Source organism: Panthera pardus, unplaced genomic scaffold (assembly GCF_024362965.1).
Source record: "Panthera pardus isolate Hobbes unplaced genomic scaffold, ASM2436296v1 HiC_scaffold_3, whole genome shotgun sequence".
Taxonomy (NCBI): Eukaryota; Metazoa; Chordata; class Mammalia; order Carnivora; family Felidae; genus Panthera; species Panthera pardus.
The window spans coordinates 55645810-55862496 of NW_026526876.1; the positions used below are offsets into that span (position 1 = coordinate 55645810).

General features: G+C 50.5%; 3 protein-coding genes across 6 annotated transcripts; 1 reads left to right on the top strand and 2 right to left on the bottom strand.

Moving 5' to 3' along the window:
• Nucleotides 1–13383: 13383 nt before the first annotated feature.
• On the bottom strand, nt 13384–159427 carry RPH3AL (rabphilin 3A like (without C2 domains)). Its single transcript, XM_053893243.1, is given in 10 exon segments — nt 13384–14584; nt 17144–17173; nt 17175–17290; nt 19037–19150; nt 39305–39479; nt 68565–68651; nt 96898–97027; nt 98985–99128; nt 104586–104697; nt 159334–159427. Coding segments are annotated over 9 exon segments (1215 nt in total). The 5' UTR covers nt 104663–104697; nt 159334–159427; the 3' UTR covers nt 13384–14242.
• A 24091-nt stretch (nt 159428–183518) lies between these two features.
• On the top strand, nt 183519–187126 carry LIAT1 (ligand of ATE1). Of its 4 annotated transcripts, XR_002075137.2 has the most exons (4): nt 183755–183862; nt 183964–184173; nt 185166–185292; nt 186565–186674. XR_002075137.2 is itself a non-coding variant. In XM_053892849.1 (2 exons), the coding sequence occupies exons 1-2, from the start codon at nt 183619–183621 to the stop codon at nt 187023–187025; spliced, it is 708 nt and encodes a 235-aa protein (XP_053748824.1). In that variant the 5' UTR covers nt 183519–183618; the 3' UTR covers nt 187026–187126. The 4 variants fall into 4 exon arrangements, 2 of the variants coding, with proteins under 2 accessions (XP_053748824.1, XP_053748825.1); XR_002075136.2 differs by having other exon boundaries at nt 183964–185292; nt 186562–186675; XM_053892849.1 differs by lacking the exons at nt 183964–184173; nt 185166–185292 and having other exon boundaries at nt 183519–183862; nt 186562–187126.
• A 6239-nt stretch (nt 187127–193365) lies between these two features.
• RFLNB (refilin B) lies at nt 193366–201636 on the bottom strand. The gene is made up of 3 exons (XM_019429638.2): nt 201386–201636; nt 198511–198620; nt 193366–196667 (listed from the first exon to the last, which is right to left on the bottom strand). Exons 1-3 carry the CDS (start codon nt 201599–201601, stop codon nt 196337–196339), a joined length of 657 nt encoding a protein of 218 aa, XP_019285183.1. The 5' UTR covers nt 201602–201636; the 3' UTR covers nt 193366–196336.
• Between the last annotated feature and the right edge of the window lie 15051 nt (nt 201637–216687).

Below are 216687 nucleotides of genomic sequence, written 5' to 3' on the forward strand. Positions count from 1 at the left end.
TCTGAACAGTAAAAAAAAAAAAAAAACAACCAACAAAAAAAACCTGCCTTTAGAACAGAGTTCAGTTGGGAGCCCAAGCTTTGGCCTTACTGCAAATTAAGAACAATGACTTGGTAAAGCTTGTTTATCTCCCGTGCACCATCCCTGGAGGGGGCAGCAGGCAGCAGATTCCGGCTGTCGACTGTCAGGGGTTGGGGGCGCAGGGCTGACCTGTTAACAAGAACATTTAGGGGGAAGGCAGCCGTCCCAGTGACCCAGGGCCATTTAGTGTGGGGACGAAGAGGTCTTATGTCTCTAGTCCAGCAAAATTGACAGGGCGCTTACATGCTGATCTGGAGAAAAAGGGCGTTCCTAATACATTGCAGGAAGATTGCCATAAAAGTGGCTAAAAAGCAATCATAAAACCAAAACAAAACCCCAACACCTAGGGGACCGGATGAACTTCAGTTATCCGGAAGCTTAAGAGAGTGGCATTCACAGCATGAAGGCCTTGGCTGGCAGGAGGTGGACGGTCAGTCTGGGCAGCCCCCTCCCCCTCGAATTATCGGTGTCGGGCATGGGCACGAGTTTCCCTCTGCGAGCTGGCCCTTGGGGTGGGCCTGGTACCCCAGGGTCATGGGTCCAATTGCACTCTGTGTCCTCCCCTGCTGGATCTTGCACCCAGAGCCTGGTAGCTATTCTGTGCCCCCTCTGATCTTGGGAGTGGGCATAACCTGAAAGAGTGGCTAAGCCAGGGCATTTGCTGCTCTTACCACGAACCAGACAACGTTTGAAGCACGCACCGTGCATTATTTCATGTAATCCTGTTGTTATCTCCAGGAGACAGAGTCTCAGAGAGGTTAAGCTATTTGCCTAAGGTCACACAGCCAGCTAGTGCCAGAGCTAAGAAGAGAACACAGTGTTGTCTAACTCCGGGGCCTGGGCTTTCTGCCCTGAACTCCCCAGCCTCTTCAGCCAGCTGGTGGCCAGGTTCTGCTGCCTGGGGCTTCAACGGAGGCCGCGCCTGCTCAGGGCAGCCATGTGCCGGGCCTGGGATTGACCTCGCATTCTTTCTCACCCCTGGGGCTGCACTGACAGCAGAAAGCAGAATGTTTTCATTTCTCTTTCCCCAGATGCCAGCTCTGACACCTCCAATTTCTACTGTGATCATAGTGTTTTCTGAGTCAAGCAGAGTAGAAGGAAAATCGCTCTTTCCCTGGAATAATTTATCATCTTGTTATTTCCATTAGCAGACTCTGTTTGAGCCTATTCCTTGCTGAGCTGTTTGAATTCCCAGCTTGGAAATCCCTGGGCTGGGCGGGGCGTGGCGGGGGGGGGGACGGGAAATGCTGCTTCCCACTTTGGGAGTGGAGGAGAGAGGGGTTCTGCCGTCAGCTAGGGGACAGGGCGTGGAATACAGTGGGGACAGGGCTAGGGATAAAAGCCAAGCCAGGAAGCAGGGGGCATTCTTGTTGCTTCTGACTCCATAGGTGTGTGTTGGAGCTCCACAGGGCCCTGCTGGGCTGATGGCTGGGGGTGGCAGAGGGCTGCTGGGATCCACAGCTAGGGGCCCGAGGAAGGCAAAGCCACTGGGGATCGTTCCAGAGGAGACCCAGGCCCTGGACCACAGCATGGAGTGAGGCGGCTTGAGGCTGCCTGAAGATGCTGATTTCCATTTGCCACAAGTCGAGCATCCTCAGGAGACCATGGACATGAGCACACAGCTTAAGAGCAGGGGCCATGGGATCACATCCTCGCTCAGCCACTTGCTGGCTGTGTTATCTTGTGTAAACCACTTAAGCTCTCCCAGCCTCGGTCTCCTCCTCTGTCAAGTGGGAGGAATGATGTCTCTCTCCCAGTGTTGTCAGGACTAATGGAGGGAACGGTGTGAAGAGCTGTCTAGCAGCCAGCCGTGGCTCATGTGAGCCACATGTCAGCTGTTTACAGAGATGGGCTCTTCCCAACTTGCCTGGGAACTTTGCTGGTTTTGGCATTTTCATCTTGCGTCCTGGGAAACCCCTTAGTTGTGGGGAGACTGGGACGGGTGGTCACGCTGGCCCGTAGCCTCTACACTCCTCAGATCCCGGACAGGAGCCCCCGGAGCCCGCTTCGGTACCTTAGCGGCACTGACGCAAAATCCCGAGCGTCGGTATCCCTCTGGCTCTGAGGTCTTGCTTTGGCTGAGTCAACGCCCCGTTGCGGGGCGGCCTTAAGTTTCCATATTCAGGATTCTGAACCACGGAGATTCCGATGTGAAATTCAGGCCCTTCTTCACCCAAATCCATCTCCATAAGCATCTGGGCATGCAGGTGACACAGGGGACGTTCAGGGTGAGGTGAGGAGTGGCTTTTATCCCTGTGGCACCAACAGCATCGAACGGAACATGCACACTAGTGATTCAGCCACCCCTGTGGGTGGGGTCATGTGGCCGAGTGGGGGGCAGGGGGAGATGTACCCAGGCATCCCCCCTCCCCGCCTCACCCCACTGCTCTGGTTTCAGTCTCTGACCTCTCTCCCTACTCGAAATACCTGTTTGCTTCTTCTCTTTATTTTTAGTGTTTATTTATTTATTTTTGAGAGAGAGAGAGAGCGAGAGAGAGCGAGCAAGCACACACAAGCAGGGGAGGGGCAGAGAGAGAGGGAGACACAGAATCTGAAACAGGCTCCAGGCTCTGAGCTGTCAGCGCAGAGTCCGACGGCGGGGCTCGAACTCACGGACCGCGAGATCATGACCTGAGCCGAAGTCGGCCGCTTAACCGACGGAGCCACCCAGGCGTCCCAATACCTGTTCACTTCCGATATCTCTTTTGCGGCCTTGGTCCCCTGGTGGAGTGTATTCTTGGGATCATCCGCAGTCATCCTTTAAAAGTATTTTCCGAAACCGAAACAGTTTTTTCCCAAGAGGAATTGTGGGGCCGACCGTTCAGATAATAGCAGCTGTGCCTCACAGGGAACTGTGTTGAGTCATCTGTTTAGACTTGGAAAGCCCTAAGCATTGGGAAAGGCCACGTTTGGGATCTGTTCCATTCCTCTCTCCATCCCTCCCTCCCTCCACCCGTCTGCCCACTCATCCACCTGCCCGGCTACCCATCCAGCAATCCGGCAATATTTCCTGACAGCTAACCAAAGCTGAATAAGCCACAGCTCCTGCCTGTAAGGACGGACTCCAGGGAACCCAGCCCTGCCACCCCTCATCTGGCAGCAGAGCCCAGGCAGCGGGCACAGGGCACCGGTCTGAGCAGGCCCTGCACGGGGAGGAGGGGCGCAGGATGAGAACACCCAGCCCTCCGTTTCCCCGCCAGCAATGAGCCTGGGCAGAGGGGTGGAGGGACAGCAGTCGGGAAGGAGGGAGGCAGAGCGAGCGAGAGGCTTCATTTGTCAGCTGCTCAGCAGGTACAGTCAGACTTAAAATGTCCCCAAAGAGTGTGTGCTGAGAGGCAGGGGGTGAGCACGCTGAATTATTTCTGCAGTAATTGGCACTGAAGGAGCTGCAGACATCCTGGGGTCTGCTCTCACACTCGCCTGCCTGGGTGAAGACGAAAGGGGCAGCTTATCGGGGCCTCCTGGGGCTCTCCCCTCCCACCGGCCCACCCTCCCTCCTCCCCCTCTCCTGGGCCTGGGTACTGATGGGTCTGCAGGCTCCTTGACTCTGCACAGGTGGCCTGGGGGCGGGGCTGGTGCGCGCAGGTCAGAGGCCCACAGTCTGCAGAGCCTCGAGCCAGTTGCATCGGGGCCCTTCTCTGCAGGGAACGGCCTTGCCAGGGGCTCTGCCAACGCCTGCCTGGCGGGGTCCTTGTCCCCAAACGGTCTTGGCAAGGCCAGTGCTGGGTTTTCCTTTGGTCTCATCCCTCCCCTGTGCAGAAGAGCCTTTGGTGGTGCTTAGGATGAGCAATTTGAAACAACTGGTCAGTTTGTAAACAATTGAATTTTTCCATGTGTGTATGCACGTGTGTGTGTGTGTGTGTGTGTGTGTGTGTGTGTGTGTGTGTGTGTGTGTATTCATGATGTTTGGTGTCTATCTTCCCTGGTAAGTGTTTCTGGCTGGTACCTGGGGCACCCCTCCCACAGCTGGGCCCTCCACCTGGCAGCCTTATGCTGGAGGCTTCTCCTTCCTCCCCAGGGGCAGAGTGCGAGCGTGGGCAGCCTGGGGTGGGCGATCCAGACAGGTCACTTTCTAGCCGACCCTCATTCCTTTCTGCTGTGGAACCAAGCAGAGAGAACAGGTAAGAGGGGAGTCCCTATGTTGGCAGTAGGGGTGGGCATGGGTCCCAAACTGCCCCCTGGGACTTCCTATGCCCCAGCTCCCACCCCCACCCCAGGCTGGTCTGGGGAGCACCGTTAGAAAACTCTATTTAGGGCACCTGGGTGGCTCAGTTGGTTAAACGTCTGTCTTCAGCTCAGGTCATGATCGCACGGTCTATGAGCTTGAGCCCTGCGTCGGGCTCTGTGCTGATAGCTCAGAGCCTGGAGCCTGCTTGGGATTCTGTGTCTCCCTCTCTCTCTGCCCCTCCCCCACTCATACTCTGTCTTTCTGTGTCTCTCAAAAATGAATAAATGCTAAAAAAATTTTTTTGATTAAAAAAAGAAAACTATTCAGTTCTCCTATCTCGTAGACGGGGAGTGACAAAGGCAGAAGGCTGGCAGCAGGGACAGGATGAAGACCTGTGTCCCACATTCCCAGTCAGGGGCTCTGGCCTCCAGCCCAGGTGGAGAGTCTAAGTATTCGCTTCATCAGGCCTTGACTGAGGACCTGGCTATACTTATGGTCTGCACCCAGAAAGAAGAGCCAGGCCAGTCAGGACCAGCTACATAATTTGCAGGGCCCAGTGCAGAATGAGAATGTGGGGGGTGGGGTGCCTCGGTCGGTTAAGTGTCTGACTTTGGCTCAGGTCATGGTCCCACGGTTCCTGAGATCAAGCCCTGTGTCGGGCTCTGTGCTGACAGCTGAGAGCCTGGGGCCTGCTTTGGATTCTGTGTCTCCCTCTCTCTCTGCCCCTCCCCATTTGTGCTCTGTCTCTCTCTCTCTCAAAAATAAATAAACATTAAAAAAAGTTAAAAAAAAAAAAAGAATGAGAGTGTGGTCCCTTGTTCAAAATTATTTTTTTAAATTTGTTTAAAGAATGTTTACTTTTGAGAGAGAGAGAGAGAGAGAGAGTGTGAGCGGGGGAGTGGCAGAGAGAGAGAGAGAGAGAGAGAACGAGAGAGAGAGAGAGAGAGAGAGAGACAGACAGACAGACACAGAATCTGAAGCAGGCTCCAGGCTCTGAGCTGTCAGCACAGAGCCCGACATGAGGCTGGAAGCCATGAACTGAGACATCATGACTTGAGCCGAACTTAGACACTTAACCAACGGAATCACCCAGGCGCCCCATTGTTCAAAATTACTTTGAATTTGAAGACAGTGACAGCAGCGTATTACACTGAGCGTGGGGCTCTGTGTGACCATGCAGGTTGTGTGACCACGGTCGTGAGGCCAGCACCGTGCCCTTCGGGAGCAGCCGGGGTCTCTGGGTGACTGCCATTCCCCATGCCAGGAGCCAGAGGGGGCAGAGAGATGCTGGAGGAGAGCATACTGCCTTCGAAGGAAAGGCAGCCCCTCGTGTTCCCCTGGTGGGAACGGAAAACGGTGCAGCTGCTGTGGAAAACAGACGGGTGGTTCCTCAAAGACCTACACAGAGGACCACCACGTACTCTGGCAATGCCACTTCTGGGAGCATGCCCCGAACAATTAAAACAGGGTCTCGAACACACACCTGGCCACCAATGTTCCTAGCAGCATCATTCACAGTAGCCACAAGGTGGAAATAACCCAAGTGTCCTTCCCCAGATAAATGGATAAGCCATGTGATACAGCTATACAATGGACTTATTGTATAATTGGAATTATTTATTCAGCCACAAAAATGGAAGGAAATTCTGACATATGCTATGATGTGGATGGACCTTGACAACATTACATTAAGTAAAATGAGCCAGATGCAAAAGAATAAATACCGTATAATTCCCTTTATATGAGGTACCTGGAACAGTTAAGTTCATAAAGACAGAGGGGAGAATGCTGGCTAGCGGGGCCTGGGGGAGGGGAATGGGGAACAGGTGTTTAATGGGTATACAGTTCAATTTGGAAAGATGAAAAAGTCTGGAGATGGATGGTGGTGATGGTTGTACAACAGTGTGAAGGTAGTTAGCGTTGCTAAACTGTGCACTTCAAAGTGGCTACAATGGTCACAGAGCTAGAACAAACAATCCTAAAATTTGTATGGAACCAGAAAAGACCCCGAATAGCCAAAGCAATCTTGAAAAAGAAAACCAAAGCAGGAGGCATCACAATCCTGGACTTCAAGCTATACTACAATGCTGTAATCATCAAGACAGTATGGTAATGGCACAAAAACAGACACTCAGATCAATGGAACAGAATAGAGAACCCAGAAATGGACCCACAAACATATGGCCAACTAATCTTTGACAGAGCAGGAAAGAACATCCAATGGAATACAGACAGTCTCTTCAGCAAGTGGTGTTGGGAAATCTGGACAGTGACATGCAGAAGAAAGAACCTCGACCACTTTCTTACACCATACACAGAAAATAAGTTCAAAATGGATGAAGGACCTAAATTTAAGACAGGAAGCCATCAAAATCTTCGAGGAGAAAGCAGGCAAAAACTGCTTTGACCTTGGCCGCAGCAACTTCTTACTCAACACATCTCCAGAGGCAAGGGAAGCAAAAGCAAAAATGAAGTATTGGGACCTTAATAAAATAAAAAGCTCCTGAACAGCAAAGGAAACAATCAGCAAAACTAAAAGGCAACTGACGGAATGGGAGAAGATATTTGCAAACAACGTATCACATAAAGGGTTAGTATCCAAAATCTATAAAGAACGTATCAAACTCAACACCCCCAAAATAAATAACCCAGTGAAGAAATGGGCAAAAGACATGAATAGACACTTCTACAAAGAAGACATCCAGATGCCCAACTGACACATGAAGTGATGCTCAACATCACTCATCATCAGGGAAATCCAAATCAAAACCACAATGAGATACCACCTTACACCTATCAGAATGGCTCACATTAACAACTCAGGCAACAACAGATGTTGGCCAGGATGTGGAAAGAGGATCTCTTTTGCACTGCTGGTGGGAATGCAGAGTGGTGGGAATGCCACTCTGGAAAACAGTATGGAGGTGCCTCAAAAAATTAAAAATAGAATTACCCTATGACCCAGCCATTGCACTACTAGGCATTTATCCAAGGGATACAGGTGTGCTGTTTCGAAGGGACACATGCACCCCCATGTTTATAGCAGCACCATCAACAATAGCTAAAGTATGGAAAGAGCCCAAATGTCCATCAGTGGATGAATGGATAAAGATGTGGTATATATATTAATGGAGTATTACTCAGCAATCAAAAAGAATGAAATCTTGCCATTTGCAACTACGTGGATGGAACTGGAGGGCATTATGCTAAGTGAAATTAGTCAGAGAAAGACAAAAATCATATGAGGACTTTAAGAGACAAAACAGATGAACATAAGGGAAGGGAAGCAAAAATAATATAAAAACGGGGAGGGGGACAAAAACATAAGAGACTCTTCAATATGGAGAACAAACAGAGGGTTACTGGAGGGGTTGTGGGAAGGGGGATGGGCTAAATGGGTAAGGAGCATTAAGGATTCTACTCCTGAAATCACTGTTGCACTATATGCTAACTAACTTGGATGTAAATTTAAAAAAATAAATTAAATTTAAAAAATGGCTAAAATGGTAAACTTCTGTGTATTTTGCCACGATAAGAAAAAACAAAGAAAAAAAGGAAGGGAAGGCAGGTGGCATGGGAAGACAAGACAGTTGTAGGGGTGGTGAGATGTGCTGGGGGCTGCGGAATGGCAGCCTCCCCTTCCGGAGGTCAGGGGCCAAGTTCAGGGTTAGCTCCCAAAGCCCTTGGAGGAGCTGCAGGTCAGCCCAGAGCCAGGCCCTGGTTCCAAAGGCCCTGAGAGGCTACTTGATTGGTAAGTAGGAGCTCTTGGAAACCTTCTAAGACAAACTCACCCCTGCCATTGCCTATATCTTGTGGCCTGAAAAGACGGCCACCTCACTGAACCCACCCTGGGTGTCCCTGTGAGGGAAGATTCATGAAAGCACCCAGAGTTCTCAACCACCATGGACCGTGGGCACGAGACAGTGTCCAACATGGGGGCAAAATCTCCGGGCAGTGACTGAGATTTGCTCTCATTTATTACATTAGCAGTGGGGGAAAGCCCCAGAGGGACAAGGGGCTGGCTTTACCCTATTCATCTAGAAGTTTGGATCTGTGCTGCTGACATAGCCTGGCCACCCTTCTACCTGTGTCTGGCTCGCTTGACCCTCGGCACCCTGATTCACCAGCAAACCCCACCCTGCATCCAATGGCCCCATATTCAAATATGGGCTCTTTTGACCCTTCTGGGTCTTAGTTTCCTCTTCTGTAAAATGGGCACAATAGAAGTATCTGCCTCATAGGTGGGTGAAGATCCCTAAAGCTGATAGCAGGTGATTGACTCAAGAAATGGTATCCACGATGGTTATTATGCAGCAAAATGCTTCCTTTCTCCCTGGCCGGGGCTCAGTGGAACTGGGGGCTCTGCTTGTTGTCAGCAAACAAAACAGTGTGAGGAGGCGGGGTCAGTGAGGCAAGCGAGAGGGTCCTTGCTGGGCCTCTCTCCGGAGCCCGAGTCTGCCCTGCCGCTTCCCTGTCCCAGGCTTGCAGCACCCTGCACTCAGGCAGAACACAGAGATGGTCCACGGGAGAAGGAGAAACAGGCAGAGACAGACACAGGCTTCTGGGAGCCTTGAGATGCAAGGCCAGGAAGTGGGTGTTTTCTCATTTGGGAAAGATCCGGTCCCCACTTTGTTGTGCATTGGCTCTCACCTGCTGGGCCGTGGATGCTTTTGCCTCCAGGGCTAAAGAGGCGCATCTGTCCAGGAGCTGATGTGGCAGCAGGATTCTGTCTGAGGTTTGTCTCCTCGGCCTGTGGGGGCTGTGTTTTTTCTGCCAGCCCCGTCCTCATTGTGGCTTCCCAGCCTGGGTCAGTCTAGGGATGGAAGTCCAAGGAAATGCGGGTAAACTGGTTCCACTAGATCATTCTTTCTCTTTTTCTTTTTCAATGTTTATTTGTTCTTGGGGGGGGGAGGGGCAGAAAGAGAGGGAGACACAGAAACTGAAGCAGGCTCTAGGCTCTGAGCTGTCAGCACAGAGCCTGACGTGGGGCTCGAACTCACGGACCGCGAGATCATGACCTGAGCCAAAGTTGGACGCTTAACCGACTGAGCCACCCAGGTGCTCCAGCTCCTTATCTTTTTGTATATCCTTGTATACCTCCTCTGTGCTCATGCTCCAATCTGGGCTGGCTGGCCTTGGCCTCTAGCCCAGCCACACAGCCACAGCCATTGTCCTAGGGACTCTCTTTGCCCCTTTCCCGTGCTGGCTCTCCAGTTTCCTGTGTCCCCGGCAGTCTGCTTTTCTCCCTTGTTTGGTTGGAGCACATCTTCTAGCAGCTGCCTGGGAAAGAATGTATGGGAGGTCAGTTTTTTCAAAACTCACAATGTCTGAAAATATCTTCATTCTACTATCATTGAGATTTGGCTGGGTACACATCTAGATTAGAAACCATTTCTGGGGGGCTTGGGTGGCTCTGTTGGTCAAGCGTCCAACTCCTGATTCCGGCTCAGGTCATTCTCTCACAGTTCTTGAGATTGAGCCCTGAGTCGGGCTCTGCACTTGGCAGAGTGGAGCCTGCTTGGGATTGTCTCTCCCTCTCTCTCATGCTCCTCCCCTGCTCATGTGTGCACGCTCGCTCTCAAAATAAAGAAATAAACATTAAAGAAATCATTGCCTATCAGAATTCAGAAAGATGTTCCTTCAAAATCTGCTTTGAGAATTTCAATGCCATCTAAAATTCCTGCTCCTTAGTATGTGACTTTTTTCTTTTCCCTCTTTGGAAAGTTTGAGGATTTTTTTTTAATTTTTTTTTTAACGTTTATTTATTTTTGAGACAGAGAGACACAGAGCATGAACGGGGGAGGGGCAGAGAGAGAGGGAGACACAGAATCAGAAGCAGGCTCCAGGCTCTGAGCCGTCAGCCCAGAGCCCGACGCGGGGCTCGAACTCACGGACCGCGAGATCGTGACCTGAGCTGAAGTCGGACGCTTAACCGACTGCGCCACCCAGGCGCCCCGAGGATGTTTTTTATTTAGGATTTTTAATCCTGATGTCCTGAAACTTCATGATAAGAAGGCTTGCTATAGTCCCTTAAATTGTTTTATTTTGAAAGATTTAAGATGTATAAAAACAATGAAAATATAATATCTAATGAAATATTATGATATAAATATTGCAAACCTGTCTATTCATCAGGGACATTAAAATATTATCAATAGGGGTGCCTGGGTGGCTCAGTAGGTTAAGCGGTTGACTCTCGATTTTGGTTCAGATCACGATCTCATAGTTCGTGAGATTGAGCCCTGTGTCGGGCTCTGTGCTGTCAGTGCGGAGCCTGCTTGGGATTCTCTCTCTCTCCCTCTCTCTCTGCCATTGCCCCGCTCACACTGTCTCTCTCAAAATAAATAAATTAAACAACAACAACAACAACATTACCAATATGTTGAAACCCTTCCTTAGCTAGCCCCTTCTTCTTGAGACGTACCTTGAGATCTGTTGTTTATCCTTCCTGTGCATTTCTTTATTCTTCTGCTGCATAAAATATATGTTAATATATGTCATTTCTCCATGTTTTACAATCTATATATAGATGGTGTCGTAACGTACACATTTTCCTGCCATCTGCTTCTTTGCTCAGGTTGTTCATGAGAGTCATCTGTGCTCAGAGTGCTGGCTTTCACTATTGCACGATATGCCATTGACTCCACCATATCCCAGCTTCTGTATCTATTTGTCTGTTGATGTTATTTGGGGTGCTTCCAATTTTTGGCTGATAAAAAGGTACAGCTCTAAACATTCTGTACACGTCTCCTGGAGCCCACTGGGAAGAGCGTCTGTATGGAAAGGGTTCTCCGTTCTGCCAGCACCTTGGAGTCACGTGGGGGAGGTTTCCAAAATCATAACGTCGAGGCTGTGCCCCAAGCTGACGAAATCTCCCGGGGTGGGGGCCGGTCCAGTGTGATGTGCTTCCAAAACTCCGCAGGTAATTCCAATGAGTTCAGCCAGTGGTGACCAACAACGCCCTACACCAGCGCTACTCAGAGCGTGGTCCTCCAGCCGGGAGATCGCTCTATGTACGCTCTCAGCGCCCGACCCAGGCTGGGTGAACGAGAACCTGTTTTAGCGAGACCTCAGGGGGTGGACAGAATTTCAACAGTTCTCTCCCCTTTGTTTCTTGCTTTGAAATTCCTATCAGTTGGAAGTTGGACCTCCCGCATGGATCTTACTTTGGGTTGTCCAATGTTCTTGACTTTTCCCCTATACTTTTACATGTCTTTTTTTGTGTTTTACTTCCTGGGAGATTTTCCTCTCATCTTCTGTCCCTTCTAATGCATTTTTAAATTCTTTACAAAATTTTTTGAATGTACATTTATTTTTGAGAGAGAGAGACAGCAAGCAGGGGAAGGGCAGAGAGAGAGAGGGAGACACAGAATCCAAAGCAGGCTCCAGCTGAGCTGTCAGCACAGAGCTGCATGCGGGGCTGGAACCCACGAACTGTGAGATCATGACCTGAGCGGAAGTCAGACGTTTAACCAACTGAGCCACTCAGGCACCCCACATTTTTAAATTCTATTATATTAAAAATTTTTTTTTAACATTTGTTTTTGAGAGACAGAGAAACAGAGCATGAGCAGGGGAAGGGCAGAGAGATAGAGAGAGAGGGAGACACAGAATTGGAAGCAGGCTCCAGGCTCTGAGCCATCAGCCCAGAGCCTGACGCGGGGCTCGAACTCACGGACCGCGAGATCGTGACCTGAGCTGAAGTCGGACGCTCAACCGACTGAGCCACCCAGGCGCCCCTATATTTTTAATTTTCAAGAGCTTTAACACTTCCTTTTTAAAAAATAACATTCTTTCCCTGTTTCATGGGTGAATATCTTCAGAGGGTTAGTCCCTGTCCCCTTTCTCCTATGTATTGGAGTCTCTGTATTTTCGGTTGTTGGTTTTGGTCAACTGTTGGTGCCTTTGGCGGTTCCAGCTGAGTGTGACACAGCCAAACTACTAGGAAACCGTACGTGTGGGTGGTGCTTGTGGACAGGGGCCTCCCGGTGGTGACTGGGAAGAGGATGGGAGATCGCCAACATTAGGATCTGTCCATCCTTTCTCTTTAGTGACTTTCCCAGTGATGAATTCAATCACATCTTGCCTTCAGGGTGGGTGGATGGAGAAAAAACCAGCTGTTAGTTAGGGAAGGGGACTGTGGATCTCTCCATTCATTGCTGTCTCACTCCAGCCTTTGGCTGGGCTTGGGCCCCTGGTCCCAAATCTTTCTAGTTCAATCTTGGCCCGCAGTAAACCCGTCTTCTGCCAGGGTCAGGGAAGGGCCACATAGGCTGGGAGAAGGAACCTGGCGGTCTAGCTTCTTCCAACCAATACTATTCTCATATGCATCCCAACTTCCACCTGAGGGACACCTGGTCCCTCCAAGTTCTGAGCACCTGGGGGACTCTGCAAAGCAAATGGGGCTTATTCATGGTTGGCTTTCTCCCTTGTAGACATCTGGGGGAGCTGGGAAGCTGGCACTCGACAGTCACCCTCTTCCATCTTCCAAAGTCTGCAGACCTCTCACCCGCTGCCATCCCTCTCCTCTCCTTTTTGGCTTTGCAATCTATGCCATTTTTAGTCCTTTAGGTCATTTTGGTGGAGTTTTGGGGGCAGAGGAAATACAAATGTGTTCGGATCCACTGTATTTAACCACAAGTCCTTGTCCATTTTACATATGTGCATATAAATTTGTACAAGTCAGGGCGCCTGGGTGGCTCAGTCAGTTGAGCGGCCGACTTCGGCGCAGGTCATGATCTTGTGATTCATAGGTTGGAGCCCCACATCAGGCTCTGTGCTGACAGCTCAGAGCCTGGAACCTGCTTTGGATTCTGTGTCTCCCTCTCTCTCCATTCTTCCTCCACTCACACTCTGTCTCTCTCTCAGAAATAAAAATAAAAATTAAAAAAAGTTTACACAGCTCATTTTGATTATATGTATACTTAATTTTTTTTTTAAACATCAATGGCCTTGTTTTTCCATTCAACATGAGGTTTGTGAGCTCTCCTAACACACATAGATCTAGCTCATTCCTTTTACTGTGGCTTAGGGAGTGCTCCAGTGACCAACATACTATGTTCCTTTCCATCCATTTCTCGATCAATGCATCCCAGAAACATAAGCAACTGTGCTCTGTTGATCAACACACTGGCTCAATGCAAATTCTAATCTTTATTGAATTCTGAAGCATGATTTGTCACACGGAAACAGTCTTTTTATGTCTGCCAGCAGCAAGGGCAAAAAAGCTAACCGTGGGGGCCTGAGAGCCCAGAGAGAAGGCCCTTCCAGAACCAGGTATGGGGGCCAGTGGGAGAGTGGCAGGAAGGATGAGAGAAGTGGACGCACGCACGCATACGCACACACACACACACACACACGCACTCTCTCTCTCTCTCTCTCAATCTCCTTCTGTCTTCAGGGAAGGGTTTTCCAGAAGCAGTTGCTCACACTCTGAATTACTTATTTTTCATGCCAAACTGAACCTACTGAAGAGAAGTGAATTAAAGGCTCAGGGGAGCCTCGCACCCCAGCTGGGGACTCCGCTGAAGGCTGGTCTTCAATGAGTGAATTCACAGTATCCACCGGAACCCTTCCCAGCTCCACCAGCTGGAGAGAGGCTGAGCAAGACTTGGGGAGGCCAACAGAGGGTTCCAGGAAACCTAAGCAAGAACCAGGTTTTAACCATAGTGTCTGGGCCAGCCCCGAATGAAGGGAGGATGTTGCTCCCACCTTCCAGAGTCACAGGCAAAGGGAGGGTGGGCAAGCCTCTCATCCCACACTCTCTGGACCCACTGCTCGTCTCTAGGGGCCAAGCTCAGCTCTGAAGGGCAACGTTGGGCTCTGCTTCCATTAATACAAATATGGAGAAAGCCCAGCCCAGTGCCCTCCAAAGCCACAGTGCACGTGGGAGGGCCTGAAGGCCCTTGCACCCCAACACAAGACAAGAACAAACTTAAAATGAACATGGAGGTAGGCCGAGGGAGGGTGCAGGCAAAGGACAATAAATAAAGGTCATGGTGAGCGGAATGGCTGGGGGGTGGGGGTGGGTGAGGAGGGCTCCCAGGAGAGAAGGGTGCAGAAAGGCACTGAGTGAGGGGGGAAGCAGACCCAGCCCCACAAACACTGGTTTGTTGAGTCAGAGGTCATATCCAACAGGGCTGGCCAGCTGAGGGCTCCGAGACCGGTCAGGAAGGAGCCGGGAGGGGTCTGGGGACCCTTCCAGCTTTCTCTCGCTCTCAAACTCTTCCACTGGAAAATCTGCTCCACGCACCAATCACGCCTCTGCCAGGGCAGACAGAGAGGAACTTCAGAGGTCATGTCAGCAGCGGGGACTCGCCCAGGTGTGCCTTTTGCCTTTAGGGGAGAGGAAAAAAAAGGCCGCTCTAGGGTAAGTGGAGGCGGAGTCCGTCCCCAGTGACAGCTTGACCTTTGGGAATGAGATGGAGGTGACCGCAGGGAAGACAGGCTCCTTGCTGGAGTGACCCCACACCTGAAGCAGCTTCCCTTTCTGAAACTAAACAGGGATCTGCCAGGGAGGACTGGGGGCTGGTGCCCCGGCCAGAGCTTTGCTCCGTTTCATTGCATCGTTGCTGGCAAATCATCTACTCCCTGTGTTTCAGTGTGTCCATCGACACCCAGGGTAATCAACACAGGTGATCTTAGATGCCAGAAAGAGCAAATGGGCATGGCAATATAAAGCTTCTCTGTCGGGGCGTCTGGGGTGGTTTAGTCGGTTGAGCATCCGACTTCGGCTCAGGTCATGATCTCGCAGTTCGTGAGTTTAAGCTCCACATCGGGCTCACAGCTGTCAGCGCAGAGCCCACATCAGATCCTCTGTCCCCTTCTCTCTGCCCCTCCCCCGATTGTGCTCTCTCAAAAAAACAAAAAACCCCAAAACTTCCCTGTAGACCAATCCTCTTTGGGTTGTAGCATAAGCCCTGGAGGCTCTCTACGCTCTGGGCCACATGGCCTCCTCCATTGCTAGGTTTGTGTCAAAGACCTACTTAGGGCAGGCACTCCACACGGACACTGCATTTCACCCTCCCTGCAACCCCATGAGGAGCACAGGGGGTCCCCCCCCCCCGTAGCAATAATGGAATTGGGCACAGAGAGATCAAATATTAGGTTGAGTCACATGATTGCCGATATCTGGCTCTTTCTCATCTATAAAAATGCAATTTCATATGGTTGAATTTTATGGTCTGGCCAAGTTCACATGTCTGGGAGCGGCAGGGCTAGGACTAAAATATGGGTGATTCCAAACTGTCCTCTGTGGAGGGTTTCAGGAGGCGGGAAGGAGGGGAGAGGGTCCACTCCACAGCCACGGCCACAGGGCCTCCCTCTCCCAGAGACCCGCCCACCCGCCACCTCTCTTACATGTCCTGCCCTGTAGCTTCCTGGCACCATCAAGGCAGGAGAAAGGGGAGGAGGGGAGACAGGGAGTGGGTGGGAGCTTCCACGAGGTTTCCTGGAGGGTGGCTGTCAGCACACATGGGCTCCCGCACCCCTAAATGCAGACTCCTGCATGGAGCTAACCGCGGACCGCGGACCCACACACGCACTGCGTGCCCACAGGTCTGCTGATCCAGAGGTGCCAGGTCTGGCTGGGGCTTCTTTCTTTCCTTTTTAAAAAGATTTTACTTAAAAAAAAAATTTTTTTTTAATGTTTATTTCTTTTTGAGAGAGAGCGTAAGCAGGGGAGGGGCAGGAGAAAGGGAGACACAGAATCCCAAGCAGGCTCCAGGCTCCAAGCTGTCAGCACAGAGCCGGATGTGAGGCTCGAACCCACAAACTGTAAGATCAGGACCTGAGCCAAAGCCGGACACTTAACCAACTGAGTCACCCAGGCACCCCAAGATTTTTATTTTTTAAGTAATCTCTATATCCAACATGGGGCTCGAACTTACAACCCCGACACAGAGTCACATGTTCCACTGACTGAGCCAGCCAGGCAACCCTGGGTGCGGGTGCAGAACTGAGGACTCTCACCACGTGCCCCCCCACCCCCCCATTGCATGGTGATCCCTAGTTGGTCAGACAGGGACAGTGGGCACGGCAGGGTGGAGCTTGGGTTCTTACCCTTGGTTTCCACACCTATCAAATGGGGGTAATAAGCCTGCCATCCACTACTCCAGTAGAATGCAAGGGGATCTTAGGGGCATCTGGATGTCTCAGTCAACTGAGCGTCTGCCTCTTGATTTCAGTTCAGGTTTGCGGGATTGAGGCACGTGTTGGGGTCCACACTGAGCATGGACCCTGCTTAAGATTTTCTCTCTCTCCCTTTGCCCTTCCCTGGCTCTTGTGCAAAAAAAACAAAAAAAAAAAAAAAAACAAAAAAACAAAAAAGAATGCAAGGGGACCTTAGGGGTGCAAGGGCAGGCTAGGCTCTATGCCACCAGCTCCAGGGGTCCTGAATTCTCCCTCTGATTTAGGTCTGGACTGATTTGGGTGAGTTGATTCAGCTTCCTCAGCCACATGCTAGGTTTCTGGAGGTCAAGGACTGTCTCCCATCTGCCCACACTGGGCACACAATTGGGCTTGGTGAGGACTGGGGTGCCTGGCACACAGTAGGTGCTCTTGAAATGGGAGTTACTAAGGCCTCTGTGGAGATGGGGAAATGCTTTGAAAGATTACATGTACAAAGCAGTGGATGGTAACAACCATTGTTATGATTACTAAGAAGGGAGGGGGTGGTTGTCCTTATTTTGGGTCCCTCTCTGTTCATTGCAGGCAGGTGTGGGGTCTGGCTCACCTCTGTTCCCCCCAGTGCCTGGCATGGTGCTCAATAAACACAGAATTGCAAATGTCGTGTAGTACTCTCCAGTTTGGGCAGGTTGAGTCAGGGAGGAGGACCACGGGGAGCGGAAGAGGGAGAGGAGGAGGCTGGGTTAGAAGGAGCGGCTTGGTACTCACCGGGGCCCTTGGGGTCTGGCCAGGGTGGGGTGCCCAGCTGCGGGTCTGCAGAACCAGTCCCGGTCTCACTGGCCAGGTTTCTCTGGCTCTCCGAGAGGTGGCTGGGCTGGCAGGCGGGCCTCATCTTGGGGGACTCCGTGCTGCCGCCTGGAAGAGACCACGGGTGGGCTCTTTGGACCTTGAACTGAGACCGGGATGATGTCAGCCTGATAAGGAGCTGACGTAAAAGCTTCTCATTTGAAACTGTGATGGGTATCTATGGGATTGTCTGCCCGGAGCCCCTTACCTGCCGCCCCCACGTGCCTGTCACGTTCTGGCGTGACCCCACCTTCTGGCCAGTGCTGAATGGTCCAGGATATATAAAGGCCACTGCATGGGCCCTTGGGTCAGCTCAGTAAGGAACAAGCCACCCACATGAAAACTGGCAACAAGGAGGAGTCCTTCCTGACTTCATAGAATGAGGAGGGGGAAGGGCGTATACCTCCATTAACCCGATGGGGTTATTATTTTTAAGTTTATGTATCTATTTCAGTAATCTCTACACCCAATGTGGGGCTTGAACTCACGACCTGGAGATCAAGAGTTGCATGCTCTACCGACTTAACCGACTGAGTCACCCAGGCGCCCCTCCTTCACACTTTTAAAAGATAGAATCTTTAGCCTGAGGGGCCTAAGAGATCATCCAGTCCAGCACCGGTTGTCTCCTGTGCTGCCTCTACCTACTGATACTGAACACTTGGATAACTGTGCCAAGGAGGATTCTGACGCCATGTCAGGCTCTGTGGGAAAGAGTATCATGATCCACTAGTAATGTCTGCCATGGGCACAGGCGTGGGAGTAGAAGTGCGTGTGCCAGGCACCTGCCATCTCTGATCTAGCCTGAACTGCTGTCCCCACCGGGAGTTCCTTCCCTATCAGCCCTGGCAGATCACCCAGCCTTGGCCCCAGGACAGCACCGGAGGCATGTCATTCCAGTTTGGGGCAGTTATTATAAAGCTCTTTGCTTATGCCCTAAAACCAGCCTTCCTGAAATGTCTTTCAAATATCCCACTTCTAACCTCTGGAGTAACTCTGAATGACGTTGGTCCCCAGAAGGCCTTTTATGTGTTTAAAGGAAAGAAAAATATGCCCGAGGCCTTCTCTGCACCAGCCTCAAGACGCCGTTAAGGCTCTTTCACATGACAAGGTCACAGAGGAGAGCTCCAAGATGTTAAACTCAGAAGAAATTTTGGGGACCACCTGCTAAATAGATGGAAACAGAGGGGGCACCTGGATGGCTCAGTCAGTTAAGAGGCCGACTCTTGACTTTGGGTCAGGTCATGATCTCATGGTTTGTGAGTTCGAGCCCTGCATCTGGCTCTGAGCTGACAGGGTGGAGCCTGTTTGGGATTCTCTCCCTCCCCCCTCCCCCCTCCCCTCCCCCCACCCCTGTGCTCTCTCTCTCAGAATAAATAAACTTCAAGAAAAAAATAAAAAGAAGGAAACACAGGCCCAAAAGGTCAAGGTATGTGCTTAGGGCCCCACTGTAGTTTCACGGCAGAGCTGAGCCCAAAGAACTTCGTACCTGATTTTTGCAACCGTCATCACTCACAAGGCACAGTCTCATCTTGGGAAAGCTTGCAGTGAGCTTGGGGAGGAATTCTGGGTGTGCAGGCAGGTTGGCTAGATCCGCCCTCCTTGCCCCGCCCCTGCACATACACCTGGGGCTCTTTTTCCTCCTGCTCTGCAGTGGTGCTAGCGCTTCAGCTTGAAGCATCCCAGCCCCAGGCCCACTTCTCCTCCCTGATCTAGAACAACTCCATAGACACCTGCTGGGGAGCCATAGCCCGAGGAAGCAGCGAAGCCACTTGCACCCGGGGCCTTGGAAAGGAGCAGTGTACTGGCTATGCTTACCTGATTCCCTCTGGGGTTTGTCACCTTTGGGGGCCCTCGCCCCAGTCGCAAGGAGTCTGTCCTCCAGGCTGGAGGAGCTGAGATCCGAGTCACTGTCACTGTCACTGGAAACCACTGGAAAGAACAGACAGCAGCATAGGAGGTTACCACTACTGGTCACTACCAGCAGGCATGCAGGTTGGAGGGGCCAGGGCAGGCCTCCCCTCTGCCAGCACTTTCACATATGCTAACTCACGGATGCTTCACAACAACCCCTGGAAGACAGGGTTACCTTCGTTTCACACGTGAGGAAACCGAGGCCCTCGCTCAAGGCAGCAAGTGGGAGAGCTGGGATTAGTTCCCTAGCAGGCTGGCTCCACACCCTGTGTTTGTGACCACTCTGATTTTACTGGAAGAAATGAACTGGAAGTCAGCAGGCCTCGGCTCTCATCCCAGTTCATCCAGTAACTCGCACTGGGGCCCTGTGAGTGCAGAAGGGAGCCAGGCTGATGGGATTGGAGTCCCAGGAGAGGGGAGGAGAGGGAGCTCTCATGGCGGACACCTACTGTGTCCAGAAATCTTTTCTGGACTAAATGGGACCATATTTGGCTGGTTAATCAACAGTGGGAGTCATAATACAGGATACACTCAGAGGCTGAACATTCTATTTTAATTTTTTTAAAGTTGATTTTGAGAGAGCGTGTGCACATGCACACAGGGTAGAAAGAGAGGAGAGAGCGAGAATCCCAAGCAGGCTATGCGCTGCCAGTGTAGAGCCTGATGCAGGACTCGATCCCACGAACTGCCAGGTCGTGACCTGAGCCGAAATCAAGAGTCAGACGCCTAAGCGACTGAGCCACCCAGGCACCCCTCCATTTTCATTTTAAGCACAGAAACGTACGTCCATCCGCCAATGTTTTGATGTAGGGGTGGGTGCTTCTTTGAGATGGGCCCACACAATCTTCCATGTCTAAGCTGCATCCATACTGCACTGTGATCCCCGGGTTCAGTTTCTTTAAACTGGAGCACAGCTTAAAGACACTGGCAAAGCAGGAGGAGTGCAGAATCCGTCTCTGTTTTTTCCATTTCTTTCTCCTGCCTTTTACAGTCGTCCTGCCCACACCTGATTCAATAGCTTTTTTAAGCAAGTAGTTTCTATCAAGACTTTCCAAAGTCCTGGTTTTAATGAAATGACTGTCTTTTCTGGCTCTTTTCATCAGTTTATGTAACATTTAATTAAATGATGTAATTCTAATACCAAGTACAACAGCACAGAAAGGTTTGGGATCACAGGTAAGTAGCTCTCACAGGTGACTGACTCTGTGGATGGGGTAAGAGTCAGTGTGCCTTGGGGCGCCTGGGTGGCTCAGTCGGTTGAACGTCCGACTTCAGCTCAGGTCATGATCTCGCCGTGCAGAGTTCGAGCCCAGGGTCGGGCTCTGTGCTGACAGCTCAGAGCCTGGAGCCTGCTTCGGATTCTGTGTCTCCCTGTCTCTGCCCCTCCCCCCTCCCCCCCCCCCCCCCGCCCCGGTCAAAAATAAATAAACATTAAAGAGTCAGTGTGCCTGGCCAGAGAGTACAAGACACCTGGTTCCACAGGGAGGGTTGGAGGGGCTGGGCGTCCTCTGCCCGGCACTATGCCAGGTGCCTAGACAGCATTATCTACCAATCAGCCCCGTGCCATTGGGACTTGTCTGGCGGGACACGGGACTGGAAATAAAACCAGTCTATGCCAGCGGTGGCTCATAGGTTGCGTCTGACCAGCTGGGCTGCTTGAGGAGCAACTTGCAGAGGGGGATCCTGAGGTGGCACCAAGAGCCCGCAGGAAGACCAGCCTGGTCACGCAGGGAAACCCAGAGCGGGCACAGGGGCGGGGCAGCAGCGGCAGGACCTAAGCCATGTAGCTTCTAGCCAGATCTCAGGCCTTCTGGAAAGCCTCTGTGCCTTCAGCCTGGGTCACCTTTCAGCAAAGGGAGTCACGGGTCCACAGAATTCGGCAACCAGAGGGATGGAGCTGGCCAACCATAATCAAGAGATTCTCAACCCTGCAGCTTCCATAGCAGAGCTCTTCTCTCCCCCTCATCTTCTTGGCTCTTCTCTCCCCCTCATCGCCACATTCTGCCAGTTTCACCTCCTAAATGGTTCTCCAATCAGTGGCCTTCTCGCCATCGGTCACGGCCCCTGCCTAGCTCAGGGCCTCAGGGTCTCCGGTCTGGTCTCCCTCAATAACTTCCCACCCGGGCCCCTCCTTCAGGCACGTCCGTCTGCGCAGAGGGGAACGCTCCAGCTAACACACAGATCCTAGCTCGTCCCTCTTTAGGCGTTCCCTGTAACCCGCAAGCCCATGCTCCTGATCTTTGTCTACTTCTCTAGCTGCATCCTGCACAATCTGCTCTCTTGCCCAGGCTTCTCCACACTGCTCAGAGTTCCTACCAAACTGCCAGTTGGTACCTCCTGTGGTTACTCACTTCCCGCTGCCCAGAACGCCCTGCCCATGGCTCTTCTCCTGGCTCCTTTTTGTTTATTTAGTTAGTAATCTCTACCCCCAATGTGGGGCTCCAACTCACAATCTCGAGATCAAGACTCACATGTTCTACTGACTGCGCCAGCCGGACACCCCTCTCCCGGCTCCTTTTGGACACCATCTCCCCCAATCACCCGCGCCTGACTGGCTGAATACATGACGCATTTTGGTATAGCCACTCTCGGCTTTCGGTGTGCGTGTCTTTCCCCCAGCGGACCCCCAGGCTCCTGGAGGGCAGGGGCCAAAGTGCACCCCTGATTGAGGCTGGTGAACTTCTCCTGCACAGCCTGACCCGTGTGGGTGGGGCGAGAGTGACGTCAATGTGGCAGTTCCCAGCTTTTCCTTCCTTTATCTGCTCAAGGAGTTTCCTTTTTCTGCTCTCTTTCCCTCCTGGCCTTCAAGAAAGAGTTCTGCTTTGGCTCTTTGGGCTTTTGTGACGTAGACTCAAAAGGAGCTGGGAACTCAGAGGGGTTGTGGTCCATATGCCCCTTCATAGTATTTGAGAAATGCAACGGCCTAATTGAGTTTGCCATTGCTTTGCAGGTCCCGGACTGGGTTTCTCTGATCACGACTCCACTGACCGAACCTCATGGGCGTTGGATTTATAAGCATTGACGTATTTTTGACTCAGCCTGACTAAAGTGACTAAACACCAACCCTGCGGGTCTCCAGACAAAGGGAGTGGGAAGTGGGCAGGAAGCAGCCAGCAGCCCCCTGTGTCTCCCTGTCTCCCCTGGGGCAGCTGCAAAGGAATCAGGGAGGATTCTGCCCCTCCATGGCAGGGGGTCTGGCAGCCTGTTGAGCAGAGAGGAAGTCCCTGAGGGGAGCGGGGACTGATCTCCACATTGGCTTCCCCAAGTCTCTGGCAGAGATGCTTATGGGTAATCTCATTCTTCTTGACCTGGAACGTTCCATCTCTCTGATGTTTCATATGCACGATCTTCATAATTCTGGGCCAGCAGGGAGGGGGCATGGGGCTGGGGCAGCGGGGGCCTGGGGGTCTTGTGGCTCCCTGATCTTGAAACAGTGCCTCAATCCAATGCACAGATTACAAAGGGCACAAAATACCGAGAGCTCCAAAGGAGACGATGGGAAAGGGTGTCCAGGACTCAGGTTATGGTGGTGAGTTTTTTGTTTTTTTAATTTAAAAAAAAATGTTTATTCATTTTTGAGAGGCAGAGAGAGGCAGAGCGTGAGCGGGGGAGGAGCAGAGAGAGAAGGAGACACAGAGTCCGAAGCAGGCTCCAGGTTCGGAGCTGTCAGCACAGAGCCCGATGTGGGGCTCGAACCCATGAATCTCAAGATCATGTATGGTGGTGAGCTCTTTATCCCACTTCTTTACCCTCCTCCCTGGTGTGTCGTCTGTCATACGTGCACAGTGTTGGGTCACATGAGTCCCGGAGTGAGCCTGAACTGTAAGAAGGACTATGCCGTGGTACATTGAGAGAGCAGCTTTTGTGGGGAGGGGTATGTCTTGTCCAAAGCATCCAATCTTTGGAGGCAGAGTTCGGGAGGCACCGCGCTACGCAGTTCCCATGTGCCTGTGCTGTGCAGGGTTTAGAAAAAACTAAATGTTTCCCAAGTTAGTCCGTTGACTTGTTCTTCGTCTCCTTTTATGGACCCCCGATGCCCACAGCCATGGAAAGGGGGGAATGGTTCCAGATGACAGGTGAATTTACGAAGGTGTCACAGAGCAGACAACGGGCCAGCTGACAAGACTCCTTCCCTCAGGCTGTGTCTCCCTTGGCTGGCGCATCTTTGCTCATTGCATCTGGGATTTTGAGCCGGGGCCAGGCCTCAGCTTAGAAGAGGTCTCTGCAGTGCAAACCCGATCCCATTCTAATCCACCGTAATAAACTTTACTTGAAAGAAAGAAACCAAAAGAAGCCAGCAGTGTCCACGCCTGGCCTTGGCATTTCCTGTCAGTAGGAAAGAAACACACCAAAAGGACACTGCTGAGAATGTCCCTGGACAGGGTCCAACGCAAACGCCATTTGCCCAAATATTCCTCCAGCAGCAAGGGATGAAGTTTTTCTTCTTCCTCCCCCTCCGACTGTCACCATAAAACCCAAACCTTGGCTAATTTGCCATTCGATTGCCGTTGCCACCCTTCTCGCTGCGTAGCAGCTGTGATCGTAAATCTTCCAGGTCTATTAACGACGCTTTTAGGCTCATAAATCTTTTGGCCCTCGCTCTTCCATCCTCAACAAAACACTGTGTCTGAAGGCTGATTTTTTCCCTTCGAATTCCCCAAAGACAGTCTAGGATGGCTTGGCGATGAGTGCTTGTATTCAGCCTACGCCTCGTTTTTCAGATTGAAGATGGGAAAACACCAGAGAGAAGACTGTCCCGCTAGTCTCCCAAGGAGGAGGAGTCGCCAAATGGATTCACTTGGGCTCTGCCAGGAGGCAGGGAGGAGGGAGGGCCTCCTGCCCCACGGTGGCCTGAGACCCCGGACCACTTGCTCGGGGAACTGGCATCCCTGAGATTTTCCCAGCATGCCCCAGAAGGGTGTCCCACTCTGCTCGGCTCTCATCCTCAGCAGCGGCTAGCCCCAGCGCCAGCCATGCCCACTTCTCTGGGGATAGGCCAGCTTTTTTTTTTTTTTTTTTTTTTTTTTTCCTGGCTCACTCTTAGATGGATTTGCAATTTGACTGTCACCATGGAAACTTAGAGTTTGGGTACATGGAGGTGGGGGAAGTCTTCCCTTTTGGAAAGTCTTTCCTGATTGCCTCAAAGGACATGTGTGGCAGCTGCCGTCCTGTGAAGCCATCCTGCCCGGGATGGTCCAGGGCACAGGCAGGATGCTGGCCGCTTGACCTCACAGCACTGCATTGGGTGGGGGCACCTGGCTCCTGGCTCTTCTCTGCCACCACCTTTCCTTGTGACTGTGGGCATCTCTCAGGACTTCATCACACAGAGACCAACCCAGGCAGCTACTGGGTCTGAATCCTAGGATTCAACTTCAGATCAGCTCTGTATCATCAGGGGAGAGACCCCAGGGTCCCTCTCTGGTTGAGAGGTGGGGAGATGGGACTTCTGGGCCACAACACCCGCCTGCCTGGCACAAGGACAGCCCGTGAGCTTGGGAGGCACTTGTGAGCTGCTGCTCTATTGGAGGCTCCCAAAGCCCCCAGAAACTACGGGGAATTAGAGAGGAAGAGAGATATTTTCAGCAAACATTCTGCCAAGGCAAAGCAGATGGTGGAAAATTTTGCCTACTAAAAACACAATAATTTTTTTTAACGTAAAGGAAAGATGCTAAGGCCCTGGGGAATGCACAGACATCCCCAATTAGCCTTACCCAGCCTACCAGGCTGCAGAGGGCGGTCGCAGAACTGTCCCTCCTGGGACAGGCGAGGGCTGCCTCACCTGCAAACAAGGCCAGGCTGCTGAAATCCCCCTGAGATGCCCCCCCCCCACCCCACCAAGTCTGGGGCTCTGTTTGGTGGTACCAGGAGGAAGGTACGGGCTGGTGGAGATGCACTCTGATGGGCTCCGATGGGTCCTTTTCTGAGCTGTGAGCATTAGCAAAGTAACACAGGCAGTGCCTGGAACATGGTAGGAGCTTTTTATTTGAGGGGGTCATCCTGAACTCATGGCCCGCACCACCTGGTGCAGGGCTGGCCTCCAGGGTCACCGTATTCGGTGCCCCGGCCAACCTCACAGGGGTGGCCTGGCCTCTTCCAAGGGGCTGAGCTTCCTAGGTTGTGATGTACAGGACACTGGGAACACTAGACGCCTTCAGGGGCCCTTTGCAGGCCAAGCTGGGATTTGAGCCCAGGCCTAGCTGCTGCTGAGATCTCTGTTCTTTCCTCCCCACCCTGCAGGCAGGGCACCCCACAGTCTGGCCTCACCCTAAGGGCTCTGCTCCCTCAGGAGTCCTGCCCTCCAGGCAGGCCAGGTCTCCCCTTATCTCCCCAACATGCCCGCTGCAATGTGAGAGACTTCTAGTTCACTCCTGACATCTAGGGTTGAGTTCTGGCCCTGCCTTGGACACTCCTGGGCAATGACCTTCATCCCTCTGAACCCCAATCTTCTCATTTGTAAAATGGAGACAATAATAACTCCCAAAAAAAGATCAAGGAGGACAAAAGGCATTGTAAGTTTAAAGAGTTATACACGTGCCTGGGTGGCTCAGTCGGTTAAGCGTCTGACTTCGGCTCAGGTCATGATCTCACGGTTCACGGGTATGAGCCCCGCGTCGGGCTCTGTGCTGACAGCTCGGAGCCTGGAGCCTGCTTCAGATTCTGTGTCTTCCTCTCTCTCTACCCCTCCCCCACTTGCCCTCTGTTTCTTTCTCTCTCAAAAATAAATATTAAAAAAAAAAAAGCCATTCGAGACCATACATATTTTTAAAAATTAGATTCCACTTCATCCTCCAGGAACTCATCTAAATTGTGCCTCTACCGGAAAAGTCTTTCCAGCCCCGGAGAAGGAGAGATGGAATACAGGCCTTTGCTCACTCTCCCCACCACGGCTGGCGTGGCTCTTCTGGCCCCTCTCGGACCCCGCCTGGCATTGCATTTCTTTTCCTACAAGTGCCTGCCTTGATTTCCCCACCTGTACCAGGAAACACTTGAGGGTGGGGCCACGTCTTAATCTGCATCTGGCTCCTTCCCTCAGCCCCCAACACTGAGCTTTGAGTCAAGCAGGCACAAAGTGAGTAGCTGAGTGCTTTCTGAAAACACCCCCCCAGGAGAGGGTACAGCACCGTACAGAGACAGCAGAACCAACCGGTGGTCAGCAAGGTGGTGGCGAGCCAACTCCGGCTCCAGAAGGGGAGCACTTTCCCGAGAGCAGGCGCCTCCTCACAGCCTCCTCCCCCTTGAAGGACACTCAAGTGGGACAAGCCAGGCTGCTGGCGGCCTCAGCCGGAGCCAGGGACAGACTAATGAGGGGAGGAGCTGTCGGAGGCTGGTTGTCATGGGCAAGGGGTGAGCGGGGCCTGGGTGGGGGTGGGGGTGGGGGTGGGGGGTGGGATGCCCTGTTCACACAGACTCTGTTCTTCTTTCAAATCCAAGGCCAGGCCACAGGAACAGGTTCTTCCTTTGTTTGGAAAACTCCCTCTAGGACTCCAGAGTCAGAGCCTGGACAAGGAGAAAGGGAGCCTCAAGGCTGGGGAGCCTGTCCTCATAGGAATGGGTCCTGTGAAGTCACAGAGGTATAGAGCCTGCCTCCCTCCCTCCTGGACCCCAGAGTCCAGGAGATCTCGGTGACCTGACCACCCCAAGCTTCATTTCCTCATCTGTGAGGTGGGGATATCACAGGACAACCTCAGAGGGCGGGGTGAGTGTGCGACCCCCCGGGGGCTTCCTTCCTTCCTTGGTCTCCTTTCCGAGCTGCCACCAGGGACATCAGCAGGGACGGCCCAGACCAGGCTGGGAATTGACCACTGGGGAGTGGAGGGTTTCTTGTGCTTCTTTATTCATTCGCCATTGATTTTAATTAACTCCCTCCTTTGGACTCACAGACAGACAGGAAGCACTGGATAATGAAGACGAGTCAGTCTTCAAATCGATAGTGATGTGGTCGCCAGCACCGAAATCCTGTAGTCCTGCCCTTGCTGGAGGAGATCCAGGTAGAACAGGAGATGGATGGATGATAAGGACAGCTTCCTCCAGCGAGAACATGATACTCTCTAGGGGAGGCAGACAGTGTTCAGGGAGAAGGGAAGTCAGGGAGGGCATCTCGGAAGAGGTGGCACTTAAAAATGGGCACAACTTAGACAGAAATGCTAGGGCTGGTGTGTCCCACGGGCAGGGCAAAGGCCAAGTGGTGGGCTTCTCTGGGGCCTGGACAGCCCCGCTGGCTCAAAGAAAGGCTCCAGGCTCAGGCACCTAGGGCACGAGGTCCGCACTGTTTCTCTGCGGCAGGTTATTGTTGCTGATTTACGGCAGAGAAGAAACAAAGTGAGTGCATATCTCCTGCCTTTGATGGGATGCAAAGTACGGCTTTGCTCTGTCCCTGACCACAGCTCTCTCTCTCCTTCTGTCTCTGTGGATCTCTGGGCCTTTGTCTTTACTTTGTCTCTTTGTGCCTCCTTTTTGCCGATGTTTTAAAAAAATCTCTGTCTGCCTTTGCTCCCCTTATCTTTCTTTCCCCGTCTTGTCTGTGTCGTATGTCTTTGTGTTCTGGGTCTTCCTGGGGTTTTCTCTCATTTCCTTTTTCTGTTTTTGTCAGTTTCTCTCTCTCCAGTCTCATCTCTCAGCATCTTTGTCTGTCTGTCTCTGGGTCTGCATCTCTCTCTCTCTCTCTCTCCCCCCCCCACCCCTTCTCTCTCCCCAGGCCTCTCAGTCCCATTCTCTCAGGCTCCAGCCTTCTCAGCTTCTGGGTTTGTCCTTCTGGTTCCCTCACCTGAGCAGAAGCTCAGGGACATGGGGTCTGCGCTCAGAGCCTGGGTGTGGGGGATGGGCTGCCAGGTCTACCTGAGCCCCAGGGGGACCCAGAGGCAAGTGAGGCAGGAGAGGCCTGGTCTTGTTGTCCTGTATGGAGATCCGGGCAGACAGACTCTCCTAGCTTTGCTGTGACTCCCAGACCAGCACTCAGGAATCAACTCGTCCTGCCTGCGAGGCTGGCCTTGACCTATGATGGACAGGCGGCCCCAGGAGAGAGCTTCCGAACTGAGCGGAGCCGCGATGCCATCTCCTTGGACTTTACTAGAGTCTGACAGGGCAGGCGGGCCCAGGGTAATTCACTTTACCCAGGTCCCCAAAGGCTGAGAAATCTAGAGTGGGCAGAATTGAGTTGTAGGTGTTTATATGGTGAGACAGGTGAGCGGCTGGGGAGGGTGTGCATCACTGCGTGAGGTGGAGCCCAGCCCTGGCCTGGCCCACGGCGGCAGGAGCTCTGCGCACGTCATTCGAGCTGAAGCCAGAGGCTGGCTCGGGGGACAGGGCCCTGCTTTCCTGTCGGCTCGGATGCCATGGGAGTGGGGGCTGGGAGTCCCCAGCACCTTACAGCTGGAATCACCCGATCAGCTGAGACCGTCACTGGGTTTGGGCAAATGAGAAGCGACAGCCACGGCCCTGACCTCTGTGGTGTGGCTAATGAGGGCCTTCTGCTCTTGGGAAATCAATCCTCAAGCCAATGAGGATGCCCAGGACAGGCAGGAGGGTTGCTGGGGCAGGAGTGGCGCGTGGGAGTGGGGGTGACACAGCTTGCCGAAGCTTAGGGCTTCTGTCCTGGGGATGCCCCGCCCCCATTCACCCACACTGGCATCGGACTAGAGTTTGGCTTCACCAAGGGCTCTGAAGGTCAAGACAAATCAGTATGCATGGGCTTGTCTTTCAAAACACAGCCACATAAGAGGTGGCCAGGTCTCCACTTCCCTGGGAAAGGGCAGAGTTTCCCGGAAGGCCGAGGGGATCTTTCTGCCCACACCGAGGTTATGATGCAAGTTATTTGACCTCTCCGTGCCCTACTATAAAATGGGACAGCAGTCCAGCCCCCCACCCCCGCCCCCCTGTGTCAGAGGAATGCACGGTGCCCAGCACAGCCTGCAGTGAGCAACCACGCAATCCACGTGGCTACAATAGCTGCTGGTTTTATTTGGCCACTCGCCACTGAGGCCCAACGCATGCCTCTTTCACTGCACAGACCTACGGGCAGACGGTACCCCCGGCCCTCAGAGCACGGAGCGCTGGCGGCCACGTGGGAAGCCCAACGACTGGCTGGCCGTTGGGTGTCTGCCCCAGTGGGGCCCACATGGGCTCGGGCAACTTGGCACCCTCCCCACTGCCTTCTCCTGCCTTTGGAGAAGGATGGCATTCAGTTCCCCAAATGGCTGGTGGAAGCCCCAGACAGCACTGTCTGTGCCTCTTTCTGGTTTACTTATTTCCTGGACCCGAACAGCAGACCGACCCCATGCAGACCTGAGTCAAGGGGTTCAGTGAGGGACCCACAGTGCCCTTCTCAGGTGGTGGGAAGACGGCTTCTCCCACCCTCCTCTCTAAACAGTCCTTCCCGGCTCGTGTGCACACGTGCGTGTGTGTGCAGGGGCAGGGCCAGTGCTGAAACGGGGCTCACCACCTGCCAGACATTTCTCCAGAAAGTTTCATTCCCTTGGATTTGGAGCTCTAAGATAAAAGCTGGAAGAGAACAGACTCTGTCCAGGCCCCCTAGTCTCTCCATCCCACTCATGGGGCAACCAGGGCTCAGAGAGGAAGAGGAGCCGGCATTCCTAGCCTGGGGTCAGGGTCAGGAGTGGGAACACACAGATGTGACACGCTCAGGCTCTGTCTTCCACTGGTGAGCTGGAGGGGCCAGTGGGTGAGGCGAGCCGGACATGATATTTGCTCTGCTCCATTTACGACGTTTCTGGATACGAGTATCGATTTCCACAGAGAGGTATGCTCACTTTTCTTGCAACAGATGTTCCTGTTGGTCTAAGTCCTATTCTCTCTCTTTTCATAGGGATGTGGAAACCAGAACTATTTCACTTTCTTCTTAATAACCCTGTAAGCGTGATGATCATAGCATCAAGAGACAACAGGGAGGGGTGGGGACTGTGGCAAACCAGAGACCACGCGGCCAGGGTGAAGGGGAAGCTGCGACTCAGCTTGTCCGATTTTTCCAGGGAGGGGGGCAGTACTGGCAGACTTCCTGATTTTCAAAAAAGAAGCCAGAATTTCACTTTTTTTTTTTTTTTTTTTTTCGAGAGAGTGAGACAGAGCGTGAGTGGAGGAGGGACAGAAAGACAGGCAGACAGAGAATCGGAAGCGGGCTCCAGGCTCTGGGCTGTCAGCACAGAGCCCAACGTGGGGCTTGAACTCACGAGCCGTAAGATCGTGACCTGAGCCGAAGTTGGACGCTTAACCGACTAAACCACCCAGGCGCCCCCCACGTTCTTTTTAATGAGGATTTTCCATGTTTAAAAAAGTTATCGGTGAGCATAAAGCAGGGAGCCAGATCGAGTCACTGCTTCACCAGTTTGCGACCTCTAACACCGGCGCGTGTCCAACCCTTGGCGGACAGATGGCATCCCGTTTCCCAACACGGACGCCCTCCTGCTCTGCTGTCCTCTGCCTCCTCCACGCCTCAGCCAGCCTGACCCCTCTGCCCATAGCACACACTCCCAGCTGCTCCGAAGGCTGCAGGGAATTCACGCACCACGTCCAGGCCAACGTGACAGAAATGCCAAGGCCAGAGTCTGCTGGGGAAACACTGGGGGGTGAGCAGGAGGTGGGAGAGGGCAGCTGAGCGCTCTGAGGAGCTTCCAAAATGCCAATTTCTTAGGAACGGGGAAAGAAGGAAGGTGGCATAGCAACAGCTGGCTCTGGGCAGTGAGCAATCCTGTATGAAAATAAAACATTTTACAATCCACAACCGTGGCTCATTAAGAATGAATGGATCTACTGGTATAAATAGCACGCTGCGTTAAGAAGTCAGGAAACAGCATATGCGTTTGATGGAAAAACGGCTGCCACGGAACTGCTTATTAGCCCCATCGGCTGCAGCTCTGCACTAACGAGACAGAGGTCTCTGGTTCAACGCTTTGGAGGGTCATGTGGATTTCTTGACCTTGGGCCGTAGAATGCATCCCCATCTCCCCAGCCCCGGTCACAATATGGGGGCAGATTCTGGACACACAGTAACGAGCCCCTAGTGAGTTTCCCCCAGTTTCTAAAGCACAGTATCCTCTATAATATAAAGTATCCAATATGCTCTACTATAATATCCAGACTCTGCTTGAATGCTCCCGGTGACAGGGAACTTGCTACCATGTCAGACACAAAACACCCCATTCTGGGGTTCAGTGGCTCCTGAGCAAGAGACCCAAACCCCCTGCTCTGTCCCAGCTCTGCTTTGCGGGAGGGCAGTCCTAGCTAGCCACGCCACCTATTATATCTGATGGGGTACAGGCTAGGTGCAACAGGGACAGCCCAGGTAGGAGTGAGTCGGGCCAATCACCTCTGCGCTGAGTGTGGACGTGGGGTCCCGAGAGCGGGGCCAGAGGAAGGGCGTGCAGATGTGAGGCTAGGGGACGCAGCTGATCCAAGGGCTCCCTGAGAAGGAGGAGCAGCCGCTGCCACACTCCTCCACCTCACAGGTCTTGCAAGCCTTGTCTCCTTCCCTGCTTCTGGGAGACAGACCTTCCCAGCAGCCTGGTGGCTATGCCTGTACAGGGGCTGCCTTTGGTGGTGGGCTCTGTTCCCGGTGACCAAAATCCTCTTGCCAAGTCTGAAAGGGGACAGCTGGTGCGTGTGGTGATTTGGGCAACGGTTTATTCTGTGTTGAACTCAGAGGGGAGGGGGATGGGCTGGGACTCAGACACCTCTGGGCTGTAGCCTATACAGGTCGGATCGTCCATCATGAAGAACCACTTTTGCTGTCCGCAGCTGCCCCACAGGCTGTCTGAGCATCAGATGAGATAATGACCGTGAGCCACAGAACTCTGGCTGTGGCCAACACAGCACCCAGTATACTGGACGTGGTGGCACAGGCGGGTCAGCCGGGGTCATTCCGGAAGGGTGGCCCAGGGTAAACATGTGTAGCCTGATCTGAACCAGACTGTTCAACCCAAACAATCCTGAAGCTTGCTTTCGCTAGACTGCCAACAGAACCACAGTTGAGGATTTTTTAAAAAATCGTTTAAAATTTAGTGAACCAATGAAGTAGCAATGAAACCCCTCTGTTTTTCTCAAAACTGTCCAACTGGAACAAATCCAAAACCTTGAAGTACTTTTCTGGAACAGACCTTGAAGTTAACCTGTGTGTAAATCTGTTCAAATCCATCTAGGAAGCTTGTGCTCTGTTCGTAGGGGATGCCAGGGGGCTGGAGGTAGGAGGACCCTGGAGAGGGACGGTGACCCTGGCCTCAGCGGAGACGGGAAAGTGAACTTGCCTCACAGCCATGGGAGCTGTAGAGGTCTGCTTGTGCCTCAGCCAGGGGCCTTTTGGCCCATCAAGGTTTCTCTGCCATCTCTGGGGGGATGGAGTATGGAGGAAATGGCTGTTTATACCCCGTGGGTAAGGCTTTATGGTTACTAGGGTGGAAGTGAAATATGAAAAGTCCTCCAGAGTCTGGCCAGGCCACAGGGCAGTGATGAAGGCTTCACACAAGGGGTGCTCTCCCACCTTCCCAGCCCCAGGCTCCCAGGCAGAGGCAGGTAAGCAAAGCCTTACCAATCCGGGGGTCGGTCTCCCAGGAACCCTAGCTCTCTGGCTCCCATCTGAGAAAAGTGCACATATCCTAGAAAGCCCTTTGACCAATGCATGGACTCTAGACTCAGGGCTTCAGGTCCCCAATTTCAGGGGCTCAGCCCCAGAGGGGCAAGCTGGTGTAGACCAACCATTAAGCAGGTCCAGGGCAATGTTGCCTCAGTCAGAGCACTGCGGGCTGAAGAAAATAAGAAGCTTCATCATATTAAGGATTCTTGCCATTGGAGGCAGAGAAGCACAAAATCCTATCAGAATAATTTCCACAGGTAATGACTTCAGTCAGATCAGTTCGGCTCTCTGTCTAGGTCTTAAACGGAATTAGGCTCATCCAATGCCCAGTCTCCCTTTGACCTTTCTTCCATTCTTTGTAGTGAGTGACTAATGGCTAGAACCGCAGCAACCATCTTGTGACCACGAGGGAAAGAGCTAGAATTATAAAGACATCTGTCCTGACATCACCGAGCTGCTGAACCAAAGCGACAGGTGCCTTCCCTAAATTTTCTAGCATGTGGCAAAAAAAAAAAAAAAAAAAAAGGAAGCTCTTATTACCCAGATATGCCAGGTTAATATGGCACCCACCACCCCTACCACCAGCAAATATCTTTGCACTTGGCCCAACGGTGGGAATCCAGCTCAAAGGAAAGAAGTCTACGGAAGACGTGGGCCCGGCTCTAAAGGGATTAAGACCCAAGAACCCATAGTACTGGTTCCACATCTTACACCTTCCATTTCACAGGGGAACAGAGAGACCCAGGAGGGTGCCAAAGCTGGCTGTATTCATTGCTGCCGTCAACTTGGAGCAGTGGCCTGCCCGGGGAAGCAGCATGGAGCGCTCTCCATTTAGGTTGAGCAGGTGGGACTGCGCAGTCTCCCAGAGGCACGCAGATCGCAGCCGGGGCCACTCAGGCCGCACCATTCCCCGCCCCATCCTGGGGAAACAACGGATGTCCTGCCATAAACGAGCTGGGAGAGGGCTTACCAAGGGGTCTGTGGGCAAGTTCTTGGCCCAGATCAACAGCCCGTGTCAAGAAGAGGGAGAGGGCAGCCAGTCAGGTAGTCAGTCAACCGGCTGCAGGTCCCACAGCCTCAGCCTCGCCGGCTCTCTTTGAGATAACATAGCGGCAAAACCGCTTCTGATCTTTCTCTAATACATTCTCTGTGTTATTTTTAACATTTAGATCTTTAATCTACCTGCAGCGTGTTTCTGAATACACATGGAACGGGGTGGAAATCTAATTATGCTAATTTCAGTTGTGACATAAACCTGTTATTTTCCCAGTGAATTGAAAAACTACCTATGTTCAGCTTCCATACGTCCTTAGATCTCTTATTTCTCTATTCTGTTCTACTAATCTATTTATTTTTTCTATAAGTAAATATTCTATTTATTCTGGTGACAATGCTATACAATTGTATTGATTATAGTACCTTCAGAATAAGCTTTATTTGGTCAGGCAGCTCCTTCTACAACTTGCCATTCTTGGGGCGCCTGGGTGGTTCAGTTGGTGAAGCATCCGACTTTTGCTTTCGGCTCAGGTCATGATCTCACGGTTCGTGGGTTCAAGCCCAGCTTCGGGCTCTCTGTGCTGACAGTGCAGAGCCCGCTTGGGATTCTTTTTCTCTCCGTCTCTGCTCCTCCCCCATTCTCTCTCTCCCTCCCTCTCCCCCCCCCCTCAAAAATGAATATGCTAGGCATTTATCCACCGGATACAGGTGTGCTGTTTCGAAGGGACACAGGCACCCCAATGTTTATAGCAGCACTATCAACAATAGCCAAAGTATGGAAAGAGCCCAAATGTCCCATCAATGGATGAATGGATAAAGAAGATAATGGAGTATTACTCGGCAATCAGAAAGAATGAAATCTTGCCATTTGCAACTACGTGGATGGAACTGGAGGGTATTATGCTAAGTGAAATTAGTCAATCAGAGAAGGAAAAATCATATGACTTCACTCATATGAGGACTTTAAGAAACAAAACAGATGAACATAAGGAAAGGAAAACAAAAATAATATAAAAATGGGGAGGGGACAAAGCATAAGAGACTCATAAATATGGAGAACAAACAGAGGGTTACTGGAGGAAGTGTGGGAGGGGGGATGGGCTAAATGGGTAAGGGGCACTAAGGAATCTACTCCTGAAATCATTGTTGTACTATATGCTAATTTGGATGTAAATTTTAAAAAATAAAAAATAAAATTAAAAAAAGAATAAAGTAAAAAAAAAGTTTATGCAAAAAAATGAATAAACTACCTTGCTATTCTTTAAGAAAAAAAAAAAACATTCTGGGGCACCTGGGTGGCTTAGTCAGTTGAGTGTCCCAACTCTTGATTTCAGCTCAGGTCATGATCCCAGGGTTGTTGGATGGAGCCCCACATCGGGCTTTGCACTGGGCATGGGGCCTGCTTAACATTCTCTCTGTCTCCCTTTGTCCCTCTTCCCTGATCACCTGAGCTGTCTCTCTCTCTCTCTCTCTCAAAATAAAATAATTCTTAAAAAAGAAAAACACATTTTTGGGGCACCCGGGTGGCTCAGTTGAGTAAGCTTCTGACTCTACCCTCGATTTCGGCTCAGGTCATGATCTCACGGTTTGTGAGTTCAAGCCCCATGTCAGGCCGTGGGCTAACAGTGTGGAGCCTGCTTGGGATTCTCTCTCTCTGCTCCTCCCCTGCTCATGCTCTCCCCCATCTCTCTCCCTCTCTCAAAATAAATAAATAAATAAAAATAAATAAATAATAAAATAAAAAATAAATAAATAAAAATAAATAAATAAAGTTAAAATAAAGTCAATAAGTCAAAATAAATAAAGTTAAAAAAATATAAAATAAAAAACCACATTTTGTTAAATTGAAATATAACTCACATACCATAAAATTCACCCTTTGAAAGCATATGATTCTGTGGTTTTTAGAATATTCATTAAGTCGTGCAATTATCACCACTGTCCATTTCCAGAACATCTTCATCACATGTTCTCTGTACCCATCAGCAATCACTCCGTTTGCCCTCTCCCCAGCCCCTGGCAATCACGAATCTACTTTCTGTCTCCATGGATTTGCCTGTTCCGAACATTTCATGTAATTACAATAATATACTACATAGCCTTTGTCTCTAGCTTCTTTCACTTAGCATAAAGTTTGCAAGGTTCATCTGTATTGTAACTGGTGTCAGTATTTCAACCCTTTTTAAGGCTGACTAATATTTCTTTAAAAAAAATTTTTTTAAACGTTTCTTCATTTTTGAGAGACACACAGAGAGACAGAGAGTGAGTGGGGGAGGGGCAGAGAGCGAGGGAGACACAGAATCTGAAGGAGGCTCCAGGCTCCAAGCTGTCAGCACGGAGCCAGACTCAGGGCCCAAACTCACTAATCGAGAGATCATGACCTGAGCCGAAGTCAGACGGACACTTAACCCACTGAGCCACTCTGGTGCCCCAAGGCCGACTGATAGGTCACTACATGACTATGCCACATTTTGTTTCTCCAATGGATAACGGAACATTTGAGTCCATTCCTTTCTAAAGACTCCACTGGGAATCAGATAGGAATTGTTACACTTAACTAATTTGGAGGGACCAAAATCTTTGTCTGCCTCTCTGTGTCTTACTTTTTGTCCTTTGGTAAGATTCTATAATTGTCTTCATGTTGGACCTGTAATTCTCTTTCAAAATTTGCTTCTAGGCATTTTGTAATTTTTGCTGCAATTATGAGTGAATTTTCCCATTTTTCCTTCTAATTAGTCAGCACAGAGTAAACTATTGATTTGTACTTGTGTACTTTTACTTTGCATCCTGTCAGTTCCCAAATTCTCTTATTAATCCTAGTGGGTGTTTTAGCAGGCTTTCTTGGGTTTTCTTGACATATAAGCATATCATCTGTAAGTAAGAAAATTTCTCTTTTCTAATAGTAACAGATTATTTTATTTTCTTGCCTTATTGCATTAGTTAAATACTACAAAATACTGTCAAATGATGGTGGTGATAGGGGTATTCTTGACTTGCATTTCGACAGAACATGGCTTTGGTGCTTTATCAGTGAATATAATATTTGGTGTTGGGTTTTGTTTCTTCTTTAGTAATTTCCTCATATGTAAGTAATTTCCTTATTCTCATTAGGTTTTTTATTTAGCGTATCTTTTTTTAACTTTGGAGAGGAAGGCATTTCGAAGCAACACGGGAAACCTAGACACCATGAAACAATGAAAGACACACTTGACAAAAATGAAGAGAAGTCGTTTTTGAATGGCAGAATAGTGTGAGTAAAGGCGGGGGTCGAAAGAAACGGAAAGTCAAGGAGGAAAACATTTGCAAGCCATCTAACATCCCTAACTTATAAGCAGCATCTATAAATCAAGGAGAAAATAAACCACTTAATACAAAATGAGCAATGGATTCAAACAGGCAGAGGAGTCCACACCCCAATGCTGGCCACTCCATTTCTGCCTGGCCCTGAGCTCAGCTGTGGCTGAATGGGGTGCTATAAGGGCTGGGCTTCCCAGATAGGCTCTAAACTAGACCTCAGACTATAGTTCTAACCCCAGCCAGCTGCCTAGCACCTGGGCACTGCTGATGGTCGGGCTGGGGAGGGGAGGTGACTCTTGGAGCTCAAGAAACGCTCAATGGTTCCCCAATCATCGGTGGTCTGGAAGGAAAGGTCCATGACGTCCCTATGCCAGATTTGCAAGGCTGCTGACTGGGGGCTGTCTGTGGCTAGGAGTCTGACAGCCTCGAGCCCAGCTTGAGAAGGAACCAGGACTGAGGCAGCGGCCCCCTGGCAGGTTGGGGGGCTTCCCAGACAGGTAAGGCAGACCTTTCCCCCGAGGTTGCTGCAGACTTGACTTCCAGGCCATGTATACCGACCAGGAGGAAGCCAAAGAAGGGCTGGCGTGGGGCTGACCTCCCCTTGCCTCCAGGCTCTGGACCAGCTGTGCGGATGGCTGCGACTGGCTCGGGACTCTGATCTCCCACAACTATCCCGTAGCCACCCGAGTGCCTCGGTGAGTACACAGCCGTTTCTGGGATGGCCAGGGGACCCAAACTCAGCCAGAAGGCACAGATCCTGGCTTCTGCACAGGCTAATTGGTGAGAACAACCATGGGATCAGGCTCGGAAGCAGTTCAGGGACAGTCGGCTTGTTTGTGGCCCCTGCTTACAAACCCCTGTGACGCAGAACCTCTCAGCTTTCCTCCTATGTCCCCAGCTGTGCCTCCTTTGCCTCCTCCACCAGCTCCTATTCTTCCTTCCTCGCAGGACTGTGGGTTTCCTCAAGTTCAGTCTGCCCACCACATGTACCCCATGCACTCCCGATGTACGCCTTCCCTGGGTACATGCAGACACCTCCTGGGCCTCCCCAACCAGCTTGGGGCCATCAGCCCTCACCTTTCTGGTGCCCACGGTGAGACACAGAAGTCATCTGTCTGGGCCACCTCTCCCTGCCTGGGACTAAAATGTGGATCATCACAGGGCTGCGATGCACTGGCCCGGGGCCTTGGTGTGAAGGATGTGCTGCCTCGTGCTCTGGGAGCCTGGAGGCTTGTGACCCAGTCTTCGGAGGGACACCAAGCTCACATGGGGGCCTCCACATGGCGTGGCCTGGCCGCAGCGCAAAGGCAGTTAATAAGCCGTGCCAACGGCAAGCGTGTGGGCCACTGGCCGCCTCGCCCACGTAATTAAAAGGCCATCTGTGTCTGCGTGGCTGAGGAATGGGGGCTCTGCCCTTCCCAGGGGTGTGTGTGTGCACACGTGTGCGTGTGAACATGTGTGCCGTGCGGATGCTGAGCAGACAGGGCGGGGAGGGCCCTCGGGGCCTCCCCTCCCCAACCCCTCAAAGCAACATTCTGTTTCCGGGTTGCAACTCCTCCCTGGGCCAGAGGGGCACAGAGGTACCCTGACAGGGCCCAGAGCACAAGACCCTGCCTTTTGGTCCCAGCTCTGCCATATAGCAGCTCAGGAAGTCCATCCTTCCCTCTGGGCCTCAGGCTACACGTCTATCAAACAGGGCTACTAAATGGCTGCCCGGACTGCCTCTGCAACTTTGAAACAAAATCACGAACGTAGAAGTGCTGTGTGAGCCATGGAGGGCCACCTACCGCAGCAGGTGCCATTATCACCAGTGGGGCCGAGCACCCCTTCTGATGCTGGCCATGGCAGCGCGGCCTCCACAAATACCAAAGTGCCCTGGGCGCAAAGTCATTTTGCTCATTAGGACCAAGGACGTCCCGGGACGCCCTTCCCGGGACGCGAGACGGGTCAGAGAAGAGAGGGTACAGGCCAGCTTCGGAAAGACGCATTTCGATGCTTTGCCAAAAACCCCAACGGCTGTCACATTTCTGCAAAGATCCGAGGGCTTGTGGCATCCCCACCCCCAAACTGGTGCCTGTTTGGGAATCAGCCTCTGGCGGACCCTCCCCCTGCAAGCCGTCACTGTGCTAAGGTGCCCACGTGGGTGCAGGCGGGGGAGCTGGAGGCACTCGGGGACAGCACCAGCATGAGCCACGCGGAGGGTGTGGCAGACGCTGGCCTGGTGCCTGTGGCACTGGCGGCTGGCTGACAGCTGGACTGTGACAGCTGCTCTCCTGGGAGAGGGAGCGAGGGGGACTTACCTCTCCCTCGGGCCCACGTGTAGACGCGGCTCGTCTCGGTGCTTCTGGGCTTTTGCTCGGTGGGCTCCATGGGCAACGGTCGGAAGTGGGGGTCATCGGCCCGGCCGGGGGTCTTCAGTGGCAGGATGTACTTAGGGAGCCCTCGGTAGAACCAGGCCCCTGACCTCTTCCAGACCTGGCAGGGGTGATATTTGCTTAGAGTGAGGGACACAGAGCAGCTCCCTGCACCATGCTCCCGCACGGGCCCGCCTGCCTCTCCTGTTGCAAAGTTGGAAAGTGCTCAGCCTGGTGGGCATCTAGAGGGTGCTCAAGGGGTGCCACCTGCCTCCCTGTCACCTGCCCCTTCCCTTGAGGCTCTGGGGCAGAGCAAGCGACAAGAGGCTAGAAGACATGGGGGGCGGGGGGCTGGGTGACAGCACAGTACTGGACCCAGAGCTTCCCAGGGATGAGTCTAGCTCTGTGAAGGCTCAGGGAGGGCCCAGGCCCCAGAGGGCCCCAAATTAGAATTCAGAGCAGCAAGTGAGATTCCTGAACCCTTAATGCCTACTTCACAAAACACCAAGCGCTCTATAACCTCTTTGCCATTGAAGGAAATACTTTCAGGGTATTTAGTAAGAGGAGTGGGAGAGTGTGAAGGAATGTGACCTTCTCAGAGAAGAGCGAGCCTTAGCGGTTCAGAGCAGACGGCCCTGGGTTTGAACCCTGGATCCGTCATCCCTCAGCTGTGAGATTTGGACACGTCAATCTTCCAGATCCCCAGTTTCATCACCAGTAGGTGGAATGCAGGAACAGCATCCATCTCACGGAGCAGCCATGAGGACTAGACTCTCAAACGAATGTTAAGGCTCCGCTGGCCAGTGTATGGCGGGGTGCAGTCACTCAACAGACCTGATGTGCACAACCATCATTGTCACCGCCACCCCCCCTCCCCCCATCTGACAAATGTGGAAGCTTTACAACCAGTGGACCAAGTTCCCTACTCAAAAAAGAGAATCAGAAGGCCAGGATGGCTCAGTTGGAAGAGGATGCGACTCTTGATCTCAGGGTCTTGAGTTCGAGCCCCACGTTGGGTGTAGAGATTGATTAAATAAATAAATAAATAAATAAATAAATAAATAAATAAATAAATAAATAAAATGTAAAACAATATACATAGAATCTCAAGGTTTGTCCCTGACCTTCTGAGGCAGAATCTGCACTTCATCAATAAAATCAGAAGGCCAGAGTCTGCCCTGATTCTCTCTAGGACAGATTTTCCTAATCCTCAAACTTCCTCTGTATATTAGTTCTGTGGGATATTGACATGGCCGAACCAAAAAAATAAAATAAAATAAGGTTTCTGATCATGTACACTTGGGAAGCACTAGGTTAAACCAGGCATCACTGCAGGACTTCTCAGAGCCTTTAATACACCGATGTACTCAGGATTCTTCAACAGGGCCAAAGAATGTGGAGTACTTTCTGCTTCGGATCTACTCAGCAGGTTTTCCCAGAGAAGCTCAACCCTACTAATTGATCTGCATAGACTCAGCACTTAACTGCAACAGTTACATCACTCAACTATCGTATGTCATCTCTCCATGCTTCAAAGTGCCAGGCATGGGGGGACTGAGTCCGAACCCTGTCCCTGGCTTGAATCACTCCCCCTCCCTCCCAGCTACCCTATGCAGAAGGGTCTGCTTTTGAGTGGCTCTTTAATAACATAGCACCCATCTGGTGGGATGAATGCCTCATGGATCCTTCTTTTAAAAACCCTTTCTGATCCTTTCACGGAGCCTCCTACAATAAATATTTATGTGAATTGGTAGCAGGTACACGTGGTCAAAAATCCACTGGGTGTGAAATTAAAGTCTCCTCCCCATTCTCAAAGGCATCTATCTGGGGATATAGTTCTTTGAGGAGTTTTGCTATTATCCCCACTTTCCAGATGGGAAAATTGAGGCTCCGACAACTTAAGCAACTTGCCCAAGGCTAGTCCACCGTTCTATTGGCCTCAGACACTGAAGGCCTCAGGGTCTCATCCCCACAGTTTACGGATGCAAAGGGGATGCTCAGGAAATGTGGCCGAGTGCTGAATAAACCCTCAGCAGGTCAGACATCATCATGGACTCTGCAGAGCTGCTGCATGGTTCCTGAGAACAGACGCCCAAGCCCAAGAGGCCATGGGGGGGCTGGTGAGGGGCTCATTCGGCCTCCCTGTGCTAAGTGAAGCCTGTGCACCCCACTGGTGCCGGCTTTGCCTGCCCTCCCCTGAGCACACCAGCCTCCTGCCTCCCAACACGGACTGGGCCTCAGGGGGACCAAATGAAGCAAGCCCTCAAGAGCCATCTGTATACTCTGCCATATACACAATTTTTTTTTTGAACGATCATATACATGCAACCCCATGTTTGCGCCACCCCACCCCCCGTCACTTAACTATAGATCATGGCAACTGTCCACCGTCACTTTTTAATGGCTTCATAGTTTGGATTTATTAAACTTAATCAAACCAGCCTTCCACTGATAGGCATTTATTTTATTATTATTAGTTTTTGATGTTTATGTATTTTTGAGAGAGAGAGAGAAACAGAGCATGAGCTGGGGAGGGGCAGGGAGAAAGGGAGACACAGAACCCGAAGCAGGCCCCAGGCTCCGAGCTGTCAGCACAGAGCCCGACACGGGGCTCGAACTCACGAACTGCAAGATCATGACCTGAGCTGAAGTCGGATGCTCCACCGACTGAGCCTCCCAGGCGCTCCCACTGATAGACCTTTAAATGGTTTCCGGATTTTCACTCTTGTGAGCAGTGCCACAACCATCACCTCTGCACCCACGTCAGACAGATGTTGTTTACTGCCTTAGAAAATACTCTGAGGGGTGGATCTGCTGGGCCAAGGGATGTGTATACATTTACACGATGGTACATATCGTCAGACCACCCTCCAGGAAGAAAAGTTGAGTCTGAAGTGGGGTGCTAAGTGTCTTCAGGGTGGGAACCCTGCACTGTACCTCCTGCTGGGATCTAGGGTCTGGTCTAGGGACCCAGCTCGGGAGCAGTTCCCATGGGGTGTGGGGGAGTGCTTGTCAGGACCTGGGGCCACCAGTTAGGTGCCACAGGAGGGAAGATGGGGACCTCACTGTCACCCCTGGGGCACACCGTCACAGGTGGAGAGCACACCCCTTCAGGTGCCCTGTTTGAAGGGGAGTGGAGAGGACAACACTGTGGGTGATTCACTGTTGTGTGGCTCTCAGTGGGAGAGACCCAGAAACACTATAGAGATGCGTTCGGGACTTTCACAGGGCCAGACCCATTCCTAATCCTCATGGGGCCTCATCTTGGAGGAGCTGGGCCTACGGTTCTGGCCCCTGCGTGTGCATGCTCCTTTCTCTCCTTTTTTGTTTTAAATGAAAACAAATTTTAATTGTGGAAGATATCCATAACATAAAATTTACCATCTTAGCCGTTTTTTTTTTTTAACTACTTTTTAAGTTTATTTATTCACTCTGAGACAGAGAGCACAAGTGGGGGAGGGGCAGAGAGAACACTTTACCGATCAGAGAGAATCCCAAGCAGGCTCTGCACTATCAGCGCAAAGCCCAATGTGGGGCTCGAACTCACAAACGGTGAGATCGTGACCCGAGTCGAAGTCAGAGGCTTAACAGACAGAGCCACCCAGGCGCCCCACATCTTAGCCATTTCTAAGTGTATAGTTCAGTAGTGTTAAGTGCGTGCACGTTGTGTAGCCAATCTCCAGAACTTTGTTTATCTCGTAAAATAGAAACTCTGCACCCATGAAACAGCAACTCCCATTCCCCTGTCTCCCCAGCCGCTGACAGCCACCATTCTACTTCCCGAGAATTTGATTACTCTGGGTACTTCATACGAATGGAATAGTATTGATCTTTTTGTAACTGGCTTCTTTCGCTTGGCATAATGGCCTCAGGTTCATTTCTGTTGCTACATGTGTCAGAACCTCCTTCCTTTTTGAGGCTGAACAGTATTCTATCGTCGGTACGTACTGCCTCTTATCTAGTCGTTCATCCCCTGCTGGCCACTTCGGTTGTGTCTACCTTATGGCTGACCCTTTTGTTGGTAGAGACCATGAGGCTCTACCATCCAGGAGGGAGGGCCGGGGCACTTGGCTCACCACTGTGTCTTCAAGTTCCTAACACGTGCCTGACACATAGTAGGTGCTCAATAAACACTGGCTGACTGGCTGGATTGGCAGCTACGGGTAGTTTGCTGGAAAGTGTCCCAATCCATAGAGTTGTCACCTTCCTGCAGAAGTGGCCTGAGGGTTTCACCCAAGTTCTTGTAATTAATCAAGTGGATTTACTGTTTCAGATTAAAAGAGGGATCAAGCAAAGGAGCCTAGAAGGGCGTGCCGGTGCAGAGCAAGCTCCAGCGAACCTCCCCGACCTAACCTCCCAGCCCCTCCTCAGGCACCAGTGAAACCGAAAGCCCCGGCTGCCCCTGACTCCCCCGGAACATCATGGCCAGAGGGCCCCAGGCCCTCAGCCTCACCTCCTGCCGCAAGGATCCACCTCCGCCCTTACCCCAGGCTTAAACAAATACCGATCAATAAAGTGCTTTTGGGAAATAGGATAAACAGCCCAAGATCCAAAGTATGAGTCTGAAATGCACAAACATGCAAAGTTTTTTGGTATTCAATCATTTTTGACCTATAAATCCCCCCATTAATTTCTTATAATTCACCCTGATATTTATGCTCAGCAGGGCAATGACCCCACGGGACTGCCAGGCCTGCAGCATCTCCCTGGGGTCCAGTGGGTCCACTGTCACGGGGCCTGGGGTCTGTCTGCTTCTCTCATGTTGGTCCTGCAACCCAGGCGGCAGGCTTGATGTTGCCGCAGTGGACAGAGGTCAGAAGACCAGGAAGTCCGGTGATCCTCCAGACCGAGGAGCTGCCGTTCCTGAGGCCCCACGGGGGTGGGGTGGGGACCAGAGCACACAGGTGCCTTGCCCAATGTGGAGGGCACACCTGGGCAGGGGTGCATGAAACACACTATTTTGGAAAATGCCTTCCACATGGGAGAGCAGGACCGCCGAGGCGAGGAATGAGGGATCCCAGCTGGGCTGACTTCTGAGCTGCCCCCCTCCTCCCCTCAATGCCAATCCATGCACATCCTCAGACCTTCTCTCGCCTCGGTGCCTGCCCCCACTCTGCAAAATGCACCCCAGTAGCTTTTAATCGTGCGATTCTGCTCTGTGCATCCAGGCCCGACACCCCCTGCCTGGCCCAACACCCTCCCCAAGAACGGCAGCGGGAAAAGCCCTCCACAAATTGGAAAACCTTCACTTTCTAGAGAAGCTGTGGGATTCTGCAAAGCCCCACTCTGTTCCCCATGTGTGGTTTGCCGTGATAAGGCCAGCAAAGCAGCCAGCCTTGAAAATGCCATTAAATAAGAAAAGGCCCACACGGCCGCCGTGGCCCTTGCAGGGGTGGCCAGCGGCATTCAATCCTCCCCGTGGCACTGCTTTGTGCTCTGCTTCGAGGTTTTCATTAGGATTGCAGCTCACGGCCGACCCGACTGCAGATACTGATGGATATTAGCCAAGCTGTTCCCAGGGAATTTTAATTACCACGATAACAATCGCTAATCACTGCCATTTCCTAAATGGCTGTGGCTGGACAAGGTAGTGACTGCCAGGCCCTTCTGGAAAGAGGAGGATCCTAGGGAGGCCACTGGGGAGGATGCAAAGGGACGCCTTCCAAGACCTCTGTCCCTGCCCCTTGCTCCACCCCGTCCGCGTGTTACCGCCTCTCCCTGTCTCCCAAGCAACTCCGGAGTGTACCTGCATGAATGCAAGTGAGGCGTCCACACCTGGATCGGAGCAGGGATACAGTCTGTGGCACGTGCTGTGCCTTCCACCTGAGGTGTCCTTCATCCTTGTCTCCCACCAGGCAGTGACACTGCCCATAGGAAGCTTTCTGTGCCACCTCGTGCAGAACCAGAGCCCCTCTGCTGTGCTCCTGGAGGCCATTTGGACCTGCTGCCCCGGCATCTTACCCGGTCAGGAAGCTGTGAGCCCAAGGGCAAGGCTGTGCCCGAGCCACCCCCGCAAGCCATCGCCGCCTTCCCAGGCCCAGTGGGGAGCCTTCGCGCAGCAAGAACGTTGCTGGCTGACAGAGTGAATGAACAGACGAAGAAGGCAAAGCAAAGGAATCATTCTCAGGGGACAGAACTCGGACTCTGTCTTCAGGGAGACTGTGTTCTGTCTGCTTAACAAGCTGGCCCAACCTTGAAAAAGCCACAGGAAATGGACTGTTATAGAGATGTCTTCTTGCTAACACTTTGGCCATTTTGTTTTTATTTATTTGTTTTCTTAAAAGTTTATTTACTTATTTTGAGAGAGAGAGGGGGAGAGAGAGAGTAAGCAGGGGAGGGGCAGAGAGAGAGGGAGAGAGAGAAACCCAAGCAGGCTGTGCACTGTCAGCACAGAGACTGACATGGGACTTGATCTCACAAACCGTGAGCTCATGACCAAAGTCGGATGCTTAGCCAACCGAGCCACCCAGGCGCCCCCACTTTGGCCCTTTTAAAAAGGGTCTCTTAAAGGGCCAACCCACCTGGCAGGCCACACAGCCTTCCCTAACCCGTTCCCCGAACACACACACATGCACACTCACAGAGTGGCCTCCCAGAGCTCCATCATCAAAGCCAAATTGCACAGCATGGCCAACAAGACCCCAGAACTCTGCCAGCTCCTGCCTCCCTCACCAGCCTCCTCTCTTGTCTCCTCCCACCCCAGGCTCAGGATCCGCCCGACACAGCCACGCTCAACTCCCCGACCACACAAAGCTGTCTCTTGCTTCCAGGCCTTTGTACATGCTGTTCCTTCTTCCCTCCCTAGGCTAGGACAAAGAAATGCAACCTTTAGGAAATTACTTTCATCCAGGGGCTTCTACAGAACCACGCGCGTCTCCCACTGCACGGCACACACTGTGAAGATTGCCTATTTACATGTCTGTTTCCTGCACCAGATCTGGCCTCCATTATTCCCACGGCCAAATTAATGGCCAAAGATGTGTCTTCTGGTGCCTCATGCTGGGTGCAGAGATTACTTAAAAAATGAAAAACCAAACATAAAATCGTTTTTTAAGTTTATTTTTTAACATTTAAAAAAAAGTTTCATTTATTTATTTTGAGAGAGAGAGAGCGCGCGCGCTCGAGCAGGGGAGGGACAGTGGGGGGGGGGGGGGGAGAGAATCCCAAGTAGGCTCCACACCATCATCATGGAGCCTGATGTGGGGCTCGATCTCATGAACTGTAAGATCGTGACCTGAGCCAAAATCAAGAGTCGGATGCTTAACCGACTGAACCACCTGGGTGTCCCCCCAAAAATAAAATCTTAAACCTCCATTCAATCCCAAGTCCACACTACCAATCACCTCCTTACGTAACTCTCACTCACCAAGCCAATATTCTTCTGCCTAAATCACCCAGGGAAGGCCCCTATGCCCCAGTGCTTGCCTAAATTACTTAAACTAGCCAATCCTCAGATATTTACCCTGCCCTGCCTTGTCTTTCCCATAGAAACGCCAATAAAGGCCTGGCCTCGGCTTTTCCTTCACTCCTTTCTGCCCCCTGACCACATGTGACCCTGTGTGGCATGGCATGCCCCTCTGTCTCAGAACTGTAGGCAATATATTGTTCTTTAATGGCATTCACTCTCCATGTTGCCACTTAGTCACTTTTAGAAATTAAGAAGTGGCACAAGTCACAGAGCATGGGAAAATCAATTATGGCTAAAGAACATCTTTTTTTTTTTTTTTTTTTTTTAAGAGAGATAGAGGCAGAAGGAGAGGGAGAGGGAATCTTAAGCAGGCTCCATGGTCAGTGCAGAGCCTGATGCAGGGTTCGATCCCACAACCCAGGGATCGTGACCTGAGCCAAAATCAAGAGTTGGACACTTAGCTGACCGAGCTACCCAGGCACCCCTAAAGAACAATCTCAATGTACAATTCTGGCAATCTAGTCAGTAAAGGTATAATCTAGAAAAGGAAGGAGGTGAGAGCAGGCGAGGGAAGAACAAGGGCATTCGTGCCCACAGCTCACACGAAAGGTGGATGGAAGAAGGAAGAGGCAAATATTACATACAGTTACAAATTCCGTCAAACTCCAACACATTTTCAGTTGCAAATAATAAAAGTATCAAAAATTAGGAGTGGGGGGAATCAGAGTGGCCCAGGTTAGCCAGCTCATCACCCTTCAGAGCTTGCAGTCAATAGACAGTGCCCGAAGTTCTCACCTGGTGGAAGTCGAGGCAGTGGTGAGCATGTGAACTACAACAGGAGGTCTGTACAGGGTGGGCTGGGTGAGGGAGAGGCTGGGCAGGTGGCTGCCCTTCTCCAGGGTAAGCTCTTCAGAATGAGTGAATTTTTCTTTCAACTAACTACATGTATCACTTTGATTAAGATCAAAGGATAACAGATTGGTAACTGGATGTCAACGTTATTCAAGTCCTGGGCTGCATGACAGGCAGGTGGATACATGCAGAGTCGGGCAATCTATGACTGGTATATTGACCCTGGATGTGACTTAAGAGAGAAAAACTGGTAGCTCAGGAAAGGAAAAGAAAGCAGTAATTAAAAATTCTGTAGTAGGGGCGCCTGGGTGGCTCAGTCGGTTGAGCGTCTGGCTTCGGCTCAGGTCATGATCTCACAGTTTGTGGGTTCGAGCCCCGCATCGGGCTCTGTGCTGACAGCTTAGAGCCTGGAGCCTGCTTTGGATTCTGTGTCTCCCTCTCTCTCTGCTCCTCCCCTGCTCATGCTCTGTCTCTCTGTCCTTCAAAAATAAATAAAAACATTAAAAAAAATTTTTTTTTTAAATTCTGTAGTAGAGCAAGATAGGAAAAGAACCAAGTTATGGTTAGCTTAAAAACACCTGCACAAGTTCATAATACTGAGATTTCTGTCCCTGAAGAAAGCCATGCTGCCCTTTGGATGTCAGTGTACCCACCTAACGTCCAAGAGTCAGAATTTTGACAATGGGAGAAACTTGGACAGTTTTTCAAAGGGAACCAGGGCTTCCAAGCATAAAGGCCGGCAGAGCTGGGTCCCCCAGAAAACAGGAAGTGCCTGGGGCCTCCTGCTGCTGGAGGGAGGCTGCCCTCAAATACTGCTGGGCAGTACCCTTGACCAGGTTTCCGTGGTGACCAGCTGAGTATGAAAAGCCCTAATTACAGCCAAGGGCGACAAGCTGATACTGAGCAAGGCAAGTTGACATGAGATGTGCTAATGTAACGAACACAGTCGTTTTTTAGTTCTAGTTCATGCCAGAAATGCTGCTGCTCAAACCAGATTGGGACCATCCTATCTGGAAGTTGTGGCTAACAGCTTGATTGCCTGCTGCCCTACTCAAGGAGAAAGGAGACTCAGCATTTATCCTGTGTGTGGGACTGTGGCATGGATTTGACTGTGTGTGTTTGTTCATCGCGAGCAGTGAGTGAGGGCAGGAAGCAAGTCACAGGGCCTGTTCCCACATGGAGGCAGCCCAGGAAGGCTGTCAGCCTTAATGCTTAGAACGGCAATCTCTATTTGCCTCAGTAATCAGGAGAATGGCCTCAGTTCTCATCTAGAAAAAGGTACTGTGGACCACATCAGCAAAAAAATATGAATGATGAATCCAGTCGTCTTAAAATATTGCCCGAAAGTAGAGTGCACTTGATCAACAGATGGATTAAAATAAAAAACTCCTGAAGGGGTGGGGCAGCTGGGTGGCTCAGTCGGTTAAGCGTCCGACTTATGCTCAGGTCACCATCTCCTGGTCTCGGAGTTCAAGCCCGCATGGGGCTCTCTGCCTGCTTCAGATCCTCTGTCTCCCTGCCCCCCCCCCGCCCCCGCCCCCCCCCTCCCCGCCCCTCCCCTACTTGCACTCTCTCTCTCTCTCTCAAAAATAAACATTAAAAAAAAAAAAAAAAAAAGCTCCTGAATGGGGAACCCGTGGTACCAAAAATTAACAGTTATCAATGAAATAAAGACAGAAGTTAGTCTAAATAACCAGTGTAAATAGGAAATGATGCTTAAAATGTAGATATAAAATACTTAGTTAACAAAAATAATCTGACCCCAAATTCCAGATTGTCTCAACAAAAGCAAAAAGTGAGTGGGGGCGGGACGGGGCGGGGGCAGGAAGCATTGGGCTCCTCATTCTCAGTGGCCAGGGCAGTTAATGGACACTATTTCTACTGTAATGTAAGCAATTGGACAAATATTGCGTTAAATATTTTAAAAAGTTATATATGCATTTACACACTTATCTGTCCATTTAAGACAACCAGCAGAATTAAAACTACAGGAAAAGTTTATCCTACCAAAATACATGATTTTCTGAGTATTCTTTTTCTTTTTCTTCTTTCTTCCTCCCTCCCTCACTCACTCCTTGTCTCTCTCTTTCTTGTTTTGTTTTGAAATTTTTCTCCCTGGAACGCCTGGGTGGCTCTGTCAGTTAAGCAGCCTATGCTTGATTTCAGCTCGGGTCATGATCTCACGGTTTGTGAGTTCGAGCCCCACATCGGGTTCCGTGCTGGCAGTGCAGGGCCTTCTTGGGATTCTCTCTCTCTCTCTCTCTCTTTCTCTCTCTCTCTCTTGAAATAAATAAACTTAAAAAAAAGGGAAAGAGAAATTTCTCCTTGTTCTTGTCGTTTTTTTCTTTAGAGCAGCCATCTTTGCTCCTGGCTTGTTTCCCCTACCTCAGAAAGAAGAAGCTTACAACCAGCCTCTGAAGAGGAAGTGAGTAGATATTAATTCACTTAAATAACATTTCTTCAGTACCTCTACTTGTTAAGACTGAGGGAAGGAAAGAAAAGATCAAATGATTTTGCAAATGAGTGGCCCGTGGCAGAAATCCCCACCAGGCTGAGGTCCTCGGCTCCGTTTTTTTCTAGCACCAGAGACTGTGTTCCCACTCTGCCTTCGAGAGCTATTCTGTATGGCTTCCCTATATCCACCTCCCCACCCCCCGCCCCCCCCAGCACCTGGGGAGAAACCTTCAGTCTGCGGTATGGAGGTAAGTAAGCAATCCTGAGCCCACAAAGGGCTCTGAGAGGCTCCCCTCCTGCCCTGGGCTCTCCACTTACCCTCCTAACCAAGGTGTTAGCAGAAAGCTAAGGGGGACTTCTTCCAGAGTATTTTTGCATGTTTCCATTTTAAAATACTTTAAAACCTCCAGACGGGGGAGAGAGAGAGAGAGACAGAGAGAGAGAGAGAGAGAGAGACTCTGTGTGTGTGTGTATGTTGGTGAGCCAGGGAGAAAGTCCCCCCTCGCCCCCATCCTCTAGGCCCCAGCTCCTCCTGCCTGGAAAGCCTCCTGCTTCCGGGTTCTGCTGAAGGCTGGCTGGCTCCCCACACTGGGGCCGGGCCTGCCCTACCCCGGAGATGGGCTGGAAATTAAGCCCCAGCGAAGACAGAGCACCCACCTGACCCTTCCTCCGACCCCACCGCAGGCAGCTCCTCCCTGGGCCCAGGGAGCCCTTGCGGATTTTCTTTTTCATTTCAAGTGGGTTTTGAGCAACCAGGTCAGTCGGGGAGGAGAGCAATTGCCAGCACGGTAGAATGGAAAAAAGGCAGCGAGAAGAAATATTCTGAGGGTGCTATCTGTTTTCTTGACAGATAATTTAAACACCTTGGCTGGATTATTTCAGAACCAAAGGAAATGCTTTGGCTTCCATTAACCCCTGGCGAGGGGCTCGCTCCCGTGAGGCTTCCGCACAATTACCGGGGAGCGGCGTCTGCCAGCTTCAGAGAGACGTGGCTCCCGACAGTGGTGCTCTATGGCTGCGGGGCTGTGTGCCTCACCCCTTCCTGACGGCCTAAGCTCAGGCCTGGGTGTCCCCCTCCCCCATTACCTGTGATGTGGAGAGGCCCCTGCACGCCAGTGAGAACAGGGACCCCTGTCTTCCCTCTCCCTTGGGTCCCACAGGCCATCTTCTCCTGTATTCCAAATGGTCTCGCGAGTTCAACAAATCCATGTAGGCTAATGATGCTTGTACTATTGTCCTTAATTACTTGATTTGCCAACATTGCATGCAGGCCTCCTCTTACGCTTCATTTGCATGCAGCATGAAATCCCTCTGAATCCCAAATATTTAACTATCTTCCCTGTTCCAAGACAGATTTGAGAGGGCAAACGTGTTACGGTGGTGTTTGGCTGTGTCCCTGCCTCTGTCCCCAGATGGAGTGGGCCACACATAGGGAATGAATAGAGCTGGAATCAGAAAATTGGACAGGCCAATTATACCCAGCCAGGTCTTTTCAGAGGACCTTTGTGATTCTGATTCAATTCCCAGAACAACAAACATGCCTATGTTTAAACACAGTCTCAGAAACATATTCCAAATCCAACGTGAAATCGTTTCTGGGCTGACTGCGACCTGGCAGGGCTCATGGGCCTTGCAGGAACGCTTTCCTGGGTTATGGATTTGATTATTGCTTCACTTCCAATTGGTCTTGTTCCTTCTTGGGGAAAACCTGTAATTCTGAGGTTCTGTTGCCTTGTCTGTCTTCCAGATTCACCAATGTTTCTCTTATTGTTTTCAGCTCTCCCTGCCCCCCTTTCCCCCGGCATTCTGGGAGATTCCTGAAGTTTCTGTTCCTACCACTGATTCAAGCTTTTCTGGGTCTGATTTTAGTGATCCCTTGTTATCTCTAAGGTGTGTGCCTGTGAAATCTAACATGTATACGAAAGTACATGACAACAAAGTACATTTCAAAGAACCATAGTTGGGGCACCTGGGTGGCTCAGTCGGTTAAGCATCCAACTCTTGATTTCAGCTCAGGTCATGATCTCATGGTTGTGGGATCGAGTCCCACGTAGGGCTCCAAGCTGGGTGTGGAACCTGCTTAACATTCTCTCACTTCCTCTGGCCCTTTGCCCTGCTTGCATGTGTGCTCTCTCTCTCTCTCTCTCTCTCTGTCTTTCTCTAAAACAAACCAAAACAAAAAAACAAACCGAACCATAGAACCATAGTTAAGTAAACACCTGTGAACTCATGGAGAAATGAAATATTACCCAATCTGAGAAGCCTCTATAAACCCTTCCTGTCTTCCAGAGGTCACCATTGGGAATCTTGTGTTAAATAATCCCTTCCTTTTCTATTAAAAACAAAACAAAACAAAACAAAACAAAACAAAACAAAAAAACTTATGTGTGCATTTCCAAAAAGTAAATATTTACTATTACCTGTTTTTGAACATCATATTTTATCACTGTATATTCTTTGGTGACTTGCTTTTTTCCTCTTTGATCACTGTGTTTTTAAAAATATTTTTTTGCAATCGCCATCAAAATAACACCAGCATTCTTCACAGAGCTAAAACAAACAATCCTAAAATTTGTATGGAACCAGAAAAGACCCAAATAGCTAAAGCAATCCTGAAAAAGAAAACCAAAGCAGGAGACATCACAATCCCAGTCTTCAAGCTATACTACAAAGCTGTAATCATCAGGACAGTATGGTACTGGCACAAGAACAGACACTCAGATCAATGGAACAGAATAGACAACCCAGAAATGGACCCACAAACGTATGGCCAACTGATCTTTGACAAAGCAGGAAAGAATATCCAATGGAATACAGACAGTCTCTTCAGCAAGTGGCGCTGGGAAAACTGGACAGTGACATGCAGGAGAATGAACCTGGACCACTTTCTTACACCATACACAAAAATAACCTCAAAATGGATGAAAGACCTAAATTTAAGACAGGAAGCCATCAAAATCCTCAAGGAGAAAGCAGGCAAAAACCTCTCTGATCTTGGCCACAGCAACTTCTTACTCAACAAGTCTCCGGAGGCGAGGGAAACAAAAGCAAAAATGAACTACTAGGACCTCATCAAAATGAAAAGCTTCTGCACATCAAAGGAAACAATCAGCAAAACTGTAAGGTAACCGATAGAATGGGAGAAGATATATGCAAACGACATATCAGATAAAGGGTTAGTATCCAAAATCTATAAAGAACTTATCAAAGTCAACACCCAAAAAACAAATAATCCAGTGAAGAAATGGGCAAAAGACATGAATAGACACTTCTACAAAGAAGACATCCAGATGGCCAACTGACACATGAAAACATGCTCAACATCACTCATCATCAGGGAAATACAAATCAAAACCACAATGAGATACCACCTCACACCTGTCAGAATGGCTCACATTAACAACTCAGGTAACAACAGATGTTGGCAAGGATGCGGAGAAAGAGGATCTCTTTTCCACTGCTGGTGGGAATGCAAACTGGGGCAGCCACTCTGGAAAACAGTATGCAGGTGCCTCAAAAATTTAAAAATCGAACTACCCTACGACCCAGCAATTGCACTACTTAGGTATTTATCCAAGGTATACAGGTGTGTTGTTTCGAAGGGGCACATGCACCCCAATGTTTATAGTGGCACTATCAACAATAGCCAAAGTATGGAAAGAGTCCAAATATCCATTGATGGATGAATGGATAAAGAAGATGTGGTATACACACACACACACACACACACACACACACACACACACACACAAGGGAGTATTACTCGGCAATCAAAAAGAAGCAAATCTTGGGGCGCCTGGGTGGCGCAGTCGGTTAAGCGTCCGACTTCAGCCAGGTCACGATCTCGCGGTCCGTGAGTTCGAGCCCCGCGTCAGGCTCTGGGCTGATGGCTCGGAGCCTGGAGCCTGTTTCCGATTCTGTGTCTCCCTCTCTCTCTGCCCCTCCCCCGTTCATGCTCTGTCTCTCTCTGTCCCAAAAATAAATAAAAAAAAAAAAAAAAAAAAAAAAAAAAGAAGCAAATCTTGCCATTTGCAACTACGTGGATGGAACTAGAGGGTATTATGCTAAGCGAAATTAGCCAGTCAGAGAAAGACAAATATCATATGACTTCATTCATATGAGGACTTTAAGAGACAAAACAGATGAACAGAAGGGAAGGGAAGCAAAAATAATATAAAAACAGGGAGGGGGACAAAGCATAAGAGATTCATAAATATGGAAAACAAACTGAGGATTACTGGAGGGGTTGTGGGAGGGGGATGAGCTAAATGGGTAAGGGGCATTAAGGAATCTACTCCTGAAATCATTGTTGCACTATATGCTAACTAACTTGGATGTAAATTAAAAAATTAAAAAATTTAACGTTCATTTATTTTTGAGAGGGGGGAGGGACACAGAGAGAGGGAGACACAGAATCCAAATCAGGCTCCAGGCTCTAAGCATCAGCACAGAGCCCGACATGGGGCTCAAACTCATGAACTGTGAGATCATAACCTGAGCCAGACACTTAACCGACTGAGCCACCCAGGAGCCTTGCTCATTGTGTTTTTAATTCACCCTTTGATGACTTTAGGTATAGTTCTTTTTTTCGCTGCTATATATTATTCCACAGCCATGATTTACCTATCCATTGTACCATGAAAGACCATTTGGGTTGTCCCCAGGTTTTTTTGCCATTACAAAATGTGCTGCTATAGGCACTCTTGGCCATGTCTCCTGGGGAGCCTTGTGAGAGTTTCTCCAGGTCGTATGGCTAGGAGTAGGGTGTGAGGTCGAGCATCGTGCACAGGAGATGACACTCATGAGGTGCCAGGTGCAGCATGGAAATGAACCAGCCAGGACTCCTACTGAAGGGGCTGCTCTGATTTAGTTTGTAGATAGGGAGCATCAGGACCTGACCCATGACATGACATGACCTTAAGTTGATGCAGGTTTAAGAGTCAAGGGGACAACCAGGTGCTGGGACCCCAAGCCAGGTTCAGAGCTACAAACTGTTATTAGAAAATGGTCAGGGCCAGGAGGGCTTTGTTGTGGGTACGTGGGCCCAGTCTGGGATGTAATGACTTACAAAGTCAAAGCAAGAAGAAGGGGGTCAGGGAGCCAGGAGTCCCCCAGAGCATGGGGGATGACTACGTTGGCAACGAAGGGGAGGGAGGCTGAGGGCCACTCCTATTCATCCATCCTGTCTTCCTCCAGCCCTCGAGCTGTCCTGGATTAGGAAGGAGTGAGGGCCTATTCTGGAGAACAGTGGTCACAGATTTGGTAGAAAATTGGGAGCGGGAAGCTGGTCTAGTGGCAAGGTTCAGACAGCCCAGGTTCAAATCCCAGCTCTTCATGCCCTTGCTGTGTCACCTTAGACTTGTTACTTAAGGTCCTGGAGCTTCCATTTGGGTGGAAAATGGAGACACAGAGCCCCGCGCCTGGCCCAGAGGAGGAGCCCAACAAAACAAGTTGTTTTCTGGTTCCCTTTTTTTTTTTTTTTTTTTATAAGAGGGATTTTCTGGCACTGTAATAGGTCACGTGTCTTGAGTTATTTCCTTAGGAGAGGAGATGGGTGTGTTTTTCCAGGGCTGGGCACCACCTAGGAGTTTAATAAATATTTCCTGAAGGATGGAGTCACACTCTACTCCCTAGTCTCCATCCGCAAGACAGCTGGCTAGGGGGAAGGGCACAACTGTGCCAGCCAATGTCACTTGGCATCTGGAAAACGGGCAGGAAAATCCGATTATCCAAATTTTTATTCAAATTAATGCAGGAAACTGACCAAATTGTATGCTTTCTCCCTAGCTCACCTCCCTGGGACACATAGAGGAGGGTATCATAGCAGGAAAAACCAGGTCACAGAGGGGACCCATATGGGAGGAGGGGTGGGGTGAGCTGGGCTGTGGTGTCATGACACTGTTATACCAACACATCCACAGGGACAGTGAAGCGGTTCTGCACCTCATCATACTCAAAATTGGTCACACAGATCACAGAGTCCCTAACCCCACAGACTACTGAGCACCCTGGGGTGGCTGAGTAAGTGGGGGGGCGGGGAACACCCAGTGGTGTAACAGAGCCAAACACTAGAAGCTGTGGGCCACGTTCCTGGTAGGGCTTCACATCAGGCCACGTCAACCCATCTCCCTAGTCTCTACGGCCAAGGAGCTTCCTGCCCCCCGCCTCAGGGGAACCCAGGACCTTGAACGTGGAAGGTGGGGAATCTCATCGGCTCTATGCCGCTCTGTGAACACGACAGCACAGCGTGTCGCCATCCTGGACAGCCCCTCTCCGAGAGGGCCGCCGGCCTCTCTGCTGTACCCTTTCTACTTCATCTTCTCAAGAGGTCCACCCTGGCCAGTCGCCACTGGCCACATTTTAAACTGTGGTAAAATGTGCGTAATGTAAAACTCACCTTTCCACCCATTTTTAGCTGAACAGTCCAGGACCATCCAGAACATTCACATTATTGTGCGACTGCTACACCATCCGCCAGAACTCTTCCATCTTCCCAAACTGAAACTGTGTGCCCGTTAATGAACAATCCCTCATCCCCCCACCTCCAGCCCCTGGCAACCATCATTCTACTTTCTATGAATCTGACTATTCTAGGGACCCCGTGTAAGTGGAATCCTATAATGTTTGCCCTTTCGTGTCTAGCTTATTATTTAGCCTCACGTCCTCGAGGTTCTTCCATGTTGTAGCGTGTGGGGAATTTCCATCCCCCCCCCCCCCCCCGCCCTTTAAAGTAGGCTTCACGCCCAGCATGGAGCCCAACGCGGTACTGAAACTCATGACCCTGAGATAAGGACCCGAGCTGAGATCAAGAGTCAGATGCTCAACCGACAGAGCCACCCAGGCACCCCATCCATTTCTTTTTAAGACTGGATAATATGAATAATAATCGGAAAGTACAACATATCGTTTATCCATTCATCCAACAGTAGACGCTTGGGTTGCTTCCACCTTTAGGCTGATGTGAGTAATGCCACAAGGAACACTGACGTGCGAGGTCTGCTTGAATCCCTGCTTCCAATTCTTTAGGGGATATACCCAGAAGTAGAACTGGTAGGTCATTAATTTGTGGAGCTCCCACCAAGCTGTCTTCCAGAGTGGCTGCATGATTGTACGTTCCCCCCAGCAGTGCGCAAGGTTCGAATCCCTCTATCTCCTCACCAACACTTATTACTTTCTGCTTTTTAAATATCAGCCATCCTGACTAGCGTGTGATGTGGGGACTGGTCTACTTTTAACCCTGTAGCCTCCCTCCCCACCCTGCACCCAACACTCCTGATCCCTCTGCCCTGTTCTACTCTCTTCCCCATTCAGAATCTGACATCCTATATGATTTGCTTATTGATCAGTTTGATCATTTTTATTGTCTGTTCCCTCTCTCCTCTTCCTGCCCCTGCTAGAACATAAACTCAAGGTAGAGGTATTTGGCTTTTTGTTCAGTGCTATTTGCCAAGGACCTAAAACAGTGCCTGGCACATAGTAAATACTCAATGACCACTGAATGAATGAATGAATGAATGAGTGAACGAATGAATGAACAGCAAGTAGAGCTGTTAGAAGTTTTCGAGGCAGACACACCTGGCTCCATCAATTACCACCTGGTGTCTCTGGGCAAGTGACTTCCTTTCCCTAAGCCTCAGTTTCCCCATCTGTCACATAAGGGCAAAAATGAGTACTGCACTGGGCTCCTGAGAGGATGATGATTAATATTCCCTGTCTGGTCCACAGTGGGTGCTCGGTTAACATCCACTGCTCAACGCCAGGCTGGACTCCTGTGGAGTGCATGGGCAGGACCACTGGCCCAGTGGACTGGAGTGCAGTGGTGAGGAAGTCCTCTCGGACTGGGCAGCGTCTCGGAGAGGAAAGTTCTTTCTCCGGTGCGCAGATACAGGCGCAGATAGGCACCCCAAATAAGTGGCAGAAAAGTGAGCGGGAGACTACTCTGCCAGCCCCCACAGGAGGAAGGCGTGCTGGAGGGCCCCACGATCCCACTCCCCCTGCCACTTCCACATGCGTGGGAGGCCAGGAGCCTACGCTGATGGTCCGCTTGGCAGAGCCACGGAGTGTGGGAGGTGACCTACACACTGAGGAAGTAGGACCACCCGGGTCCCCCAGGGACGCTGTGACAGCAGCCCAGAGCCAGACACAGATGATGGGGCGCTCAGGCAGCTGCCCGCCCGCCTGCTCCGGTGCCAGCCACCCACTCCTGAGTGCACTCATGGGCCTCCAGAAGGGCCCTCTGGCAAAGCTGTTTGCAGCAAAAATCAAAACTGTAAGTAACAGCAGGAGCAGGAGAGGACCAGCGTGGGGAGGCAGATGGCAGCCTGCAGTGAGCACAGGCTGCCCGCCTGGAAGGCAGGTGCCACGAGGCCTCCGGGCTAGGCTGGCGAGGCTGCTTCCTGTTGGTGCTGGCTTGCAGCGAAGGGGCCCCTGCTTCTCCTGGCCTCCTGTAGGTCTGTGCCAAGGTGGACCCTTCCCAGGGGCCCCACTGGGTCATACTGGTCACCCTCCGGGTTAGGCAATTTGGAGATGAGTTAAAGACCATCATGTGAAGCTACTTTCCTACTTCAAAAATTGCTCTTTTCGGGGCGCCTGGGTGGCGCAGTCGGTTAAGCGTCCGACTTCAGCCAGGTCACGATCTTGCGGTCCGTGAGTTCGAGCCCCGCGTCAGGCTCTGGGCTGATGGCTCGGAGCCTGGAGCCTGTTTCTGATTCTGTGTCTCCCTCTCTCTCTGCCCCTCCCCCGTTCATGCTCTGTCTCTCTCTGTCCCAAAAATAAATAAAAAACGTTGAAAAAAAAAATTAAAAAAAAAAAATTGCTCTTTTCAGTCAATCATCAAATGGGAGGGAGGGGCCAAGAGATGAGAATACAGACCCAGCATCGATGGGCATCAATGTGGGACCCCAGCCAGGGCCAGCTGTGAGGAGACTTCAGGGAAATCAAAAGCCCCCTGCTGGGGAAAGGGTCTAAAGTGGTCTGAACAAGGAACCGGCTTTCCTTTTTTTGCAAATGTCTCTTTCAATCAGCAAACGTTTCCTGAGCACCTTTTATATGCAAAGCACTGCAGGAAACACAGTAAGTGTTGGTGCAGCCCCGGACTCCGCTGAGTTATAATCAGGATGCGGCATGAAACTGGGAAGGCAAAGTGAACGCTCTAATTGTATTAATCAGCTTTCAATTGCTTACAAATTGGTCTTCTCCCCTTTCTAGCTCAGCCCCCTCAGAGAACGCCTGCGTCCTCAAAGAAGCCTTCTTATTCCAAAGGTACAGCCTCTACAAAGAGGCTCGAGGAATGGTTTCTGGAATCCTGGGGAATTTAGATTCTAATTAACTTTTCTACAGATTACAGTAGAACTTTGAGTGAGTCACTCTTTCTTTAAATGAATTGGGATTAAAGGCTAAACAAGCAGTGAAATAGTTTCCGGCTTGCAACATCATGTGCTGAGAAGCCCCCATGCAGCCCCTCCTGACCTTGCACTAACACAGTCATGAAAGCACATGAAGAAAGGGCACAAGGACACCAGCACAGGAGGGATCTGACAGTCAGCCTACAGGTGGTTGGTCTCCCCTCCGACAACAGAGTGGGCCAGATAGAAAGTGTGCGTCCCTGGGCCACCAGGGCCTTTCCTGCCTGGTAGGGATCAGGGGGCAGGGTGCAAAGCCCCCTGGGCAGCCTTCCTGGTGTGGCATGTCTGTGGGTTTCTAGCGCTGCACAGGAGCACATCACTCCCCCAGCCCTGCCTTTATACATGGGAGACAGGCTCCCAGAAGAGAACCAGGTGTGAGTGGGAAGGAGCTGCCATGGTGAATTGCATCTGGAAAGGTGCGTTTCCCTGAGGGAGGCTCAGCAGTGGGAGCAGGGACAGGCAGAAAGAACCAAACCAGGCCTGTAGATGTCTCCACCCTTCCTGGTCCCGATGGCCGCAAGGCTGGGTCCCAGGAGCGCCATGGTGCGTCCTCCGTGGAGCAAGATCTCAGACCCAGGAAAGGGGTTATGAGCAGCGTGCATGCTGCCTGGGGTAAATCCTAGTCTGCAGAGCTCACAGCACCTGAAGGTGGATGTTGCACATTTGTACGCACAAAGACAAACACAGGAAACCACCAGAGTCATACAAATAACAACAACAATAAAAAACCCCAAAAAACCAGGATCGGTGATGTGGAAGGAAAGCTTTAAGATTCTTCAGAATGGAGGAGTTGGAAATGATTTGGTAGAAGATCATGAATACAGAAGACAGGATGGAAATGCACCCTTCAAATCAGAAGTGCCCCCAAGAAGAAACCAGAAGAGCTGGGAACAAAGCAATCAGCAAACACATAACTGAAACCCTTTTTGGAACGGAAGACCCAAATATGCCTCTTCTAGAAAAATAATCAATGAAAATGACCTAAGCATATCCAGACAAAAATGTTAATTTCCAAATACATACATATACACACCACCGGGTTATTTAAAGAAGAATAAAATGAGCCAAGTCTGGCTTCAGACTTCTCCCCCATGTCTCTGAGCTTGCCTTGAAAACTGTCTGTTGTGCATTGGATCCTGTCATCCCGCCTTCTCTTTTTCTCAGTTTTGTCTTCACGGGCTCCTCGGGCTTGTAGCCTAAGCTGTCTCCCCAAGTCCCCGAAACTGTCTTCTGGCTCACGATGTCCTTCCTGGAGTTCTGTGGTGGTGCCTGATGTGCTATTTCACCAGTCCACCCGGCTCTTTCATCCCCCTTTCTTTATATCTTGAACACATGTCAGAGGCTATTAATTTGCCCACAAGGAAATCGGGAAAGTGACTGCAGACGGTGGCTGCTCACAGAGGGAATGGGAACGGTGTGGGGCGGGGAGTCCGGGGAGCAAATGCTTCCATGGCAGCAAGTTGAAAAAAGGCTAATTGGGTAAGGGCTGTAGTTTTGTGTGGTCACAAAAACATCATATTCACGACAGCTGGCACAGTAGAAATAGGGACTCAGTGCTCCAGGCTGTTGGGAGTTTTAACCAGGGATCAAAAATTTAAAAACAATCAATAAGAACCAAAAAATAAGGAAACATACGTGGCTGTTAATGGGAATGACAAGGTTCATTGTTCTAAAAAATTACTGAAGTAGAGCACAATTGAGTTTTAAAATTTATTAATAACATTTTTCATTTTTAGAAATGAAAATGGTTCCGTGGTTCTTTTTCAAATTTGCTGATTCTTTCTTCAAAGGTCCTATTTGTTCAATTTGGTTTCTGATCTTTCTCTTATCTCTTTTACTTAACTAATGAAAAAAAACCCCATATTTATATCTCTTTTAGCTTCTCTATTATCTCTAGTTCCCTGGACACCAACCCTAGTTGTCACCTTTGCTGACCCTCCCTCATGGTGATTCTTTTCATATGCGGTTGGCAGACAACAGGGCAAACTCACAGAACTGTGAATGGGAAAGAGTATGATCAGTCCTATTACCAGTGAAGTTGTCTCTATGGTATAAAGGCAAGAGCTAGTATTGGATAACAAAAGATTCCGAAAGCATACCATCCACGGGCCCATATTTAAGATGACCTAAAATTACACACAAGCTAATTATGATATAAATCAAAAGTAGTAACTCAAAAGTGTATAAGAGGGAATATAAATGCTGGTGTTTATTCTTCTCTTCCAAGAATCCATTCTGAGAATATAATTAAAAAAAAAAACTTTTTAACATTTATTTATTTTTTGAGAGACAGAGACAGAGTGTGAGTAGGGGAGGGACAGAGACAGAGGGGAGTCACAGGATCTGCAGCAGGCCAGGCTCTAAGCTGTCACCACAGATCTCGACGTGAGGCTCGAACTCACAAACTGCGAGATCATGACCTGAGTTGAAGTCGGATGCTTAACCAACTAAGCCACCCAGGTGTCCCACCTGAGGATATAATTTTAAATGTAGGCAAAGAGTTATGCACAGATATTCTGTGGTTAGTAAGAAGGAAAAAAAGGAAATAACTTAGACATCCTAAATTAGAAGTAGCCATATGACAGAATGTTTATAAGGAGTTACCGATTATGCTGAAAACAACTTACTATACGTTAATTTTGAAATGTAGGTTAGTAATATAAAGAAAAAAGATCAGAAGAAAACATGTCAAAATGTTAGCAGTGATTGTTTCTGGATGACAAGATTATGGATTTGCGGGTGTATGTATTTCTTTGTGCTTTTTGATAACACTGTAAATGTCAATGATCCATATTGATTTCATAATCAGAAAAGAGTAAAATGTATGTAGCATTTAAAAAAAAAATGAAAACTTGGGGCGCCTGGGTGGCTCAGTCGGTTAAGTGTCCGACTTCGGCTCAGGTCATGATCTCACGGTCTGTGAGTTCGAGCCCCGCGTCAGGCTCTGGGCTGACAGCTCAGAGCCTGGAGCCTGTTTCAGATTCTGTGTCTCCCTCTCTCTGACCCTCCCCCATTCATGCTCTGTCTCTCTCTGTCTCAAAAATAAATAAACGTTAAAAAAAAAAAAAATTAAAAAAAAAAAAAGAAAACTTCGGGGCACCTGGGTGGTTCATTTGGTTAAGCATCTGACTCTTGCTTTCGGCTCAGGTCATGAGCTTGCAGTTTGTGGGTTCGAGCCCCGCGTTGGGCTCTGTGCTGACGGCGCGCAGCCTCCTTGGGATTCTCTCTCTCTGCCCCTCCCATGCTCCTGCTCACTCCTGTTCCCTCTCAAAATAAATAAATAAACCTTAAAAAAAATAAAAAAATGAAAACTTCTAAGAGTAACAACAGTTAAGGACTTAAATATCTGGGTAACGTTAAATGCGAGAGCTGAAATGCCATCACCCTGACGCGGACATTATAGTGCACCATTCTCAAAACAACAGCCGGAGCATCCTTTAAAAAGAGGGAGAGGATTCAGGTCCTGTCTCTCCGCTACTCAAGACCCCCCAGGGGCTCTGCATTTCACTCAGGGTAAAAGCCGAAGTCCTTACAAGAGTCCACAAGGGCCAACACGGTGTAACCCTCTGCCATGTCTCTGAGCTCCTCTTCCGACTCTGGCTAAAGCCAGTCACACTGGTCTCCTTGCTGTTCCTCAAGACTTTGCAGTCACTGTACCCTCCTCGTGGAGTGCTTTCCAATCACATATCCATATAGCGTGCGTCAGACCTCTGCTCAAGCATCATTTCATCAGTGAGCCCTTCCCTGACCCCCATACAAAATGGCAGCTGCCCCCAATGTTTGCAGCCCCCTCCCCTTCAGCCTGAGCACGTTTTCACCATCTGTGACACGGCAGAATTCACTTTGCTGTGTTTGTGGTCTCCCTGTCCCACGAGAAGATGCTCAATAGATGTGTGTTGAATGCTCGGATGAATAAATGCGTTAGACTAAGGGCTGAAGCTCACACTGCCGTACCGCTGAAGCGCACAGACCAGGCAGTGACACCAGCCCGAGAGCCCCAGGGACACAGAACCAGCGTTCCGCTCACTCCAGAGAAAATACTTACAATTACAGCCAGAGAGGACAGAAGGGAAGTGTCAAAAGGAAAGAAAGATGGGAGTGTTAGGGCACAGCGGTATGAAAGTTTCCGTCAGAGAATTCAAGTGCTTCCATCAGGATGTGGCTTCGCCGCAGGACAGAGCTCCCGATTTTTGTCACAGACTCCGAACCAGCTCTCTGTGTCACTTAAAATGACATTTTAAATGCTCTTTCTATTTAACTATCTCTTTGTTGTGATTAGATAATTTTTCTAAGACAAAAAGGTACGAGGAAACCAATTACCCTGTCACTCTCGCACCCCCAAAACAGGCAGGAAAATGTAGCACCTGGGTATGGTACACACTGGCACCCTGATGCACCCACATGTGCGCTTTCACGGCCGGTCCGCACCTCCTAAATGTCCACAGTAGGCCTAGAGGGAATGTGGACTTTTTTTTTTTTTTTTAATATTTCTTATTCATTTTTGAGAGAGAGACAGAGAGACTGAGCGTGAGCAGGGGAGGGGCAGAGAGAGAGAGGGAGACAGAATCTGAAGCAGGCTCCAGGCTCTGAGCCGTCAACACAGAGCCCAGCACAGGGCTCGAACCCACGAACCACGAGATCATGACTTGAGCCGAAGTCGGATGCTCAACCGACTGAGCCACCCAGGCGCCCCGGGGAATGCGGCCTCCTCTCGCTAAGTTTTACTGGCCTCTAGAAATTCAAGGACAAACTGATAGCATAATGCACAGCCTCATATTCTTTGCCTTAGAAGAGATAAGAAAATTCATCCTAAGCTATTTCAGACTTTTCTGGGCACCAGAGCGCTCTGGAGATTAGGACGGGCCGGTGGAGGGCCCCGCACGTGGCAGCTCAGGATGGTTAGGGAGTGTGAGGGTGACCTGCGGGGGGCTGGGCAGGGGCAGCTGCCTCCGGAGCGCCCAGCTAAATCATTACGTTTGCTAAATTCGTCTTCCACCTCCTTTTCCCTGACAGCTCCTTCCTCTCTGTCCTCTCATAGCTGACCACCATTTCATCCTGCTAAGAATCTGCCACCAGACACTTAGCAGGAATTTCCTCTCTCTCTCTCTCTCTCTCTCTCTCTCTCTCTCTCTCAGCAGTGGATTTCTGCATCTTAAAAGGGAACCCTGAAGACACCTGAAGGACTTCGGGTTCAAAGTGAGAATTTCTGGCTGGGTGAGAGAGAGGCCTCTGATATGATGAAGTACCTATTCTAAGCCAGACGTCTTGTGCACTTTGCATACTTTAATGACCTTGCTGAATTCCCACAGCACCTCTAGGCAACAGGTGGTATCATCTCCATTTCAGGGTGAGAAATCAGGGACCTCCAGACAAGACAGAATGTTAGCTCATACTTTGAGTATCTTCCCTGTTCTTTTTTTTTTTTTAATTTTTTTTTTAACATTTATTTATTTTTGAGACAGAGAGAGACAGAGCATGAATGGGGGAGGGGCAGAGAGAGGGAGACACAGAATCCGAAACAGGCTCTAGGCTCTGAGCTGTCAGCACGGAGCCTGACACGGGGCTCAAACTTATGGACCATGAGATCGTGACCTGAGCCGAAGTCGGCCACTCAACCGACTGAGCCACCCAGGCGCCCCTATCTTCCCTGTTCTAAAACACAGCAGTGACCGATGAAAATATTCTAAAAACAAAACGTAAACTTATCCATATTTAAAAATAAAATATATATGGGGGCGCCTGGGTGGCTCAGTCGGTTAAGCATCCAACCTCAGCTCAGGCCATGCTCTCAAGGCTTCTGAGTTCAAGACCCACATCAGGTTCACATCTGTCAACACAGAGCCTGCTTCAGATCCTCTGTCCCTCTCTCTTTCTGCCCCTCCCCCACTCATGCTATCTCTCTCTCTCTCTCTCTCTCTTTCTCTCTCAAAAATAAATATTACAGGGGCGCCTGGGTGGCTTGGTCGGTTAAGCGTCTGACTTCAGCTCAGGTCATGATCTCACGGTCCGTGAGTTCGAGCCCCGCGTCGGGCTCTGTGCTGACAGCTCAGAGCCTGGAGCCTGTTTCAGATTCTGTGTCTCCCTCTCTCTCTGCTCCTTCCCTGTTCATGCTCTGTCTCTCTCTGTCTCAAAAATAAATAAACGTTAAAAAAAATTAAAAAAAAATAAAATAAAATAAATATTACAAAATGTTTAGGGGTGCCTGGGTGGCTCAGTCAGTTAAGCGTCTGACTTCAGCTCAGGTCATGAACTTGCAGTCCCCACATCAGGCCCCACGTCAGGCTCTGTGCTGACAGCTTGGAGCCTGGAGCCTGCTTTGGATTCTGTGTCTCCCTCTCTCTCTGTTCCTCCCCTGCTCGTACTCTGTCTCTCTCTCTCTCTCTCTCAAAAATAAATATTAAAACAATTTTTAAATGTTTATAAAACATTATGTATACATATGTATATGTATACATTATATACAAAACATGTATATATATATTTGGAGTTTCTGATATATATATATATATATAATATATATATATATCAGATATGTATATCTCAATGGATCAGCAACTCCAAATAGTTACTATTTTTAGGGGTTGAAGGCGCAGCCTGCTGAGCTCTGGGTCCAGAAGCAGGTGGAGGCAGCTGGGAGCTTAGCCTTCCAGGGTACAGGAAGAGGTGGGGCACTAGAGTCAGAGTCACTGAAGATGGGGGTTGGTGAAGGGACTTCCCGCCTGGGAAAGGAGGCTGAAAAAAGTGGAGACTGTCCCCTTGTCCAAGACTAAGAATGTGAACACTGAGGGAAGCTGGAAGTAGCACACACACAGCCAGGGCCTGGCCACGCTGCCCATGGCAGTAATGATCAGCTCTGGACATAATCCCATCATCATTGGGGTCACATATCCCATCGCTAACCCAGGACATCTGGCTCTGCACTGGGGTGGGGGGGGACCCAGGACCTGTGGAGGAAACAGAATCTCAGCTGGGTGGAGGTGGGGGCAGGGGGAGAAATGGACTCCCACTCAAGACGAGCGTACAAACCCAAATGCCAAAATGCCTGAGGAAAGTGGACATTAGGGAAGACAACTAACAAAACCAACAGTTGGGAGACAGTCTCAAAGATTTAGTGAAATGGAAGGCAGTAAAGACTCTACCCAGAAAGTATGCCTGAAAGATAAAGAAAAAAAACAGGAAAGAGCAGTTGGGAGCTATGGGAGGATGACTGAAGCTCTATAATGTGTCCCACAGGACCTCCAGAAGAGAAGACACGGACTAGCAGGATAGCAACGTTCAAGGACAGCATGGCTGAAAATTCCCCGTAACTGAAGATGTTTTATGGATCCATAGATTGAAAGTGTGTATCATTATCGAACTCAACACCCAAGAAACAAATAATCCAGTGAAGAAATGGGCAAAAGACATGAATAGACACATCTCCAAAGAAGACATCCAGATGGCCAACTGACACATGAAAACATGCTCCACATCACTCATCATCAGGGAAGTACAAGTCAAAACCACAATGAGATACCACCTCACACCTGTCAGAATGGCTCACATTAACAACTCAGACAACAACAGATGTTGGCCAGGATGCGGAGAGAGAGGCTCTCTTTTGCACTGCTGGTGGGAATGCAAGCTGGTGCAGCCACTCTGGAAAACAGAACGGAGGGTGCCTCAAAAAATTAAAACTAGAACTACCCTACGACCCAGCAACTGCACTACTTAGGTATTTATCCAAGGGATACAGGTGTGCTGTTTCAAAGGGGCACGTGCCCCCCAATGTTTACAGCAGCACCATCAACAACAGCCAAAGTATGGAAAGAGCCCAAATGTCCATCGACGGATGAATGGATAAAGGAGATGTGGTATACACACACACACACACACACACACACACACACACACACACACCCCAGAGTATTACTAGTCAATCAAAAAGAACAACATCTTGCCATTTGCAACTACGTGGATGGAACTGGAGGGTGTTATGCTAAGTGAAATTAGTCAGAGAAAGACAAATTTCATATGACTTCACTCCTATGAGGACTTTAAGAGACAAAACAGATGAACATAAGGGAAGGGAAACAAAAATAATATAAAAACAGGGAGGGGGATGAAATAGAAGAGACTCTTAAATATGGAAAACAAACAGAGGCTTACTGGAGGGGGTGTGGGAGGGGAGATGGGCTAAATGGGTAAGGGGCACTAAGGAATCTACTCCTGAAATCATTGTTGCACTAAATGCTAACTAACCTGGATATAAATTAATAAATAAATAATTTTTTTTTAAAACTGTGTATCAGTTGCAAAGTGAAATAAGTGAAAAAATAAATCCACATCTGGAAAACCAGGGGTGTGCTCCCTTGTGCCTGGCTCATTCGGTTACCACGATCCCCGTCCCGTGACCCTCCACAGAGAGGAGCTGCCTGCCGATGTCCTCCTGCCTTGACCCTGATCCTGGTACCGTGAAGAAAGTCCTGGGTTTGGGGTTAGGAGATATGGTTTGAGCCCCCTCAGAAAGTTCACTGAGCCTCGATTTCTTCTCCTAAAACGGGGTCAGCACCAGAATTATAGAAACTTAGCACCGGAAGGGACTTTGGGGTGGCTCATCACAGCAGACCATGGCTGTGTTCGATTTCCAGCTCTCCCACTAACTGGCAGCTGTGCCCATAAATTACTTAATCTCTAGTGTCTCCATTTCCCCATCGGCAAAAGGGGATAATAAGAGCACCCGCCTATGGGGTTGTGTAAGGACGAAACGAACTTGTATCTATAAAGAACTTAGCGCAGTGTCAGGTGCACAGTAAACATTCAACCTAGGACGGCCATTGCTATCACTGTAATACAAGCCTCACAAAAATGCTATGCGTACCTACACTCCGTGAGGGACTTCCCACTGAAACCACAGATCCCAGGCAAGGCATGCCACCACTGCACTGTGGAACAGGCGAGCTTTCCACCCTTCTCCCTGGCCGCCCGTGGTAGGTCCTCCTTGGCCTCTAGGGAAGCCCCTCCCGGCGACCAACCATGAATTTCCCCAAATGCAAGTGTGCTCAGACCCGCCCCAGCCCACCCCCACCTGCTGCCCTGGGCATCCTACCTCTCTCTGCTCACTGCAGATCTTACACAGCCACAGAGGCCGCTTCTGGCCAGGGGAGGCCTCGATCCCACATTTGGTGCACACTTTCTACAAGAGAGAGGACACGAGAATGTAAATACTTCAGCCACTTCCTCCTCAGCTGAGGGGCTGTGAAAACAAACCAAGGAACGCTTTGGCACCTTCCAAGGGGATGGTGTTTGCTTCAGACCGTCAGGGTACATGACTCAAAGGGCACAGATCATCTGAAACCCATAGCGGGCTCTGGGGCACAATGGACGTACCCAGCCACGGATCGCCATGGTATAAATTCACCCCGCCCCTCATTACATTCTGTTAGGATCACATAAAAAAACTAAGCTTGCTGGTATTCACAGCTGCATCATTTTCCACCGCAAAAAACTGGAAACAACCCAAACGCCCGATGCCAGCAGAAGATCCAGGCAAACGTAACAGAGTACGTTGTGGCCTTAACTCATCAGCAGATTGTGTCGATACCTGGTAATGTGGGCAGGAAGTGATGTTAGTCAACAGAGAAAACACGCATTTGTATACAACCTCACAAAAAACTCACCTGTGTGCCTGACAAGGTGAGAAGATGGTCTGGTGAGAAAGACCAGTGACGGCTTTATGCCATGTTGCTCACGGAATGACTCCAGGAACCCCATTATGGAAGTATTAGGCCCATTTCACCGGTGAGCAACCTGGGGTTCAGAGCAGTTTGAAAATCTGCCCAAGTTCATGCAGCAGGTAAGTAACGGACTCAGGTCTGACTCTAGAGCTATTACATAATTTTCCCCAGACGCGGAAGTGGCCAGAAGCTAGTTTCTGTGTGCTTTTCCTTCTATAGTGTTGCTTAAGAGTATAACTTCTGTTAAGTTTCTCAAAAGCCACATATGAATGAAAACATATGGTATCTGTCTTTCTCTGCCTGGCTTATTTCACTTAGCATAATACCCTCCAGTTCCATCCGCATTGCTGCAGATGGCCAGATTTCATTCTTTCTCATTGCCAAGTAGTATTCCATTGTGTATATAAACGACATCTTCTTTATTCATTCACCAGTTGATAGGCATTTAGGCTCTTCCCATAATTTGGCTATTGTTGAAAGCACTGCTATAAACATTGGGGTACAAGTGTCCCTATGTATCAGCACCTCATGTCCCTTGGGTAGATTCTAGCAGTGCTATTGCTGGGTCATAGGGTAGGTCTATTTTTAATTTTTTGAGGAGCCTCCACACTGTTTTCCAGAGAGGCTGCACCAGTTTGCATTCCCACCAGCAGTGCAAGAGGGTTCCCGTTTCTCCACATCCTCACCAGCACCTGTAGCCTCCTGGTTTGCCCATTTTAGCCACTCTGACCATGGGGGAGGGGAAGGGGGAAAAAAAGTTACAGAGAGGGAGGAAGGCAAACCATAAGAGACTCTTAAGGACTGAGAACAAACTGAGGGTAGATGGAGGGTGGGGGAGAGGGGAAAGTGGGTGATGGGCAGGGAGGAGGGCCCTTGTTGGGATGAGCACTGGCTGTTGTATGGAAACCAATTTGACAATAAATTATATTTAAAAAAAAGAGTATAACTTCTACACATATATTTGGCTTCTCTGAAACACACAGCAACAGGCCGGGGCGGGCAACGCCAGAAGAAATTCCCGGGGAGGCACGGGGGACTTCGTGGGGCTGAGACGGGTCTCCAGCTAACCCAGGCAGAGTATGATTCAGCGACAGCACAGCGGATCCTCCTCCAGAGGAGTGTCCCACCGGCTAATCAATCTTTCTGCCAGGAGGAAGCTACTTGGTCCTTGCTGGGCCGGGGGCTCTCTCCTGCCTCCCGCCGCTGAGGGAAGGCTGGATCTGTAGCTTGGCCTTTTCCGCAGGCTGCCAACTGAGCAAGGAACACACTCTCCTCAGAGAGGAAAATGTCACCGACTTGGCTTCCCAGAGCATGTCGTCACCACCCGGTCAGGTGGCTGAGCCCAGCACCGCGGGGAGGAGGGAGCCAGCTCTCAGCAAAGGGAAAGCTGTGATACATTGGTGGGGGGTATACATTTGCTACCATTCAATGCTCAGGGACGAGAAACGTCATTTTTATTTATTATAAAATGTAATCTGCTTCAAGCTCTTGTCTGTCTGGGCTGGCAGAAAGTCCATCCCAGCCACAACTGGGGCTCCTCCCTGGCTCTTATGAAGGTCCTAAGCTTGGGGTCTTTGGTGGTGCAGTCCAGCTGGGAAGGGGTCAGTGAGTGCCATCTGGGGTGCTCACTGCTGTGCTGCTCTCCCTCTGGGTGCCCACGATCCCTTGGAGGGTTGGAGGGGTAAGGGGTCTAGCTACTTCTGTACCAGGTCTGGGTTTGGGATCTGTAACAGGCTGGGGCTTAGTGTCACCAGGGGCCAGCAGCCTGTCTCCCAGGAGCCCTGAGCTGCCATCCCTGACCTGGTCTGGAGATTCCCCTCCCCGTCCCAGTACTCACCCTCAACCCTTCTATCCCTAGGACAGGGGGCCCCATAAGTCCAGACGGTGGGCCTCAAAACAACAACATGGGCCTCTCTTGCTGAGGGTAAAGAGACAGAAAGGAAGCACTGAAGCCAGCTGGCTGCTTCCCTTGCTAATTCCCACCATCCTGTATAAATGGCACATGTGTGGCCCTCTCAGAGAGGTGAGATTTTCCTAATGCTTATAGTGCTGGATGACAACTCACCTCAAAGCACCCTCTGCCCTCCCAACGAGATGAAGGTGCTAGGCATAAGGAGAGAATAGAAGACCAGTTGCTACCATTTCCTGAGCAATTGCATGTGCCAGGCACTGGGACCCTGGTGACAAAGTATGAAGGAGGCAGGTGTTATGATCTCCATTATAAGGATAAGGAAACTGAGGCTCAGAGGCGTTCAAGACTGCTCAAGGCCCCGCAGCCAGCTAGGGACTATCAGGATCTGTGAGCATCCCTTCTCCCAGACCTCAGGAGAGCTGGATAACGCCCTCCCTTGCCTGCGTGCCAAGCTGGTATCCTGCTCTCCAGGGAGCTGGTTCATATCCCTGGGAGTGTGGCTGATACCTCTCAAATAGACAAAAAAGGCAACAAGGGTGACCCTGGGACGAGGCTTTGCTGGGATTGGGGTGCAGCCACACTGCTTACCAGCTGCATGACACTGGTTCTAGGAGCAAACACTTGGACTTGAAGTGAGCCTTGAAGGATGGGCACGCACATGCCCTTGAGACCTATCGTCCGGTTGAATGAACATCCGTGCCATCGGGGGATAGGCATAACAGCTGTGTTGTCTTCTACCCGCGGACCTCGGGACACAGAAGCACCCAGCCTGGGGACAGGAGCAGCATGGGCCCGTTGCCCTCCAGAGGCTGGGCCAAAGGCTGTTCATCAATTACCAGTCTGGAGGGCAGGAAGAGGGATGGGTTGCACGTCCCAAATGTCCCCTTTGCTTCTTGTCCTGTGGAATGCTGTGTGTGTGTGTCGGGAGGGCGGGGCGGCGATCAGGAGTGGCACGACAGGACACACAAGCCTGTTTTCAGGCTACCACAGGCCATCACTGGTGGAGCCCACAGTCCGTTCTTGCCATCTCTCGGTCACCTTCCTGCGCCTGCAGTGTCTCTGGCTGGGGAATCCGGGCCAGCAAAAGGATAACGTGCTTCAGTTCAAATCATACATAATTGCTGCTCCATTAAATCTCGGATCAGTAAGAAAATAATGCACCTTTTCTCCTTATGGGCTTGGTCTTTGTTCTGGGGTTCCAATAAGGGAAATTAGGCAGGTGGTGTTTGAAAAAGCCAGTGACAGAGAGGGTGAGCCAGCCATGACATCAACCCAATGCAAAAGGCATAGGGCACCCTTATGTCAGGGACAGTCTCGGGGCCTGGAGATGGGCTTCCACTGAGTGGAATTGCCCCGGGGGTGCGACCACCAGCTTCCTGGGCTCGGCTGTCCCTTGCTTCCTGCAGCTTGGACCTCAGAGCATTAAACAAAACACGCCTAGCTCCTGGGCCTGCCTCAGAGCAGAAGCAACAAAGCTCCAGGCCTTCAGCCGCACCTGCTCTCTCTCCTTTCCCTCCATGCCTGCCTTTTGCAAATATGTATTCCAGCCCAGACGGGGTGGCTCAGGGCACAGTCCACAGGCTGTGGGGGCAAGAAGGCACAGCCTGCCATTAAGACACAACCTTGGACTTGTTTCTAAGTTTCTCTGAGCCTCGTTTCTTCGCCCGTAAAATGGTGGTACCGGGCGGATTCCTGCCACAGTTGGGAGATGGAGGGAGATGATTCATGAAAGTGCTTAGAACACCACGTGGTCAAGAGCAGCAACACCGCAGTTCTTTCCTGTACACCTGCCTCAGTGAAGGGTGCCAGCACCCATCAGTCACACAAGCCCAAATGCAAATCATCCTCGATCCTCACTCTCCCTCATTCCCACCAAACAATCCACCTCCAAGAACGCTACATCTCACTGGACGCCGTTGCCTCGCCTCCACCGCCCGCCACCCCCCCGACCCCGCCATGATCCACACCGTGGCTGTCTTCACTGCCCGGACTGCACCGTGGCCTCCCAGCAGATCTCCTCACCCCCACTTTGGCCAGCCTCCAGTTGGTTCCTGGCACAGCAGCAGGAGTGATCTTTTCAAGATGCAAATCTAATCATGTCATTTCTCCTGTCCCTGCCAGCTTAAAAGCCTCTGAAGACTTCCTGTTGTTCTCTGGATGAAGACCGCCTGCCTTCACGTGGTATGCGGTGCCTGTTGAGGCTGGACTCTCCTTGTCTGCCTCAGTTCACTCTCCCCGGCTTTACTACCTCACTCTCCATGCTCTGAGACCCAAAGGACCTGCCTTTAATCCCTGGTCCTCACTTGCTTCTTCTGCCACAGGACCTTTGCATATGCTGCCCCCTCTGTCTGGGATGCACTTGGCCACACTCTCTCATTGTTAACTTATGCATTCTTCAGACCTCAGCAAAAGTACCACTTCTTCAAGGAAGCCTTCCCTGCCTTCTCACCTCATTGGAGCTTCCATAACAGGCTCTTGCCTCTGTTTCTTCCACTGTCAGAGTCAAGATTTTTACCCTCAGTTATGTGGTGACTGTCACTTCCTCTACTAAGCTGTCAGATCCCTAAGTGCAGAGGCCATGTCTACGTCTGTTCACCTTCCTGTTTTCAGTGACTGGCACAATGAATATTTGTGGAATGAATGAATGAATGAACAAATACATAGGTATAACTTTTAGTATTATAATTGGGAAGAAAAAACATAGTCCTTTCTAGAATGTGCCAATCTGCTGGGGACACAAGACACACACAGACAGGAAACAGCAGCACAAGCCAGGGTGTGCTCTCATCCACACCAAGTGATGCTAACCAGCAGGGCAATGGGAGAGCCCATACATGGGGTAGAGTGCCTGGGGTAGGACTGCTGGATGGGTGGGCCTCACTCTCAGGGTATGGGGCACGAATCCAGGCCTCCCTGGCCACAGAGAAAATGACGCAGAGGGTCCTTTGTTAAGGATGGGGGGAAGGGATGTGTACCCTGCCCTCCACGTGACCGCTTCCGCCTGCTTTCCCAAGGGTACATCCTGCCGGCCACCTGTGTTTGCAGACCCATTCCAAGGTCTGATCGGGTGCCCTCTTTGACATCCTCACAATCCAGGCCACTTTGGTTACCCCTTCTACTCCCTGGAGCCCCCACACTGCAATCCAAACCTTTACCTTCCCACACCACAGTCAAGAAACAGAAAGTACAAGAAAGTCTGTGAGGCCACGTGCGCCAGAGCTCAAGCACTTTACTCCCAGGTCAGGCCTTCTCATCCTCACTGTGAACCCCCGACCCCTTTCAGGCAGAATCCGTGCTTCTCGGGGGTCCCCAAGCTGCTGCCAATTAGAAGACGGGAGGGACACAGTGCCAGCGCAGGGCGGGAACGACACTGTTGGGCACGCTCTCCAACCCTTCCCAGGAACAGAGGTCTGGGGGCGTCCGCCAAGCAGGAAACAGCCACACTCCCCAAGACGGGTCCTGAGGGCTTTGTGGTATGATCAGATGTCACACAGAAAGCCACTTTTGTGATGCTCAGTCAAGGAAAAAAAAGACGGAAAGGGACCCAAATGTTCCATGCAAGGAGCCAGAGAATGCACACTGTGCTGCGGAAATGAATATCGAAGACAGTTCACTTTAAAATATTTGGTGCTTCAATTCAACAAACGTTCGATACTGGGTATAAGGCTCTGTTCCAGGGAGGAAGAGGATGAACACGGCAGGACCCTTTGTCCTCAATGACTCAGTGAGTGTCCCCCTGAACCGAGGAGTTTACGAACTGGTAAAACTCATCTGGAAAAGGACCTTCTGGACAGTTCCAATCATCACCTGAAGGTGGTTTGGAGGTGAAGCCGCCCCCATCAGGACCCACACGGCCGTGATGCTCACGGAGCGGCCGAGCTAACCCCGGGGAGCAGGGGCAGGAGTGGTTCCGCACGAATGACTGTAGCACCTGCACGAAGCAACGTAAAGAGGAAAGCCCGCAAGTGTGCCCCTCACCACACAACGTGCTCCCGGGGCTAGAGCCCCAGTCTGCAACAAGGAGCGATCTGCTTGTGTTCTGCGGAAAGCTATAGCGATAGAAATGCTGACAATGCAAACCAGAAGAAGTAAAGACAATCACAGCGAAGCTGTTATTTGTACTGAAATGGAACAACATTCACAAGAAGTTAAATTTAAAAAGCATGTTATAAACAGCATGCATAGTGTGATGCTCTACCATATAAATATGTATAAGTGCCTACGTGTGTTTAGAAGCCAATATATGCACAGAAAAATATATGGAACGATAGCGCCCAAAATGTAAATCAAATTGTGCTAAGTCAAAATCTATTTTAAATGGATAAGCAGAGCTCCTATTTAAAGGAAGCCTGTGCTAAATGCTTAGGGAAATCACTAGCTCCAAGTTCGTTTTTTGACCAGATCTCTATTTTGTGGGTCAGGATGGATTCAAGAAGCCAAAAGCACATGTACAAATAGGCAGGAGACAGGGCTTTTTGGTTGACTACGGCTCAACTGGAGATGGTCAGCCTTGTCCCCCAGCCTCTCCCAGATGGTGTCACTCAGTCACTGAGTGACTGATCATAGGCTCAGCCGGGCTAAACCCCAGAGACATCATCGGCCAGGTTTGGAGGTGCATCAGCAGCCCCCATGGGCCAGGAGTACAGGGGCTAGAAACGGCCTTGTTGCCATGGATTCAGTATCTGGAACCCAGGTCCTGCTGCCAGATGACTTTAAATAGCTTAGATACTGATGTACATATTATAAATACTTACACGCTTTACTGAGCACTCATGCCACACCAGACACCAAGCTAGATGTCTTACATGGAATCTTATTAATTTGCGTAATAGCCTAGGAGGTGGATGTTATTGTCCCTGTTCCATACACAAGAGATCTGAGGCTTGAGGTTAAGTAACTTGATCGCAAGGAGCTGGGATGTGAACCCCATGCTATATGAGCCCTAAGTGGCTGCCCAGACAGACACTTATCCCCTACCTTACCCCCAACCCCCAGTGACGGCAGAGCTGGTCCCTCCTCCAGAGTTACAGACTAGGTCAAACCTCAAGTAGGAGAGGACATTGCCGGGCGCCACCTCCTTCCTGCTCACCAGGACACGGCCTGGGAGCCAGTGGGTCCGAGGGCACACTGACCTTAGCCCTGACTGCCTGCAAATCCCGAGTCACTGGGCCCAAAGACGTGCAGCCTTAAGAATGCCAGCCATCTGCTGCTCTGTCTGACACAGAAGCCAGGAAGCGACTGGAGAAAAATTTCAGAAGGAAGGCAGCTTTCTCTGTGCTTCCCACCCTAATGCCGGGCCAGGGAAACACCAGCAGTCTCCAGCCCGGCTGTGGGTAGCAGGCTCATGACCACGCGGGGCCGGGTCTCTGCTCTTCACACAGGCTTCCGGAAGGCTGCACGGCCGGCTTTGGGCAGGCCCATCCCCACCAAATGAGCCACTGACCCCTGGCCCCCAGCTAAAAGGAAGCACCGCAAATTTCAGGACTAGCTTCCAAAACACCTCACTCCAGCCAGACAGCATGGAGCGCTGAGTGGACAGCGGGGGTTGAAGAAAACACCAGAGAAAGCTATGGATTATTAACACTCACAAGCACATGATAAGACATCATGCTCGGATGTGGCTTGGGATCATCTCTGTGCCTGTGCCCCACAGAGCGCGTCTGATGGGGGAATGGGCTACTTCCGGCAAGATAAAGCTGCCAGGCTGGCTGCGAGGGCCCAGATGCTGCCCCACCTGCCCCTCATCCCCGCTGACTCTTCCTGGTCCTGCTTATCCTCAGCATCACCTCTCAGGCCCCAGATGGAGTGCCCAATTTGTATCTCTTTTCCAGACAAACGTGGGAAGCAGCGTGCGTAAGACCTCCACTCCTCTGAGAGCGGTTTTGTCAGGGTCCTTGAACACAACCCTCCGAAAATCCCCAGGGCCTGGTGTGCACCTCAGAGCTCCCTCGGCACTGAGCCAACCTCCTGAGGGAAAAGGAGGACACGTATGGTCGATGGAGTTCTACCATCAAGCTTTTCGTAAGCTCTGAACACAGCCTGCTCCCCGCTGCCTGGCTCTGACAAGTCCTGCAACTTCAATCCCTGAGCCCTCATTCGCTCCTTCCAGCCTAGGGGAAGACCTCCTTGCTTCTGTGCCCTGCTTGCCAGCCTGGGTTCCCGGAACTGACAGTGCCTGAGCCGTGCCTGAGCGTATCTTGTCCCCCAGGCTCCGAGCCACGGGTCCACTGTGCTCCACCTGAATCCCCGGGAGGGAAGGGGCTCTGGCCAAGGGTCTCTCAGGACTGCCATGTCACACGGTGGCCTGCAGCCTCCAGCTCCCCTCTGTCAGGAGGGAGTCAGGGCAGGGAAAGGCCCAGGTGGTAGAGGGAGCCGACTTACATCCAACTTGCTCCCTGCTGTGTGGTTACTTAGAATTACGACTCATAATAATGATAATAGCCACCATTTATTGGGCACTTTATTCCATGCCTGGCTCCACGCTCAGTGCTCAACACGCATTATCGTTATCATATTCAATCTCGTTTACGTTCAACACAGTCCTGTGAGGGTGTTTTTATGATCTGAATGTCATGGATGAGGAATCGAGAGCCCAGAGACGTTGGGTAGCTCGGCCAGGTTGATGCTACAAGGAAGTGGCAAAGCCAGGGTACGGACCCAGGTCCGTCATAATAAAAGCAAGAGCTTATATAATACGCACTGCATGCTGGGCACGGCATGAGTGCTTTACCTGGATTATTCATTTAACGACGACGGGAGTGCGGCGGACGGCTTAGGTAACTGGTCTGGGGTCACACACTTGTCTCAGTCTGGACTGGGGTCCTGCTCCCAGCCCCACCGCTCGCCCGTGCCCTCTGCAACCCCCTACTTATAGGGCCCAGGAAACAGACGTCACTGGGAAAGAGCAAGTGGACAGAGTGGTCCTATGAACAACGGTGGCCTGAAAACAAACGGCAGCTCACTTTCTGAGATACACAGCATCCATGCCAGGAACAAACACAAGGAACTGGAAGTCCCAAAGCCAGTCCTGGTCTCCCTCGGCCCAGCCATGGCTGCAGAATCCACCTCTGCTGCCCAGAAGCCCTGGGCCCAGGCCTCTCACAGACAGTTTCTGACTGGGGGGCATGCCTGCCACCTGGTAGAAATTTGGCTCGGGTTCTGTTAAAGGAACGTGGCTGAGGAAGAGACTGGACCTTTTTTTTTCCCTTTTTGTCCTCACCTCCAGCACCTTGAAAATGCCCTGCGCCTCTCAGCAGCCCCTGAACTAATGGCTGCAAATAGGCTTGGCTCCTTGGGGGCTGCCACAAAGCCACACCTTACAGGAGGGTACCCGCAGTGATCAGCACTGGCCACGCTAGGAGCCCTTGGCCAGGTCTGCCCCACAGATCCTAGCTCGGAAACTCTGTGGTCCCAGGGCACGTGACCAGTGTGGGCCTGACCCCAAAGATGCTGAAGTCACAGCCCCGCTTGCGGAAGGCTTGAAATCTCTGTGGGAAGGCGAGGCAAGAGGCTCCTGCTAAGCCTCCACCAGCCCTTTCCCTAGAATCTGGTGGGCAGCAACGTTAGCTACAGGCCAGGAGCATTCAGCAAGCACTTCCCAAGGCCCCGCTACCACCAGGTCCCGGACCAGGCTGCCTGCACAGTGAGGCTTCCAGGTGAGGGGCGGAAAGAAAGGAAAACACCCGCACATACACCTGACAACCCCGCTCCTTGGCCCCCACCTAACCCTCCAGCTCCTCCAAGCCCACCCCCATGCCTCAGTGTCTGCTCCTAACACCCTGGATACTTCCACGCCTCCATGCTTTTTCCCAGCTCCCTTTGTACCTAGAGAACTTCTGTGTATCCTTCAGGCACAATGCAAACGTCTCCTCCCTCAAGGCTCCTTCCTGGATTTACCCCCGAGGGGAGCACTAGTTACTCCCTCCTGTGCACAATGAGCTGACATTTCTAGACTGATGACTGCATCATACTGAGATTGTCTCTCCCGCGATTGTGCCCCCCTCCTCCGACCATGAGTCCTTGGAGAAAAAGGACCTCGTTCCCATTCAGATGCCCAACTTTAGCAGGTAGCTGGCATGAATGAAGTTGGCCGGGAAAGGAGGGAGGGCCTGAATGACAAGCACAGTGTGCCCCAAGGCTGGGATGCCACTGCTTTCAAAGAGGGGACAGATCAGATCTGGGTTTCAGAAAAAGTACCTCTACCGAATGGTTCAGTCACCTTCCTGGTCCATCTGTCCTCTGAAGTCTCAGCAAAGGTTCTTTTTCCAGACCATTCCCGGATGACTAATGGAATTCCGGCTCCTAGCTGGATAAGGGAGGTGAGGCAAGGAAGGACTCCAGGGTCATTCTGAGGCTGCTGGTGGGCAGTGGTGACGTTAACGGGGCATGGTGAGGGGCGGGGCGGGGGGGGGGTAACTGGCTTTGGACACGCTGATCTTTGCAGTGTGAGCGGACTCCCTTGGAAGAGCTGCCCAGAGGTACTTGATACACAGGACCAAGGCTGGGGAGGAAGGCCAGGCAACCTACAGAAGAGGGAGGGCTGGAGCTTAGGAACTCAAGGGGAGTGGAGAGGTCTCACAGACCAGCGAACTTTCCATATTGATCTGTGTGCTGTCTACTGTCGATTTCACCACCCCTGGAAGGTGCTTCAGGAGGGCCGAGGCTTTGCCTGCCTCGTTCCCTGTGGGAGCTCCAGAACCCGGACTGTGCCCTACGTGCTCAATAAATGTTTGTTCAATCTGAAGGGGACTTGAACACCTGGATTCTCAGTGATGGAGCTGGTGGAAAGGGAGAGCAGGGTAGGGGAAAAGGCTGCCACTGAGGCCAGTACCTGGGGAAGGCACAAGATGACCCGGAGCACTGCCATGGGGCCCGAAGCTGGATGCAACCGCCAGCCGTCCCACAAACTCGTTGCTCGGCCAAAGAGACCAGGGTAGGAAGCAGGGAAGGCTGGGGGAGGTTGGGGAAGGCTGGTGGGGGTCCGCCAGAAGCCAAGTCAGCACCAACTGCCTCCTGGTTAAAGTCGGGAGACCCCACCCATCCCCCAGCCCTGCCCCCACTAACTCAGCATGGCACATTTCAGCCCCTCAGGAGCCCCACCTGTCCCTGGGGTCTGCACTGCCTTCTCTGACTTTACGGGATTATCTTAAAGGTCAGTTTGTGTGAAAATACCCTCTCCCTCCAGTGCCTGGGACACAGCAAATATCTTTGAAGCCAAAAAATACCTGTTATTGGGACTGATTTTTTTTTTTTTCCTTGAAAAATACAGCAGACTAGACAAACATCCTAGGGCTTCAAGAAACAGCAGCAGTAATGATCAAGGAGGGGCCCTGGCGATGCGCAGGAACAGAGCGCCAAGGAGAGTGGTCACCGGTCTGGGCCAGGTGGAGTCAGGCCCAATCCCTGGGTATTTCACTTATGCTGCTAAAGGCAGCAGCTTGTGCCCAGGGAATGGACTGAGAGCCCTGGACATCATGTGGGGGCGGTGAGACTTCATTCCACAGGCAGTAGGGAGCCACGGAAGGCACAGGGAGGAAGGAGCACACCGATCACACTTGAGCAAAACGAACGAGCAGAGAAGCAGAGCATGATCTGGAAAGCAAATGAGATGCTAGGGCAGGCCGTCAGGAGCTGGGTGGGGAGGCTCCGTAGTCCCAGGCGCTCAGGCCTCTCTCCCTGGCAGGCCCCATCCACATTCCTGTCTGCACCTGGAAACTCAGCAAGGCAGATGTGGTTCCTGCACCTTGAAGGAAGGGGTCTCTGGAAGGCCTCCCAGGCTCAGTTTGCCCATCTGTAACCTGGGAGACCATCCCTCCCACAGAAGGTGGGATGACAGGGTGAGGGAAGGGTTTGGAAGGGAAGTCACAGAGCCTCCCAGCCCCCCTGTGACAAAGGCCCGATTCTTGGTTCAGAAGCCCAGCCTAATGGGAACCACAGGAGGAGAGTCAGCTCCCCACTCTCTCCTCAGCTGCTCCCATCAGCACGAGAGGCGCCCTGGGCTCCCCCCGTGGGGGAACAGAGGACTGGCTAAATCCACCTCGAGTTAAGGTCAGTGAATACCAAATAGCCGTGAGGGAAATGTCGCAGGAGGAAAACAGAGGCCATTTGAGAGCGATGAAGAATCACAGGCCGTCTTAAGTGTGGCAGCTTGCAGGGTGCAGCCGGAGAGGTGAGGGCCACACCACTGCCTGGAAATGTCATTATCTGTTATTTACCACAACAGAGGACAAGAGGCTGCACAAAATTACTGTTCCTGGTAACAGCCGCCGAACAGATTTGCCAACACGGCTTCCTGCTGCCAGCGTTCTCTCAAAGCTAGGCTGACCAGACCCGGGCCAAAGAGCCACTGAGCTCGGATGGCAAGGGGCCCACGGGGTTGCTGGACGTGTGTCCTTGGGGAAGAGGCCTGGCCAGGGGGTCCCCAACACCCCAACCCAAACCTGCAGAAGCTTTCACCCACTCGATGAGGAGCTGACCTCACAGTGACTCTGGTCCATACCCCCGGCAGACCCCCTACATACGTCCTGCCACCCAGATACCTCAGAGGTGTGACAAAGCAGGTTGAGGCCTCAGGCTCACTCTGCGATGGGTATGCTTCGGGGGGGGGGGGGCGGGTCTGGGGATGGGTGCTACACCCTACTATGGATGGCCCACTCTAAGGGCTACACACTTAGTCAATACCCTTGGTACCCCATTGGCAAGCTGGCACCAGGCAGCACCTTCCTTTGGGGGTCTCCTACATGTCTTTAGCTCTCTCTACTTCCCACAGGATATGTGGGCAAAGTTCTGAACCAAGCAGTGAGAGCAGCTCTCTCTTGGCCTATTTCTCTATCTGGAAAATGGGTATAATCACTGTCTTTTGTGTACCTACTTCTGGCGGGGGTGGGGGGCTTGCCGTGAGGGGCATATGGCGTCAGAGAAACATCAGAGGCAGAGGGGCTCTCAGAAGCACATGCCAACCCCCACACTGGCTTCCCCCTGCTAAGAGGACACGGATGCAATCATAGTCTGAGCCAAAGCAGACCGGGAAAGAAACTGATGACGGCTTTAAAGCAACAAGCCGAACTGCATTCGGGAGGCTTGAGAAATGAGGTTTAGCTCTCGGCTGCCGCTCCCTGATCTGTGAGGCCAGCGCAGCCCCTGGGGACCAGGTTCTGGGGTGGCAACACGACAAGGGCTGACTAAGCCTGGGCTTCACAGGAGGAAACTGCTGGAAGGGCCCGAGAGACTCTTTCATCCAACGGTTTCCTTTCACAAGGGAGGACAGAGGCCCAGAGGGGGAAGGGAATTTTACCCGGGATCCCAGCAGGGATCAGAACAGAGCTGTGGCTGTGGCTGGGTCTCCGATGCGGGGTCCACTCGCTGCAGGTGAGCGAACAGTAGGCGGGTAGCGCCAAATGTACTTCACCTACAGATTTAGGCCCCACGGCCCCACCCCAGCCCACGAGCCGTGTCCATCCTCTGATTCCCTTCTGGGAAAGAACCTGACCTAAGGCCTTGACTGGATTTCAGGCACAGGGGAGGGGGGGGAGCCTGAGCAGAGGAAAGCCAAAGGAGCTAACCGGCAAAGCCGCAAAGCAAGCGGCACGTGGCCCTGGGAGAGGTGGGATGGACAGAAGAGGCCAGAACTAACGGGGAGCTGGGGGAGAGATGTCCGGAGTGAGGGGTGGGCCCAGCGTCCTGCCCCGGTCATGATCCCCAGTGGGTGTGTGAGCAGCCCCAGAGGGGCCACAGGGAAGTGTGAAAAATTCCCTTAAATCATACAGCTCCTAAAGATGGAATTAGATTGCCAGGTATAGACCTGAAGCGGGTGGAGGGGGTGGGGGGGGTAATCTTTGATGTTATTAAGTGGAAAAAAAAAAGGGAAAATTACAGAGTAAAGAGCCTATTACGGTCCCATTTAAAGTTACGTACGTAGGGGTGCCTGGGTGGCTCGGTCGGTTAAGTGTCCGACTTCAAGTCAGGTCATGAGCTCACAGATCGTGAGTTTGAACCCCCCACATTGGGCTCGCTGCTGTCAGCGCAGAGCCTGGAGCCTGCTTCGGATCCTCTGTCCCCCTCTCTCTCTGCCCCTCCCCTGCTCACGCTCGCGTGCTCTCTCTCTCTCTCAAAAACAAAGAAGCATTAAAAAAATAAAGTTATGTGCCTACGTACACCTGTGTGTGCTTGCATGCATGGGGACACAGAAGGGTCCAGAACACAAACACCCAGCTGCTTAAGGATGGGGCTGGGCAGAGGTGAATTTTGCAGGCTCTATACCGTCTGAGTTTTAGAACACGGCCAGGCATTGCTTCTTCTTTTTTTTTTTTTTTAAATTTTTTTTTTTTTAACATTTATTTATTTTTGAGACAGAGAGAGACAGAGCATGAACAGGGGAGGGTCAGAGAGAGGGAGACACAGAATTGGAAGCAGGCTCCAGGCTCTGAGCTGTCAGCACAGAGCCCGACGCGGGGCTCGAACCCACGGACCGTGAGATCATGACCTGAGCCGAAGTCGGCCGCTCAACCGACTGAGCCACCCAGGCGCCCCAGCCAGGCATTGCTTCTAAGAGCTAACCATATACTTCACTCATTCCAACCCTCTCACCACCTCGTGAGGCAGGGGCCCTTGTTATTCTCAATTTCCAGGGGAGGAAACGGAGGCAGAGAGGAAACTTGCCCAAGCCAGGCAGCCCAAAGTCAGGGCCCTTAACCTCTATGCCACGAAAGTAGGACCAATGCAAGTCAGGGGATACCATCTTACTGAATATTCTTTAGGGCTCTGGAGCCCCAGCAACAACTCTGGCCCCCACCAACACGTAACAGGGAGGGGAAGGAAATCACACCCCTTCTCACGCCAGTGGCCTGGTGCCCTGGGTCGGGGCTAACGGGTTAGGACAAGGGTTGGCATACATTTTCGGTAAAAGGTGAGAAAGCAAAGATTTTACGCTCTCTGTCACAACCACTCAACCGTGCCACGGTCAAGCCAAAGTAGCCGTATGTAAATGAGTGGGCGTGGCTTGTCCAACAGACTTCATGGACACCGAAACTGAAATTTCGCATGATTTTCACGCGTCACGAGATATTCTTCTTCTGATTGTTTCCCAACCATTTGCAAATGTGAAAACCATTTTAGCTCAAAGATTATACAAAAAAATAGGTCATCAAGTGCCACCCAGCGCTCGGGGCCCTGGTGCAGGAGAGGAACAGGGCAAAGGCAGGGGCCCCAGGATGTTTGGAGTAGGGCTCCAAGATGCACAGCCCGGGACAGGACAGGAGTCGTGAATTCTGGAAACACAGTCGGGGTAAAGCCGGAGGTGCCGGTACTGGCAGTCAGGGCTCAGGGTAAAGCCCGAGTTGAGGCACCAAATTTCAGCTCTCAGATGGAGCACTCAGATGAAAAGCCCTAAGCTCTTGTGGCCCTTCGAAGGCGGCCCCACAAGGGCCAGTAAGGAGGATGGGGTGGTGCCTCCCTCACAGCTTAAGGGGCTGGGCAGGGGAGAACCACCCCTCCTGGAGGCCCAGCTCTCTCCAACCTTCTAGGCCCCCAACACCCTACTGGGCAGCTTCCCTGCCATTTATATGGATCAATCCTTCTCAGTGTAAGTCCGCTCACTCCTGGGTGACCTGACTGTATGTAGCAGGTGCCCAGTGACCCTGGTTCACTTGCTGTATAGACAGGCCCTGACATTTCACAAGCATGACACCCACGTAGGAACAAGAAGTTGCAGAAATGTCTCCAGAAGGTCATTTAGGCAGGTTCAGGGGGAGAATACAGCCGCCCCCCCTACCCTCCCGCCGCGCACGTCTTCTCAACCCAGGCCTTCACTTTCTCCCATACCAATTTGGTTGCCCCCCACTTCCCACCCCCGACATCCACCTCTGGACTGCCCATCTCCCTCCAGGGACCCTCTTCAGATCCACGGCCCGGGATCCTGCCCACAGACCACGAGGTCCCCATGGCTTCCCCAAGTGACCTCAGTCCCCTCTGCATCAACAAGCCCCCCGGCCCGTCCCCATGCCTGCTGCCGCCCCAGCCACACCCTGCACGGCAGGCCCTGAGCACAGGCACAGCACATGGGGCAAGGCCATCAGACCCTGCCACTGACCCTCATGTGGCCAGGCAAGGGACTAACCTCCACACACTTGTTTCCTCACCTGCAGGGTGGGGATCATGACCTCCCAGGGTGGCTGGTAATTAAGCCAGCTCTCAATCACTGGCAGCTTTTGTTATTTGTAATTCATTAACTGTCTTTCAAGTCTCCATCCTGGTTGTCCCTCTCTGAATTCAGGCCCTTGCTATTGCTACTTGAGTAATGCAGCATCCAGCAGGCTCTCCAACCCACTACATCTTCCCTCCTCCAAATCTGCCCCTGGATGTCATCCCCAAAGACCTGCCTGGGTGTCATCCCCTGCTGTGCACACTTTGATGGCTTTGCTGCCTACAAGATCCTCAGCAGCCTGGCCCCGTTCTTTCCCTCCCCCCTCTTCCTCCTTCCTCCACCACCCTCCCCTGACCCACCGCCCCCCACCAGCTACAGCCACCAGCCCCAGCTCTTCCTCTCACCCTGCCCCTGCAGAGCTCCCTGGCTCCTCAGTGCCCACCCTCCCAGGTCTAGGCCTGGCTGAGAACCCACTGCACTTGGCAGCCTCTCCCGGGGCCCTGTGCTCCTGATCACCCCACACCTCTGCCTACACGCTTCTCTGGGTGCTGCACTATCTGTCGCCGGCGGTGAGCGGGGCTCGGCAGGAAGGTGGACTAAGTGGGAGAGTCTCCGGAGGGCTGCAGGAAGGCACCCAATGGCCATAACCCCGGTGTCTCTCTGGGAAGCTCTGGGCTTTGACGTTAGGAGGCTGCGTGGTTCCCAGGGGCCACCCTCGCTCGCTCTCTCGCTCTGCAGCTCTTCTGCTGCCTTTGTCCTGACGACCCTGAAGGTCAGTGGCAAGACAGGGTGAACAGGATGGGCTCTGAACTGCACAAAACGGCAAGGAAGGAGCTAGGCTCGGGGAAGAAAAGTCGTGGCGCAGCCTCCAGGACGGCCAGAGAGAAGTGTGCCTTAATGGAGATATTCTGTTCCTTAGATTGCGGAGCAAGGCAGATGTTCCAAGATGCTGCGTGGTGTCTGGTCCAATCCTCCGATCTTGGCAACGGCAGCCAAGTCGATTCCTGCCAAGCAGCCTGGGTGACGCATCGGCAGCCAGAGCAGGCCCGCGGGGCGGACGAATGAAGTGACTTTCCCCGGGAATTTAGGAAACATGAGTAGTTGAATGAAAAAATCCATCTTTGTAATGAGGCACACAAACGCACGTCTTCCACATCTGAACTGGGTCGAGGAGGAGAGAGGACACGGGGAGGCCAGTCTGGAGGCAGCTTGGATGGAATGAAACGGTTGCTGCTTTTGTGGCCGCACCGCGGGACAGAGCCGCTGGGGGCTGGGTTTGGAAAGGGAGTCGGGGACGGGGACACGTGGACGTGGACGACCTTCACTGGGAGTCCACACGGGAGGCAGGCTCTGCGAAAAACCGCCCCCTCCTAAACCTCACGCACCTCTGGTGGGATTTGCGAAAGTGGTGCAGCCACCATGGAGAACGGTTTGCCAGCTCCTCAGGAAATCGAACATAGAACTATCACATGATCCAGCAATTCCACTTCTGGAAAGAACTGAAAGCAAAGCCTCGAAGAGAGAGTCGCACACCCATATTCATAGCAGCACTATTAACAACAGCCACAATGCGGAAGCAACCCACGTGTCCGTCGACCTAACGGATCAACAAAATGGGTTACGTGCACATGGCAGAATATTATTTGATCTTAAAATGGCAGGAAATTCTTTTTTTTGGCGGGGGGGGAGGGAGAGAGCATGTGCATGTACATGAATGCAAGTGGGGGAGGGTCAGAGAGGGAGAGAGAGAGAGAGAAAGAAAGAGAGAGAGAGAGAGAGAGAATCTTAAACAGGTTCCATGATCAGCATGGAGTCCAACATGGGGCTCCATCGCACAAACCATGAGATCATGACCTGAGCTGAAATCAACAGTCAGACATTTAACCAATTGAGCCCCCAAGGCACCCCAGAAAGGCAGGAAATTCTTACACATGCTACCACATGCATGGACTTTGAAGACAGTATGCTCAGCGAAAGAAGCCAGTCAGAAAAAGACACGCACTGTACGATTCCGCTTATACGAGGTACCTAGAGTAGCCAAACTCATAGAGACAGAAAGGAGGTTGGTGGATGCCAGGGACAGGGCAGAGGGGTGGGGGGGGGGCATAGGAGTTAGTGATTAATGGTACAGACTTTCAGTTTTTCAAGATGAGAAAGTTCTGGAGATAGTGGTGGTGATGGTAGGACAACTTAACGCCCCTGAACCATACACTTAAAAAGGGTTAGGGGCCCCTGGGTGGCTCAGTCGGTTAAACACCTGACTCTTGATATCAGCTCAGGTCCTGATCTCGTGGTCATCTGATTAAGCCTCAGGTCAAGCTCTGTGTTGCCCGTGGAGCCTGTTTGGAATTCTCTCCCTCCCTCCCTTCCTCCCTCCCTCTCTCTCTCTCTGCCCCTTCCCTGCTCATGCACTCTCTCTCAAAATAAATAAACATTTTTAAAAAACGATTAAAATTAGGGTGCTTGGGTAGCTCAGCTGGGTAAGCATCCGACTCTTGATTTCATCTCAGGTCATGATCTCATGGTTTGTGAGTTCGAGCTCCACATTGGGCTCTGTGAGCTGACAGCAAGGAGCCTGCCTGGGATTCTCTCTCTCCCCGCCTCTCTCTGCCCCTCCCCCACTGGCACGTGTGCTCTCTCTCTCTCTTTCTAAATAAACATTTTTTAAAAACCTGTTAAAATCATCAATTTTATGTTACGTACATTCTACCACAAATTAAAAAACATGGTTTTTAATTGCCCCCTATTTTGAGGGACTCAAGTTAATTCAAGGACGGGAGTGGGGGCAGCCCCCCACTATGTGGGCCCAACGAGGGCCAGACTAGAGATTTGAAGGGTCATTTGCGAGGCCCTCTGCCTCCCCAGATCCCTGGCCTTTTTCCTTCCGTTTCTCACTTGTGCCCTGCACTTCCTCCCACAGCACCTCATCCCCGCACCCTCTTGGCCTGGGACACTTTCTTTAGATCCGACTTCAATTTCTCGTCATGGTCCCAGTGCAAATGTCATCTCATAGAGGCCCACACTGTGCATCCAAAACAAAGTCGCTCCTTCTTACTCCCTCCCTCCGCGCTCCCCGTTTCTGCCTGCAGCTTTCTGAAATTATTGTATTTAGTCGTTCCCATCCATCTCACCTGTCCAGGTCATACACTCCACGGAGGGGATGTAGGACCGCAGTTCACAGCCAGGATGCTCAGAACCAGCCTGCTTGGTTTCAAACCCTGTCTCCGCATCTAACTAGCTGAGTGACCCTGGGCAGGGTTTAACCGCTCAGTGCCTCAGTTTCCCCACCTGTAAAAGGGTGACGATAACAGTGCTGCCCCACAGGGTTGTTAGGAGGACTGAATAAGCTAATGCGTGAAAAGCCCTCAGAACCGTGTCCGGCACGGGAAAGTGAGGCAAGTACTGATGCTCAGTGTTACCAGCAGGGCTCACAAGGGGCGGGCTGCCTCCTGCCTCGTTCATCACAGGTACCGCCAACCCAAGACACGCGGCAGGATGAATGAGGGACAGAGTTCTGCAGAGAGGCAGCGTTTCATGCAAGTCCATTTTCATTCGCAAGGACAGGCCTAGGGCGCTGAGCTGGCTCCAAAAGAGGGGAGGGTCCCCGAGAGGGCCGCTCTTCTCTTGCTCGCATGGGCCCTTGGCCGAGGTGGGCCCAGCTCAGCGGCAGGTATTTAGCTTTTGCCCTGGGAACATCCTGAGAGCATTCAGGCTGCCCCTGAAGCTCCTGGGAAAGTGGCTCAAAAAGGTGTTTCCCCCAGTGGTGGTCGGGGCAGCCAGCCAGCCACACTGCTGGCACCGGGCAGAGTCCAGGTGGGAGGGCGGCCCCCAGACAGGGCCATCCGGGTGTACGCAGGGTCCCCACAGGCATCTTCCATGCTAACACAGGCACCCCCTCTTTGACTTTAAGCGACTTCCCCTGTATCCTTTTTTGCCTATCTTTCCTCCAAAGCGTTTATTTTTAATATTTTTATTTTATTTTTGAGAGAGAGAGAGAAAGCAGGGGAGGGGCAGAGAGAGAGCGGGACAGGGGAGCCAAAGCAGGATCGCTCTCAGCACAGAGCCCGACGTGGGGCTCGAACTCACAAACCGTGAGATCACGACCTAAGCCGAAGTCCGACACTGAAGTGACTGAGCCACCCGGGCGCCCCTCCTCCCAAGTATTTGTAATTTTACCCTTTACATTTAAATCTATATTCAATCTAGAATTGACTTTTGTGCCTACTATGAGGTAAAAGTCAAGATACATTTTTTTCCATATGCATATCCAAATAGCTTTGCATCATTCATTCAAAAGACCATTCTTTTCCCTCTTGCATCTCAGCGTCTATTGTCATAAATTGGACTTTTTATTTTCTCTCATTTTTGCCTCAGATGTATGGAAATACTGATTTTTTTACATGTATATTAAACTTGTATGCAATAGCCTTGCTAATAAATTCACCTACTAATTGTAATCATTTGTATTTATTTACTTTTTAAAATTTCATTTATTTTTGAGAGGGAGAGAGAGAGAGAGAGAGACAGAGCATGAGCAGGGGAGGGGCAGAGAGAGAGGGAGACAGAATCCGAAGCAGGCTCCAGGCCCTGAACTGTCAGCACAGAGCCTGACGCGGGACTCGAACCCGTGAACCATGAGATCATGACCTGAGCTGAAGTTGGACGCTTAACCAACTGAGCCACCCAGGCGCCCCGTAACCATTTGTATTTAGATTCTTTCAGATTTTTCTAGTTGCATAATCATGTTATTCAGAGATAATGACGGTTTTAGCTATTCTTTTCCAGTCCTTGTACCATACGTTTCTTCCCTTGCCTGATTGCACTGGCCAGGCTTCTAGCACAGTGTTGGATAAAGATACACAGCACTTGTCTTATTCCTGATTTCAGAGAAAGTTTCTGATATTTAACCACTGAGTATGTTTCTTCTTCTGTGTTCGCTACAAAGATAGCCCTGCTTCTCCAAGGAAGGGAGACGATGTGGCTGCTTTGGTCTGAAGAAATGAAGGAGCGGCAAAGCACGGTGCAGCGAACACCCCCGGGGAACCCAGCTCCCCACTGCCTGGCTGGGTCACCCAACTGGGCCGCATGACCTCAGACGAAGCCCCCTGCTCTCCTTACGGCTTTGTCCTGAGGCTCAAAAAGGTTTGCAAAACAGCTTTATAAACCCTAAAGGACGTCACAAAGTGAGAAAGACACGGCCTCGGGGCCCACGGTTTTCGAGAGCGAGGATGGCCTGAGGGAGGGTGCGGGAGACCCTGAGCTGGGGCGTGTGGTGTGTGGTGTGGGGGTGAGGAGGTATGGGGGGGGAGGTGTGGGGGGATGTGGAGACTGGGAGGTGTGGAGGAGGGCAAGGAGAGGGAGACAGGCAGAGGTCCTGGGCCGGGCCTGGGGCTGGGACCTTAGAGCAGAGGTTTTCAAACCCAAAGAGAATGAGCATCCCCTGGAGCCCTTGTTACACACAGGTCAGTGCCCCCACCCCCCAGGGTTTCTGTTCAGCAGGTACCAGGGGCTGAATGTGCCCCCTCAAAATTCATGCGTCACTGTCCTAACCCCCACGGTGATGGTGTCTGGAGGGGGCCCTTTGGGAGGTGATCAGGGTTGGATGAGGTCATGGGGACTAGTGCAGGGGGTGGGGGTCACTGCCAGCTCCCCCGAAGGACACACCTCCTCAGGGCCCTGAGCAGGGGCGCGGGGGGGGGGCAGGAATCGGGTTCGGGGCGTGGCCCCTTCCTGCCGGGCTTCCCTATCCTGTGCAGGATGCCTGACCCCCAAGAAGCTGGACTGTCCCTAAGGGCTTGAAGCAAAGTAGAAAGAGTCCCTCTTTCACATGGACTCAGCGAACACATTACAGAGACCTCTGTTTCATGCGCAAGCCCCTCTGGGTCCGCATTTTGGCCGAGACCAGACAAACCGTGACTGCTTCCCCTGCACAGTGACAACGCCGTCCTGGGCTCAGGTGGGTTCTCCCGCAGCCCTGTCTGCCCCCGCTCCGCCATGGTTGGTGAAGACTCTCCATCAAACCGAAAGCGGGCTGACTCAGCGCCTAAGCAATCAGAAGCACCAGGGCTCTCTAATTAACCAGCCAGCCCCTTTCCCTTCCCACCACAGCCCTCTGGTAATGAGGGCTGGCAGCCTGGGCGTGCAGACCCAATTACGGAGGGGACATTGCACCAAGGACCGGCATGGGTTCTACCAGCACACTCATTAGCTTGTGACTGCTGAATGCGTCAGGGCTCTTGCTGGGGACAGCTCCGTGTGGCCAGGAGCGCCTGCGCATGTGCCCCCCAGGCTTGGATCTGAACACTTCCCGTGTCGGAGGTCTCCCCAGCATCCCCTCTCTGCAGCCTGCCCACGCCCGCACACCTCCCAGCACCCAGGGCTGCAGGCAAAAGGCGAGAGGGTGGCCAGTGGATGTGGAAATAAACAGGGGAAGCTCCCTAGAAATTGGTGAGCCCAGAAGGGAGGGCTCCTGATGCCCCTCATTAGGTCCAGTGCCCTGTTAGAGCTCTCTCAGTCCCCCAGGGCCGCCTCAGTAACCCCAACCACAACTGTAATTAATTATCCATAATCCTTTAACACCCCCTCCAGAGGGTAGGGTCTATGTGTCTTTACACTGTATCCCCAGTGCCTGTACGCACAGACCTACGATAAATATTTGATGGATAAGTGAAAGGAGGACACCGTCCCTCCCCTCCCAGACACTGTAGAGCCCCTGCAAAGCTTTAACTAAACCTTTAACTAGAACAGGGGCTCTAAGGTTAAGTCTGAACCTCCCTCCTGATTCTCTTGGGACTTGGCTGTAAGTGACCACCACCTGGCAGAGTGGCCCCACCCTGGCAGGGGGTCTGCACCTCTGTGGCCATTTCCCGGGGGACCCAGGGCCATATAGACCTGCCTACTCTGCTCAAATACAGCTTGGCCCTCAAGACACCTCTTCCTTCTAATGAGCCCCATCTCCTTCCAAAGATCTCGGCCCTGCCCCCACGTCTTCGAGTCCCCAGGATCTTGTCTTGTCCCTCCCCCAAGGCTCCCGTTCCCCAGTCAAATCTGATGCCTTCTCCTACGTCCTTCCTTCTTTCAGCCCACTTCTCCTCGTCCTCGGGGCTTGCACCCTTATCGTCAAGTCCTTGCTCAGCCTGTTTCCAGCTATGTGCCTCTGCTGTGCTGTTCTCCCCTCCTCGAAATGCCCTTCACTCTGCTCTCAGCCTCTCAGAAGCCCAGTCAGCTTCCAGGAACCAGCTCCTACAGGCAGACCTCCCCACTGCTCTCCTCCTGGAACCCTGGTCCAGCCGTGTTGAGCATCACTCTAGACAATACAGTCTGCCCACCTTGACTGTCAGGACCTGAGGGAAGTCACTGTTCTAGACACCTCTCCTTTTGGATTCCTCTAACCCCAAATTAGCCCACACCAGTTGTGTAAGTGATTGAGTGTTAACATTTATATGAAGTACTTGACAGAAACCAAGGCATCTCCCTGCTGGCTCAGGACATCCAACGCTGAAGAGCTACAAAGACATCTGGAAACTTTTATATGAATTATCAAAACTATACGACTAATTGTGGGAGCTCCAATTTTAAGTACAAGAAAACATGAGTTCTAATAAGGAAAATGTGGGGTACTATGGACTGAATTGTATCCCCTAAAAATTCAAATACTGATGGAGAGTATCATCAGTTAGCTCTCCTAACCCCCAATATGACTGTCCTGGAGACAAGGGGTCTTTAGGAGGTAATTAGGGTTAAATGAGGTCATAAGGGTGGGGTCCTGATCCAGTAGGATTGGTGTCCTTATGAGAAAAGAGAGGCCAGAGCTCGCTCTCTGCCAGGTAGGACCCAGTGAGAAGCCAGGAGTGTTCGAGCCAGGAAGAGAGTCTGTACTAGAAAGTGAATCAGCCGGCACCTTGATCTTGGACTTCCAGCCTCCAGAACTGTGAGAAACAAATTTCTCTTAGGGCAGCTGCGTAGTCTGTGGCATTTGGTTTTGGCAGCCTGAGCTGAGACATAGGGTGTCACTAAATCTATCTGAGATATGTGGAAGGTCAGCTCCATCCTGGGTCTGAACAGTCAGGACCCCGAAGTGGATGAATAACAGCAACAGGTATCCTTTACTGGGTCTTTGAAATGGATCCTGCACTCTGCTAAGGGCTTCCGCCGCCTTAGCTCACCTCCTCCTCACACCCACCCGATGATGACGTAAGAAGCTTTATTACCCCATTTACAGGTGAAGAAACAGAAGCCCAGAGGTTAAGTTCTAGAGACCTTGTACAAGGTCCCGGTGCTGTGGTCGGGCTGGGACGGCAACCCACGCCCATGTGCACAGGAACGGCACTCACTGGCAAGCCCAGGAGGACCACTGCCCCTTTATCACACAGGGCAGACGGAGTGGCCTCTTGCTCCGGCCCATCTGCAGCCTAGGACTTGCTTTCCCTCCCGGGACCCTAGATCACCCTCTGTAACCCGTCCCCACCTGCTTAGATACAGTGAAAATATGTGACCCCCAGGCTGCGTTGCCTCATCTCCAACCCCACTGTCTCATCCCTAATGACAGGCAGTGCCTAACAGGTCTCCCACTGTCACTTTATCTCCCCCTGCAACCCACTCGCCAGACAGATTAGGATGAGCCGCCAGCAGCTGGGCTCATCACGTACAAAGACAAATCAGATCACATCACACCCTTGCTTAAAACACTCCACTGGCATCCTATTAAACTTAGAACCAAATCTCAACTCCTGACCTTGACTTTCGAAGCTCTTGTGGGATCGGCACGCCCGCCTCTGCCCCAGGTGCCTTCGTCAGTTCCTTGAACATGCCCCAGCTGGTTTCCACCTCAGGAACTTCATGCTTGCTGCTCCCTCTGCCTGGAACACTTTTCCACCCGGATCTTCCCAGGGCTGGCTCCTTCAGCTCTGAGCTCAGAGAGGCCTTCATGGTCATACTCCACCACACTGCCCTGCTCTAATTCACGGTGTGTTTGTCTGTTGTCTCTCTTCTCCCACCCCTGGAAAAAATCTCCACGGGGGCAAGGGGTTTGTTTGCCTTTCTCGTTCATGGTATTGTCAGCACCTAGGACGTAGCACGTAGGAGGCCCGCTACTGTTTGCAGAATGAATGGATGGATGAATGAGCGAATGACACAATCTTCTCAAGGATGGATGAAGAAAACCTCCAAATGCCCATCGTTCGTCTGTGGCCCCAACTAGCACCCTCTCCTCCACTTCTACCCAGGAGCAACTCCCCTCAGAAACTCAAAGGCCTCCCACCTCACCACCCAAGCCAAAACCAGGTCATCAGCCTGCTGCAAAATAAGAACAATTTCAAATGGAAATGTCTCTGGACCAGCCCAGTGCTCCAGGATACCATGGGGCGGGGCATCTAGAAGAATATTTTGTACCCTGTCCACCCCCATGCAGCTGAGGTCATTCCCCGGGAACACCACTGTTGCCTAGGAAATGGCTCTCCAAGGACTCTTCAGCAGTCAGGGCAGGAGCCGGCCTCTATAGCAGAGGTCCCAGACTTTTCCAGGGGAAGAGACAAGGCTCTGCCCCCTCGTCAGGGCCCCACAAACCTGGACATTTATAGCAGTTGTGGGGGTAGAGGGGCAGAAAGAGGAAATAGGCTGCTGGGCCCCGTTGTCCCAGGCAGAAGTCACAGAATATAACCGAACCTGCCCAAGGGCTGGGAACAAGGCGTTCTGAGTCCCTCTGCCTACTACCTATGTTGGTATCTGGTCCAAGGCCACGAAGGGCTTAAGGGGGAGCTGACACACAAGTGCACCCCACCCCCTGCCCTGCCGCATCTCCACTGTTCTTGGGACCCTTCACCAGCGAATCCACACTCCTTAGCCCAGTTCACCACATGTCACAGACAGGGGAAAAGTGACCTTATCTGAAATCCTGGCTTTCCCACTTATTAGTTTGGTATATTGACCTTTTTGCATCTTGGTTCTCTCGTCCAGCTTTTGAATGCGACTCAAAATGATCTTATCAAGGCTGCCGATGGCCTCCATGTGGCCAAGTCCATGTTGACTTCTTTGACTTCTCTATATTCTACAGTCCTCTTGTTCTAACCACCCCACCCCACCCCATCCCCGATCTTCTATCCCGTTACAATACATTCCCAGAATGTATTATGTCCTGAAATATTCTTATTTGATCATTACTTGCTTTCGGTTCCCTTACCCAGTGTAATCTCAAGAGAGAAGTTTCTATCTTTGTCTTGTTGACCAAAATAACTCTAGGCTTAAAACACATGGAAGATGGGTGCCAGTAAAACTAGAGTGAAAAAAACAAAAGAAAGAGGAAGATATAGTAACTTGGGAAAAGTGTCTCTAACCTAGGAAGGCAGTCAAGGGAAGTCCCGTGATGACAGCTATGCAGCAACTAGTCTGGCCTGGAGTTAAGACTAAGTGTCTCAAAGGAAAAAAATGTAGGCTCCATGCCATAGAGAGTAAAATTGAGATGCTAAATAATCCTGAGGATTGGAAGGCACATTATTCTTGGGTCAATAAGAAAAGAAAGGTAATTAGAAACTCCAGGAAAAACAGTTACTTTAAGAAGTTCTAGGGGCGCCTGGGTGGCGCAGTCGGTTAAGCGTCCGACTTCGGCCAGGTCACGATCTCGCGGTCCGTGAGTTCGAGCCCCGCGTCAGGCTCTGGGCTGATGGCTCAGAGCCTGGAGCCTGTTTCCGATTCTGTGTCTCCCTCTCTCTCTGCCCCTCCCCCGTTCATGCTCTGTCTCTCTCTGTCCCAAAAATAAATAAAAAACGTTGAAAAAAAAAATTTAAAAAAAAAGAAGTTCTGGACTTAAGGCGCCTGGGTGATTCAGTCGGTTAAGCGTCCGACTTCGGCTCAGGTCATGATCTCGCAGTTCATGAGTTCGAGACCCTCATCTGGCTCTGTGCTGACAACTCAGAGCCTGGAGCCTGCTTTGGATTCTGTGTCTCCCTCTCTCTGCCCCTCCCCAACTCACACTCTGTGTGTGTGTGTGTGTGTGTGTGTGTGTGTGTGTGTGTGTGTGTGTGTCTCTCTCTCTCTCAAAACTAAACATTAAAAAAAATTAAAAAACAAAAAAAGAAGTCCTGGACTCAATAGGAACCAATTTAATATGTGGCACAATTTAGAGTAATCTGTGGAGTATAAGATAAGGGAAAAATCCATTTGACTTTGCAGCAAAAATCATTCTCATTTGAGGGGCCAGGGATTGAGAGCAGATCAACAGAATAAGAAGTATTATCCTAGCACACTGGCCCTGAGGTGGATTTTATTTATTTAAAATGACTAATAAAATTTATTGAGTACTTATGTGCCAAATAAGGTTTTAAAGAGCTTTGCATGTAATAAATAATCCTCACAACTTTCTAGGGTACATATTATCGTTATCCCTATTTTACAGATGAGGAAGACGAGACTCAACATATTAAACAAGTTTTCTGGGGTCATCCAGCTGGTGGAAGAACTGAATTCATACCCAGGCCTGAGAAATCCAGAGGTCCACTCCCCACAGGTGGCCCTAGAAGACAGGCCATTTGACCTAAGGCCTCAGTTCTTCTTGCCAACCAGCACAGGATACTGTGTGCACGCAAAGACACACACAGACACACGCAGTAGACACTCCCGCAGAGCAGGGCCAGACTGGGTAGGCAGAGCAGGGCCTTACCTTCCTGCAGTCTTTGCAGAACACCGAGGAGCTGCCCAGGAAGCCCAGCATCTCCCCACACAGCAGACACTGGGAGAGGCCATTCCCCATCACGTTCCGCCTCATGGTCTCCAGCCGCTCCACCAGCCGCCTGCAGCACAGGACAGAGTCAGATGGAATGTGACCAGAGTCAGATGGGATGTTTCCTGTGCCCAACCTGACCACTGCCCGGGTGTGGCTGCCACGGGGCCCCAGCGCTATATCCTGCCCCTTGTGCTACTCCCTCACCTGGGGTACTGTTCCCTGCCCCACCCCTTTCCCAGGCCAGCTCCTAGTCATTCATTTGCTCGCCAACTATTGAGTACCTACGATGTGCCAGGGACTGGGAATATTGAAGCAAACAAGCCAGAGACAGACACGGTCCCTGCTCTCACAGAACTTATGTTCGGTAAAGCGAGGAAGTCCATGAGGAAGTCAACGTGCAAACTGATTTCAGACAGAGGGCGTGCTATAAAATCAACTAAGTGTGTGGGGAGAAGTCTAAGGGGGACTGTATGCCCAGGCATGTCCAATGGTGATCAGTGACGGCCTCTCCGAGAACGAGAACGTGTGAACTGACAAGGCCAAACCACGTGAAGAGCGGGGGAGGGGCACTCCAGGAGGAGGGCAAAGGCAAAGGCCTTGGCACCTTAGAACAGCAGGGTGGCTGGTAGGACCACCTCCCTGTGAACCAGCAGGAGCCTGGGATAAAGGGGGCTGGAGGGGCGAGGAGGGGACAGATGACAAGGGTTTTGTAGGTCACAAAATAGAGTTTGGATTATATTCTAAGATCAATATGAAGCCTCTGAAGAGTTTTAAGGAGAGGGGCGATTTGATCCAAGTGACATTTTTAAAAGCTCACTCCAGCTGTGGGTGGAGAGCCAGGACTGGGGTTGGCAGGTGGGGGGGGGGGGAGGGGGGAGGGTAGTGCAGGTGAGGAAGCCAGCAGGAGGCAGTGGGAGGTCCAGTGAGGGGGGACCAAGACTGGCATTACTGGAAATGGGGCGTGAGGGTGGGGGGTAAGAGGGGGATCCGGGATGATGTAGAGGTTTTGGTTTGAGCAAGTGGGTGCATGAAGAAACTGGAGGAAGAAAGAAAAAGTGATCTTCTCTGAACCTCTGATGCCGAGTGTCTGGGAGCCTCCCCTGAGCCCTGCTAGGATAGGTCACTCTCCTCAGGGCCCCAGGCCCCTCAGCCCACTGTGACTCCCTCCCTTCATGGCAACCCTACAACCCCCACGAGGCTGGTGGCCACTTCGGTCTTATCGGCCACTGTATCTCCAGTACCCAGGGGACACTCAGTGGAAACTCCTGAACGAACAAATGGAGGACAGATTGCAGATACATTGTCTCAGCCCCCTCCCCCAGTGAGGAGGATGCTATTTTCCCTCACTTTAAAGAGGAGAAGATTGGGGTGCCTGGGTGGCTTAGTCAGTTAAACATTGGACTTCAGCTCAGGTCATGATCTCACGGCTCCATGAGTTCGAGCCCCGGGTCAGGCTCTGTGCTGACAGCTCAGAGCCTGGAGCCTGCTTCGGACTCTGTGTCTCCCTCTCTCTGCCTCTCCCCCACTCATGCTCTGTCTCTCTGTGTCTCTCAAAAGTACATAAACGTTAAAAAAAATTTTTTTAATAAAGAGGAAAAGATTGAGGCTCAGAAATATAAAGTCACTTTCCACGAGAGTTATACAGTTCCTAACAGGTGGAGCCCAGAACCAAACACCTAGGCCTCTCTCTCATGGCAACCCTACATTCTCCCCTGAGGTGATCAGGCTCTGCCTGGGACCAAGGGGGAGCAGACTGCACAGAAGCTGCCTCTACCTACGCGCCCTCCAGAGAGCACTTCTGCTCACATGTGCCTGGGCTCACGTGTCCAGAGAGCACTTCTTACAGAGGGGCCTTCTGAGGCTTTGCTGGGCTGGGTTATGCATCTATACCCCGGGGGCACTGGGGCAGAGCAGACTCACTCTGCATGGTGACAGCCAGCACGAGGACCCAGAGTGTTGATCTGACACTGAATGCCTCTGCTTCCCTCTCCTGGATCCCGTCCCAGCTCAGAAGCGGCCCTTACCCAATTCTCTGCTGCTCCAGGACGTCCAGCCGCTCTGCTCTCTGGATCACCTGCAGGATGGCCTCCACCTCGGCGGGGCTGAGGCACTGGTTCTTCCTCTGCTTCTCCGTCTGATAGGTGTGCACAGACCAGCCCGTCTGCAGCCTGGAGAGAGAACACAGCCGGCCTTGAGGCCACCACAGTGCAACCCCCAGGCAGCCCTGCCAGGTCACGAAGCCCCCCTGGAAACAGTCTGGGGACGGCCCAGGAGCCGTGTGTCAGGAGGAAGGATTCAGGGAACAGGGCAGACGCTTTGAAAGCTGGCTCTGACACCTGCCAGCCACTGGGTCCCGCACAGACGGCAGTGCTGGCTTAGCACCGTGGGAGGCAGGAGCACGGAGTGTGGCCTCCGGACGGATGGAGAAAGGCCACGGCCACGGCATGTGAGGCTTCCGAGGGAGGAACACGGAAGATCATCGAGACTGAGATCTGAGGCGTATAAGTGAAACGGAACTTGACCACGGGATAGGAAAGAGTGGCAATTGGGTTAAAAACAAACCCTGAAGAGAAAAGGAGATGCACACAGCAGTTTGAAAACTAGAGGGTTCGAGGGCAGGAGGGTAACACACCAGTGTACCAGGAGAGGCGGCGAGGGCAGGCCGGGTGGTGGGGCAGAGCTGGGGCACAGCCGGGGGACCCTAGAGTCTCCACGGCCATGGGCTGCGAGAGCGCCGCCTCCTGAAGCTGTGACCAGGGGCTGAGGGCAAGAATTCACACCCGTCCCATCTTTCTGGATGGAAAGGGAGTGGCGGCAGCAGACCGAGCCCCAAGTCTCTGCCCAGGGTCCCAGCGTCTCTGAGACATTCTGAGCCAAGTGCTGGGGACACAGAGACAGGCAAGATGGCAAGTGGCCACCTCGAAGAACTGTAACGTGCTTGGGGACACCGATGCCCAGTCAGTTACACCAGTATTTACTTAATGAAAACCAAGAAGAGCTATGCAGTCAGCACATATTTGTTGGGTGTCCACTGGGGCTCGTTAGGTGTTAGGGATGTGCTGCTGGGTGGGACATGCAGGCGGGCATTAGGAGGACGTATAAATAAGAGAACTAACCTAGTTGGGCTATGTTCTGGAAGGGCTTCCCTAAAGAAGTGACAGCAGGGGTGCCTGGGTGGCTCAGTCGGTTAAGCATTCGACTCTCGGTTTCAGCTCAGGTCACGATCTCACAATTCATGGGTTCGAGCCCCGCACAGGGCTCGGCAATGGCAGCGCGGAGCCTGCTTGCAATTCTCTCTCCCTCCTCTCTCTCTCTCTCTGCCCTTCCCCCACTCTGCCCCCCACCCCCCGTCTCTCCCTCTCTCCCTCTTCCTCCCCCCACACTCACTCTCAAAACAAACACACTTAAAAAAAAAAGAAGTGACAGCAGGCAAGAGTCTTAGATGCAGGACACAGAGAAGGAGGGTGAGGATGTAGACGCCTTCCGGGTGGTTCCCTGACACAAGGTGGACACCGGTGGTCTCATATCACTGCCCCACCCAGGCTGCTACAACCAACAGTTCTTGCACGGTGGGCACAGTGAGTGTCAGGAGGGCGAAAGAGCGCGTCCTCCCTCTGCAAGTAGAGCAGGCTGGTTAAGGTGAAGGACTCAGACTGGAGTCTGCTGGTTTTTACCTTCTGGCTCCCTCCCTTCCCAGCGGTGAGAATGCAGGCAGCTGTTCACAGCCGGATCTCCCGATCTGCCTCTATAAAGGGCGCCATGCAGATTAAACGAGGCAGGGTAGACAGGGCGCTCTGCATACAGCAGATGCCCAATTGCTTAATCAGTGGTGGTTACTGATGATTACTATAATCACCACGGGTAGGACCATCAGGAATGGCTTGACCAAAGAGGCAGGGCTTGTGCAGGATGAACGGGCGCTTCCCCAAACGGAAAGAGGGGGACGGCGTTCAGGCAGAGGACCCATGCGTGCAAAGGCTCAAAGACATAAAATAAAACAATATGCTGTACTGAGGGTCTCCAGACTTCTAGACTGCTTATGTCTCCAATTCAAAAAGAAGCACAGCCCTAGACCAACACTTTCTCAAGCTGTCCTCACGGGGCTGGGGGAAGCGAACAATAGGAAAGGGGCAGGACTGGGGGGCAGAGGAAGGGAGTCCAGTCCTTGGAGTGGGCAAGGGCACGCACCCGCCTTTCCTCTGTGCACTGGGCAGACTCAGGCCCTGAAAGGCAACACTCTCTCACCCCAACCTGCAGGCTTTCTCCACCTGAGCATTTCAAGGACTCAAGTGACTGGCCAGGACACCCTCTGTGTGTGACTCACTGGGCCCAGGGAGGAGACCTGGAAAACAGGGTCCCCAAGCTCAGGCCTCCCACCGCATGGGAAAAAGAAAAGCCAAGCAACACAGAAGCGGGAGGGCACAGCACCAGCAACTGCCATCCATCCTGGCGGGTGCAAATCCTACCCAGCTAGCTCTGGGCCTGGCTCCGCCCAGGGCACGGCAGACCTCTTCGCGCCGGACCCTCCTGCCATTCTATAAGGCAGTCTCCCCATTTCTCAGTGGAGTAAAGAGACCGAGTGTAGTTAGATAGCTTTCTAAAGGCAAGTCAGAGGTGCCCGAGTGGCTCAGTCGGTTAAGCCTCCGACTCTTGATTTCAGCTCAGGTCATGATCTCACAGTTTGTGAGTTTGAGCCCCGCATCAGGCTCTGCGCTGACAGCCTGCAGCCTGCTTGGGATTCTCTCTTTCTCCCTCTCTCTGCCCCTCCCCTACTTGTGCACGCACACACACGTGCACGCACACACACGTGCACGCACACACACGTGCATGCACACACACACACACACTCTCTCTCTCTCTCAAAATAAATACATAAACATTAAAATAATAATAATAAAATACACCATAAAGGTGATCAGAGGTTGGTTGGCCTCCAGATCCAAGGAGCCCATGGCCAGCCGCTGCTGACAGCCCCCTGCCAGGCTTCCCTAGGGCATCCTTCAGGCCTCCATTTCTGCCTCCATCTGGTCACCTACCAAGCCCTGACAAGCTGTTCTCTCAATCAACCTCCTCCCTGGGCCCCTGCCTCTGTCCAGTCAGGCTGCAGCTCGTGCCTATGGCCCTGGCTGCCTCTGAGTATCTTGTTCCCCGGAATGGCCCTCCACACCACCAAAGGTGGCCAACTCGTGGCTGCCAGATAATAGGCATGGTTGTAAGCCCCGAGGAAGACTCTTCAGTGGCGACCAGCGCCCATCTGTACATCCCCCCCATACGGTGGCCTCAGCTCTCGGCTGGCCTGGCCTCACACGGTGCACAACAACTGTTCCTAGTTCCTTGCGTTCTAGGCTGCACGCTGTGTCCAGGCCTTTGCTCACACTGTGCCCTCCACCTGCAGCGCCTGCCCCTCTCCCTAAACCCCCTTTTCCACTGGGTCGCTCCTATTCTTTTTAAAGTCTTCTTTTATTTTTTATTTTTTAATGTTTATTTAATTTTGAGAAAGACGGCGGGGGAGGGGCAGAGAGGGAGGGAGACAGCGGATCCAAAGTAGGCTCCATGCTAATAGCAGAGAGCCCGACGTGGGGCTCAAACTCACAACCTGTGAGATCATGACCTGAACCAAAGTCGGATGCTTAACCAACTGAACCACCCAGGTGCCTCAAGACTTCTTTTAGATGCATGGTGAAGATTCGCTCCAAGGTGGGTCAAGAGTCCATTCTCAGAGTTCCCAGAAGGCCCAGGCATAGCTCCATCACAGGGCTTAAACATTACCTCAAGGCCGGGTGGGAGACCCTCTGTCTCCCCGTCCAGAATGTGAGTCTAGGGGACCAGCCCTGCCCTATCTGGCCCCTGAACACTTCCCCAACTTCCTTTCCCCCCTTTTAGCACCTCACTCTGCATTCAAGCCACAGTGGCCTCCTATCAGGCCCTCTATATGGCATGTTCCTTCTACCTCAGGGCCTTTGCTCATGCTATTCCTTCTGCCTAGAAGCTCCTTCCCCCTATTTCCATCTAACATGTACCCCTCCTCCAGGACTCAAATTAAACATCACCATTCTCAGGGAAGCCTCTCCAAATCTCTGGATTAAGTTAGCACCTGCCTTCTTCACCCCACTGCCTGCTTCCACTGTCAAAGTAGCTACACATGGGTAATTTCATGTATAATGTTCACCTCTCCCTATCAGTGCCTTAAGACCAAGCACCATATTGGTCTTGTTCACTGCTGTGCAACCAGTGCCTGGCACCTGGTAGGGGGTTAGAAAATGTCTGATGTCTCAGGACAGACCTGAGCTGATGCCTGGGTGGTAACTTCCCCGGGCCTCCCAGAGGAACCGTCAGGGCACAGCGCCCAGTTGCAGGATTTGTGGTATTCTTCTTTACGGAGCCTGGCATTACAAGGAGCCTGGTATTACAAGGCAGCACACCCTGGGGAGGAGATAAAAGCATTTGCTCTTCTAAAAGACGCTACAACAGCTTCTGGCTGCTGCTGAGCACAAGACAAGGTCAGGGAAAACTCAAAGAAATGCCACAGGGGTCATCAGGGGTCACACCAGGCCCTGGTACAAGAGCACAGCTCTCTTCATATGCTGCCAGGGAGGACACATCGTCTTGCCTGGCATCGAAGCAGAGAGGGACAGGGGCTGGCTTCATCCCTGGTCTCTCCCTTGTGGGGGGCGCTGTGCAGGGGCTGAAAGGAGCTGAGCCACCCCAGTGAGAGGGACAAATTAACTACTGCACGGAGATTCCTGCAAATCATGCAGGGCTCCACTCTTCTCGGGCGTTTCGGATTAATTTTTCTATCCCTCTTTGATGTTTCAGCTCTGTCCCCCTGCAGGCCTGTAACATCTAATTGCAAATTTCTTGAATTTGGTCCCATTGGGGAAATGCCGGCTCCCATAACTGACACTGTTTGACAGATCGAAGGGGCATTCTTGGGCTTATCAGGCACTGGGGACCACCAAATCCTCAGATGGATAGGGAAGACTGGAAGGCAGGACAGGCATCCGGGAGCCTCTGGTCTCCAGCCACAAGGGGACATTGAGGAGAGATGGCCCAATCTAACTGGATCTGAGGGATCACCAGGCTGAGGGTAACAGGAAAACTGGGGCTCTCAGGGGACAAACCAGCATCAGAGAGGCCCTGTTAAGGGCAGGGAGGAGACTGGGGATGCCTTGAGGCTGGCTGTGTGTTTCAGCCTGGGCAGGGAGGTGACGGGGGCAGGGGCTCAGGGACTGAAGGCTCAGTGACAGGGGGATTTATATTCTTAACCGAGAAGGCAGAGGAAGCAGTTTGACACCCGCACCCCCAGCCTGCTGTGATAGAAAGAACACAGGCATGGGAGTCAGGGGAGCCTGGGTGCGGGTCCCAGGCCTGCCACTCACAAGGTGAGTGCCTTGGGCAAGGAGCCCAGCCTCGTTTTCCTCATCCAAGAAATGAGGGTAAGTCCGACGTGGCAGTTAAATGAGTGAATGGCTGTTAAGTGCCCAGCTCAGGCCTGGTGTGCCTCAGTCATGCACTTGTCTCCAAACTTCTCTTTCCGGGTCCCCGATAACGCATCTTGTCCAAAAATGGAGGGAAGCAGGGATGGAGGAGGAAGGGAAGGCCTGGCGGGGCCTTGGGGGACTCACTTGGCTCGCAGGGCAAGCTGCCGATCATTGGGGCAAACCCACTGGTCGTTCCCGCTGCCGAAGATGGTGTCGGCCATGGCCTGGAGTGCCCAGCCGGGGCAGGGAGTCACATCTGAGGTGAGAAGAGGGAAAGACAAGGAGCGTGTCATCAGCTGGGGGGGAGATGGCGCACCAAGCGCTGGCACTTCCGGTGCGTCCCCGTGCCAGGCCACCTGCGGACGCATCGCCCACAGAATCCCTTCTCCAGCTAAATACCGTTCCCTCAAAGCTCCTCTTTCTCCTAATTCTGGGAGGGATAACTACGTGGCTCATGGAGCTAAGTGATAAGATTGGACATGACTGGCCGGACATCCGACATCCGGGGTTAGAAGCAGAAAAGGGAGGAGAGGCACATCTCAGTAATCTTCAACTTGGCCGGCAGGCCCTGAGGGCATTTGACTCCCGCCCCTCCCAAGTACAGCCCCTACTGGACTGAGCACAGTGCCTAGCAGGAGGGGCTGGGGCCAGGGGGGCACACAGCCAGATAGCCCGGGCAAGCCTTACACCACCCCCCAACCTGGGGGTCCCATCGCAGCAGCCCAAGGCCCATGGGTGCAGTGAAAGTTGGCCACCCTCACGGGCTCTGCTCCCCACCACGTTCTGCTGACCATCACAGTGCTCCCCAGAGCAGGAAGGAGGGCAGAGAGCAGCGGCTGCAGCCGGACTGCCATCCTGCACAACTGTAGGGGGCACGGTCCACCAGGACTACAATGACAACGGCACCCTCGGGCATCCTGCAGGGAGGCACCCCGGCTCCAGAACTTCCTGGTGGTTTAACTGGTGCAGCCCAACTTAGCTACCTTTCTCCTTGCCACCAAGGATAGACCGGCTCCTTGATTATCTAGCATGAGGATTATCTAGCTCATATATTCTGAAGGGTGTGTGTGTGTGTGTGTGTGTGTGTGTGTGTGTGTGTGTGTGTGTGTGTTGAGGGGAGGGAATGGAAAAGAGAGTAACTCAATCCCAGAGCAAAGATGAGGGATTGCACTGAGTTATCCACACCCCCCTGAGCCAATCCCATCTAGACCAGTAGATCTCAAACATAGGAATCTTTCATACTCTTAAAAATTACTGAGGTTGGGGGCGCCTGGGTGGCTCAGTCGGTTGGGTGTCTGACTCTTGATCTCGGCTCAGGTCACGATCTCACGGTTCATGAGATGGAGCCCCACACGGGGCTCTGTGCTAACAGCAAGGAGCCTGCTTGGGATTCTGTCTCCCTCGCTCTCTGCCCCTCCCCCACTCATGCTCATTCTCTCCCTCTCTCTCAAAATTAATAAGCATTTTTTAAAAAAAGTTACTGAGGTTGGAAATTAGTCTAGCAGTGCTTTCAATGTTAAACAGAGTTACCATGTGACCCAGAAACTCCTTTGAGGTATATACCCAAGAGAACTGAACATATATGTCCACACAAAACCTTTTATATGGGTGTTCGTAGCAGCATTATTCACAACAGCCAAAAAGAGGGAACAATTTAAATGTCCACCAACTGATAAATGGATAAAATATGCCATATCAATGCACACTGGAATATTATTTGGCCATAAAAGAATAAAGTACTGACACAGGCTATAACACGGCTGAACCCTGGAAGCATTATGCTAAGTTTCAAGAGTCAGTCACAAAAGACCACATATTGTACGATTCCATTTACAAGAAATGTCCAGAACAGGCAAATCCAGAGAGGCAAAAAGTAGATTCATGGCTGTCAGGGTCTGGAGTGCGGGTGGCCAGAGGAGAATGAGGAGTTTCTACTACTCAGTTCAGGGTTTCTTTTGGGGGGTCATGAAAATGTTCTGGAATTAGGTCACGATGATGGTTGCACAATTTTGAGAGTAAACTAAAACCAATGAATTGTAACCTTCAAGAGTGTGAGTTTTATGGTATAGGAACTATACCTCATTAAACTGTTATAAAAAATTCTTTCCAATGGCAAATGATGTGAGCTTTATCTATTCATATTTACCACATTAGAAATTAAAACTAAAAAAATTTTTCATTGTAATTCATCAAAAAACAATAAACCCATTAGATGTTCACATATTTTATGTATGTATGTATGTATGTGTGTGTGTGTGTGTTTATATTTAGGGGCGCCTGGATGGCTCAGTGAGTTAAGCATCTGACATCAGCTCAGGTCATGATCTCACGGTCCATGAGTTCAAGCCCCGCCTCAGGCTCTGTGCTGACAGCTCGAAGCCTGGAGCCTGCTTCGGATTCTGTGTCTCCCTCTCTGCCCCTCCCGTTTGTGCTCTGTCGCTCGCTCTCTCTTTCTCTTGCTCTCAAACATGTTACATTTCTTTTTGAGAGAGAGAGCACAAGAGGGGGAATTGTAGAGGGAGGGGGACAAGGGATCCAAAGCAGGCACTGCACTGACAGCAGAGAGCCCACTGTGGGGCTCTAATTCACAAACTATGAGATCATGACCTGAGCCAAAGTCAGCCACTCAACCAACTGAGCCACCCAGGCTCCTTCTCTATATTTTATTTAAAAATATTTTTTTTCAGAACAATTAGTGAGAATGGTATTGCTTTACATTTTAAAAAATCTGCAGGTGTGCCTGGGTGGCTTGGTCGGTTAAGCGTCCAGCTTCGGCACAGGTCACGGTCTTGTGGTCTCATGGTTTGTGGGTTCAAGCCCCACGTCGGGCTCTGTGCTGACAGCTCGGAGGCTGAAGCCTGCTTCGGATTCTGTGTCTCCCTCCCTCTCTCTGTCCCTCCCCCGCTCGTGATGTGTCTCTCTCTCTCAAAAATAAATGTGAAAAAAATTTTTAAATAAAAATAAAAATCTGTGTAATATTTGGTTTAACAAAAGTCAGCTGGGTGTTCATATCCGATTTTTTTGTTCAATCTTTTGTAATTATGTGGTTTTGTTAAACTGTAGGAAGGATATCCAGATCCTCACAGATATGTACTACATGTGGAAAAGGGAGGAATATCTTAATCTATGTACCTACCTACCTATCTGTTTAGTAGGCTTCATGTCCAGCACAAAGCCCAAGGTAGGGCTTGAACTCACGACCCTGAGATCAAGACCTGAACCGAGATCAAGAGTCGGATGCTCAACCTACTGAGGCACCCAGGCGTCCCAAGGGAGGAGTACTTCAATAGTCTTCCTAGATAATTGTGGATACTCTTTCATACTGTACCAGAACTCAACAGATGGTAGTTTCCTAAAGATTAGTTTCAATTGTGGCTTCTGGAACCGCATTAATGAACTTTTCATTTTCAGTACATTTGTGAGAGAACAGGATGCAGTATCTTATTACTATCAGGAAAACAGTTTTGACCTTGTGAATTTCCTGAAAGGTACGGGGATCCCCAGGGATCCTTGGATCATGGTTTGAGAACTACTGTTCCAGACCAATGTCACCGATTTCTATGATGACCAGCAGGGGGCAGCGGGTGGACTGTAGCTAACTGACCCACATAGAGACCAGGCCCATGACCTAGAATGCAGTGGTCTCCCTATCCCGCGCAGCACATCCAAGTACCTGTGTTCCACTGTGGGCCACCTGGGGAGAGAGACCTGAGCACCTCCAGACCCTAACGGGACCCCATGGCCAGGCCCAGCACTGGGAGGCCACCATCACCAAAGTCCTCCTCAAATCGAAAGCCTTGATCTTCTCCCAAATGAGGCGAACATATGATCCAGGAAAACACAGACAGGGTCAAGATGACACTCATCAAATAAGTATAAACCAGTGTCCCACCTCCGGCCTTCAGTGCTCTATGGTTTGTTGTTTTTTTGAAATTTCTGTTATCTTGTGATTAGCACAATCACACTGCCACGTGGGTGTGAAAAGCATTACCCTGTTCCAAGTAAACATTTAGAACATACTACAATTCATTAGCCTGCTCATTATTTTTTTTAAAAAATACTTTGAGGGGACGCCTGGGTGGCTCAGTCGGTTAAGCGTTCCACTTCAGCTCAGGTCATGATCTCACGGTTTGGGAGTTTGAGCCCCACACTGGGCTCCTTGTTGGAGGTACAGAGCTTGCTTGGGATTCTCTCTCTCTTCCTCTCTCTCTGCTCCTCCCCTGCTCGCTCGAGCTCGTTCTCTCTCTCTCTGTCTCTCTCAAAATAAATAAATACGAACTTTAAAAAAAAAATACTTTGGGAGCTGCAAGAAATGGAAACGATGGGGGTCTCCCTGACACAGAGGGACTGGACTGTGTCTGGGCAAACAGGGTGTCGAGGAGCCACCGCTCCTGCCACAGCCTGCAGGGGGCACCACGTCCCCGGCCACTGCTCCCAGGGCTGGAGGGTCCTGAGCCTCTCCTTCCGCTCTACCACAGACACCCCCACAGAAGCGGGGGCACACGAGGGGTGACCCCCAGAGGGGGTGGAGCCAGCCAGGGAACCTCAGGGTGGCTATTCCATCTTCTGGACCAAAACTGTGTGGAGCTGGGCAGGGGGAGGTGAGGAGAAGGAAGGGGTCCCAGGCTCTCACGCGCCCACCTTCACCTCCTTTAGTGGTGGGGACAGGTGGGGACAACCCAGGAGAAGATCGCAGAGGTCAAGATTTCAACAACAGTTCCTCACAGGCTGAAATCAGCCTTTCTGGGATGAAGCCCTTTTGTCTCCTGTGGGTCACTCCCTAGGGGTGCCAGAGTTTGGGGATCACTTGCAAGAGAGCCCCCAAGCTAACATTTCTCTCTCCTCTGTCCCGTCTGAGTTCTGTTCCTCTTTTTTTTTTTCCTGTTTTTTGGTTTTTTACTCTTCTCTTCTTTTCAAAACTTTGGCAGAAATAACTCTGCCGTCGCCACAGGTACTGTTCTGTTCTCCCTAAATCTAATCAGGACAGAAAAGAAACAAGAGAGGTTAAGAGAAAAGGTCACACAGCTAACTGCGCTGGTCTACTAACCCTTACTTCAATGTTAATTTCTCTGCACTGGGTCACCTTCTGCCGTAGGGCGGAGGGAAGCGTTTTGGGTGGTGAGGAAGGGGGAAAGAAGACTCAGCTGGACAGAAACGCCCGGTCAAAGTCTGGCTTTTATGCACATGTCCTGAAAGCCCGGGAACAAGTCAGCTGTCTTCTTTGGGCCCGTTTTCTCAGAGGGACCCAAAGGGGCGGAGACAGGCTGGAGGGACTGCCCTGGGCAATTCCGACACCTGAGTCCACCCTGCCGAGTTGCGAGTTGCAGGAGGGAGGCACAGGTGGCAGATGGGGGACTGGAGAAGGGTCCTGGGGCAGGAGGCGGGTGGCTGCTCCAACCTGGGAGGTGGGAACTGAGCCCCACCCCAGCCTAGTCCCTGAGGGGGTGGGGCGGGAGAAGGAAGGCATCCCCCTGTCCCCCACCCCTGTCACTGTGCTCAGGAAGCTTCAGGGAAGATGAGCCGATGGCACCTTCGAGGCCCTGGGGTTGTGAACGCTGGCCGGCAGGGTCTTAGACGGTGCCAAGTTCGCGGCCGGGCTTGTCCACAGGGGTGTCTCCGAGGGAGAACTGGGGCTTCTGCCCAGGCTGCAGCCCACATCTCGCAAGGCACAGCTGTCCCTCGTCTACAAAGAGCAACCTTGGGACAGGCGCTGAGAGAGGAAGGGCAGCTCGAGGAGCCATATTTTAGGAAACTGCCAACAGAGCCAGCTCAGGCTTTCCAAATCTCCTCAGTCTGAGCCAGCTGCCGGCTCCCTCGCATCACCAGCCAACCCCTGTCCCCGGCTTCCCGAACGCTCTTCATCCAGGGGGCTCCTCTGCCAAGCTGTGTGCTCACCACCAGCCAGCACGCACCGCCTGGGTTCTGCTCCCCTCCAGCGGGGGCTCCAGGAGGAGGCCCCTCCCAAAGCCCATGCCCTCTTAAGAGCTGGGTCCTTAAGGCTTCCGAGGAGCACTACCATGTGAGTTGAACGTATTAACAAGTGCCAATCTGTCCCGGCCAAAAATCAACTGATGGAACAGAACAGGGCCTTACAGAAGGCCAGTGAAAAGGCAGGAAATGCAAACCACACATACTGGAGGGAAAAGCGAGACTCCGGCCTAGAGGGAAGCAAGGCGGCAGGGTCCGCGGAGAGAGGGCTGCATGGACCCCTGGCCTGCTCTTGAACAAGCAGAGAATAGGTGGCCGGGGCCAGGCCTCCCTCTGAAGTCCTTCCAGCCGTGAGGGGGAAGAGCCTGAAGGAGAGGCGTATGTGGTGTGCGCGTGTGCGTGTGTGTGTGTGTGTGCACGAGCGTGTGTGTCCTGCTGAGAAGGGAGACTGGTCCTGGGGGAGGTGGGCGTCAGGTCTGGGAACCCAGGCTCCCATTTTACTGACAACACGCTCCCCCCTCCTTCCCCACAGGCCTGTGCCCTCGTCCCCTCTCTGTCCCCGGGGCCCAGCACAGGGCCTGCCACAAAGCCGGCGCTCAACTGATTTCCTCAGAGAGACGGCCGTTCCCAGACAAGGAGAGATTCAGACAACAAGGCAGAGTAGCTCAGGGCAGCCCGTGCTCTGCGACTTGTTCACTCACAAAACAGTTTGTTCCTCGGGACTCCCCGCTGGGTAGTCAGCACCCAGTGGCTCCGACGGCTGAGCCACCTCCCCACTTAACCCAGAGGCCAGTGTGCCACAGGGCCCCCGCTGGGACACTGGGCCTCCAGGTGCTGCCTCCATCCTGGACTCAGGGGACCCTTCGGGGGACAGGGAACAGGGAACAGGAAATGCATTTCCTCAGAAAATTCCACAGGGTGGGGGGCGCCTCGGTGGCTCAGCAGGTTGAGCATCCGACAACTTCAGCTCAGGTCATGATCTCACAGCTCGTGGGTTCGAGCCCCACATCAGGCTCTGTGCCAACAGCCCAGAGCCTGGAGCCTGCTTCGGATTCCGTCTGTCTGTCTGTCTTTCTCTCTCTCTCTCTGCCCCTCCCCCGCTCACACTCTCTCAAAAATAAATGAACATTAAAAAAATGATCTTCCTTTCTTTAAAAAAAGAAGAAAGAAAGAAAGAAAAGTCCATGGGGAAGGAGGTTCATAAGCCCCAGGCAACTTTCTGAGGCAGATCTGTGAAAACAAACTCGTTTTTACAGAGAGTTCCAATTGTCTCTCCCTAAAGTCCAAAGCTTGTCACTCTGGGTGTTAGTCACTGTTGACTGTCTCCACTGGACAAGCCACAATGCAACCGCAGTCGCCTTCTGGACACTGCAGAATACAGGACAGAAACCAGCCTGCACTCACTCATCACCCACCCCAGATGAATACTCTTGACATCTCAGTGTAAGGCCTCCCGATTTTGTTCCGGATATTTCTGTAGAAATTCCAAATAAAATTGGGTTCTTGCTACACATCCTGTTTGCTGTTTTCTTATCACATGGTACTTTCTCACATTATTAAAATGCCTCAAAAAACCATGATTTTTAATTGTAACTTAGCATTCTGGATATATTTTGTCATTTTCCTCTTTGGGAGCACACAGATGACTTGCAGTTTTGTTCTATTATATTTATATTCAACACCAAAATGCGTATCTGTGAGATAAACCTCCGTGCCTGTCTCTGATTATTTCATTAGGATCAATTCCTTTTGTTCTCTCACAGTGGCTGTTTGGAAGCAGCGTCCTGCTCTTGCTGGTGACTTGTGTTTGCCTTTGCACGTGGTGTGCAAAGGGGAAAGTATACTTTTGGCTAATATATTCTTGAGACAACTTTTACTGTTCACAGCCGCTCAAAGCTGTCAGTTGCAGGCCTCAGCCTGCTCTCTCCGAGGTGCTTCTAGAATGGTTCACCACTTTTCGTAGTGACAGAGTTGCATCTCTTTCCCATCGGTCTCATGTGGATTTTGGATTTTCGGTCCCAGAAGGCAGATGAAAGAACCTGTCTGGAAATCTCCAATAAGCTGGTTTTATAATGCACACAGCCAGGGGTGCCTGGGTGGCTCAGTCGGTTAAGCGTCCGACTTCGGCTCAGGTCATGGTCTCACGGCTCATGAGTTGGAGCCCCACATCAGGCTCTGTGCTCGGAGCCTAGAGCCTAGAGCCTACTTGAGATTCTGTGTCTCCCTCTCTCTCTGCCCCTCCCCTGCTTGTTCTCTCCCTTTCTCTCTCAAAAATAAACATTAACAACAAAAAATGTATAACACGTACAGCCCTCTAATCACTAAAAAAGGCCTCTGCTCCACAAACATTCGCATCCACTTGAAAGAAGCCTTAAAGGGCTTCGTGTGCTCAGAATCCAGTGAACACAGAGCCCTGAGTGACCCGGGTAGTCATGTAACACCGCCCCCCCTCCAGCCAATGTTCTCCTCCGAAAAGGGGCGGGGGGCTCCAACTCCACCACAGCCTCCTGGTGAGGAGGAAATGAAAGGGCACTGCCGTGAACTCCACACAGCAGCACGAATCGTCACTAATCCAAGAAAACACTGCTGTCAGACCCCCGTCCCTCCAAACTCACACGTGCTTTAACACAGTACTGGGAAACGCTGCGGCTGCAGCTGTCTCCGAGAGGGCGGGGGGCGGGGAGGTACAAAGCAACCTGCCCTTTGAGAAGGATTACACACACCCACGGGGTCCTCTGCTCTGCCTGCCAGGGCCAGGGTGGGGACAGAGGCACCTGCCCTATTACCAAAGCTAATCACCTTTCCCTGGGGTGGTTATGTCTCCCACCTTTAGACCCTGGCATTTTCCACCTCCTTGATTTTGTTTCAGGGAGCATCCACTGATACAGCTGGGACGATGACCATCCCCCCCGCCCCCCCCCCCCCCCAGTGCCCCCGGGTGTGCTGTGGATAGACAGCCTCGTGGGAGAGAAGAAATGATACCGAGAGAACAGTGGGAACGGAGCTGGCAGAATGGAAGGGCTGAAAGAAACCACAGGGTCTAGGAGGGGACACCTCGTGCAAAGGCAAGCACAAGTCGCCAGCAAGAGCAGGACGCTGCTTCCAAACAGCCACCAAGAGAGAACAAAAGAACGTGTGCGCGAGGCGTAGGAGGTTTTCTCTGAGTTGCTGAACCAGGATGAATGAAATGCAAGGTCTAGCCAAGAGCCCTGGCTGACCCATGGACTCAGGAACAATAAATAAATGTAAACCACCAAGTTTGGAGGTGCTTGTTACGCAGCATTATCGTGACAAATATATAACTGATACAAATGCTATCTGGTAAATAAAATCCCAACCCTGACCTCAGTATCCAGCCCAACCCCCTCCCAGAGCTGTTTAGAGTTTGGTTTTCAAACTTGTGAGCAGTGGAAAGGCTAAAAGACCAGATGAGGAAGGCAAACTGGAGCCACAAGAGGCAAACAAGACCGCTCTGCTCCCCACCCACATGTCAGAGTAAGGAGAGGGGACTGGGGAGGGGCCTAGAGCCTTGGCAGGCAGCCTGTGCAGGGCTGGAAAAGAGGCTTCATCCCGGTGCCAAATCTGAGCCGACACGGAGAGTGCTGAACTGGGCAGGATTCAGGGCCTGCATTCAGCCTCTGGAGGACAGACGGCTGTGATCCTTTCCTCATGCCTGGCCTGGGCGGGCGGGAAGAGTGCCTGTACACCCTCTACTGCCCAGTCTGCCACCCCAAGACAGCTAGCTGTGATGGGCCAGGGTGGCAGGTGAGTAGATGAGGGTCTAAAGGAGGAAGGAAAAGCAGGGATAAATAGCAAAAAATACTTGCCACCAAGCTGGCGCCTCCCGAGGTCTCCAAGGCACCGTATAAGAGCCCTCAGTTCTACACCCAGGTATTAATATTCCAGGGAACCCTTAGCAACAGGCCCTGACATCTGTTCTGTTACCATGATACAGGAAACATGCTAATAGCAAGATAAGGTGAGCTGAGACATCCGCATTTCCTCCACCTGTCACGCCACACCGGAGGATGAAAGATCCAGACAGGAAGCCTCGAAGGCCTGTCTGAAACCAGAAGGAACCTCTCTATGGTGTCTTGGGCTAATTATGCATGAGGCAGGGCTCGAGGGTTTGGGAGATGAGACAGGACCCCTGAGGAAGCTACTGCCTGACAAACGTCCCTAGAACTCACCCTGTCAGCAGGCATCCTGCCAGATCTGCTTCCTTGAGGGACTCTTCCCTCCCCTGCCTATTCAGTCCTCTTCCTCTCTTGCTCAGGCTGTGGCAAAACCTTCCCAGTTGGCCTTGGGACCTCCTGGGGCCCACTTCACACCCTTCACTTGCAGCCAGAGAGGTCGTCCTTAAAGCTTAGGTCAGGCCCTGTGATTCCCTTGCTCAAAAACCTTCAATGGCCCCCCACTGCCAAAGGAAAAGACCAAGGCCACACTCGAGGTCATCCATGATCTGACCCTAACTACCCTACCAGCCTCACCTGCCACCACAACCCTCCACAAAACTCATGCTCTAGTCACTGGGCACCTGGACACATTCTGGCTGCTCACCTCTGTCTCCAGAACTTCTCACATGAAACATCGTTCCTGCACGTTGCCTGCCTGCAGAGGCCCAGTAACCACCTCCTCTGGGAATTCTCTAACTCCTCCCCACCTAGCTCCTGTTCAGAATCCACCCCTCCCTCCCTCCCCACAGCATTTCATTCCCCTTTGTATCCTGGGAGGGGGAGGGTCTTTACCTCTGTTACCCGTATGAAGGCCACAGCCCCCAGGATGTGCCTCCGTGTCCCTGGGCTAGCATGGTGCTCTGAGCATGGCGGGTGTCATTGCACCTTTATGGACCTAATACTAACCTTCAAGAGTTTACCACGGCCCATGGAATAATGCCCAGCCTCCCTGGCCTGGAACTGAAGGCCCCACATTGCGACCTCGGGCTTCCTTAACCACACGCAGGCCCACCCACCGCACAGGCCTCACCTGCCCTGCCTCTGGCCCACTCTGCAAAGTGGTTTCCACCAACTAGAATGGTAGGAAACCTAGAAAGGACCCCAACTCTTGAGGAGTGGTCAACTCAACAAGAGCACACCCAGGCACAACGTCACAGTCAACATCACAAATGACAAATGACCGGGGCGCCTGGGGGGGTGCAGTCAGTTAAGTGTTTGACTCTTGGTTTTGGACCAGGTCATGATCTAACAGTCATGGAATCGAGTCCCACATCAGGTTCTGTGCTGACAGCGCAGAGGCTGCTTGGGATTCCCTCTCTCCCTCCTCTGTCTCTGCCCCTACCCCGCTCGCATGAACGCTCTCCCTCTCGAAATAAACAAATAAGCATTTTTTTTTTAAAAAGCAATGAAAATAAATGACAAAAGACCTAGAAAAGGGTTTATAGCCAGATCAGGAATAAGAAGTAGGGTAAGTGGTAGACACGACGACAGCACAACATACCGATCGTGGGAGGTGCAGAGCTCACGCGTCAGAGGAGAACGATTTGACATCGTGGGTGAATGGATTTCTGTAATCCTCTTCTCGGGTAAGTGAGGCACCCTACCTGTCCTTGCGGCTCCCGCTCGGATTCCTCCTCCTGGGAGGGGCTCGCTAAGACCCCGCGGCCCCTGCTCCCATTCCTGCAGCCTCTCTCGTCGGTGGCCTTCCGGGACAGCCAACCCTGGGCCCCCTGTGGCCCATTCGGGAGCACATCCCCATGGACTCACAGACCTAGGAGCGTGCTGGGGTCCTCAGAAAGGCAAGCAGCGGCTACTTTTGGCTTCGCTGCCTTCACTCGTTCGCCAAGCAAGCATTGAGCATTGACCGTGCATCGGACTTTGCTGCAGGGGGAGCTGGGGGCTGTTCTTTGTGCCCCCAGAAGGCCTCGTGTGGTAGGAGGCCTCCGCAAGGAAGGAAATCCTCACCCAAGATGCCCACTCTGTGGGGCCCAACCCCCTGCCTGTCTCTTTGTCTCACCGAAGCCACTCTCTCTTTCCCAGGCTGAAGTGCTATGGAAGGCCTCCAACCGAAATAAGATGCGGAGCAACCCACTTCTTCCCCCCTCTCACTCCGAGTGCCAGCCCTCCAATTTTAACAGCCACAAGCTCTGCCGACACCTCCCCAGAGGCACAGCTCGCTTTTGTCATTTCCGAAAGGCCTAAAACCAGGCAGGTACAGGTCCCAGATCAAGGCGGTCAAAGTGGGCGGAGACCCGCTCCAGGGTAACCAGATACTCTCGGGCCGGATCCTCAACCCGCAAACACACAGGAAGCCTCCCAGGTTGGCTGCCAGGCACCCAGCAGCGGCCCATTCCCCATCAGACCACAGGCTATAGTCTCCTAGTGCTGCTGTAACCATTTACCACAAACTGGGAGGCTTGAGCAGTTCTAGAGCCCAGAAGTCCAAAACCAAGATGGTGACAGAGCCAGTTTTCTCTGAAGGACTCGGTGAGGAATCTGTCCAATGCCTCTCTCTTGGCTTTGGGTGTTTGCCCAGCAATCCTTGGCGCTCTTTGTCTTGAAGTTGGATCACTGCAATCTGCCTTCATTTCCACATGGCCTTCCTCCCAGGTATCTTTGTATGGTTGTCTCCCTGGGCCTCTCACCACACTGGAGTGAGACCAAGGACATTCACGTATGACCTCACCTTAACCAATGACAACGGCAATGCCCCTATGTCTAAGTAAGACCACAGTCTAAGGTTCTGAGGGTTGGGACTTCAACATACCCCTCTGGGGGACACAATTCACCAGGTAACACAGGGGGAAAGTGGAAACCGGGGCCCTCCCCTGGGGGACCGGGACAGCAGACTCGGGGGCCCTTCAGTGTGTACGCACAGAAGCTTAAGTTGGTCTAAAATGCACCCTGGAGTTCCTAGGTGCTGAGAACTAGGAGACGAGTCTAAATCTAAGAGAGCTGTCATGGTTGGTGCAAAAAGCGGATTCAAGAAAACATCTCCTTTGGGCACTGCTTCTCTTGGGAGTTCTATCAGGGGAGTTGTGACCTTGGGTGGGAATAAATTATACCTTTATTTCCATTAACCTGCAACTGAAATTGTCTATTTTCTTTCACTACGAATGTAGGCAACACATCAGAGTCAAATTATTAGTACCTGTGGCTTGGTCATTAATAGATCAACGGTATTTACATATCACAGAGTTACAGATATCTCAAAATATTATTTATGTTCATCACTACATAAGTTATATTTAAAATTAAAATAGTTATTAGACCTACTGTAAGGTGGTTTACCTAATGACTCAAAAATGAAGCACACGGATTACTATGTCAAAACTTGTTTTTTAAAAAATACTCTGAGAACTATAAGTCAGTATAAGTGGCTCCTATGTAATCCTGTTTGTACATTAAAAATCATTATCTTGAGAAAGGTTCCACAGGATTCACCAGACTATCAAAAAAAAAAGGGTCGATGGCACAAAAAAAGAACAGGAAACAGAATTGGAGCTCGATTAAGGTTACCAGAAGAAAACAAGTTTTCAGGTAATCGGATGTCTGTGGCCCCCAGGGACTGTGCTCAGAAAATGCCCAAACCCCCCCCAGGGGCTGCTGGCTTGGGGTGCACGGTGAGGGGTGTTAGTGCTGCTTATCTTTCAGTGCAGGAATACAAGCCTGCTTCCAAGTGTGCAGTGTGTGTGTGTGTGCGTGTGTGTGTGTGTGTGTGTGAAAAGTCCTAGGCAAACAATTTTTGCAAAGGAAATCTGATTTTAGTTCGAACCTAGGAGTAGCTTGCTGGAGGAACCCAGTAGAAACTTCTCCATGCAGCAGAGAAGCCTCTGGAAAAAAGGCAGGTCCAGCCCTTCTCACCTGCTTGGTCAAGTCCCAATGTTCAGGTGTGCTGACAGGGGCAGTCCGCCGGGTCCCCGGGGCTTCCACACTGCTGCCACCCCTAGGGGCCTCCGCAAGGCCCCATCAGGACACCAGCTCCCTGGCGGTTCTTCTCAGGCTCTGCCAGGCACTTCTCCATGCTTCTCCCGCCCACTTCACCAGAGCCTGGGCGGGGACCTTGGCTCCGGCTATTTGCTTGAAGCCAGCAGCCAAAGCAACCCCCAGCTGACCTAGCCTGCTATCTGCCAGCCAGCTGTCCCCTCTCGTTCATGGAAACACAAACAGACGTTTCTCTGTTCCAACTCCAAGGTTAAGTACTGCACTGCCAAGCACCAGCTGTCAACTTCTCTGTGCACTCCCCATTCCCCTGGCTGAGGCTAAGACCCCAGACAAGTGGGGGCGCCTGTCATGAATGCCCATGGTAAAGACTGCCAAGGACTTGGGCAATCGGGGGGGAGGGACATCAGGCAGTGAGAGAGGGGACCAACCCCAGAATGCGGTACGGTACAGAGGAGATGAGCTGGGGAAAGGTCAAACAGAACCACCGGCATCTTGCCATAGTTTTTGAGGCTTTTAGAAGCAGTCTGCAAATTAAAATATACCTGCAAACACTCAGCCTGGCCCTGAGCTATCGGATGGGGAAGGGAAAGCAGCTGGCTTCATGGGGCACAACCTACCTGCGGGTACTTGCCACAGGCTGACCAACTGAAATTCATCCCAGTCCCAAGGGGATGGCTTGATCATCATCCCTTTCCAGAGAGGAAATTTGAGACTGACGCTTGAGGGGTGCAGCCTCAGGGCCACGCAGCTGGCCCCTGGCACTTTCTGTCACCTCTGTTCCCCAAGGAGCCCGGGCTATGGCGTATGGCGTCTAATGAAAGCAATAGACCAGGGAGTGTCTCCAACCATCTCCCCTGCTCCCAGCACTATGGTGTGTGCCAGGAATTCTCGGAAACTCAGACACGCAGAAATTGGCCAAACAGGAGTTCTGAGAAGGCTCAGGATTACGTGGGCCACAGCAGCCCGCAGGTGCTGCTATGGCTCACCCTACGGCCCGAGGAGTAGTGAGGCACAGAGGCACCATCTCTGATGGCCCCTGCTCCCCACCATTCCCACTGCCTGACCCAGGTACTCACCCAAACCCCAGTCACCCTATGATTCTAAGTCGTTCCCTGTCTCCAAGCTCCTCCACACAGACGAGCCCTGCAATGGCCCAGCTCTACTCAGACACTTCCAAATCGAGCCCAACATCCTCACCTGCAAGTTCACAGCCATCCACAGGCTCTGCCCCACCTTGCCAAATTTGTCTGCAGACACACAGAAACAATTGGCATCATCCCCCATGTCTAAGCCCACACTCCCTCCAGGCAGCCCTCTTCCTGCACCCGCCCCCCCCATTCCACACCCACTGCCCCAGCCTGAAGCAACTGCTCCCTCTCCGGCATCTTCACAAACACCTACATTTTACCCCTTCCCAACACTTGCCAATTTCCGGTGGTTATGAATGTGTCTGACCTTTCCTATCGGACCAGATGCTCCCTGAGAGCAGGACAAGCCTCGTGCCTGGGCGATGCTCAAAACATGTGCACGGGAGTAGATCTGAGAGTCCTGGGATAAACCCATACATCTAGGATCAACTGATCTGAGACAAGGGTGTCAAGGATGTCCCCATTCAGTGGGGAAAGGAGACTCTTTCAAAAAATGCTGCTCTGACAACTGGGTAGCCATAGGCAAAAGTATGAGGTTGGACCCTTACCTCACACCACTTAAAAATTTTACCTTTAGGGGCACCTGGGTGGCTCAGCTGGTTAAGCGCCAGACTCTCAATTTCAGCTCAGGTCATGATCTCGTGGTTCATGAGTTCAAGCCCTGTGTTGGGCTCCATGCTGACGGTGCAGAGCCTGCTTGGGATTCTCTCTCTCTCCCTCTCTCTCTGCCTCTCCCCACTCGCTCCCTCTGTCTCTCAAAATAAATAAACCTCAAAAAAAAATTACCAAAATTAACTCTAAATGGATCAAAGAGCTAAAACTATAAAACTCTTAGAAGGAAATGTAGGGGTACGTCTTCACAGCCTCACACTTGGTGCTGGTCTCCTAGAGGTGACACCAAGAGCATGAGCAACAACAACAACAACAACAACAACAACAACAACAGACCACATAAACTGGACTCCATCAACATGAAGACCTTTAGTGCACCAAAGGACATCTCAAGAAGGTGAACAGATAGAGAATGGGAGAAAATATTTGCAAATCGTGTATCTGATACGGGTCTGGTATTTAGAATAAATCATGAACTCTTACAGCTCAACAATAAGAGACAACTTACCTAAAAAATGGGTAAAGGATTTAGACATTTCTCCAAGGCAGACAGACCCAAGCCCAAAAGCACATGAAGAGATGTCTGACATCATCAGCCATCAGGGAAACACAAACCAAAAGCACAAGGAAATGCCACTTCATACCTACTTGGATGGCTAAAACTTTGTAAATGGGAAATAACAAGTGTTAGTGAGGATATGGAGAAATTGAAACCCTCTTACGTCGCTGGTGGGAATGTAAAATATTGCAGCCACTCTGGAAACCAGTTGGGCACTTCCTCAAAGAGTTAAATATAGAGGGGCGCCTGGCTGGCTCAGTCAGTGGAGCGTGTGGGCTCTTGATCCCAGGTTTGTGACTTCGAGCCCCATTTTGGGAGTAAGATTACTTCAAAATAAAATTAGGGGTGCCTGGGTGGCTCAGTCGGTTAAGCATCTGACTCTTGATCTCAGCTCAGGTCTTGATCTCAGGGTCATGAGTTCAAGCCCCATGGTGGGCTCCGTGCTGGGTCTAAAGCCTACTTTAAAAAAAAGTCAGGGGGGCGCCTGGGTGGCTTGGTCGGTTAAGCGTTCGACTTCGGCTCAGGTCATGATCTCACGGTCCGTGAGTTCGAGCCCCGCGTCGGGCTCCGTGCTGACAGCTCAGAGCCTGGAGCCTGTTTCAGATTCTGTGTCTCCCTCTCTCTCTGCTCCTCACCTGTTCATGCTCTGTCTCTCTCTGTCTCAAAAATAAATAAACGTTAAAAAAAATTAAAAAAAAAAAAAAGTTAGGGGCACCTGGGTGGCTCAGCCAGTTAAGAGTCCGACTTCATCTCAGGTCATGATCTTGCAGTTCACAAGTTCGAGCCCCATGTTGGGCTCTGTGCTGACAGCTCAGAGCCTGGAGCCTGCTTCGGATTCTGTGTCTCCCTCTCTCTGCCCCTTCCCACTCACACACACACACACACACACACACACACACACACACACTCTCTCTCTCTCTTTCTCTGTTTCTCCCTCTCTCAAAAATAAAATAAGCATTAAAATTTTTTTAAAAAAGTTAAATATAGAATTACCACACAACTCAACAGTTCCACTGCTAGGTATATTCCCAAAAGAAGTGAAAACAGGTGTCCCCAAAAAACTTGTACACAGATGTTTGTAACAGCACTATCCACAATAGCCAAAAGGTAGAAACAACCCAATGTCCATCAACTAGTGAACGATGGTAAAACCATACAGCAGAATGTTATTTGGCTATGAGAAGAAACAAAGTACTGATTCATACAACATGGATGAACCTTGAAAACATAGTGCTAAAAGAAGCTGGCCACAAAAGACTGCATAGATTATTCCATTTACGTGAAACGTCCAGAACAGGCAAATTTATAGACAGAAAGTAGACTAGTGGTTGCCTGGACTTATGGGGAAGAAGGCAGGTAACAGGATATGGGGTTCACCTTTGCAGTGATGCAAATGCTCTAAAACTGGCTGTGATGACAGCTGCCCCATCTGTGAATATACTAAAACCCACTGAATTGTACATTTTTTACAGTTGGCTCCATGCCCAGCGTGGAGCCCAATGTGGGACTGGAACTCACAACCCTGAGATCAAGACCTGAGCTGAGATCGAGAGTCGGACGCATAACCAGCTGAGCCAACCAGGCAACCCTGAATTGTACATTTTAAGTGGGCGACCCATATGGCATGTAAATTACATCTCAAAAAGCTGTTTAAAAAATCATGGGGCACAGTGAAGAATGAACCTGGGGTCTGAACAAGACAGCCAGGTACACAGTCTCCAGGGGGCAAAGAGCTGGCCACTGACACTTTACCATCAACCCTGATGGTGTAGGGCCAGATTAACTGTAAATTAGCCTCAAAACACGCGCGCACGCGTGCACACACACACACACACACAACAGATGGTGCATTTGTGATAACACCGCAGGAGAGGGGCAGGGGAGAGAGAGAGAGAGAGAGAGAAAGCAAATATGGTCAAATGCTAAGAATTACTAGATGTCAAGTGGAGGGAAGACAGGTTTTCTTTGTATTATTTTGTCCAGCTTCTCTGCAGTGGTTGAAAACCTTCACAGCAAAAACTTTCATAATGAACTCTCAATGGTTAAAGCTGGAATGATTTGGGCAACAAAATGACAATAGCATTGGATTATAACCCATAAAATAAAATAAATAGCTATGAGTCCTTACATAGATAATTGATTAAATAAATAGGGAGAGAGGACAGCTCTTTCTCGCAGAAGAGCTCTAATTAATAAATGCAGAAGGATGGACTCCAGAAGAATCACCATTAAAACATCTCAGTAATAACTGTTACAGGGAAGATCTGTGGATGGATTCCAAAATTAGGAGGCCAAAGCTTGAGGACAAACAGGATATTTGCATCATCCCAAAGTATCTCCCCCAGAGTCTTAGTTGATCACGAAGGAAAAAACCAGTAACTTTACAGGGGAGAAACCAGCAGATACTACCTTAACCAAATGGCCAAGACTAATATCACCAGCGATAACACAAAGGGACATCGTGTACCTCCTGATACGATGCACTGAGAAAGACATATCACTTCTGTGAGATTCTTACCAGAATGTATCACCCCAAATGAATCATAAGAAAATACCAGACAAACCCAAACTGAGAGACATTCTCTAAAATAATTGACAGTGATCTTCAGAAACGTGAAGGTCATGAGAGATCAGGAAAAAATTAATGAGAAGTGGTCATACTGTTATATAAGCAGGGTAAAAGGGGTACAGGAACTCTCTGACCCATTTTTGCAAATTGCACATGAGTTTAAATGATCTCAAAATAAGAAGCTTTTAGATTTTGCATAATTAAAACACAACTTTGGGGGCGCCTGGCTGGCTCAGTCAGAAGAGCATGTGATTCTTGATCTCGGGATTATGAGTTGAAGCCCCATGTGGGGTGTAGAGATTACTTAAATAACAAACAACTTTGTATTAAGGTGTCTACTGTTTAGAATCACTTATACCAAGGGATATGCAGGGTGATGTGGCTTCATAGGACAGTGACTTCTGGAGGAACATCCCCTCCCTGCCTGAAGCAGTAGCTGAGGCCCACTCAGGAAAGGGAGGGGCTCAAGATGTGACAGTGGGTCCCCCTGCCCCAGGGAATCTGGGCTGAAGGGAGCAGGAGTTAACCAAAGGGTCTGTCTGTCAGGGTCTGTGCTTATTTCTGAGACAGAGGAGGGCTCCCCCAAAGGAAGACAACAATAGTTAAGAATTTCACAAACGGGGCCTTTTTGATGTCAAGCAGTTTATATGACTTTTATTGTTTGAAACTATTACTCTTGTATTATCACTATTTTTGTAAGTTTACTTGTTTTGAGAGAGAGGAAGGGGAGAGAGAGCGCACAAGCAGGGAAAGGGCAGAGAACGAAGGGTTCGAACCCATGTACCGTGAGATCATGACCTGAGTCAAAATCAAGAGTCGAATGCCTAATGGACTGAGCCACCCAGGCTCCCCACACTTGTATTATTTCCATACTTTAAGATGACATAGATTCAATGCTGGGTGGCATTTTTATTTTTTTTATTATTTTTTTTAATGCTTATTTATTTTTGAGAGACACAGAGAGAGACAATACAAGCAGAGAAGAGGCAGAGAGAGAGGGAGACACAGAATCCAAAGCAGACTCCAGGCTCTGAGTTGTCAGCACAGAGCCTGACACAGGGCCTGAACCCACGAACTGCAAGATCATGACCTGAGCTGAAGTTGGCACTTAACCAACTGAGCCACCCAGGCGCCCTCCCGAGGATGGCGTTTTTTATTTTATTTTATTTTATTTTAATATGAAATTTATTGTCAAATTGGTTTCCATACAACACCCAGTGCTCATCCCAAGAGGTGCCCTCCTCAATACCCATCACCCACCCTCCCCTCCCTCCCACCCCCCATCAACCCTCAGTTTGTTCTCAGTTTTTAAGAGTCTCTTATGCTTTGGCTCCCTCCCTCTCTAACCTCTTTTTTTTTCCTTCCCCTCCCCCATGGGTTTCTGTTCAGTTTCTCAGGATCCACATAAGAGTGAAAACATATGGTATCTGTCTTTCTCTGTATGACTTATTTCACTTAGCATCACACTCTCCAGTTCCATCCACGTTGCTACAAAAGGCCATATTTCATTCTTTCTCATTGCCACGTAGTATTCCATTGTGTATATAAACCACAATTTCTTTCTCCATTCATCAGTTGATGGACATTTAGGCTCTTTCCATAATTTGGCTATTGTTGAAAGTGCTGCTATAAACACTGGGGTACAAGTGCCCCTGTGCATCAGCACTCCTGTATCCCTTGGGTAAATTCCTAGCAGTGCTACTGCTGGGTCATAGGGTAGGTCTATTTTTAATTTTTTGAGGAACCTCCATACTGTTTTGCAGAGCGGCTGCACCAGTTTGCATTCCCACCAACAGTGCAAGAGGGTTCCCGTTTCTCCACATCCTCGCCAGCATCTGTATTTACCAACAGGCACATGAAAAGATGCTCAATGTCGCTCCTCATCAGGGAAATACAAATCAAAACCACACTCAGATACCACCTCACAACAGTCAGAGCGGCTAAAGGATGGTGTTTTTAAATAACATTCTGATCTATTTAGTAACTTGTTTTAACTAGTTTTGCTTCAGTGAGTAGGGTCATCCATGGCCCTGAACCTCCCCCATCAACCTGGTTAATGTAGATCATCTTTTTCTCATGACCACTGTCTATGCTATTAATGTATTCTCCTCATGGAAAATTCATAGCGTGCTCACTGACCCACCGGGCAGAGACGATGCTGACCTGAGTTCCAGAAAAGGGAAACAGAAGTGCAGTGAAATATCAATAATAGAATCTAAGTGGTGGGCATGTAAGTATTCGCCATAAAACTCTTTCACCTTTGCTTTACGCTTTTGATTTTTTCAAAATAAATTATTTTTTTTAAAAAAAGGAAAAATTACAAATGAATATTTTAGGCATTCAAACCGTAAACCCAGATTCACAGCCTTGGTGGGAGAAAGCAGACGATGAGCCTTGGAGGCCCCCCATTTGCAGAAAACTCAGCCCAAGCTCTTTCCTTCTCCCCACAGGTGTCTGCAGGGGACAGGGCTGCCTGGAGGAGGGAGAAGCGGCGGAACTTCCTGTCACCGGCAAAGACCCGGGGCCTGTGGAGACAGTCTCCCTGGAAATACATCCAGCTCTCCGGGTTCAAACCAAGTCAGAAAACGGAGCAGCCGCCTCCCTGTTTTTATCAGCTCCAAATGAATTTGGCAATGGATGCCCGGGCTGACCACGCAGGCCCTAACCTGGTCACGTACCCCAGGTGGTTCTGCCGAGGGGCGGCTGAACTCGCCTTTTCTGCCAGGTAATAAAGGGCAGCGGTTACAAGTCTGTTCTTTGGATCAGGTGTCTGGGGTTTGCATTCTGCCCTGTGAATTATTAGCTGGGCGTCCTTGGACAGCTTCCTTTATTTCTCCCAGCCTTAGCTGCCTCATCTGTAAAATGAGGAGCTGCCTCCTGGGGCTGTTGAGAAGAATAAATTAGATCAGTGGTTGTGAATCAGGGTGATTTTGTCTCCCAAGGGACATCTGGCGCATTCTGGAGGCATGGGGGGGGAGGGGGCGGTTGCCACTGGCCACACCAGGATGCTGCTAAATGTCCTGCAGCACGCAGAGAAGCTCCCACCCCCCACATAAAATCACCCAGCTGAAAACATCAAAGCGCCCAAGTTTGAGAAAGCCTATTTCAATGGTGCGGGTCACACATCCAGCACAGGACCTGTAACTCTGTGCACTCTCAGTGCGTGATGGTGGCCATCATCACCGTCACTGTACCACCATGACCGCCACCACCATCACCTTCATCATCACGGTCATGGTCAGTATTAGCAGCCCTCCGATTCGAGGTACCCAGGAGCGGGCAGGTAGGGGGCATCAATGAGTGCCACGGTACCAAACTGAACAGGTCGTCCCTTTGGGTTAAGGATCGCCCGCTTCCAGAATGCACCTTCACGCGCCTAAGCTCCCTGAGAGACCTGCAGCAGTCTGAGGCAGGGAGGGGGAGATGGGAAAGGGGGGACAGACGGGGAAAAGGGGAGAGATGGGGAAAAGGGGAGAGATGGGGAAAAGGGGAGAGATGGGGAAAGGGAGAGGGAGACGGGAAAGGAGTGGGAGAAGGGAAAGGGGGGAGACTGGAAAGGATGGGAGACAGGAAAGGGGGGAGGCAGGGGAAAGGGGGGAGGCAGGGGAAAGGGGGGGAGACAGGAAAGGGGGGGATACAGGGGAAAGGGGGGGAGATGGGAAAGGAGAGGGAGACGGGAAAGGGCGGGAGACGGGAAAGGGGGGAGACGGGGGAAAGGGGGGGATGGGGAAAGGGAGGGGGAGATGGGAAAGGAGGGAGAGATGGGGGAAAGGAGGGGGAGATGGGAAAGGAGGGGGAGATGGGGGAAAGGGAGGGGAATGGGAAAGGGGGGCGGGGGGTGCTCCGGGGAAAGGGTCCAAACCAACGATGAGGATACCGCTGACATCCTCATTTAGCACCGACCTTGTGTGAGTTCTATTCATTTCACACGTATTAATCCAACTCTTTCAATGACGGAAGGAGGTCAGTTCATAACAGAATAATATTATCTCCCCTCCCCACCATGATGGTAACTACTGAACTGTGCTTCCCTGGCGGGAAGGAGCAGTGTTTCACAGAATTTGCCCTCTGCCTGTGGCCAGTCCTGCCACTTGTCTGACCTCTGTACAAAGAACCTCAGAATGTCAATCGTTTCCGAGCTTTCCATGCTGTTTTGTGGGAAATGCCCCAAAAGCATCATTTCTGGGCAGGGCAGAAGTCTGGGGAGAAGAAAGTCTATCTCCTGGGGAAAGAAACCAGCAGGAGGGGAAAGGCCATACTGCTTTCCTGACAGGGCTGTAGGGGCCCATCGGTTGACGCCCTATGACGAGCCAACTCCAATGCCCATGTCTAAAGGAGCCAGGAGCCAGGCAGTCGGGAGCCACTGCCGGGAGGCCTCTGCCAGCCTGGGCACTTTCCCACCTCTCTTGACTTTTCCTTACTGCCATAGCAGGAACTCGCTCAAACAAGATGGAGCTGGGGTTCATCCCCAGAGAAGTCAGAATGAGGAGCAGCGAGGATGTCAACACTTGTAGCCAGGCTTAGAGCAGCAGCTCAGAGGACACGGCCCATAGAAGGAATCTCCAAGAGAAGGTGAGTGGAACAAGTCTGGGGCTTATAACAAGGCAAGTGAGGGGAGGCCAGGGAAGGGCTGAGATCTGGGAAGTGGGTGTCTGCCAGGGCATGACGTGCCTCCCATATGCTCACACTTCCTAACTCTGCGCTGTAAAGGTAAGTGGGATTCTAGCGGGCTCTGGGGTCTCAAAGACCGGGACACAAGGGAAACATAAAATGTCACACGGGAGAAATGAAAGGTATGCATGTTAATTATCTAGTAGAAGAACCACCGTTTATCGAGGGTCTACTGTTTGTCAAGCTTGGTACCAAGTACTTTAAAGAATCACCTCCTTTATTTTTCACAGCAGGTTTTAACACGCCCATTTTACAGGGGAGAAAACTGAGGTTCATAAAAGCAAATGATTTACCCAAAGTCACACAGTCAGTAAGTGGCAAAGCCCAGGATTTGGACTCTAAGCAAAAGCTCTTCATTTCAAGGGTATCCCAACTGCTTAACACTAGACAGAAGTGTATGTGTTTTGGGGTCAATCACCCCACTCATACACACAATCTTTCTTCTTGATCCTTTCAGGTGAGTCAGAGATGATGAGTGAGATTCCAAATGGGGATCCCTATTTTTTCCAAAATAAGAAAACAACCCAGTTAAAAAATGGGCAAAATACCTGAACAGACGCCTCACCAAAGATACACAAATGGCAAATATTAGCTTAAGAAAAGATGCTCAACATCATGTCCTTAAGGAATCCCAGATTAAGATAACAATGAGATACCTACATACCTATTGCAATGGCCACAGTCCAGAATACTGACGACACCAAATGCTGACAAGCATGTAGCGTGACAGGAACTCTTATTTACTGCAAAACTGTCCCAATTGCTTTGGAAGGCTGTATTTTACAAAACTAGATAGGCTCTTGCCATATGATCCAGCAATTATACTCCCTGGTATTTGCCCAAAGAAATGAGAACTTATATCCACACAAAAAAGAGCACACTAATGTTTATACCTGTTTTATTCATTACTGCCCAAACTTGGAAGCAACCAAGATGTCCTTCAAGAGGTGAATGGATAAACTGTTGGATGTCCATACAGTGGAATAAAATTCAGTAGTAAAAATGAGCTTAAACCATGAAAAGACATGGGGGAAACTTAAATGTGTACTGCTAAGTGACAGAAGCCAATCTGAAAGGCTACATGTGCTATATGATTCCAATCACATGACATTCTGGAAGAGGCAAAACTATGGAGTCCGTAAAAAGATCAGAGGTCTGGGGGGAGAGAGGAAACGATGAACAGGTAGAACACAGGGAATTTTTAGGGCAGTGAAACTATTATTCTATAGGATACTGTCATGGTGGATATACTCAAATTTGTCATTTACATTTGTTAAAACCTAAGGTCCAACACCGAGAGTGATCCCTAATGTAAACTATGACTTCAGTTAATAGTAAATTCTCCTTTTCCAAAGAAGATATCCAGATGGCCAACAGACACATGAAAAAAATGCTCCACATCACTCATCATCAGGGAAATGCGAACCAAAAACCACAATGAGATACCACCTCACACCTGTCAGGATGGCTAACACTAACAGTTCAGACAACAACAGATGTTGGCAAGGATGCGGAGAAAGAGGATCTCTTTTGCACTGCCGGTGGGAATGCAAACTGGGGCAGCCACTCTGGAAAACAGTATGGAGGTGCCTCAAAAAACTAAAAATCGAACTACCCTATGACCCAGCAATTGCACTACTAGGCATGTATCCAAGGGATATAGGTGTGCTGTCTCAAAGGGGCACATGCACCCCAGTGTTTACAGCAGTGCTATCGACAATAGCCAAAGTATGGAAAGAGCCCAAATGTCCATCGATGGATGAATGGATGAAAAAAATGTGGTATATATATATATACAATGGAGTATTACTTGGCAATCAAAAAGAAGGAAATCTTGCCATTTGCAAAACATGGATGGAACTGGAGTGTATTAGGCTAAGCGAAATTAGTCAGGGAAAGACAAAAATCCTATGACTTCACTCATATGAGGACTTTAAGATACAAAACAGATGAACGTAGGGGAAGGGAAGCAAAAATAATATAAGAACAAGAAGGGGGACAAAACAAGAGATTCTTAAATATAGAGAACAAACTGAGGGTTGCTGGATGGGTTGTGGCAGGGGCGGGGGAGGAGGGGTTAAATGTGTGATGTGCATTAAGGAAGAAACTTGCTGGGATGAGCCACGGCATGTTACGTGTAAGGAATGAATCACTGACATCTACTCCTGAAATCATTATTGCATTTATGCTAACTAGGATGTAATTTAAAAATAATAATAATAATGCTATAACTTGTATAATAAACATTGACAATCATTTGTTTTTTAAAAAAGTAATGTCTCAATACCAGCTCATCAATTGTCACAAATGTCATCAATGCAAGACCTTAATAATGGGAACCCGGGGGCAGTAAGGGGATATGTGTGAACCCTCCATGCGGTTTGCTCAATTTTTTTTCAGTAAACTTAAAACTGTGTTTACAAAAAGTCAGGGGCCCCTGAGTGACTCAGTCGGTTGGGCATCTGACTCTTGATTTCGGCTCAGGTCAGGATCCCAGGGTTGTAGGATCAAGTTCTGTGTTGAGCTCTACCCTGAGCATGGAGCCTGCTTACGATTCTCCCTCTCCCCCCACTGCCCCTCTCCCCTGCTCTCTTTTTCACTAAAATAAAAATTAAAAACAAATATTTTTTAAAAAGAACCCAATAAATACCATCCTGTTTTTTTTTTAAAAAATCAAATGCTATTAATGCAATGGAAAAAAATTTTTTTAATTTTCTTCTACAGAGAGAGGAAAAAAAAAAACTATACCCTAATCTTCGTCAATGGGAAAGAATCTTTCGATACTGCCCCCATGATTAAAATTAAATCTGTAAAACATATCTGACCCTTCAAATGTTTTGGGGCCAATTAACGATTTGATGTCATCCCCGACTACAACCAAGGAAAGCGCGTGCTGCTCGCGCCTTTATTCCATGAACGTCTTCTCCGTCCCCACAACATGGCCCACATGGGGACACAGCCTATTGCAGAAGGCTGCAAGGTCAACAACACTAGCTCCCGATTCTCCTTCTTCATCGCATGTATCACAATTTGAGTGTGTGCATCTATTTCTTTGTTAATCTCCGCAGGGTCCTCGGGGAGAGGGGCCCCCTCTGTTTGGCTCGCTGTGAATACCCCGTGCAGACTGCACGTGAGCAGGATGAATCCTGAGTGAATCAGACAATGACTCTAATAAATGCTGGAACCGTACAAAGAACAGTGAGAGCAAAGAGCAGGCGCAGTTAGGATTTCTCTCTGCGGCAATCCCGGAGGGCCTCAAAGAGAAGAGTCTGGTGGAGAGTGGAAAAGAAAAAGTCGGCGGATATCAGGCAGGCATTCCAGGAAGGGAGTCATCCTGGTAGAACGGCCAGAAAGGAAGAGGCCTCTCTGAACTTGAGAGCTGGGAAGTAATTCAGAGGATAGCAAGTTAAGATCACATTCATTCAGGACCCACAGCTCCCAGGCACCAACTCAGGACGGGTGAGATCCTGGGACCTCCTAGGAGCCCACGAAAACAGCAGAGTGCGCCTTGATTCTCAGGCCTTCACCTAAGTGAGGCTAATGACAGAAGAAAGTGAATACAGATCCCCCACCCCCAACCCCCTGGCATCCAGGGACCGGGAGTGTGGCCAGAAGCAACCAGCCCAAAGGTGAAATACCTCTGATGTCAAATTCCCATGCTAGGCCATATTATTAATTATTTTAAAATTAAAACAGTGTTTCTCCCTCACCTTAAGTGATACTGTCCCCAAAATGTCTTCCAGTAAAATTGATGTTCGGGATTGCATAAACCCTGGGTTTATGTAATAATGGTAGCAGCAGCTGATATCTATTATCAGAACGCACATAACCCTCACCGCCACGCTGTTTTGGGAGCTGTCCGTGCCCACATTTTACAGATGCACCCCAGCACACCACAGGGGGCTGCCCCACACACAGGCAGAGGAGCACAGACAGGGACGTCCTTCTCCCAAGTGACAGATCTCGTCCACAGTCTCATTCCCAGACAACACCAGCATGTGTATGGAATCAGGCTCTGCAGTTAACTGGCTACAGAACTGGGGATGAGCTGTATTTCCCCACACTCTGTTCCCTCCTTCATACAAAGCAGGGAATAATACTTTCCCCAACAGGTCTTGTCCAGGTTGAACTCTGGTAACAGGGTCAAATTCCAAACACAGTCCCTGGTACATCATAGGTCCTCGAGGGGGAAAACAAAAACTCTTGTTCTTTAAACCAAGCTTGTCTCTGAACTCCTGGTGAACTCCCCTGCACTAGAAGGGAGAAATGGGAGAGTTAAACAAGACAGCGGACCCAGAAGACCGGCCGCTGACGAACGAAACCCTCGCCTGGGGCTGTCAGCCAGGCTGCCCAGGGCCAAGCTGTAGGGCAGGAAAATGCCTGCTTCCTTCTCCCGCAGGAACTGGGAACTCTGGCCTGGAGAGGAGCTTCCTTCAGCCGTCCCCACCCATTTCCTCCAGAACATTCCAAGCTCAGCCAGAAAACACCAAGAAGAGGCCACTGGGACCAACTGGGAGAGGTGGGCAGAACCCCCCTTCCGGGCCTCTGCGCGTGACCTCTGACCTGCACCTTTGTCTGGCCCCCACTGCCTCCCCACACAGAGACCAAGAGTTGATTCGTCTACCCCAGGCCCACCACTCTCCAGCTTCTCCAGGCTGCTGGCCAGAGCTGGCAGAAGACAGCCTGGGAAGCTAGACTGCTTGTCCTCAGCCATGGCCCTAGTTTGGCCTCTCACACTCTCTTTCCTTAGGTCCCTGACTGGTCGTCAGGGTGCCCTGACCGGTACCTCTAGTCCTGGTACCCACTACAAGTGAGTCTCTTCAACGGCAGTCACGAACCTCTCCCCTCCTCAAGCACCTTCAATGTCTCCCACTCTCCACTGAATAAGTTCAGAGACTCCACCCTGGGATTCACTGTCTTCTCCGATATAATCCAAACCCACCCTCCAGTCCCCACAGGACTGATACTGAAATAAATCATACCAGGATTTGCACACGCATGTCTGGATCTGTGATATGGATTCACCCTATCTGGATCCCAGCTGGAGCCTATTCCTCCCCCTCCCCCCACCTGACTCTCTCATGAGCCCTTTCCCTTCCTGGTCTCTGAATCCGTCTAGCACGCTGCTCCCAAACCACAGGCATCCCGTGACACCTGCCATCTCCACATGGTCCCCGCACTATTCTTTACTTAATATTTTCCTTAAAATCAGCTCACTCTTTCACTTAAATTTATTTTCAAAGGAAACTCTGTATCTCCACCATAAACAGAAACACATATCATTTGCCATAAACAGAAGGCAACTGAAGGAAACAGTTATATTCTAACCGACATGAAAATAATAAGCATTAAGTGTTTTAAATGCTCATCTGTATAACATACTTTTTGCATTTTTTTAAATTTTAGAGACAGAGTGAGCGAGAGCAAGTGGAGGGGGGGCAGTGGGAGAGAGAGAATTTTCCGTTTATTTTTGAGAGAGAGAGAGAGAGAGAGAGAGAGAAAGCAGGGGGAGGGGCAGAGAGGGAGACACAAAATCTGAAGCAGACTCCAGCCTCTGAGCTGTCAGCACAGAGCCTAATGCGGGGCTCGAACTCACAAACCATAAGATCATGACCTGAGCTGAAGTTGGATGCTCAGCCCAACCGACTGAGCCACCCAGGCACCCCAGAGAAAGAGAAAATCTTAAGCAGGCTCTGCAATGAGTGTGGCTCAGCCCCCCAGTGCGGGGCTCGATCGACTCTGGGATCATAACCTGAGCCAAAATCAGTAGTTGGACGCTCAACCGAGCCACCAGGCGCTCCCCTATCTATATAACAAACTTGATATTACTGTTGAATATACTTAAAGTCCTCTCACACCCTAAGAAACACTGCCTTGGCAGTTTATTTTTGCCTCTCGTGGCCCTTGGTTTTTCTGACCCTATCACACAGTTATCTGGGGGCTTGTTTTAGGCTTGTCCTGGTTGACCCCAAATGTGAGTACTTCGGGGACACAGATCCTGCCACCTCTCTCCTGGTGGCTACATACAGCGTAATGTGCCATAAAAATATTTATCAAACCAAATGTTCCAATTAGTCGGTTGTATTAGCGTGGCCCCATTCTCCACCTGGTCCTTAGCCGCTGCTGCTCAGCTTTCCACCAAAACACACATCCTTTTCGTCTACCGCCCCCAAATCGATCTCTGTACACTGGGTCTCTTGGACGATGGCACAGACAGTGACTGTCGAGGCAGCACTGGACGGGGACCCCTGGAGCAGCAGGACCTGGGCAACCCAAACCCGGAAAAGCAAGTCTCCGGTTAACCATTAAGCCATACTCTCCCGGCCCAGACACACACCCTGCCCTGGGAGTCAGCAAGCTTCTGGGAAAACCCCTGCATGAGCTGAGCCCCTGGCTCCAGGAAATACAAGTCATCTTCCTGTCCCCTCGGAGCCAGAGACCCCAAAACACCTACCAGGAATGGAGGGGGGCTTCGCCGGGCCTGGCCCTGCTGGCGCCCCAGACAGGAGGAGGTCACTCTCCCTCCCACCACGTGTTGTCAGGGGCGACCCCGAGGAAGATCTGAATCACTCAGACTTAAGTCAATAAGTGGCAGCTGCCGGGGAGGCCCCAGCTGCAGCCAAACCAAGGCCTGGATTCTCCCGAGCAGACGGAAGCCTGGACGAAGCCAGCCCACGGCCAGTTTGCTGGTGACCAACTTCCTGGACCACACAGTCTTTTCTAAAATTGAACAGACTCAGGCCACTTCCTGTCAGAGGGAGGCCTCCTTTGGGAATGTTTATGATCTTTTTGGTACTACTTTTGCAGTCTGGTCACTTTTATGAATTTCAAGGATTTTTTGTCGTTGTTAAAAAAGGGTACATTTCATGGAAAGGTATCCAAAATGTTCATTCTAGACAGTGGTCATGCATGAGACATTAGCACCTCATAACTTTGGGTGTGGTTCCCCAGGAAGAAGGCAAAGTGAGGAACAGAGAACTTAACCAACACTGTAAATGGAATGGCCTCCCAAATGGAGCTTGAGGAGGACAAGGATAACGGTGAGAGCCCCTGCGTATCCGGGGACTGTTACGCACCGACGCCTGGCCAGAGTGAGAGAAGGAAGATGGCGAGGATCTCCTTTTTGACCTTTTCATGGTGCAAACAAGTTAATGACAGGAAAAAGTGTGGTGGTGGGAAGAAAAACACCACAGCTAGCAGCCTATCGCTCATGGGGAGCAAAGGCAGATGCCACTAAAAGGGATGGATGGCCACAATCATGAGGAGGTTCTCAAACAGGGTTCCAAGGAGCCCTGGGGTGTCACATACCCCTTCGGGGCCGGGGATGTAGGATGGGGGGGAATATAGAGTGTGCGTTCCAACCCAACCCAGAGCAACATGGCTCTTGGCCCGCTTCATAGATTGATTGGACTTTCGGGGAGGGTTTCATTTCAAGAAAAGAACAGCTGGGGCGCCTGGGTGGCTCGGCTGGTTGAGCGTCTGACTTGGGCTCAGGTCATGATCTCGCGTTTGTGGGTTCGAGCCCTGCGTCGGGCTCTGTGCTAATGGCTCAGAGCCTGGAGCCTGCTTCGGATTCTGTGTTTCCCTCTCTCTCTCTCTGCCCCTCCCCTGCTCGTGCTCTGTCTCTCTCTCTCTCTCTCAAAATAAAATAAAGCGTTAAAAAAAAAAAAGAAAAAAAAGAACAGAACAGCTGACAATGTTGAAAAAGGCTGATGTGTGACACTGGTGGTATCAAACAGGAGAAGGTGACATAAGTTGTCTCTGAGTTTGTGGGAAGCAGCTGCCACATAGCCAGGTGTGCCGGGAACCAGCTGGTCCCACACCCGGAGTGTGGGCTCGGAGCTCAGGAAAAACGAAGGACAGGAGCCTTCTTTGCAGGTCCAGCCTGGCCACTTTGCCCCTCCCCTGGCCGAACCACAGGCTGGAAAGTGTAGGTGACACCAAGATCAAGCCATGCCCAGAGGGGAGTCAAGATGCAGAAAGGAGATTCGAACCTCAACAGGCACAGGGTCAAACGTGGAGCCAGATTTGTGAGTCCTGCGACCAGAATTCCAGGACCGGAGGCCAAAGAGCCACGAGGAGTGGTGTCCGTTACTGTAGCCGATCTTGGGCAAAGACCTGGGACAATGCAGTGGCCAGAGGCTGGTTTCCGCACGCTCCTAGCAGCTTGCTGCAGGCACAAGGCTGGCTTGGATGAACCAGACCCGAGGATGCGAAGAGGCCTGAGTGGGCATATTCCCCCCAAAGACAACAGGCACGTTATCGCGGTGCTACGCAGATGCGCCCTTGACTCCAGACAGCCGCGTGCCCGTGTGCAAAGGCAGAGGCTGGCCTGAGCAGACGTGTTGTTTGCCCAGCATTCCTGTCTTTGAGAATGAGTCCTCCTCCAGGCCAAGGAAACCATGCCCAGTCCTTCTCATGATGGTGATGGCGGGGGACGTAACAGGGGATAGGACACAGCCCCTCCTTCCCCTTCCTCAGGGCGAATGTGACTGGGGCCGACCAATTAGAATACCCCCTCCTCCCCCCTGGGCACAGTGACTGGCTCAGGACTGAGCGTATGACCCAGCCCCAGCCATTCCGGGTCCTCCGCCAGGGTTCTCACTAGAGTTACTAAGAAACATACTCTTGCCCTGTGCGAGGAAGCTGTGAGGACAGTGTTGGCTTGGGATGGCGGGTGGCCATCTCACCACCACTTGGAAACAGCCTGAGAATGAAACCAAGCCGAGCTGAGAAATGGACACAGATAACCTAAACGGCATCATCAGTCACTGGATCCAGCCATACCTGAGTCACTATTTTGATTCCCAGGCTGCCAGGTCCACAGAGTCTCCTCTTTGCTTCAGGTAGTTTAAGCTGGGTCTTTGTTGGCTGTAATGAAGAGCCCTGAGTAAGGCACCTCTCCAGGAATGGGAAGGAATGGAAACACATACGCTAACTTGAGTGAACTTGGCATGTTAGCTGAAACGCCCTGGAAATGAACTTCCTGCTCCAGGGCTCAACTGCCCCCGTGGAGGTCCGTGCCAGCAGCAGAGACGCCAGGGCGGTGGCTGCTCCCCTTTGAAGTGCCCCGTGATCATTCCCAGGTCTGCTTGGGTTCCTCTGCAGCGTCCCCATGCCCAGAGGGAGCCCCTCCACGGTGGGCTTCTTCCACGGCCCCTGAATGGTATGGCAGCCTCCCTGGTGTCACCACGAGTGACCTTTTCCCCCGGCATCCACACAGACCGCTAAGGGAGGCTCACTGCCGTTCGCGCCCCGGGATACGTGAAGCTGGCCCAGGTCATCCCAGGCCCCGGTTCATCTGCCAGGCTCCACGTCTGGGCTCAGGCTCCGCCGCTAACCACCCCAGGTCTGCCGGTCTTCGGGACCAGTACCACCAGAAGGAACATGGCAAGGAAGCCTTGCATGCCAACTCAAGAACCTTCCACACGAACACGTGGGGAGTGTGAGCAGCCTCCGGCATCTCTGAATCCAGCATCATCCTGTGACGTGGGAATCACAAGCAGAAAGGCCCATTGGCTGCATCCTCTCACGCTCCAGTCCCAACCTCACCGGACGTTTAGATGTGAAAGTAGGTACCAAATTGTTCAGTGAGTCCGTATATGAGATTTGCAAGACGGAGGCCAAAAGGGATAAACTGAATGACTCATACATGAAAGACAGTAATTTGATAGATGATATACACAGGAAATAAAAGTTCCCTATGTAAGTGACTAAAAAAAAACACCTAAAAAAGCTGAAGAGGGGGGAAATTAGGAAAATAAATCTGTTTCTGGAAAGTAAGAGCAATTAAAAAAAAGCCGTGTTCAAGAAAACGTGCTACAAATACGATCAATACATATTCTATTTTAAACTGGAAAAGCGTCGTGCAGTGACCCAGCTGGACAAAGCCCATCTGGAGAGCCAGGCCAGGCCAGCAGGGGGTGGCAGGCATGGCCGGGGCTCAGAGGAGGTCCTGGGCCCCCCAACGTGCCAGAGGGTGGCCCCCCAGGGTTGACAGGCACAGGGAGGCAGGATGTAAACCGAGACTGAAGAGTGAAGGCTGTTAGGTCCCCCCAGGGACTGCCTTCACCACTCCTGGGGCCGACTTGGCTAATTTCCCCAGCTTTCCTCCCACCTGCCCTGCCTGCCTCAGGTCCCTCCCACCCCATCCCTGCTCCAGCCACAAATCTGCCGCCACCCCCTCAGGAAGCCCATGGGCACAGCCCCAGCAGCTGGCTCCCCATCTCCCCGCCACTGCCCTAACAGCACTGCCCCAAAGTAATTCTGGCCCCTTCTCGCCTCCAGCTCTGCCTCTCTGCCTTGGCTCCAGCTGCCCCCAGGGCCCCAGATGTCCCTCCCTGCATCCCTGCAGACACAGCGAATGGTGCGACATGACACCGAGCCTTCCTTGATCTCCCTGTCCCTCTGGAAGCAGACTCTCCTCCCCTGAGGTCCCTTAGCTCCTCACCGTCCCCTCCCTTCAGAGCTGAGGACCTGCCCCCTGACGTTGGTATTCGTCCACGTCTTTACTTCCACCAGACAGTCCGCATCCGCTTCGTCTTGTGCCCTCTTTGTTCTTTCTTCCAGTCATTCCACAATTATGGACCGAGCGCCTTCTACGTGCCACACCTGTGCTGGCACTGGGGCCGAACAAGACAGACACCGGAACTCAAGGGCAACAAGGCCATCGAACAAATCAACACAAACGAATGGATCAGTCCAAGCTGTGATGGGGCCATGAGAGAAAGGTGCAGAGTGGGACAGTGTGTGAGCTCTGGACTAGAGGAGAAGTCAAGGAAGGCGTCTCTGAGGAAGTGACCGGCACCGGAGGGGAGAGGACAGTAGGTCAGGCACGCTTTCTAGGCAGATAATAACAGGCATTTGCCAAATGTCTGAGGAACACATGAGTGACCGTAGTGAGTCACTCACTGTAGTGAGTCAGAAATTCCTAGTGTGCCCCTGTGTCCTTCCAGACACGTTTGTCCCCTCTTATCACCCTGACGGGTCACTCCAGCTGGCACCGAGCAACTCTATCTCCGACGACGGACACACAGGACAGGTCCGCCTGTGTCACACCTGCAGAAGTGCTTGTCAAGACAACGTGGCTCTCTACTCAGAGTCCCCTCCTGACTCCCGACACTGCCATCACCCCCGGTGTGGTCATGGCAAGTGGGTTTCATCTGGCACGTCGACTCCAGATCACTGGTGATGGCTGCCCGGAGCACATGCTAGAAGGATGGAAAAGGGCCATGACTGCTGATTAGTGACGTCTGCCACGGGAGCAGGAGCAGACAGCGACGGCAATGGCACCCGCGTCCCGTATTTTCTTTGCCACCCGGGGTCCCGAAGATGACCACCCAGGCAAGAAATTTCCTTCAGATCTAATTGCCTGGAAAAGCACTTGGCATCTGGTATCCTTTTCCTTATAGATCACATGAACCATGCAAATAATATTATTTTCCTGCTTTGACTGCTCATTAGTTCAGAGAGAAATTTGTGGTTCGATGTAGCAAACTGTGTAGAGGTCTATGGCCTGAGTATGTAGTCCGACTCTCTTCCTGGTTTTGACCTTCTAGTGAATCTGCATTTTTCCTGATCTTATTTTTATGGGTTTGTATTTAATTACAGACACATATACACAGATGTGTGTGTATAAATAAAACATCCACATATAGGTCGGGCATATGGTATCTACTTTATGCTTTTATTATAAATACCTACCTCTGTATTTCTTTTATATTCAAGATGTATAGAGAAAGCTCTAGTCTTGTGGGCATCTTGATTCCTTTATGGAACAAGATGGAGGCATAAGTGAAGAGATGGGTAGACGGCACACAGGAAAAACCAGGAAGGATGAAATAGAGTCTTTGCCTAAAAGGACTCAGGACACCGCCGTGCCCCGCCGTGAACACGGGCCGGGATCAGAGATGAGAAGCCCGGCTCTGTGTCCGAGCTCTGACCAGCAGTGACTGTACAGGAGAAGAACTACTCACACCCCCGCCGCCACCCCGGGCAACCAGAGGTTTTACCAACTACTAAATGCACATAAAACAATCTGCCCCACTTGCTTCGCTTGGTTGTAACAGAAAGTAGATGGAAGGTTCGTGACTGCTAATCAGCGGTAAGCCCCCAGCTTATGCCGCCGACATCATTATCAGCACTGAAAACAACATTCTGGGCAACCAGCACCCAGCCGTAAGTAAGAAAACGCCACGCCGCATGGCTTCCTCTAAATGCCGCAGGAATTCAAAGAGAAAGGAGCCTCAGAGCCTCCATCTGCATGCAGTGTCCTTCCTCGTCCCCCCCCCCCCCCCAGATGTCTGAGAGCAGTGCCTGCCTGAAGGACTTCAATTCCCTGCTTCTCACAGCAAGAGAAAAAGTGCCATCCAGATCGGTCACACTCCTTGGGGCTGGAAATGGCGGCGGCCGCCTCCCCCTGGCTGGAAGGGCCAGGGGCTCCAGGCCGCCACGCATCAGGGAAAGAGCAGGGGCAGAGGCTGGAAACCGTGGGTGGGTCGGAGCCAGGTCGACAGCGACCAACCCTCACACACGTCTCTGCCGACTGCACAGGCGTTTCCTGTCCCTTCCCGTCCCCAATCAGAGGCCCATTTATGCCACAATCACCAGGGTTTCAGGACACCTGAATCAGGGCCACTCATTTCAAACAGCAGGTGAAAGTGAGACAATGAAAATAACTCCGGTCCTTTTCAACCAGTTTGTCAGCAGGGCATGGGTTAGGACTTTCTTTTCTGGGGGAACTGACAGAATTCTCAAAGGTGGTAAGACTAATTCCAAATTCTAGAATGTTCTTTTCTGGGGGAACTGACAGAATTCTCAAAGGTGGTAAGACTAATTCCAAATTCTAGAATGTTCTTTTCTGGAGGAACTGACAGAATTCTCAAAGGTGGTAAGACTAATTCCAAATTCTAGAATGTTCTTTTCTGGGGGAACTGACAGAATTCTCAAAGGTGGTAAGACTAATTCCAAATTCTAGAATGTTCTTTTCTGGGGGAACTGACAGAATTCTCAAAGGTGGTAAGACTAATTCCAAATTCTAGAATGTTCCCTGCCCAGTCAAGAGCTGAAAGTGAAGGCCAAAAGAGGAGAGGAGGCAGGCAGTCAGGGGGCTGTGTCTGCAAACCAGTTCAAGTGACAAAAGGTCTCATGTAGTTTTATCCCTGGAGGGGCAGACCAGTCCTAGGCAGTGAATCATCCAAGGCGGGGGTGGGGACATCCTGTCATAAGATAACCTGGCATCCCATCCAATGTCCCTTCTCTTCCCTGGCCTTCCTATAGCTGCCCAGATGCCTTTAGAGGGACTGCAGAAGCCCAGTGTTTACACTGTGACCAGTCCCCTGGACCCAGCTGACCCCCCAGGGGTGCACCCAGCCCAAGCTGGCATGTTGAGGTCCTTCCTCTTGACAATCTGAGAAATGGGCTAAGAGACTCAAGTCTCAACTTAGCTGTTCTCTGGAACAATAAGATGTAAACCTAGGAGCTAATGGAGGGGCCATTTTCCACTTGTAGAGACACCCAGGAAAGAGAAGGGTGGTGTGCAGTGAGGGAAGCGAAAGATGACCTAGCGGCTAGTGCAAACACGCGTCAGAGAAGGGGCTCTTGCATTTGTCTCTGGTCCATGTGCTTGATTCAGACCTTCCAGGGGCCTGTGCTTCAGTGAGACACTCCAGTGCCCTGGCAAAAATTCCCGTTTTTGTTCAATGTCTACTGTTTGCCAGCAGCTAGCCCTAGTCAGCCTGATTAATATGAGGCCCATTCCCTACCACGCTCCCATTACGCAAGGAGATCTCAGCCGCTCTCTGGGTTGATTAAGAATACCCGGGGCAGGGGCGCCTGGGTGGCGCAGTCGGTTAAGCGTCCGACTTCAGCCAGGTCACGATCTCGCGGTCCGTGAGTTTGAGCCCCGCGTCAGGCTCTGGGCTGATGGCTCGGAGCCTGGAGCCTGTTTCCGATTCTGTGTCTCCCTCTCTCTCTGCCCCTCCCCCGTTCATGCTCTGTCTCTCTCTGTCCCAAAAATAAATAAAAAACGTTGAAAAAAAAAAAAATTAAAAAAAAAAAAAAGAATACCCGGGGCAGGGCACCTGGGTGGCTCAGTCGGTTAGGCATCCAACTCTTGATTTCGGCTCAGGTCATGATCTCACAGTTCAAATAAGATAGAGCGTGGAGCCTGCCTGGGATTCTCTCTCCTCTCTCTCTGCCCCTCCCTCTGTCTCTCACTCTCTCTCTCTCTTAAAAATAAATAAACATTTAAAAAAAAAAACATTGGGGCGCCTGTGTGGCTCAGTCGGTTAAGCATTGGACTTCGGCTCAGGTCATGATCTCATGGTTGGTGGGTTTAAGCCCCATGTCGGGCTCTATGCTGACAGCTCAGAGCCTGGAGCTTGCTTCAGATTCTATATCTCCCTCTCTCTCTGCCCCTCCTCTGCTCTCTCTCAAAAATAAATATACATTAAAAAATTAAAAAAAAAAAAACATCCAGGGGGATTCAAATCAGTGACCAGTGGAGAGGTTTCTGTGCCAGAAGGACCCAGGTCTGGCTCCATCTAGCCAGGGGACCCTGAACAATAACCTCCCTGAAATGCAGGTTCCTCCCAACTGGGCTACTGCAGATGCCTCCCCAGACCTACTGCTGACCCTCTCCAATCTGTTGTCACTGTGCAGCCCTGAAATGGAACTCTCTGTGCAAATCTGCCAGTGGCTTCCTACTGCTCTGATGATAAAACCCAAATCTTCCTCACTAACCCACCCCAGATCAGCAAGCACTCCCCATTCCCCCCTCCCCCCAGCCCCCAGGGACCACTAATTCCCTTCTTTCTCTGTGGCTCTGCATACTCTAAACATTTCATATAAATGGCACCACATAATAGGTGGCCTTTTCTATTCTTTCATTTTTCTGTGCTCTAATCTTTATGATTTCTTTCCTTCTGCTTGCTTTGGATTGAGTTTCCTCTTCTTTTTCTAGTTTCTTAAGGTAGAAGGTTATTAATTTGAGGTCTTTCTTCTTTATTAATACAGGCATTTGTAACTACTAATTTCCTCCTAAGCACTGCTTCAGCTGCATCCTGTTAAGTTTGGGTATGTTGCATTTTCCTTTTCATACATCTCGAAGTATTTTCAAAATTCTCCTGTGACTTCCTCTTTGACGCATCGGTTATTTAGGAGTGTTTGCTTTCCACATATTTGTGAATTTCCCCAATTCCCTTTTGTTACTGATTTCTAATTTCATTCCACTGCAGTCAGAGAACATACTTTGTAGGATTTCGATCCCTTGAAATTTAATGAGGCTTGTTTCATGACCCAGCATATGGTCTCTCCTGGAGCACACTTTACCCGCACCTGAGAAGAATGTGTATTCTGCTGTTGATGGGTGCAGCACCGTACGGACGTCTGTGAGGTCTGCCTGGTTTCCAGTGTTGTTGAAGTCTCGTGTTTCCTTGCTGATTCTGCCTGCCCCGTCCATCTATCACTGAAAGTGGAACCTTGGAGTCTCCAGTGATTACTGTCGAATTGTCTAGCTCTCCTCTCATTTCGGTTAGTTTCTGCTTCATGGATTTTGGGGGGTCTGTTGTTAGGTGCATACATGTTTATGATTATTATGTTTTCCTGATTGATCAACCCCTTATTCACTACAAAATGTCCTTGTTTGCCTCTAGTAACTTTTTTTGTCTGAACTATTTTGCCTGCTGTCAGCAGAGCCACTTCAGCTCTTAGTTACTGCTTGCGTGGCATATCTTTTTCTACTCCTCTACTTTCCACTTATGTGTATCTTTGAATCTAAAGTGTGTCTCTTGTACACAGCATAGAGCTGGGTTTTTTTTTTTTCATTCTAGTAATCTCTTTTTATTGGAGTATTTACTCCACCTGCATTTAACATATTTACTGATAAGATTTATGCCGTTTTGCTATTTGTTTTCCTTTTTTTTTTTTTTAATGTTTATTTATTTTTGAGAGACACATAGAGACAGAGTACGAGCTGGGGAGGAGCAGAGAGAGAGGGAGATACAGAATCTGAAGCAGGCTCCAGGCTCTGAGCTGTCAGCACAGAGCCCGACACGGGGCTTGAACCCATGAGCCGAGAGATCATGACCTGAGCTGAAGTCAGACGCCTAACTGACTGAGCCACCCAGGTGCCCTACTATTTGTTTTCTATATGTCATAGTCTTTTTACTCCTACATTCTTGCATTAATGCCTTATAGGGACGTTCCAGCATGGCATTTTAATTCTCTTTTATTACATATTTTTTAGTTATTTTCTTAGCGATTGTCCTGGAGATTACAATTGACATTTTAACTTAAAATGGCCCAGTTCTAATTAATGCCAAATTAATTTCAACATACACAAAAACTTCATTATAATATAGCTGTTTCCTCTCCTTTGTGCTGTTATTGTCATACAAGTTACATCTTTGTATGTTATTACCCTGCCAACACCGTTTTGTAACCATTGCTTTATGCAGATGGAAGGAAGGAGTTACAAACAAAATCTATTTATAGCTTTAAAGGTGCTCCTGATCTCTTCCTGTGGACTTCAGTTCCTGTCTAGGGGCCTTTCATTTCAGCCTGAAGAACTCCCTCTAGCATTTCTTGTAGGGCAGGGCTGATAGCAACAAATTCAGTTTCCGTTTATCTGGGATGTCTTAATTTCTCTTTCATCTCTGAAGGATAGATCTTTTCCTGGATATAGAATTCTTAGTTGATGGTCTTTTCTTTCCGCACTTTGACCATCATCCCACTGCCTCCTGGTTTCCATGGCTTCTGATGAGAAGTCAGCAGTTAATCTTATTAAGGCTCCTCTGGCTAATTAAGTTTTCCCCTTCATTTCTGAGTCAACCATCTCTCCCTCTCTGGATGAGGTCAGGCCCTTTTATACCTACCCTCCTGTGCTCTTTACTTCTCCTTTGTAGTGATGATTACAGCTGTAATTAAATAATCCAGGACAGAAGTAGCTCTTTTGTGTCTGTTTCCACCACTAGAATATAATTCCACAAGACAAGAACCAGGCCTGCTTTGTTCACCACTCTATTCCCAGGGGCAGCACAGTGAGTGGCACACTATAGTCTTTCAAAAAAAAAAAAATTTCCTGAGCGAATGAGTGAAATTCATCCCCAAGTAGGCTGAATTATTGGTGTCAATTCTTCACTCCTGGCGATAGGATGAGATAGCCACACTCCGCCACGGCCTGATGGCGGGCAGCGTACTTCCCCGCCCCTTGGCTGGGGATTGACCACATGGCTTGGGATTGGCCAACGGGATGTCAGCGGATATGATGTGAGCAAAGGCTTGAAATGCGCTAGTGCAACTGAGCCTGCTCTCTTGCCTTCCTGCCTATCACCGGGACACGAACGTGCCCTTGGTGGCCACTGGTCCAAGTGGGGTGAGAGACACACGGAACACGCCTAAACCCAACTCACAGCCTGAAGCCAGTAAGTCCCACTGAGAGCAGCTTAGGTCAGCCAAACCTCACCCAACCCGCAGATAGGTGAGGAGGAATTAACACTTACTGCCATATGCTGGTAGGTTTTGGGGTGGTTTGTTATGCAGCAACATTGTGGCAATAGATGACTGAGACATATGTCTTGGCAAGTCTGAAGAGCACAAGGAAGTCCTGGGGAAGCTCTTCCATCCGGTCCTTCATATGGCCCACCATCGGGTCTAAGCTGATTCTATGGCAGATCCACAGCCCTCCTCCAGACTTACAGAATGAACTGCCCAGAATTCTACCATCCCACAACTGGGATAATCACCTCTCGGAGCAGCCTCCCAGGGCAGGCCGGAGTGGCTGAGGCGCCTGGAGCAGTGCCGGGCACACAGCAATGCTTGATGAGAGTTAGTCTTTTCCTCCTCCACCCACTGTCCCACCAACCCCCAAGAGGCCTGACGGTGCCTCTCCACAGCCAGAAGAATCTGGTTTTTCTCTCTGCAGTGGGGCTACGGAGGGGGGTGCACCCTAACCTGTCCCAGGGACTGGCCCTTCTTGCTGCCTCAACCAATCCCCCGACTCAGGTACAGAGGAGAGGGCGGGGCACAGGCAGGCGGAGCACACCTCCTTACACTGTGACTCTGATTCCACGTATGATCTCAAATTATATTTATGTACTCAAGATGCATAACTGCCTCTTGCAAGGAGGGCTTGAGGCAGCTTGAGGGCTAAATGCAATAACAAATAAACAAGTCAGGGATCAAAGAGAACAGAAGCCAGGCAGAGAGCAGAAAGAGGAGATAGATGCCACCTGAAATCTGATGATTAACCTGAGCCACACATCTGACTCAGCCTTGCAGCCGCAGAAACAGGGCGAGCATATGGGTCACGGATTCAAGATAAAATCAAAGCAGCAGCTCTCGTGTCTGAGCGTGAACCTCCCCCTGCAGGCAGCCCCGAGGCCTAGACACACCCGCGAGGCCAAATCGGGGAGGCGATCAATACTACCGATCGTGACAAGCACTGTCCACGTGCCAACCACTGTCCTACGTGCTCGCGCAACACTTCTCATTTAGTCCTCGTCGCAAGGCGGAGACTCTCGTTACTCCCATTTTACAGGTGAGGAAACTGAGGTCCACAGAGGCAAAGCAACGTTTCAAGGCGTTGAGACGTTCGAGGCGAGAGAGCATTGGAGGCAGGATGAAACCTGCAAGCCTCAACCCAGAGCCCAAGCCCCTCACCAGGAAGCGATCCCCTTCTGCTCTGCTCAGGTTGGCCCCACCCACATCCTCCAGACGCTGAGCACTTCTGGCTCTGGGCCAGCTTCAGGCGCCCCTCTTCTCTACTGAGGCCTCATCCCCTACACTTCGCCGGCCCAGCCTGTGTGTCAGGACCCCACGAGCGCCTGGTGAGCCTCCTGCAGAGAACCTGCCTGGATTCCCACCTGCCACCTTACCTTCTTATCCCCACGAAACCTGCATTCCCAGCACTCACGCCCCCTTGCCACCTAGCCCTCCTTCGAGTGCAGCTCCTTCCGGGCTGCCTCAACGTGCTGTCCATCCCACGCGCCTCCCCCCCTTCCAACCGTAATGCTCTGAATCCACGTTCTCCATCTGTCAGCAGGGCTCGCCATCGACAGTGAAGCACGGTGAACCTGCTCTAGGGCAATGGGCTCTGGAGTGCAAACCTGCAGCCCCTGACTGGCTGCTTGGCCCATGCTCTGGACAGGTCTGCACAAAATGAGGTTCGGGCCCAGCTGAGGTCCAGCTGGTCCCTTGGCCTGTCCTGTCTGCTCTGACCTCAGAGGGTGACCTGGATGCAAAGTGTCAAATCAGCGAAGGCAATTTAGATTCCACACAGGGCCTTCTTACTCCTAAGTTCCCTCCTTTGCCAAGTTATCCCCCGTCGCCCTGTCGAGGGTGACCCCGTTCATCGTATGACCCAAACCTGAAGATGGGCTTGTGGAAAGTCTGAGGCCATCCCGGCCCGTGACGTGCTTGTGTGCCACGAGAGGAGGCTGCTTATCGGAGGTGCTCCTCTTCCACCTGTTTGAAAATCATCGCAGTAAACTGAGCACACGAACACAAGACACTTCACATCCATTTGTTAGAAACTCCTGTCATCAACCACGTACACCGAAGGCCTGCTCTGTGTGATGCCCTCATATGACGCTCGGCTTGCAAAAAGGTCTTTGGCAAACCCACCATGCCCACAACCACCTGCAGCTCTGGCCGAGCAAGATACTCAAAGTGGGGCGCCTGGGTGGCTCAGCCGGTTGAGCGTCCGACTTCGACTCAGTTGACAATCTTGCGGTTTGTAGGTTCGAGCCCTGCATCGGGCTCTGTGCTGACAGCTCAGAGCCTGGAGCCTACTTCGGATTCTGTGTCTCCCCCTCTCTCTGCCCCTCCCCCACTCACATTCTGTCTCTCTTCCTCTCTCTCTCTCTCTCAAAAATAAACATTAAAAAAAAAAAAAAAAAGATACTCAAAGCAATTTAGTCACCTGTTCAGCAGTACCCTCAAGACAGGGAAAGAACCATGTCCTGTTTCTGCTGAGCTCAAGTCACAGGTGTAAGGGCCTAACAAGCCCGGAGAGTGTGAGAAACTTCTTCGTGTGTAGGCCAGGGTCATCAGACCCCAAAGTGATGGCTTCTGCAAACAAGGAAAACCACCATCAGGGTTAGAACCTGTGGAAAGAGATCACGACGGGAACCGGCTGTCCAGCAGGGTGGTGGGATGGAAACTGGGAAGATGCGGGCCACTGGGGTGGCTGCTCCCAGACACAGCAGGCTGGGCTGGTTTTCATCATCTGGGGTTAGACAGAATTTCACATTCATCTCTGACCTTTTCTTCACGAACTTCACCCATGGCACTTTCCCCTTGATCAAATACTCTCCCAGACCCTGACATTAATGAGGACAAGCACTGTGACAACCTAGATGCCAGTGGAAATTGGGTCATTTCCTGTCAGTAATCCGTGGGATTCGATGACATTAAAAAAGAAACCAGAAGCGAATTCATTTCCTTTCTTACTTTTAAATGAGGCCCCACTTAGAGCAGAACGATTTGGATGTAGAGCCTTCTCAAGCAAACGGTCCCTGAGGGGTGGTGTGGAAGAACTCGGGGTCTGGCCCTCGTGTTGTGGTCACCGCCCTGAATGGCCTCACCTTGCCCCCCAGCGCTCTACATGGAGGAGCAAGAGAAATGAACCTGGTTTCCAAAAACGAAGTCCAGAAAATCATACACACTCCTACATTTCACCTGCTAAATTAAGCGTTCTCCATTAACGTTCCACTGGGGATGGAGAGAAAATTGTTGTAAAATTGCAAACTAAATTTAAAGTTAGAGGGGAAAAAAAACCCAACAATTCACTAAACTCAAACGTTTGGAGCAGCTTTGTAACCAACATTTAAATTAGAGATAAAGTGGGGCGCCTGGGTGGCTCAGTCGGTTGGGCGACCGACTTCGGCTCAGGTCACGATCTCGCGGTCCGTGAGTTCGAGCCCCGCGTCGGGCTCTGTGCTGATAGCTCAGAGCCTGGAGCCTGTTTCGGGTTCTGTGTCTCCCTCTCTCTCTGACTTTCCCTCATTCATGCTCTGTCTCTCTCTGTCTCTAAAATGAATAAACGTTAAAAAAAAAAGAAAAAAAAAAAAGAAAATAAATAAATTAGAGATAAAGTGACTACCTGTTGGAGAGCTCACCTTGTCAGCCCAGGAATCCAAGGGTTCAAAAGGGGTCGTGTAAAAACTCAGGGATTGGTTAAAGGCAGATTCTACTGCTAAGATGATGCTAACAATATGAGGGACACAATCCACTAAAAGGTGGGGGCTAGTGGTCTGGCATGCTGTATCCACCGGAAGTCTGTGGTTGTGAGCAACAGAAGCCAGGTCTGGCTGACGTGAAAGGATGTGTGTGCTTTTCTGAATGGACCTTATTCTTAAAAAAAAAAAAAAAAAAAAAAAAAAGTTAGGCCTAACCTATGACCCAGCAATTCCACTCTTAACAGAAGTAAGACATGTAAGAGAAAATATATATAAGGGCACCTGGGTGGCTCATTCGGTTAAGCGTCCAACTCTTGATTTCGGCTCAGGTCATGATTTCATGGTTCGTGAGATCGAGCCCCACATCGGGCTCTGCGCTAACAGGGTGAAGTCTGCTTGGGATTCTCTGTCTCCCTCTCTCTCTGCCCCTCTCCCACTTACACGCTGTCTCTCAAAAATAAACATTGAAAAAAAATTTTTAATAAATAAAAATTAAAAATAAATAAACTTTAATTGCTTCTCAGCCTTTTGGCTAAGATCAAGTGTAAAAATAAATAGACTTTAAATAAATCAATAAGTAAAAATAAAATTTGGAATCCAGTGTGATTCAATTGATAAAACTTTGAACGCATACAAAAGGCAAACAATGTATTGTTTAAGGACATAAACCCATATGGGAAAGCTATAAAGGACAGAAGGTTAATAACTGTAACAAAATCCAGGTTAGTGCATCCCCAGGCGGTAGGGAAAGAGGGAGATCCATTTAAGGAGAGGTGTAAAAGCAATTTCTAAAGGTGTTCTGTTTCTTAAGCTGGCTAGGCATATGTCTGCTTTATTATTCTTATTTAAACTGTAAAAAAAATGTTTTATGTGCTCTTTTATACGTCCATTTCACAATAATTAAAAAAATTTTTTCTCATGTTTACTTTTTGAGAGAAAGTGAGACAGAGAGCAAGCGGGAGAGGGGCAGAGAGAGAGGGAGACCCAGAATCCAAAGCAGGCTCCTGGCTGTGAGCTGTCCGCACAGAGCCCCACAACGGGGCTTGAACTCAAGAACCGTGAGATCATGACCTGAGCCAAAGTCGGATGCTTAACCGACTGAACCACCCACATGCCCCTCACAATAATTTTTTAATAACTTCTTATATTCCAACATATCCAGGTGAAAATAAAATGTTTATAAAAAAAAAGATCCTATTCCTGAGCAACAAAAAACATAAACCACCTAGGAACAAACTAAAGAAGAAATGTTTACAGTCTTCATAAAGAAATCTATGAAACTTTACTGCATGCTACAAAAGAAGAGATAACTGGAAAGAAAGCATAAATAAATACAGGACAGACCATATTTCTAGATAGGAAAACTCGATGCAGTTATTATTTTATACAATTTAATATAATTCCAAATTTGAGTCTCTTGATATTTGTAGAAAAACAATGAAATGATTATAAATTTCATACAGAATGAATAAACAGGCAAGCATAGCCAAGCAAATTTCAACAAAGAATCTGCACTACCGGATGTTAAAATTTATTTTTTAAAATAATTTAAAAAATTATTTTAATTTTTAAAATTAAATTAATTGGTGGCACCTCGGTGGCTCAATCCATTAAGTGTCTTCAGCTCGGGTCATGATCTCATGGTATGTGAGTTTGAGCCCCAAGTCTGGCTCTGTGCCTGGAGCCTCCTTCGGATTCTATGCCTCCCTCTCTCTGCCCCTCCCCTGCTTGCACTCTGTCTCTCTCTCTCTCAAAAATAAATAAACATTAAAAAAATTTTTTTAATAAATAAAAATAAAAAATGTAATCGTAGAGGAAAAAGAGACAGGTCATGGAAGAAACAGAAAGCCTGGAAGCTTATACGTTTGTACACTATAATAAAGCCCCCATCCGGAGGAGGGGGAAGGATACCTAGGGTCCAAAACCAAAATCTATAACCTAGTCACGCCTAGCTCCTAGTAACACCTTTCTGGAACCGGGAAGCTAAGGGATAAGAGAGGGAGAATCTCACTGTTTGTCTTTTGTATCTTTTGAATTTTGTAGGGTTTTTTTTAAGTTTTTATTTTCATTCCGGTTAGTTAACACATAGTATAATATTAGTTTCAGGTGTGCAATCATATCTGTTGAATTTTGAACAACAGGATCGTAACATATACTCAAAAAATCCACTTAAACTTAAAATATAGCCGGTGGGAAAAGAAATTAAATGGAAAGGACTGGTGACAGTTTGTAAAGAGATAAAATCAGGGTCTTATCTTACATGATAAACCAAAATAAGTTTCGATTGGATTAGAGTTGAACGTAAAAGAGAGCGGTGAATGGAAAAGCAGACACCAAATAAAGAACCAGAAGAAAATACAGGTGGATATTTATCTGACCTTGGGGTGGGGAAGTCCTTGCGAACCCTCAAGCAGAGGAAGAAATCATAAATGAAAGGACTTAGCCACAGTTATCAGTCAGCTAGGCTGCCTTAGAGACTGGGCAACCTACACAACAGATGTTGATTCTTTGCAGTTCTGAAGGCTGAAGTTTCAAGATCAAGGTGCTGCCTAACTTGGTTCCTGGTATGGGCTCTCTTCCAGGCTGGCAGACAGGGGCCTGACTGCTGTGTGCTCACTTGGCCTTTCCTCTGTGCAAGGAGAGCAGAGAGAGAGAGAGAGAGAGAGAGAGAGAGAGAGAGAGAGAATGACAGAGTGGGAGGGAGGGAGAGGGAGGAAGCTGGTCTCTTCTTATAAGGACACTAATCCCATCATGAGGGCCCCACCCTCATGGCCTCATCTAATCGGAACTACCTGCTTGAGCACACCATCTTCAAATACCATCCCATTGGAGGTTAGAGCATCAACATATGAACTTCTTAAATTTTATTTTATTTTTAGTAATCTCTGTACCTAACATGGGGCGCAAACTCACAACCCTGAGATTAAGAATTGCATGCTCTTCTGACTGGGCCAGCCAGGTGTCCCTCAACACATGAATTTGGGGAGAACAGAAACATTCAGCCCACAATACCACACAGAAACTTCTCTATGTTTAATAATAATGATAGGAAGAAGGAAGAGGAGGAGGAGGAGGACACTGAACAAAGAAAAATGTGTTACGTATATGTCAGTCACTATTGTTATGGATGAGTAAACAAAATGCAGGTTGTAAAATCACTAATATAGAATGATCTCAATTTTTAAACATTAAACAACAGTTATCTCTGGGGGTTCGGAATCACTGGCTTTTATTTTCTTGTGTTTTTGTGTATTTTCTAAATTTCCACGATCAACATGAATTATTTTTGTAGTTCAAAAGACCATTATGTTGAAGAAGTGTTACGTCGTGGTCAAGCAACATCAGGGGCAGAGGGCCGTGTTCTGCAAAACTTGAGAAGGTTGGCTGATGAACCAGGTGCCCAGCACACTTTAGGTTCTGGAATGCATGACCCGCATTAGCCCATAGTCTACAAAGGACGCCTTTAGGCAGAGAGTATTTGTGCCCAGAGGAGTCAGGCATGAGAGGGATCTTGCATCAGTGAAAACCCTGCCCCTTGTAGAAAGGAAGACTTGTTTGAAATGGCTCCAAAAGGACAGACTCAGAGGTAGAACAAGAAAGAGGCAGATCTCAGCTCAAAAAAGGGAAGAATTTCTACCTACACAAGCTGCCCTTAAATGCAAAACACTATGTGGAGAGCATGTCTCAGTTCAACCGAGCTCAGAGATGCACTGAGGAAAGTTTTCTTGTATCACACGGCCACCCTTCCTGGCTACGCATATCTGGTACCATGGGATTCCGTTTATATAAAGGTGTTGGAAGTCGGTGTAGGGGGTTCCTGGGCACGAGGAAGGTTTCTGGGAGGCTGGTAATGTTTGTTTTCTTTAGCTGGGTGTTGGTCACATAGGTGTGTTCGCATTGTCAAAATTCATCAATTTTAATATGTGTACTTCTGTGTGTGTGGATAAGATTTAGCAAAACCAGAAGAAAGGCAGCAGTGACCCTAACCCCAGGACATGAATACAGACCCACCATACTTTTGACTTCACTGTACCTGGAACCTTGGATTTCTAGTGACAACTGGGAGGTGACATGAGAGTGGGTGCCCAGGGTCGGCAGGAGGGAGGGGGCGGGAAGCTCTGGGGATGTGCAAGCAGGGCCACATCAGCTCTGGTTTCTTCCTATCCCCCGCCACTCTGACGGGTTTGGAGAGAGCTTGCTAAGCTAGGACGTGGCTTGTTGGGATCTGCCAAGTCAGTGAAGTGGCCCTTTTCTCACTGCCGTGATGCCTGGGGGCCAGCGAGGCGATGCGTATCACCTTCTGTTGGTTGTGGGGTGTCAAGTTGGCCTGGAGAAATGGCAGAAAACAGCTGGTGTTATAGCCCTCGGCACAGACATCCTCAACCCTCTGACAGCAATGAGCTGCCTGTAAAACATCGGCATTTCAAGGACCACGCCAGCCTGTAAAGTAAGTGGCATTCGCTGGGAGAGCATCTCCTTTCGTATGGCAGTTATATGCTGCTAAAAATACCAGAGCACCTTATGCAAGACCGCCGTTACAGAGCGAGCACCTTATGTAAAAGCACCTAGTATAGCATGAGCAGTTAATCGGTTGGGTGTTGCAGTAATGGCTGTTGGCATCATTACAAAGTTATGGTGTGTTTACCTGGTGAGGAGAGTGAATGATCATCAATATCCAGCCTTGGGGGGCGCCCGGGTGGCTCACTGGTGAAGCTTTCGACTCTTGATTCTGGCTCAGGTCATGATCTCACAGCCCATGAGATCGAGCCCCGCATCGGGCTCTGTGCTGACAGCACGGAGCCCGCTTGGGATTCTCTCTCCCTCTCTCTCTGCCCCTCCCTCCCTCTCTCTCTCTCTCACAAAATAAACTTAAAAATATATATATATCCAGCCCTGCCTGACTCACATAGCTGTGCTCATGACTACTTTATGTGTTAGGGCTTTTTCATCTTTGGATGTGATTGTCAAAGCAGCTGAGTTGATGCCGGAGTTTATAAAGTTCCCTCTTGCTTGGTCCCCACCCCCTTCTCATTCACTGATTATACATCCTACGACTCCCAGAAATGTGGCATCTTGGATTTACAAGGGCCTCCTTCCCAGCCAAGAGTCCCCTCACAGAGTAGCCAGGAGGGGGGGCCATCTGGCCTGTGCTTAGAGTGACCAGGGACGGGCCATCGCATTGTTGGGTGATGATCATGAAGGAAGAGCAATGGAACAAAACCAATGCCAGCGAGACCAAAATGCCTGCCTGAAACTGACAAGAGGAAATTTCACAGGGATCAGATTGATGAAGCCATGGGATCTGAGGCTTGGAAAGGAATGTCACAGTGGACATCAATTCGTTGAAATGACAAATGCACCTGCCCTATGGCACAGGGATTCTATTGCTCAGGATCTGCCCTAAAGAACCCCCGGCATGTGTGCACACGTGGAAAGTTCTGGGACAGTCTCTGTGGCAGTTTGCACCGGTGAAAAACTGTGCAGTCTGAACATTCGCTGCTTGTGGAAAAGCTAAGTAAACTCAATTACTTGGCTTATGTGACTCAGCCATGTTGCTTCATGTGGCTGCACATTGTTCATCCTCGCTTAGAATGTTCCGCTGTGTTGGGGCGCCTGGGTGGCTCAGTTGGTTAAGCGTCCGACTTCAGCTCAGGTCACGATCTCACGGTCCGTGAGTTCGAGCCCCGCGTTGGGCTCTGGGCTGATGGCTCAGAGCCTGGAGCCTGCTTGGGATTCTGTGTCTCCCTCTCTCTCTGCCCCTCCCCCGTTCATGCTGTGTCTCTCTCTGTCTCAAAAATAAATAAACGTTAAAAAAAAAAAATTAGAATGTTCCGCTGTGTGTACTCCCCCCCAGTTTATTTGTCCGTCCTACTGCCAGTTGGGCATTGGGTGCTCTCCAGTTCTTTGGCTGTTACAAATAGTGCTGCTATAAACATTCTAGTACATGCTTTTTTACCACCGTCTTTTGCCCATAAGACATAAAAAGTCGTAAACTGAAAAAAAAAAAAAAAGTTTGAAAACTGCTGCTTTAGGCCTCCAATCTTGAGAAAGACAACCTGTCCCACCTCTCCAATTCACCCTTTCGTTCTTTCAACATAGTCCTTCCAGCTTCTGCGTGGCACCAAATAAGGGTACTGGCCATAGGAGTCACACTTCCTGGGACTATTACTGTGTGTCCTTGGGCAAGCACTTAAGTTCTCTATACATCAATTTCCTTACATATAAAATGGGGATAATAATAGTTGTTGTTTTTTTTTTTTTTTTTTTAAGCAGGCTTCACATCCGGCGCACAGCCCAACACAGGGCTTGAACTCACGACCCTGGGATTAAGACCTGAGTTGAGATCAGGACACTTAACTGGTTGAGCCATCCAGGTGCCCCAGTAATAGCACTTTTAACTTCGCCTGGTTGAGGATTAAATAAGGGAACGGTGTCCGCGCACAGTAAATGCTCCATCAACGTCAGTTGCTATGATAACCGCCAAAGGCACCCTTTCTTCGCACCCCTGAGGCACCCCGCTTTGGGCGGCCCCTGCCAGGAGAGCTGAGCAAGACTCCAACACAGGACACAGCAGCTGAAGACAAACCATTTCACCACCTCCAAGTGGAGCAGACCTGCACCCAAAAGCCCTCCCTACCACACCACACCGCTCTCTCCCTCTGCCTCCCCAGGCCCCGAGGATGTGCCGCGGCCACAGCCACTGTTCAATGGATGCCACTCAAAATATGACCTAAACCAGGGGCACTGTTCTCGAGTTATTATCAACGGTATGTGCCGGCAGGCCAATGACAAGCTGCCAGAGCATCGACATGGCCCGGAAATCACTGCCTGAAAAAACAAAATGTTGTAACGTCCACGCAAAAGGATTGTGAAACGGAGTAGTGTGTGTTTTTAGGAGAAGAAGACGGAAGAAGCCCCTGGAAGCTTACAGTGCAGAGACCTAGGAGCAAGAGACACAGGGCCTCACACTAGTGGTTACCATGGCAACTGTATTTCACAGCAGGAACTCATTTTCATATGACAGTGACCGGCAGAGGGAAGGAAGGACTCGGAAACTTAGTTGAAGGCCTTACTGTTTGGGAGGGTGGGGTTGATTTTGTTTACCAAAAAAAAAAAAAGCACGTAAAATTGCCTTAAGGGACCGAAAAGACCCAAACTATCCACGGGCGCTGCAGGGTTCTCTGTACCACAACTTTTACTTAAGACACATGTACGCGCACACACACGGAGACAAACACATAGGCTGTTTCTAAGGCCTCGGGGCAGATGTCACAGCCTCACTGAGTCACTTATCCCACCATTAACCATCTGTTCTGTTACTAAGTCCTTTCCTGGAGTCCCCAAGCAACCAGTTGACCAGGCCACCAACACATCCCACACACCTGGGCCAGGTGCCAAGAGGACACAGAACACGCCCTGGACTGAAGCATACATACGCTTCCCCGAACTGCAAATCCTAGCACTGAAAAAGTCTTGGGAGTCAGACACCCGAGTCCCAACCTCCACCCTTGCCCACCTACAAGCTGTGTGATTTAGGTAGGTCCCTGAAGCTCTCTGGGTTTGAGCCCTCAGGGGCAGAATGAGACAATAATCGCAGTGCCCACCCCTCTGGGCACTGAGAGGATAACACACACAAGGGAACTGCCTGGAAAGATCAGCACACCGCCCCATTCCTAATGACCACTCAATAAACAGCTGCTATGATCAAGAGCCGGAAAAGCATCTCTCACGCCCATGATACAACTGGAGGCTAATGGCAGAGAACAAAGTATTAAATTGGGTGGCACAAACTGTAATGAATCCATCAATAACCCAGCAGGAGTGTGGATGGATGGGAATCCGGAACACTGGAACAGTCTAGGATGGAGGTGGACTTTCAGCCAGACCCTGAAGGACGACAGGGAGGTATTCACAGACGTCTGGGGGTGGGAATTCCTTTACTGAGTGTTTACGGGGTGCCAGGTCCTGGGGATCTTCAGGGACACGAAGGGTTGGAGACCAGCAGGCAGACAGCTGCATGAGGGCATGGTAGACAGGGAAGGCCAAGAAAGGGGCTCCCAGTGCAGCCAGCTTTCCCCAAAGCTTTCCCAGGGGAACAGTGACCGAGCCGGATCCCAAAGGGCAAAAGGGCTGACCACAGAGGGAGGGAAGAAGTTGCACGACTGGAAACTGGTTTGGGAGAGCGAGGACACACGACCGAGGGGCCTTCAAATCTGGGAAGAAGAGCTAGGCTTTGTGCGGGAGGAAACCCAGAGCCTCTGAAGATTTCTCAGCGGAGGAAGGTCAGAGACAGAGCAGTCAGGGACCGTCACTCTACAGGTGACTTGGCAGATGGACCGCAGAGGCTCAGACACACTTCGGGAGGGAACCCCACTGCTGAGGAGCAAATGAGAGCAGCTGCCTGGGAGGAGGCCAGACTCCAAGGTGCCGAGTTTGGGGTGTCCCGGGGCACCCAAGGAGCCAGGACTGGAGCCAGAACCCAGAGAGGGCAGCTCCCCTGAGGGCTCCCGGAGACAGCTCCTGCAGAGGCTAAGCACAGCACCTCAAAACACACCCCGCTAAAGAGGGAAGAGGGGTCCAAAGAGAAAGAACAATAGAGAAGGACAAAACCAGGAGAGTGGGGTACCCCAGAAATCACACCAAAGAAGCTGCAGAGAAGACACAAGCACACGGGGGTCTGCTCCCCAGGCAGAAGGACGAGGCCAGCAAAAGAGCAATGTTTGGAAACAAGATGACTTTCAGGAAAGCAGTTTCAGCAAAGTGGTGGGGCCAGGCTGCGCCAGGCTGCAGAGGATTAAGAGGGGAGGCGTGGAGCTGAGAGGCAGGCGGCAGGTGCAGAGCACTTGTCTGGAAAATGTGACAGTGAGAGAAAAGAGGAAATGAAGCTCAGGGCTCCGTTGCGTGTTTTTCCCCCCAAGAGATGGGAAGCCAAGTGGATGTCACAGGCAGGAGGATGAGGGGTGTGGAGACCCCGTAGGGGCACATTCTCTCAAGGAGGTGGGGAGGGACTGCAGCCCTAGCTCTGCAGGGTGCCACAGGGCCACCCCTGCCTCCTCCAACCCCCAGCTGCTAGGAAGATCAAAGGTTCCCATGGAGCAGCACAGATGGAACTTGATCTGTCACCACAATCTCCCTGGCCCTGATCTCACTGAGGATGGGTTTCCATCTTCTGCATCACACCTATCCTTAGAACAACCTGGGGTGTTGAGGTGCGGGGGGGGGGGGGGGGGTACACAGACCACCCAGACGGGAAAATCAGGTCCTCAGCCTTCCAGCCAGGCAAGGGACAAACGTCCCAGATCTCCCAACAGAGCCCTTGCTAGAGCCCAAGAAAGGAAGAAAGGGGGCTTCCGCCGCAATAGTGCTGTGTCATAGGCACCACTATGAGCCCAGAGCCTTCATCCCGAAAGCAGGGAGGCACCCTGGTTTCAACACTTCCTCCAAGTCTTCTGCCTGGGAAAAACAGGTGGCTGGAGTGGGTTTCCGGAGAGTTAGAAAGCAAACCCAGGGCAAGATTCTCAGGCCGTAAAAGGTGGGCAGAGTGACAGAAGAATCCCGTCTGGCCAGTGAGAAACACCTCCATCCCGCACTCACACGCTCCTGGGCACCAACGTGTCATGGGAATCCCACTCCCGACCACCTAACTACGGGCGAGGGCCCAAATGTCTAGGGCCGGGGCCCACCGCGGAGCCCCAAGCCTATCACCCGGAGAGCGGGATCCTCAACGAGGGCAAGGTCGAGCGCAGAGGGGCAGTGGCGCGGCGACACCGAGGCCCCTCCCGCCGCACGTGCGCGCCCCGGCGGGGCGACCGGCGGCGCAACCCGCGGCGGGTGCTCGGTAAACACGGCACTTGTTGACTCGCTCGCGGGGAACGCTCACCCCAGCGCCGCCTGGCGTCTGCGGCCGCACTCGCCCGCCCTCCCCCTCCCCGCCGCGGCCGCCCCCGCCTCGCCCCTCCCGCCCCCCAGCGCGGGGCGCACGACCCGCTCCGCGAAGGGTCCCGGGCCGGCAGCGGGCCAGACGCCGAGCGCACGCCGTCCCGGGGCCCGGGCCCGGGCGCTGCCCGCGGCCGCTCGGGTCCAGCCCGGGCTCCGGGAGAGACCGGCGGCGAGCGCGGCGGGGAGGGGAGCGCGGCGCCAGGGCCTGCCAGCGCCCCGCCGGCCCCCGGGGCTCTCGCCCCCGCCCCGAGAGCCAAGAGCTCCCAGGCCCCGCCCGCCGCTCCGCGGCCGCCCCGCCGGGAGCCAGACGCACCCCCCCCCCCCGCCCCCGGCCCTCCGAGACTGGGCCCCGGACGAGAAGGCGGCCCCACTTTGGCCACACTCACCTGGGGGGTGGGGGGCGGGGGTCGGCCCTGCCGCCGGGCGCGCTCCCTGGCTGCCCTCTGCCGGCGGCCGCAGGTACCCAGGCGCCCGCCCCGCCCCGCCCCGCCCCGCCCCTCTCCGCCCCGAGACCTGTTGCGGCGCGCGCGGGAGAACCGGGCCTGAGGTCACCTGGCGGGCGAGGGTCCCGCTGCACCGCGACGTTCGCCGCGGACGGGTCTCCAGGGCCCCTTCTTGTTGTTGGTTTGCAAGCATCACTCTTTTCCACAAGCAGCTTCAAGTCCCCAAAGCCAAAAACGAGCCGTTCTAACAACCCCGGGATGCCAAGGGAGGGCTGGTGGGAGGCCTGAAACGGTACCCGGCACCCGCCCGAGCTCCACGTCAGTTTGTTGAGTGGACGAATCCTCCATTGATGGAGGGGCAAACGGAGGCAACTTGCTCCAGTCCTTGAGGGAAACAGCGACGAAAAGCTAAAGCTTTCATCGGCCTGGGGTCTTGCCTCCACCAGTTCAAGAACCTGTGCGATCAATGTTCTCCATTTTCATTGCCTTTGAGCCTCAGGGTGGGGGTCAGGGAAGAATGGAGGGGCCACGCTGAAGCTCTTTGACCCTTCACTCTACCAGGAAAGCCATTAGACCAAAAAAAAAAAAAAATATATATATATATATATATATACACACACATATATATGTGTATATATATGTATATACATATATATGTGTATATATATATGTATGTATATATACATATATATGCATATATATATGAAATAATTTCCTGAGATAATCCCAGAAGTCAGTAGTCGAGTGATAACCAAACCTGAGAGTCCTGGTTTCCAGACACACAGCAGTCCCCACCAGTCCCTGGGGTTGACTTCCATTTCGGATCTGGATCTTCCCCGTGGGAGTCGTGATCTTGGCCATGTGAGCAAATCTCTCTAAGCTAGCACTGTCCCGCAGACTTCCTGCAATTAGAGACATGTTGTACTGCTATGCTGTCCACCAGCCACTAGTCACATGAGATGGATTCTTAAATTTCATTTAATTGTGCTTAATTTAAATTGAAATCACCAAGGTAGCTAGTGGCTAAGTCTCCGTTTCTTTATTCCAGAAAGAGACCTCATAATAGTCCTGCTGTAAGGATTGAATGACCAAAGCTGCAGGGATTCCACAAGTGCTACCCCACCTACCGGCCCCAAAACCGTCCCCCCCAGGAGTCGCCCACATGCTGCTTGCGTAGCCTGTGACAGTGCGCTTACCATCTGTGGGGGGACCTGACTTTTCTCTGGATCGCTGACCACCCAGAAAAGATTTATACCTGACACTTCTGTGTGCATAGATTTGGGTGGAGAACTCAAAGAAGTGTTGAGTTTCAAGGGCGCACAACAGCCAAGGACAGGGCGAGGCCCGAGGCAGAGAGCCTTGAAAGAGCAAGTGCCTCAAATTAGGGACGGAGCCTGCTTTCATTTCAAGGCTTGGGGGAGCCCCAGCTGACAACCTGGTTATTAAGAATTATTTCCCAGGGCGCCTGGGTGGCTCAGTCTGTTAAGTGTCCAACTTCGGCTCAGATCATGATCTCACAGTTCGTGGGTTTGAGCCCCACGTCAGACTCTGTGCTGACAGCTCGGAGCCTGGAGCCTGCTTCGGATTCTGTGTCTCCCTCTCTCTCTGCTCCTCCCCCACGCACACTGTCTCTCTCTCTCTCTCCCTCTCTCTCTCTCTCAAAAATAAATAAAAACATTTAAAAATTAAAAAGAGAGAGAATCAGCAATCTATTTGCATGCGTGTGAAGACGTCTCTTTTCTATTGAATCTGTGAGAGAAGGGTGAATAGATATTGGCTTATACAAATTCATTCCCACAGGGGGAAGACTTTATGAATATAATGCATCCTCATTATAGAGTTCCATATATTTCCAAGTGCCACTGACAGATGTAATAACCTGTGGCATAGATATTCAGGTCCTCAGGTTATAGATGCGCTCATGTGTATGCCCAGAGACACCCTGGCAGAAATTAGTGACTGAAGCTCAAACTCACTTCTCCTTACTTCAAGGCACTTGGAGACCTTGTGATCCAATAAACCACAGCTCCTTCTGTATGTTTCCTATGACACTTTCAGTAGATTGGAGATGGGGATCAGGCAGCATGGACAAGTTGGTCTAAACTTACAGAACAGGGGTGCCTGGGTGGCTCAGTCGGTTAAGCAACTGACTTTGGCTCAGGTCATGATCTCGCAGTGCATGAGTTCAAGCCCCGAGTCAGACTCTGCTGACAGCTCAGAGCCTGGAGCCTGCTTCAGATTCTGTGTCTCCCTCTCTCTTTGCCCCTCCCCTGTTCACGCTCTCTCTCTCTCTCTCAAAAATAAACATTTAAAAAATTTTTAATTAATAGACTATTTGTAGAAGAGCATTAGATTTACAGAAAAATTGAGCTTACACAGATTTCCTTAGTTTTTGTCTAATATCCTTTTTATGTCCCATCCAAGATACCATATTACACTTAATTGTCATGTCTCCTTAAGCTCCTCTTAGCTACGACAGTTCCTCAAACTTTCCTTGTTTCTGATGACCTTGACAGTTTTGAGAAGGACTTGCCAGGTATGTTATAGGACGCCCCACTGTTGGGATTTGTCTGATATCTCTTCGTGGCTACACTGGAGCTATGGGTTTGAGGAGGTGGACCATAGAAGCAAAGAGCCATTTTCCTCCCATCATATCAAGGGTTCATGACTGTTGCCATAATTTATCACTGTCGATTGTTGGCCTTGATCACCTGGCTGAGGTGTCCATCAGATTTCTCCTCTCCAAAGTTACTCTCTCCGTGGAGGTCACTATGCAGGGCCCACACTTAAGGAGTGGGATGTTCTGTTCCTCCTCCTTGAGAGTGGGGTAGCTACATAATTTATTTGGAATTCTTCTGTATGGAAGATTTGTGTCTTCCCCGCCATGATACTGTGATATAATAAGAAATATAGGGGCACCTGGGTAGCTCAGTCGGTTGAAGGTCCGACTCCTGATTTCGGCTCAGGTCACGATCTCACGGTTCGTCACATCGAACCTTGTGTCAGGCTCTGCGCTGACAGCGGGGAGTCTGCTTGAGATTCTCTCTCTCCCTCTCTCTCCACCCCTCCCCTGCTTGCATGCGCTTGTGCGCACACACTCTCTCAAAAATAAATATTTTCTAAAAAGAAGAAGAAATTCTTATGTTGGTTTTCTTCCTGACTCCTGACCAGAGCTCCTAAAACCCGTCTATGTTTCCTAAGTGATAAGAACTCTAGGGCCATCTTTTGTTATGATATTTAGGTTTTGTCCCAGGCTCCTGAAACAGCTCCAGAGGGATAGAAGCGAGAGAGCATCTTTTCTGGTCCATAACAAGCCCCTTTCAAGCACACCTGAGTTTACGTTAATGAGTGACTTTTGGAAAGCCCCTAAGGATGCCCTAAGGATGGATGAGCCCGTTGCCAGGGGAACCAACCACGTGATTAGAGGGTTGGCCCTTTTAGCCCCACCTCTGGGGAGCAGAGAGGGAAAGGGACTGGAGACTGACTTCATCATCAGTGGCCAATGATTTAGCCAATCGTGCTTACATCAGGAAGCCTCCACAAAAATCCTAACTGAAAGGGTTTGGAGAGTTTCCAGGTTGGTGAAAACATGGAGGCGCTGGGAAGGTGACGCCCCAAGAGGGCGTGAAGCTCGGCATCCCTCCCCACACCCCTTCCCTATGTATCTCTTCATCTAGCTGTTCGTTTGTATCCTCTATTTTATTTTTGGTTTTAGAGAGAGAGTGCACGAGCAGGGGAGGGGCAGAGACAGAGACAGAGAGAGAATCTCAAGCAGGCTCCACGCTCAGCACAGAGCCCAACGCAGGGTTTGATCCCACCACCCTGGGATCATGACCTGAGTCGAAATCAAGAGCCTGACGCTCAACCGACTGAGCCACCCACGCACCCTGCATTTGTATCCTTTAATATATCCACATATCCTTTGTAATAAATTGGTGACCCCCCCCCCCCCGCCAGTTTATAACTGATCAGTTTAAAGCATGGGAGGCCTGGATCTGTATTGGCGTCTGAATGGGCGTGGGGGGTAGAGAGGTCTTGTGGGATTGAGCCCTTAATTTGTGAGGTCTGTGCTACCTCTGGGCAATTAGTGTCAGAATTAAATTAAATTGTAAAACACTCAGCTGGCGTCTGCCGAGAATTGGAGACTTGGTTGGTGTGGAAAAACCCATATATCTGGTGCCAGAAGTGTTATGTGTTTTAAAAGGAAACGAAGCAAAATTTTCCTTCAGTTGATGTCAAAAACAAGTGGGATTTGCTAGAATGGCCCTGGCTCGTGGGTGTAATTTGGGAAGAGAAGGATAAAAGGCTGGGGGTGAGGAACTGTGGACTCCTAGGTGGTCCCCGATGGTCTGAATCAGTAGCTGTGCTCAGTTACTAGAGGTAAAAGTTACCAATGGAATTTAGAGAGAGCTCCAACTCCCAGGGAGATGGTTCACAGGATGTATAAGGAAATGCAAACTAGTAAGAAAAAGGCAAAATACTCAGTCCTTTGGTTACTATCTGTAATAGCTAAAATGAAATTCAGAGTTCTGGGATGGACCTTAATGCTAGGCTAAGCTCAGATTTGGGTCAGTTTAAATTTTGGCTACTAGCCTCGAAGCCCCCCACCAAAGGAAAAAGTATGCAGTGACAACAGAAAGGATTTCTAAGACTTCACTGGCTACCAGGAAGGTAGTCAATGTCGGGGGAGGGCAAAACCGAGACACTTCTGAAACCAGGGGTATAGTATGAAGGAGCTGTTAGATTTTATAGGTTGGTATCGTCAGCTTCCAGAGGAACTTGAAGCAAAATGGATTGTGGAAGTAACTGATCTGGGGGCTTTGTCTTTGGTTTTGAGTGCTGCAGAGTAGAAGAACATGCTGGGGTCGATGCAGGACCCACGGGTCCCTAGGGAACAGCACAGCCTACTTGATACATAACCCAGACACAAAACAGCTTACTCCCAAGGGAACAGCCAGCCTGGTGGACTGGATAAAAGCCACTGTAAGGTCTGTTTACCCTGAGAATGGGACAGGCTGTCCTCTGCTATGAATGCCAAGTAGAGCACCGCAGACGAAGCAGCAAGTCATGGGGGACAGCTTTACAATGCCCCGGATATTCACTGCCCATTACTCAGATCATGATAAATGCCAGGGTTAATGGAGTGACTGTTACATGGGCACCCCATAGAACCTCACTGCTATAAAACTGAGGGTAGGTTTGTAAGGGTTAAATTGTACTGTAGGGCTAAGGCTTAGCTTGAAAGACAACAACTTTGTTCTGACACTGAAGGTCAAAAGATAACAGCCTTGCTTTTACTCTTGTAAATCATACTTCATACTCATGTGAATCAGGCTTTACCAACGAAGGAAACAAAACCTCAAAAAAGAGCGTCAGAGACAAGGTCAAAGAGATCCACTGGTTGCAACTTAGCGGCAGAGAGTCTAAAATAATCACCTCATTCGATAACTGTTTCTGACTCATCTGGCAACTGTTTCTAACTCGTCTGGGAACTGTTTCTCTGTTCTGTTCCCAGATAATGATAAAACGATGTGATCGGCTTTAAAAACTCTGTACCCTGGCTGTTCAAGGCCACACTCTTGTCAAGAGTGTTGGTCCTGATTGGTCGGCCACACTCTTATCAAGAGTGTTGGTCCTGATCGGTCGGCCTTGCCTCTCATTGTAATAAACTTTGTTGCAACTGTCACTGGTGCCCGTAGCATTCTGTTTCAGGAGTCGCGTGGATGCAACAGGTTCTGGAAACCTTATCAAATTTGCCGCCGCCTCAGCTTCCCCTCATGGGTCTTACTGACACTAGTAAAAAATAGTAAAAACTAGTAAAAACATTAGGTTAATTAATGAGAGAATGGGGAAAGGCAGAGCCTAGGCACTGGTTCAAGTACGGTGGAAATTTTTAAATGGTTATTAAGAAATAAGACGAGTCAAGTAAATATTTATAGGAGCAAAACAAAGAGGAAACAGAAAGGAAAAGTCATGGAACCTACCCAGCAGAACGGAAACCTTTGGATGGTTATTAAGAAGCAGGATGAATGGGGATGCCTGGCTGGCACTTGGTAAGGCACGCGACTCTTAATCTCAGGGTTGTGAGTTCAAGCCCTACGTTGGGCATCGAGCCTACTTAAAAAAGAAGAAATGGGGCGCCTGGGTGGCTCAGTCGGTTAAGCGACCGACTTCAGCTCAGGTCATGATCTCAAAGCTCGTGGGTTTGAGCCCCGCATCGGGGCGAGTGACTGGTTCGTGGGTTCCAGCCCTGAGTCGGGATCTGCTGACAGCTCAGAGTCTGGAGCCTGCGTCAGATTCTGTGTCTCCCTCTCTCCCCGCCCCGCCCCCGCTCGCACTGTGTCTCGTTCAAAAATAAACAAACATTAATAATTTTTGGAAAAAAAATGAAATGTTTGAACAGGCTTTTTGTGAAGTGCTGAGGTCTCTTTCACCTGATTGTATTATGAGGATGTGTCAGAGGCTGCGGTTAGTTAGGCTTTTTAACCGGATGCCTGGAGGCCAACAAATGGGGAGTTGGAGGCCGAGGCTGCTATCAGGACAGTTAGCAACCTGCCCTCGCAGCATTCCACAGGCAGGGCCACAAGAAGCCAGATCAAACCAGACAGGCCCCAGACAAAGAAGGCCTTGAGACCCTGACCAAGTAAGGAAGAAGAATTGCAAGACTCTGCTCCCAAAGAAATCCCCTCCCCAAATAATAAATATTCCACTCTACCCATAGTTAACATTGTCAATGAAAGAGCCCCCAAACCCTGGGTGCAGCTGACTCTTGCGCTCTCCTGCTCTCACATCTCCAGAAGGTGCTCTCTTTTTAATAAACCCTTCCCTCGCACTGCTCAACCACTCTCTGGTCTGTCCTTGAATTCTTTTCTTGGGACAGGAGTAAGACCCTCAATGATGTCTGGTGGATGGGCTGAGCAGACGCCTCTGGGTCACCCAGCATCAGATGGACGTTGTGTCTGACTGGGGAACGTCTCCCCTGCCTGGGGTTGTCAAATAGAGGAGAGGTGAATCCACCCTGCAAGCAGTAGTAATTGGACATGCCAGGGCACCCGGCTGGCTCAACTGGAAGAACATGTGACTCTTGATCTCAGGGTCCTGAGTTCGAGCCCCATGTTGGGTGTAGAGATTACTTCAATAAAACTTTGATTAAACAATGTATAAAATAAAAAAAATTAATTAGACATGCAAAATGGGAACAAATAAGATTGCCTGCACCCACCCAGTGTAGAAGAAAATGTGGAGTGTTGGTGGGGACAAATGCTCTGTGTGGTAGCCCTGTGTAGGGCATAGACAGGGGCTTATGGCATAAGCTGGTGAGTGCCTCTCAGCAGTCTCCTGGGACTCGAGAATTTCCATCTGCAAGGCCTTTACCAGCTTGCTCTCTGACATTTATTGAAACTGCCCCTATGGCTAAAAGACAAAAAATAATCTTGAAGCCCGAAGTATGCAGGATGTCTTGGATGATGTCAGAGAAGCACTCGCTCCCATGAGATTGGCAGTGCTCAGAGAGTTCCAGAACAATATGGAAATGGCGTATGTAGGATCGTGCTGCCTGGGGAATGCATGATGCTGTTGGAGTTTCTTGGGCAAGAGGTCATTACTGTGGGTGTTTGCCTGAAGAAGGTTTCTGGTTGTCTGTGTATCTATTTGAGAGACTTTGTTTGTTTGTTTGTTTGTTTGTAAGAGAGAGAGAGAGAGAGAGAGAGAGAATCCCAAGAAGACTCCATGCCCAGCATGGAGCCCGACACAGGGCTCATGACTGTGAGATCATGACCTGAGCCGGAATCAAGAGCCTGATGTTTAACCAAGAGAGTCAGGGAGGCACCTGGAGAGGCTATGTTTATACTTCAAGCCAATTTCTCAAAAGTGGCCTCTTGTGTCAGAAGCACCTGAGGGCTTGTTAAATATGCAGATTCACAGGCCCTGTATTGAATCTGGAGGTGGAGCCCAGAATCACATTTTAACATACTCTCCCAAGGATTCCAATGCACACCAAGGTGAACCCTATCAGGAAGGGCTGGGAGTCCACTAGCAGGAGACCACTGAAGAGAGAATCTATGTTCTTCTACAGAGGCCAGCCTGATTCGTTGTTACCTTGGTTCTTCTTCCGCCACATGTAGAGCATTGGAACAGACACATCGCTCAGTTGCGAGCCTCTAGTAACCTCAGCAGGAACAGCCTCCTTGACTTCTACCTTCCTTTTGACAAAGACTCGCACCTTGACCAAATTTTATTAGGCTCCTCTGATCCTACTTCTGGACGAGGCCTCAACCTTGGCCTCTAAGAACTGCAATTTTCAGGGGCGCCTGGGTGGCGCAGTCGGTTAAGCGTCCGACTTCAGCCAGGCCACGATCTCGCGGTCTGTGAGTTCGAGCCCCGCGTCAGGCTCTGGGCTGATGGCTCGGAGCCTGGAGCCTGTTTCCGATTCTGTGTCTCCCTCTCTCTCTGCCCCTCCCCCGTTCATGCTCTGTCTCTCTCTGTCCCAAAAATAAAAATAAAAAACGTTGAAAAAAAAATTAAAAAAAAAAAAAAAGAACTGCAATTTTCAGTGTGAACAAGGACTGTCCACTCCCTCTACACGGAGACTTGAAAAAGTATCTGGTATGGCTTGTAGCAGCCCAAGGTCACCATGTCACCCGGATGACCAGCCCTCCTTGAGTTCCTTAAGTGCCTTTTTTTTTTTTTTTTTTTAAGTAGGCCTCAAAGCCCAGTGTGGGGCTTGAACTCACGACCCTGGGATCAAGCTCAAGAGTCACATGCTCTACTGACTGGGCCAGCCAGGTGCCCCTTGAGTTCCTGTCTGAAAAGCTCAAGGCTGCCAAAAGAATCTGCATTTGTCCGGGCGCCTGGGTGACTCAGTCAGTTGAGTGTCTGACTCTTGACTTCAGGTCTAGGCATGATCCCAGGGTTGTGGGGATCAGCTCTGCCTGTGTTGGCCTCCACAATCACGCTGGAGCCTGCTTGAGATTCTCTCTCTCTCTCTCTCTCTCTCTCTCTCTCTCTCTCTCTCTCGTCTCTCCTCTCTCCTCTCTCTCTCCCTCTGCCCCTTACCCCTGCCTCACACCCTGTGTCTGTCTCAAAACAAACAATCAAACAAACAAAAGAATCTACTATTAGTGCCACCTAACATTTGCCGTAGGCCCCCTGTCCTCCGTTTTCTTTAGAGCATTTATTTTAAAAACTTGGTATTGTATATTCTTTCTCTGTCCCTTTCAGATGTATGTGTACCTTCTAGAACCCAGACCGTCTTCCTCAAGGACCTGGGAGTCAATCCTTTGCAATATAACCATCAGGAAGGACACGGTCCCTGGGTCCAGTCTCTGTGGGGCAGTAGGAGCCTGACTGGGTAAGTGCCAAATTAAAGGCCTAATCACTTTGATATTGACCACTTTCTGGCCTTTGGTAATTTTTTTACTTTTCTGACTCTGCTCAAGCCTCCACTTGCTCCCCTGTCCCTACTCCCTCATTCTCCCCCCCCTTTTTTTAAATTTTTAATTTTCTATTTTAGAGAGAGAGAGAGAGAGCACAAGTGAGCAGGGGAAGGGACAGAGGGAGGGAAAGAGAGAGAGAGAGAGAGACAGGAGGGGGGGAGAATCTTAAGCAGGCTCCATGTTCAGGGGTAGAGCCCACGTGGGGCTCGATCCTACAACCCTGGAATCATGACCTGAGCTGAAATCAAGAATTGGACACTCAACCGACTAGCACGCAGACGACCCATTCTGTTTAAAAGACCATGTCACCTGTACACAGCTCAGAACCCAAACTCAGTTCTATATTAAAGCAGACTCTTTCCTCTATTGCTGTACTATTGAAAATCTGTCTTTACCACCATTAACTAATAACCAGCTTTATTTTTCTGTAACACTTCCCAGGAATGTTCTGGGTAAGATGGAGCCTTGGGGCTCCCTGCCACCTTAGAATGAACAGGCCTTGTGACTCAGCCATTAAGTATCAGTCCACAAAGGCAAGCCTGAGGGCAATAGGTCAGCTGTCAGCCAATAAGGCCTGGATCTCATACAAAAGGATCTCCCTTTGCCCAGTCAGGGAGGCCCTAGAGAGGCAACAAGCATCCTACAGAGATGGCAGCTGTCCTTAACAATAACTAATACAGAAAGAAACGTGGATCTTCTGAGTTCTGGAAACAGCGGGGGGGGGGGGGGGGGGGGGGGGGGGGGGAGGGGGAGGAGGGTGCAAAATGTGGATGTAATCGCTTAACATTCCAGAGGAAACTACAGTCACAGAAGGGTCCCAGCACACTTAATTACACAGAGTCTGGGGAAGGGGCCCTGCAAACAGACCCACAAGTGTGTGTGTGTGTGGGGGGGGGTCCCAACTTCCTGGGACTAGAGACCTGAAAAGACAGCAAAAATGGTCCAGGCGTGAATAAATAACAAATCATCCCATTCGTGGAGCACACAAATCCCGAGTAATTACATTCCGTGCGTTATCTCTGAGGTGCCATTATTGTCCCCATTTCACAGGTATGGGGACCAGGGCTTGGAACAGCTAAGCTCACTTACCCAACGTGAGAAGTAAGGGAGATGATTCATTTTCAGAAGTACCAAATAAAAGCGCTGCTGTCTAGCTAACAGTAGGTTCACAGCCTGCTTTAAATATGTATGAACTCCCCACAACGGAGTCCCAAACCCTTAGACACTTCACTTCCTGGTTCTTCTCCTCTCCATTTCGAGGACTTATTTTTATTGGTTTTGCAATGAGCGTGCGCCAAAGAACAAGAAGAAGACAGACTGAAAGTCTCTGTATCACCTCAGGGAACGTACCTTTGTTCCAATCGGACTACTTGTTGCCTTACATGGGCATAGGCGATATCCGGGTAAGGCTGTAACCTCTGTGGTACTCAGCCAATGAGGAATCAGGGGAGGGACTTGCAGGCTAGGAATAAATCGTCCGCTGAAACCGCCCCCCCCCCCCCCCCCAGTGTGTCTGTTCATTAGACACCTGCTCTAGCAAGGACATTGATTAAAAGCCTCACTTCACTGTGCTCAGAGCCTCCGCGTCCCTCCTTTGATTGAGTCGGTGGGCTTATTTCTCACACCCAAGGTCACAGAGCTAGTAAGTGCTTGGCCTAGGGTTCCAATGTGAGCCGTCTCTAGTGCTGGCTCTTCTCCATTCCAACACACTGTCTGCTTGGTGCCAGGGCAACACTGAAATGCATCAGCTCCCTCGCTTCTGCTGCTGGTCTAGGAGTGGAGAAGAGTCCATTCATCACAAACCTTCTTCAGACCCCTGATCCCACCTCCCTGCATTCCACCAGCAGAGCCCCCTCCTGGGTTTCCATGACACCCAGGCTGTGCAGGACCTGAAGGCCACGGTCATAGTCAGGGCTTTTTGCTCAGGGCTACCCGGTGAATGACAGGTGTCATTTCAAAGCTCCCTGTAGTTACAGGAAGGGAAATACTCCAGGAGTATCCAAGCACCCACCTCCGGGCCAGGCTGAAATCTTCATTGGGTGACTGTGATTGCAAGGCAGAATCCTGAGGAAAACACCCATAGTGCTAAGGCCTGGTGACAAGTGTCCCTCTCATTGGCTTCCACACATTGCACAAAATGTTCTGAAAATCGTGTTTTCCAGAAATAAATGTCATTTCTAGAATCAGCCAGGAGTTGAGAATGTCTTATCACTGATATTGCACCCAGGCCATTTTGTTTAGAGAAATAAATATTGATCTGAATGACATGGACATGGGGGGCGTGCAAGGGCACTTGGCTCTAGGGGTGTCAGGCAGACCAGGTTCAGCCCAGGCCGCTGATGACAGAGTGGTGGTAAAACAAGAAAGTTTCTCTCTCTCCCTCTCTCTGCCCCCACAAACAGATATAGATAGATATATAGATGATAGATAGATAGATAGATAGATAGATAGATAGATAAGAGATAAATTTTTTAAAAGGGGGCACGTGAGTGGTTCAGTCTGTTGAGCATCCAACTCTTGACTTCGGCTCACGTCAGGATCTCATGGTTTGTGAGATCGAGCCCTGAGTGGGGCTCTGTGCTGACAGGGTGGAGCCTGCTTGGGATTCTCCCTCCCTCTCTCTGCCCCTCCCCTGCTCCTGCACTCCTCTTTCTCTCTCTCAAAGTAAATAAATACATTTTAAAAAAGAAACAAGAAAGGAATTTATTTTCTGAGGTCAACACTGGGCAAACAGTGGACTAGGGTCTCAAATACTGTCGCCAAAGTGCCAGAAATACTTCCAGGTTTCTATCAGGAAAAGGTAGGGCAAAGTGGGTGGGTAGGAGCAGGTAGGTAGTCAAGGTCAAATATTCAGTCTTAGAGAGAACCACCAGCAGGGCCTTGCTGGCTCAGGGCAGTCCTTGCCTGAGGGGGTAGTTTCGGTTCCCATCAGGGGATGGTTTGCCTGCAGGGTCCTCCGCCTAAGCCAAGAGACAAGATGGCAAGACGATAAACTATAAAGTTTGAAGCCAAAATGGAAGCAGCTGAAGACCTCTTTCATGAAGTTTAAAGCAAAGCAGAACAAAACAAAACACGACACTATACATGTGATGTTGGCAGGCCAGCTCTGGGGACCCAGTGGGGGTCCCGCAGGACCAGCCCAGAGGGCCCTGGCCGAGCACAGGATGGAAATCAAATGCGAGCCAGCAGAAGGTGAAGGCAGAGTTCATTGTACAGAGAGAGGGCAGGTATGGAGTGGGACACTCAGAAAGGAAAGGACGGAGTCTTGCCTTTCTGTGTCGGGTCTGGGGGGTTTTACTGAGGACGGTGGTCTGGTGTGTCTGTCCTCTCAGGCATCCAGGAACTGGTTAGGACAAAGACGGGAGCCCAGGTGTTACTCCACGGAGCTGGGGGACTCGATGTGGAGACGTGCAGTGCTGGTGGTCTGCAAAACACATGTGATAGCTTCTTCCTGACACCCTCGCATGGTCCTTCCTTAGACATGTTCTATCCTAAAGAAATCATTAACTCCTAGTCCCTTATAAGGACGACATACACTATTTGCATTCTCAGGCGTGTATAAAAGTGGGGGTGCAGGTCCTGGCAAGAACAGAAGCAGGAAAAGGAGCAAAAAGCAGGTTTTTATGCAGTCTTTCCATTTCCCTATCTCACGTGCTGCACTAGGAACTATGTTAAAAGTTTTTCAAACTACTCATCTAATCCTCTCAACAACTCTAGGATGTGAGTACTCATAATCACAATTTAAAAGATAAGAAAATGGAGGCACAGAAAGGTCAAGTATTGCCCCAGGTCACACAGCAAGTAAGCAGCAGAACCAGGATTCAAATCCAAGCAATCTGGTCCCAGAGCCCATACAAGTAACCAGCACAGGACACAGCCAGCCAGGGTGGGACAGGTGGGTAGCTGGGGGCCTTCCCACATCCCCCAGGTCTTCAGTCAGCCCCAAGCTGGTCTCCAAGCTCCTGGCATGATCACTGCCAGTTTCTCCCCCTGGAACCCCAGCTCCTACCTGGTCTAGGTCCAGATCTGAAGATGGGTTTTTAAAATGCTAAAAACAGGAGATGGGAGGATGAGTCTTTCAGCCAACGCAGATCCCTGGGCCTTCCCACCCTTTTCTGTGCTGTATTTTGTCTGCTCTGGTGGCTAAACATAGCAGGAAGTCATGCAGTGAGCCTCATATAAGGTGGAAGATGGGAAGTGGAGAGGGAAAACTGTGGCCTGTGGAAAACCAGGGTCGGGGGTGGGGGGGGGAAGACAAAAATCCATATGAGTCTACTTAGCCTAACACAACAAAGAACCACAGACCGGGGGGCTAAAACAACAGCATTTTACTTCCCACGTTTATTGGGGGCAGAAGTCTGAGATCAAGGTGCTGACAGGGTGGCTTCTCCTGAGGCCTCTCTCCTTGGCCGGTAGACAGCCCTCTTGATGTGTCCTCACATGGTTGTCCCTCAGTGCATGCCTGTGTCCCAGTTTCTTATAATTATGCCAGTCACATTGAACTAGGGCCCACTCTAATATCCTCATTTTTATTTATCACTGTTTTAAAGATCCTATCTCTAGGGGCGCCTGGGTGGCTCAGTCGGTTAAACATCCGACTTCAGCTCAGGTCATGATCTCTTAGTTGGTGGGTTCGAGCCCCGCATTGGGCTCTGTGCTGACAGCTCAGAGCCTGGAGCCTGTTTCAGATTCTGTGTCTCCCTCCCTCTGCCCCTCCCGTTTGCACATGCTCTCTCTCTCTCAAAAATAAATAAACTTTAAAAAAATGAAAAAAAAAAGATCCTATCTCTAAATACACTCCCATTCTGCATTACTGGGGTTAGGACTTCAACATATAAATGGAGGCAACACAATTCAGCAGATACTAGGATCCTAAGTAAATGGATAGGCTGGAGCTGTGTGAGGTTTTGAATTGCTTAGAAAATATATATATATATTTTTAAGTAGGCTCCATGCCCAAAGTGGGGCTTGAACTCATGACCCTGAGATCAAGAGTTCCACACTCTACTGGCTGAGCCAGCCAGACAACCCTGCTTAGAAAATATTTTAGACAGGGGTGCCCGGCTAGCTCCATTGGAAGGGCATGTGAATCTTGATTTTGGGGTCATGAGTTCAAGCCCCACACTGGGTGTAGAGATTATTTAAGTAAATAAATAAAAGTAAAAACTTAAAAAATATTTTAGACATACTGAAAGGTATAAAGAATAATATAAACTATACGTATATGACGTACCCACTACTCACCTGAAGAAATGCTCCTGGCTGGCTCAGTCGGTAGAGTATGGGACTCTTTTTTTTTTTTTTTAATTTTTTTTTAACATTTATTTATTTTTGAGACAGAGAGAGACAGAGCATGAACAGGGGAGGGGCAGAGAGAGAGGGAGACACAGAATCTGAAACAGGCTCCAGGCTCTGAGCTGTCAGCACAGAGCCGGACGCGGGGCTCGAACTCACGGACCGCGAGATCGTGACCTGAGCCGAAGTCGGACACTCAACCGACCAAGCCACCCAGGCGCCCCGAGTATGGGACTCTTGATCATGGTCAAGATCTTCATCATGAGTTCAAGCCCCATGTGGGATGTATTTATTTATTTATTTTTAAACGTTTGAAAGAGAGCCCTCAAGCGGGGGAGGGGAGGGCAGAAAGAGAGAGAATCCCAAGCAGGCTCCGTGGCTCTATCCCACGACCCGTGAGATCATGACAAGAACTAAAATCAAGAGTCAGATGCTTAACAAACTGAGCCACCCAGGTGCACCAGGATGTAGAGATTACTTTAAAAAGAAAAAAAAAGAAAAAAAAAAAAGATGGGGCACTTGGATATGCTCTGCTCAGCATGGACCCTGCTTGGGATTCTCTCCCTGTTTCTCTCTGTCCCTCTCGTAGTCTCTTTCTCAAAATAAAGGAACTTTTTTAAAAAATTTTTGAAAAGAGAAATGAAATGTTTCCAATCCAGTGGAAGCTCTGCTTGTAACCTTCACAGTCATGATCATCTCCCAACCTCCAGAGGTAACCGTATCTAGAATTTAGTGTTTCCAGTTTCCCCGGTGTTCCTTTATACTTTTACTATATACCTGTGCATCCTAAAATGATATATAATATTGTCTTTTTATGCCTTCAACTTTATGTAAATTGTAACATTCTCTATGTTTTTTAATTGAGGTGAAATTCACATAACATACAGTTCCCAGTATTAAAATGTACAATGCAGTGGCATTTAGTGCATTCACAGTGTTGTGCAAACACCACTTCTCTCTAGTTCCAAAATTTTTCATCACACTAAAAGAAAACTCCACATCCATTAAGCAATTATTTTCTGTGTCCCCCTTCTTCCTCCCCACTGGCAACTACGGATCTGCTTTCTGTCTCTACAAAGTTGCTTCTCTGTGTTCTTTTGCAATGTTTTTGTTCAGCATTACAGACATCCATCCATGTGGTCACCTTTGACCATTGTTTGCTTGTTTTTCATTCCCGTAAAATAAAATCAGTCCCATCATGGGACTCAACCACATTTTTCAAGTTCTTAGTTCTTACTCCTATTGATGAATTTATGGAACTTTAAAAAAGTCACTTGAGGGGCACCTGGGTGGCTCAGTTGGTTGAGCATCGGACCCTTGATTTCGGCTCAGGTCATGATCCCAGGGTCATGAGATCAAGCCCAGAGTCCAGCTCCATGCTGAGTGTAGAGCCTGCTTAAGATTCTCTCTCTCTCTTTCTCTCTCCCCCTCTGCCCCTCTTCCCCCACCTCTCAAATTAAAAAAAATCATTTGAAAAATAAGTATTATATGCATGTGGCCACAAAGTCAAGCATCACAAAAGAAAATAAGGTGAAACTGTCTTTTCCCCCCTTTCGAAGAGACAACCACTTTACCTGTTTTTTTTTTTTAAGTTTATTTATTTATTTTGAGAGATAGAGAGTGTGCATGGACACCAGTAGGAGGAAAAGCAGAGAGGGAGAGGGAGAGAGAGAATCCCAAGCAGGCTCCATGCTGTCGGCACTGCGCCCGACCTGGGGCTCAATCTTGGAACTGTGAGATCGTGACCCGAGGCAAAATCAAGAGTTACACACTCAACCAACTGAGCCACCCAGGTGCCCCTATTTTTTTAAGTTATTTATTTTTACTGATCTCTACACCCAGTGTGGGGTTTGAACCCACAACCCCAAGATGGGAGTCGTACACTTCACCAACTGAGCCAGCCAAGGCCCCCTGATAAGTATTTACTGAGTGCTTGTTGTATGTAAAGCACTGTTTCAGGTTTTGGAGGTCCAGCAGTGAACAAAACAAAGCTCCCAGCTCATATTCTAGCAGAGACAGACACAGGAGGCACACATAAACAACTAGATGTATATGTCAAAGGGCAGTAAGTGCTCTGAAAGAAAATAAAGGACCCTCAGGGACAGCAGTCAGGAAAGGCTTTCCCGATAAGGCAATATTTGAATTGTAGAGGACGAAACATCTTTTTCTTTCTATCCTCCAAGATTTGGTAGCTAGGACCTGTGAATTAAAAACTGATAGAAGACAGGTTAACAAGAGAATAAAAGTTTTAATTAGGTGCACACCAGAGTTTACATAGAAAAAATGTGACTCAGGAGGGTCCAGGTGCTTGAGACTTATATACCATCTGAGGCTAAACAAAGGAAAGGGGATTTTGGGCTTCCGTGTGGGGGGGAGTATGGGAAGGTGACCAGCAGAAGTATGGTAAGCAAGGGTTGCCTAGTAAGGTCTGTTATGTCTATTTCAGCCAGTGACTTCTCTGAATTAAGAGTTCACTTCTGGAATGGGAGAGGGAGACCTCTCTACAAATGTAAATTTCTTTTATAAATGTCAATTTCCTTTACAAGAGCTTTTTAGGGCTTTTCCTGTGTCTGCTAGTTCTCAGTGGCCTTTAGCTCAAAATAAACCATATTCTAAAGAGATCTATTTGCGGGTGGCTTATTCTGGTACCCTTTGGAATAAAGGCAGGACATCTAGAGCAAGAATGTTCCGGGGGCAGCATGTGTAAAGACCTGAGCTGAGAGTCTCAGCATGTTGAAGAAGCAGCAAGGAGCTCAGTGGGGCTGAAGGGAAGTGAGGGCGGGGGTAACAGGTGTTAGCAAACCATTTATGCTGCTCTGCACTTCTCCATGAGCACTCTCTTGGCCTCTGTCCCGAATCAGCCTAAATCAAACTGCCTCATTCTGTTTCAGAAGCTCCCAGGGACTCCACCATATGGATACAGTGCAATTTATATAACTGGTTGTAGGGTTTTTCCTCTATTTTTTTTTTTTTTTAGATAACATGAGGTATGAAGCGTGTAAAAAAGAAAACCACAGGTCCAAAATGGTGTCACTTAGGCCAAGTCAGCTAACCAAGGCTTAATACCTAACCTAACTGCAGTTTCAACGCCCCAGGAATGTAGCTTTTAACCAGGCCATATGGAATTTCCTGGTCAATACTAGGAAATATACTGATAGACCCCTTCCTCCCGCCTTAGGAGGGCAATCTTGCCTAAACAATGCATTTCTTGCTAATAAATTTCTTCCTTCCTTCCTTCCCTCCCTCCCTCCCTCCTTCCTTCCCTTCTCTTCCTTTCTCTTTCTTTTTCCCTCCCTCTGTCTGCATTTAAAAACTTTTATTTTGTTTAGCTCAGCTCAGCAGACATCTCTCTACTTACTAAATGGGATGCTGTCCAATTCACAAATAGATTAATAAAACCAATTAGTTCTTCACATTTATTCAGTTGAATTTTTGTTATTTAACAACTGAATATCAGGAAGCGGTCAGAGTGGGTTATAAAAGGAGGAAAGAAAAGAGCAGACCTGCTCTTAACAGTTGTAAAGCCTGGGGCAAGAGTGGAAATGGAAGCCCACATACCATATGTCTAAATATTAAAAGTTATAAATTAAATGAACATACTGTTAAATAAAATATGCACTATTTCCTACCTTCATAACAATCTGGAAAGCTAGATTTAAATTTAAAATCTCAGGGCCTTTGGGGTTCTGCACCCAGCCCGTGGTCTGCCCACTCTTCTTACCATTCCCGGCTCCATCCTGCACTGACAAGGTCCTTGAATGCATAGGTCTGGACACCTCAGTCAGCTTAGGAGTTTCCATCTATGCTGCCCTTGGCCTAGAGCTACTTGGGAGGATAGGGCCAGGGAAGAGGCCCAGATAGCCCCTACACATGGGCTGGGGCCATTTAGGCAATAAAGTCCAAGGTGCCAGGGACTCAGATGATGGGCTAAAAGGGTGGGGGAGGGCACCTGGATGGCTTAGTTGGCTAAGCATCTGACTCTTGGTTTTGACTCAGGTCATGATCTCACGGTTCGTGGGTTGGAGCCCCGCATCAGGCTCTGTGTTGACAGTACAGAGCCTGCTTTGGATTCTCTCTCTCCCCCTCCCTTACATGCGTGCTGTCTCTCTTCCAAAATAAATAAACTAAAAAAAAAAAAAAAAGGACGGGGGAGAGGGGCGAGGTTAGCAGAACCACTTAATTCCACAGACTTCTTTAGGGAGACAGCTGGAGGAGAGTCAGAACAGGGTCCTGTGAAGTACAAGACCCAGGGCAGGGTCTCCACTTGCCCAAGTCTAAGGCCGGTACGGCTGAAGAGTAGAAACTGCCTAGTGGCCTTGGGGGAAAAAAACTAACAGCATGGAGAAAGTGGGCTGGGCAGGGCAGAGCAGAGAGTGGGAACCATCAGCCCAGCCAGCTGGAGGGACCCGGCTAAGCGGGTAGCAGGAAGGGATAAAGTCCCAAGCTCTCCAAGGCATGCCCACATCAGGGCTGGCCAAAGGGAAAACTTGACCCTTGTAAAGGAAGCTCAGCTCTTACCTGCTCAAAACAATACCAGCCACTGAGACCACAAGAAGAAAGTATAAACAAGGAAGCTGAAACAAGTAATGAAAATACTATCATCCTCTTCTGTTGGTCAGTGACCATCATTGTAAAATCAACTGATCTCCTGCAAGAGATATAGAACTAGGAATGTGGATTTTGTCACCAGCAAGACCCCAAGACCTGACCCTTGCATGTACCCACTCACCTTTGTCCCACATTTCCTTAAGTCTTCTTTCCAGCCTATTTTTCTTTAAGTAAACTCTAGCTCCAACATGGGGCTCAAACCCAAGACCCCAAGATCAAGAGTCACATGCTGTACTGATTGAACCAGGCACTCAATTTCCAGCTTGTCTTTTAACTCAGGCAAAAAATCCCACGGGCATAGCATCCCATGATAAAAACTGAAAGGACAGCCCTGACCACCCAGACTAGTCTGAGCTCAACCACACTGTGCAGATGGGCCCTGGAGTAACCAACGGTTGTCTCTACCTCATTGTAATTCTAAAATATCCACCCAAGAAGGAGCTGAACTTCATTAACATCACACACAATGCGTGCATAGGCACTTTTCCCTGACCTTATGCCCACCTCTACCTACAATGACACAACTCCTCTTTCTGAATATTCATCCTACCCTAAACAAAAGAAACCCACATACTCATGCTTGGGAAGTCACAGCTTCCCAAGTTACATTTTTGGAACTTACTCCCCTGATCTCCCGATTTGCTGCAAACAAAGTTTCCTTTCTCTGACACCTCGAGCTGGTGTAGTCTCTACCTGTAACTCACCAAGGAGGGAACTCACATTAGTTCAGTTACAATTTCAGGCCCAACACATAGCTAATTAACAGAGAGAGATGGAGCAAGTCACTTTGCATCTCTGATTCCTCATCAGTCAAATTGGGATATACTTCCTCAATCTCTACTTGCAAGAGCTTTTTATGATCATTCAACAGTATGTTCCTTTCCTGGATGTGAATTTTCTCTTTCAAAGCTGACTGGCTGGCTCAACATAACCTCTATGCAACCTTCACTAAAATCAGGAATCAAAATGGTCAAGCTGCCTCCTGCCAGATGAACATCCAGGCATGGAGGACCAGCTGAGAGGAAGACCTGCCAGCCTTTCTTGGAAAGGAAGAGAAGCCAGCCTTTCCAAGCACCTGGGGGAATAGGGCAGAGTACCTGGAAAGCCAACCCTGACGTCTCTATTGGCAGGTGATCATTTGCACAAAGGGTCTCTGTCATTTACATTTCACTTAACTCCTAGGGACAAAAGCATACAGGCAAAAGGCAGATTCCAAGCACTCGGTATGTAGAGTTGTGCCGGACACATTAGGGAGCTTGCCAGTGTCTGAGAGGACTAAGGACATAACTACAGAACAACAGAACAGTCCTTTACAGAGGAGTAATGTGTCCACACATGCCTGTGTGTGGATCAGTACTAATGACTGTCATTACTGAGTAAAAGAGTGCCGTGCCAAACCTGATAGATGTGATGCAATCCCCATCAAAATCCCAGCAGGCTGTTTTACGGAAATAGACAAGATGATTTAAAAATGTATATGGGAAAGCAAAAGCTCTGGAATAGTCAAAACAATCTTGAAAATGAACAGAGCTGGAAAACATACATGACCTGACATCGACATTTACTGTAAAGCGTACAATAACCAGGACAATGCGGTATCAGTGGGAGGAGAGACAAATAGATTGATGGAACAGAATAGAGTCCAGAAATGGATTCAGACATATACGTTAGTTGATATTTAAAAAAAAAAAAAAATGCCAAGTCAAGTCAATGGGGAGAGAAGTGTCTCTTCAATGAAAATTGCTGGGAAAAAAAAAAAGAAAAGAAAATTGCTGAAAATATTGGAAATCCATTTGGAAAAATAATGAACCAGGGAACCATAAAGCTTCTTGAAGAAAGCAGAAGACTATCTTTGTGATTAGGAGTAAGGAAAGAAAAAAACAGGAGTAAGAGTAAGGAAAGACTCCTTGGGGAGGATATTAAAAGAAAAAAAAAACTGATAAAATGGCTTCATCAGCATTTTAAATGTCTGCTTTTTTTTTTTTTTAACGTTTATTTATTTTTGAGAGAGAGAGAGAGCACACGCCAGGGAGGGCCAGAGAGAGGGGGACAGAGGATCCCAAGGAGGCGCCACACTGACAGCAGAAAGCCTGATGTGGTGCTCAAATTCACGAAGTGTGAGATCATGACCTGATCCAAAGTTGGACACTTAACCCATTGAGCCACGCAGGTGCCCCATAATGTCTGCTTATCAAAAGACACAAGAAAATAATTGACAAGCTGCAGACCTGGAAAAATGTCTTTGCAGCCATAAAACTGAGAAAGGATTTATAGCCAAGACATGTAAAGAACTCTTACAAATCGACACTAAACATATAAACATTCCAATTACAAAATGGGAAAAGACTTCAACAAACACTTTCACAAAGTAAGATACACAAATGGCCAATAAGCAGTTTAAAAAGTGCTCACTGGGGCTCCTGGGTGGCTCAGTCAGTTAAGCATCCGATTCTTGATTTCAGCTCAGGTCACGATCTCACAGTTTATGAGTTCCAGCCCCAAGTCGGGCTCTGTGTTGACAGCACGGAGCCCGCTTGAGACTCTCTGTCTCCCTCTCTCTCTCTCTGCCCCCCCCCCCCCCGCTCACGCTCTCTCTCCCCAAATAAAGAAAAACATTTAAAAAATAAAAAATTACTTCTGAGGGAAATGGCATTTACAACCACAGAGAAATACAACTTCATACACACTAGTGATGAGGGACCATAAGGCAAGCTGAGGGCAAAGCACAAGCTAGCACCTCCCTCCCCCCAGGTGGGAGGTGCGTGATATTCCTCAGGCACCCCGGCTGCCCAAGGACAAAGGAAAGGAAAGGAAAGAAAACAGATCACAGTCATGCAGGACATGAGTCTCCATCAGTTTACAAATATCGCAGTAAATTACAAGAAAAAGGCAATCTTATCAGTAGCCTCATCTCCAGAAACCTGTAGACTCAGATTCCTGGAGCCCCAACATCCCCCTTCCATAGTGATGTGGAGAACAAAGGCAAGAAGGAAATGGCAGGTAAAATTAAGTTTCCTTATAACCTGCCGCCCATTGACAAACACTTGAGGCAAATACAGAGTAGAACACTTCTCCAGGAACGCCCTGACCGTCCTAACGTTAATGTCTTACTAGAGGGAAAACAACCTTAGCTAGACAACAGCAAGGCCTCAGGCATCTTAGGTGTCCTCTTTAGTGTATCAAAGTCCCTCTAGAGGCCTCCCTTTTGTCTTTACCTCCCCCAATTCCATAGTATATAAGCTGTCACTCTACACGACATCAGCGCAGCTCTTTCTGCCCGCGGGTCCTGTCCCCGTGCTTTACTAAAATCACCTTTTTTCACCAAAGACGTCTTCAAGAATTCTTTCTGGGTCGTCAGCTCCGAACGCCACCACCCCCACCATCACCCCAAAACCTGATCACTAGAATGGCTAAAATAAAAAACTGATGTGCCGGTTACCTATTGGTGCATATCTTATTACCCCAAAACTTAGTTTTGTCGACAATTACAATCGTTTTGTCTCTTACAACTTCTTTGGGTCAGGATGTCAGGATGGGCTTGGCTTCTTGGGGCTGGCCTGGGCTGGGGGTTGGGAGGCGGTCTGCTGTTGCAGTGAGGCTACGGCTGGATGTGGAAAAGGGGGACTGGAGCAGCTGGGGCCTCTCTCTCTTCCTTCACATAGTTTTACCGTCTCTCCATGTGGTCTAGTTTGGGTTTCTTCCCAGCATGGTAGCCTCAAGGTATCAGACTTCCTTCCAGGGGGCTGAGGTCTCCAAGGCTAACATGGATGCTGCTGATTACTTTGCACTACCTGGCCAAGAAGCCACAGCCGCACTTTCCTCCCATTCCATGGGTTACAAGTGAGTCAACCAACCCACCCACATTGAAGGGGCATGGACTTAGACTCTGTCTCTTGATGTGGAAGTGGTAGGAGGCTAGAAGAGCACAGGAGGATGAGAGATACTCTCGCACTCATTTTTGGAAAATAATCTGTGGTGGATAAGTTCGGCAAGAAAAGCAGATCACACCAGGCCTCGTAAGCCACACTAAAGTTCAGTCTTTTTTTGACAGAGAGAGAGAGAGAGCGAGCGAGGGAGGAGCAGACATAGGCAGGGGACAGAGGATCCCTGTGCTGACAGCAGGGAGCCAAGAGAGCCTGATGCGGGGCTGGAACTCAGGAACTATGAGATCACGACCTGAGTCGAAGGCAGTCGCTCAACCGACCGAGCCACCCGGGGCACCCCTAAAGTTCAGTCTTGCTAGGTATTGTGATGGGGGGGCCCACTGGAGGGTTTTAAGCAAGAGAGTGAAATTTAGCCAATTGTTTTGAAGAGTTCATTATAGCAGGTTGCGGATAAAGAATTTGTGAGGAGGGTTTGGATGCAGAGAGACCATTTAGGTGGGAGGTCCAGAAGTTCAAGTGCCAAGCATGACCGTGAGTCCAGCCTAGGTAAGGGCACAGGGAGAATGTCGGGGAAGGTTTCTGCCCCTCCAGTTGCTCTGTTCCAGGAGAACCATGGGGAAACAGGTTTGTTTGAGACGCGTTGGGCTTGCAAGGCCCGGGGGGACGTACCGAGACTGGAAGCTGGGAGATAAAAATTTAGTAGACAACAACAGCATTTTAAAAGGCACAGAAGTGAACGTGTGCGTCAGCCCAAGCTTTAGAATCTCTCTCCTCCTCCCGGACTCACCGCGGACGGGGCCAAGGTCTCACACAGACTGAAAGGCGCATGCGCACGCCTACTCCCACGGGCGGCCCCTGGGCGGCAGCTTCCTGCTTGCGCACGCGCGATGTGCGGCGGTCGCCATGGAGACGCGTGGCCCTGGGCTGGCGCTTAGCTCCTGAGGCCGCGGGCTCGGCTGCCGCGGGTCTTGGGCTGCCCCAGGCGCAGGTGGCGGCCGGGAGGGCGGATGGACTGCCGCGGTGGGGCCGGGGCATCCGGGTACGGCGAAGAGGGCGAGGACGACGACGACGAGGAGGAGGAGGAGGAGGAGGAGGAGGAGGAGGAGGAGGAGGAGGAGGAGCGAGAGGGTGACACTGCGAGCTCGCAGAGGGCCAAACTGCCCCCCATAGCAGGCAACGCCTTCGAACTGAGCAAACAGAAGGTGAAGAAGAAAAGGAAGAAGAAGACGAAAGGGTCGGGCAAGGGGGACGGTAAGAGGCGCAGCTAGCGCGGCAGCCTCAGCTCCCGTGCCAGAGTTTCTTTCTTTTCTTTTTTTAAAATGTTTTAATTTACATGTATTTATTTTTGAAAGAATGAGACAGAGCATGAGCGGAGGAGGGGCAGAGAGAGGAGACACAGAATCTGAAGCAGGTTCCAGGCTCTGAGCTGACAGCACAGAGCCTGATGTGGGGCTCGAATCCACCAACCTCCAACCTCAGAGATCATGACCTGAACCGAAGTCAGACACTTCACCGACTGAGCCACCCAGGCGCCCCTCCCATGCCAGGGTTTCTTCTCCAAGGTCACCTCTCCCCACTCCTCCCAGAGATCCCTCATCTACTTGCAGGACCACTTCAGACCAGAAACAGAAACTCGCCAGTCCCAAACAGAGGTCCTCCCACTTAACGCAACACAGTGATGCCCCAGCCCCACCCATAAAAACCATAGGTGTCCACAGAGACCCCAAATCCTGCATGGAGAATTCTCTACAGCCTTGGAGACCCTCTACCCCACAGAGATCCCCCACATAGCAGCATTATTCCCACAGAGCGTCCCAGCTCCACAGCAACTCAGCTTTGCACGGACACCCTCTCAATTTCCTAATCCCTCAGCTGGAACTCAGAATCTTAAATATCCCCGCCTTGCCCACAGAAATTTCAAGCCCTCCTGCAGAGATCCCCTCATCTTCACACACACACACACACACACACACACACACACACACACACACACACACACTTTCCCCAATCCTAAAATACTAAGACACTAGTGACCAACATGCTCAGAAACGCAGGCTTTTGCCTTCTGTCTCGTGCTCGGGACACCTGCCCTAGATGTTAGACATCCTGTAAATGCATATAAAGTATCTTTACTGCACAGACTGTCTTCCGTCCCCCCCCCCCACCTTTGCCAGGGCCAGCCATCAGCCACACACACACCATCACACTAGTCACTGCTCACTGCTACATACTCTTATACTCCCCAACACCCTCAACAACAACCCCCTTATATCAGTATAACCACCAAATAAAACTCAAGTACAGATACCCCATCAGGCACAGCCTTTCCCAGTCTACACATACACATGGGTCCTCTGCTACACATACACATTCATAAACCCCACCCCACCCCAGACACTTCCTGCACGCATGTGACCCTACGCCCTCAGGTTCTCCAGCTTTATGGACACCTCACATACATACACACAGCAACACATGCCACAATCCCACGGGCTACCTGTATCTCACAAATTTCCTCTCCCAGAACCTCCCATCCCCCCCGATTTGTCAACAGAGGCACTGAGCACCCACTTTATGGAGAGTGCAACCGTGACATGGAATGCACCTGCCTTTGTCACTTGTGTGGTCCCCCTCTGGGGACCGTCCTTGATCCTGGCACAGCAGCCCTGACCTGCAGCATGGTTAGTCCCTGGTTCAAGTTCCTGGGCCCTGGCCCGTTGGCCTGCAGAGCTGGTACCCCCTGGCAAGCTGGGGGCAGAAGGAGTGGCAGCCTTCCCCATGTCGTCCTTGTATTTGGGGGAGGGAGCCACCGGAAGATTATAATGGCTCCTGCGGGTGGAATCTTCACAGAAAGGTAAGAAAGAAGTTCTGGAGTTTAGGTCCAAAAGCCCCATGTGTATCTCCAAAACCAAACTGGGAAACTTCTTGTCTTTTTGGCTTAGCTTCTGACTCGAGACGTTGTAATGGCACGTAACTCATACCGTCAGCAGGGGACACCGAGTTGTTTTTGAGGAGTAGGAAGATACAGAAATGCCCAGACGGGATTTTTTTTTTCTTATTTTCTCTTGTTTTGGGAGGGATTTCTGTCTCCCCAAAAGTAGAAGGATGAGCTGATGAAAGAGCCGTAACTTATAGTATTTTATATGAGTATTCTACAATTCAGAAATGCTATTAATATAAGAAATATCAGTACAAGCCACGAAGCAGAAGTCTTTCCCGGCTTGGCATAATATTGCTTTCCACAATCAGATGTAGGGAGCGTCTCTGTTGTTCTCCATTTCTCCCATCATGAAGAAGTCCGCACTAGGGGGAGAGACTCCTGGAAGCGGAAGGTACCTCGGTGTGCATGTGGAGCACGGTGGAAAGAACAGGGCACTGGGAGTCAGGCCTGTGTTCAAATCCTGGTGCTGCCACTCACTATGTGACGTTGCTTGAGTTAGACTTTTTTTTCTTAAGTATTTATTTATTTATTTATTTATTTAGAGAAAGAGCACGAGTAGGGGAGGGGCAGAGAGAGAGGGAGAGAGAGAATCCCGAGCAGGCTCCGTGCCGTCAGCACAGAGCTCAATACAGGGCTCGAACTCACAAACCATGAGATCATGACCAGAGCCAAATCAAGGGTCGGACGCTTAACGGACTGAGCCACCCGGGTGCCCCCGTTAAGACTTCTGGAGTCTCAGTTTCCTCAGCTGGAAAATAGGGCTGATAGACTTTATCCAGAGGACCTGGCCTACAGTATGTGCTCAATAAGTGGTTCCTCCTCCCCACAAAATGACCTGACGGAAAGCATAGAGCCAGTGCGTGTGTACAGGTTGGTGGGCTTGGCTAGCTGAGCTCTAGGTCCCCAGGGGCCTCCACCCCCTCACATCTTTGGTGACTCGGGCATCGCAACCGAGCAGGCGGAGGGCAGGCAGCAGGCTGACAATCGCTAACACCTTTCATCTGCTCAGCAGATAAACATCAGGGTCGAGGCCTGAAGAATCAGCAGCTGTCCTCATCCTTCCACGACATCTTAAGGCCCCGCAAAGATCCCGGCCCGAGGCCAGAGCGCAAGCAGGACAAAGCTGAAAGCAAGCCCACGCCCCCTTACTCCTCCACTCGAAGTCTCCGCTCTGTCGCTGAAATAGAAGAGCACCTCGCCAAGCAGGTCAACGAAAGCCTGCGTTGGGATGGAATTCTCGCCGACCCGGAGGCAGAGAAAGAAAGGATTCGCGTATATAAACTGAACCGGAGGAAGCGGTACCGGCTCTTGGCCCTGAAGGGCCTCCACCCTGACCCGTGCGCCGAGGAGGACCCGGAGAGCCGACCCTACCTCCCGGAGACAGACCGTGGCCCCGACGGCAGGAAAGCCCACCACCCCGATCCCTTCTTCCGAGGCACCGTCACACATTCTGACCTGGCTCTGCCAGAGTGACCATCCACCCCCGACACCGACCGGCTTGCGCGTTGTCCTCCCCACAGGTTTACCCGTTAGAAAAGAATAATAAAAAGAAATCGGACCTCCATCGGAAGGAAGCGGATGTCTGCTGTGTCGGGCGGGTGGGCCTCTCTCCTTCCACCCGGGCGTCCGAATCGCCCCGGCGGAACCGCAGTCCCTTAACCTCCGCAGTGTAATGGACAGAGCTGCTTCAGGATTTTTTGTTTCTTTCTCAGACAAGTTGGCATCTCTTTCTTACTTAATTTCTCGTCGCAGATGTCTGTCATCTTCCCCTCAGAAAGAGAAAGTGTGTAGATGATCTCAGTTCTAAATCTTAAGCTAATTTAACGGGTAAAACACAGCATGCTTCTCTGGGCCCGAGAAAAGTGCCTCAAATATCCTGGAGCCTTTTTTTTTTTTTTTTTTTTTTTAAATTACACACACTCCCTGCCCTGATGTGGTTGTCAAAATAACTGAGTTCCAGAACTCCAACCCTGGGAGATAATTATGAGAAGTCTCAGAAGGAATATTGCTTCTCTTCTAAATATGGTCCTCCCAGAGAGCAAATTGCTGGTTGCCAGAGGGGAAGGGGTGGGGGCACGGGGGAAATGGGTCAAGGGGCCCAACTGCTCAGTGATGGGTGGTAAGCACACTTGTGGTGGTGATCACTTTGTAGTGTGGGCAAATACTGAATTATAATGTACACCTGGAACGCCGTAATGTTATATACCAAGTTTACCTCGCTTAAAAAATATATATATATTGTCCTCTAATCCCTTAAAATGGGATTTTAAGCAAAGTTCTGGAGGATTAAAAAGACCTTACTATGCTACTCGTCCTAAATTAATATCCTTCCCTCGCACGAGTATTTATTGAGCGAGGGCCATGTGTTGGGTTAGTTTGGGTTTTCCAGAAGCAGACCCCGAGACAAAGACCCAAATGCAACTAGATTATTTGGGGGGTAAAGGAAAGGTCAGTAGAGAAGGCACAGGAGGGAAAGACCATCAGTCCAGGGACACTGTTAAACCAGTTTCCATACTGGGTAACGGGAGCTTATCCAGCCCGAGAGTGAGGGAGCTGGGCTGTTATACTGCCCACAGGCATTGGCTGAGGTGTGGTGCTGGGGGGGGGGGGGTGTTAATTTCCTGTCATTTCCAGCCTGCCAAACATGTGGGCCTTGAGGCCTACTTCCGTTGGGGGCACGGGGATCACCCTCAGGCACAAAGATGCAGCCCTCGCGAGGGGTCCAAGGGATAGGGTAGTTTCTATGCAGCATAGTGTAGGGCCCAAGAGGGTCAGAGCAGAGGTCTAAGATCAGATCCCTGTCTTCTGAGGAATTAAAGACCTACAGTGTACTCAGGAAAAGTTGAAAGCCAATACAAAACATCACAATGCCTTTTTGAAAGTTAAGCACAAGTGGTCATCTTGGTCCCTGTTAGCCCCAGCTGACCGAGCAGCCTTCTTCCTGCCTTAAACGGCTGCTTACAGAGTTTTCACGTTTGGAAGAGGCCTGTCCTCCCCTGGAGAGCCCCCCTGGCAGGGGCCCTCGAGCAGACAGCAATGGCCCTCTCTGCGTGGCCATCCAGGTTGAAGGGCAACCATGGAATCACGTGAAGGGAACGTGGGCTTTGGCGCGGCCCCAAGGGGAGGAGGACAGGGGACGTGTGTTAATGCTCAGCCACAGGACCTTGCCCGACACCCCAGTGCTCAAGGTGAAGACAGCAGAGGGTGGAAAGCTGGGCTGCACCTCCCGTGGTCTTCGGGTCAGCCACAGTGTGCCTGAGGGAGTGCGGCGCACGGAAGAGTCTGTGGCCTCAGGATGTCTTGGTCGCTTTGCATTAGAGCTTTCTTTCCGTGGGTGGTGAGAGTGGGGATGGCCTGTGGTCACCTTTCTGCTATGAGACAGTCTGGCATAGTGGTGGAAATGATGAGTTCTGACGTCAGAGCTGAATTTCTCTCTTTCCCACTATATGTGCGGGCTGTGTCACCTCGGGCACACGGAATGGCCTCTCCAAGCACGAGTCACCGTATCTGGAAAGAGGGACGCAGATACCTACCTCGGTGCCGTGAGAATCACATGCGATAATTACGTAGGGCATTTGGCATAGCACCTCGCCCCCTGGGAAGCACGCAATCCATAGAGTTCTGGCGATGATGTTTTGGGCCGGGGTAACTCCGCAGCTGTTGGAGAGACCGGCCTGGTGCTGGTGTAGAGCTCACCTCATCAAAGGGCGAGCTTCGCAAAGAAATGGGGATTCAGTGGCTGGCCAATTCAAAGAAGCCACAAAACAAATTCCTGGGGTGCAGCCAAGAGGGAATGTGGGAGGAGTGAAGCCAGGGTCTCAGAGTCTGGTGTTTGGGGGGCCTTGGGGCCGAACAAAAAAGTGCCTACTTGGAACTTGGGACCTTTTTATTACGAAGTGGTTTTCCATCTTGTGAATATACGCCACAGACATTTCAGTCACTGTGAAATGGACACATTGCAGTTACCTCATATGGCTCTTGTGAATAAAACTGTCATGAGTGTGCTCCTTTTTGGACACGTTTTCATTTCTCTTGGATAACTATCTCCTGGTATTTCGTTGTGGTTTTATTTGGCATTTCCCTGACATCTAATGATGTTGAACACCTTTTCGTGTGCTCATTTCGCATCCATGTATCTGCCTTTGTGAAGTGTCTGTTCAAGTCCCTTGCCCATTTAAAAAATATGTATGTACTTTTAATGTTTATTTTTGAGAGAGAGAGAGAGAGAGAGAGCGTGTGAGCAGAGGAAGGGCAGAGAGAGAAAGAGAGAGAATCCCAAGCAGGCTCTACACTGCCAGTGCAGAGCCCGACGTGGGGCTTGAACCCACAAACCGTGAGATCATGACCTGAGCTGAAATCAAGAGTTGGATGCTCAGCCGACTGAACCATCCAAGTGCCCCCATCGCCCATTTTTAACAGGGTTGTTCATCTTTCAATGTTGACTTGTAGGAGCTCTTTGTATATTCTGGATATAAGTCCTTTGTCAGATGTAAATCTTTTTTTGTCTGGATTACCTTTTATTTTCTTAAAGGAGTCTTTGAAGAACAGAAGTTTATATATAGAGAGTTTGATGTATCTTTTCTTCAGATTTTCTATTTCATTGTGTCAATTTGGTAAGATAAGTTTGTCAAAGGAATTTCCCCTTTTTAACTAAGTTGTCAAATTCATTGGCATAAAGTTGTTCCTAATATTACCTTAGTATACTTTCAGTGCCTGTGAGATCTGTATGCAAATCATGGCAATGGTAATTTGTGCTATTTCTCGATCGATCTACGAGTGGGAACTGCCCCACACAGTGACTGATAATTGGGGTTACTGCAGGGTCCCCTTTTTGTTCTTTTAGCCTGCTGACACCTGTGTGATCAATCCTCTGTATGAAATCCCCTCTGTTGGAAATATCTAGTATGATTTGGGCCTTGCTGACTGGACTCTGATTGTCATACATGGTTTATACCAGCATTTCTTAAAGTGCATTTCAAAAAACATTAGTGCTAGGTTTTTTAGTCCTTCATTGGTCCATGAAATGCTCCTGGGTCCTCTGGTCCAAGGAGTTTAGAATATTCTGCAAACTAGATTTTCCCTATTGAAGATTCTCCATCCACATTATCATATTAAAGGCTAGGGTAGTTTATTGCACAGCAAATATTTACTCCTCCCACATTCATGGGGGAAGTATGGTTCCCTGACCCACTGATGTTAGGTTTGACCATGCAACTTGCTTTGGCCAATAGAACATGCATGGAAGTGACTGGGTGGCAGTTCCTAGTGCAAACTTTAAGAGGTTTTGTATGTTTCTACTTGCTCCTCTGGGATCTTTTGACCTCTTGCATGAGAAGAATGTGCCCCAGATAATCTCTCTAGCCTGCTTCAGAGACAAGTGGAATGAACCTGAACTCAACACCTGACCTTGGGCAGAACTGCCCTATCAGGCCTATAAACTTTTACACAAGAAATTAATGCTGCTGTGTGCCACTGCGCTTTTGTGGCTGGTAAGCAGCAAAAGCTGACTAATGCAGGTGTTCTAAACACTCGCGGTTTTGTTTTGATATTTATTTATTTTTGAGACAGAGACAGAGTGCTAGTGGCGGAGGGGCGGAGAGAGAGGGAGACACAGAATCCAAAACAGGCTCCAGGCTCTGAGCTCTCAGCACAGAGCCTGATGAAGGGCTCAAACCCATGAACTGTGAAACCATGACCTGAGCCGAAGTCAGGTGCTTAACCAACTGAGCCACCCAGGTGCCCCACTAATGTGGGTGTTCTAAAGAGCCCTGCAATGAACATATTTTCCCAAACTTATTTTTTTTTTAATGTTTAATTCATTTATTTTGAGAGAGAGCAGTAGAGGGGCAGAGAGAGACAGAGAGAAAGAATCCTAAGCAGGCTCCATGCTGTCGGCATTGACAAGAGCCCAGTGTGGGACTCGATCTCGTGAACTGTGAGATGATGACCTGAGCTGAAGCCAAGAGTTGGACGCTTAACTGAGTGAGCCACCCAGCACGCCTTCCCAAACTTATTTGATCACAGAACCTCCTTTTGGTCCATAGAAAGAATTCTGGGAAGTAGTGTTATGCACAAAACACTTTGTAGTGATTATACTCTAAAACAAAATTATTAGAATTTAATTTTGAGGGTCACCTGGGTGGCTCAGTCAGTTAAGTGTCTAACTTCGGCTCAGGTCATGATCTCACGGTTCACGTGTATGAGCCCCGCGTCGGGCTCTGTGATGACAGCTCAGAGCCTGGAGCCTGCTTCAGATTCTGTGTCTTCCTCTCTCTCTGTCCCTCCCCTGCTTGCACTCTGTCTCTCTCTCTCTCTCTCTCTCTCTTTCTCTCAAAAATAAATAAAACATTAAAAATTTTTTGAAAAGAGGCGTTTTTTTTTGCAATATGATTTGTTACCTAATCAATAAGGTCATTCATTTTTCGCATTTCTGGGAAGTATACCAAAAAGCCTTCCTAAGATTTACCATATTATTAGGGGTGCCTGGGTGACTCAGTCGGTTAAGCATCTGACTCTTGGTTTTGGCTCAGGTCATGATCTCACAGTTTCGTGAGTTTGAGCCCCACATTGGGCTCTGTGCTCTCTCTCTCTCTCTGCCCCTCCCCTGCTCACGCTCTGTCTGTCTCAAAAATAACAAACTTAAAGTAAAAAAAAAAAAAAGATTTATCATATTGTTAATTACACCTACTACTTTTTCCCTTGAGATACCAGCTTAATCTGATATTCTCAGAAAGATACTTTTCGAGGGAAAAGTGAAATATTAATTTCAACATGTATTTGCTTCTCTCTACACACACACACACACACACACACACGTACACAATTATAGCTTTAATCTTACTTTAAATATTTTTCCAACAAAACCTTGAAACTGCTATTAGCTCATTCATTTTATGGGAAATTTACACTATATAACCTAAGTGGCAATATCAGTTCTTGTTGTCATCCCTACCAGCCAAATTAGACTTCATTTCTGTTAAAAAAGAGACTGGCTTTAAATATATATACATATGATAATATAGAAATGATAACATGCATTCCTGGGACATACTTGAGTTGTAACTCGAGGACTAACAGATAAGGCACAGAGCCTTGCCGTGAATTTGACACTTGAATGAAATAATACGCCTTCACATTTCTTATCAATTTTCTTCTTATCAACACTTTGCCCACAGGGACTTTCCTTCAGGGAAGGCAACAGTCTGAGATTGAAGAGACTGTGGGTATTAAATGAATAGTGTTATCACTTCAACTGCCTCACTTTATGAGACGTCGGAAGGAAGAACTTCCCAACACAGGCCAATCTTGCTTCTGGTACCATACTTCGTTCTTGACGAAATTATGTGTAGTACAATGACAGACATGAATCCCTCCAGTGGGGTTTTGGTGCCCCGATACCGAGGTTTCTGTCCCTTTGTCTAGTGCCTATGGGTTTTTCCAGCCCAGAGCAACATCCCACCATAAAATTAAGATGTGTTACACTAACACATGTATTTCTTCTGCAAAATGGGAGAGAGGCCATTTGAAAGGGGAGGTGGGGAGGAAGGACCGGCCCAGTCACAGCTGCAGGGCAGATGGGTTTCAGGAAAGAGTACACATTGAATCTGGGAACAAATTCTTTAAAACTGCGTGTGCCGAGGGGTCCCTGTGAAATCTTCTTGTACGCCTAGGGGAATGCATTCTCCCGACAGAAATGTGATATGATTAGAGCACAATCACGTCTTAAAATTTCTCAAGTTGAGGAGCTGTTCTTCTCACGTTTCTTCACCAAAACATTACAATTTTACTTTAAAAAAAGAGAGGCATCTCTAAGTTTTGTTTCTTTAAAGATAATTTATTGTTAAATGAAGAAGTCACAAAGCAAAATGGAATGGGACAGATGTCAAGATAAATTGAAAAAGTAGTTTTTGTCAAATGCTCTTCTGGATCTCCTAAGGTTAGAAACAGGAAAAGAGTTGAATGAAAAGGTAATCGTTCTTTTTAACAGGTCTGAATTTGAAAAGAAAACTTTTGTCCGAAAATACACATCCGCTTTATTACGTGAAAGCTATAAGTTAAGAGACTGAGAAAAAAGACATTTTTTTTTTTTTTTAAGTAGGCTCCATGCCCAACGTGGGGCTCAAATTCACGACCCTGAGATCAAGAGTCGCGTGCTCTTCCTACTGAGCCAGCCAGGTGCCCCAAAGACTTTTTACTTAAGAAGTAAACTGTATCTCTCAGATATGCTTAGGAATGTTTGGTGTTAATGAGCAAGTTTTAGAAATCATTGCTTCCACCTTGTAAACTAACACAGATCCACCAAAGATCAACGTCATTTATTCACCAAAGTGTCCCGTCACATCTTCATATGCTTCCTTTCTTGCAACTTGCAGAAAGCAGGTATGAAGAAAAAGAAAAGGTGAGACAGAACTACAGTTGGTTCCCTAGTGAATAACTTAAGACCTGCTTTTCCATTTGTATTACACATTCACAATCGATCCCTTCTACTTACTTTACTGATACATTTCAGATTCTCTCCACACCTGGAATGATTTTCCCGAACTTAACCCAACCCCCAAAACAAACAAATCTCGTATGGACATCTCAAAACGCGGCTGTGTTCAAAGGCTATGTTCTCCCACATGTCTCTCCTGCCATGCTGTCCACAGTACTGTTCTGAGTTCATTCAAGTGTCCCCACTGGGCCAGAGCAAAGCCTTGGGAATTCTCTTAACATAACTTAAAAATTACATTTACCACTTGTCTTCAATGATAAGATTATGAGATCAGAGAGGAAAATTCGTGTTTGTCAAGAAATGCCAGGTAATTTTCCAAAAGCAGACAGCACTTGTTACTCTGCATGACGGAGCGGGGTGTGGAATCCCAGGGGGCCCCTTTACGGGTTCCGGCTCAACTTCGCTACGGCACACTCAGGACCATGGACCCGACCACGGGTTCCACCGAGGGATGCGTCCCAACAGGGGCACGACAGACCAAACATTGTTAAAGCTGAAGAGGACACCGGACAGATTGGCTCGAGAGGCTTCCGATAACGTTAAAGGAGAGTGATTATCAGCACACCTGCTCTCCTCAGAACAAAGGTCCCTGCTGTGGCTCCAGGGTACTTACAGAGTTGTCAATTTCGCTCTCAGGACACACAGAAACCATCAACAGAAACCCAAAGATACAGCGGGAATCCGGATTTACGATACCCTATAAGCCTCGAGCACATGAGAGAATGTGGTTGTATTCAAAGGAAATATCCGTGGAATGTTCTTTCCAATAGTGGAAGATCAAAAGCCATCTGCCACCTTCTTCACTCAAAAACCTCAGGGAGAGGCAGGAAGAAGTACACGCTGGGGCAGGGAGGAGGCAGGGTGGGCAGGGAGCCGAAGCCAGAGACAGCCTGGCCCACCGCACCCTCCGGCCCATCGGCCATTTCTGCTTCTGAGGCCAGTTCAGCCGAATTCACGAAGTGTCTTCCGTCCGCACCTAATGCCCTGATTGTCACTTACGCTAAAATAAGCACTTTCGAGAAATATGTACCATCGCGACAGTGCCCGGGTTTTGGAGTTTGACTTGTGACATTAACCCCTATCCTGAAGTCACCCTTCCTTCACCCGGAGGGGGGATGGAGTGATTTTCTTGCTTTTGGGCTTAGACCTAAGGCACTGGTGGAATTCTCTGCAGTGTGGACGCCGTCAGTCAAAGTCTGAAAAGCAGTTGACCCAGGATCCCTGGAGAGAGGACAACCATCCTGATGAAACAGATTACCAGAAACATCTACCTCTGTCCCCTCCCAGACAGCGGCAAGTCCTAGGTGTGGCCGTCCATTCCCACCGTGAGCAAAACTCCCTCGTGGAATCCCCAAAAGTAGTTTCCCTAAGCATTCTTTAAAAATGCTGTTTCTCTCAAAAGGGCCCTCTGCTATGTTTTGCCTTATGAAAAAATAGGAAAGTATTTGGAAACCCCAAAATACATATCAGGAGAGTTACACAAGCCTGTGGACACATTACCAGATGCCAAGGGTTCAAGGCACTTTGCCAGAGCCCAAGCTTGGAACTAATGGGTGGAAGGAATAAGAACAAAGCCGTTGCTCTCAAATTGGCCAGTTTGACCTGACTCTCCTGAAGAGGTGAGAACAGGGTGAAACTTTTTCTCTTTCTTTTTCTTTCTTTCTTTCTTTCTTTCTTTCTTTCTTTCTTTCTTTCTTTCAAGGCAACTTATATTGTGGTTTGGGGTTTTTTGATATCATGAAAAAGATTTCGAGAATTCCGAGAGTTTTGGTGAACAGGAAATACAAATGGAAACGGAAAAAAAATATGGCATGAAGCTCGGCTCTCCACAGATTGAACCCATATGGATGTCACAGCTCACTGAATTAGCACCGCTTTCAGGGAAGACACCTCAGGCTGAAATGTCTCCAAACTCACTTTTTCCATCCCAGAGACTTTCTCCACGGTCTTCCTCAGGCCAGCTGACCAATAGAAGAAGAGCTCGCTCCTCCCTCCCTATTTCAAACTGGGGCCGTTTTCCTTTTGCTTCAGTTGGCTTCCTGTTTTCTCATCAGATTGAGACTTTGGGGAAACCGGGCAGCAGCAAACTAACAATATACTCCTTTTGAAAACAATTTGACCATTTGTAAAAACCAAATTCTCTCAATGGTTCTAATACGAGGCCGTGACATTTTTTTCCTTCCCCGGGCTGGGCTTAGAGGTATCTCTAGGTCAGACTCCTCTGGGGCACGAGCCACGAGCCACACTCGAGGGCAACGGAGGAGCTGGTCCAACCCCACCCAGGCTTGAGTCAGCACTCGTCCGAGAGGCAATCACTGCCCGGGAGCTCTGTGGCTTCGAGCTCCACGCTGGACAGGAATCTCCTCAGTGTCTTGCGGCAGTTGTAATCCAGAGTGGTGGTGTAGACGGTCTTGGGGTACTTGGGGTAGACGATGGTGGTGCTGAGGAAGCGGGTGGGCTTGTGGCGGGGTTCGAAGCGCACCTCGGCCTTATAGTTGCGCCACGTGCAGTTGGGGATGCAGGTGACTGTCTGGCTGCAGGAGGTCACTGCCAGGCCCAGGGGCAGGTGGACGTCGTCAATGAAGTGCCTCTCTGAGTCGTACTTGACCGAGGAAGTGTACCTGGGAGGGAGATATAAGGCAGCACGAAGCCGTTCCCCTTGAGCTTGGGGCTCAGGGGTCCCTACTGTGACCTTGATCCTCTCGTGTGGTGCAAACCTTGAGATGTGGCTACTCTGGTCAGAAGCAGCAAGGAGCTGAAGCACTTACTGTGTGGTACAGTTCTAAGCACTTCACTTCCAGGATCTAATTTAACTGAACCAACTACCCTGGGAGAGAAAACGGAGGTGCAGAGGTCAAGGTCACAGTGGGAGTGAGTAGTGAGTGGGGCTGGGGTTTACATGCAGGGGTGCAAGATCCCAAAGTTTACCCTGCACGCACTATTTCCCTTTGCGGGCCGCAGCCCCTGGAGTCCAAGAGTTTTGGTGAATTTAAGCTAGGAGAGCTTGGTCACCTTACTTCCCCAAGCCTTGGTTCCTCTTTCTGCAAAAGGTGCCCAATAAGAACGGAGCAGAGTATTAACACGCAGCAAGTGCTGTTGGTGGTATAACGAGGTGGATTCTACCTTTACTAGGGGTGAACGGTTTGTATTCTCTGTCCCCTGAAGTCACCATCAGCGTGCTTGCTTGCTTTATTCCTTCCTTCCTTTCTTTTTTTTTAATGTAAGCTTTATGCCCAACGTGGGGCTTGAACTCACAACCCTGAGATCAAGAGTCACACGCTCTACGCTCTACCGACTGAGCCAGCCAGGCACGCCCACCATCAGTTCTTTAATGAGAGGAGGACAGAACCCAGGAATCCTGAATGCTGGTTCTGAAAGTTCAGTGATACCAAGTACTAGTACTTGGTCCAAACTTGGCCTTCGGTTTGGAGACCCCCTCAAACCAGAGACTCCGATATCTGACCTTATCAATCAAAGCCAATTACAGTCTTGATTTCTATAAAATAAATTAACATCCATATTCTACTTTTTTTTTTATTTAAGTCCTTCTTTGCTAACTTGGAACCTACCTTTTTTTCTTTTCTTTTTTTTTTTTTTTCTTAAACGTAAGCAAAGCATTAGTTCATTTTACTGAGTAATTATGGCAGCTTCATAGATCTTGAAATAAGAATGAGCATCACACAGCATTACCCACACCAGTGCCCCCTACCCACCGGTCAGGGGGTAAGAATTAGCATTCTTTTCAATGGAGAGGATGAAAACACGTATTCTCCTTAGGCAAGTAGGTTCGAGGCTGGTGGAAGCTAATGTCATGAAGTCATGTCCTCATTTTGTTCAAAATACAAGCTCCCCAGGAATAAAGGACTGAACAGCTCACCTCCAAACTGGTGAGCCGCCTTTGTTCCCCATAAAAGGGCCCTTTGTATTAAGGGAACTGAGACTCCAGCAAAAAACCCACCAGCTACCAAAAGTAAAATTCCTTTCTCTGAAAAGACAGATCTTTAACAGAGGCTCTCAGTGAATCTCTGCCCCCAGGTAATCCTGGATGAGATAAATTCCCAAAGGAAGAATGGTACTTTCAGGTTGCAAGTGAAATTGTAATTGGAGACAAGGTTATTGCACCTTGAGGCAGGGGTGGGGAATGGGGGTGGGGGGAGCAGCTTCTGAAAGAAGAATTATTTTATTACAAAATTGTAAATATCTGATGGTCATGATACACAAAATGCAAAAAGCAAGGGGCGGACTTTATGTATAACACGATCTCGTTCTTATTTTAAGAGCTGTGTCTATGTATTTAATTGGTGAGAATACACAAAGAAATCCGAAATGGTACCCAATAAACTATGAAAAGTCTTTGGCACGCTTTTGTGGTTAACTCATTTTTTTAAAATAACAAGCATTACTTTCTGGACCAAAACATGAAAAGTGACAAAATCCAATCAGACCAGGGCCTGCTATATTTACCTTACTTCTGTCGGTGGTAAGGGGTCAAACTCCACTCCTTCGCCAAAGGACAGGGGGCAGAGCCTTGGCGAGCAGGCGAAGGCCAGGGGGCTGGGGAGAGATGCTGGATTCTGTGAGGATGGAGAAGGCAGTTAGACCACAGGCCGGTCTGACGCGTCCCCCACAGAGGTCCTGGCTCTGAGCTTCCTGCTGATGGACCCGACTGTGATCTGTGTCCTCCTCCTGGCAACGATGCCGGAGAAGGGCTGCCCCACAGCACGGGAAGAGCTCTGCATGGGGAGCCAGGAGATCTGGGTCACATCCCATGCCCTGTCACTTTATCTGCACACCAAGGGGATGCCCCTTTCCATCACTGAGGTTTTGTGAAAGGCTGAGGAGCTCAGTGTCACAACCTTGGTCAGACCCTGGGGCTGCTGCGTCATCGCACGGCAAGGCGATGAGAAAACCTCGATGAACGGGGGCCTCACTAACCAGAACCCTCAATTACGTGTCCCCCAACGCTGTCATTGTCTCAGCAATACTTCAGAAAAGGCCAAAACAAAACTAAACTAAACTCTACCAGGAATTTTTTCACACTGGAAGATTCCAACTTCCCCGCCGCCTTCTCTGCCTCTGGGACTGCTACATTTACACCCAACGAAGATGCAGAGATCCATAAACTCACAGGTAAGATGAACACCCCAAAGGTCTCGACCCCATCTTCCACCATTCAGAAACCAGAGCACGGCATTCCTGGAGGTTAACGGGCTTCTAGCCTGCACCAAGCCCCGAACTTTGATTCATCAAGTAGCCTGAGTAAGGGGGACAGTCCCATCCTAGACATGGGGGCTAGTTTTCACCCGATTTGACTGGAATTGGGCTTCTGTGTTAAGTGTTCACGGGAAGCAGCCTTTTGGAGTCCCGGGTTTACAAGCGATCTGTCATTTTCTCTGCCTAATTTGAGAGTAGGAGCCACACTCCGGCCAGGATGTGGAGGTGGCAGCCCGGCCCCCACATCTTCCAGGATAGAGAAGGAAGCAGACATTTTTAGAAGGTAGGCTCTAAGACTGTTATCATGTTACCCAGGCAGAGTGTCAAGTGAGGGTGTAGGGTAGAAACACCAAAGTCAAAGGGGACCATGGTAGGTGAGGGAGGGGCAAAGGGTCCAGCTCCTGAACTGGGGTGGAGAGCTTAAGAAGCCTTGGCTGGGGGAGGGGCTGTGGTTGGGAACTAAGGTCCGTGGGCGGGGGGAGGAGGGGCAGGGGAAGGTGTGGGCACTGGCTGCTGCAGAGCTGCGGAAACAGCCCCCAAGTGGTGGCAGGGAGGCCTACTCTGTCCACAGCTCTCCTCAACCCAGGGAGCGCCTTCAGGCAGTGCTGAGGGCCGCAGGACGCAGGATGACGGGGAGTGGAGGTGTTCAACTCTTAACACTCACACTGCAGCCAGGAATCCACACAAGCACTCAGTTCTCTTGCCCCTGCCTTGCCTTCTCAGCTGCCTCACCCTGCCCACTCAACAGACACTCCCTGAGCACACCCCTTGGCCCAGGTCCAGGCTGGGGATGGTGCACGCAGCAGGAGTTCCAACAGACGCTTGAACAAGGTGCCGCCAGGGAACGGGGACCACGCCACTGATTTGGCCTGGCTCAGGGAAGCATCCAGGAAGGCTTCCCAGAGGAGGTGACAAGTTGAGCTTGAAGGGCCAGCAGAGCTCTGATAGGTCAAAAAGGCAGCTGGGTGTTGGGGGAGGTTGGAGGGGATGGGCTCGAAGGAAAAAACATGCCAGGTAGAGGGAGCAGCATCGGAGGCACCAATGCGTGTATCTGGCTAAGGTCAGGGGTGTGCCAGACAGCAAGGGTTCTGAAGGCCAAGTTGAAGCAAGTGCTGCCTTCCAACGGAAATGAGAGAGTACACGGAGGTCTCTGAGACAGGGTCAGTGGGGCAAGAATTCCACGCCCATGAAAGTGCATAGGTCTTTAAGGAACAGCAGGAGCCACTGACAACTCCCCCCGCCCCCACCAGGGAGAGGCTGTAAATACCCGTCCCCAAGGGGAAGGGAGGGGGGCTGAGAGCCCCACTTTGGGCCTTGGCTCTAGGCAGGATGTGGCTTCCCATGAGCTCTAGGGAAAGGCAATAAACAGCACCTGAATGATTCCTGAGGCAAAAAAGTCTAGGTGTTTTTTCTTTAAATACAAATTTTGAAATAAAAGAAAAGAACTCCTTTTTGAAAGTTTCCTCCCACCCATCTAGAGTCAGACAGAGGTTAGGTGACAGGACAAGGTGGGGGAGGGGACACCAGGAGGCCAGAAGCTCATGGGGTAACTTTTCTCAAAGGCTGTCTTCCACGCCACTGACATGGTCCCCAAAGGCTGCCCGCCCCCTTGCTCCCTGAATCAGGGAGCTGAAGCACACCCTTCTCCCCCAAGACCAGCCAGGAGGAGCCAGGCCCTCGGGAGGCGCCCCCCCCCCCCACCCCCCGGTAGGGGCAAAGCCGGGTGGGGGCGGGGGGCGGAGGTGCCAGGCCCTTAGTACGGAGGAGGCTGGGGTTCCTTCTCCGTGTCCCGGGCCCCTCTCCGGCCGGACCCGGGCGGGAATGTGGCCGAGTTGTAGACTCGCAGTCCCGGGGGCCGCCACCCCGAAAAGAGGAGGCGGCGGCGCGCCTCTCCCGGGGCTCCCGCGCCTCCCAGGCGATGACAATTTTCCAGCCACCGGCTCCAGCTGGCCAGGCTCTCGCCGCGCTCCCGCCCCGAGCTCCCGGCGATGGCCACGCCGTCCCGACGGGCGGGTGGCGGCGCCGACAGCGCGCCCCGAGCGGGCCGGCGGGGCTGACCGATGGCCCCTCGGGAACCGGCTGCGGGTGGGATGGGGAGGGAAGGGGCCGGAGCGGAGCCACTCACCGGGGCTGCTGGGGTCGCCACCGCGTCGGGCTCCAGCGTCCCGGGTGCCGGCGCGCGCTCCCCGCCGCTGCCACCGCCCCCGGCCGCCGCGAGCCCCCAGTGGCTGGGGCTGGGGCTGGGGGGCAGCCCCGAGTCCGGACTGTCCAGGACGCCGTCGCCCTTCTTCTTCGTGTCCACGAGCTCGGGCACATCCTGCAGGCTCAGCCGGCCCACCATGGCTGTGAGCGCGCCGGGGCCGGGGGCCGGGGGCCGGGGGCCGGGGGCCGCGGGCGAGCGAGGGGCGCGAGGAGCTCACACGCGGGCCGGGGCCGCTGCCCGCCCGGCCGCCCTCCCTGCCGGCTGCCCGTGCGCCTTCCGGGTCTCGCCGGCAGCCGCGCTCCGGGCCCCGCCCTCCGCCCCGCCCCGCCCGGCGCGCGGGGCCCGACCCGCACTGGCCCAGCTGCGAGCCTCGGCGCCAGGGGCCGCTGCGCTCCCGCCTTGCGTCGCCCGCGCGGCGCTCCGCACCGCAGCCCGGCCCGCCCGCAGCTGCCGATCCGGGCGTGCCGGCAGCGCCGGGCGGGCCTCGCAGCGGGAGGAAAGGCGCCCCGGCCCCGACCGGCCCAGCGCCCCGCTACAGGTGCTGTAGCCTGCTCGCCCCAGGCTCCCGATGGCGTCTTGTTCCCTGGCCTTGGCCCCGCAGAGCCCGGCGGGCGCTAGTCCTGGCGGTCGGGGGAGCCAGAGTTGAGTCCCGGCCTGTAGAGAGGCCTGGGGAGCCGGCCGAACCCAGCGAGCAAACAACTGGAAATTATTAATAGTTAATGCTCTTCGTATGGCTCCAGCCGCCTCTTGGCTCAGCAGGGCGGGCTCTCAGTGTGTCTCTGGCTCTCATTTCTGCCCCGGAGGGAAAGAGGACCTACTCCGAGTATCCTCAGGAGATTCGGGGGTGGGGAGACACCACCCCCTGGCCTGGCTGCTCTGCTGAACAGGCTGTGACCACACCAGACAGGGAAATTCTGCAGTGGGCGCGAACCGGAACCTTGAAGGACTTGGACAAGCTCAGCAGGCTGCCCACGGGCTGTCCGGGGGGCCGGGGGCTCTCCGGTGGGGGCCACAGCTTCTCATTCAGGGAAGTTCCTTTCTAAAAACCAGATTGGGGGATTGCTCCCTCCTTTGGCTTGACAGAGAGGCCCTGAGTGGGAACTCGTTTCAATAGCTGTCAGCTGTAGCTATTCTCAAATCTAGTGCTTTTGCTCACAGAGACCTCCGTGATTATCAGTTACGTATTGGAAGCTCGCACCCCCACCAGCCCCCCTACCCTGGGAGTTTCTGATGGGTGTTTAGCTCAGAGCCTCAAGCAGGAGGTGTGCCTAGACCTAGCTGGCAGGTGCCAGCTCTGGGCGGAGGTGTGTCCTGGCCGGAGGAGAGGCGAGCTCTGTGCATGCCCCACGATGGCAGCCAGTCTGCATCCTGGCAAAAACAAAGGATACTTGTCCTGCCTGGGACCTGTTAAAGTCAGAATCTAAAGTGAGTAGATGTTAGAGGTCTGCTGGCAAACTTCAGCCCTCCTACCCTCCTTACCTCATCATTTTCAGGTAACAGAAAAGGGGCTTGACTCGGTCCAAGTCACATAGCTGGTACAAGGCACCTTGTCTTGGATGGTCCCCAAGGTTTCATCACTGGAAAAGAAACCTGGCAGGTACCTCTGTACTGGGAGGTCATTCTTTCATTTAGGGCCCGTGGGAATAGATTACAAAGTCAACGGAGCACAGTGTTAGCTCAACGATGGACTGTTAGCAATGGGCCTTGTGAGATGGGCCAAGTAGGTGGCTATGTTGATCCCACCATGTGCACACCCCAGACTGCCCTGCCTCAAGTGGGGCATCCCAAAAGGGTTGGCAGTGCCTCTTGGGGTTGTGGCAAGCATGGGGTGTTGGCAGTAGGAGGACTCAGCGCCCTGGAGGGAACTCACCCCGCAGCATTCCCAGGTAGGTCCTAAGAACTCTTCCCTAATCCTGGTCAGGTTAGGAAAGGTGTCCAGGAAGATGGCAGTTGCTCCAAGGAGGTGATGCCCTTCAAGGTCATCGGCCAGGAAGAGGTGGAGTGTGAGACTGTGGAACGTTGGCATGTTAGGCCAGTGCCCCAGCTCTCTCCATCGAAGTGCGGTCTGTTGTGGGGAGCTTGGGAGGGGTCTCCACCTGCACCTGCTAAAACCCTGGAGCCCAGCACTGCCACCCTCTGAGGGAAATTCTGAAGCATTTAGATTATCCACATTCTGACAGAAGATCCACAGAGACATCAAAGTTGCCAAAGTGAGCCAGGGGATCCAAACCTCCTGGCTTTGTGGGAGCCAGGCAGATCAGAGTGACGCCTTTGAGGCACCCCTTCCTCCCTGGCTCCAGGGTCATCAAGCAGCTGGCCCAGGATTTCACATAGTCCTCTTGGCCATCAAAGTGGACCCGAGAAGCAACCACACACTGACCTCAATCCTGCCAAAGTTTTGTCTGATTCCCAAGAACAGCTCCTCAAATCTACAGTGGATATCAGGAACTCTTCAAGTAGAGCTCAGTCAGGGCTTTCTGAATCCAGAGGATATCCTTGGCCCTCACCCAGGACAACTACCAAGGAGTTCCCGAAGCATAAGCTGATGGCCCACCACGGCCTCCTTCCCCACAGAGAAACCCAGCATCGACACACACAAGAAACTGGAGGGGCTTGAAGAGGTATCCAGCTCCGGGTCTGGACACTGATGGAGGAGTAGAGTTGGAGACCAGGGTCCCAGACAGACTCCCGTGAAACAGGTGCACCCTCTCCCAATAAGCTGCACCAAACTCTGACCCTCCATTGGCTCCCAGCCAATCGAAAGACAAAGAGGAAGGACCCAAGGTTTGTACACTCTTGCTAGACTGTCCTTGAAGAGCTTCAAGGTAAGTCCGAGCTGACTGGAAGCCACATGGGGACCAAGGAGAGGGTGGGGAACATCCTGCCTGCACAGGCATCTCCATCGACTCATGGCATTCCTGATGGAGATGAGCAGAGGTTTTCTTACAACAGAAATTATCCAACTTCAACCTGACCACGTGTCCTTCTGGGTGGGAGAGCAGGGGGACTTCCTTTGTAACTCAAAGGGAGCCATGTAGCTCAGACTGGAAATCAGTTGTATTTCCTCAGCCCTGAGCAATGAGTTCATGCTGTAAATGTACTGTGGTCCTTTGGAAGATCCCCACTTCCCTGGGCTCATCATTGTCCTACATCTTATTCCAGATTGCTTTCCACGGGATGTTTCTTTAAAAAATCTCTAACCAAAACTTGGGAGGGATGATGGATTCCACCTTTGCCCCCTCCCGGTCCAGCTTTGAGGCCTTCTTCTGAGGCATAGCTGGGGCACACCTAGAAATCAGGGGGGAGTTACACGAAACAAAACAAGACCATGGAGCCTGCTTAAGAGTGGACTCTTCTCAAAGCTGTCTTTTCAGAGCGTGCCAGGGCCATCGTCCCCCTGCCTAGTTCACAGAGACCGGTGTCCTCAGAGGACTTGGCTTCTGGCCTGGGGCCTTTCTCAGCAGGGTCTGAGGAAAAAAAGATGCCTAACAATGATGCCAGTCCTGCATTTTCCCTTTTTCTGCACTAAATTAAGCTGATGGCTGAATAGAGTTGAATCAGACAAGAACAGGGCAGGACCCCCACAACTGCGGCTGTTTATTGTTTTGGAACAGCCTGTCTTCAGTAAACCCAGCCAGCCAGAGGATTAAAAACAGCGACGGCTCCAGCATGCTGGCCTGTGCCCCGTGCCCCGTGCCACCTTGCAGTCCCAGCGCATTGGGCCCTGGAGTTCTGGAATTCACAGAGCAGTGGATTTGCCTTGGTGTTGAATCAGGTCCCCCCCTTTCCTTCACATGCACCTGTATCAACCAAAATGCTTTTTTTTTTTTAAATTAAACTTTATTTCCATAAGTATTTTGGCATTAAGATTAGAGTTTTCAAAGAACATTGAAAGGGACCTGCCATATTCAATAAAAAAAAAAAAAGGAACTGAATAAAAAGAATACTCACAGGAGTGTGTGCACAGGCATTGGTGAGGATTGGTCAGGTGAGCCCTGACACTCACAAAGGTGGTGTGAGCCCCATAGAGCCAAGGGACACCCAAGTTCTGGCTTAGCAATTTCAGGTTGAAGTGGGCCTGAGGGAACAGGTCAGTTCCTCTTCTTGTTTTTTTTTTTTTTTTTTTCATGTTTTTTTAAATGTTTATTCTTGAGAGAGAGAGAGACAGAGACAGAGACAGAGCTTGAGCAGGAGAGGGGCAGAGAGAGACACACACACAGAATCTGAAGCAGAATCCAGGCTCTGAGCTGTCAGCACAGAGCCGGACATGGGCTCAAACTAACGGACTGTGAGATCATGACCCGAGCTGAAGTTGGATGCTTAACCACCTGAGCCACCCAGGCGCCCCCCCACCCCACCCCCCCGGCTCAGCTCCTTTTGTGACCTTTCAACTGGGAGACCACCTGGTCAGGTGGGAAGACACCTGGTCCAGCACAGCTGGCGACACTAACCTAGAAACTGCATGCAGCTTGGGATGGAGTCAGGCTGGTGTCCCCTGGGGGGAGAGCCCTGTGACCCCAAATACGACTCCGTCCTTGAGGGCTCCTGATTTGTAAGCTGAGAGCTGTGCTCCCAAATGCTCCCTAGTTACACAGAAAAGGGCCGTGGCCTCTGCAAAATAAAACCCAGATGGGATTTTGCAGAGAGCTGGGGCCCATGGCCTCCTTGGACCTGCGTCAATACACTTGCACTCTTGGCTCCGTTCTGCGTATTCACACTGGACAGGACTTGCAGCCCAGAAAAAGAGCCCTTAGTTGAGCAATTGAAGTTAAGCCCCTTGGCTCCTTGGCTGAAAGGCATGATAGAAGGGTGTGCTGTCACTGTCCCTGGGCAACAGATGGCCGGTCCGCGCTGCCACGCTCCAAAGGCAGCTTCGAGACGCCATGGTGTTTCAGGACCACCCGGGGACGCCGGCCTGCCCGGGCTGTGTGGGAAGAGATGGTGAGTGGGAGCCCGTGGAGGCGGCCAGTTGGCTCCACAGTGATGGTCTGACCCATGGTGTCCTTCCTGGGAGCCAGGGCCCCTAAGTGCTTTCCTCTCCTCCCCCAAATTCAAAGCAGGATACACGCAGGCAGGAGGCGGCTGTGGTTTGCAGCTATGTACAACTGGAATCTCTTGATACTTGCTGAAGACATTTACGTGCCTTTGAAGAAATGTTTTTCAGTTTTGAGTCTTTACTGAAAATTAGCCAGGGGTGGGGGAAGGACTTGATGAGGGAAGAGAGGTCGTGAAGAAAGTGTGTCTCCTGTTTTCCCAGGCAGTATCGCTGGGGGGTAACTGGAATTTGACCTTGCACTTTTGCAGGATGACCCCAAGCACGGACAAGCATTTCTGGAAACTTCTGAAGGTGTCTCTCATGTGCTCATAAATAAATCTGCTCATACACATGGGATGCCTGCTATTAATTTCCCTTTTCCTGCCCCTACCGCCCCTGCTTCTGGTTCTGCTAAGTCATGTGACAGTGTCCCACCACGGTCCCCCAGCAGGCTGCCCTTGTGGAGACCACCATCAGCCATGCCGCTGCCCCTTACCAGGCGCTACCCGGAGCCCTGAGGGCTGCTGCTGCTGCCAACATGGGCGGTGGGGGGAGGCTATATTTGTAGTGCGGTCCTGGAGCAGTGTGGCTTCCTTTATGCCTGCTTCCTGCCCTAGGACTCAAACTTGAACCCTGAAGGGCTAGGCCAAGAGGCAAATAGTAAAACAAACAAACAAAACCAAAACCCCCCTTTGAATTCCAAATCCCTCTCCCCTGAGTCAGGCCTGTCCTTCTGGCCCCTTCTCTTAGAGGCTCCGGGGTCCTGCATGGAAAGAGGTTGTCTGGACCTGGGGATGATGAAGATACTCAACTCTAGCCTCAGCTGGGGACCTCTCCTCCACCAGACAACCATCAAATATCACCCAAATCCCATCTCAACGTCTTGTTTTTGAAGACTGAAAATTGGACTCTGATATCCCAGGGAGATCAGCTACCTTCCTTTACATCAAGGCTGTCTGTCTGCCTGGCAGGCTTTTCAGGCCAGAGCCGCCAGGTAAAGTATCAGAGAAAGGGCCTTCTGGTGTTAGTGGGTGGTATTGGAAGCAGGAGTTTCTAGAATGCCAGACGCCATCACCTTCCACATCCCAAGACAGGCCTTCTGCATAGGACACAATGCCTGCCTGTCCTTCTATACGCTTGTAGTCAAAAGAGCAGTTAACACAAGCTCGGCCGGGCCTTCCATCTCACACGGACAGTAAAAAATCTGGGTTCAGGGGTGCCTGGGTGGCTCAGTCGGTTGGGCGTCCGACTTCAGCTCAGGTCATGATCTCATGGTTTGTGGGTTCGAGCCCCATGTCGGGCTCTGTGCTGACAGCTCAGAGCCTGGAGCCTGCTTCGGATTCTGTCTCCCTCTCTCTCTGCCCCTCCCCTGCTCATGCTCTGTCTCTGTCTCAAAAATAAAACATTAAAAAAAAAAATCTGGGTTCTGGGCCCCTCACTGAAATACTATTTACCAGCAATCTCCTGGCCTTGTTCCACCAGAATGCATTTCACTTCTACTCCCAAGGCTGGTAGCTCTTACCAAAATCCGCTTGGGATTCATTTGAGTAAGCCTGCTCTCCCACAAGACCCATTCATTCAACCAGCACCTATCAAGGGCTTAGTCTGTGAGAGGCAGGGTGTGGGAGCACAGAGGGGGCTCCACCCGGCCTGGGGAGGAAGGGAGGCGAAGCTTGGGCAAAGATTTCCGGAGGAAGTAGCATGTGTGCTGATCTTAGCACACCAAGTAAGAAACAGGCGGGCAAGGAAGGGGCGGGGAGAAGGCAGAAGGAACAACAGGTGAAGGCTGGGAGCTCTGATGGTCTTTGTTGATTACCGAGAAGTAGACCCTAACGCATCCTCTCTACCAAATGCTACCTGCTTCGTGGTCAACCTGGGGACCTTTCTGGTGGCCACACCCAGGATAAACTGCCTAAACTGGGGATAAAGGGCATGTTGGAATCCAGTCACGTTTCCTTGAGTTTGCCTAACAGTCTGGGACTAGATCTTGAGACCTCGTCGCAGAGCTTTGGCGGTCATCTTTCTCTTCTGCCTTAACTTCACTGGGTAGAGAGCACTGAGCGCTGCAGACCTGGCCAGGGCTCCAAGTTCAATCCCTACTGGAGTCAATTAGTTCCACTCCCGGACATACATCCTGCAAAGGTGATCGAGGGAAGCAAAGGTTAGGGTGGCTGGCTTAGTCTAGACATGCTCTCGGCTGGAAATGCCATGTCAAGTACGCGGCCACAAGCTGTTAGTTTTCTTCTTCACTTGTAATGGGGATTGTTTTGTGACTATATACACTGGCAGACGAAAGGTTAATACTCTTTTAATTTTTTTAACTGGACTCAGTTTAGCTCCTATGCCATTTTCTCTCAATGGAAAACTGTCTTGCTAACTCAGTATAGTTTCTTCTCTTCTGGAAATGACTAGTGGCTTTGGGTAATTAATATTCTTGTCTTTCTCTTTTGCCTGGGTGGCATCTGGAGGGGTTTATAGAACATCATGGCAGCAAGGATGGGGTGGCTGGGATGAGTGCCTGGTCCACGGTCATCTTCCTCTCTCTCTGGCCTCCACTAAAGTATAGCTTGTTTTGCTGGGCCCTGGAATGCTACCTTCTGCTTTCAATATCCATAGGCCACCTGTTCCGCAGCACAGTTGCCCTAGCCTAAGGTATCTTCCAATGAGCTGGCCCTTTCACTACTTCTGGGAACTCAGGGGGCTTGGGAGCTGTCACCTCCCCATGATGGGAGTGTGAGGGACTCTGTGAGGTGCACCTCTGTCAGGCCTGTCTGTCTACATAATACCCTCACACACAGTTTCTCTTCCTTCGGGTGCCTTGTTGAACGCAGGGCTTCTCTATGGGGTCTGTGGTCTCCTAGGTTGATCACTGGAAGCCGGGTAATGGCTTCTGGATCAGGACTTCCCTCAAACTTATGGGGGGTCTTTTCCACCCCCAGAGGGCTCAGCCCAGAGTGGTGAGGTTCTGGATTTCTTTTCAGTGACCTTCAGCCTCTCTGCCTAGTCATATTCCCTCTAGTTTTTCCTTTCCTGACCGTCAAAATCCTCCTTTAAAATGGAAAAAGATACTTATGTCAAAATCCACTGTCCTGTGATGATAGCGTGGATTGTAAGCAAAGTTCTCCAGAATTTTGGCTCTTAAAATTTATTTTTTTAATGTTTATTTATTTAGAGAAAGAGAGAGAGAGAGAGAAAGAGAGAGAGAGAGAGAGAGAGCAAGAGGGTGAGTGTGAGCAGGGGAGGGGCAGAGAGAGAGGAAGAGAGAGAAAATGCCAGGCAGGCTCCAAGCTGTCAGCACAGAGCCTGACCCAGGGCTTGGTCCCACGAACTGTGAGATCTTGACCTAAGTCAAAACCAAGAGTCAGATGCTTAACCAGCTAAGCCACACAGGCGCCCTGGCTCTTAAAATTTAATGGTAGGGGCACCTACCTGGCTGGCTCAGTTGGTAGAGCATGCAACTTTTGATCTCAGGGCAGCAAGTTCGAGCCCCACATTGGGCACAGAGATTACTTAAAAAAAAATTAAAGGTACATGTTCAGAATAAGAAACAAGGGGCACCTGAGTGGCTCAGTCGGTTAAGTGTCTGATTCCGGCTTAGGTCATTATCTCACATTCGTGGGTTTGAGCTCTGCATCGGGCTCTACACTGACAATATGGAGCCTACTTGGGATTCTCTCATTCTCTCTCTCTCTGTCCCTCCCTGACTTGCACTTTCTCTCTTAAAATAAATAAACTTAAAAAAATACTTTACAAAAGAGAATAAGAAACAAAAACAAAACAAAATGCTATCCCAACACTCTTGTGTTGCCAACCACGGCTTTAAAGACCACTCAAGACTTTCCTCTCTACTACAAAATCACAAAAGTCTATATAGGTCTGAAGCTAGGAATTTAAGCTATTCCATCTCTATCCTTTCCCCCATTCGCACCTGAGGACAATGCACACAGGACACCCTGCCTGCTCCCGGAGTGGTGGGGAAAGTGGAGAGGTACAGAGGAATAGGAAGGATGCCCAATTTAACATCAAACTATCACCTCTCTCATGCACAGAGGATAATCATTGCTGTCATGAGGGACCCAACAAAGCACGTCCTCCAGCAGCCCTGACCGTGAAGGAAGCCACAGGTCATTCGCTTAATGAGAAAGCTTTCTTGCAACATGATACGGCACCAGTTGGGTCACATTTGGTTTTATGCAACAAAACCCAAAGGGGAACTTCTGCTTCCTGGGTCTCCTTGGGCACAGCTGCAACCACATCCTCTAGATCAAGGAGCAGGAAAAAATATCCAGGGCAAGTGATGTGGAGAAGTGGGCACACACACACACCATCGAGGACAGTGTGCAACAAAACCATCTCTGTGGAGGATGTTTTGGTAAAGAGCTAGCAACCTTCTAAATGTGCACATCCTTTAAAGGGGAACAGGACAATTTTAGAAGAGTATCCTACAAAAAGACGAGAACAAGTAAGCAAAGATACTTACACAGAGCCTCACTGATGAGGTGTTTCTAACAGCCAAAGAATACAAACCACCTGTTTATAGATTGATGGGAGACTAGCTAAATCAACAATGATATATCTGAACTGCAAAATACCAGGCAGTCACTTAAATCAATAGATCTCTATATGCTGAAGAACAAGATGTCTTAAATTCTGTTGTTAAGCTGCTTACTATTGACTTTTTTTTTTTTTTTTTTTTGGCAAAAGCCCCTCTTCCCCCCACCTCCCACAGTATAGAGACAAAGTCTAGAAGAAGAGCAGGACTTTTGATATCTTGCCACATTGTTGTTGTTTTTAATTTTTTTATGTTTATTTTTGAGAGAGACAGAGAGCAAGCAGGGGAGAGGCAGAGAGAGAGAGGGAGACACAGAATCTGAAACAGGCGCCAGGCTCTGAGCCGTCAGCACAGAGCCCGACGCGGGCCTCGAACTCATGGACCGTGAGATCATGACTGGAGCCGAAGTTGGATGCTCAAATGATTGAGCCACCCAACCCTGCCTCCCCTGTATCTTGCCACACTGTTTTAACTTATTAACAGCAATACCGATATGATGCTTTAAAGAGGAGTATTACTGTTGCAACATTTTATAAGGTAAAGAAAATGGAAGCAGCAGCCCAGGAAACACTCAGAACCATCAGTGTTGCCAGTTAGGAGACAGGAGACTGGCTGGAGTGAGGTTCACACCAGCTCCTTCTGAGAAAGCCTCGGAACGAAGAGGAAGTCCCTGGGCCCAGTCGGGAGACCACGGAGAGGGGCTTCCCCATGCTGAAACCCCACCTCCCAGGCCTTCCGGGGGCCCACAGTCTTGACTTGTTGGGGCAAGTTGCATTTTCTCTTGATTAATAATTCAGAGATCAAGGATCAAGTAACCGTATTGGTTGACAGTGAGAGTTGTCAAGTGTGACTGAGTCTAAGGCTTGGTGATGCAGGAGCCAGGGAAGGGAGGTGGTGCCACAGAGACATGGGGGGGTTCTAGGAAGGCGGCTGAGCCTACCTGGGGGTTACACAGGAGCTAATGATGGGACGTGAAGGTGGGCTGAGGGGAAGGACACCAGCTAAAAATCTGAGAAACCTCGAAGGCACAGCAGGTGTTTGCACCTGTGATGAATACATTGCCTGAAGGAATCTGGAGTGAAGACCTTGGGGCCTGACCACAGTCAAGGCTCATTCAGGTCAAGAAGAGCCAGTGAAGGAGACCAAGAGGGACTGGAACAAGAAAGCAAGGCATCACGGGGGTTTCGGGAGAATTCCCGGGGAGGGGTGGGGAGGACTCATCAAATAAATGGAGAGTGCACAGAGAATGGAAGTTTAGCAAGATCATCAGCGACCTCCAAGAAACATTTCTGGAAAGTAGCTGACTGGATACCTTATAAGAGGAAACGCGTGTGGGGGATGCAGGCAGAGGCTGTCCCTCTCATCTGAAATGATAACAAAAACAACAGCAGGAGCATGGGGGCTGGGAGGGTGGTGGGATCATAATGGGGAGAAAGCAAGTGTTTGAAACGCTCAGAGCCTCAATTTCCCATCTGCAAAAGAGAATTTGACCGACGTTCCAAAAACAAGTAAACATGCTACCTAATGCTGATGCTCCGATTTGGAGCTTCCCGACCCCAGAGCCAAGCCACTGCTACAACTAATGCGCAGCAAATGACCACATCGATCCCCTCAGCAATGGGGCTGTGTGTGGGGGCACCCTGAAGCAGCCACAGTCCCTGCGCCCATCACCTCTGGCCTTAGCACTCCATTTGCCCAAGCGTGAGGTGACAGAAGCACAAATGTTACCATTTCTAGGTTTCAAGTCCCAGGGGGTTGGGGAAGCACCAATACACAGGTGTAACCCGTGGGGCTCGTGGGAGATTTGAAAGAAGGATGGGCTTCCCCTCAAATGGTGCCCAAGCCTCCGCCGTCCCTTCCAGTTGGCACGGTTTTGTTCTTAGAGCACAGCTGCCTTGCACGGGGGTTTCCTTGCCTTCTGATGTCCTTCTTCCTTCCTCCTCTGCTCCCTCCCTCCCTTTGTTTATTTTTGAAGGAGAGAGAGATAGAGTGTGAGCCAGGGAAGGGCAGAGAGAGAGGGAGACACAGAATCCAAAGCAGGCTCCAGGCTCCGAGCTGTCAGCACAGAGCCCGATGTGGGGCTCGAACTCACGAACTGAGATCATGACCTGAGCCGAAGTCGGACGCCCATTGGACTGAGCCACCCAGGGGCCCCTGATGTTCTTCCTAAAGGTGGCAGGGCCAACCCCAGGAGGTGGCCTCCAGGGTTCTCCACATGGGATTTGGGTGATGGGTCAGGTGTGTTGCTGACTGGGTAGTGAATTTCAAATGAAACGGTGCTCTCTCCTGTACAAAGGTGACGCTGCCCCCCAGCCCACCCCACTCCACCCTGAGGTCAGAAAAGTCATGCGTGGCAGCTATTAATGAGGGTAGCAGCTTCCAAACTGACTTCTGGGCGAATCTGGAGTTCTTCAGAGATGTTCTGGTGGGCAAAGGAGCTCCACAAAGGTTCAATATTAACTTCTGCCTAAGAGTGCATTTTAAAAAAAAATTGTTTTTTTAATGTTTGTTTATTTTTGAGAGAGACAGAGACAGAATGTGAGTAGGTTAGGGGCAGAGAGAGAGGGAGACACAGAATCCGAGGCAGGCTCCAGGCTCTGAGCTGTCAGCACAGAGCCCAATGTGGGGCTTGAACTCAGAGCTGTGAGATCATGACCTGAGCCGAAGTCAGACACTCAACTGACTGAGCCACCCAGGCGCCCCCCACTAAGAGTGCATTATTTAAAACCTATTCTAAAAACTAAACATTTGGGGCACCTGGGTGGCTCAGTCAAATTAAGTGTCTTGACTCTTGATTTCGGTTCATGGTTTGTGAGATCGAGCCCTGCGTCGGGCTCTGAGCTGACAGTGCGGAGCCTGCTTGGGATTCTCCCTGCCTCTCTCTCTCTGCCTCTCCTCTGCTCACCTGCTCTCTCTCTCGCTCTCAAAAATAAATAAATAAACATATTAAAAAATACCTAAATATTCAAGACTGTAACAGTACAACATGCATCCTCAAATGTGTCTCGGGTGCAAATGTACGATGATACAGACCCTTTGTGTGTTAACCTGTGCCGTTAGGGCTGCTCACGTACCCGTAGACCTCAGGATCAAGAGTCCTTGTCACGTCTGTGTAACTGAAGAGTGTCTGGGATTGCAAGGAGGGCTGTTAAAACAGAACTGTGTTAGCTGCAAATTCTAAACTGGATTAAATCAAGCTTTCTGTATTCTGTGCAACCAAAGCCAAGCACAGAAATAAGTTGGATGCCAGGATTGATAAAGTGTCATCCATCACCTGAGATTTAAAATGCTTTCTATTTACTGCAGTGGTTTCAATGCTCTCTGATTTGCTTTCAAAGTTACTTGAACTTGTAACACGTATTAATAAAATACTTGTTCTGTAGAGCGAGAGTCCCACGTAAAATGGTGTCTCGTGAATTTGAAAGCCACAGGTGTGGCACAAAGAGCATGGGTGGACCGAGACAGGAGTCAGACCCTGGCACCACCACCTGCTGGCCGTGGCAGTGGCATCTGCCTTCCAGGCCTCCAGGTCCACGTCGACACAATGGAGCTGGCCACACCTGCTTAGCGGCGATTTTGATCCCACGAGGTAGCACCCCGTATTCAGGATGCAGTAAATACTCAGCAGCTGGTTCCTGTCCAGATACAGAGAGCACAGAAGAGTGCAGACCCCTTGGTCCCCCTCACGATCAAAGAGATGATCTGCCTGCCCGACAGTATGGGTAGCCAAGGGCCCGGACGAACCCAGCTGGGACCTCACCTACAGTGGGCGCCCTCCTGTGACAGCACAGCCAGCCACCTGTAGTGCCAACGGCATGAATACTTTAAGAGCCGTGCCAGGGAGGCAACAGGCATGGGCACGAGGTCGTGGGGTGTCTCTGTGTGTGAATTCACGTTTTTCTTTCTACAACATTGGCTATTTTTCCGTCTGCCTGCTAATGCTCTTCAGGGTCTGCTCCAGGCAGCCCAGCCACAGTGCTTTAGTTTGGGAATAATTCTGGGGCACGCGGTCTCTCCAGCAGCTGGTCTGCTTCCCTTCTCCCCGAGAACCGCCTTTCTTTTCCATCAGCACAGAGCAAACATGCACAAGAAGATAGAGTTTCTCTCCATCACTTCACCTGGCTCTCCTGAAAGTGGCTGCCCGCTTTGCAAATAATTTCCTTGGCCTCAGAAGCAAAGGAAGGTTTGTGGAGAAGCTGTTCTTAATTTCTCACTTTTGAAAAATGACCCCAAATGGGAGGAGGCACGGCAATTGTACAAATTCCATTTGCTTACTGAGCAGAAGCTACCAGAGCCCTGAGATTAAGTGATAAACATCCCTAGGGGACAAAGCGCTGAACCCTGTTTAACTTTAATATCCCTCTATCACTTAGCATTCTCTGTATCAATATCCCCAAAGCGGATTGAAAACCCAGATTATAGGGATTCAGCTGGCCTTGGGAAAGGTCTAAACTTCTTTGAAAGGCAACTGTAAAGTAATGCAAATAGCTGGTGAACCTCTGCCTGTCCCAAGATATTCTTACGTAGTTTTTTGGGTATTGTAGGAAAGGGAAAAAAAAAAAAGGAGGGCAGGCAGGAATTCTGTCCCTGCCATGAATGGCCAGTTGAAGTCTCGTCTATGGACACCGGACACCGTATTTAAAGAATTTGTTTGGAAGGGAGCCTTTGGCAACCTTTCTAATTTGCCTTCAGAGGAAACGTGCCACATTTTCCACAACAGGCAGCCCAGCCAACACCACCAGGAGGAAGGAAGCTCTTTTCTGTCTGTAGGGTTATCCCTAAATACTGTGGAAATAGCAGCTGTTAGGACAAGGGGAATAGAGGGTTCGGAGAGTCTTAAAACGCTTGAATAAGTTGGATATCACAAGCATGACCTGAAAAGGCAAAGACTTGGGGCACCTTGGTGGCTCAGTCGGTCGAGCGTCTGACTTTGGCTCAGGTCACGATCTCGCGGTTCGTGAGTTTGAGCCCCGCTTCGGGCTCACTCTGCACTAACAGTGCGGAGCCTAGGAGCCCGTTTTGAATTCCGTGTCTCCTTCTCTCTCTGCCCCTCCCCTGCTCACGCTCTGTCTCTCTCTGTCTCTCAAAAATAAATAGACATTACAATTTTTTTTTTTTAAAAGGCAAAGACTAGCTATTCCGCTGCTCACCCCCGAGGCAGCCTGCACACAGCAGCATGGTTATGTTGTCACCTGGCCATTTTGTTCAAGTCAGTCCAGGGACAGAACAAGCCCTATGGCCACCCACCATCCAGCCAGGCCGGGCACTGGTGGTTCAGGCCTGGCGAGCGATAATGGACATTTACTTCGTTTTTCACGCTGCCTGATGGCTGAAGAGCACGCAACCTGGTCTCCTGTGACCTACACAGTCCTATTAATTATAATCCCCTTTTACAGATCCTGAAAACTAAGGTTCGGAGGACTAAGGACTCGTCCAACGCCAAGTCAAAGTGCCGTAACCGGACCTGGAGACCAGGTCCTTCTGTAGAAATTTCCAGTCTCAGGCTGCTTTTGTTTCAGATGGACACATTCTTCCTACCCTGCTGCTCTCCAGTGGCTGGTTATATTGGTGACAAGGACGAGAACGGGGCAGGCGAGCCACCTCGCACTGCTCTTCTGGAGGGTTCTAAGGAAAAGT

Bases quoted from the DNA above. Each gene is read 5' to 3' on its own strand.
- LIAT1 (XM_053892849.1), top strand. From the start codon at position 183,619: ATGGACTGCCGCGGTGGGGCCGGGGCATCCGGGTACGGCGAAGAGGGC. The intron at 183,863-186,561 runs GTAAGAGGCGCA...TCATCTGCTCAG, and splicing joins AGGGTCGGGCAAGGGGGACG to CAGATAAACATCAGGGTCGA.
- RFLNB (XM_019429638.2), bottom strand. From the start codon at position 201,601: ATGGTGGGCCGGCTGAGCCTGCAGGATGTGCCCGAGCTCGTGGACACG. The intron at 198,621-201,385 runs GTGAGTGGCTCC...CCATCCTCACAG, and splicing joins TGGCGACCCCAGCAGCCCCG to AATCCAGCATCTCTCCCCAG. The intron at 196,668-198,510 runs GTAAATATAGCA...TCTCCCTCCCAG, and splicing joins TTACCACCGACAGAAGTAAG to GTACACTTCCTCGGTCAAGT.